General features: G+C 40.6%; 4 protein-coding genes and 1 non-coding gene across 9 annotated transcripts; 2 read left to right on the top strand and 3 right to left on the bottom strand.

Annotated features, from left to right (window-relative positions):
- Nucleotides 1-21,991: 21,991 nt before the first annotated feature.
- LOC114649625 (colipase-like) lies at nt 21,992-34,598 on the bottom strand. The gene is made up of 3 exons (XM_028799091.2): nt 34,408-34,598; nt 30,091-30,213; nt 21,992-22,391 (listed from the first exon to the last, which is right to left on the bottom strand). Exons 1-3 carry the CDS (start codon nt 34,492-34,494, stop codon nt 22,254-22,256), a joined length of 348 nt encoding a protein of 115 aa, XP_028654924.1. The 5' UTR covers nt 34,495-34,598; the 3' UTR covers nt 21,992-22,253.
- A 25,176-nt stretch (nt 34,599-59,774) lies between these two features.
- On the top strand, nt 59,775-107,478 carry lhfpl5a (LHFPL tetraspan subfamily member 5a). The gene is made up of 3 exons (XM_028796545.2): nt 59,775-60,424; nt 99,507-99,743; nt 106,573-107,478. The coding sequence occupies exons 1-3, from the start codon at nt 60,013-60,015 to the stop codon at nt 106,587-106,589; spliced, it is 666 nt and encodes a 221-aa protein (XP_028652378.1). The 5' UTR covers nt 59,775-60,012; the 3' UTR covers nt 106,590-107,478.
- A 9,822-nt stretch (nt 107,479-117,300) lies between these two features.
- On the bottom strand, nt 117,301-204,382 carry LOC114647869 (SRSF protein kinase 1-like). Of its 3 annotated transcripts, XM_051924427.1 has the most exons (16): nt 204,283-204,382; nt 203,974-204,028; nt 145,299-145,432; nt 144,668-144,776; nt 144,464-144,551; nt 144,154-144,241; nt 143,887-143,993; nt 143,573-143,738; nt 143,402-143,427; nt 141,121-141,343; nt 136,402-136,776; nt 136,026-136,126; nt 135,683-135,790; nt 133,564-133,633; nt 128,682-128,774; nt 117,301-118,404 (listed from the first exon to the last, which is right to left on the bottom strand). In XM_051924427.1, the coding sequence occupies exons 1-16, from the start codon at nt 204,293-204,295 to the stop codon at nt 118,220-118,222; spliced, it is 1,941 nt and encodes a 646-aa protein (XP_051780387.1). In that variant the 5' UTR covers nt 204,296-204,382; the 3' UTR covers nt 117,301-118,219. The 3 variants fall into 3 exon arrangements, with proteins under 3 accessions (XP_051780387.1, XP_051780385.1, XP_051780386.1); XM_051924425.1 differs by lacking the exons at nt 203,974-204,028; nt 204,283-204,382 and adding an exon at nt 176,633-176,773; XM_051924426.1 differs by lacking the exons at nt 203,974-204,028; nt 204,283-204,382 and adding an exon at nt 146,486-146,761.
- LOC114649740 (U2 spliceosomal RNA) lies at nt 149,338-149,527 on the bottom strand. The gene has a single exon (XR_003715889.1). It is a non-coding gene; the product is annotated as a U2 spliceosomal RNA (small nuclear RNA).
- A 33,763-nt stretch (nt 204,383-238,145) lies between the features above and the next one.
- LOC114647868 (mitogen-activated protein kinase 14A) lies at nt 238,146-280,469 on the top strand. Of its 3 annotated transcripts, none has more exons than XM_028796543.2 (12): nt 238,146-238,474; nt 262,313-262,442; nt 264,580-264,638; nt 267,162-267,273; nt 267,396-267,425; nt 267,838-267,885; nt 268,162-268,276; nt 272,308-272,379; nt 276,115-276,194; nt 278,106-278,184; nt 278,394-278,567; nt 278,709-280,469. In XM_028796543.2, exons 1-12 carry the CDS (start codon nt 238,356-238,358, stop codon nt 278,774-278,776), a joined length of 1,086 nt encoding a protein of 361 aa, XP_028652376.2. In that variant the 5' UTR covers nt 238,146-238,355; the 3' UTR covers nt 278,777-280,469. The 3 variants fall into 3 exon arrangements, with proteins under 3 accessions (XP_028652376.2, XP_051780419.1, XP_051780420.1); XM_051924459.1 differs by lacking the exon at nt 276,115-276,194 and adding an exon at nt 276,694-276,773 and having other exon boundaries at nt 238,147-238,474; XM_051924460.1 differs by lacking the exons at nt 267,396-267,425; nt 276,115-276,194 and adding an exon at nt 276,694-276,773 and having other exon boundaries at nt 238,147-238,474.
- The last annotated feature ends 7,889 nt before the right edge of the window (nt 280,470-288,358 follow it).

The raw sequence follows: 288,358 nt of genomic DNA, 5'->3' as shown, positions 1-288,358 counted from the left end.
TTGTGTGAGTGTGAGCTGCTGCAGGGATTGGACAATCACTGCTGCCAAGATGGGTCCTGGTCTGTTGCAACCCTATAAATAAATGGTGTGGGTTTGAAAATGATGAATGGATCTTCAGGTTTGTATTTACTGTGTGAAGCTGACTGTGAACGAGTAAAAATAGAGAGAATGAAAAGAAGGAAGAGAGTCAGCAATGATAGCATAAGGAACATTAATAAAAGGGAAGAGAAGTGATGGAACAAAATAATGGATTCACAGGAAAGGAATGGAAGAGGACATAAAGAAACTAACCGCTACCACATATGAAGCAAAGCTGGCCCACACGTGTCATTTTACATCTAGCCACATCAATTCCTTCATTGAAAATGTATGAATTATCACACAGCAGTCATCCCAAAGCACAAGCCACAGACGGGTGCAGTGAACTAGACGTGTGTTATGTTACTTAAATGTATGATTTTTAAAGCCCAGCTTTGTAGGTGCATCAGTCGCACTTCTCATTATCAGTGTCTTAGCATCAAAGCATCAATGTAAGGAAGGCTGTAGGCCTAGAGGGAATACATGATAGAGGGCTCAAGGACTGTGTTCACCAACTGACCGGAGTGTTCACCCATATTTGTAACTTCTCCCTGTTTCAATCCACTACTTCATCAAGATTTAAAGAAGCTACAATTGCCCCTGTTCCAAAAAACAAAAATCTGAGCAAACTCAGTGGCCACAGACTAATAGAACTCACAGTCTTTGTGATGAAGGGCTTTGAAAAGCTTATCTTAAAGCATATGATGTGTTGCCTCTCACCTTTGATTGACCAACATCAATCGGCATATACCTCAAATCGATCTGCAGAGGATGCCATTACCCCATTACTCCACACAATTTTGACTCATCTAGATAAGTCAAGCACTTACGCCAGGGTTCTCTTCATAGATTATAGTTTCACTTTTAACACCATTGTCCCACAGAAAATGATTTCCAGGTTACTGGATGTTGGTTTACAGCACTCCACCTGTGTGTGTCTAACCAACTCTAATCAATGAGACTCAGTGCCTTTTCATCTTCTACTTTCTCGATCAGTACTGGGGCTCCACAGTGCTGTGTTCTTAGTCCTCTTCTCATTATACTGTAGATGCATGACAGCCTGCCTTCCCACAACACCACTACCATAATAAAATTTGCAGATGATACAGCTGTGATTGGTCTCATCAAAAAAAAAAAAGGATAAGACAATCTACAGAGACGAGGTCAAGAATGTTGTTCAGTGGTCTTCCTCAAGCAAACTGGAACAGAGAAAATAGAAGAGTTTGTTGTGGACTACAGGAGACACAGATAACAGCCTACTGAGCCTCTTTCAGGTAATGGAAAACCTGTGGAGAGAGTGTCCGCTTTTAAGTATCTTGGAATCCACATCTCTGACGATGACTCCTGGATGACATACACAGCAGCAGTAATTAAAATGACACAGAAACGATTGTAACTCTTAAGGATATTGACCAAGATACATATATCATGGAAGTTGTTAGAGTCGTTCTACCGCTGTGCAATGGAGAGTGTGCTCACTTTTGCCACCACTGTCTGGTATGGCAGTAGTACAGCTGAAGACACAAAGTCACTTCAGAGAATTATTAAAACAGTCCAGAAAATACTATTTCTGGAAAATACAGACATCATCTGTGGTTTGAACAGAACACCAAATATTTAAACAGGGGTAGGCAATGTCGGTCCTGGAGGACCACAGTGGCTACAGGTTTTCATTCCAACCCAACTGGTTAATTAGAAGCCAATCCTTGCCAATCTCAGACCTTATTTAATTTTGTGTCTCATTAGTCTGCAATATTAGGTTCTTATATCACAGATTTTTTCTTTCCAAGGATATCATCTAAATGATTTGAAGCTTAAAATTGATCATTTTCAGTCTGTCACATTTTTCTGTTTTATTAAATCAAATAGTGCATGATGACTCCACACAGGTCTAAGTGGAATCAAGTGAGACAGAGAGCTAAAAACAGTGAATGCAGCTGTTTAAGACTGAAATAAGCAATTAAGGGTGGAAACCTTAACAAGTTTGACCACTAAAATGAAGTGTCAAAATGTCACTTGATTAATAAGTGCTTCATTACCAATAATTGAACTCTCATTAAGAAACAGAGTTAGAACAAAAACCTTTACCCACTGTGGCCCTCCAGGATCAACTTTACCTACCCCAATTTAAACAAATCCTTCTCATCCTGGTTACCATTTGTTTACCCTCTTACCCTCTGGGAGGCACTATGGAACAATGGAAGCCCCTGACAGTGTGGTCCAAGAGCAGATTTTATCCCCGTGCAGCAGTGTGGCTGATTCATTCACTACACAACCATTTGTGACTATAAGTCTTGTTGGTAATCACAATGCACAATACATGTTTTATGTGCAATATTGATTTCCATTAAGCTGTAATATAATTTATAATTCATTTTGCTATTGTTATGCTGAGGAAAGTGTAAGGGCTCCAACACTTGTAATTCCCCACCACTCCAGAGGTTGGCGCTGTGCCCTAATGCCTTTTCTGTTCTTCCATTTGCAGACCAGAAGATTGACTATTACACTCCTGATGTCACTTCTGGTGCCCATCCACCTGGACCTGCCTCTTCTTGCCAGAAAGATTTAAGACCGGAAGACCTGCCATCTTGAGACAGTTTAATTGAGACCTTGCATCTGGAAAGACATCTCTGCAATCATTGTATGTTTTCTTTGTTTTTTCAAATTCCAGTCATACAGGGGGGTCACCAGGGCAATGCCCCAAATCTTTACTGTAGTCTGTCTATTCTCTTACACTATAATTTTATCTCTTTATTAGGGGGTTCACTCCCCGCTCGCTTCACTCGCCAACCCCCCCGGCCTGCGCTATGCGCCAGCCACTTCACGTCTCTACCACTCGTGTTGTGAAGACGCGGTCGCTCCTCCGAAACCCCCTCTTAAACAATAATACAATGGGAAACAAATACAGTTTTTTTTTTACCTCCTCTTTGCTCGATCAGCTGCTGGCTTGCTCCTGCTGCTGCCGTGCCGTGTGATCTGCACCTCGTGCGGCGCTTCGAACATTTAAAAGCCTTTACAGCAGCTGTCTTACTCTTTATCTTTTATTTCCGGCCCCGGGCGTGGTTAAATCTCTTGGCACAAAGTCTCATCTTGCAGGAAGTGAGTTCTTGATATCTTTTAGTTTATAATTTAAAAACGTAATAAGAATCTGAAAATCTAACAACATCACATTAAAGTTCAATAAATTCTGAAAACAATGATTCCAAACATATACAGTATATGTAGGTTTTAAAATAAGCCCAATTTAAAGCATGACAAAAAACGTGACAAAAACGTCACATACAATTGTTGCACTTTTAGGCTTAGGATTTTATATATAGAGAGTAGATATCTTTTTACTGTTTTAACATATTTCTGGTTGTCTATTTTATTATTTATATAGGTGCACTTTAAAACGAGATGCATACTGAAATTTAGTTGCTTGTTCTTCTTTTTCTTAATGCTGAAGTCCAGCATTCTACAAACAACCTCTGTTCTATATAGCACCTTCATGTAGTGAATTCCATCAAATAAAAAGCTATGCTCTAAGTACAGCTGGCATCCCCTCACAACATATATATTTGACAACTATAAGAGTGGCGAGTTGAGGGACCCGATTAAGGCCTCAGTAAATTAGAGTCAGGGATCAAACATTGTTTTTTAAAGGTTTAGCTATTACAGCCCACTACGTCACTCAGTTGTGTTTATGGCCGGCAGCTGAGTCCGTTTTATTCCTTTCTCACCAGTAATATTGATGACAAGTAACAGGAAACGCTAACAAATTATGTAACAGCACCCCAGATGAATGATTCTAATGGCCCCTGATAGTAAATTTTGTGTATGCCGGTAGTCACTTGTGTTTGCCAACTCCACCATTGATCTCTTTTCTACTGGGACATTACACGTTAACTCAACAGCTCTGAACTCTGATCTGAAGCTCCAAGTAGTGAAACCCAAGCCCCTTGAACATAAGCCCTTGTAAAGTTAGCCTGTTTGCCTCTGTTTGTCCCAAGAGACCGCTCATAGATTGGAGCAGATGGTCACGTCATCTGAACCTCGTGAACAATACCCCGTGGAGAGCTGTTAAAAGGACAAATAAACAGAGCTTAATCATTCTCACATGTTACCCTGCCAGTTCTCATTGCAGAGTGATAGGGTCAATCAAGACAGCAACAACTGGCAATGGTGCTGTGTGTGAAGTGGCCATTAACACAGTTAACATGTCACCAAACTGATGGGAGAGCAAAAAACATAGACGGTTGTGAGTTCAGTGTCCACGATTGATGCACTGTGTCCTCCTGCCAGGTCTTACAGTATGCAGACATGGAAACAACGGAACTATGTGCTTTGAATCAGTGGTTCCTAACTCTGCTCCTCGTAGGCATTTGTGACAGTGAGTTGTTGCTCTAATCATTTAATCAGTGGTCAGATCTCACTTCTAAGAGCATTTGTTGTCAATACTGAAATGCCTAACAGTGTAAAATCAATAGGGTGGCAAAACAGCTAGCAAAACATGATCTCTCCATGATCCTGCCTCACAGATCAGCATGTACAGTTCAAATCTCCTACCCACTGGCTGTTCGGGTAGTCTGCTGGTCTCATTCTTACTTGGATGAGCTAATCAACATGCAACACGTCACCACTTGCAGTGAGTAGAGCAACCTTACGCTCAAAAGTTAACTTCTTTACTTCAACACTTTGAAACATCTGTCTTCTTATCTGACATAACTGCCTTACCTTGAAGTCAAATTATAATAGAAGGTAAAAGTGAAAGGGAAAGTGTTCACCCCACTAGATATTTTCATGTTTTTGTGTTTGTACACAGTGCTGCCAGGTCAATAATAATAATAATAATAATAATACTTTATTACATTTAAATGCTGCTTTTCTCGCTACTCAAAGCACTTCAATGAGTGGGCAGCAACCACCAATGTGCAGCATCCATTTTTGCACCAGTACGCTCACCAGGTAGTTTGGGTCACAAAGTAGGAATCGGCCTTGGACAGAGAAGACAAACACAATTTTTTTTGTCTAAATTTAATATCTTCATATTATTATATTATCTTATATCATTTTCTAAATCCACATATTCTAAGTTTACGGTCAAGGGAGTAGAGTCTGTCCACTCAGCATTAGATTCAAGGCAGGAACAACCCAGGCGAAGAACCAGTCCATTACAGGAACCATGTAGCCACACTGGCACATTTCAAGTGCCAGTTACAGCAGCACATAAATCACTGGGATGGAAATCAGAACACCTGGAGATGAAAAACACACAGGGAGAACCTGCAGATTCAGCATAGGCAGTGACAAAGTTTTGAACCATTTTAAACCGGTAAGGTGTCACCAACAACCAGTACACCACTATAGAATGTATGAAGAAAAAGACCAGATAATTAAACAAGAAGCCCCCCATAACTGAATTATGCACAAAGGGTAGTCAGATATGCAGGTAAGCAGGTCACTGTACTTTGTATACACTACAACTACATGCTGTCATCTAAAACCAGTAATAATGATAATAACGTCATGATGTTGGTCACCAGTCCAGCTTCAGTTCTATAAGTAGTATGAAGTCATCTACAATCTTAAGGAGTCGTTCTCAACAGTACATTATAATTTACTATCCATAGGGCCAGTTCCATCTTTTCTAAATCTTCTTATTCCATTGTAGGCTTATTTGGAGTCTGAGGCTGTCCTCAACATCAGGCGCAATGAAGAAACTAACCTTGAATGGGACGCCCATTTGTCACAAGGTGCACTCACACTCTTACCAGGTCAAATTTTAATTGCTGATCAACATGTACATTTTTGAGGTTCAGCTCAATTCAATTCATTTTTGTAGAGTGCCCTTCACTGAGTGACAAGTTCACAAGTAGCTAGTATTCAAATACAGACTTTACTAATTATATGATGAGTACACATAAAGACATGGACTTGTTTAAACAGGCAGGAAACAAAACAGTTTGAAACAGACTTAACATAAATGGAGCCCAGCAATATCTGTTGTCACTGCATGCGCATAGGGGACAGCTGATGGGCTCTAGTGACAGAAATTCTACCACTGCTCCAGGCGTTGGTGCTGTATCCTAATGCCTTTTCTCTTCCTCATTCTGCAGACTAAATGATTATAACATGGTTATAACATATCTGATGTCACTTCTGATGTTCGTCCACCTGAACCCATCTTTTCCTGCAGGAAGGATTGAAAACCGGAAGCTCTGCCATCTTTGTTAGCTCAGTTTGAACTTGCATCTGAAAAGACGTTTTTGCAATTTATTCCATGTTTTGTTTATGGAAAAACCTTCAGTTACGTATGTGGGATCATCTTGCTGCTTCCCCAACTCTTTATCATGGTCTTGTCCCTCTCTTATACTGTCTCTTAATTAATTAGTGAACTATGGCCACTTGACAATGGAGAAAAGGAAAAGAAAAACTCCAGCTAGCAGCATCCCTGGAGCAAATAAACCTCTAGGGGGTCTACGGTCAATAATGACAGAGAAAGTCAAAGCCAGACACAGTCACAGTCCTGGAGACCTCAACCAACTGGCCGCCCACCCCCTTCTGGGAATTGATGGATCCCAAGGCCGAAGCTCAGTGGGGCACCTTACGAAAATCAGACCAGAGTTTTGGAAGCTGGGTCCACAATGGTTCTTTAATTGCACTTTATGGTTCTTTACTGGGTTGTGTGGTTTCTTGCAGAGCCAGCAAATTGCATTCTTTGAATTTGAAGTTGGTTCTTTCTGCTCTGAAAAACTTCCTAATACATAGAAAAAAATGAAATTCTTAATGTTTGGTAGGCTACCTAGCAGAACACTAACAGATTATAAAAACTTGAACTTAGCCCAAGTAATGTATGTATGCACCAAGAATTCTTTAGAACTCAGCAAACCATTGCTTTTTTCACAAATCTGTTACCATCTTTTTATGGTAAGGAGCCTGTTATAGAATTTAAATAAATAAAGGATCTTTCTAGAACCTTCATGTGGATGGGTTTTTAAGAAATCAAAAATGGTTTCCTCTATGGCATCACCCTAAAGAGCCACTCTGGCACCTTTATTTTCAAGAGTGTAAGTACACAAGTATTTCTCATCCATGTATTCTTTTAATTCATCGACAAAACTAATTAAAGACACCATCAATAAAACTTAGTTTGGTCTGAAAGATAGACATAACTGGTTTCATGCTTGCATGTCTGGAGACCACCTTCCTAACTCTGACGAGATAAACAGAATGAGTGAGAGTGCCAACGCTAACATTATCTTCTCCTTCATCCTTCACAACCAAGAAAAAGTGCCCAAGAGTGATGATTGGCCCAACTCACTGCTCAATAAATCCTGCCCCTTCCGGGCCCTAGACTTAAAACCGACTCGTTCTCAGATGCTAAGCTGACTCCCCCACAGGACGGAGCTCCTACTGCTAACCATTACATGCAGTTTTGAGACTTGCTGTTTTTGTTTTTAGTCTGTGATTAAACGGAGTTACCAAGGTGGGCCCTGACCTTTCTTGGCCTTTCCAAAGTGCCTGCCTGCCTGGTCACTTCTTACACTGGGTATCATCTTCTTTAAAATGAATGTTATGTTTTCAAATGAAACATGAAAGCATGTCAAATGAAATATTCAATGGCAAAGTCCTAAATCGTATTGTACACCAGTAATTCACATGGTTCATGATAATGATAGTGACTTTTAAAAAAAACATGGTTTACGTGTTCATGCACCATTTAAATTGTGCCACAAAAAATCGACCAACGAGTCTCTTCAAAGGCCCTGATGTGGGGAACTGAAAAGTCTAAGCCTGCACATGTGTGCGTCTGAATAAAGATATGACGAGAACATTACAAGGGCATGAGCAAACAATCCAAAAAAAAGGTTAGCGGCACCGGGTACAAAGTTAATTTCACATACTCCAGAAAGGAATATTTTTCTACAGAAGAAATTACCTTGAGTATATCATAAAATAGAAAAAAATGTGATTATGATGATAAGTTACATAGAACTTTTTACACATGCACATCAGAGGATTACTTTCTGGGCTCATCTGAGGTAAGCAATACTACCCCAGGGAGAAAGGGGGTGCTGTCGTTAACAGCATTGGCTTTCTTTTACCTGCGGTGACAATAAGATGCTTAGTGAGAGCAACTGGCTCTGCCCCTTCTGGTCAGATCCCTATTAAAGCCCCAGAGAGAATCATCTAACCCAGCCACAAGGGATGCATATACCAGTGTGTTTCTTCGTGATGGTCCCAAGCCTGGATAAATGGGGAGGGTTACGTCAGGAAGGGCATCAGGTGTAAAAATTTGCTAAAACAATATACAGACAACAATACAAATTTCCATATTGGATCAGTCGAGCCCCGGGTTAACAACGACCGCCACCAGTACTGTTAGCCAACAGGGTGCTGGTAGAAATTGAGCTACTGTTGGCCAAAGAAAAAGAAGGAGAAGAAGAGGGGGGGACGTGTTCGGAGGCAGGAGGAGAGGAGGAAGGTAGAGATAGTGGAACTGAGGGTAGGAACTTTGAATGTTGGCAGTATGACTGGTAAGGGGAGAGAGTTAGCAGATATGATGGAGAGAAGGAAGGTTGATATATTGTGTATGCAAGAGACTAAATGGAAGGGGAGCAAGGCCAGGTGGATTGGAGGTGGATTCAAATTGTTCTATCATGGTGCAAATGGGAGGAGAAATCGGGTAGGAGTTATTCTGAAGGAACAGTGTGTCAAGAGTGTTTTGGAGGTGAAAATAGTGTCAGGCAGAGTAATGATTATGAAGCTGGAAATTGGAGGTGTGATGATGAATGTTGTTAGTGCATATGCCCCACAAGTTTGGTGTGTGATGGAAGAGAACGAAGATTTTTGGAGTGAGTTGGATGAAGTGATGAACAATGTACCCAAGGGACAAACAGTGGTGATTGGAGAGGATTTCAATGGACATGTTAGTGATGGAAACTGTGGAGACGAGGAGGTGATGGGTAGGTACGGTGTCAAGGAGAGGAATGAAGAAGGTCAGAGGATAGTAGATTTTGCCAAAAGGATGGACATGGCTGTGGTTATACGTATTTTAAGAAGAGGGAAGAACATAGGGTGATGTACAAGAGTGGAGGAAGATGCACACAGGTAGATTATATCCTATGCAGAAGAGTTGATCTGAAGGAGATTGAAGACTGCAAAGTGGTGGCAGGGGAAAGTGTCGTTAAGCAGCATATGATGGTGGTCTGTAGAATGACGTTGGAGATCAAGAGTGTGAGGGCAGAGCCAAGGATCAAATGGTGGAAGTTAAAAAAGGAAGACTGCAAGGTTGACTTTAAAGAGAAGGTGATACAGGCACTGGGTGGCAGTGAAGAGTTACCAGACAGCTGGGAATCTACAGCAGATGTAGTAAGGGTGACAGCAAGAAGGGTGCTTGGAGTGACATCTGGAAAGAGGAAGGAGGAAAAGGAAACCTTGTGGTTGAATGAGGAAATACAGGAGAGTATACAGAGGAAGAGGATGGCAAAGAAGAAGTGGGATAGTCAGAGAGATGCAGAAAGTAGACAAGAGTACAAGGAGATAAGGCACAAGGTGAAGAGAGAGGTGGCAAAGGCGATGTTTGCTCTGAGGATGTTGATGGAGAAGTATAAAGAAGGCCAGAAGGAGTTGCATTGCATCTTTGTGGACCTGGAAAAAGCATATGACAGGGGGCCTCGAGAGGAGCTGTGGTATTGTATGAGGAAGTCGGGAGTGGCAGAGAAGTACATAGGAGTTGTACAGGATATGTACGAGGGAAGTGTGATCGTGGTGAGGTCTGTGGTAGGAGTGACGGATGCATTCAAGCTGGAGGTGGAATTACATCAGGGATCAGCTCTGAGCCCTTTCTTATTTGCAATGGTGATGGACAGGTTGACAGACGAGATTAGATAGGAGTCCCCGTGGACTATGATATTTGCTGATGACATTGTGATCTGTAGCGATAGTAGGGAGCAGGTTGAGGAGACCCTGGAGAGGTGGAGATATGCTCTAGAGAGGAGAAGAATGAAGGTCAGTAGGAACAAGACAGAATACATGTGTGTGAATGAGAGGGAGGTCAGTGGAATGGTGAAGATGCAGGGAGTAGAGTTGGTGAAGGTGGATGAGTTTAAATACTTGGGATCAACAGTACAGAGTAATGGGGATTGTGGAAGAGAAGTGAAAAAGAGAGTGCAGGCAGGGTGGAATGGGTGGAGAAGAGTGTCAGGAGTAATTTGTGACAGACAGGTATCAGCAAGAGTGAAAGGGAAGGTCTACAGGACAGTAGTGAGACCAGCTATGTTATATGGGCTGGAGACGGTGGCACTGACCAAAAAGCAGGAGACAGAGCTGGAAGTGGCAGAGTTAAAGATGCTAAGATTTGCACTGGGTGTGATGAGGATGGATAGGATTAGAAATGAGGACATTAGAGGGTCAGCTCAAGTTGGACGGTTGGGTGACAAAGTCAGAGAGGCGAGATTGCATTGGTTTGGACATGTGCAGAGGAGAGATGCTGAGTATATTGGGAGAAGGATGCTAAGGATGGAGCTGCCAGGGAAGAGGAAAAGAGGAAGGCCTAAGAGAAGGTTTATGGATGTGGTGAGAGAGGACATGCAGGCGATGGGTGTAACAGAGCAAGATGGAGAGGACAGAAAGATATGGAAGAAGATGATCCGCTGTGGCAACCCCTAACGGCAGCAGCCGAAAGAATAAGATGAAGCCCCAGAAAGAATCTTCTCAATCTGGACCAGAACTGCAACCAAGAGCTGTTAGATCATGAGAGTTGTGAAGAATGTATTTTATTTCAGTTGCCTTTGTTGGTTTGGACCACCTTTTTTGTTTAGTAAAATTTAAGTTAGGATTACATGGGGTGACCTAAATGGCACCCCAACACTTTCTTGAAGTCCCTAAGTGTCCCTCCAAATTGACACATACTTTATTTATTTATTTATTAGTACCCAAGGGTGAAATTTGACTTTTTACAGAAGCTTTTTAGATAGATAGATAGATAGATAGATAGATAGATAGATAGATAGATAGATAGATAGATAGATAGATAGATAGATAGATGCACAAATGCATCTGACGGTCTGATAATACAATTGAATGACTAAAAAGGAAGAAAACTTCTGACTTGGTAGTCCCAGTCCCACTAAGACATTATGTGGGTGTATTGCTGTAGATATAAAGAAGCCCCCACAGCCTTTCTTGACACACTTCTGTTGAATGATTCATTGGTTGAAAGTCCTCAGTGCTGATTTGTCAGAAAGAGGATGTGCAGCATTGTTTATAATGGTACTCAGTACTGTTTTAATCCTCTCCTCCTCTACTATCTCCAGGGTGTCCAGAGTGTGATTTTATCAGCCCAACACACCACAGCATAGAAAACTGTACTGGCTATCTCAGAATTGTAGAAGATGTGAAGGATGTCACTTCCCACATTGAAAGAAACATAGTCTCCTAAGGAAGAAGAGTCTGTTTGGCGCTTTCTTCATTTTGCTATGAAAATTTTAACAATACTTAACATTATAAAAAGTTATTGTCTGTTTTTACCTGCATTATTATCAATCTTTAATTTAATATTGTTTTTTGTATCAGTATGCTGCTGCTGGAGAATGTGAATTTCCCCTTGGGATTAATAAAGTATCTATCTATCTATCTATCTATCTATCTATCTATCTATCTAATATGTTAAATTACTGAGGTGACTTTACTACCGTACTTATTTATTTGCTGCAGAACAGTGCCCTCTGCTGGGAGATAGGAGGGCAGTGGCCCACTTGCTCTGAATGCAGAGACACCACTGGTCTACTGGCCAGTTAATGGAGCATTAGTTTCCCATTTATGATATTGTTCCATCTATTCACATCTACAGCTTTTACTTCTGTCCCTTCCATTCATCATCTGAACAATCTTCTTCTTCCTTCTTATCTTTTCCCATTTCTATGTGAGGTTGATGTGCTTGATCAACCTTCTCCAAACAACTCAGTCCAGCACCTCCTGCCAGTCAGACCCCTTCTTTTATTTTATCCATCCACTTCTGCTTTGGCCTCCTTCACTTTCTCTTCCATTCCCATTCCCCTTTTGCCCAAATATTAATTGTTTCTCCTTATCACACATCCATTCCACTTCAGTCTACTTTCTTCAATATCACTCCCACTTCTGATTGTCTCATTTCTTATTCTGTCCTTTTTTGTATCTCCAAACATCTGTCTCAATATTCTCATGTCTGCCACATCTAATTTCATCTCCTGCACTCCCTTTACTGCCCATGTCTGAGCTCACTGCTGCTCTCACCTCTGTCTTATAAACCCGATCTTTAACCTTCACCTTAACTGTTCAATCACACAGTACTCCTGATACTTTCTTCCAATTGTTCCATCCACACTGCATTCTGTGAGTTATCTCTTCATTTAGTTTTCCATCTTGAGCAACCACTGATCCTAAATATTTATCCACTTTTTTCAACAGCTCACCCTGCAGGCTAACATCTGAATCCTGATCATTATTAAACCTCACATATTCTATCTTAGCGCTGCTGCCTCGCAGTTAGGAGACCAGGGTTCGCTTCCCAAACTTCCTGCGTGGAGTTTGCATGTTCTCCCTGTGTCTGCGTGGGTTTCCTACAGGTGCTCCGGTTTCCTCCCACAGTCCAAAGACATGCAGGTGGATTGGCGATTCTAAATTGTCCCTAGTGTGTGGTTGTTGTGTGTGTGTGTGTGTGTGTGTGTGTGTGTGTGTGTGTGTGTGTGTGCCCTGCGGTGGGCTGGTGCCCTGCCCGGAATTTGTTTCCTGCCTTGCGCCCTGTGTTGGCTGGGATTGGCTCCAGCAGACCCTGTAGTTAGGATATAGTGGGTTGGATAATGGATGGATATTCTATAGGAATGCAAGATGGCGCCGACTGTTGAGGCACGCCGTCAGCCGCTCTGGCTTTTGTGTTTCTCGTTACTCCTGCTTTTTTCTCGGCTTACTTGCTCCTGTGATGCTCTTCCTGACTCGATCATTCGTTATGATCGCTTCACCCTTCTGGCTCTTCGAACGAGTGCGGGGGTTTCTCGACATTTGACTCCGGAGTTCAGTCAAACCTTTGGCCGACTGTTTGAGGAAGTCCCGGCCTTCCTCATCACTGTCCACGGCTTGGCCGGTCGCCGATGGAAACGCCGCCGCCGTGGGAAGCGTGGAGGCACCAGGGCTCGGCTCCGAGCCTCCCGGATCCTCTCTAGGAACAACTCTCCTGGCTCCCAACATGAGTCAATGCTCCCGGAATGCCTCTTGCCCTCGGATGCTCTGGTACACTTCCCTGCCTCGCTCCGTCACCGCCGCCGGGGAGTGAACTTTAACAACCTACGCCGCATCACGACAATGTCAGCCGCCACGGCTGGTGCGTCTTTGTTAACGTCGTCCCAGCCGGTTCGTTTTGCGCTGATAAATGCCAGATCGGTCGTGAACAAAACTTTCATCCTGAAAGACTTTTTTCTTTCCAATGGCCTGGATTTTTTATGTACTGCTGAAACCTGGATTTTACCAGGCGAGACGCTCTCACTCACTGAAGTTTTGCCCCCGGGATGTTCCTTTATCAACACGCCGAGAGCGCTGCGCCGCGGCGGGGGCTTATTGACCTTATTTAAATCTGATTTTATCTGCAAACGCCCTTCCCTTCCGCTTTCATTTTCCCCTTTAACTTTTGAGCTCAGTATGTTTGAACTTGTCTTTTCTCCACCGCTGCTGTGCACACTCATCTATCGCCCCCCAAAATATAATAAGGACTTTTTAGACGAATTTGCAGCTTTTTTGGCTGATATTACCTGCAGATATGATCGCTTCCTTTGTTTGGGTGATTTTAATATCCATGTTTGCTGTCCCATTAAACCTCTAGCAAAAGACTTTCTGGACATTATTGACTCCTTTGGTCTTTCTCAACTAGTCAATGGACCAACACATGGACAGGCTCACACACTGGACCTGGTTCGTTCTCGTGGTCTCAGAATCAGTGACTTGGACATTCTGCCTCCCAGTTTTTCTGATCACTCGCCTGTTCTGTTTAATTTGGATTTGGTCTCTGCTGAGCATGGTAAATCCACCGCTACCCGTCCCTTCCGTGTCATTTCCCCTTCTGCTGCTGAAGATTTTGCAGCTGCTTTTTCATCAATCTGCACATCATGTGAATCCACGGATGCTGATGTTTTATTGCAAAGCTTCTATACTTCCTGCTGTTCTGTGATGGATGTTGTAGCCCCACTCAAACAGAGACAATCCAAAGTCAAGCATGACCCATGGCTAAATGAACAAACTCGCTCCATCAGGCAAAATTGTAGGCGGCTAGAACGTAAATGGAGGAAAGATGGTCTCACTGTTACCTTTGACTGCATGAGAGACATGTGGTCTCAATACCAGAGAGCAGTCAGAGGTGCATGGAACCGTTTTTTTACTGACATCATCTCAAAAAATTCTGGCAATCAACGTGTCTTATACAAAACACTGAATGCTGTCCTCTCTCCAGCTGCAACTGTTTTCTCTTCTCCCTCCAATGCTCTTTGTAATCAGATCCTTACGTTTTTTCTGGATAAGGTTACGAACATTAGATCCCAGATCTCCATTTCTTCTTCTGGCTCTGTTGATTTAGCCGTTCCTGTACACGGCTCCCTCACTAGCTTTGAACCCATTTCGCTCCCCCATCTGGAAAAAATCGTCGCCTCAATGAAGCCTTCAGGCTCTCCGGACGATGTGGTGCCGTCCAGACTGCTGAAAGATGTCTTTCCTGTGATTCGATATGATGTCTTAAAGATCATAACTAGTAGTCTATCTTCGGCTACAGTTCCTTGTGCTTTCAAACACGCAGTTGTACATCCAATCGTGAAAAAACCTGATCTTGACCCTGCCATCTTCTCCAATCTACGTCCAATTTCCAAACTACCTTTCCTGTCAAAATTACTCGAAAAAGTAGTTTATGAGCAATTAATTCACCACCTACAGGACCATCAGGTAATGGACCTTTTTCAGTCAGGCTTTAGGCCCCAACACAGCACAGAAACCGCGCATTTACGTGTCCTAAATGATGTCCTTTTGGCATTGGACTCAGGACTCTACGTGATTATGGTTCTTCTCGATTTATCTGCTGCCTTCGACACGATCGACCACGACATCATGATCTCCCGACTCGAATCCTGGGTTGGTGTATCTGGCTTAGCCCTCGACTGGTTCAGGTCATATTTCTGCAACAGGACTCTTAGAGTCATGCTAGATGATTTTTCATCTGAATCAGTCCCACTCCCATGTGGTGTCCCCCAGGGTTCCATTTTGGGGCCACTACTTTTTTTCAATTTACATCCTGCCTTTAGGTGCAATTTTTAGAAAACATGCAATCTCGTATCACCTATATGCTGATGACTGCCAAATTTATTTCTCCCTCAAGTCAACTGACTCCACTAAACCTCTTCTCAACTGCTTATCTGACATTAAGGACTGGCTGGCTGTAAACTTCCTTCACCTGAACGATTCAAAAACCGAGGTCATTGTTTTTAGTCCCGACCGCAAACAGACCCTACCCCTTGGCCTCGACTTTCTTCCCATTCCAGTAACTTCGTCTGTTTCCAATCTTGGAATCAAAATGGACATGGTCCTGAAAATGGATGCTCAAGTCAACAGCACAGTAAAATCCTGCTTTTTCCATCTCAGGCGAATTGCCAAACTCAAACCAATTCTGCCTTACCACCTCCTGGAATCAGTAATCCATGCATTCATTACGTCCCGGCTCGACTATTCTAATTCCTGCCTATATGGTATTAGTAAAGCCACTCTTTCGAGACTCCAATTGGTTCAAAATGCGGCTGCAAGACTTTTAACTGGAAGCAGCAGAAGCCAACACATTACACCGATTTTAAAAACCCTACACTGGCTGCCGGTTAGTTTCAGAATTGATTTTAAGATACTCCTCTTAACCTATAAGGCACTAAATGGTCTAGCCCCTGCCTACTTGAGTGTCTTGCTCCATCGTCACAATCCCCCTCGTGTTCTTAGATCCGCAGATCAGCTGCTCCTAACCGTTCCCAAGGCACGTTTTAAAGCTCGTGGTGAAAGGGCTTTTTCTGTCTGTGCACCCAAGCTCTGGAACTCCTTACCTTTAGTGGTTAGGCAAGCCACTTCAGTCACCACATTCAAATCACACCTAAAAACGCACTTCTTCACATTGGCTTTTAATTCTTAACCTGTCTTATTCCCACTTGCTTTTTGCTATTTCTCTGTTTTATTGGGTCCCCTGACCTGTTTTTTAATGTCTCTGTTTTAATTCTCTCTTAATGTTTGTTTTTAATATTTTGCTTTTAGTCTTGCTTGTTTTAACTGTACAGCGCTTCGGTCAGTTGTAATGCTGTGTTTTTAAGCGCTTAACAAATAAAAATGGTATGGTATGGTATGGTATCTTCTTCTGTCTTCTTCATTCTTTCAACTTCCTCTACATTTCCTCTTTTCTGGTAATACACAACACAATTCCATCAATAAAACGCCACGACTCAGCACATCCACAACCAGATCAAAAAGGTAAGGACTTCAAGAAGACCATAGTGCAGACCTCCTCTAACTGGGATGTTGTCTCGCTCCCCAACATTGCCTATGACCCGAGTCCTCGCTCCCTCATACATATCCTGGACATCCTTACATAATTCGCTGGTCCTCCTTTTTCTCTCATGCACCTCCGGACGCGGCACTCCATCATAAGCCTTCTCCAAATCAACAAACAAATAGGAAAGAAGAATAAATAAAGAGCAACCCAATGTAACTACAGAAAACTCACGTGAACACGGGGAGAACATGCAATGCCCAAAGACAATGCCCTTACAGCTGTGAGGCATCTCAGCAAAGCACTGCATCCCTGTGCCAGACTGGAATTGTTCCGATCTGCTGTTCTTTTCTTAAAAGATAATGTTAAGTCACTTAACACTTTACGAAGTATATTTTTGAAAACGCCCATCAATCAAATCAGGGATGACTTGTCAGTGAGTGTTGGTGAAATGAGTGGTGTCCTGAGTAGCCGTATATTCTCCCGAGTAATTCAAAGCAGCAAGCAAACGAAACACGTCATTTTTCTAGTGAGGATTCGCGGACGTGTATTGCTTTCATAATACTCCCAGAAATATGTTGGGGCGCAATCAACGGATTTGTCCACTAGATGGCAACAAAAACTTCTTAATCTCTTCCCGATTTCCAATGGAGTTTCCTGACCTAAAATTAACAGGCGTATTCTCAAACGAGCTGAGTGCAGTTCGGGCAATCAGTGGAATCGGACCCACACTCACGCACACTTTCACACTGAACCAGTTTAACCAGTCAACAATTCACGTGCAAAACTTTGGAATGTGGGAGGAGAAGCAGAGATCAGGCGACAAATCCAAACGTAAAAAGAGAAGGTGCAAATAACGCACGAACTGCGACCGGGGAACCGGCCATGGAGCTCAGGTGACAGTTTTATGCATTTTGTGTCGAGTACGCTGAGCAGTCAGAAACCCGACTAGTCACTCGTGTCTTGTGGAGCTCTTCTTGACCTCGATTAACACGTGTGGGCAACGTGCAGCTCACTTTGGGTTTCGAGGAGGACCCGACCGATGGCGAAGGAACAGCCGTGTGAAGAGAACCCATCCATCCATCCATTCATGTTCCAATCCGCTGAATCCGAACACAGGGTCACGGGGGTCTGCTGGAGACAATCCCAGCCAACACAGGGTACAAGGCAGGAACCAATCCCGGACAGGGTGCCAACCCACCGCAGGACACACACAAACACACCCACACACCAAGCACACACTAGGGCCAAGTTAGAATCGCCAATCCACCTAACCTGCATGTCTTTGGACTGTGGGAGGAAACCAGAGCACCCGGGGGAAACCCACGCAGACACGGGGAGAACATGCAAACTCCACGCAGGGAGGACCAGGTCTCCTAACTGCGAGGCAGCAGCACTACCACTGCTCCACCGTGCCGCCCTGAGGAGAACCCGAGAACCCTAAATTAGATTAAATAATCCTTATTAATCCCAAGAGGAAATTCAAATGCATACAGTAGCAGAAACATTAAAATGAAAATATAAATAGACAGTTATGAAGGGTACTATATAATAGATGGTTGTTAAAGGCACTATATAATAGACATAGATGTGAAATACACTATATAATAGACAGACAGATAGATAGATGTGAAAGGTACTATATAATAGATAGATAGATAGATAGATAGATAGATAGATAGATAGATAGATAGATAGATGTGAAAGGAACTACATAATAGATGTGAAAGGCACTATATAATACATACTGTAGATAGATGTGAAAGACACTGTATAATAGAAAGGCAGATGTGAAATACACTATATAATAGATAGATAGACAGATATCTGCTGTTCTTTTCTTAAAAGTTAATGTTAAGTCACTTAACACTCTATGAAGTGTATTTTTTAAAACGGCCATCAATCAAATCAGGGATGACTTGTCAGTGAGTGTTGGTGGAATAAGTGGTGTCCTGAGTACCCGTATATTCCGCCGAGTAATTCAAAGCAGCATGAAAACGAAACACGTCATTTCTGTTATGAGAATTCCCAGGCGTGTATTGCTTTCAGAATACAGTACGGTACTGTACTCCCAAAAATATGTTGGCCACAATAAATAAATTTGTCCACTAGATGGCAACAAAAACTTCTTAATGTCTTCCTGACTTCCAATGGAGTTTCCTGGCCTAAGATTAACAGGCGCATTCGCAAACGAGCCGAGTGCAGTTCAGGCAATCAGTGGAATCGGACCCACACTCACGCACACTTTCACACTGAACCAGTTTAACCAGTCAACAACTCACGTGCAGAGCGTTGGAATGTGGGAGGAAAAACGAGAGCAGGCGACAAGTCCAATCGTACAGAGAGAAGGTGTAAACAGCTCACGGACTGCGACCGGGGAGCCGGCCATGGAGCTCAGGTGACAGTTTTGTCCATTTTGTGTCTTATACGCTGAGCAGTCAGAAACTCGACTAGTCACTCGTGTCTTGTGGAGTTCTTCTTGACTTCGACTAACAAGTGTGGGCAACGTGCAGCTCATTTTGGATTTCAAGGAGGACCCGACCGCTGGCGAAAGAACCGCCGTGTGAAGAGAACCCTAAATTAGGTTAAATAAACCTTATTAATCCCAAGAGGAAATTCAAATGCATACAGTAGCAGAAACATAAAAAAGATAGATAGATTGATGGGAAAGGCACTATATAATAGATAGACAGATATGAAAGGCACTATATGATAGATAGATAGATAGACAGATAGATAGATAGAGAAAAGCACCACTGCAGTGGGTGATAATCAAGATGCAGAGCAATGTCTTATGAATCTCACACTCTGGTTATTGATTTCCTTTCCTTATTTTTTAAATGACTATACTTTTAAGGGGATACTGGTCTGGGACTTTTTATAGCTTTTCGCTGGTATGTGCTGTATGGGCTTGACTTAAAAAAGCTTGAATGGGAAACGTAAACGTGTGATAGATAAAAACAGGAGGGTAGTCCTCATTTTGATGTGATTAAAGACCTTCAAGCCCTACTCTAAACTGGAAACACAGCCAAGAGAATGGAGGACACTGCAGGGCCACTTTGCCCTTCCCCTCAGCTTGAAAGAGGCTTGCAGCACCCAGCACAAAGTCAGCTTCACATGCGTGGCACAAAGACATATTTTTCCTTGATTTACCCCTCTGCTCTGCAGATTAAAGTTACAAGTTAGACAATTCAGACATAATTAGAGTGCACATTGCAAACTTTCAGATAAGAGGATTTGTATTCATTTCGGTCATACCAACCATAAACGACAGTTTTTCCACATGATCGCCCCATTTCAGGGCACCATAATATTTGGGACACAGCAATGGCAGGTCTAAATGTAGGACTTGTCACATATCCCCTGCATGCAATGACAGCTTGAAGTCTGAGATTCATAGACATCACCAGGTGCTGAGGGTCTTCTCTGGTGATGCTCTGCCAAGCCTCTAATGCTGCCATCTTCAGTTCCTGCTTGTTTCGGGGATTTGTTCCCTTAGGTTTTCCCTTCAGCATATGGACAGCCTGATCAATTGGATTTAAATCGGGTGACTGGTTTGACCATTCAAAAATTTTAAGTTTTTTTACTTTGGCAAATTCCTGTGTTGCCTCACCAGTATGTTTGGGGTCATTATCTTGTAGGATGAAGCAACGTCCACGGTGTTTGGAGGCATTTACTAGAACTCGAGCAGATCAGATGTTTCTGTTCACCTCAGAATTCATTGTGCCACTGCCATCAGCAGATCCATCATCAATGAAGAGAAGTGTGCCATGGCAGCCATACATGCCCAAGCCATAACCCCCTCAGCACTATGTTTAGCAGAGGGCACCATGGTGGTCTGCTTTGGATCATGGACCTTATCGTCTCCACACGTTCCTCTTGCCATCACTCTAAGGTTCTTCTTTGTCTCGTTTGTCCACAAGACCTTTTCCAGATTTCTGCAGGCTCTTTCAAGTCCTCTTTCCCAAACTGTAATCTGGCCGTCCTGTTTTTGTGGCTAACTAGTGGTTTGCCTCTTGCAGTGTGGCCTCTGTGTTTCTCCTCATTAAGTCTTCTGCTGGTAGTCGTCTCTGATACACACACATCGGCCTCTTGAAGTTGGTCTCTGATCTGTCAGACAGGCCTTTGGGGCTTTTTCTTTATCATAGTGAGGATTCTTCTGTCATCTGTAGTGGAGGTCTTTCTTGGCCTACCATCCCCTTTGTGGTTACTGAGCTCACCGGTGTGTTCTTTCTTCTTCATGATATTCCAGACAGTTGATTTCGGTCATCCTAAGGTTTTAATGATTTCTCTAATGGTTTTGTTCTTGTTTTTCAGTCTCATTATGGCCTCTTTGACTTTCGTTGGCACAACTCCTGTCCTCGTGTTGAACAATGGCAACTACAGCACTCCAAAGGGTAGAAGCAGGCCGAGATATCTTATGAAGCAATGAAACCCACCTGAGGAATCACAAACACCTCAGATGCCTGTTTGTGCCAAACATTATGGTGTCCTGAAATGGGGGGGACAGTGTAGAAACAGTGTTGTCATTTTTACATGCTGTGACCGAATTGTTTGCAAATCTCCTGAAATGAAAGTCTGCCATGTGCGCTTTAGTCACAATGTCTGAATTGTTTGATTTGTAATTTTAAACTGTAGAGCAGTGGAGTAAATCAAGAGAACATGTGTCTTTGTCCCAGACATTCTGGAGGGTGTTGTAGTTAACACATTTAATTGCATTTAATTTTGTTGTGGATAGTCTTCCATACTTCTTAGCTTCTCCTGTTCTTGTTTCCCCTGCAATCTGGAAATTGCAGTAAGGATATTGTGGGTTCGCTTCCCGGGTCCTCCCTGCGTGGAGAACACTTTGAGTAGTGAGACAAGCGCTATATAAATATAAAGAATGTATTTTACAGTTTCATCCTTCTTGATCTTTTCACGTCTTGGGTCATCACCTCTTCCAGCTCTGCTATCCACAACCGGCTTTGTGCTCTTCAGATGATGAAGGGCTGGTTGGTGGTTGCTCCATGATGCAGTTTCTCCCGTCCACTTTTTCTCTCCTTACTGTGTGTGTGTGCGTTTGGCTGTGAGTGAAGTTGGCTGTTTGGCTGAGTTCTTTTGTTTCACGTTTACTTATTTGGCTGACGCCTTTATCTGAGGTGACTTAAAACATCTGTTTGGCTTTTTTTTTTTTGCTTTTCCAATTGGAGGACAGGCAGATCAGGTGACCCGCTCGTGGTCTCACAGTGTCAGTAGCTGGATTTGAACCCATAACCTCAGGGTCTGAAGTCCAAAGCCTTAACCACTGCACGTTCTTACGTAGCCCAAAATCACATATTGTCAATTTCTTTTCCTTGCATTCCTTTTCCATTCTCTCAAATCTAAATTTGATCACCTCAAAAAAAAAATAAAAAGAACTGCAGGGTACATCACTTGACTTTATTAGACAATTGGAGAGACACACAACCAGAGGCTAACCACATGCTGATTTTTATTTTTAGTATTAGTTGATTTACAGATAAGAAAGAGATTGTCTCGGGCAGTTTTCATTTTAATTGTTTTTTTCCTGTTCAGTACAGTTTGCCATTTGAAGGTGAGTATAAGGGTGAGGTCTGTTAAGATATATTTGGAGTCGTTCTGATTACATTTCTGAAGATTGGCACCAGTGTCAGGATCTCGGTCAATCACTGATGGATTTCTCGTTACGGTCAATGCAGATCCCAAAGTTGGTATTGGTGATGGAGCCTCCAATTGTGATGTCTGTGTCACAGTGCAGGCCACTCTCACAGGGGCATCGGTAGTACGTGCCATAAAGAGTCTGCAACACAAGAGCAAGAGCAGTGAACAAGAGCAGAGTAGCTGGCCACATGCCCATGTGAGCGCACAAACACACACGCCATTTTGAAACCCACCAGCTCAGCCTCCTTTCTACACAAACACATGGCACTCACGACTAGATAGATAGATAGATAGATAGATAGATAGATAGATAGATAGATAGATAGATAGATAGATAGATAGATAGATACTTTATTAATAGACGCCTTATCATCTGTCAGCTTTTCACACTGAGCTGCATGTTATCTTATCCCTTCCATCACACTGCTTTATACACAAACTGTACAAAGTCTACTGTTCGTAACTGGAGTGGGCTTCTTGGTACTTCTGACCCGTCCTTATCCAGCAACTGTTTGGTCTGAGAGACACAACAGAGATGATCACTGAATAACAGCAAATGAAGCAAACAACAGGGGGAGCCTCAGCCTCTGCCAGCATTCTACCAGTTTGTCATTACAATGTGACTGTCACATGGGAATCTGACATCAGGGAATGTCATTGGACAGGACATCTGTCTACTGCAGAATATATTAACACATGTTTCTGAACTGGAATACTAAATAAAGAAAAGGAAAAATAAGTGAGTTATGGGCAACATGGTGGTACTATGATAGATAGATAGATAGATAGATAGATAGATAGATAGATAGATAGATAGATAGATAGATAGATAGATAGATAGATAGATATGTGAAAGGCACTATATAATAAATAGATAGATAGATATAACTATACAGATATAACTGCCATCTGTGGCAGAGCAACGGGCGCTGAGCAGGCTCCTGTTAATCATGGAGAATCCACTGCATCCACTGAAAAGGATCATCTCCAGACAGAGGAGCAGCTTCAGCAACAGACTGCTGTCACTGTCCTGCACTCCAGACATCTCTGGAAGGTCCTTCCTCCACCTTCCCAGGTGTGGTGGAAGTGTCGATCTCCTGGGCTCCATGATGCTCGGGGCGCCCCCTAGCAGTGGCCACGGGCCCCAGTGGGTTTGAGCCTCCTTGCTCCGTCCCCATCCTTGCGGTTGCCCCCTCGTGGCCCGGGGGACGTATAGACCACCTCCCGGTACTTCCAGGCGTCCCGGCTGGGTCTGACCCCCAACCTCCTGTGACACTATACATAGATATAATGCCTTTCATTATCTGTCTATCTATTATATAGTGCCTTTCACCTATCTATCTATCTATCTATCTATCTATCTATCTATCTATCTATCTATCTATCTATCTATCTATCTATCTATCTATCTAGAGGGATATTTGGCTTTTTACTGAAACTCTTTAATAAATAAAAACATAAATTGGTAGATACATAAATAGATAAGTACATAAATAAATGTACACATACACTTTGGTCTGAACAAAGAGGAAAATTAAAATGAAAGAAAACTTCTGACTTGGCAGTCAGTTAGTGCTGCTGCCTCACAGCACAGAGACCAGGGTTCACGTTCCAGGATCACTTTTCGTGGCATGGACCTCACAAGAGCTCTGAAGGTTTCCTGTGGTATCTGCCACCAAGACGTTAGCAGCTGATTCTTTAAATCACATTCCACAAATGCTCGATAAGGAATTTGGAGGCTAAGTTAACATCTTGAAATCCTTGTCATGTTCCTCAAACCATTCCTGAACAATGTTTGCAGTGTGGCAGGATGCATTATCCTGCTGAAAGAGGTCACTGCCATCAGAGAATACCATTACCATAAAGGGGCGTACATGGTCTGCAACAGTCTTTAAGTAGGTGGTACATGTCAAAGTAACATCCACATGAATGACAGAACCCAAGGTTTCCCAGCAGAAATTTGCCCAGAGCATCACACTGCCTCCACCATATTGTATTCATATTGCATCCTGCTGCCATCTCTTGCCCAGGTTACTGACACACATGCATCCAGCCATCCACTGGATATAAAAGAAAATGTGATGCCACCCTCTTCCATTGCTCCATGGCCCAGTTCTGACACACACATGCATATTGTTGGCACTTCAGTGGGGTACAGGGGTCATTTTGGGCATTCTGACCAGTGTGCGGTCACGCAGCCACATACACAGCAAGATGTGATACACTTTCTATTCTGACACCTTTATGTCATGGCCAGCAATACATTTTTCACCAATTTGTGCTTCAGATAGGGAAACCTTAGCTCCCCAACAGACATCAATGAACCTTGGATGCCCATAACCCTGTTCCTGGTCCTTCTTTGGACCGCTTTTGTTAGGTACTAACAATTGCATAGTGGGAACACCCCAGACGACCTGCCATTTTGGAGATGCTAAGACTTAGTCTAGCCATCATAATTTGACCCTTCAAACAGCTGATGCAAACAATTCCTTCAAGTGTCCCAACTTTTGCTGATTTACTTACAAGCCCTCTAAACTTTACCGATACTTCTCTGTCAGCTATTTCGATGCAAAGACTGCATGAATTGTTCTTCTCCCTGGTATAAATCCAAACTGCTCCTCTGCTATGGTGGTCTCTTCCCTAAGCCTTCTCTCTATAACCCTTTCCCAAATTTTCATTGTGTGTGTTGACATCAGCTTTATTCTTCTCTAGTTTCCACAACCCTGAATATCACCCTTCCTCTTATAAATGGGTACAATCACACCTGTCATTATGAAAGTAAAAACACTAATAATGATAACATAAAATAAATTTGCCCACTGGCCTGCGCTATAAATTTGTTTTCTGTATGATTCCAATAATTTTGATCATTTTTATAGTCAAATCGCTGAATTTGCACATTTCCTGACCAAATACAGGGGACAAACGTGAGGTGCAGTAGCGACGAGCCTCACCTCCCTTCCGACTGCGCTCTCCCTCACTCATGGGTTGATGCATGCAATTGCCGCGTGCCTGTTGCTGTATTTCTGTATGTCGCCAATATAATGTTTAACGTTTATTATACACCCTGACTTTCCACAGTCTGGCTAATATCTTTAATGAATGTGTGTGACATATCTAGTCTTGCTGATCGGAAATAAAACCGCAATGAAAAGGCACAAGGTGAGGCAGACAGTACCATGACGCACTGAAGGGAACGCATGTGAGCCCAACAGGTGCTTGTCGCTGCTGTTCTTCTGCGCAGAGGTGCCAATAAGTTAGCAATATCAGAAAGTCACGTGCACTGCAGCAGTCCATTTATTTTGTATTTTTGTTCCTACTGACTTCCAAAATGGAAGATTAAGATTTTTAAAACTAAAGGAAAATAAGGAGGACTTTTACAAGAAAGTAACAGAGATTTTCATTTACAAATAAAGGTAAGACCATAAACGGTTTTCAGTTTTATAAAAAATGGGATCAGACTAAGAAAAAAAACAACCCAATATTTAAAAACTAAATTTTGACCTTAAATAAAATATTATTTCTTGTGATTCTTTTGTTGAACAGTCTGTACTAAAATTGATTAAAGCATCAGAATTAAAAGCTTTTAAAAACAGCCAGCCACAGGGGATGAACTCAGCCACAGGGGATACAAAAACCAGTGTGTTTCTTTGTGCCGGTCCCAAGCCCAGATAAATGGGGAGGGTTACGTCAGGAAGGACATCAGGTGTAAAAGTTTGCCAAATCAATATGCGGACAACAATACAAATTTCCATACTGGATCGGTCGAGCCCCGGGTTAACAACAACTGCCACCAGTACTGTTAACGAACAGGGTGCTGGCGGAAATTGGGCTACTGTTGGCCAAAGAAGAAGAAGGAGAAGAAGAGGGGGGAGACATGTCCAGAGGCAGGAGGAGAGGAGGAAGGTAAAGAGAGTAGAACAGAGGGTAGGAACTTTGAATGTCGGCAGTATGACTGGTAAGGGGAGAGAGTTAGCAGATATGATGGAGAGAAGGAAGGTTGATTTATTGTGCGTGCAAGAGACTAAAAGGAAGGGGAGTAAGGCCAGGTGGATTGGAGGTGGATTCAAATTGTTCTATCATGGTGTGGATGGGAGGAGAAATGGGGTAGGAGTTATTCTGAAGGAACAGTATGTCAAGAGTGTTGTGGAGGTGAAAAGAGTGTCAGACAGAGTAATGATTATGAAGCTGGAAATTGGAGGTGTGATGATGAATGTTGTTAGTGCATATGCCCCGCAAGTTTGGTGTGTGATGGAAGAGAACGAAGATTTTTGAAGTGAGTTGGATGAAGTGATGAACAGTGTACCCAAGAAAGTGGCGATTGCAGCGGATTTCAATGAACATGTTGGTGAAGGGAACAGTGGAGACGAGGAGGTGATGGGTAGGTATGTTGTCAAGGAGAGGAATGAAGAAGGTCAGAGGATCGTGGATTTTTCCAAAAGGATGGACATGGCTTTGGTTAATACGTATTTTAAGAAGAGGGAGGAACATAGGGTTACGTACAAGAGTGGAGGAAGATGCACACAGGTAGATTACATCCTATGCAGAAGAGTTGATCTGAAGGAGATTGAAGACTGCAAAGTGGTGGCAGAGGAAAGTGTAATTAAGCAGCATAGGATGGTGGTCTGTAGGATGACATTGGAGATCAAGAAGAGGAAGAGAGTGAGGGCAGAGCCAAGGATCAAATGGTGGAAGTTGAAAAAGGAAGACTGCAAGGTTAAGTTTAGAGAGAAGGTCAGACAGACACTGGGTGGCAGTGAAGATTTACCAGACAGCTGGGAAACTACAGCAGATATAGTAAGGGTGACAGCAAGAAGGGTGCAAGAGGAAGGAGGAAAAGGAAACCTGGTGGTGGAATGAGGAAATACAGGAGAGTATAGAAGTGGGATAGTCAGAGAGATGCAGAAAGTAGACAAGAGTACAAGGAGATAAGGTGCAAAGTGAAGAAAGAGGTGGCGAAGGCTAAAGAAAAGGCATATAATGAGTTGTATCAGAGGTTGGACACTAAGGATGGAGAAAAGGACCTGTACCAATTGGTTAGACAGAGGGACCGAGCTGGGAAAGATGTGCAACAGGTTAGGGTGATAAAGGATAAAGATGGAAACGTACTCACAAGCGAGGAGAGTGTGTTGAACAGATGGAAAGAGTACTTTGAGAGGCTGATGAATGAAGAGAACGAGAGAGAGAAGAGGTTGGATGTTGTGGAGATAGTGAATCAGGAAGTGCAACGGTTTAGCAAGGAGGAAGTAAGGACAGCTATGAAGAAGATGAAAAATGGAAAGGCCATTGGTCCAGATGACATACCTGTGGAAGCATGGAGGTGTTTAGGAGAGATGGCAGTGGAGTTTTTAACCAGATTGTTTAATGGAATCTTGGAAAGTGAGAGGATGCCTAAGGAATGGAGAAGAAGTATACTAGTGCCGATATTTAAAAATAAGGGGGATGTGCAGGACTGAAGTAACTACAGGGAGATAAAATTGATGAGTCACAGCATGAAGTTATGGGAAAGAGTAGTGAAAGCTAGGTTAAGAACTGATGTGATGATTAGTGAGCAGCAGTATGGTTTCATGTCAAGAAAGAGCACCATGGATGCAATTTTGATCTGAGGATGTTGATGGAGAAGTTTAGTTTAGTTGCATTGCGTCTTTGTGGACCTGGAGAAAGCATATGACAGGGTGCCTCGAGAGGAGCTGTGGTATTGTATCAGGAAGTCGGGAGTGGCAGAGAAGTACATAAGAGTTGTACAGGATATGTACGAGGGAAGTGTGACAGTGGTGAGGTCTGCGGTAGGAGTGATGGATACATTCAAGGTGGAGGTGGGATTATATCAGGGATCGGCTCTGAGCCCTTTCTTATTTGCAATGGTGATAGACAGGTTGACAGACGAGATTAGACAGGAGTCCCCATGGACTATGATGTTTGCTGATGATATTGTGATCTTTAGCGAGAGTAGGGAGCAGATCGAGGAGACCCTGGAGAGGTGGAAATATGCTCTAGAGAGGAGAGGAATGAAGGCCAGTAGGAACAAGACAGAATACATGTGTGTGAATGAGATGGAGGTCAGTGGAATGGTGAGGATGCAGTGAGTAGAGCTGGCAAAGGTGGATGAGTTTAAATACTTGAGATCAACAGTACAGAGTAATGGGGAGTGTGGAAGAGAGGTGGAAAAGAGAGTGCAGGCAGGGTGGAATGGGTGGAGAAGAGTGTCAGGAGTGATTTGTGACTGACGAGTATCAGCAAGAGTGAAAGGGAAGGTCTACAGGACGGTAGTGAGACCAGCTATGTTACAGTATATGGGTTGGAGACGGTGGCACTGACCAGAAAGCAGGAGACAGAGCTGGAGATGGCAGAGTTAAAGATGCTAAGATTTGCACTGGGTGTGACGAGGATGGATAGGATTAGAAATGAGGACATTAGAGGGTCAGCTCAAGTTGGATGGTTAGGAGACGCGACAAGCGAGATTGCGTTGGTTTGGACATGTGCAAAGGAGAGAGATGCTGGGTATATTGGGAGAATGGTGCTAAGGATAGATCTGTCAGGGAAGAGGAAAAGAGGAAGGCCTAAGAGAAGGTTTATGGATGTGGTGAGAGAGGACATGCAGGTGATGGGTGTGAATGAACAAGATGGAGAGGACAAAAAGATACGGAAGAAGATGATCCACTGTGGCAACCCCTAACGGGAGGAGCCGAAAAAAGAAGAAGAAGAAGAAGAAGAAGAAAAACAACTATGTATTTCAATTAAGGTCAAAACTGTAATCCATTTTTTTATACACCACTCTATAATTTCATTTGTTTTAAATGAGTATGAACTATGGAATTGCAACAGCAAATTTAGAACACGTGGAGGGTGCCGAGCAAATGCGCTCTCTCCGCTCTCTCTCTCTCACCGCTTTAAATGTAAACTTCTTTCTTAGCCAAATACGTACCTTACCTATGTGTGTGTAAGGAATGCTGATGAGATATGAAACCAGTAGTCAATGTGTAAGCTGCCATTTGAATAGTGAACAAGCTACTCTTTTGGGCTTATATATTTGTAAATCTGACTCTGAAGGAGTCAGTGCCTCACCAGCTGTGAACCCCACCATACGTCTCTGCTCCACCCATGTGTCTGACTTCTGCCCCAAGTCCCAGACCTGACTTGGTCTTCTTCCACACAAGTATTTTTAAAGATTTCTCTGATTGTTGAGCTTGTTGCTTCTCCTGGCATCTCCTTCAGTTAGAGTCAGGCCAGGCCTCTCTAAAATGTTCCTATATAAACCAACCACATACTAATCACACAAAATAATGACATGTTCATCGGTACTAGCCATTCTCATACAGTTGTACTCGTCACAAATGATCAGCCATCCTTTTTCAGAACTGATTTATCCAAGATGAGGTCTTGGAATTGTACAAAGTGTCAAACAATTCACTTAGGCAAGGCTCTAAGTGGTTGTTGATAGTCAGATTTGCGTCTCTGTAACCCTCCATGACCAAGATATACCCACCTCTACTGTATATTATGCAGTGTCCCCTGTCTCTCCTGAAGCTGCCCAAGGCCCTCATTCTAAAGACCTCTTTGCTGAACCTTCTAATTGGGCTTTGACATTTAAATCATTTAAGCCATTTTAATCTGTTGGCCTCCACCTTTGCTGCCCTCCACACTTGTCCCAAATGTCTGTGTACTTTCCCATAGCTTTCTTTCAATGCCACTCCGAGCTGTTAGCAGATACCCTCTCTTATCAGAGTGTAACCCCACTGTAAAGCTATCAGCTGCTTCATTCGCACGCTCTGCTTTTTATGTGCAGCCATACTGCTGAATCACAAAAAATACAACAAATAAAAAATCAGTCTTCTTACCAAAGGAGAGCATTCTTGGTTCTCAGCCGCTCGGGAGGTACAGCGTGCCAGGCTCAATCCATCATGTCGGTGGCAACATTTGCTCTTGCACTGAGCACTTTGAAAGCACAGCTCACCATTATCCTGCAAAGACAGAAAAGAAGACTTGCTAATTGTTATGTCAATGCATGTTACAATCGCCATGGCTTGAATATGGGAGTCTGAAGGCTCACAAAGTCTTCTTTAATGTCCCACAGAAAGCTTTTAAAATTTTATGAGAGAGTAAATGATAGGAAAGTTTAAACATTTGGTCTTTAAAAGTTACACCTGTACAAGGACGAGGATAAAACCAGGGTGAACCAATGCCCACCAACATGCTTTATAGTGTCACTCCTGTCATCAGTACAGTGAAAACAGAAATAAAAATGAACATTTTTTTTTTCTTTCAATAAAGCATTAGTGTAACACAGAGAGTTATTAGCCAAGCAGGTATGTGAACATCTTAATGTCACATCTCATGGATTGATTAGCTCCATAAATGGTCCAGGTTTCCTATTTAAAAAGGTCATTCTACTGCCAGTACCACCCCAAAGCCACAATTGTGACAAAATGACAACAACAACTAGTGATAAGTGACACAGTCGAGTTTTGTTATGCATTCAGTGTAGTAATATTTCCACTAAAATTAATATTGCATGCAATTTCACAATTGCTAAACACAAAACTCACTAAAAAATGAGGTTTTGGGGGATTTAAAAGTCTTTTGGTTAGAAGCAAAGGTGTATTCTGCACCTGAAACTGCTGTCTCCTTCCATAGCAGCCTTCCAACACCATCTGATCTCCGTGGGCCCTTCCACATGGCTCCATGCACTCTCATCTGACACTGCCTGCTAGTTTGTTCTCCCTGCTTACTCGGGGTCAGAGGAAACACCGTCTGTGCTCACCTTCCCCATCTTCATTAGCCAGCTTAAACCAGGGGTTCTTCATGCGATGGCCAATGTGTTTTATCAGTGGAGAAGTGCTTGCAGGTAAAGACTGTCTAGTCTCACCCTCTACTTTCAATGTTGTGCACCAGAAAAAAATAACAAAGCTGTGCCATGCTTTAGCACACTGCTCTGGGAAAAGTGTAAGCAAGACAATCAAAAATGTCATCCCAACTACATCAACACTGTGGCAGAATACATCTTTTAAGGATCTCTGCCTTGACCAAAGGTAAAAATAAATTTGTGAGGTTTTTGACTCCCTATAAACCTTTGAACCATTCAGTCCCTAAAGTATAAAAACATAAGCAGTGTTTTCAAATGTATGGCAAAAAGATAAACTGAAAATGAAGACACTGAATTGTTTAATTTACATGCTTTATATATTCTAACTCGGTATGGTTTCATGCTGGGAAAGAGCACCACAGATGCGATGTTTGCTCTGAGGGTGTTGATGGAGAAGTATAGAGAAGGCCAGAAGGAGTTGAATTGCGTCTTTGTAGACCTGCAGAAAGCATATGACAGGGTGACTGAGAGGAGCTGTGGTATTGTATGAGGAAGTCGGGAGTGGCAGAGAAGTACGTAAGAGTTGTACAGGATATGTACGAGGGAAGTGCGACTGTGGTGAGGTCTGCAGTAGGAATGGGAGATGGGATTACATCAGAGATCAGCTCTTAGCCCTTTCTTTTTTGCAATGGTGATGGACAGGTTGATAGACTTGATTAGAAAGGAGTCCCCGTGGACTATGATGTTTGCTGATGACATTGTGATCTGTAGCGAGAGTAGGGAGCAGGTTGAGGAGACCCTGGAGAGGTGGAGATATCCTCTAGAGAGGACAGGAATGCAGGCCAGTAGGAACAAGACAGAATACATGTGTGTAAATGAGAGGGAGGACAGTGGAATGGTGAGGATGGAGGGAGTAGAGTTGGCAAAGGTGGATGAGTTTAAATACTTGGGATCAACAGTACAGAGTAATGGGGAGTGTGGAAGAGAAGTGAAAAAGAGAGTGCAGGCAGGGTGGAATGGGAGGAGAAGAGTGTCAGGAGTGATTAGTGACAGACGGATATCAGCAAGAGTGAAAGGGAAGGTCTAAAGGACGGTAGTGAGACCAGCTATGTTATATGGGTTGGAGACGGTGGCACTGACCAGAAAGCAGGAGACAGAGCTGGAGGTGGCAGAGTTAAAGATGCTAAGATTTGCATTGGGTGTGACAAGGATAGACAGGATTAGAAATGAGGACATTAGAGGGTCAGCCCAAGTTGGACGGTTGGGAGACAAAGTCAGAGAGGCGAGATTGCATTGATTTGGACATGTGCAGAGGAGAGATGCTGAGTATATTGGGAGAAGGATGCTAAGGGTAGAGCTGCCAGGGAAGATAAGAAAAGAGGAAGGCCTAAGAGAAGATTTATGGATGTGGTGAGAGAGGACATGCAGGTGATGGGTGTGAATGAACAAGATGCACAGGACAGAAAGATACGGAGGAAGATGATCCGCTGTGGCAACCCTTCATGGGACCAGCCAAAAGAAGAACAAAATATATTCTAACTCAGAGGAAGATTAAACCGTGCCTGGAATTTATGCAGCAAGAGAAAAGTCAGGGCTCCCTCACAAACAGATAGATAGATAGATAGATAGATAGATAGATAGATAGATAGATAGATAGATAGATAGATAGATAGATAGATAGATAGATAGATAGATAGATAGATAGATAGATAGATAGATAGATAGATAGATAGATAGATAGATGTGCTTATAGTAAAGCATAATTTGTTTTGTGAATTCTGTTGCAAAGCAAAATTCTAAGCTTTGGTGCAATTTCACACAAACAGTTTTGCTCACCACTAACAAAAAAAAACCAATCCCAACACATAATTTAATACTTGGCTTGAATTACGATATCATTTGATGTGCAATGCATGTCAGGCTCTGCCAGAAAAAAACCCTTGGAATTCAGCAGAATGAATGGCCTTACACTCTTTAGGACATTTGCTCTTTCCTTGTTCCATTAGCTCTCTGTGTTCCATCCACTAACTTGTCCAGGTGGCATTAAAGTATGAAGAAGTTTGGAAGATGGAAGGTTACGGAGAGTCATAACTCCAAACTCCCAGGGTCAGTGGCTATGGTGCTCCAATGTGTCCATTGTTCAGCAGTTGGACTCTCAGGTCAGGGTTGCCAGATGTGTGGTTTTAATAACAATTTGGGCTACTTTTGAAAATGTTGTGTGGATAAAAATTTAGATTTTACGATATGCAGGTTTTTGTGCTGTTTTTAAAGGTTACGTGCGACTGCCCAAACAGCAAAACTCTAAGGGGAAAGAAGTTAACAGCCCCGAAACTCCCCCAGTTGTCAGTAGTGTCATTCATTGGGATGGTCCACAGTGCCATTAAAAGGATTGTCACCTGTCGTCTAGCTAGAAATTTTTCCAGGACCTGGCAATCCTGTCTCAGGTGTCTCAGGTGCCAGGGTATGGTAATGCTTTTTATCATTTTAATATAATATCATTTTCTTAGAGGGAATCAATCAGTGTTTAATTAGGGGCTTTGTCTCATTTTGCTAGAAATTTCTAGAACCAAAGATACTTCTTAGCATTTCTCCTGGCCCAACCTGAGAAATACTTTTCTCAATAACACGGACAGCATAACAGCAAAGTAGAATGCAGCACAATTTAACTTATAATAAAAGAAAAATCAAGCAATAAAACTTAATAAAATTAATAATAACCATATATATATATGTAAATATATATCGTATATATCATAGTAATATTTCATAAGCAGGTTATGTATATGGGTGCAGCACTTATTGATTCTCAAACCCTGGAGATGTAAGGTGTATTTGATAGATTCTTCAATGCTGCTTACAGTCACCCATTCCCTTCAGTGTATAATGTAATTTAAGTTGGGATCTCAGATACAGTCTGAGGATTAAGAAAGACTTGAACCTTCTGGTTTCTCACACTCTTTATTGAAGCATAAGATGAAGGTTGTCCTGAGAGTCAGTAACTTAACCTGCAAAGCTCAAGAACATGAAGTAAATTAGGGTGGCACTGGTAAGCAGCAAGTTTACTAAAAGTCGAGCCTCCTGGCATCCCACAATCTACAGTGAAACACAAGGAGATGAGGTGACTTATGACAGCTGGTGTCTAAGATGGGATCTGAACATCTCAGTGTCCTACAGTTTCCAGTGAATAACAGCCAGATGAAGTGACTTAAGGTGTAGGTGGTCAGGGACTAAGCCAGATCAAGTCATAACTTTCAGGCTTTACTTGAAACACACGATTTCATCACAAAACAGACACATAGAAATGACCCCTATCATTACATATCTCTGCAAAACATCAGACTGCATATCTTACCAGGTTAATAAAGATGCCTTTCTCCTGAGGAGGTGCAGCCATTGCCAATAGAGCGACACAGGCAAGAAAAACCAAAACTCTCATCATGTTGACTCGTTGCAGGTACCTTCTGGGCCAAAATGTGTGCCAAGCCCTGAGCCACAGCCTTATATGCAGTGGCACTCCAAGTATTTGTGCCAGCCCTTTTTATCAGCTGCCACTCTCCACTGGAGCAACAAGAAGGCGCTGATATGGACTTCTGTCAGCAAGAGCAGTACAGGTGACCTTCGTGACAGAGATGTAAATCTCACAAGGGGCGTTGCTTGCTGGTGCTGCCTTTTAAACAAATTAGAGCCCGAGTGAAGAATTAACTGACAGAGTCTTCGGTGCCTCTGATAGTTATAACATAATGTCTACATGTGATTGCTGCTATCGCAGTATGGCATCAGTAAGTAGGTCGAAAATCATTCAAGTAAAAACACAGAGTTAAATTCAGACTTGTTCAATTGGCGAGATGTACAATGGATTCAGAAAGCATTGAGATGTCTTCACTTTCTGCACACTTTGCTGTGTTGTAATTTGAATTTGAAATGGATACATTTGTCATTTTTGTTTTCCACCTTCTCCACACTCAATAATGACTAAGGCTATGTCCACACTATCATGTAAAAATGAAAACGATCTCTGTCCAAACTGGAGTTTTCGTATGGTTTACCAAAGGATCCCGGTCCATATTAAAACACAGGAAAATGAATATGACGAAGACATTTTGCCTACACTGGGCATGTGGGCATCAGCAGCAAACTCTATGAAGGAACTGTGTAGTGAAAATCTCAGAGTCCTGTGAAAATCAGATTCCCGTGTCCTTAATGCACTTTCAAAACTATCAGTGCGTACAGGACTCTGACAGCAACATCACAGCACAGAAAAAGAAAGAAATTCTTTAAGGAGTCCCAGCGAATTTCCCCCCATGTCACGTTAAAGTGCTGATTACAGCTGAAAGTAACAGTCCTCAGAACTGCGTTTGGTCATCTTGCCATTAAATAAAGATACCGCAAATGTTAAAGCAACACTTAAAAAAAGTTGTTTAGCTCTGTGTTCATTGGCCAGAGGACTGGTTATAAGCAGTGCACAGCAATTGGAGTGTATCTTGCATACCAAACAACATTTGTAAAACTAACTTTACAGAGTAAATGAACAAATGAATAAATGCATGCATGTGTGTGTGTGTGTCTGAATCTTCGTTTTACTGCATTGTGCTTTTTTGTTTCTTTCTCTGTCCTGTGTCACGTGCACATGGGAGACGGCTTAAAGCATTGGTCTCAAACTCTGGTCCTGGAGGGCTGCAATGGCGGCAGGTTTTCATTCTAACCTTTTTCTTAATTGGTGACCAGTTTTTACTGCTAATTAACTCCTTTTCCTTTCATTTTAATCGACTTGTTTTTTAAGATTTGTTCCTCTGAATCGCTTCATTGCTTTCCTTAAATGGCACCAAAAGAGAAATGAAAAGTGAAGTGAGTGAGCCAAGAGAAGACCAACTAAATCAGGGCCTCAAACTCCAACCAGTTGCTTCATTAGGCTCTAAGTCTTGTCGTTCATTAAAGCCGTTCTTTAATTCCATGACTTGTTGCTGCTCCCTTTGTGCAATGGCATACATTTTTGAAATTGTTGATTTTCTCTTTTCTGTTAAAATGTTGTGTGGACCTGAGCAGATCAGCATTCCTGAGACCTTCATCTTTCTTTATTTTCAGATATTGTATGATGGACACAGTTTGCTGGACCTCTTTTGGCTTCTTTTTGTATCTCATTATTGTTTGGCAGATAAGGAATGGACCGGAGTTTGAGACCCCTGGCTTAAGGGCTTTGGTGATGGTAATCAACCGCTGGACCAGTAGTTGGCGCTGTAAACTAAAGCCTCCTCTTCTCCTCCCTCTGCAGAATGGAAGACTGATAGTCACTCCATCTCTGATGTCACTTCTGTGTCCGTCCTCCTGGACCTTCCCCTTCCTGCCACTTGAACTCATAACCCGGAAATCTGCCATCTTGCTATGAACTCATGTCTATGGAGGTGTTTCTGCAATTCCTGCGTGTTTTTCTTTTGCTTTAAGCCTTTCAATTATATGGGTCCTGTTTTACACCTGTTATATTGTGAACTCTGCTGCATTCCACACCAATCCACTGAATTAGGCACCTTGTTATTAATTTAGCTGTGGAATACGCTCTTCCTTACTAAACAGAGTAAGTAATAAACGTTAATGAGACGTCCTTGACTGAGTTATTTCATGGGGCTCTGAGTCTTTCACTACAACAGTAAAGCCGCCAGTCCCTGCATTTATCACAAAACGGTGACAATCAGTAAATATTTTTATTCATGTGTACAGATTCCAAACTTTATAAAATGCAATTTAGATATATACATGTAAGCAGCACAATAAGTGCCATGGAAAGGAACTCTTTTATACCAACTATGTTAAAATAAACGTTTATCTTCTGTGCAGGGCCGTCTTAATGCATGGGCACACTGGGCAGTTGCCCGGGAGCCACACGAGCATAGGGGCCCCATGCTAATCTACTGTATGTATGTTGTGACTTGCTGTCCTTAAATAAATACTTTACTATACTACACTATAAATATTTGTTATTGTGTTACAAGTGGCATTCGCCTCTGATTTAGTATCACGGTCACCTCTGCACCCTCACGTGCCTGTATGTGTACGGATCTCACGCACGTCATCATGTAAAAGTGTATCTGTTAACGTCACTTTAATCAATTCTCTGCAAAGGAATTTTGCAAATGTTTGTGTTGAACACTTGATTTATAATAAATTATTCATAGTAATTTCATACTGTGCCATCTCAGTCTGTGCGGATTACCAATTGTGTATCATTTCTATGTTGAAATTTTTGTGTTTTTCAAGGCTCATGTTATATTGTTCAAACATTGGTGTGGATTAATCTTTGCTGTACAGCATGTTTTTTAATGTTTAAACACTGATTTTGTTTTAAGTACCAATACAATAAATATATGTTTAATTTTATCAACCATTGACTTTTTTATTCCTGTGAGTGGTTGTGTAGTTAGGGGCCACAGTGCACTGCTTTGCCCGGGGGGCCTATAATGCTGTTAAGACGGCCCTGTTTCTGTGAAGGATGACCAATCAGTGAATGAGACAGTGTAATGAGCAAAAGCCAATCAGGGAAGGGCCACGAAATAAGCAGGAACCAATCAGTGCAATTAGATAGATAGATAGATAGATAGATAGATAGATAGATAGATAGATATGAAAGGCACGATATGATAGATAGATAGATAGATAGATAGATAGATAGATAGATAGATAGATAGATAGATAGATAGATAGATAGATAGATAGATAGATAGATAGATAGATAGATAGATAGATAGATAGATAGATATTTTATTAATCCCAAGGGGAAATTCACATTATTGTCTTCAGAAAAGTACTTAATCACTCATCCACACCATAATGCTGATTCTGCATTTACAAATATATGCGTCTTTTATAAAAATCTTCATATCCAGGGATCAAAAATGACAGGGTAATGTGGATGAAAGGTGAAAGTATAGAATCACATCCACTCTCTCCTCTATTTTTGTTTTTTTCCCTTGTTATTTGTATCTGTCAGGATGATCTCCCCCTGAAATGTAGTTTATCATTGACAGAAAGGCCACATGGTGATTTCAGTTATTCCCTATTGGCAGCCTTTCATTTAAGAGTAATCCAGATCAGGCAGGAGCAAAGGATGGACGACCCTCTTTTTGTGGACAAAACTGGAGCCGCGTCGTTTCTTGTGCATGCTGATCAGAGATCAGGGATAGAGAATAATCAGAATATTGCTGCTTCACAAATGACTGATGTTTTGTGCTGGGGTTGAGCATTTTAACTGTAAACTGAAGTTAATAAAAATCGGCCCACATATCCATTATATGCTATGTTCAAAAAGTATTCTGACAAATAATACAGGGAGATCCACTCGAAAGAGGCCCCGAATATTTTGTTGTAACTCCTGTTAGGATGAAGCAATCTGAACAAAAAACTATGCTCTATATCTTGATGTGTGTGTAATCGATTACATTACATGCAATGCTGGAAATGGTTTCTGTTTTCTGCCAGACACATTTCAATGCAGCGCTCCATTCTCCTGAACGTATCAGCAAGCGTCTCGGGGGGAATAGCAGCAATTTCACAGTGTGAGGCTTGTTCCGATAGACTTTTTCTTTGAGCATACCCCAAAGGAAGAAGTCCGGTGGTGTCAGATCCGGCGACCATGGTGGCCAAAGTCCCTTTGAAATGACCCTGTTGCTAAAATAGGACTCAATTTCTGCCGTGCTCCTTGTCAATGTGTGACAAGTTGCTCCATCTTTGCTGGAAGTGGCCTTCCATTAACCCACGATCATGCAGTTGATTCTGACATCGCTTAAACAAACTGGTAACCCAATAGGTTTGCACCATGAAAACGCGCTGCTCAATACAGTACACCACCATCCTGATGAGAAGTCGAGTGACTGAGTGAAGGGGTACGGGTGGTATGCACCCAGCAGTTGCAAATGGAGGTTAAACATTGCGACGGCTGTTCAGCGCCTACCTCATCGCTCTGACGCAGGGGCATCCCGGCTTATTCGAAGCTCTATATACTGAGGAGCACATTGCACGTTGTTTCATTCAGATTGCTTTGTCCTAGCGAGAGTTATTACAGAATATTCAAGTGAATCTCCCTGTACCTTTTATATTTTTTTATTCTAATCAAGTTTACACTTAAGGTAAGATATTTTTGTGTATAGAAATCCACAGACTAAGGCTGACTTTCTCCAGTGACTGAATTCTCTTGTAATCTCATGCCTTACGACAGTAAGTATGCATTTCTGGAGAGTGTTTTTAAAAGTCTTCATTTTCAGGGGTCAAAAATGACAGAGTAGTGTGGATGAAATGGTAAAAGCGTAGATATATTTTGAGTTTTTAAAGGAAAATGCAGTACTGTGGACAGGGCATAAATGAAAATGTATTTTTTGAAAGGTTTCAGGTTCTGTAGATAAGTAAATCTGTGTGTCATCTGCATAAATGTGCTCACTCATCTTGTGTTTTAATATAACGTGGTGTAATGGGAGCATGTAGATTGAAAATCACAGCGGGTCCAGAATAGATCGTTGCAGTACACCATAAACAATACCATGGGCCTCTGAACTACAATCGCCACAACTAACCTGTTAAGTAAGACTGAAGCCAGTTTCAGAGGCTACCAGAGAGACCCACCCATTGTCTAAAGCAGGGGTTCTTAACCAGGGGTAGGGGTATGGGAACCAAATGCTGGGGGTATGGGACTCGATCTCTGGGTACTGGTATTTATTTTATTTAATGTATTAATTTTTACTTGGGTAGTACAAGAATGGAACAAAATAGAATCTTCGAGAACATTCGACATTTCCTGCAAATGCTTGTATTTAATTTTACACGTGTGTATTTAGTATAACTTTAATTTTAAATTTAATACATTTTAATTTTAATATTTAAATTTAATAAATCCATCCATCCATTGTCTCCCGCTTATCCGAGGTCGGGTCGTGGGGGCAGCAGCTTGAGCAGAGATGCCCAGACTTCCCTCTCCCCGGCCACTTCTTCTAGCTCTTCCGGGAGAATCCCAAGGTGTTCCCAGGCCAGTCGAGAGACATAGTCCCTCCAGCGTGTCCTGGGTCTTCCCCGGGGCCTCCTCCCGGTTGGACGTGCCCGGAACACCTCACCAGGAAGGCGTCCAGGAGGCATCCTGATCAGATGCCCGAGCCACCTCATCTGACTCCTCTCGATGCGGAGGAGCAGCGGCTCTACTCTGAGCCCCTCCCGGATGACTGAGCTTCTCACCCTATCTTTAAGGAAAAGCCCAGACACCCTGCGGAGGAAACTCATTTCAGCCGCTTGTATTCGCGATCTCGTTCTTTCGGTCACTACCCATAGCTCATGACCATAGGTGAGGGTAGGAACATAGATCGACTGGTAAATTGAGAGCTTTGCCTTGCGGCTCAGCTCCTTTTTTACCACGACAGACCGATGCAACGCCCGCATTACTGCGGATGCCGCACCGATCCGCCTGTCGATCTCACGCTCCATTCTTCCCTCACTCGTGAACAAGACCCCGAGATACTTGAACTCCTCCACTTGGGGCAGGATCTCGCTACCAGCCCTAAGAGGGCACTCCACCCTTTTCCGGCTGAGGACCATGGTCTCGGATTTGGAGGTGCTGATTCTCATCCCAGCCGCTTCACACTCAGCTGCGAACCGATCCAGAGAGAGCTGAAGATCACGGCCTGATGAAGCAAACAGGACAACATCATCAGCAAAAAGCAGTGACCCAATCCTGAGCCCACCAAACCGGACCCCCTCAACACCCTGGCTGCGCCTAGAAATTCTGTCCATAAAAGTTATGAACAGAATCGGTGACAAAGGGCAGCCCTGGCGGAGTCCAACTCTCACTGGAAACGGGTTCGACTTACTGCCGGCAATGCGGACCAAGCTCTGGCACCTCGGTGACCTCCGAGGTGGTCAAAAAACTCCTTGGTGGCAGGGCCCCGGGGGTGGATGAGATACGCCCGGAGTTCCTCAAGGCTCTGGATGTTGTAGGACTGTCTTGGCTGACACGCCTCTGCAACATCGCATGGACATCAGGGACAGTGCCTCTGGATTGGCAGACCGGGGTGGTGGTCCCCCTCTTTAAGAAGGGGGATCGGAGGGTGTGTTCCAACTACAGAGGGATCACACTCCTCAGCCTCCCTGGAAAAGTCTATTCAGGGGTCCTTGAGAGGAGGGTCCGTCGGATAGTCGAGCCTCGGATTCAGGAGGAACAGTGTGGTTTTCGTCCTGGTCGCGGAACAGTGGACCAGCTCTATACCCTTAGCAGGGTCCTGGAGGGTGCATGGGAGTTTGCCCAACCAGTCTACATGTGTTTTGTGGACTTAGAAAAGGCATTCGACCGTGTCCCTCGGGGAATCCTGTGGGGGGTACTCCGAGAGTATGGGGTACCGGCCCCCCTGATAAGGGCTGTTCAGTCCCTGTACGATCGGTGCCAGAGCTTGGTCCGCATTGCCGGCAGTAAGTCGAACCCGTTTCCAGTGAGAGTTGGACTCCGCCAGGGCTGCCCTTTGTCACCGATTCTGTTCATAACTGGAAATTTAATAAATGTATATTTACTGAACAAGCGCGTATTGGTTTATAATCTGAAACAGGTGAATCAAAGTTATATTGTAAAATAGTTGTAGCTGTTTGTATATTTGTCATTTTTTAATTTTGCTTTTTGTAAATAAATATGATAAAGTTATCAATGCTTATGATTTTATTTCGTGTTCTCTTCCTAGCTATCCATATCTAAAGTACAGTAAATTCAAGCTGTTGACATATTTGGAAAGCATACTGGCAACTAATATAAGGAATGGTGATGATTATTTCGACAGTCAAGTAAAGGGGGTATGGGACCATATTGGACAATCCACTGGTGGTCTGGAGTCATCAAAAGGTTAAGAACCTCTGGTCTAAAGTGATTTATATGAATACGGTGGTCTATTGTGTCAGATGCTGCACTCGGATCTAAGAGAAGAAGAACAAATGAGTGGCCTGTGCCCCGCAAGTCATTCACTACTTTAACAAGTGCAGTTTCTGTACGTACTGTGACTTGTTCTAAAACCCAATCAAATCTTATCAAGAATAGATAACAAAAAACAAGTTAACCACTACATCACAGATAACACCTTGTCCAATGAGATTCAGGCCAATGAAACGCAACTATCCTCAAAGCACAATACTGTGCACCTGTCACTTTTAAAGACTAAACTGAAATGATGTTCCTGAGGAGGACACAGCCCCTCAACTTCCCTCACAGGTGCAGCCTCTCGTTGTAATGGACCACAGCGCAGTCATTGGCCTTTTTATGTTTGCAGTTACAAGTTTGGATTTCTCTTTTATTTTGTTGCACCCTAGTACACCGGCACTCCAAACGTGCTCTCATTGATCCTCATTATGTAAAATGTGGCCTCTGTGTGTTCATTTAAAAGACAAAATGAATCGATATGTCCAGTATACAATACAATTATTGCCTTTTCCACACATGAGATCAACCTGAGGGGGCTGAAGAACAAACATTTAAATGCTGAAACACAGTACATGTCAAGGAAAGATATGGGAAAATGTACAGAAATGACTGAAGGTCCCATCGCACTACATGGTTTTACAGCTGCAGACTTCACTTCTTAGCGAGTCGCGGGCTGTCCTGGTGCACTCCTGTGTCTGTCTGTCGTGTAGTTTGACATATTCAGTGAATCAGATGGACCTTCCTGTTATTCGCTGTCATAGTGGTGGGTTTTGTGTGTATGAGAGAGCTGACAGTCAATGAGCATTCAGCAGGAAGTGCAATGATTACAAAGTGGTCCCAAGGAAAGGAGGAACATGGGTGTCTTGAATCACACAAATGGATGAGAGGCTCGTCTGTCTGATGTCTTTTGTTTTAGGCACCATGGAAAAAGAAAAAAAAAACATAAAGGGCACAACTCACCATACCTATAAAGCATTAATACAGCTGTGACACAATCAGGCAACACATTATTGGATGTCAGGAAAAGGGTTGAGCTGTGCTGGAAAGTCATCATGGACTCATGTGGTTTGTTACCCCCCTGCAGTACTCAGTTGTGTAATTTGACATCATCGGGCAACAAGGTCAGCAATTGCAGTCACAAAGTCTGACATCTCCTCCAACTGGAAGTCCTTTAATTGATACCAGTGTATCAGATGCAGTTACACAAAAAAGGAACAAGATGTCTACCGGACACCTCCTGTGTCAACTTTACAATAAACAGCAAGGCTGAAGGACTCATATTCATCACAAGCTCATCATTTATGTCACAAAGTGGTTAAGGCTATGGATTTCAAGCCCTGAGGTCTGTGGGTTCAAGTGTTGCTACTGAAACTGCATGACCGTGAGCAAGTCATTACTGTCACAAGCCGTCTATAAAAGCAGAGGACCTGCTAGTAGCTTGGGACCAACCATGACTGATGGGGTAATAAGAGAGGCAGATGTACTAAAAAAAGGAGTTTTTTATTCCACAATAGCAAAAAAAAAAAAAAAACAATTGTTCATGTAAATGTTTGCACTAAAAAAATATAGTCCAGAGTCAAAACAAGAAAAATATAAATAAAACAGAATGTGTAACACATCACAGAGGCTTTTACCCTGATGTTTACTCAGTCACTTTCAGTTCAGGTAATGATATCAGCAGCCTGGTTCTCAGGAGCCTCAAACCGCTCCTTATCAGTAACCAATTGCTTAACCACCTCGCACACCCTCTTTCTCTCAAATCTCTCCGATCGATTGTCAAAACATCCCCCTCTTGTGGCCACAACCGTACTTATAAAGGCGGTGTCTCAATTCCCCTGGTCAGCTTGCCTATACACTGGAAGACACCTTTATTGTCCTGCAGGGGGAATTTTACATCTCGAACACAAATCAAAATATCTCACAACAAAATAAATATATTTAAACACTAAGTAACATAAAATAGAAAATCAAATTAGTCTAACGGATACTACGATGAAAAAAGAAAACGCTACGGTTCACATTCAGTGCTAAACTAAAATGGACTCCCCTGTTGCTGTCTTTCTGCTTTCCCAGACATCCGCGACTGCGCATAGCTTCGGCGCCACCTTTAAAACATCTGCCGGTTAACATGGAATAATACACGCGAGGCTCGTAGCTGAAATGAATGCTGGAGCATCTGAAAAAAAAAATCAACCTGCCGTGGTGTCCGACTCTGCTAAATATTTTTTCGCGCTGTAAACCCGCTGACATACTACTTATTGCGGCTCGCGTATAATGCTTACCGTGTATCTTGGCTGTTCAATGTCCGTCTGCACTGTACTGCGTTAGCGTCCCGGTGAGGCTATAGCGTCACAATTACACCTGTAAGTGGAACCAATTGTATCTCACATGTTTTAAGTCACATTGGATATAAGTGTAAGTCAAGTAACACTAGCAGAATCATTTTATCAACCAAACAAAAACATGGAAATATTTGTAATGGAACTGTAGTGAAAAGTCAAGCAAAATGACTCCTTTTATTGGCTAACTAAAAAGATTACAATATGCAAGCTTTCGAGGCAACTCAGGCCCCTTCTTCAGGCAAGATGTAATACAGAGACTGAAGTTCCCTGTGTTTATATACACACTAGGACAAGAAACAACATCGGTAAATCTTTAAGTGAGAAATCTTAAATGTAAAAAATTAAGAAACTCCTTCAGGCTAGGGTTCATTTAACAAGAGAGAAGAACAATGTATGGTCAAGATCTTTGGATAAGATAACTGTCCAACAAAGTCTTTTGAAGTTTCTGATGAGTTTTTCAATACAATGTGGGCCTGTAGTCAGGTTGTCTGTCAGTCCTAGAGATGCAAACAATCCTCATACCTGGCCGTAAAACTCTTGTCTCTGTTCAAACCATGTTGCAATGTGTTACATTTTAGCATGAGTTTAACTTCCCATTCTTTTCTCTCTTGCTGTGTTTTGAAGTTGCCCATAAGCCCTGTGACTTTAAAGTCCCTCTCACAGTGTCCATGACTGTTGAAGTGGGCCACTACAGGAACATCTGTGTTGCCACATTTAATGTGGAACCTGTGTGAAATCATTCTCTCGTGGAGTGTTTGTCCAGTTTCTCCCACATACAGTGCAATGTCAGGACATTTCATGCAGAGAATTAGGCAGACCACATTAGATGATCTGCAGGAAAATTATATGTATTATAAATGTGGGCACACGTTTTACATCTTTATCTCCCTGCCTACAGAAAAGATGTAAAACGTGTGCCCACATTTATAATACAAACCGTGTAGTTATATCACACTGCTGACTAGAACATCACATAAAGGGATCATTTTCCTGCAGATCATCTAATGTGGTCTACCTAATTCTCTGCATGAAATGTGTTGACACTGCACTCTATGTGGGAGAAACTGGACAAACACTCCGCCAGAGAATGAATTTACAGTTTAAATACCTAGGGGTAAATATCACAAGTAAATATAAAGTCCTTTATCAACAAAATTTCGCCATCTGTATGGAAAAAATTAAGCAAGACTTGCATAGAGGGCGGCACGGTGGCGCAGTGGGTAGCACTGCTGCCTTGCAGTTGGGTGATCTGGGGACCTGGGTTTGATTCCCGGGTCCTCCCTGCGTGGAGTTTGCATGTTCTTCCCGTGTCTGCGTGGGTTTCCTCTGGGCGCTCTGGTTTCCTCCCACAGTCCAAAGACATGCTGGTTAGGTGGATTGGCGATTCTAAATTGGCCCTAGTGTGTGCTTGGTGTGTGGGTGTGTTTGTGTGTGTCCTGCGGTGGGTTGGCACCCTGTCCAGGATTGGTTCCTGCCTTGTGCCCTGTGTTGGCTGGGATTAGCTCCAGCAGACCCCCGTGACCCTGTGTTCGGATTCAGCGGGTTGGAAAATGGATGGATGGATGGACTTGCATAGATGGTCAACCCTTCATCTCACTCTAGCTGGAAAAATTAACATTGTTAAGATGAATATCCTCCCTAAGCTTCTCTTTTTATTTCAAAACATTCCAATATACATCAATAAATAATTTTATAAGCAATTCGATACAACCATAACCTCATTTATTTGGAACTCGAAACATCCACATATCCAAAGAGCAACCCTACAAAGATCTAAGCCAGAAGGTGGCATGGCTCTACCTAACTTTCAGTTTTATTACTGGGCAGCAAACATACAAACTATAAAAACCTGGACACAAATAGATGAACATACACAGGCTTGGTCAGCAATAGAAATAAGATCTTGCAGTCCTTCTTTATATTCCCTGCTTTGTGCCCCAATACATCCGAGTTATCGGCAATATACTAGCAACCCAATTGTGCTTCACTCACTCAAAATATGGAACCAATGTAGAAAGAATTTTTAAGATGGATGGATTTTGTGTCCTTCCAGATGGGCTTAAAGTGGAGAACGACAAACAAACTGTGATCTCCTTTACTACACTTTTGGCACGCAGACCTATTTTGCTAAACTGGAAGAATCCTAACTCTCCTCTTTTAAGTCAGTGGGTAACCGATGTTTTATACCAGGGGTAGGCAACGTCGGTCCTGGAGTGCCACAGTATGTGCAGGTTTTTGTTCCAACCCAGTTCCTTAACGAGAACTCAATTATTGCTGATGAAGCACATATTGCTTAAGTGACATTTTAATGCTTCATTTTAGTGGTCTCACTTGTTAAGGTTCTTCAACCTTAATTGCTTATTTCAATCTTAAACTGCTGCATTCAGTGTTTTAATTGCTCCTTATTAGCAATAAGATGTAAAAGACAAAGCAGCCAGCAGTTCTCCAGCTAGCTTTTTTCCAATTACATCTGTGTGTGTTCATCATGCACGGTTTGATTTAATAAAACACTTAATAGAAAAATGTGACAGACTGAAAATGATCTGTTTTAGGCTTCAAATCATTTGGATGATATCCTTGGAAAGGAAAAAAATCTACGATATAAAAGCCTTACATTGCACAGACTAACAAGCCATAAAATTAAATAAGGTCTGAGATTGGCAATGATTGGTTTCTAATTAAGCAATTGGGTTGGAATGAAAACCTGTAGCCACTGCGGCTCACCAGGACCGACATTGCCTACCCCTGTTTTACATCTTATTGCTAATAAGGAGCAATTAAAACACTGAATGCAGCAGTTTAAGATTGAAATAAGCAATTAAGGTTGGAGAACCTTACCAAGCGAGACCACTAAAATGAAGCATTAAAATGTCACTTAAGCAATATGTGCTTCATCAGCAATAATTGAGTTCTCATTAAGGAACTGGGTTGGAACAAAAACCTGCACATACTGTGGCACTCCAGGACCGACGTTGCCTACCCCTGTTTTATACTATCTGAAATTGGAAAAAATTAAATTCTCAGTTAGAGGATCTGTGCAGAACCTTTTCAAAACCTGGCAGGATCTAATAAATAATATTTTAAAATAAGCTCTTAAAACACTGAGGAAATAGATTCTCTTCCCATTTTTTTTTTTTATCCGCCTATTAAACTTATCAGTCTGTGTATTTTGACCAGCTTTAAGATTTACTCCGCTGGCCATGCTCTCTTTCTCAGGGGTGGAGGTTGGGTTGATTTGTTTTCAATCCTATTTTTTTTGTTAAAATTTGATCTATCTGTATGAAATGATTACAATAAAATCAATAAAGTTGGGAAAAAAAAGAAAAACTCATTAGAAACTGCAAAAGACTTTGTTGGACAGTTATCCAAAGATCTTGACCATACATTGTTCTTCTCTCTTGTTAAATGAACCCTAGCCTGAAGGAGTCTATTAGTTTTTTACATTTAAGATTTCTCACTTAAAGATTTACCGATGTTGTTTCTTGTCTTACATCTTGCCTGAAGAAGGGGCCTGAGTTGCCTCGAAAGCTTGCATATTGTAATCTTTCTAGTTAGCCAATAAAAGGTGTCATTTCGCTTGACTTTTCACTACATTCATAATGGCTAACATGGTACAACACTTTAGTAATGGAACTGTGAAACACATACAGTGGTGTGAAAGTGTATTTTCTCCTTTCTGATTTCCTCTGTCATGGTACATTTCTGACACTGAGTGTTTTCCAGTATTCAACCAAAATAGAATTATTTTATTTATTTAATGGTATCCAACACAAGCTGTGCACAGTGGCACAGTGGTAGCACTGCTGCCCAGCAGTTAATGAGACTATGGTTTGTTTCCCAGGTCTTCCCTGTGTGGAGTTTGTATGTTCTCCCTGTGTCTGCTTGGGGTTCCTCTGGGTGTTCTGGTTTCCTCCCACAGTCTAAAGACATGCAGGTTACTTAAATTGGTGATGCTAAATTGGCCCTAGTGTGTATTTGGTGTGTGTGTTCTCTTTGCGATGGACTAGCACGCTGTGACCCTGGTCTGGATCAACTAGGTTAAAAAATGACATGACATGGCAATACCAGCTGGAACTGTATAAAAAAGGCAATGGACCCCCAGCTATATCAGCCCAATCAGGCGATTGAATGCAAGCTGGCTTGACTAAAGTAAGCACTCTTTGATTTAGACCTCACCTCACTTATTTACCACCACAGTTAAGTTACCAGATCAAATATTCAACAAGCGCATAAAGCCACAATCAAAGGAAATTACTGAACAGATCAGAAAATGTTTGTTGGTAGAAGCTGCAGAGTCATTTGTAATGATCTGGGACTCCACTGAACCACAGAAAATGCCAGTATCTGCAAATTGAAAACACGTGGAACAGTAGGAAATCTTCCCAGGGGGTGGCTGGCCAAGGGCACAGCATAAAACTACCCAGGAAATCACAAAGGAGTTTATAAAAACCAAACACCGGCAGGCTACTCCTGCCAACTAAAGGCCACTGTTCATGACTCAATAATCAGAAAGACGCAGGGCAAGAAGGACTTCATTTGAGAGTAGCAAGGCAGAAGCCACTGCCAATGAAGAAGAACACAAATATGTATTTGCCATTTGACAGGGATGATACAAAGACTTTTAGGGGAATATTCTACTCTACAGTTTGTGTTTTAACTCCCTCCCTTATAATCACCTGCCAACCGACGCTGAAGCAACTAGTAGATAATGGCAACTGTACATACCAAAGACATGACAGGCAGGGCAGACTGAAACGGTGAACACCCTTTATTATGCATTTTAAATGTTCAGAAGAGTAACCCTAAAAGCAGCAATGAATAAACTAAAATGGCTTCCTTGTAACATATTGTCCATTTTCTTTTTCTCTCTTAGTGTAAGCATATCCCGATAGAGATAACTGCAAGATGGGAATCATCCTTGGGTGGGATGCCAGTCCATCACAGGGGACATTCATCATCCTCCCACCGTCACACCACCCAGTTTAGAGACCCCTTGTCTTCAGGTGAAAATCCACACAGGCACACTACATAGGCAGTGACTGGATTTGAAGATGACGCTGTGTGGAGATGCTCCATTGTCAATTGATCTTATATTTATTTTGATGATTGTTCTGAGTGGGTGACACACACATAGCAAAATGTCACGATACTTGGAGTTTCAAAGCATGTAAGTCCAAAAAGCACTTCCAATAATGCCCAGTCGGATGCGGACACCAGAAAAAATTCCCTGGCTAGATACAAAAACAGCCTTGCAAATAAAAAGTTTATTTTAACAAAATTCTCTCCAATACACTGAATCTTACTGGAGCACATGAAGCAAAGGAATTGTTCTAAAACACACAGGCAATCCAATGCAAACAAAGTCCCAAAACACAATCCAAGGTCAAAAACAGCAAAAACAGAGCAAAGGTTAGACGCTATAAAGTCACTACAAAGCGAGAAATCAGCAGGCCCTGATGGTTACCCCATAGAATTTTATAAGAAATTCTCCACTCAGCTAGCTCCCCTCTTATTGGCAACATTTACAGAAGCTACAGACAACCAAATACTACCTCAAACATTTCGACAAGCATTAATCACCGTCTTTCCTAAACAAAATAAGGACTTGTTACAATGTGCATCATACAGACCAATTTCACTCCTGAATAATGATGTTAAGATACTCTCAAAAATCCTAGCTAGAAGGATGGAGAAAGTGCTGCCCTCGGTAATATCACAGGATCAAACTGGATTTATTAAAGGCCGACACCTATCTTCCAATCTCCGACGCTTGTTTGATGTTATATATTCACCAGCAAAATCAAACACCCCAGAGATATTACTATCATTAGACGCAGAAAAAGCATTTGATATGATTGAATGAAATTACCTTTTCACTGCATTGGAGAAATTTGGGTTTGGCCCGAATATTTGTGCATGGATCAAACTACTGTATACCAATCCAGAAGCTTCAGTTTGTATTAATAACATTTGCTCAGACTACTTTAAACTAGAACGTGGTAGCAGACAAGGATGTCCCTTGTCGCCACTGTTGTTTGCAATCGCTAGTGAACCACTGGCGGTTCACTGCCGAAATTCTTATCAGATAAAGGGGATTGTCAGAGAAGGACTGGAACAGAAAATTTCTCTATATGCAGATGATATGGTCTTATATATATCAGACCCAGAAAACACTGTCCCTGCTGTTTTAACAGCACTAACAGAATTTCAAAAGATATCTGGTCTTAGAATTAATCTGAATAAAAGTATACTCTTCCAGTGAATTCACAAGCATATAATATTGGATTAGACACCCTACCTTTTAGCATAGCAGATCAGTTTAAATATCTAGGGGTAAATATCACAAGTAAACATAAAGCTCTTTATCAACAAAATTTTGCCGTCTGTATGGAAAAAATTAAGCAAGACTTGCATAGATGGTCAACCCTTCATCTCACTCTAGTCGGAAGAATTAACATTGTTAAGATGAATATCCTTCCTAAACTTCTCTTTTTATTTTAAAACATTCCAATATATATCAATAAATCGTTTTTTAAACAGTTAGATTCAACAATAACCTCATTCATTTGGAACTCAAAACACCCACATATCCGAAGAGCGACCCTACAAAGACCTCAGGCAGAAGGTGGCATGGCTTTACCTAATTTTCAGTTTTATTACTGGGCAGCAAACATACAAGCCATAAAAACCTGGACACAAATAAATGAACATACACAGGCTTGGTCCGCAATAGAAGTAAAATCCTGTAGTACTTCTTTATATTCCCTGCTCTGCTCTCCAATAAATGAAAGTTATCGCAAATATACTAAAAACCCAATTGTGCTTTACTCACTCAGAATATGGAACCAAATTTGAAAGCATTTTAAGATGGAAAATCTTTTATCAGTGGCACCTCTGCAAGAGAACCACCTCTTTCAACCTTCGCAAGTATATCCAGTTTTTAATACCTGGAAAAGTTTGGGGATTAAAATGCTCAGAGATCTTTATATAGACAACATATTTACATCTTTTGAACAATTACGTTCAAAATTCAACCTCCCAGCTGCACATTTCTTTCACTATCTTCAAATTAGAAATTTTGTTAAACAGAAATTGCCCAATTTCCCCCACCTTGCACCCTCCACAATGCTGGAAAAAATACTGCTCAATTTCGAGGAATTAAACACTATTTCCGCATTATATAAAATCTTATTAGAGTCCCTACCTTTCAAAGATCCAAGAGGACATTGGGAAAAAGATCTCTTAATCAATATATCAGAAAAGGAGTGGAAGGTAGCAAAGCAGAGAATTCACTCGAGTTCTATATGCGCAAAGCATAGAATTATTCAACTAAAAATTATATATCGAGCCCATCTGTCTCGCTTAAAACTGTCCAAAATGTTTCCAGGGCAGGATCCAACCTGCGAACGCTGCAACCAAGCTCCTGCCTCACTGGGTCACATGTTCTGGGCCTGCACCAAACTAACATCATTTTGGACAAAAATTTTTAAGTGCCTCTCAGACAGCCTTAGTATCGCAATCCCTCCTAACCCATTAACAGCTGTGTTTGGTGTTCTTCCAGATGGACTTCAATTGGAGAAGGACAAGCAAACGGTGATTGCATTCACTACACTTTTGGCACGCAGACTCATTTTGTTAAATTGGAAGAATCATAATTCTCCTCTTATATGTCAGTGGGAAACCGATGTTTTATATTATTTGAAATTGGAAAAAATCAAATTCTCAGTTAGAGGATCTGTACAAAATTTTTTCAAAACCTGGCAGGATTTAATCAATATTATTTTAGAATAAGAGAAATAACTATTATTGCATTTAACTCCCTTCTCCATCTCTTATTTACATAGATATTTACTTCTCCCTTTCTTTTGTTTAATGTTGCCTTATTAAAAAGCCTAAAGCAATTTTCCTTTAGCTAAGCTCTCCTTCTCAGGGGTGAGGTTTGATTTGTCTTCAATTTTGTTGGGTTATAAATTGATCTGTTTGTATGGAATGATTACAATGAAAATTAATAAAATAAAAATATAAAAAAAACAGAGCAAAGGTTCAAAAATTTGAGAATTCTCAAGAAAAGCCCAAGGCACAGCAGAACACAATAACTCACCCACACTCCAGAGCGCATTCACAAAATGCAACGCAAGGAACTATGGGAGAGCCTCCAATGTACAGGGCTGAGGGCAGTGATTGGCAGGTGGCCCCCTCCCTGGGGGACCACCCACAAAACACATGGCATATAGTCGAGGCATTGAAAGTTAAACACAAGCAATGGCAAAAAAAAAACACAAACTTAATACATACTGCAGAACCAAAAATGAACAAAGGTGACATAAAACATACATTTGAACCCATGGCAGCAAAAAAGGGTGAAGGACCCTAAAAAGACCCCCAAATCAGGCACTAAACCACAATCAATGAACCACTAGAGGACCTACCTCAAATATATAGGTCCAGGGGGGTCCTTCAGTTGTGATTTCAGGGTGGTCCCACCTCTTGGGATTCCACCCACAGATGGGAAGCAACATAGGAGAACAAAATATATGTAAATCTAATCATGAAAAAACAGAGCAGCGTTAACAAAATTTACATATTTAATAAAATAATAATTTATTTAAATTAATACATTTCAGATAAAAAAATGACAAAAGAAATAAAAATAAAAATAAGCCAGGGAGAAAACCCTTGCTGAAACATACGAAAACAATGGCATGAAATATAACGACAGGTTCAGGAAAGCAGGCAAAGTCAGGTGTTAGGACTGGACTGGAACTCCGCCCCCAGCCCCGCCCCTAGCCCCGCCCTTTGCCTGCAGGTGGCCCGTAGCACCTCCTCCACTTGCCTGTAGCTGTGCAGCACTAATGACATGAAGTCTTTCTTGCATGTTTGGTTGTGACTAACTTTGGATTGCAGACTTCTCTACCTTAACTCCTTCACTGTCTTACATTTTTCTTTCATTAAGGATTAAGTGACAACACATTGAAAACACATCCACTAAAGTGCTGGCATGTACAATGTGTAGTAATGACATTACACTTTAGGCGGTGTCACTTCATGAGCAGATGAGTGTGCCATTAACTTACAAAGCTGTCAACACCAACAACCACATACCTTCACCTCATATTCTTCAGAAACACTCAAAACAGCTTAGGTTTTGCAACATCTGTCTTCTCTTTGTCTCAAAGCTAAGCAACAGTAATTACACATTGATTTAGCTTTATTGCTTCTCATCTCTGAAACTGAGGCAACGTTGAACCTCTACCTGGTCCAGTGGATATGAAGATGGTGCACTTCTGCAAGTACTGGAGGTCCACATCACTGTCAGGGTGGACTGCTCTTGTAACATTATAAAGACTTCTCAATAGGAACCTAGAGACAAATGAAGATTTACCCCCCTATATATTATATAGTACCATTCATATCTATCTCTTTATCTCTCTATTGTGGAAGACACCCGGAACACAGACAGAGGTAGACTCAGAATGTCCCAAACACACGTTTATTTTGCTTTCTAGTCCTCAGCACAACACAATGCAATGCACAAACCCCACAGTGCTCACAGTCTTTTACTATTACTGTTTCTCCTGCCGCCTGCACTCCTCCTTCACAAGCTCCTTCCTCCACCTCCCAACTCTGGCTCCCTGAATGGGGTGAGGCAGCCCCTTTTATAATCCACCCGGATGTGCTCCAGGTACTCCCTGACGATCTTCATGCAGCACTTCCTGGTGTGGCGGAAGTGCTGCAGTCCATGTATCCCGAACTATCCAGGCACCCCTTCTCAGTGCTCACGGACCACCATAGGTTTGAGCTTCCGAGCTCCATGGCCCCTATGCAATCCAGGGCGGCTGCCCTCCTGCATCCCAGGTAAGCTACCGCCCCTCTCCTGGGGCCTCATGTATAAATGGTGCGTACGCACAAAAATGTTACGTGCGAACGTTTCCACGCTCAAATCGCGATGTGTAAAACCTTAACTTGGCGTAAAGCCATGCACCTTTCCATGGTACCTCATACCCTGTCGTACGCAAGTTCTCTGCTCGGTTTTGCAGACTGGCGGCACCCAGCATCAAAGCAGTGCTACTGTTCCTGTGTGGTCACCCTTTCTTTCTTAGATCCACATCCCTGACACAGCTTTATAAATACACTGAAATTAACTGCATATTGCTTATTAGTGTAATGCATCTGATTATAATTAACCTGTAGCAATACAATGGTCCACAGAATGGTCAAACTATTCCAAATACCATAACTGCTTTAGCGTTGTTACTCTCACTGCACCTTCTTTTTTTTCTTTCAGCTGCTTCCATTAGGTGTTGCCACAGTGGATCATCTTTTTCCATATTACTCTCACTGCTCCACTCGGTGTATTTATATCACTGTATCTGAGTTTGGAATCACAGCAGCAGCCAATCGGAAAGAGAATTATCGGGATACAGCATGAAGCACACACTACCTCGGCGGAGTGGTAGCTCTGAGGCTAGGGATATGCACTGGCAATTGGAAGATTGCCGGTTCGAATCCTGTAAATGCCAAAAGAGACTCTGCTCTGTTGGGCCCTTCAGCAAGGCCCTTAACCTGCAATTGCTGAGCGCTTTGAGTAGTGAGAAAAGCGCTATATAAATGCAAAGAATTATTATTATTATTATTTACCTCAGCCAAGGCAAAACGCTTCAGAACCTTTCCTGTACCGATTTCGAGATTCAGAAACAGTTTCATCCCAAGAACTTTAAACGCACTCAGTCAGTCCATCAAGTGCTCCTTGTTAGAACTGTTTGTACTTATAAGTACAATTACCTCACTGTAAACTTGCACAACAGTTATAATATTGCACAACCTGCGCCACTTTATAAAGCGCGTATTTACATATGATGACAATATCATTTTTAAGATGAAATGCAGCAAAATATGTTGATTATATTATACAGATAAAACTTTAACTTCATTTAAATAATCTATATTGTTAATAATCAAACATTTAATGTGCTACTTTAGTTACAATGGGATTTGAGAAACTAGTAAATTAAAAGATTTTAAGATGAAGTTTATGATGTTCTACTTTAATGTCAAAATAAACTACGTGATTAAAGTGGAAATTTCGAGATTAAAGTTGACATTTTGTGCTTTTTTCCCCACTGTGTGCCTATTTTTTTGTTTCTCTGTACCCTAATAAGCTTTCATATGACACTCAGACGGTGGGCTATGACTCACCTTTTCACGGCGACTTTGATATGTGATAACTTCTTTTTCATTTCGGGCACTGTGCGACTTTGTGAACTTGAGCTTTCGAGTTTTTCCGACATGCTATGTCACTCGATCAACTTCCTTTTGTTGTTTATACCACTGTTTAAACCAACATATAGTACGTTTTTCTTTGCCTCCACTTGGTATTTGCTGAAATCCTTATGTTTTCCCCATGCTTTTCCCATTGTCTTTTCACAGAATGCTGAGTTTAAGGGATATTTATATTGATTTGCATATTCAAAGAGGCGTAATTCTGGGAGAAGTTGGGGCGGGACAGCAGGCACGTACGTTACTTTTCACGCTGATCGGGATTTAAGTAGCGGAAGAACGTGGAAGCTGGCGAACGCACAGATTCCTGCGTCTGGATTTTTTTGTGCGTAAGTACATTTCCGCTTTTGTGCGTACGTCATGTTATAGTGCAAATTCTACGCACGGCGTTATACATGAGGCCCCTGGTCCTTCCCTTCTCCAGGCATCCTGGTGTGGTAAGGTCCCCGGTCATCCATCTATCTATCTATCTATCTATCTATCTATCTATCTATCTATCTATCTATCTATCTATCTATCTATCTATCTATCTATCTATCTATCTATCTATCTATCTATCTATCTATCTATCTATCTATCTATAAGCAAGCAATAATCTGCTTTTTATGGGCTGAAGCTGTACCAGGGGTCCAAATCCCTGTCAGTTCATCAGAGTCATGGTATGTTCTTGCTTGATGTTGTCATCAGTAGTGGACATGGACAGGCTTCCTGCACCTTGTTTGCACTTAACACTTGTCTGGCCATTATTGAGCTTCTCAATCCATTCATAAACACTCTGTTATGGTAAAACACTGTCTCTATATTGTGCACAAAGCCTTCCATGGATTTTGGCCCCTGATACCCCTTCAGCTCATAAAAAGTGGATCACTGCTCACTGCTCTTTGTTGGTGCGAATGGAGAACAGGACAGCTTCTTTGGTACAAATGTGTGAAGGGAGAGCTGTACTTATTAACCTTACTTATTACTTATCTATCTATCTATCTATCTATCTATCTATCTATCTATCTATCTATCTATCTATCTATCTATCTATCTATCTATCTATCTATCTATCTATCTATCTATCTATCTATCTATCTATCTATCTATCTATCTATCTATCTATCTATCTATCTATCTATCTATCTATCTATCTATCTATCTATCTATCTATCTATCTATCAGTATATATCAATGATTAAGTTCACTTTTGTTTGGGTTGGCTGCACAGCATGCAATGGTTGCCTTTTAATGAGTTGAGAATCCTTAGTCAATGATATCCGTTGAATGTGTAAAATCTGAGTATAAAATCTTCAATTTTTGAAACTGCAGACTGCTTATATTAAGTTTTAAGTTTTGTTCAAACAAACCGGAAACTACAAGGCAATTGCAGTTCACATTAAAAGTGTTAATAACTCAGTTTAACTACAGGGGCACTTCACGCATCCTGTGTTGCACCAGTAATGTATCACCTTAATGCATTTGTTTACGTCAGTTTACAACTTAATGATAGATGGAACAGAAAACAGAATGAATCCCACACAACCAGGAAGGTGTAAAACTGGAGAATGGAAAATAAGTATGGATGCCACAGGAGCTGTTTTGCTTATTTTATAGCCTGGGAGAGGAAAGCAGTGTGCAGTTCGGTTAAAAAAATAATCAAATACTTTAAGCAAAGTCATTCATTATAAGGACAGCTAGCCAATCAAATGTTTGCAATTTCACTTATCCTGAAGCCCCACATGACTTTTTAACAGAAATATGGCTCATCTGAGGGGGCAGAGGAGAAAATAAAAGCAACGACATAGGAAGCAACATTAGAGATTGAAACACGAGTGATCATTTCATCTGGACCGATGAATAACGGCAATTGCTAAATGAAAAAGCCGCCCAGGACAACATCCACTCCAAACATTGATCATTTTACAGTAAGCTTTTCTAAAGCTATATAAATACAGACTTTGCCATTTTTATTCTTTCTATTATACCTTATTCTTCTATTTGGTATTTCTTATACTTTAATAAATTCCATGTTGCTTTTACATTTCTTCACTTTGTCTTTTTATTTAGTGTCATTGAACTAATAAGATGAGTACCTTTATTATGGCCCTGGGTGCGAGGGGAGTTGCCATTTGCTCATCAAGGCTGAGAGGCTGCACCTCAATAGGAACAACAATGGCGGTAGAAGTGAGAGACCGTTGGGTTGGTAAGCGGCATACAACCAAAAAGGTGTTGAGCCTTTGTGTGTCGTGAGGATATCTGTATGTTTGTTAGTGCTGCTGGTAGGAAGTCCCTATTTAGAGTATTACTAAGAGTGACAGGCAATTGGGCATCACTTGAGTCATTGTCTAGCTAGGACCTCAGTGTGTATGTGTGTGTGTGTGTGTTGAACTGAAGGTGTGAGTAGACCAGCCTAGTAAACAGACTGTAGTAAGTCTCCCAAACCCCATGATAACACAGCCTGTAAGTCTACATCACATGTATGTTTATCCTGTGTAGGGTGTCTGATTTAGGTATACATGACTCACAATCACAAAGAATTGATGACCAAATATAATGTTTTAGAATCTGAAGCTTCCATTTTAGATTGAACTGTCTATGACAAAAAGGATATTTTTAACTTTTATAAAAGCAAAACATGCCTGTTCAGTTGTAGTTCTTATGTTCATCTTAGTGTCAAAGTAGTCGTCTACCATTGCAGATATTTGTATTTCTGGAGGCCAGGATTCATGTCCTGAGTGCTCCCTGCATGAAGTTTACATGTTCTCTCTTTGTCCATGTTGGTTTCCTCCCAAAGTCCAAACACATAAAGGTTAATGTGAACTGGCAATGGTAAATTGGCCCTAGTGTGTGTGTGTGTGTGTGTGTGTGTGTGTGTGTGTGTGTGTTCACCCGGAAACAGACTGGCACACTGTCCAGGGTTTGTTCCTACCTTGCACCCGATTCTGCTTGGGATGCAGAGCTGGCTCTACCATTTAGATGAACTAGGTGGTCATCTACAGCAGCAAAACACTAAGTGACTTACAAACACATGGACTCGATACAACTGTCTGATTTGTATTAACCCTCCTATATTGTTTTATATTATTTTCACATACTCTTGGGGAACCCAAAAAAATCCACATAAAAGGTCCCATAAAGAACCTTTATTTATTGATAATGGGCTCCATAAATAACCATGAACACATTATAAAAGGTATGTGAAATATCAATAGGTTCCTGATTTTAAAAGGGCTCTCACTGCATACAATAACACAGCCTATGTTCAGGCTTCCATAATCTGCTGTATCCTGCTAGGTAGCCTACTAAACATTAACAATGTCTGCTTTGGCCACACTTTACATAGATGAACCTAACAGTAGATAGATTAACCTAACACTCACATCTCAAAGCCCAAAGAACCAATTTCATGTGCAAAGAACCCTTTCCAGAATGAACTGGTTCATTGTCAAGCAATGGAACAACACAACCCATGGTCAATATTTCTGATTCCCATTGTCACAATATCTGACACGTTACGTTGCACCTGAATGTTCGCCTTTAAATAACAGCTCGGCTAACTGCCTGGACTACAGGAGGTTTTCTTTAACTCAGCTGCTTAGGTCATTTGAGCATCGGGTCGCAGCTGGAGACCGGATCTACAGCGTTGCTTCGGATTAACCCGATCTCCGCTACAATGGAGTGTGACAGCGGCAATAAAAGATTAACAGGGGGTGTGTGAGCTCGTTGAACGTGCGAGCCTAGAAACTGACGCGATCGCATCGTCCCGGCAGACAGCAGTGACGCTGGCTGACAATTACGTCGCTCGTCCGCGGGACAGCGGTGACGCTCAGAGCGTTGAGTTTCAGCGCTCGTTTACAAGCGAAAGACGAGCTGCCTGCCGGCGCCAAGGACAAACTCGATCTCTACTGCAATATCAATGAGTTGATGTGTCCTAAATAATTGATACATTGTGGAACGGGTGTACAGTGTTAATTAATGCATATAACTTGCGATGGTTCTAAAAGGTTGTTTTATTGTAATGTATACACTATTAGTAATTATAAATTGTATTTTGCACAAAAGTCTCCTTCACCGTATTGAGAACGCGCGTCTCTTCTTCTGCTTCTCCTTCACTGTGCTTCCCACGAAACGCCATGCTATGCTCGTGCATGCCGCCTAAAGTGCGTGCTCGCGCTCGCCGCGCCTGGCAGGTGGCAGCTGTCCTCGGTGCTGAATCGAAGCCCCGCGTTGTAAGTGTCGGCAGCAGGTGGCGCTTGACCTGCTCGGGTTAAATGAACGTAAGCGGCTCTGACCCCCAAAAGTCCCGCTCGCTTTATGCCAGCCGAGCGCTCGGTGTCCCGGAATGTCTTGCTGCCTTATTAACTGGACCCTGGTCGTAGCCTTTCCTCTCCTAGCTGAACTCAGCTAAGCTTCTCGATCGTTTGCCGCCACCATGGAGAAAATGCTGCCCGCCCGAGAGGCGGCAAAAATCTACCACACGAACTACGTGAGGAATTCCCGTGCCATCGGAGTGCTCTGGGCCATCTTCACTATTTGTTTCGCTATCATTACAGTGGTGTGCTTCATCCAGCCCTTTTGGATCGGGGACAGCATCAACACCCCGCAGGCGGGCTACTTTGGACTCTTTCACTATTGCATCGGGAACGCGCTCACCTCCGAACTGACCTGCAAGGGCAGCGCCTTGGACTTTGGCTCAATCCCGTCCGGAGCTTTCAAGACGGCCATGTTCTTTGTGGGCACAGCCATGCTGCTTGTAGTGGGTTGTATTGTCTGCTTTGTTCTGTTTTTCTTTTGCAACGCAGCCACTGTCTATAAGATCTGCGCCTGGATGCAGCTGGCGTCGGGTGAGTGTTTACGCTTGTATAGCGCCTCGCACGAGCGGGCTGATTACAATCAGTAATATCTTAACTCCCGAAGTTCCATTTAAGAAAACAACTTTATACAGCTAGGCAGACACATAGGGAAATGTCTGAGCGGTACGGTGGCGCAGTGGTAGCGCTGCTGCCTCACAGTAAGGAGACCTGGGTTCGCTTCCTGGGTACTCCCTGTGTGGAGTTTGTTCTCCCCGTGTCTACGTGGGTTTCCTCCCACATGCCGGTTAGGTGCATTGGCGATCATAAATTGTGCTTGGTGTGTGCCCTTTGGTGGCTTTGCGCCCCGCCCAGGGTTTGATTTCTGCCTTGCACCCTGTGTCGGCTGGGATTGGTTCCAGCAGACCCCCGTGACCCAGTAATTAGGATATAGCGGGTTGGATAATGGATGAATGGATGTGTATGTCTCGCAGTGTGGGGTAGTGCCTAAGGCTCTGGTCTCCAAACCCCTCTACTGACGCTGTGACCATGAGAAAGTCACTTCACTTGACTGTACTTTAGTTGAAAAAAAAAGACAAGAAATGTTGCCAAGTGTAACCCTCAAATATTGTAAATCGCAGTAGATTAAGGTGTCAGCCCAATAAGAGAATAAAATGAACAACCACTGAGGAGAGTGTATAGAGCACCTGCCAGGGTGTGTTGAAAAGACATGCAGTTAGGTGAACTGGCGATCCTAAATTGGCCCTAGTGTGTGCTTGGTGCATGGGTGGGGGTGTGAGCCCTGCGATGGACTGGCGCCCTGTACAGGGTTTGTTCCCTGCCTTTCACCCTGCGCTAGTTGGGGTAGGCTCCTGCAGATTCCTGTTCAGGACAAAGCAGATTACAAAATGACCGACTGACATTAGCAATACCATAAAAAAATTGCAGTCTATCCAAAGTTGGCTCCTGCCATGCAGTCAGTACTGCCAGGGTAGGCTCCAGCACCCCACAACCAAGCAACTTTGAGAATGACTGACTGATCGATGAGACCATCCATCCATCCATTGTCCAACCCGCTGAATCCGAACACAGGGTCACGGGGGTCTGCTGGAGCCAATCCCAGCCAACACAGGGCACAAGGCAAGAACCAATCCCGGGCAGGGTGCCAACCCACCGCAGGACACACACAAACACACCCACACACCAAGCACACACTAGGGCCAATTTAGAATCGCCAATCCACCTAACCTGCATGTCTTTGGACTGTGGGAGGAAACTGGAGCGCCCGGAGGAAACCCACGCAGACACGGGGAGAACATGCAAACTCCACGCAGGGAGGATCCGGGAAGCGAACCCGGGTCTCCTAACTGCGAGGCAGCAGCGCTACCACTGTGTCGATGAGACCTTCCAGAACAAAAAATAATGATTAATGTAAATGTATATATAGGTCTTTTTCCATGGAGAAGAAACCAAAGAGATCATTAGTCGCAAATCAAATATAATTTTGAGGTAATAATATGTGAATTACCAAGTAGTGGAAGCTGCAGCCATCAGAGAAGTGTCCCACTTAACAATACCCTGAGCTGTGTATGCACTGGTAGTGCTGCTACCTCACAACATGGACGTTGGGGTTCACATCCCAGGTACGTCCCTACTTGGAGTTTGCATGTTCTCCCCGTGTCCGTTTGGGTTTTCTGTGGGTGCCCCTGTGTCCTCCAATAGTCCAAAGTTGTGCAGGTTAGCTGAGCTGGCCTTGTTAAATTACCTCTAGTGTGTGTGTGTTCACCTGGCACCCTGTCCAGAGGTTGTTCCTGTCTTGTGTCCAGTACTTGCTGAGATGGGCTCCAGCTTCCCTGCAGCCCTGTTCTGAATAAAGGGGGTCTGAAAATGCTTGGATGGATGGATGAACAGTGTACAACAAGAGGGTGAATCTGGGAGGCAGAGCCACCTTGAGACATATTTAATAATTAAGTTAAGTAATAAAACACAAATTAACTTTATGGATGCTCTGAGGTTGGGGATCTGTGCTGGCAATCAGAAGGTTCTCCGGTTCGAATCCCGTAAATGCCAAAAGTGACTGTACTTCGTTGGGCCCTTGAGCGAGGCCCTTAACCTGCAATAGCTTCGTCCTGGGTATGACATTAATCTGCGTCCAGTCCTGCAAGCAGGTCCTCCGACTTGGAGGGAGTAATTAGGAGTAGTCGGTGACAGGATTGGCACTCCAGCCACAGTAAAACACCTCACACTGAGCCATTCCATTCGAAGTAGTGGGGTGCTGAGGTGCTGCACGGCTGCGCTCAGGTCCTAATTTGGGATCCTCAGGTGGTTTCTCGTGTTGTGGGTGCAGTGCATGCTCCTAACCCCTCTCTCTCCCTCCTAACTTTATGTGGAAAAGAGTGGTATTCGGGGAAAAATTAGAACCGATTCTTTTCACAGTAAATATAAATGTGTGTTTTTACATTTATTATCAAAATAAAAAATTAACTAAAGATTTACAACTTGTGCAAATCCTAGACTTTGTGTATTCTAGATAGATAAATAGATAGATAGATACTTTATTAATCCCAAGGTGAAATTCTCACACCAGTGATATTTTCATTTCTTTACCTATAATCAGCTGTCCATCTCTTTACTAAGCCCATGGCGCATATTGAGTTCAGATCCCTGATACTTGCCTACGGAGTAGTCAGTGGGTCACCCCACCTGAGAATATGGAGACACTGGTGGGGTCCGGTGCTCCTTCTCAACCACTCAGGTCTGTTTATGGATGGTATGTGGTGGCACCACCTCTGCATGGCATCAAGTCTCAGTCCAGACTCTATTCATGTGTAGCTCCTAGCTGATGGAACGAGCTGCCCACCTCCATTTGAACTTCTGAGTTCCTCAATGTGTTTAAGAAGCATTTGAAGATTTTCTTGATTGGTGAATTTCTGTCTAACTGATATTAGCTGTTAGGTTTTGTAACCAGGGAATTGTAACTTGTTTGTGTCTTGTCCTGAGCTCCTCACTTGTGACGATCAATTGTGTAACTTAGTCCTCTTTCCCAAACAGTCCCAGACTGATGATTACTTGATTATGTTGAAATCTTTTGTAGAAAAGCATCTGTTAAGCAAATAAATGTAAATGTGAATCTAAGCCACTTGTCCAGTTTCAGACTCATGAGTGTCTGTGGTTACCAAGCCTGGACAGGGTGCCAGTGAGCCACAGAGCTTCATGTTATAGTCATCCGCAATGCCTGTTAAAAATTTTCGCTCCCTTGGATGTTGTTACATTTTATTATTATACAATATTCAATCCCAGTGGATATAATTTGTCTTTTTGACACTGATCAACAGAAGAAGTCTCTTTAATGTCAAAGTGTAAACAGACTGAGATCTGGACTCTGACTCACCCAATTCAGGACGTTAACTTTGCTCTTTTGAAGCCACTCCTATGTGGCTTTCACTTTATATTTGAGGTCGTTGTCTTGCTGGAAAATAAGTCTTCTCCCAAGATGCAAGTATCTTGCAAACCGCATCAGGTTTTCCTCCATGATATCTCCATATTTTGTTGCATCCACTTTCCCCTCACATGCCTTCCAGGTCCTGCTGCAGAAAAGCATCCCCAGAGCCTGATGCTACCACCACCATGCTTCATGATAGGAATGGTGTGTTTTTGATAATGCACAGTGGTCAAACATGACATTTAGTCTGATGGCCAAAAACCTCAATTTTGTTCTCATCAGACTATAAGAACCTTCTTCAAGATGACTCCCATGTACCTTCTGGCAGACTCTAGCCAAGATGTCTTATGTATTTTTTACTTTGCTACTCTCCCATAAAAGTTTGATTGGTGAATCACCTGGGCAACAGTTGCCTGCACAGACTCTCCATTGTGAGCTACTGTAGCTTGTAACTCCTGAGTCATCAAAAGTCTCTTGGTGGTCTCCCTCAGTAGCCTTTGTCTTCCTCCATCACCGAGTTTTTGTGGATAGCCTGCTCTGGGCAGATTTACAGCTCTGCCATACTTTTACCATTTTCATGTCACCATTCCATTCCATGGAGTTGTTTGGAGTGTTGTTTTGTCATCATTGCATAGGTTAGGCCACCATACTGACCCACAACAAGTTGGTCTTTCCACATTTGGGTTCATTTATACTAAAATCCATTGAAACCGCAGACAGATGATCTCCATTCAACTAATTTTGTGACTTCTAACACCAGTTAGCTGCACCAGAGGTATCATATTAAAGGGATGAGTACTTATGTGATCAGTAATTTTTGTGTTTTATGCTTAAATTAGGCCACTTTGCAGAGATCCATTTTCACATTCACCTTAAAGAATCTTTTTTCTGTTGATCAGTGTCAAAAAAGCCAAATTAATCCACTGGGATTTGGTGTTTTGTGACAAGGAAATGTGAAGGCTTCCAAGGTGACAAATACTTTTATAGGCACTGTATGAACCTAACACACACATCTTTGGGATGTGGGATTAAAATGGAAGCACCTGGAACCAAACCTGTGGAGGTCGGCACCAGGATTCAAGCCCAGGACTCCGGTTTTGTGTAGCAGAGGCCTTAATCATGATGCCACCAGATACACTCATCCTTTGACATCACGCATGAGACGATGCTGTAAGAGGAACTGTCAGCCCAAAGTCTCACTTAATAATTAAAAATGTGTTTTACGTGAATGGGCATTTGGGTAGAAAAGTAAGAACCGTCTTATTAATTGCACTGCACATATCTTGATGGGATGGCGGCCAAGACACATTTACTACTAACTGATCTTTATTTGACAAATCTGCCTTTGAGGAATGCATGTGTTATGATCTCCAGTGCACTTAATCATACGAGCAGAATGGAGCACCTTTTATATGAGAGCTGCCACGAGAAAGAATAGGCGTCAGTACACAAGAGGATCTTTCAGCAATGCTATCAAATTTATTGTCTCCATTGCATGAGAAACAGCCTCTGTGGAAAATGAGTGTTATCTTAGCAGCCTCATAAATAATGTAAGGTGAAGTGCCGTGTGTATGCAATGTTTGCCTGGAATATCAGGTATCACACAGGCACATTCTCAAGTTTACAAATGGCTTTCTAACCTCACTTCTTCAAGTCCGTGGTGCAAATCCCAGCCAAGTCCCTGTGAAGCCTATGAGTTCTCCCTGTGCCTGTGTGAGTTCTACACTTTGAACTCCAGTCATCCAGACATCCTAGAGACTCGTATGACAGGTGATCCTTGATGAAAGCTGGAGCCCATCCTGGCAACACCAGCCCTGAATGTGGTGTTAGTCCATCACAGAGCACAGCAGAACCATACACTCACATCAGCTCATCAGAGTCGCTTCTTAGCTTTACCTTATTTTCTTTTTGTAATTCTTGTGTGTGTTTGTAGGGGGTTGTTGTTGTTTGTTATATTTCTTGAGCTTCTCTTAGGCTAAATTTCCCCCTTGGGAGAAATGAAGATCTATCCCCCATCCATTATATAGTGCCTTTCCTATCTATCTATCTATCTATCTATCTATCTATCTATCTATCTATCTATCTATCTATCTATCTATCTATCTATCTATCTATCTATCTATCTATCTATCTATCTACAAGCAAGCAATAATCTGCTTTTTATGGGCTGAAGCTGTACCAGGGGTCCAAATCCCTGTCAGTTCATCAGAGTCATGGTATGTTCTTGCTTAATGTTGTCATCAGTAGTGGACATGGACAGGCTTCCTGCTCCTTGTTTGCATTTAACACTTGTCTGGCCATTTTTTAGCTTCTCAATCCATTCATAAACACTCTGCTATGGTAAAACACTGTCTCTATATTGTGCACAAAGCCTTCCATGGATTTTGGCCCCTGATACCCCTTCAGCTCATAAAAAGTGGATCACTGCTCACTGCTCTTTGTTGGTGCAAATGGAGAACAGGACAGCTTCTTTGGTACAAATGTGTGTAGGGAGAGCTGTACTTATTAACCTTACTTATTACTTATCTATCTGTCTATTATGTAGTACCTTTTCTATCTGTCCACATACTGTATCTATCATATAGTGCCTTTTATACGCATCTATCGAATGATCAATCTATTTATTATATATTACCTTTCATTATCTATCTATCTATCTATCTATCTATCTATCTATCTATCTATCTATCTATCTATCTATCTATCTATCTATCTATCTATCTATCTATTATATAGTGCCTTTCATATCTATCTATCTATCTATCTATCTATCTATCTATCTATCTATCTATCTATCTATCTATCTATCTATCTATTATATAGTGCCTTTCATATCTATCTATCTATCTATCTATCTATCTATCTATCTATCTATCTATCTATCTATCTATCTATCTATCTATCTGTCTGTCTGTCTGTCTGTCTGTCTGTCTGTCTGTCTGTAAGCAAGCAATAATCTGCTTTTTATGGGCTGAAGCTGTACCAGGGGTCATCAGAATTCATCAGTTCATCAGAGTCATGGTATGTTCTTGCTTGGTGTTGTCATCAGTAGTGGACATGGACAGGCTTCCTGCTCCTTCTTTGCAGTTGACACTTGTCTGACCAGTTTTGAGCTTCTCAATCCATTCATAAACACTCTGCTATGGTAAAACACTGTCTCTATATTGTGCACAAAGCCTTCCATGGATTTTGGCCCCTGATACCCCTTCAGCTCATAAAAAGTGGATCACTGCTCACTGCTCTTTGTTGGTGCAAATGGAGAACAGGACAGCTTCTTTGGTACAAATGTGTGTAGGGAGAGCTGTACTTATTAACCTTACTTATTACTTATCTATCTGTCTATTATGTAGTACCTTTTCTATCTGTCCACATACTGTATCTATCATATAGTGCCTTTTATACGCATCTATCGAATGATCAATCTATTTATTATATATTACCTTTCATTATCTATCTATCTATCTATCTATCTATCTATCTATCTATCTATCTATCTATCTATCTATCTATTATATAGTGCCTTTCATATCTATCTATCTATCTATCTATCTATCTATCTATCTATCTATCTATCTATCTATCTATCTATCTATCTATTATATAGTGCCTTTCATATCTATCTATCTATCTATCTATCTATCTATCTATCTATCTATCTATCTATCTATCTATCTATCTATCTATCTGTCTGTCTGTCTGTCTGTCTGTCTGTCTGTCTGTAAGCAAGCAATAATCTGCTTTTTATGGGCTGAAGCTGTACCAGGGGTCATCAGAATTCATCAGTTCATCAGAGTCATGGTATGTTCTTGCTTGGTGTTGTCATCAGTAGTGGACATGGACAGGCTTCCTGCTCCTTCTTTGCAGTTGACACTTGTCTGACCAGTTTTGAGCTTCTCAATCCATTCATAAACACTCTGCTATGGTAAAACACTGTCTCTATATTGTGCACAAAGCCTTCCATGGATTTTGGCCTGTGATACCCCTTCAGCTCATAAAAAGTGGATCACTGCTCACTGCTCTTTGTTGGTGCAAATGGAGAACAAGACAGCATCATTGGTACAAATGTGTGTAGGGAGAGCTGTACTTATTAACCTTACTTATTACTTATCTATTTGTCTGTTATACCTTAGTACATTTCCTATCTGTCTACATATCTATCATATAGTACCTTTCATATCAAATTATCCATCCATCCATCCATTTTCCAACCCGCTGAATCCGAACACAGGGTCACGGGGGTCTGCTGGAGCCAATCCCAGCTAACACAGGGCACAAGGCAGGAACCAATCCCAGGCAGGGTGCCAACCCACCGCAGGACACACACAAACACACCCACACACACTAGGGCCAATTTAGAATCGCCAATCCACCTAACCAGCATGTCTTTGGACTGTGGGAGGAAACCGGCGCGCCCGGAGGAAACCCACGCAGACACGGGGAGAACATGCAAACTCCACGCAGGGAGGACCCGGGAAGCGAACCCGGGTCCCCAGGTCTCCCAACTGCGAGGCAGCAGCACTACCCACTGCGCCACCGTGCCGCCCTATCAAATTATCAATCTATTTATTATATATTACCTTTCATTATCTGTTTGTCTGTTGTAGAGTACCTTTTCTATCTATTTCATTTGTGAAGTGAAGATATAAGCAGACATATTTTATAACATCTTATCAAACCTACTTAATCCAAATCAGGGTGGCTGGGTGTGGGTGGCACTCCACTGCACCCTCACTCACATACATATATACGCTCAGACTGCCAATTAATCTAATATACACATGTTTTGGGGTTGTGGTTGGAAAAGTGGAATACCCTGAAAAAAGTGCTTGCAGACACAGGGAGAACATCTGAACACCACGCAGATTTGAATCCAGAACATTGTGTCTATGAAGTAGCAGCTCAATTCTGTTTGTTGACTGGATAGCAGGATGCAATGCAGACAAATAACAGTGAAAGAAAAACAAACCCATTCAGAGCCGCCTTGTACATAAAGCTGATTTTAGGACCAAAGTCCGAGATGAGTCATCCTTTCCTGCTGAAAAGCCGCTTGATCACCACATAGCAGACAGACAGTAAGTGCATTACTTACAAAGCCCTGAAGCTGTGCCAAGGATCTTCAGCATGTCAGAATGTCGCCTTCACAGTTATGATCTTGACCACAAGCTCATAGGCCCCAGTAATCTTTCATATTGTTAATGGGTATGAATTTGTTTATAAACTTTTAAATCCACAGAAAATAGCCAGACTCAGACCCTGTGTTGTTTTTATAATCTTGTTTTTCATTTTTGCATGGTTACACATTGTTTAGCACTGGTGTGTCATTGCTCCGGGATGTGAGGTTCAAATCCTGGCTCTGTCACTGACACACTTGTATGTTCTCCTTGTGGATGTGGGAGTTTTCTTCTCACATCTCAAAGACATGTCTGATACAGTGGATTCAGAGAGTATGATGGGGTCTCAATCAGTCTGTCAGTTAGTCAACTTTGCATTTTATATATATATACTGTATATTACATTCCTAGTTCCGATTTGCAATCTGATTATTTAGATGGTTACCTACCAGGTAACGCTTGTGGTTGGTTGGCAAACATCCACCACATATTCTCAGTTGCGAGAAGCAGATCATAGATATGTCATATAGTATTATCTATATCTACAGTTCGATTCTTGTAAGGGGATGCAAAAGTGTGTACACCTGACGAACCCCAATAAGGGTGAAACACGTGTCATGTACTCTTTGTATTAAATATACTGATACTCTATCACATATTTATTTATTTATAGACTAGCAGTGATGCCTGTCTAAGATGGGTTGAAATCTAAGTAATGAATGTAGACCTCTGTTATGTGCCATTTGGTATGGGATTCATAAAAGCAGTGTTAATGTTTGTGATGCACCATCTGTTGGAACGATAGAGACATAGCAATCAGACGGATACACAGACAGATGCAAAGACACTCATCCTTTTATTAAGGTGGATGTAGTACTAGGGTGCTGTACCGTGTTAGCCATTATGAATGTAGAGAAAAGCCAAGCAAAATGACACCTTTTATTGGCTAACTAGAAAGATTACAATATGCAAGCTTTCGAGGCAACTCAAGCCCCTTCTTCAGGCAAAGATGTAATCATGTAATTACATCTTGCCTGAAGAAGGGGCTTGAGTTGCCTCGAAAGCTTGCATATTGTAATCTTTCTAGTTAGCCAATAAAAGGTCTCTTAAGGTGGATGGAAAGTTCACTCACTCAGTTATCAACAAAAACACTATATCCCATTTAGATAAAAAGACAAAATTTGGCAGGATGGTACAACAAAGTCAGTAAGTAGCTGCTAAGAAAGTACAACTCGAAATATCAGTATTTAGGGGTTACACTCCCCCATATAATAGAAAAATGAAAAACTTCCAAATCTCAAAAATGCACTGACTGATTTGAATGAATTGCCGTGATGTTGTAGAAAAAACGAAACTAGCCGCCCCTATTTTTTTTTGTTGATAAGTGTTTCATTTGCTGACATTTATTAATATTATGTTAACGTTCATGCTGTGAACTGCGCTGAGAGGGGACTTTATGCAAATGAAGGACACAGCAAAAGTGTCTGACCGGCCACGTGAACAACAGCACAAACTAATAAGGTGGACAGGCGACTGAAGGTGGGACAGTGTCCCAGACACAAGACAAAGAGATGCGATCACGTTTGCCATATCCAGTCAGGCATGACATGGAAAGAGAAAACTCTGCGAAGGCTCCCCCACATGTACTCTATTGTAACATACATTTGCATCTTTGGACTCAGAAATCACTTACATTTACACACGTGTCTGTTTACTCTGAATGGGATGTCCCACCATCCTGCTCTCCACAATTCATGGCAAACAACTTCACATCTGGACCACATACAACTGATGAAAAACATAGAAAGAAACACGTGAGTGAACAATGCAAACAAATGATGCCTGTAAACATCTAGTATATGCAGTGTACTCAAATATGGTGGCACGGTGGCACAGGGGTAGCACGGGTGCCTCGCAGGGTTTGTGCCCTGAGTCCTCCCGGCGTGGAGTCTGCATGTTCTCCCCGTGTCTGTGTGGGTTTCCTCCGAGTGCTCCTGCTTCAAACACATGCAGGTGAGGTGACTTGTGCGTGTCTGTGTGTTCACCCAGCGATGGACTGGTGTCCTGTCCAGGGTTTGTTCCTGACTTGCTCCCTATGCTACTGGGGATAGGCTCCAGCATCCCCCCAAAAATCCTGGTGTGGATTAAGCAGGTTAGAAAGTGACATGACCCGTACTCAAATTTCACATTGTTTCTACTGATTATTCATCTCAGTTTACACTTTCTTGTAAAGCTGTTTTTTGTAGTGACCGTCAAAAAACGGCAAGTCACTAGGAAAGGCAAGAGTCGAATTAGCGCAGAAATGTTTCACTCGGGGGCAACTGCGGGTATCCGTCAATAAGGGCGCGCACATAAAGGCGACCTTCAAAAGGGCGACCTCAGTTGGGCGCGGCGAATAAAAGCGATCTTCAAAAGGGTGACGTCAATTGAGCGCCGAATAAATGCGCGCGCAAATAAAGGAGTGCTTCAAAAGGGTGACGTCAATTAGGCGCAGCGAATAAAGGCAAACACAACAAAATTACAGAAAATGTATTAGATAAAGGCAATGATTGAACGTATAAAACGGTGAAAGCAAGAATATTAAAACATCCAATTAATTAATGCATGAACTTCTAACGAACTATTTCTAAAGCTCTCTATATTTCGTTGTTTTCAGAATTACAGAAAATTCGATTAAGGCAATGACTGAACATATTTCGTTGTTTTCAAAATTACAGAAAATTAGATTAAGGCAATGAGTGAATGTATAAAAAGGTGAAAGCAAGTTACACTTGAAACTGTAGATTATGTGCAATGCCACGTAGATATTCGAGATGCGGTCTATTAGTATAATCAAGGACAATTAATTTAATTCGCTCCGAAGGTCATCCTTTTGAAGCGCGCGCCTTTATTTGCGCGCGCATTTATTCGGTGCTCAATTGAGGTCGTCCTTTTTGTGCGCGCCCTTATTGAATAGAACCGCAACTGCGTATAGCATGTTCAAGAGTAAGGTCACCTAAGACGAGGGTGAGTCAAAAATGATCCGCACTCCGGTTATATGAAAGCGTCTGGTGGCAGCACTGTCTTATCAGCGCTTTCCGTACGGGGTCCCTGTCTCCCCAGTCACGGCTGTGCGGGTGTGAATGTGTTACGTCAGCTCATTTGTAACTGCGGTGCGAGTAACAATGGCTGCCCCACTTGTGATTTGCACAAAAGAAGAGCAACGTGCAGTGATTTCTTTTTTGTGGTGTGAGGGTTTGCCTGGTGCCGCTATTTATCGAAGACTTTGTGCACAGTGTGGAGAAAGTGTTTTGTCGCGTAGAAGTGTATATGAACGGACAGAGAAGTTCAAGGAAGGTCGCGTGAGTGTCAGCCATGACAAAGGAGCCAGACGCCCGTCCACGACAGAAGACCACATTGAGTTTGTGCGTGAAATGATTGTATTGAATAGACGAGTGACAGAAGGTGATGTGGCAAATCAGCCATGGCTCTGCATGTACCATAACCCACGACAGACTTGGGTTTCAAAAGAAGCCCTATGAGGATGAAGAATCACATCTGATGAAGAGGTGATGCCAGCAGAGCATTCGTGGCCCGCAGCTCTGCCTAAAACATTGTGGTGGGCCCCTTCCCTCCCATAGGCTCCACCACACACGTGTCTTTTATTCACTTCGTTCCAATTTAGAGTCGGCAATCTTTCTAACCTGCATGTGGACATGAGGATAGCATACAACCTCTACACAGATATTGACTGAGCCAGGACTTGAATGCAAGCCACCATACCACCATCAAACAAACATACGTAAAAGAAAATAATAAAAGACGCAGAAATTCATAACTCAACACCAAAAAAAAATTAATCTGGCATGGAAGATGTTTTACAGAAGTGGAACTCTTTAGTGTAGCCCCTTGATGGCATCTTTCCAAACAGACATAAATCACCCAAAATGATACATTTATGAAGGTTCTGTACAGCTGCAAGTGACCCATGAATTTATTCAATAACATTCTTAGACCTCTCATTAAAGGACTGAATGTCTGCTGCATTGCTATTTACTGTATAAGTTAAAGCTGGCAGAAGGAGAAATTTAGAAGTAATTGAGCATCAAGATGACCAGAGATTACAGAAATGAGAGAGCTAATGGCCTAATTAGTGAAAAACCGTCAAGCAAAGTGGGACTGCAAAAGGCAAGGGTGTTTAAAGTGTGACGGACGGCCGGGACGCCACTTTGACACTGGGTCTGGGGGAGCAGCCATGGGATGCACACTATGTCCCCCTGGAATGCGTGGTGGCAGCCCTCCTGGGTTACATCGGGGCCACAGGCGTGGGACTTCAGGGCTCAGACCTGTTGGGCTCCGTGGCCACCACCCGGAGGAGCTGCACGGCTTAGTGAGCCTCTGTGGGCTGGAATGCAGCCGCACCCGGAAGTGCAGCCTGAATTAGGCCCATTACCACCTGGAGCACTTCTGGGTGAGCTATAAGAAGAGCCTGTAGCCACTACTCAAGACGCCAGAGTCGGGACACCGCCACCTGGGAGGAGTGGAGGAAGAGGAGGAGGAAGAAGAAGAAGAAGAAAGTGAATCTTGGGTGTTTTTCTTTTGGTGAGTTTTGGGGACTATGTTGTGTCTTTAGGTACAGGGAAGGCGTAACCCACATACGAGAAAAAATGAAATGTTTTTGTTCATTTTTTTATATGTGCCTCTGCTGTCAGTTAGTGTTGGGTTGACACCTATATAGCGCCTTTGCCACACCAGTTTTTAGAAATGGGTGATTTCGAGTGAAAAGAGCGTCCCAAAACAGCAATGTCATATAGGCCTGTGCTCTACAACCAGCATTGGAGAAACTTACCTTGAACCAGGCATCTCATAATGAGCTTTTGCAGAGTCCGTGTCTGCTGGGTTTCGTTGCGGCTTGTGCTAAACTCAGAAGTTGTGTCTTTCTAGTTGAAATCATTTGTTAAATTGCCTCTTTGTTTCTGAAGTACAGGTTTTGTCAAGTTGACAGACATTTTTAGACTTTTTTTAGGTAGCTTGTAGTACCGCATTCTGTTACTTGTGCCCCTTCACTAAGGCGCTGGCTGCTGTGAATTCCACCTTCATCTGTTACCGATTCTATGTCCGCCTGCAGACTGCGCTCATAGTCGCACGCCCGGTTCCAATGGCTGCAAACATGCCTGTCCTTTACAAAAATGGCTGCATATTTATGTACTAGTAATAGGATGTCAGAGCCGAAAGGTTTTAATAAAGTGATATCTCGTTCTCATGAATACTCCTCCCTTGGACATTACCTTGCATGTTATGTGACTCCTTGGTTTGAGGTGTTACATACAGTAAGTTGTTCCGTCATATTGTTTATTTCTTTTGTCTGTTTTTTGTTTCCTGCAGTAAAATCTTGGCGACTAAGCAGCTTATTTTTTATATACGATGGATTCAGAAAGTAACCAGAGCCATCACTTTTTAGACATCTTGTTATGTTGCAGCCTTGTGCTAAAATCATTTAAATTTATTTTTTCTCTTATCAAACAGCACTCGGCACCCCAGAACAACAAAGTGAAAACACAATTTTAGTTTTTTGCAAATTGGTTAAAAATAAAAGACAGAAATATCACACTCACATATTCAGACCCTTTAGTTTGAAGACCCTTTGGCAGCAGTTATGGCCTGGAGACTTCTTGGGTGTGACATGAAAAGCTTCAACACCTGGATTTGAGGATTTCATGCCATTCTTCTCTGCAGATGCTCTGTCAGGTTGGATGGAGACCATCAGTGGACAGCTATTCTCAGGTCTCTACTGAGGGTTCAAGTCCAAGGTCTGGCTAAGCAATATGAGGACATTCACAGAGTGGTCCCTTAGCCCCACCTGCGTGGTCTTTGCTTTGTGCTAAGAGTCTGAGGTCCGGGACACTCTGGAGAAGGTTTTCTTCTAGGTTATCTCTGTAATTTTCACCATTCAGCCTTCCCTCAACCCTGACTAGTCTCCCAGTCCCTGCTCCTGAAAAAAAAAACAACCCCATGGCATGATGCTGAACCCACCATGCCTCACTTGGTATTGCACAGGTGATGAGCAGTGCCTTGTCTAGACTTGACTTTTAAAACTGAGGTTAATCAGTTCAATCACAGCTTCAGCAGTTCAGATAATCTTGTTTCTCACATTCCGAAAGTCCTTTAGGTGCGTTTTTGCAAACTCCAAGCAGACCTTCATATGTCATCTGGCCACTCTGCCCAGATTAGTGGAATGTTGCAGAGGTGTTTGACCTTGTAGAAGTTTCTCCCACCTCCACACTTCACTATTACCAAGGCCCTTCTTCCACATTTGCTCAGTTTGGCCGGGCAACCAACTTCATGGAGAGCCCTAGTTATCTCAAATGTCTTTCATTTAAGAATTATGAAGTCATTTGTGCTCTCGGGAATACTTCAGCTCTTGCAGGAATTTACTTGTAGCCTTCTCCCGAGGTTTGCCTCAACACAATTCTGTCTCTAATTTCTGCAGGCATCTTCTTGGCTTTTGGTGACCTTCTATAGAGCGGTATGTGTGCCTTTGCTAATCGTGTTCAATCAAATGAACTGACCACAGGTGGACTCCAAACCAGGTGTAGAAACATCTCTATGATGACCAGTAGAATGGGATGCACCTGCACCAAGGGTCATACCAAAGGGTCTGAATACTTGTGTCAATGGGATATTTCAGATTTCAATTTTAATAAATTTGCAAATACTTTTAAAATTCTGTTTTTGCTTTATTATGTTACGCCCGGGGCGGCACGGTGGCACAGTGGTAGCGCTGCTGCCTTGCAGTTAGGAGACCTGGGTTCGCTTCCCGGGTCCTCCCTGCATGGAGTTTGCATGTTCTCCCCATGTCTGCGTGGGTTTCCTCCGGGCGCTCTGATTTCCTCTCACCGTCCAAAGACATGCAGGTTAGGTGGATTGGCGATTCTAAATTGGCCCTAATGTGTGCTTTGTGTGTGTCCTGTGGTGGGTTGGCACCCTGCCCGGGATTGGTTCCTGCCTTGTGCCTTGTGTTGGCTGGGATTGGTTCCAGTAGACCCCTGTGTTCGGATTCTGCCCTGACCACCAACTTTTTAGTTGTTTATCTTCATATATTTTTGATGTGCCTGGGTCAGATGTGACCAAATGTAAAAGGGAAACAACAAATAAACATTACTTGTTTTTAAATCTATTCATTTGTGTTGATTTAAAATTTGTCATTACCTGCTGCTTACCGGCTGCCCGAAAATGTCTGGCCCAGGTTAATTTTTTGGTTTGAAAGTCAAGCCCAACTGGAAATTGTAATTGAACAACTCTGTCTTAGGCATCTGCGGTGGGTTGGCACCCTGCCCAGGATTGTTTCACGCCTTGTGCCCTGTGTTGGCTGGGATTGGCTCCAGCAGACCCCCGTGACCCTGTGTTTGGATTCAGCGGGTTGGAAAATGGATGGATGGATGTCTTAGGCATAAAATGCAAATTTAAGCAATTTTAAGGCTGCAACATTGTAAAATACGCAAAACGTGAAGAGTCCAAATACTTTGTGAAAGCACTGCAGCTATAGGTATCTTTTTACTTTTATTTTTTATACTGTATGCCAGCTTGTTAAGCACTATGGGTGTCAAAGGGCTGCAGGGTCTGGTGGATTGCAGGCAGGCGCTCACTTCTGTCCACATGCATTTCTTTTCATTATCAGCTCATAATCAGCATGCCATAACAGTACACCAGCGTCCACTTTTGGGAATTGCTTCAGACTGTAAGAAACAACGACATTTAAACTGAAGTAAAGGAACGGCCAATCATAGCAAAAGCACCGAACAGAAGGCAACAAATCCGTGCTGTAAGATCAAACTTTTGCATTTGGTTAAGCAGGCCAGTGCAAGCTATTTGTGTAGCCCTCACCGAGTGTAGAAAGTCCTACTTCATGGAATGGTTTTAATGAGATGGCATAATTAGCCTCTAATTAAAATTAATTGGGGAAAAACTGGCAGTCACTGTGACCCTCCAGGAATGGCACTTGAGGCCCCCGACTTGAAGCTTTCCTGACTTCTTATTAAGGTACATCGGCAGTCCCTTGCAGGTCCTTAGCGAGATGGCAGATTTTGTTTCACTTCACTGCCATACATGAGCAGCTCTCTGCAGACGACACACACAGAACTAAGCTGCCACTATAAATAAAAAATAGTTGGAGGGAATCAAATTTTCTGTTACCCTGACCACCAGCGTTTTCAGATCACGGGAGTCTCCGCGGCCGTGATTCTGATTGATAAATTATTTACATCCTTGAGCTCTGTATCTCTTGAACTGTCTTTCCATCAAGTCAACTTAGAGCTCCTGTCACACAGCAGGACAGCTCAGCCATATTCCTGCAAAACAAAAAGAGAAAATGGGATCTGTCTAGAAGATTTTGGGTGCCAGTAATTGAAAACATGTTTTCTTAATTGGGATCACTGTCTTTGATGAAGCAGTGAGTTTAAAACTCGGGGGGACCTTAGAATATATCCAGAAGGGTGCCATCACCCATCAAATACCATTGGGGATTTTGAGGTCACTCCGTCCTGCAATGAGACGTTAGAAGTCTCAGTTGGCCTTGCGATGGCCACCAGAAGGAGGTGGAAACTGTTGCTGTTATTAAGAACGTCTGATGTGACCGGCTTACAGCTCGTTTATACTTCACGCTCAGAATGAGTACGCGCACGCATCATGGCTGCCACGCGTTCCCAGCATTCATTTGACGCGTCCTCAGAAATTAACGCGATGCCTGCACGAGTTGCAGTACCAGCAAAAAGTCGGGGTGCACAGTGTGATAAAAGTCAGAATGTGACGTCAGAGTCTCTGTTTACTGTATACATGTGACAGAAAGCCGCTTTGCAGATCCAACAGGATCGATGTGCGTACTTTGATATTTGATGAACGGTTCGATGTGGTGAAGCAAAATGCAGACATACAAATGCATTCGTGATGCTTTTATATTCAAGCGTCGCATATTCCCGATCGTAATGACACGACACATTTTAAAGGTCTCAGATACCATCTTCTGTGCTGTCTTTTTAGCACCTTCACAACTGCATCAGAATGTATGACGGTGTATTTAAGGCACAGAGAAAAAAATTAAGGACATGGTGAAAAGGTCTATTTTGTGATTAAAGTGGAAATTTGGGCTTTAATCTCGAAATGTCCACTTTAGCCTCGTAGTTTACTTTATCATTAAAGTAGACCGTCATAAACGTCATCTCAAAACCGACCCAGTTGTTAATCACTACGTGCTTCTGGGATTTCCTCCTGACCTGACAGCAGCGGCAAGCAGCAATAGATCGCCACACAGAACACATTAAATGTATGATATTCCAACTCTCTGCACATTTAGAATCCTTAGATTTATACTTGATATCACTTTCATGATGAAATGCATTAAAGTATGTATGTTCCATTTTACAGATAAATCATTAATTTCGTTTAAATAATGAATTCTGTTAATAACTACACACATGGGGGTGACACGGTGACAGAGCGGTAGCGCTGCTGTCTCGCAGGGAGTCACGTACCTGGTGTTCCCTGCCTGGAGTTTGCATGTTTTCCTGGTAGGTTTCCACAGTGAGCTCCGGTTTCCTTCCAAAGATATGCAGATCTGGGGATTTGGTGACGATAAAATGACGCTAGTGTATGTGTTGTGGGATACAGCCGGGACACAGACAGGCAGACCCCAATGGTTCCACAACCAACACACGTTTATTCATATTTACAACAAATAAACAGCATACAACCCAGTGCCCCAGCACCAATCACCTACAAATCCAGGCCTTTCCATTGCCTCTCTTTTTTGGTCTGCCTCCACTCCTCTCCTCTGAGCTTCATCCTCTTCCACCCGACTCCAGCTGCCGAATGGAGGGAGGCGGCCCCTTTTATGTTCACCTGGACGTGCTCCAGGTGCATCCCGATGAACTTCCGCCGGCACTTCCTGGTGTGGTGGAAGTACCAGCTGCGCACCCAGAAGCACTCTGGGTGTCCCTGGTCTTCATCCCCCCCAGCACTTCCAGGTGTAGTGGAAGTGCTAAGGGCCAGGGCTCTTCAGGCATTTGGGCGCCCCTTGGCAGTGACCATGGGCCTCTATAGGGTTGAGCTTCTAAGCTCTGTTCCCGTGGTCCCCATACCATCCAGGGCGGTTGCCCTTTTGTGGTCCAGAGGAGGCATAGCCCCTCTTCCGGTCCTTCTGTGTGTCCCGGCTGGGTACCGCCCCCAGCCGCTTGCCACAGTGTATTCACCTTGTGATGAGCTGATGCCCCGTCTAGGGATTGTTTCTGCCTCATGCCCAATGCTAGCTGGAATGGGCGCATCCCTGGATTGAGGGATTTAATCAATAAACATCCATCCTTTTCAGAGATATTTCGGCAGGGTGTCCTCGGAATTTAAGGGGTGTTTCAGGTAATTCACAACACAATGAAGCCAAACTTGTTGTCACCGTCATGATATCTCACACTGCCACCTGGTGGTATCTTCCAGATTTGCATAAAGTACTCGCACAAGTATAAACAGTACTATGCTTGCGTAGCAGTAGCGTCTGTTGGAGCATGCGTCGCATCACGTGAAGTATAAACCAGGCTTTAGTTAGTCACCACTATAACCCTCAGCAGGACATGCAGGAGTTGAAAGATATTATATCGAGCCTCAGGTTTATTAGATACACCTCCATCTTCACCACAAATCCTGCAGAAAAAAACACTTTCAGAAGAGTGAAAGGAAAACGGTTAGAATCAAATTGTAACAACCACACCAAAGAAGGCAAGAAGGCTTTTTGATCCCTCTGTGGGTCCTCTCCACTCATCACCTTCCACCAAAAGACTGCAAGCTTGTCGCTTATGATTCCACTAACCTAGCCAGATCCCCGCCCATTCTCCGCCCACAGGGCTTCAGTGAGTTGCCTCATTTGCATACTGAAACATCTCCAGAGGAAGTGTTGCTGCTTGGTGGCCCCCTGTAGCCCCTTGCCTGGTCATTACAACTTAACTCTTTCAGGGTGGGTGTCGACTTATGTCGGCACATAGGGTTGAGGTGGATGTCGATATTAGTCGACATTCAGGGGTAGAGGGCGGTAATCAGTAACCCCCTGTTAATGTTATTGTTCGGCTGTATTTGATAGCAGCATGCGTTACACTTGTCCCGCTGTTTCAGACGTCTGTTGCTGCACACTGTGTCCGTTGTCACCTCTGGCTGCTTGACCGCTGCTGGCTGTGTGAAGACTGGCGCCGCCAGCTGCCACAGCAACAGATGTCTGTAACAGCGGCACATGCTGCAAGCAGTGTAATGTGGCAATGCACGCCACTGGCTGCTTCTAACTTTATCATACCTTGCAGGACAATACTGTGTAAAAAAATAAGTGAATTCACGTAGTGTAGAGGCTCATGGAACATAAAACACAGTGGCATTTGTCAAAAATATGTATATTATGTTGATTTATGTGTGAACCATTGCTTTGCATGCTATTCAGAAAACTGAGTTTTTTGGACAAATATTCAGCTTTGGGCCTAAATAGGAAAAAAAAAATAATTAGCTCTGAAAGAGTTAAAGAAACAGAGGATGAGAACAACAAGGCAAATCACTTCCAGACTTAACGCTGGTGTGCAGAATGTCACCTTAGAACACAACACTTGTCAGGCTTTGTCTAGAATGGGCTACAAGAGCTGAATAATAAGCTGTGCACCAATGTTATCAGTGAAAAACAATAAAGTGCATCTCCAGCGGGCACAGAAACATCCAAACTGGACTGATGAGGAACGGAAAAACATTGTGTGTTTGGACAAATCCAGGTTTCTCGCTGAAAGAACGATCAGAATTTTGAGTAAAGAGTCCATGGAGCCATTTTGTTTGGTGTTAAGAGCACATGCAGGAGGTGGAAGTGTGATGGTCTGGGGAAGATTATCCTGGCACACAACAGTTGGACCAGATTCCCAATGAAAAACTTCTTAATGGCAAGACGTATCTGAACGTCACTGCTGGCCACGTTCATGCCTTCATGGTGTGAACCTCCGGGGGCGCTTACAGCCGCCCTAACCCCGACACGGACTGATAGAACACACATTGCCATACAGCCCATACTTTTATTCTTCTGTGGGGAAGCGCTTTTTAATTTTGCTCCCCACTTCTCAGCACAATACAAATAATGCAAAGCTATAGCACAGTCCTTCCACCTCCAGTCTTCTACACAGGCTTTGCCCTTCTTCTTCCAGCGACGACCTTCCGGCAACACTTCCTGTTGTGGCGCCAAAGTGCTGCCAAACAGGGCCCAGCAATCGCCCAGGTGCCCCCTGGTGGTGTCCACGGGCCCCAACCGGGCTGAACTTCCATGCTCCAAATCCGTGGGTCCGCTGCAAGCCAAGGGGGCTGCCCTTAATCGATCTGGGAGAACATGTCCTGAAAAAGCTCTCTCCCAGTCCTTCCATTGTCGAGTCATCCCAGCTGTCCACCACAATAGTTACACTTGAACAGATACTTCCAGTATGACAATGTACCAAGTCACGATGCCCACATCAGCACCAAATGGTTTCCAGGAACACAACAGCAAGTCGTCATTGTCTCAGTGGCCTGCACTACACAGACCCCAGTGTCATATTGGTCTTTCATATTTAATTCATTTCAGATTTTCTATGCAGTTTTCCCCCCGAGTTTTTCTCTCCCTATTAGATTTTTAAATGTAATAATTCAATTTATTACACTGTGGCATAGTGGGTCTGCGGCTTCAAAAAAAATAAGGGCCAGGTTTTAAATCTGTATAGCCGTGTCGTTCTCCGTGGATGCGATTGCATGACCGCAGGGAGTTAATGAGGTAGTTGGAGCGAGTCGCACCTGCACATGTGGGTGCGATCGTTCTCAATTGCTTCATTGGCTTCCTGCGGTGTGTGATTAAGGCGATGCGCTCATGGAGACGGGGCTATATATACGGGTCGGCAGCAGGAAGGGGGATAGATGAATAAATGGAGAGATATATAAATGGATAGATGAAGAAAATGAAAGAGTTTAGAAGACGTAAAGAGCCATCTTAGCAGCTACTATCTGACCGCCTATAAGGAGGAGACAGCACGAGGTGGGGCCCCGTGAAGGAGCTTTTAGTTGTTAGCACTCTAGGGGCAAGTTCGCCCCACTGAACGTTCTATTGGAGTGGGGTGATCAAGGCAGGTGTCCTCCCGAGGCATCTGAGAAGCAACTGCGTGAGTGCAAAGGATGAAGGGAGGAGAGCCGACCTCAGACGGTCTGGCAGTGATGTCCTTATGGAAGCCAAGACGGAGGTCAGCCGAAAGGAGCTCGTGTCTGTTGGGTCTCCGCCAGCTGCGGGACTTATGGGTGAGCCGGGGAGAAAGAGAGAAGGAGGCGTTGTTTTTATGGATTATTTATTGGAACTGTGGAGCGCTGCACTAACTGTTTTTCATTTGCTGATTTTTAATAAAAGCTCCTTTGCACTGACTGTACTATCCCCTCCTCATTTGTGTTGGGTTCAACAGGGCTCCCAGAAGCAAGATGGGAGCGTGGAGCGGACCCGCATCATCACATACACTCTTTTTAATTTTGACTCTTCTTTTAAGATTTTGTTTTTTTTACTATTTTATGAAATTTATTAAAAGCAAGTAACATTCCATACAAGCCAGTCAAACTTGACAAAACTAAATTCAAATCATCACCCATCCATGAGAAAGAGAGCAAGGCCAACAGCCAGAGCAAAACTTTAAGAGTAGAGAAAAAAAGCGGGAGTGAATCCTTTTCCCCATTTTAAGTACTTATTCTAAAATGGACGGTTGGGAGACAAAGTCAGAGAGGCGAGATTGTGTTGGTTTGGACATGTGCAGAGGAGAGATGCTGGGTATATTGGGAGAAGGGTGCTAAGGATAGAGCTGTCAGGGAAGAGGAGAAGAGGAAGGCCTAAGAGAAGGTTTATGGATGTGGTGAGAGAGGACATGCAGGTGATGGGGGTAACAGAGCAAGATGGAGAGGACAGAAAGATTTGGAAGAAGATGAACTGCTGTGGTGACCCCTAACGGGAGTAGCTGAAAGAAGAAGAAGAAGAAGTGCTTATTCTAAAAATTTTATTGATTAGATCCTGCCTGGTTTTAAAGACTTTTTGAATGGATCCTCTAAGTGAGAATTAGATTTTTTCCAATTTCAAATAATATATAACATCAGTTACCCACGGGGCGGCACGGTGGCGCAGTGGGTAGCGCTGCTGCCTCGCAGTTGGGACACCTGGGGACCTGGGTTCGATTCCCGGGTCCTCCCTGCGTGGAGTTTGCATGTTCTCCCCGTGTCTGCGTGGGTTTCCTCCGGGCGCTCCGGTTTCCTCCCACAGTCCAAAGACATGCAGGTTAGGTGGATTGGCGATTCTAAATTGGCCCTAGGGTGTGCTTGGTGTGTGGGTGTGTTTGTGTGTGTCCTGTGGTGGGTTGGCACCCTGCCCAGGATTGGTTCCCTGCCTTGTGCCCTGTGTTGGCTGGGATTGGCTCTAGCAGACCCCCGTGACCCTGTGTTCGGATTCAGCGGGTTGGAAAATGGATGGATGGATCAGTTACCCACAAGATTTTTGTATTTTTATTTTATCATTTCATCTACATTTTATTTACTTACGTTTGCCACCCTCATTGAGCCAACATTATAAAAAGTCATCGTCAAGGTTATGTCTTTATCAGAGATTCCCGGATAACACTATTAACGCTTGTGCTTTATTTTGATAAGTTTTCTTTCGTTCTGAACTTTGGTAATGAATTACTTTGGCTGTCCTTTTGACTTTGATTTTTTTGTACTCTTCTAAGGGTTTGGTGCTCTTATTTTGAACTCCTGGTTAAGAGCTTTGACTACGTCTCTTCTCTTGTTCTTTTTACTTATCTCGTTCTGTTTTAATGCTACTCTCAGATTTCAGCCTTCTCAAGAACGTTTAGGGTGAGGAAGAACGCAGTCATTCCAGCAATTTGTAGAATCGATTCCCAGATGAATTCATGCTGTTCTGTAGGCCAAAGTCAGTGCAACAGGCTACTTGACAGATGTACCTAATAAACTGACAACTCAGTGTACAGTAGTGTCCAAAAGTTTTGGCAGTGACTCAAATGTTGTGTTTTGCAATCTTCGCTGCTTCAGCATTTTCAAATTATTTTTTTTTTACATGTTTCTATGGTATACTGAAGAACAATTATAAACATTTCATAAGTTTCAAAGGCTTTTATTTACAAATACATCAAATTTATGTAAAGAGTCAATATTTACAGTGTAGCCCCTTCTTCTTCATTAATTTTGCAATTTGTTCTGGCATGCTGGATATCAGTTTCTGGGCCAGATCCTGACTATTGGTGATCCATTCTTGCCTTTCTAATGCTTGGAGTTGATCACAATTTGTGGGCTTCTGCTTGTCCACCCGCTTTTTGAGAATTGACCACAGGTTCTCAATGAGATTAAGATCTGAGGAGTTTCCTGGCCACAAGTTCAAACTTTCAATGTTATGATCTCTAAGCCATCTCATTATCACTTTTGCCTTGTGATATGGTGCTCCATCATGCTGGAAAATACACAGATCATCACCAAATTGTGCCTGGATTGTTGGCAGAAGTTTCTCTTGGAGGATGTTTTGATAACGTTCTTTATTTATGGCTGTGTTCTTGGGCAGAACTGTGAGTCAGCCCATTCCCTTGGATTAGAAGCAACCCCACCCATGTATTGTCTCAGGATGCTTCACTGTTGGCACAGTGACACAGGACTCGTGGTAGCGTTCACCTTTTCTTCTCCAGACAATCGATTTTCTAGATGTTCCAAAAAGTGGAAGGAGGATTTGTCCAAAAAATTAACTTTGCACCAGTTTTCTGCTGTCCAATCCTTGTATCTCTGGCAGAATGTCAGTCTGTCCCTGATGTTTTTCTTGAAAAGAAGTGGCTTCTTTGCTTCTCTTCTTGACACAAGGCCATGGTCCAAAGGTCTTCACCTCACAGTGCGGGCAGATGCACTCACACCCACCTGCTGCCAACACTAAGCAAGCCATGCCCCGGTGTTAACACGATTCTGTAGTAGACTCCTCAGGAGGAGATGGGCCTGGCGCTCGCTGGACACTTTTAACTGATCATTTTGTGCCAGGGCCAAAATAAGTGAAAATGGGTTTTTGTGATACTAAAGTTAACTTTTCATGCTAATAAAGCTCTTTGCAATTAATTAATTTGCATCTGATCACTCTGCACAATAATATAAAAAATACCTTCAGAGGTCTTGCAGCGTCCATGCCTCGGGCAGGTCGGAGCTGTTTATGGAGGAGCAACAGCATATTAGGCAGGTGGCCATTCTCCTGGCTAATGAGACTGTGATGGACTGGTGCTGCTGGGATAGGCTATGGCTCTGAATGGATTGATGTATTATATTATACCAGTAGCGGCGCACTGCCCGATAACGTGCAGTGAATACACTTGACTTACAGTTTTCATCTTCTTTCTCTGTACGTTTAGCATTCATTTGCTCAGACGTTGATGCGCTTGCTGCTTCCTGAGCAGCTCTTCTTTAGTCCACCCTAGCGGCCCGCTGCTTCTCTTCTTTTCGTGTTAAAACTGATGAAGTCAGTGTTTGCGTTGCAATTACTTAGTATGTTTTCCTTAATTTTTCACTTAAGCTGGCACCTAAGTTTTCAATGTGCTTCAAGAATGATTTAGGATATGAAGATGTAGAGGAAGTGATGCCGAAGGTGGTAGGCATGAGAACGGTGCCTGTACGCATGTGCCGCACGGCCACCCTGCTGATCGCTGCTGAGAGTTGATTCTACAATAAAATAAAAATAAAAGAGTAAAAATTATCACCCCGTAAGCAGACAGTAGAGGTCACGTAGTATATGTGCACCAAATTTCAGGTCAATAGTTCAAACGGTTTGCGAGCTACAGGTGAATTACAATCCTGGACAGAAAAACAAACAGCCACGGTAGCGTATTATATAAGAAGATCTTATATACAGTATGAGGTGAGACACAAAAATAATTGGACTGGTAAAAAAAAATATTTATTGATGAATTACAGAATTCTAAACATTGTCACCTTCTATATACTCCCCTTCCCGATCTCTACACTGCTCCATACGTATCTTCCATTGATTGAAACAGTGCTGGAAGTCTTCTTGCTTGAGGCTCTTCAACAGGATTGCCATTTCTGTCTTCACTTCATCCATTGAAGAAAAATGTGTTCCCTTCAGGTCACTTTTGATTTTCGGGAACAAGTAAAGATCACAGGGAGCTAAATCGGGCGCATGGGGAGGATGATCGAGGACAGCAATGTTTTTGTGAGTCAAAACTGTTTATGGAAAAAGAGAAATTTGATGTTGATTTGCTGTTTGATTTTTGTCACCCGACATTATCGTGGCAACTTGTGTAGTGATTGTTGTGCAGATACTGACTGGGCTATTCACAGGATATACCCAGCCGGTTGGCGGTTTGAGAGGGCGTGTAGGACGGGATATAGTTCTATGAGCCACATCTGGCCGACATCCAGACGGTTTTCCAGAAAAGCCCCAAGCCCAGTCTAGTTAATTTTGTGTCTCACCTTGTAAATGTCTACGCATGGAAGTGTGTGTGTCTGTTTGTCCGGCCCGGAAGTGTGAGGCTACAGGATCTAGCTCAAAGTAATCGACTTTGTCACCAAATAGAAACCGCTGAGAAATGAGAAACTCGCTTAGCCGTTGATACACAAGCGAGGCGAGCACATCGGCAAAACAAAACCTCTGAGGAGAAAAAAACTCGCTTAGCCACTAATACACAACCGATTAATTGAGGTGCCAGAATCCATGGTTTCTAGGAGCTCTGGGTTTTTACAGCTCGGGCTTACACAGCTAGTTATATTATATTATATTATATTATATTATATTATATTATATTATATTATATTATATTATATTATATTATACAAGGCCTATCCATATTACTAACCGAGAATAAACCGCATATGGATGCAGGGACACGGCGATGGGACCATGAGACGTACTGCGCAGGCGCGCGTCTCATAAACCCGCAAGCGGAGTCGTATCCACTGCGAACAAAGGAGTCATGGACCAACAATGAAAGAGCTCAACTAACGTGAATGAGAAATGAAGCAACAACACACCCATAGCTAACGACTAACGACACAGCCACACAAAAGAGGATTCTGTGCTGCACTCCAGAGTCAACCGTGAGAGGCTACGGAGGCCCCACAGGTCCACAAAGATAGAACAGAAGTCACAGGCATCACTGCCATATTGTGAGTGGCACTACTGCGGAGTGAAGTTAGGAATAATGTGCTGCTTGGGATTGTACAAACCGCTGAACGCTTTACACCGTATTCAAACACAATACAGCTCAATGATACAAGCACGAGCCCACCTGGATAAGATCAATGAACGCAGGCGCCTACAACGCGCGTCTGACACTGCGGAATCAAAGCAGGCACGGGTTCAAAACGAACGAGCTCGACTGACGGATATACAAACACGAGCCCGGCTGGATAAAATCAATGAACGCAGGCGCCTACAACGCGCGTCTAAAATGCCACAAGCAAAGCTGGCACGGCTCCAAGACGAACGAGCTCGACTAACGTATTTCAGGATACCCAACGCCGGGGGTAGGCGAGCGAAGCGAGCAGGGGGTGGAGCCCCCTTGTAATACACTGACTTGAAGTGGACGAATACGTCTACAACTAGATATTTTCTGTTTTATATTTGTAATTAGCTTAAACCACTGTGCAGAGACCTGTTTTCACTTTGACATCAAAGAGTCCTTTTCTGTTGATAAATGTCAAAAAAGCCAAATGAAATCCATTGTGATTCAATTTTTTACAATAATAAAATGTGAAACCTGCTGAGGGGTGAATGCTTTTTTATAGGCACTGTATGTTACATAAAGATTTAGTGGCAATTTCTATCCCTACCTTTAATCTTCTGCAGCTCGCATGCCAACCAAGCCAAGAATCTCCTTGTCCCCTGTCAGGATGGGTGTAAGGTGTGCTGGACGATGCGGGATCTGGCAATCTTAAGAAAGGATCAACGTTAACACCTCAGGCCCCTGCTGGCTGTGAAAGAGCGACAGATGGAGATGTAATAGGATTACGTTTGTCTGTTGACGGGTGTAGTGCAAGGACCAGAAGACTAGGAGGACGCTCTTCATTCTGTGGCTTTAAAGCCCAGTTATTTAGACACATACAGAGGACACACCGAGGATAACCCATCTGTGTCTTCTTTTGTGTATTATTCCTTGTATGATTGTACTAGCATTTGTCTTCCTATCCTTTGATAAGCGTATTTAATGCACAAATTGGCACTATGCATGTTCACCTTGTTCCTTGGGGACTGATCAGTGGGCATAGTAAATTCTTGCCCTGGCACATGGAGGGCAGTACCTAACAACCCAAAAAGAGCGTGAAGAGGTCAACCATCCATCCATCCATCCATTGTCCAACCCGCTGAATCCGAACACAGGGGTCTGCTGGAGCCAATCCCAGCCAACACAGGGCACAAGGCAGGGAACCAATCCTGGGCAGGGTGCCAACCCGCCGCAGGACACACACACACACCAAACACACACTAGGGCCAATTTAGAAACGGCAATCGACCTAACCTGCATGTCTTTGGACTGTGGGAGGGTACCGGAGCGCCCGGAGGAAACCCACGCAGACACGGGGAGAACATGCAAACTCTACGCAGGGAGGACCCGGGAGACGAACCCGGGTCTCCTTACTGTGAGGCAGCAGCGCTACCACTGCGCCACCGTGCCACCGAGAGGTCAACCAGAAGTACATAAAGACCTCATAAATGCAGAAAGAGACAAAGAGGGCGCAAAGAAATAGATGACAGATAACATTAAAGTCAGATACTCTGCCAGGATGACAAACGACTGAGACTGTAATTGTAAATTGGCCTGATGGGAGACACAGTACTAAATAAGATGTTGGACTATGTCCATACAACTACATCCATCCATCCCTTTTCCAACCCGCTATATCCTAACTACAGGGTCTCGGGGGGTCTGCTGGAGCCAATCCCAGCCAACAGAGGGCACAAGGCAGGAACCAATCCCGGGCAGGGCACACACACCCCCACACCAAGCACACACTAGGGACAATTGAGGATCGCCAGTCCACCTAACCTGCATGTTTTTGGACTGTGGGAGGAAACCGAAGCACCCGGAGGACACGAGGAGAACATGCAAACTCCACGCAGGGAGGATCTGGGAAGCAAACCCAGGTCTCCTTGCTGTGAGGCAGCATCACTACCACTGTGCCACCGTGCTGCCCTTACAACTACATTTTCATTTAAAATCGTGTTTTTATTTGAAAATGATCTTCAAACACAGTGTTTTCACGTCATTCACAAAAGTATCTCCATCCTCACTTAAATCGTCAAAAACGTGTATGATGCTATTGACTAACTACTCTGGGCATGAGTGCAGTTTTTGCAGAAAGTGAGCAAAGATGTGTTACACAAAACTGGCAATCCATGAAAGGGACAGAACAGAACCAGCTGCGGGATTCATTGCATAACTGTAGCAAGTAGTAAATTTGCATTTCATACACATACGTATGTAGCAAGCTGTACAAAACGCAATTTAAATGCATACAGTTGAGCGGCTCTTCTATGGTTTTCTTCCGTGGAAGGTAACCAGTCAGGAAATGAGATGTTGTAATGAGCAGGAGCCAATCACGGGAGGGCCACAATATGCACGGACAAATCAGGCAGCGTTTAGAGTCTGTGTTTGCACCGTCCACACCATAACACTGAGGCTGCGTTTTCAGAAGCCTCCACTTTTGGGGGTTGAAAACACAGGGGTAGTGTGGGCAGAAGACACAAACAGAGACTGATGTGTGGGTTTTTAATCAAAGCTGTAGCAGTGTGGACGGCACCTTATTGTGAAAGTGTGCAGGATCTCCAGGCCGTTTTCTCAACGCATCCTGCCTGTGTGTGGCCTTTTCTAGGTACTGTCAAGAGCACTGAGAACGACTCGGGGGTTAACAAGAAGCAGGGCCCTGTCATGCTGGTAGTACTTTGTCACAAGTCTCCTTATTTCTATCCATCTCACTAAACCCGTTTTATCCAGGACAGGGTTCAGGGTGGCCACAGTTTATCCCAGTAGAAATGGAAACAGGAAAGGAGCCAAGCCTGGGGGAGACACAGGAGCCAGTTAACGGACCCCTAAAGTCATGGAACTTGATGGGTTGAGTGATCTCCTCTCATTTGTGAAGTTTATGCTCCTATGAGACAGTCCAGTGTGTGACTGTTGTCACCTACCAATCACTGTTGGGGTGAAATCCATGTGGACAAGAGGGCGACACACACATTCACCCTGGAAAACACACTTTTCTGGAAGTGGGCTACAATTTATGTAAAATGCCAACGTTACCCAAGAAAGTAACAAACTGGACTCACAACAGGACACCATTCAGTCCATCGGGTTCATTTGTTTAGCTAATAGCTAAGCTGTCCCAACATCTCATCCAGATACTTTGTAAAGGCTGGCAAGGTTTTGGCTTCAACTGCATATCTCGGGAGTTGGTGTTGCAGATTCCCTCAACTCTTTGCATAAAGAAGTTCTTCCTGACTTCAGTCCTCAATGCCACTTCCCCTTAATCTCCACTGGTGTCCTCAAGTATGCGATTCACCGTTAAGATGAAAGAATACTGCTGGATCTGCAATGCATTTGAGAATTTTGAAGATCTGGATTAGGTTCCCATGCAGTCTCCTCTTCTTGACACTAAACAGGTTTAATCCTCTGAGCCCGTCACAGCAGGACGTGTCCTCAAGTCCTGGGATGCACATGGTTGCTCTCCTATCTGCACAGCTTCAAGTGCTGCTCTGTCTTTCTTGTAGTGTGGTGACCAGAACTGCACACAACACTCCAGATGTGGTCCAGCCAGCTACGCCACTGAGACCCTTGTGAGTTTTTGTTTTTTACCTGAATTTAAACGGTCTGCCTTTAACATCCAGATAGCTGTGAGCAAATCAGTCAGGAAAGCCGATTCTGAGGGAGCAGCTAATGAAGCTGGTCTTAGCCATGGCTATGTGGCCCAATGGCTACTTGTCACCCCACGGACTGAGCTCTATGGATGTCTGTTTTGTGTGTGACCTTCGAATGTGAACAAATAATTAGATAAACATTCACGTAACATGAATCTAACGTGACTTAGAAACCACAAGTGCATAGTAAGATTGTTTGCTTATTTCTCCTGTGGTTGAACAGAAAGTTTCAGGGTGCTGCTGAAACCCTACGGTGTCCAAAGGCCTGCTGGAAACCGGCACAAAGGATATCTTTTAAAAACTCCAAACGGAAATCTTTTTCTAGATAAAAAATTGCATTGTGCAAATCATGGAAACTGGAAAAACTGTTATGATGACTAAGGTGGGTTTGCTTATAAACATTTTAACAATATATTAAAGGAATATTCCACCCCAAAATTACATATATTGTGGACCACCGGGACGCGTACAGATGCCCTAACCCCGTGTTTCTCAAACTTTTAAGTATTTGTGACCCGAGTTTTCATAACAGTTTTAATCGTGCCCCCCCAATGTTTTTTTGAAACCCTAATATAATTTACTAGTCATTTATCCCGTTACAATAACGGGCGCTAGAACAGTAGTGCATAACATTAGTAGGAACAGTCTATATTAAATGGCAAGGGACTTTGACCTCATACTTTTTGTTGGTTGTATTTTTCTTTCTTTCAGCCTTTCTTTTGTTGATGTTTACTTGCTGAGCTGACCGTTCTTTGTGGGCTGCCGCCGTGTATTGTGTGTCTTTAATTTTCTGTGACAGTAATACTGTCTTGTACGTCCGCTGGCTTGTACGTCCGTAATATACCTTTAATTTTCTCTGGCGGTAATACAGGCGTGCACGTCGGTAATATGCCTTTAATCTCCTCTGACAGTAATACTGGCTTGTATGTGGCTGTAATATGCGTCACTGTATTGTGTACCTTTAATTTCCTCTCGCAGTAATACTGGTTTGTATTTCTGTAAAACTCACCGTGCCCCGCGCGTGCGCACTTCACCAGAAGACACCCACACACGGACACCTGGACGCACACAGGGATTTTATTAAACAGGATTCCTATATTTTTTGCTGCAGATACACCGCTACAAGTTTAAAATTTCCCTACGAATAGCGAAATTATGCTACATATGGAAACATTCGCGCCCTCTTTTTTGTTATGTTTTGAGTACTAGTTTGAGAACCGCTGCCCAAACCAGACACGGACTGGCAGGACACAGGTTCACCACACAACACACACAGTTTATTTACAGTAGGGGAGTGTTTTCTCTCTTCCCCACAGCACAGTACATAAAGCACAATTCACAATCTTTTATTCTTCCCTTGTTTCGTCCTTCCACTCCCTCTCAGGCAAGTGTCGTCCACCTCCTCCTGACGCTGGCTCTCTGAATGGACCGAGGCGGCTCCTTTTATGCAGGTCCTGGGAGTACTCCAGGTGTTTCATCAAGATTACCTGGAATCACTCCCAGGTGTGGTAGACGTCCACTATAGGGCTCTGCAGCTCCCCCTGGTGGTCCCCACGGGACCCAACAGGGCTGTGCCAAACTGCAGCTTCCAGTGTGCCCTGAGGGAATCTGTGGTGCCACAGCCGCCCAGCAGGGCAGCCCTCTAGTGTCCCAGGTGGGGTATTGCCTCACCAATGCTCTAACTCTAACCCCCTGGTCCTTCCATTCCATTGGTGTCTCATCACAGTAAATATATATATATATATACTGTATATTAGCCGTCCCCCTCGGCTCTGCCCACGTAGTAGTAAAACAGGACAGCGAGGAGGGCCTCACCCGACTACCCACTCCTGACATCACACATCCCCTTCTCCTTGGCCCACATCCTTTGTCTTGGATTACCATCAATATATCGCTCCTACAAGCAAACTAGGATTCTTAGCGCGAAGAGAGAAGTCACAAAATCAACCGGAATATTCACACAAATTAAAGAAAAAAACCCAATCTAAATTCATTCAGTAGTCCTCTCGTGAAAAGCAGACAGACATACAAACGTTGGATCTTATATATTTATATATATATATATATATTCATGGCATTCGTAGTCTGTGTCACAATCTGATTGTATGGGTGGTTGCCTACCAGGTAACGCTTGTGGCTGGCCAGCGAGTCTGCTAACATCCGCCACGGTGCCCTCAGTTTGTGAGGAGCAGATCATAGAATGGCTGAAATAGTTTACTGTCAAATAATGCAAAGAGTACGCGACACGTGTTTCGCCCTAATTCTGGGCTCATCAGGTGTACACACTCACTGCACTCACTTACGGTAATCGAACCTCGGACGTCAGCGCCAGAGGCGAAGCCCCTAATGTTGCGCCACGGCGTGTAGTTCATTTATTTGACAGCATGTAGATCGGGGTAATTACATTCATGGCATTCGTAGTCTGTGTCACAATCTGATTGCATTATTTGACAGTAAACTATTTCAACCATTCTATGATCTGCTTCTCACAACTGAGGGCACCGTGGCGGATGTTAGCAGATTGCTGGCCAACCACAAGCGTTACCTGGTAGGTAACCACCCATACAATCAGATTGTGACACAGACTATGAATGCCATGAATGTAATTACAGTACCCCGATCTACATGCTGTCAAATAAACGAACCACACACCGTAGCGCAGTGTTAGGGGCTTCGCCTCTAGCGCTGACGTCCGAGGTTCGATTCCCGAGAGGGAGTGCAGTAGAGTGTGTACGCCTGATGAGCCCAGAATTAGGGCAAAACACGTGTCGCGTACTCTTTGCATTATTTGACAGTAAACTATTTCAACCATTATATATACTGTATATATATATATATATATATATATATATATATATATATATATATATATATATATACTGTATATACTGTATATATACTATATTATAAATGTTACCCCATGTAGTTTGTAGTGGTGGCCGAAAAAAAATGTAATCTCATGTTTTCAGGGAGAAATTAAATATTGAATATTCGATACTCTCCAGTGTTGATCCCCTAACAAAGTGAAAACATTCATGGAAAAAAAATAAACAAATTTTCACATAACTCATGTCGCTTAATCCGCATTTCCGATATCCATTTTTATGGTGAAAACATGCAAAAAGCACGTGTTTCCTGTTAAAATATTATTAACGGTTGCTTCCTGAAAACTTCTTATTAATGGTCAATAAGGAAGATATCATTCCCATAATGCTGTGCATTTGACTTGAAGCTCTGCCTCCCCCCTTCATTCACTGGTGAAAAAACCTGTCTTTCATTCTAACGCATAGCATTATGGGAATGACTTGTTCCTTATTGACAGTTAATGAGGAGTTTTCAGGACGTAACCGTTAATAATATTTTAGCAAAACATGTACTCTTTGACAATACAAATGGATATTGGGCATGCAGATTATGTGACACAAGTTACGTGACAATTTGTTTTCTTTTTTTCCTTGGATGTTTTTCATATCATTTGGCACAGTCCAGTGTTGATCTTCAGTCAACGCCTCTAAATTTGAAAAATCAATATTGAATTTCTTAATGAAAATATAACATTAATTTTCTTTCTCAGTCACCAACACAAACTACATAAGGTAAGTAACATTTAGAGAAAATCTCATTTTGGGGTGTGATATTCCTTTAAATTATTGAAAGCAGTTTGACACTTACTTAATTCTTGCAAAACAGCACCTTCTTCAGGAAAAGTACGGTAGTGCATTAGATGTCCCCAATGTACTGGCAATGAGGCAATAAATCAGAACTCAGGACCCCTGTATTGGAGGTATTTTCTGCAAAAAAAGAAATTAAAATGAAAAATATAAAATGGAAATGCAATCTCTCTTTTGCAATTTCATTTTCAAAGTCTGCATGCAAGAATGCTGCAAAAATTAAAATTAAAATGAAAATGAAATAGCCCCATTTGCAGTTTCCTTTTCAGCCTGAACCACACTGAAGCTGCTGAAATGAAAAGTAAAACACAAATAAGCTTTGGCGCCACCTGCTGCTCATTGCACTTTCATTTTCAAGTCCTCAACATACAAATAGTGCGGGTCAGTGTGCGGGATTACGACTTCAACTTGTGACAAACTCTCATTCTTGTGTGCAGACATTGAAAATGAAATTGCAAAAGAGAGGTTGCATTTTTATTTTATAATTTTCATTTTCATTTTCTTGTTTGCAGAAAATCCCTCCCATGCCACCGGACTGTAAGGTTGCAGCACTAAGCACTTTGCCACTGTGCCAGGAACTATAACTCTTATCATACGTGTGGTGTTTCCTGCAAATCATTTTAAATCACATGTATTATGTGTGCTCTTTTTAATTTGACTGAGAACCACTGAGAGCTCTTAGATTATATCAAAGGGCACTATATCAGAATAACTGGAGTTTGAAAATTGAACGATGAATATTAAAGACTCACTGCCCTGGCAAAGTAGCCAGGTTTCCAGCATCGGACTTGGCATCCCTCAAGCAAGTAAAGTAATTGGATGACAACGTGTTTCCCACGGCCCATTGGCAGCTTGTTAATGGAGGGGATAACAGAACATAAGGGGCAGGTACCCTCCTCTAGTCTGCCCAGCCTTGAGCGCCACTTGTCAGTGAGATTTAAGAAGCAGGTCTCGACAGCCGGTGCGCTCCGGGGACAGCTTAGCCGCCTGTCAGCTTTACAGAATTGAGCTGAGGTGAGGTGTTCAGTCAGTCCATCTACTGCACATTATGACACAAAGCTGCAGGCAGCCAGGAGAGGAGTCCAAAGGAGTGTCCCTCGCCGCTTTGCTTGGGGTAAAGGGACAGATGCCATTCAGGAGCTGTGACAGAACCCTGGGCTACCAGAATCTTATTAAATGGGCCCATTAAACCTTGGGGTTTGCCTAAATTTGCTTTTAATAAGAGTGTGGTCATCTACGGGCAGGGAGAGGAAATCAAAGGTGGACGGATTCAGGGTCAGCTGGTGTGAATGTGTTTAGGGAAGCACCAGGGTGGAAATCTGAAGTCACGATTGGCACTTTTCCCACTGAAGGAACTTTTTTTGGGAACCAAACATTTGTAGTAATCCTACCACTGAAAATCGGGTAGTTCTTGATATTTTTTTTTTAGCTCTTAATCCAGAATGTGTACTTTACTGTGTACTGTCATAGGTGAGGCTCAGGAGATGAATTGTTCTAATTGACCGACCACAAGCACCGGTGCCAGCAGCCATACCACATGCTGTTCAGAGCAGGTCATCCACCTGAAGCTAAGTGTCTTTGGGCCCGACCAGTACTTGGATGGGAGACCAACCAGAAAAAGCTTGAGTTGCTGCTGGAAAAGGTGTTGGTGCAGGGGCTGCTGGTCTCTCCCAGTGCCCCAGGGCACTGATGGGGACACTGTGCTGTAAAAATGGTGTCACCCTGACTGTCTGTGGTCATAAAAGATCCCTGGGCATCCTTTGTAAAGAGCAGGCTGTATCCCGATGTCCTGGCTAAATTGCCATCCATGTCCTGGTCATTCTGGCCCCCTCATCATTCCCTGTCTCTTTAACTGGCTACCTAACAGCTTATGTGTGGTGAGTATACTGGTGCAAAAATGGCTGCCATCACGTCATCCAGGTGGAAGCTGCACAATAGAGGTGGTTGTTGTGGCTCTGCACTCACTGAAGTGCTTTGAGTAGCGAGAAAAGTGGTATTTAAATGTAAATAATAATAATAATTATCATTATTTTTATTACGGTGGGTTGGCACCCTGCCCGGGATTGGTTCCTGCCTTGTGCCCTGTGTTGTCTGGGATTGGCTTCAGCAGACCCCCATGACCCTGTGTTTGGATTCAGCGGGTTGGAAAATGGATGGATGGATGGATTATTATTATTATTATTATTATTATTATTATTATTATTATCCTGGCATCACTGTGTACAAACACAAAAACACACAAAATCTAGCAAGGTGAACAGTTTCCCTTTCACTTCACCTTCTAATATAATTTGATTTCAAGGTAAGGTAGTTATTTCAGATGAAGAAGTTTCAAAGTAAAGTACTTTGCTGGGAGACCATCAAGAAAAAGCTTGGGTTGCTGTTGGAAGAGGAGTTGCTGCTTACCCTGTGGTCTGAATGTCTGCTCCCAGTGCCCCTGGGCAGCGATGGGGACACTGTGCTGTTACAATGGCGTCATCCTTCAGATGAGATGTAATACTGATTCTCTGTGGTCATAAAAGCTTCATAAATAGCAGGCTGTATCCCGATGTCCTGGCTAAATTGCCATCCATGGCCTGGTCACTCTGCCCCCCTAATCACCCCGTCTCTAACTGGCTGTCTCTCTCTCTCAGCTAACAGCACATGTATGGTGCAAAAATGGCTGCCGTCGCGTCATTAGTGGAGGTTCATGTGGCTCCCCACTCACTGAAGTGCTTTGACTAGTTAGAAAAACAGTATTTAAATGTAAAGAATTATTATTATTATTATTATTATCCCAGCAACACTGTGTATAATGGTGCGACTTAAACCACCTACAACTGAACACCAGCAAAACCAAGGAACTGGTGGTGGATTTTAGGAGGCCCAGACCCCTCATGGACCCCGTGATCATCAGAGGTGACTGTGTGCAGAGGGTGCAGACCTATAAATACCTGGGAGTGCAGCTGGACGATAAATTAGACTGGACTGCCAATACTGATTCTCTGTGCAAGAAAGGACAGAGCCGGTTATACTTCCTTAGAAGACTATCATCCTTCAACATCTGCAGTAAGATGCTGCAGATGTTCTATCAGATGGTTGTGGCGAGCGCCCTCTTCTACGCAGTGGTGTGCTGTGGAGGCAGCATTAAGAAGAAGGACGCCTCACGCCTGGACAAACTGGTGAGGAAGGCAGGCTCTATTGTTGGCATGGAGCTGGACAGTTTAACATCTGTGGCAGAGCGAAGGGCGCTGAGCAGGCTCCTGTCAATCATGGAGAATCCACTGCATCCATTAAACAGTGTCATCTCCAGACAGAGGAGCAGTTTCAGCGACAGACTGCTGTCACTGTCCTGCTCCACTGACAGACTGAGAAGATCATTCCTCCCCCAAACTATGCGACTCTTCAATTTCACCAGAGGGGGTAAACGTTAACATTATTCAAGTTATTGTCTGTTTTTTACCTGCATTTTTTATTACTCTATAATTTAATATTTTTTTTGCTGCTGGAGTATGTGAATTTTCCCCTGGGATTAATAAAGTATCTATCTATCTATCTATCTATCTATCTATCTATCTATCTATCTATCTATCTATCTATCTATCTATCTATCTGTCTATCTATCTATCTATCTATCTATCTATAAACACAACAACATACAAGAATCTAGAGAGGTGAACACTTTCCCTTTCACTTCACCTTAATAATAAAATAAATAATAATTCATTACATTTATATAGCACTTTCTCAGTACTCAAAGCGCTATCCACACAGGGAGGAACCGGGAAGCGAACCCACGATCTTCCACAGTCTCCTTACTGCAAAGCAGCAGCACCACCACTGTGCCACCTTCTGCACCACATTCTATTAGAATTTGATTTCAAGGTAAGGTAGTTATTTCAGATGAATAAGACAGACGTTTCAAAGTAAAGTACTTAGCTGGAAGACCGTCAAGAAAAAGCTCGGGCTGCTGCTGGAAGAGGAGTTGGAGAGGTCAGCAGGGGGCGCCCACCCTGTGATGTGTATGTGGTGCGGTGACGGGGACACTGTGCTGTAAACTTCAGGTTGAGACGTGAGCCCGAGGTCCTGACTCTCTGTGGTTATTCCTTCATCAAGACAAGGGTGTATCCCGATTTCCGATCTAAATTGCCCACCACAGCCTGGTCATTGTGGCCCCCCTAATCATCTAATTGGCTAACTGTCTCTCACTCCTTCACCTCCTAACAGCTAATGCGTGATTGAGATAGAGAGCAGAAAGAGACACAGCTCGCTTTGCCATCTACTGTCCCCACACTGAGAAACATCACACGTGGCTCAAGACGTCAAAGACCGCATCAGCTAAAGGCGTAGCCACCTGATGGAAGCTTGCCCGATGACTCCCATTTGAAACGTTCTGGTTGAATGTCTTTCATATCTAACGTTTATGCCGGGTTTATCTACAAATAAACATACGTAATAATTAAAATAATGTTTGTGCCTTCTCTTACTAAAGTTGTTGTTGTTTGCTGACATTTAGTAATGGCTGATGAGTGTTAAGATAACAAACTGCGTTCATTTTGATTACGTTCTTTCAGGGTTAGCCATTTGAGTGCAGTTAGCCATACTGTAACTAAGCAAGCCCTCGGCTTCTGTTTGAGTACCTGTGTAGCCCTTTTCATAGCCTGAACTGGAATATTTATAAATCCTGACAGACGTGCGGCTCGTGAGTGGAGGGGCTTGTAGCCCACGTTAAGGTATTTAAGTTGAGGTAGCCAGCCTCGGTCATTGTTAATGTGTCGCAGACACCCCTCTGTGAGAATGAAGCGCTACTGAGCATGAAGGGCAGAGTGTGGGGTTGACGATAACTGAATGTCAAATAGTTAAGTACATGTGAATCAAGGTTAATCATTTTGGGCATTTTCAGTATTAACTTGCCCAGTAATATAAAAAGAATCTTAAAAGATTAAGGTGCCTTTCATAAACAATTTGTCACGATAAAACATTCCTGTCTTCCCAGCTGCAGGACTGGTGATGGGGTGCATGATATACCCGGACGGCTGGGACTCTGATGAAGTCAGGAGGATGTGCGGAGACAAGACTGACAAGTACACCCTGGGGGCCTGCACAGTGCGCTGGGCTTACATCCTGGCCATCATTGGCATCCTGGACGCCTTGATCCTCTCGTTCCTGGCCTTCGTCCTGGGGAATCGTCAAGACAGCCTGCTGCCCGAAGACTTTAAAGTGGAGAGCAAAGGTGGGCGATTACTGAGCAGATTTATTTGTGGCACATTAGCCTGTCATAAAGTAGTGACACACACCTTCAGGACTCATTTTTGCCTCATCTCTTATTCCTGGCTGTACATAAAAAAGTGATTTGTTGCCTCATTGGATCGACAGATTCCTCCCATCTTGGCAAACTTGTGCACAATGTGCTTCCTCAAAGTGCCAGTCCAGCACAGGTCACACTCAAGCACTGATCAGCCCTCCTTCATTCTGGGATAAATAATCCAAATGTATGTTTGTTTAGGTTGTGGGAGGAAAATGGGGGGATTGCAGGGGTGCATACAAGGTCAACATGCAGACTCGTGTCTGACTTAGCTAGGAATTAAACCCAGAAAGAATGGGCTGGGAGGCAGCAGTGATAACCACTTTGCCACCATGCCACTCTTCTCCAATATGGACCTAATATGGACAAAATGCCGAGATAGTCAGACCTATTAATGGCCATACTGTCACTAAGTAAGGGAAAGCTTTCATCTGTTCGAGTATTTGTGCAGCCATTTTCTTGGCTAAAAACTAAGATCCAGGCCTTTAATGACCTCTTGGGCACAGCCATGAGCAGTGTGTCTGTCTGCAGGGAGAGAGTCGACCTCGGTGAGGAGTTTACTTACCTCGGCAGTGACATTCATGTCTCTGGTGACTCTTCCTATGAATTGGATTGGGAGAGCATGAGGGGTTCATGAGGTTGCTGGAAAGGGGTGTGTGGCGCTTCCGATATCTATGCAAAAGGACGAAGGTCCAAGTCTTTAGAGTCCTGGTGCTTCCTGTCTTGCTATATGGTTGTGAGACATGGACGCTATCCAGTGACCCGAGATGAAGACTGGACTCCTTCGGTGCTGTGTCTCTTTGGAGATTCCTTGGGTACCGCTGGTTTGACTTTGTGTCGAATGAGCGGTTGCTCATGGATTCCCGAATGAGGCACATCACCTGCATTGTGAGGGAGCATCAGTTGCGACACTACGGCCATGTGGTGTGATTCCCCGAGGGTGATCAGCTCACAGGATCCTTACCCAAGTGGCTGGGCCAGGCCACGTAACACTTTGCTGTAGCTGATAGAAGGTCATTTCTGGAAGGTGGGACTGGACGGTGCTGTACCAGTGCATGCTCCCCAACCTGACCTAACCTGACCTTTTCAAACACTGGACTGGAACGTCTATGAATCCCGAATGTAATGATAAGTGCAACATTAAATATTCAAGAAGAAAAAGTTCTTTTTTGTTATTGCTTTCAAGTATGAGATTATATGACTATCAGCAGATGTAATGAACTAAATTAGGAAATGAACCATTAGATAATGAATGGACGGATGGATGGATGGATTGTATTGTCGCATTATTTGCACTTTTTCTGAATAATTGTTGTTATCTGGGTGGCACCTTCACCTAAGGCGACTTACAACATTTGAGAGATACAATTGGTTCAATTTCTTTTGTTTTTGTATTTGGAGCACAGGCAGGTGAGGTGACATACAGTGGCATTAGCCTACCGTAGTGCCCCCATTTACAGAATAATATGAAACCAGTGAGAACCACTGCACTGGACTACAGAGTGTCACACGCTATCTCTAGGCCAGGGGTTCTCAACCTTTTGACCACTTTGCAGAGATCTTTTTTCATTTTGACTTTCTGCTGATCAGTGTCAAGAAATCCCAATTAAATCCAATGATTCAATTGCGTATAATAATAAAATGTGACAACTGCCAAGGGGTGAATGCTTTTTTATAGGCAATGTATGTTACATAAAAATTTAGTGACAATTTCTATCCTTACCTTTAATCATCTGCAGCTCACATGCCAACCAAGCCAAGAATCTCCTTGTCCCCTATCAGGACGGGTGTAATGTGTGCTGGACGGTGCAGGATATGGCAGTCTTAATAAATATATAAATGTCTATGTGTGTGTGTGTGTGTGTGTGTGTGTGTGTCTGTCTATCTGTCTGGTCCAGAAGTGAGAAGTGGAGTTGGGGTAAAGGCTCTGCCTCCGAGGAAACAGAAAACTTGCTTAGCCACTAATAACACAAGCGGGTTGAGCACATTGGCAAAACGAAATCTCAGAAGAAAGACAAAGTCGCTGAGCTGCTAACATCGGCAAAACGGTATCCCTTTTACGTTTCCTCCCTCCTTTAATACACAAGCGAGGTGAGCACGTCGGCACAACGACTCCTCCTAGGAGAGAGATGCCCAGAGTTCCATCCATCCATCCATTTTCCAACCCGCTGAATCCGAACACAGGGTCACGGGGGTCTGCTGGAGCCAATCCCAGCCAACACAGGGCGCAAGGCAGGGTGCCAACCCACCGCAGATGCCCAGAATTGTTCCTTTCAATTACCTGACAGCTCTAAATTTCAGTTTTAATTCTGACAATTTCAGTAGTTTTTAGGACCCTGGGCTTTTTACAGCATGGGCTTACACAGCTAGTGTTATATAATTACAAAATGTGAACACTTTTTATAGGCACTGTTACTTACCTTATGAAACAAGAATTGTAGTCTAGTTTGTGGAAAGTCTCGAGTTAAGCCGATGTCACATTACAGGACTTTCTGTCATTGGGGGTATGTCGTCACTTTTGACGATTGTGTCTCTGCTCCGTGTTAAATTACATGACTGAAGTCCACAGCCCATGTCACATTTACAGATTGTGGGGTGATGTTCCAGCCCAGTCGTGCTCGCCCCCTTTTCCTGACGGAGCCAGTGATGTACGAAGGGTTAACAGCTGCAGCACCATCAGCCCTTTATTTCTCTTTTTCTATTCTGTTACGGTATGTAACATACGTGGCATCGGGTAGAAAAGCTTCTGTTCTGTTTGTGAGGTCCACAGCTCCCATTCTGCGTGACAGACCAGCGCTGTATGAAGGGGCCTCTGCCTTTTTCTTTTTTTTCCATTTTGTTTTAGTACGTAAAACACAACACATAAGGCAGCTGAGCTTCTCTTCTTTTTGTGAGGTTCAAAACTCGCGTGTTCCTTATTCCTCATCGCTACATGCTGTGCATTATACTTTCAGACTGAATGCTCAATGGTGCTCAGCTCTCACACGTAAAGAACCCAACCCTATGACCAAACCTGATTGGTTTTATCCCAGCCAGTCACAGACTAGCTGGTCTCAGTCGTTGGGTACGTCACACTAGACGACTGATCTGGATAATGTAAAGGAAGAATACGACTTTAAAATCGCTTGAAAAGTCATCTAATGTGACGTAGCTTTTAAGCCCCCATCACATTACACAACATTTCCATTCATTTTCATGTACAGCTTTCATTTACTTACTCTTAGCCAGTCGCATTGTGTGACAGCCCAGTGACTTCGGCAATTTCCAGTCTCACTGTTACCTTCACCTGGCTAAGCAGCTTCAGGAGATGAGATGAGGCAATAAAGAGTTCAAGGTGGTGTTGTTTCATCTTGGGTGAGTTCTGTATTACTCTGCTTTCCCCTTTTGTTTTCTTAATTGTGTAGAGCAGGGGTCCCCAACTCCAGTCCCGGTGGGCTGCAGTGGCTGCAGGTTTTCATTCTAACTGTTTTCTTAATGAGTGCCCTGTTTTTGCTGCTAATTAACTTCTTTTGAATTCATTTTAATGGGCTTTCTTTTTTTAAGATTTGTTCCCCTGAATTGCTTCATTTATTTCCTGAAATGGCACCCAAAGAGAAATGAAATGTGAAGTGAGTGAGCCAACAGAAGACCAACTAAGTCAGGACCTCAAACTCCAACCAGTTGCTTCATTAGGCGCCAATTCTTGCTGCTAATTAAACTCGTTCTTTAATTCCACGGCTTGTTGCTGCTCTCATTGTGCAATAGCAGACATTTCATTAATTGTTGATTTTCTCTTTTCTAAGAGCTCTGTTAAAATGTTTAGGGGACCTGAGCAGATCAACATTCCTAAGACCTTCATAATAATAACAATAAGTTACATTTATAGAGCGCCTTTCACAAACCCAAGGTCGCTTTACATACAGAGTTAAAAAGCAAATTACACAGAAGACAAAAGTTCATTGAAGAGGAAAGTTTTGAGTTGAGATTTAAAGGTGGAGAAAGAGGAGCAATCTCGGAGAGACTGAGGAAGAGCGCTCGAGTGTTAAGGGGCCATAACACTGAAGGAGCTGCCCTCCCAGGGTGGAGAGTCTGATGCGGGGGACAGTGAGAGGATTACTGCTCGAGGACCTGAGAGGGCGACGAGGAGTGTAAGGAGCTGAGTGAGGTAGAGTGGGGGGCAAAGGGTTATGAGAAAGAGAATCTTGAATTTAATCCTTGATGGGACTGGTAACCAGTGAAGGTGGGAGAGAACAAGAACGCTTTGTGAGGGTGAGGACTCTGGCTGCGGAGTTCTGAATGTACTGTAGCTCCTGTATAGATTTTGCTGAGGGAATTACAGCAATCGATACGAGACATTATGAAACAATGAACCAGACTTTGAGCCTCAGGACAGAAATGGACAGAGTCGAGCAATGTGACGGAGATGATAGAATGACATTTTAGAAAGAGACCTAATGTGTCGCTCAAAGTTAAGTGATGAATCAAACAAAACACCAAGATTTCTGACAACAGGAGCAGGCTTGACAAGTGTACCATCCACAGAAACAGAGAAGGTGGGAGTTTGGGCCTACCTGTAACACTTCAGTTTTCTTGGCATTAAGTTTAAGAAAGTTGTTTTCCATCCATAGCTTAAGATCAGTGAGTGTGCTGGGAGGCGAGTCTGTACTAAGATAGACCTGTCTATGGTCTGCACAGCTGTGGAAGTTAAGGATATGTGTGTGAATAATCTGACCCAAAGGAAGGATAAAAAGTAGAAAGAGTGACAGCCCAAGGACTGAACCCTGAGGAAAGCTAAGCCAGAGATGCCTACAGCAGAGAGACGTGACAGGAGGATTCAGATATTGCATAACGGGCGCAGTTTGCTGGTCCTGTTTTGGCTCATTTTGTATCTCATTATTGTTTGGCAGCTAATTAAGGAAAAAAGAAACGAGTCTTCAGGAGCAAGTCAATTAAAATGAATTCAAAAGAAGTTAATTAGCAGCAAAAACAGGTCACCAATTAACAAAAGGGTTACAATGAAAACCTGCAGCCACTGCGGCCCTCCAGGACTGGACTTGGGGACCCCTGCTGTAGAGTAGACTTTACCAGAGTGCCTCAAATTCCATAGACCTCCCATTGTTTAGTTATTGTACTTTATAACATCTCCCCACCTTCCCTTCTACATCTGTAACCTCAGGTAATTAAATAGAGTAAAAGGACAAAAAGGAGTTAAGTTACAACTTTAAATAATGTATTATTGGTAATATTCATAAATTCCGTACATACTCGTGTATAAATTGGGTCTTGAAACCCGAAAAAATCGATCATTAAATCAGACCCCGACTTATACGCCTGTTCAAAAATGCGACACTTCTTTTTTTTTACATCTCCTTGCCTCCTCCGATCTCACATCAGTTTCTCAGACACGTCAAATTTTGTTGCAGCAGCTCAGTTACCAATTACTTTCACCACTTCGACTTTTAATTTAAAACCAGCTTCATATTTTCTTCTGATCAAAGCTCCATCATAGATTAGGGATGCTCTTGGTGTATGTGGGTGTGAGATACAAAAAACACAAAATAGTGCAAACATCGCTGCGGAATAGTTCAGGTATCACTGTGTGGTCACGTAGGCACAATAGATAGAAAAGAAAGGCCGTGTGCTCCGTTGGTTACTCTCTCAGGTGGACGTTAGCATATCATAATCTCTTGGACCAATAGTGTGAGTTTACCACATTCTACTTATACGACCGACATTATAAAATAACAAAAATTATACAGTAAAATCAAGCCCGACTTATCCACGGGAGAAATTATTACCGTATATATTCGTGCTTAACAGTAAGCAAAGTATACGTGAACATCAGAAACCATACAACCTGATGAATGCTGATGTGTAGTTTCAGGTGACACACAGACTTGTAGTTACTTAAATGTCTCTGGTCAAGTCAATCACTTCTAGTCCATTTTCTTCAGGACATGCCTGTCTCAATATGGCTACTGAGTTGTGCTTTCTGCTCGTGTTCTTCTCTTCATGGCCACGGTGTGTGTGTGTGTGTGAGAGAGACAGAGAGAGGGGTAAAGCGACCAAATGTATAGATTCTCTGTCCAGATCTTACACCAGTAGGATATAGTGGTACAGAATGGCCTCCAATTCCAAACCAATCCCAAACAGCCAACTTTAGAGTATAGCTTGTTTATGGCTTTTAGTCCCTCACTGCCTATCCACACACCCTAACCCCCAAGACCATGTTTTAAGCTGGAGTTTGCCAGCTACTGTAGGTTTATGGCTTTCCTGTATGGGTTGCCAAACCAGTCTGAGCCCCCAAACCAAACCCTGCAATAAAATTCACATCCCGAGTCCATGCTAAAGACTCCAGGGGTCTGTTTAGTTAGACATGAAGGTACTGCTGTTGTCATCAATGAAATCCTGAAACACTAATATCACATTGGCTTTGTCTGACTTACACGATATTTATCAACTTATACACCATAACAGGTGTCGAACATTTTTTAATAAGCACCTAAATTGCTAAAAAGACAAAAATGTGTAAATGTAAATTGAAAATGACAGTGCTAGTTATTCTCGTACACATCGACTACGCTAAGGCCGAGGATGTGACGTGACGTGACATGTCAGGAGCCCCTTGAGTGGTCACATTTATGTTTTGCAGTTGTGTTTTATTTTTTTTCTTTTCCCCACAAGGCCATGCTAACCGCGTCCTTTTCCTAACAGTGAAGCCATAAAGCAGCAGGTCCGCTCAACTGTCCATTTTCCTTCCTGTGTTTATCTTCCGCAGAGGGGGGTCACGCCTAAATGGCCGTTGCCATGGCGAGTGACACAGGGTGACTGAAGACGCCAGACTGATGGCGGGAGAGCCCTGAAGTGAAGACCTGCTGCTGCTGCTGCGTTGGCCGCGTTGTCGTCGTCATCCACCTGAAGCTGATGACATCTCACACAGGATTTTGATAATTTTAGCCTGCAATATGGTGCCTGCAAATAAAGGAGCTTGGGAGAAGGTATGGTGGGGGGGGTAGGGGGGCATTCATCACAGCCACAACCTTTCTTTACCGTTACAATTCCTTAGACTCACCCGAAGATGTCACCGTAGCCAGCATTGTTCTGTCGATTAGTCCAAAAAGGGGACGAGAGAAACTGGGTGTCACCCTCCCACCTAGCAGTTGAGCTCTTCTAGTGTTGCACAATTAGAGCACACTCTTTTTATTTTCTATAAATATATTTACTGCAGTACCCCATTTATTGCGACATATTCCCGATCAGCAAGAGCTCAAGCTTCTAGGCAGATGGGCTCTACAGGCAGAAGGATACAGCATGGCACTTGGGGACAGATGGACTAACATCACCCACCTTATCTTTAACTTCTCTTAAGGGCTGAAAAGCAAAACAGGACCACCTTTCACTCAGTGAAAGCATCATCAGCGGTCCGCACCAGCAGACTTGTAAGCGAAGCAAATGCTGCAGGCGTAAAGATCCGAGATGACGATGATGCCAGGATGTGTGCCAGGACTGTGTGCCCTGCCAGCCAAGTGGGCACTGACTTTACAAAACGAGTGTTTGCCCCGTCCGCTTGTACAGCAGTCACTGTGTTTCAATGTTGTGTGTGAAAGTCGCACTTGGGCGCCAACGTGACCTTGGCAGTAGTCGACGCGTCTCTGTGTGCCTCCAACTTGTGATTCTCGATTTTTTTTTTTTACAATTCTGTATACCTTTGAAATGGTGAGGAATGTAAAAATAATGTTATTTCTATCATTTGGAATAAATGTGGTTGAACTAAATCCGTTGCCAGGTTGTCTAAATTTCAATGTGATTCCTGACAGTAGTGGGACAGCACCGCTCAGGTTCTCAGTATTTGCAAAAAAAAAGTTTAGATAACTTTATTACTGGATGTGCCTCGGCCCTCAATGAGCGAATTCTTAGGACCACTAGACTAATGCTGGGAGGGGACGCCTTCTGTTCTCAAACAGCGTGGACTCAACAAGATGCTGGAAAACATTCCTCTGAGATTCTGCGAGTGCATCAGAGAATTTCTGAAGATTTGCCATCTGCACGTCCATGATGCCAATCTCCTGGTCGACTGGGCAGGCCACTGAACTCTCTGTCAGTTTGACGATTGACTTTGTGACCCGGTGCATGATCGTGCTGGATGACGCCATTAGATGATGTTGTGAGCATAAAGGGATGCACAAGGTCAGCAGCAATACTCAGATAGGCCGTGGCATACAAGCAATGATTGATTGGTATCAACGGGCCCAAAGTGTGCCAAGACAACCTTACACCACCACCACCACCAGCCTGGACTGTAGACACAATGCAAGGATTGACGCTGCTGGTGCCTAATTCTGACCCTACCACCTGTGTGCCTCATCAGACCAGGCTTCGTTTCTCCGGTCTTCCACTGTCCAGTTTTGGTGAGTCTGTGCCCGCCGTAGCCTCAGCTTTCCGTGATGTGGTGTGCCATCTGCCTCAAGGTTGAACGTGTTGTGCGTTCTTTTCTGTTCACCACAGTTTGATTAATAAAGTATCTATCTATCCATCTATCTATCTATCTATCAATCAGTTTGTACAGGGTGGTCATCGGAGTTTCTGTTGCCTTTCTGTTAGCCTGAACCATTCTGGCCCTTCTCCTCTGACCTCTCTCATCAACAACAGATTTCTGTCCACAAAACCCGCCGATCACTGCTTGTTTTATGTTTTTCAACACAATTCTGAGTAATCCTGCGAATGGTGTGTGTGCGTGTGTGTGTGAAAAGTCCAGGAGATCGACAGTTTACGGAAATACTCAAAGCAGCAACAGTCACATCACAGTCCAAACCACTCAGATCACATGTTTGATGTGAACAGTAACTGAAGCTCCTGACCTGACTCTGCATGATTGTATGTGTTGTGCTGCTGCTGCCACATGATTGGCTAGTTAAATACTTGCATGGATGAGTAGATGGTCAGGTGTCCCTAATAATAAGGCCAGTGAGTGTATATACAGAAAGGCAAATGAAAAGAAACTTTTAAAAGCTCTCTCAGCACATCCCACCACATTTGCTTAATTTCCACTGGCAGAGCTGTAGTTGTTCCTATTCGCAAAAAAACTGTGTTAATGAGCAATATGGTTAATAAAGCGTGCTAAATAGAAGAAACTCCTGTCTTTAAGCAGCTCACTTAGTTATTCTCAGGTTTTCTCCACGAGGTTTCAGAAAGTGGGCGCAGGACTGTGGTATGAAATGTGCTAAGAAACAGGAGAGGGTCTTACGTCATGTAAGAGGGTTTGATTTGCTTTCCATTGAATAAAATTAGGCATTTTAATGAAGGCTGCTGTTTGAATAAAAAAAAAATAATCACAAGCACATGATTAAAGTTCTTAATCAAAATTAAATACATATTATTTAAAATTAGGGCCTCGCAGTTAAGAGACCCGGGTTCGCTTCCCAGGTCCTCGCTGCATGGAGTTTGCATGCAGTCCCCCGTGTCTGTGTGGGTTTCCTCCCACAGTCCAAAGACATGCAGGTTAGGTGTATTGACAATCCTAAATTGTCCCTAGTGGGCGCCCTGCCTGGGGTTTGTTTCCTGCCTTGTGTCCTGTGTTGGCTGGGATTGGCTCCAGTAGACCCCCGTGACCCTGTAGTTAGGATATAGCGGGTTGGATAATGGATGGATATTATTTGAAATTTTTACATTTTCCTTCAAGCATATTAATATGCACTTTAATAAAAGGACAAGTGTCTGTCACTCCAACAGATGGTTCATCACAAACATTCTCTTTAATAAAAGGATAAATGTCTATGTCTTCGTCTCTCCAACACATGGCACATCACAAACCTCCACCTTAATAAAAGGATAAGTGTCCATGTCTCTACCAGGTTACCCTGTCTCTGTCACTCCAACAAGCTGCAACAGATGGCGCATTACCGACATCCACCATAAAAACAGGATAAACGTCTGTGTGTCTACCGAGTTACCCCGTCTCTGTCACTCCAACAGATGGTGCATCACAAACACCCACCTTAATAAAAGGATAAGTGACTATATGTCTGTGTCTCACCAACAGATGGCACATCACAAACCTCCAGTTTCACCCATTTATGCCTCGTGTTCCATTATTGGAACGACAGTCACGTTGGCGTAACACGTTATGTATAATGTAAGAAGTGGATTTGCCTAGTGTTCCAATTTTGGAACGCCACATAACTCAACAATGGAATGTAATAAAATTTTCTCTTCAAATTCTTGTTCCTTAAATTTTTCGACGCAGCATACAGTATGTGAATTTCATGATCAAACTCAAAAATTTCAACCTTCGGCATAAATGGGTTAATAAAAGGATAAGTGTCCGTGTGTCTACCGGGTTACCCTGTCTCTGTCACTCCAACAGATGGTGCATTACAAACACCCACCTTAATAAAAGGATAAGTGTCTGTGTGTCTACCGAGCTGCCTTGTTTCTGTAGCTCCAACAGATGGTGCATCACGAACATCCATCTTATTAAAAAGATACAGTAAGTGTCTGTTCCAGTTGCTATGTCTCGGTCATTCCAACAAATGGTGCATCACAAGTATTAACACTGCTTTTACAAATTCCATACAAAATGGCATACGACACTGCAAACGTTAGCGCTGAAGTCTACAACATGTCTTAGACAGGTAGCACAGCTAGTTGTGGACAGCAACACCAATCCACCTAACATGAATGGCTAAGGACTGCAAGAGAAAACCCAGATGAACATGGGGAGAACATGCAGATGCCACACAGCGAGGTTAACTGGAGAACCCTGCTCTCCTAATTGTGAGGCAGAAGCGTTACCCATTGCACCATCATGTCCACCCGGTTTGGTAATCCAGCAATGGATAAACTGCTTCATTCTACTACTGTATAAATGTGAACATGGAAGTGGAAAACAAGCAAAGCTGACAAAAGAATTTTTCAGGATTAAGGATTTACTACAAGACCCCTAAAGTGGCCGAGTGACAATCAGACAATTCCAGTACCAGTCAAACATTTGGACAAGCCGCTTGTATAAACAGTGGAGGTAATCAGATCTCCTCGCTTTCTGCACACTTTGTGTTGTTAATTTCATCTTAAATTATAAATTTGCTATTTTTGCCCATCAATCTGCACAAAAAATGTATGACAAAATAAAAATATGTTCAGAATGGTTTCCAAATTTATAAATAATAATAAAAAAAAAAACCACACTGAAATCTTCCACTCATGCAAGTATTCAGATCATTAACTCAGTACTTTGCAGAAGCCCCTTTTGGCAGCAATGTGAGCTTTAAGTCTTCTTGAGGTGAACCTCTACAAGCTTTGCACACCTGGATTTGAGAAGCTCTCTGTTTGATTGGATGAGAAGAGTCCGGAAGCGGCCATCTTCAGGTATCTCCACATTTGTGCCTGGCATGTTGCTCTAGAGGGACTCCTCTGGCTTTGTGCTGCTTGTCATGGTGAAGGTGGGCCAAGGTTTTACACACACACACACCAAAGCAGTCTTCTTCTTCTTCTTCTCTCTGTTTGGCTGCATTGATCCTTCCCTCAGTTCTGACCACATCTCTCCCGGTCCCTGCACCGCTGTGCCCTTTACATCACGATGTCTGAATTGCTGGATTTGTAATTTTGGGGGAAATCAAACAAAAACGTGTCTTCATCCCAAACATTATGGAGGGCACTTACAAAGCCTTCGAGGGGGCTCGATCATGAAGCAGGTTAAGAGAATGCGCAGCCATCAGGACAACGGGGGTCTACTTAAATAATCGTAAATACGGGTTTGGGGTTTTTCGGACACTGCATAATTCTAATTGTACATGATACTTTTTAGTTTTGTGTTCGATATCGTCCCAAACAATTATAAAAAAAATCAGTGGCACTGCTCTAGTTCAGACATGTCATGTATGATGTCACCCGCAGTAAAGATGTCCATTTGATAAAGAGCAGCACTGGACAATGAAAGAAAATCTGAGGAAATGACGTAAAGATAGAAACACAGCAATTACTGTTTTAGTAGAAGAACAAGACCCCTCACCACAGTGAAATGGAGACACCCCTGCGCTCAACTGTCAGTCCTTAAAGGACACAAACTGCAGAAGGTCATCGCCAGAGTTCGTCACACGCCTGTCTTTACAGTTTAATAATTCTTTTAATTCTTTGCACTTACTGTATATAGCGCTTTTCTCACTACTCACTAGTTTGCAAAATTAAAGGAATTCTCCACCAAAAAATACTTATGCTACTTACCCCCATGAAGTTTGTACTGATGGCTGAGAAATGTTTTTAATGTCATGTTTTCATTTGTGATGATTCATGACAACAGAAAAAACAAAATAAAATTACAAAAAGTCCATGAAGAAAGCAAAAAGCCCCACATTGCTGCATTAAGTCATGGAGTTGCATACTCACAACACATACAAGTAACTTTAACTTTACTGAAATATATTAAAATTAATACATCTGGAAAATGAAAGAAGTCCACTCACAGGAAGCCCCCTTCAAACGGCATTGTGCTTTTGAATTGAAGACAGGACTTGTGACCAATCAGTGAGAGGAGAGTAGAGGTGAGACTCAGGTTATGAAGTCATTTGAACTTTTCAAGATGTCTTTGGAGAGGCTGTTTGAAGGTTTGTGTTAAACAAAGACCACCACATAAAGCATTCAGACATGTGAAGTCTGACCCAGAGGGTTTAAAATCCAAACACCACACACTAAACTGAGGAGGGCTGAACACCATGGAGGACCCCAATGGCTGAAAGACAAACAGAAAAAAAAGAAACAACTGATCTTCACTCAGACAAACCAAAACCCTTCTTGGAAAATGTCACGTAGAATAACAAAACTAAAACTGAGCTCTATAAGGAAAGTCGGACACAATGGAAACCGCTGAGAGACGGGGAAAAAGAAAAGTCAGCAAGCTGTCAGCACTGCTAGGGGATGTGCAGCCAGGAGTTAGGAAAACGTGTCTGGAACAAAAACAGCGACTTACAAAAGCATTCAACATCTGCAGAGTTCAGTCGTATTACAGTCTGGAATTAAAATGGATTTGATGTAATGGACTTAACAATAATTCAATGAAAATGAAGTGCAATGAAAATTAAATGCATCTCTCACTCATATCTATACATATACACACACACATATATACATGTATACGAGGGGGGACCCAAAAATAACCAGCCTCGTATATACACACATACATATATACACTTACTGTATACAGTTAGGTCCATAAATATTTGGACAGATACAACTTTTTTCTAATTTTGGTTCTGTACATTACCACAATGAATTTTAAATGAAACAACTCAGATGCAGTTGAAGCGCAGACTTTCAGCTTTAATTCAGTGGGGTGAACAAAACGATTGCATAAAAATGTGAGGCAAATAAAGCATTTTTTTAACACAATCCCTTCATTTCAGGGGCTCAAAAGTAATTGGACAATTGACTCGAAGGCTATTTCATGAGCAGGTGTGGGCAAGTCCGTCGTGATGTCATTATCAATTAAGCAGATAAAAGGCCAGGAGTTGATATGAGGTGTGGTGCTTGCATGTGGAAGATTTTGCTGTGAACAGACAACATGCGGTCAAAGGAGCTCTCCATGCAGGTGAAAGACGCCATCCTTAAGCTGCGAAAACAGAAAAAACCCATCTGAGAAATTGCTACAATATTACGAGTGGCAAAATCTACAGTTTGGTACATCCTGAGAAAGAAAGCAAGCACTGGTGAACTCAGCAACGCAAAAAGACCTGGACGTCCATGGAAGACAACAGTGGTGGATGGCAGAATCATTTCCATGGTGAAGAGAAACCCCTTCACAACAGCCAACCAAGTGAACAACACTCTCCAGGGGGTAGGCATATCGATATCCAAGTCTACCATAAAGAGAAGACTGCATGAAAATAAATACAGAGGGTGCACTGCAAGGTGCAAGCCACTCATAAGCCTCAAGAATAGAAAGGCTAGATTGGACTTTGCTAAAGAACATCTAAAAAAGCCAGCACAGTTCTGGAAAAATATTCTTTGGACAGATGAAACCAAGATCAACCTCTACCAGAATGAGGGCAAGAAAAAAGTATGGAGAAGGCGTGGAACAGCTCATTATCAAAAGCACACCACATCATCTGTAAAACACGGTGGAGGCAGTGTGATGGCTTGGGCGTGCATGGCTGCCAGTGGCACTGGGACACTAGTGTTTATTGATGATGTGACACAGGACAGAAGCAGCCGAATGAATTCTGAGGTGTTCAGAGACATCCTGTCTGCTCAAATCCAGCTAAATGCAGTCAAATTGATTGGGTGGCGTTTCATGATACAGATGGACAATGACCCAAAACATACAGCCAAAGCAACCCAGGAGTTTATTAAAGCAAAGAAGTGGAAAATTCTTGAATGGCCAAGTCAGTCACCTGATCTTAACCCAATTGAGCATGCATTTCACTTGTTGAAGACTAAACCTCAGACAGAAAGGCCCACAAACAAACAGCAACTGAAAGCCGCTGCAGTAAAGGCCTGGCAGAGCATTAAAAAGGAGGAAACCCAGCATCTGGTGATGTCCATGAGTTCAAGACTTCAGGCTGTCATTGCCAGCAAAGGGTTCTCAACCAAGTATTAGAAATGAACATTTTATTTCCAGTTATTTCATTTGTCCAATTACTTTTGAGCCCCTGAAATGAAGGGGAATGTGTTATAAAAATGCTTTAGTTGCCTCACATTTTTATGCAATTGTTTTGTTCACCCCACTGAATTAACGCTGAAAGTCTGCACTTCAACTGCATCTGAGTTGTTTCATTTAAAATTCATTGTGGTAATGTACAGAACCAAAATTAGAAAAAAGTTGTCGCTGTCCAAATATTTATGGACCTAACTATATGTGTATATATATACACACACACACACACACATATATATATGAAAAAGTTTGGGAACCCCTCTCAGCCTGCATAATAATTGATTCTCCTTTCAACAAAAAAAGATAACAGTGGTATGTCTTTCATTTCCTAGGAACATCTGAGTACTGCGGTGTTTCCTGAACAAAGATTTTTAGTGAAGCAGTATTTAGTTGTATGAAATTCAATCAAATGTGAAAAACTGGCTGTGCAAAAATGTGGGTCTCCCTTGTCATTTTGCTGATTTGAATGCCTGTCACTGCTCAATGCTGATTACTTGTAACACCAAATTGGTTGGATTAGCTCGTCAAGCCTTGAACTTCATAGACAGGTGTGTCCAATCATGAGATATAAAGGTATTTAATGTGGTCAATTGCAAGTTGTGCTTCCTTCCCTTTGACTCTCCACTAAAGAGTGACAGCATGGGATCCTCAAAGCAACTCTCAAAAGATCTGAAAGCAAAGATTGTTGAGTTTCATGGTTTAGGGGAAGGTTACAAAAAGCGATCTCAGAGGTTTAACTTGTCAGTTTCAACTGTAAGGAATGGAATCAGGAAATGGAAGGCCACAGGCACAGTTGCTGTTAAAACCAGCAGGTCTGGCAGGCCAAGAAAAATACGGGAGCGGCATATGGGCAGGATTGTGAGAATGGTTATAGACAACCCACAGATCACCTCCAAAGACCTGCAAGAACATCTTGCTGCAGATGGTGTATCTGTACATCGTTCTACAATTCAGCGCAATTTGCACAAAGAACATCTGTATGGCAGGGTGATGAGAAAGAAGCCCTTTCTGCACTCACGCAACAAACAGAGTCGCTTGATGTATGCAAATGTTCATTTAGACAAACCAGATTCAAGTGCTTTGGACTGATGAGACAAAAATTGAGTTATTTGGTCAAAACAAAAAGCGCTTTGCATGGCGGAAAAAGAACACCGCATTTCAAGAAAAACACCTGCTACCTACAGTCAAATTTGGTGGAGGTTTCAACATGCTGTGGGGCTGTGTGGCTAGTTCAGGGACTGGGGCCCTTGTTAAAGTCGAGGGCTGGATGAATTCAACCCAATTATCAACAAATTCTTCAGGATAATGTTCAAGCATCAGTCACAAAGTTGAAGTTACACAGGGGTTGGATATTCCAACAAGACAATGACCCAAAACACAGTTTGAAATCTACAAAGGCATTCATGCAGAGGGAGAAGTACAATGTTCTGGAATGGCTGCCACAGTCCCCTGACTTGAATTTCATCGAAAATCTATGGGATGATTTGAAGCAGGCTGTCCATGCTCAGCAGCTATCAAATTTAACTGAACTGGAGAGATTTTGTATGGAAAAATGGTCAACGATACCTCCATCCAGAATCCAGACACTAATCTATGGCTATAGGAGGCGTCTAGAGGCTGTTAGATTTGCAAAAGGAGGCTGAACTAAGTATTGATGTCATATCTCTGTTGGGGTGCCCAAATGTATACACCTGTCTAATTTTGTTATGATGCATATTGCATATTTTCTGTTAATCCAATAAACTTAATGTCACTGCTGAAATACTACTGTTTCCATAAGGCATGTCATATATTAAAAGGAAGTTGCTACTTTGAAAGCTCAGCCAATGATAAACAAAAATCTAAAGAATTAAGAGGGGTTCCTAAACATTTTCATGACTGTATACACAGGGTGGGACATAAGTTTCCATACATAGGAAAAATAAACATTTTTTTTTATGAAAAACTTATTTATATAATATGCTCTACATGACTGCCATTGTTTTGAAAACACATTTCAATGCATGCCTGCCACTGCTGATGAACACGTGTTAACACAGCTGGAGTTATGTTTGTAATGGCGCTGGTGATACGTTCCCTAAGATGATTTATGTTTTGTATCTTTTCCTGATACACCATGGCCTTCAAATGCCCACAAAGATAAAAAATCTGGCCTGACCTGGCCATCAGTATGATTTCAATTCATTGCTCTTTATTCAAATGCATTTTTTAGGGTATCTGGAATATAAAAAATAAAATATTTAAAACCATATGTATGGAAACTTATGACCAAACCCCCTCCACCCCCACCCCACCCATCCTTAGAAAGAGGAAGACAATCTAAGACATGAGAATGACCTGTCAGAGTTAAAGCACTAACAAGCCACGAAATTAAATTATTGGCAAGAATTGCTTTCTAATTAAGCAACCGGGTTAGAACAAAAACCTGCAGCCACTTCGGCCCTCCAGGACTGTGATTGAGGACCCCTGGTCTAATAGAACAACAATAACTTTGCCAGTGCCCTTCACATTCACCTGGGTCTGGGCCCAGACAAAGTTTTTACAAGATGCAGAAACCACAGTGTTTTCAAACTACAATAGATCAGAGTTTTTCAATAATAAACAGTGCAACATCCCAATCATATTATGACCACTTCGGGCTGCTCTGGGGGACACTGAAATGGTGACTCAGTGCTCTGTTAGATATCAATTTATTGGCCTGTCCACCTTTTTGGCAACAACTCTTCACCCGTAATAATAAAGTATGTCATGCCAAACACCAAATCACTCTTACAACCTGCAGAGATGAAACAAAATCTTTCAACGTCATGGATCTTTGCGAATATCCTAAGCCGGCAGCCACAGACTTTATGGAAAATAAAATACGGCATTGTCAAAATTCTTTTATTAGGAGCCAAGGAAAATGTTATTGTACTCAAAGCTTCTTTCTCCAGAACGTTACAGAGCAGCAGCAGTGATGGCAGTGGTGGTAGTGGAGGGGGAATGTCAAGTCACTTATCAGACATCCAGATAAAAGTGCTCCCCTATCACTGAGCTCAGAGAATTTAAGAAAACAGAATTTCACATCCAGGATCAGAAGACAAAAAAAAAAAACAAAAAACAAAAACAAAACAAACATTTAAAAGAAAGCTAGCTATCCAACAGTGTCATGTCAAGACATGGCACAAAGGACCCTGTCACTCCAGCCAGCACACACTCGCCCAGCAAAGCCTGGCTTGGCCTCTTGATTGGATATTTCGTCAACTATCAGTCACACGGAACTCAAGCCTGTGGTTGGGAAAAAATACAAACAAAACAAACAACAGACAAAAAGACAAACAGACCCAGAACTGAAAGTTCGACTCACTAAAATGCAAGGAACTTCATATACAAATATGGTTGATGGAACCTCTGCTCAGAGCACAGGAGCCATACGACACATTTAAATTATTGGCCACTCTTACCAAGAGACAGGCCACAAGCTTTGAGGCTCTTCTGGATTGCCAACCAGGCCAGAAGAAGCATACTGGGCAGCATTCAATAGGCTAGAAGGTCCCGGCCAGTACACCTCCCAGGTCAGTTTGGTGCATACAGTCTTCCAAACCACCATGACAAGCACCTTCACAGTCAATTTTAAAAACCCTAATTCTCAAAAATTATAGGAACATCGCAGTAAGAAACCAATTCTGCTTCACTGGAGTTGCCATGTTAGATCAGCTCTAGTTCCCTAAAATGGAGCAGCACAGATTCTAGAGGTCCTCAAGAGCACATCTCAGCCATTAGTTTGAAGAGAATGAATCCTTTATGAGTTGAGCCAGGGATGTGTCAGGCTCTCAGAAGCTGAAGCCCTCTTCTCCGGCATGAGCTCCAGCATGGGCAACAGAAAGTCAGCAAAACCCTTAGCTTCATCTTGGGGCCACTCATACTTCTCCACTAGCACTTCAAAAAGACCCCATGGCTTCAGTTTGGTAATATGTCGTAAATCACCTGAAAAATAAGCACAAAGAATATAAACAGAGATCAAAGTCAACACTTAATGGAAACACAAGGTAAAGAAAGCCTGAGACAGAGACTTCACCAATTTGAGATTTACCACCTTCAAAAGTACAAATTGAGTGAAACAGAGTGGAAATCCTCTCCATGTCAACACCAACCACAAGTCATTGAGTCACCATACAATGACATCAAAAAATCTATAAAATAACATATTTTTGAAAATAAATTGATTTGACATGATACTCAGGCTATATAACACGCTAGTAAGACCAAATCTGGAGTGTTGTGTTCTGGTCACCACACTTCAAGAAAGATAAAGCTGCACTTGAAGCTGTGCAAAGGAGAACTTGAGAACATGACCTACTCTGACGGAGTCAGAAAATAATACCCGTTAGATTGACAAGAAGAGCCTGCTTGGGGACATAATTTAGGTCTTCAAAATTGTCAAATGTATCGATAAAGTAGATCTAGCTAACTATTTTTTTTAACTAAATGGCAAATCATGTACTCAAGGACACCAGTGAGTAATTTAGGACCGAAGCCAGGAGGCAAGTGTTTTGGGAATGTGGACCAAACTACCAAAACATGAAGCAAAAGCAGAAACCTTGACAACTTTTAAGAAGGATCTGGATGAGATATCAGGACATCTTAGCAATTAGTTTAAAAAGAGCTAGATGGCCTGAACAGTTTTTTCTTGTTTCTCAAATTTCTTATGTTCTTATGCACAAAATCTGCCCAATATAATTCAAAGTAGAATTCTGAGAAAAACAATAAACTAGGACGAAAGTAGTAAAGAACACTTTGAGGGTACAATGGAACCTAGGGTCACGAACATCTCGGAACATGTACAAATCGGGTTACGACCAAAAAGATTGCAAAACTTTTGCATCTGTTCACGACCACACACTCGGGTGACGAACAAGCCAGTTTCCCTTCCGGTTCGTATGTGCCGATGATGGTGGTTTATGGTTAGTTTTTGTATAAATTAAGGATTTTTCAAATGTAAATTTTTTTCCCTGTGCTTAAAACTCATTAAAAAAAAAAAAAAAAAGTGTTTACAGTGAGAGGTTCGTAAGGCTGTAGCGTAAACTTTTGCAATGTTAGTTTTCTTTGTTCAAGGTTTTCTCAGTGTTATTCAATGTTTTTACATTTAGTTTACTATTACACTGTGCATTCTATGGTATAATTAACTTTTTGTGCTTAAAAATCTTAAAAAAATAATATATATTTACATACAGTTCGTATGGTCTGCAACAGATTAATTGTATTTATATACAATCCTATGGGGGAAATTACTTCGGGTCACCACCAAATCGGGTTGTGACCAGAGTTTTGGAACGAATTATGGTCATGATCCGTGGTTCCACTGTATTTGGGAGAGGGGTTACAAAGTAAACATACAATGTGCCTTAGATGAAATCTCATGATATCCAGGTTCATTTTTAGGATTGGGTCACTGCTTTTTGCAGATGATGTTGTCCTGTTTGCTTCATCAGGCCGTGATCTTCAGCTCTCTCTGGATCGGTTCGCAGCCGAGTGTGAAGTGGCTGGGATGAGAATCAGCACCTCCAAATCCAAGACCATGGTCCTCAGCCGGAAAAGGGTGGAGTGCCCTCTCAGGGTTGGTAGCGAGATCCTGCCCCAAGTGGAGGAGTTCAAGTAACTTGGGGTCTCGTTCCGAAGTGAGGGAAGAATGGAGCGTGAGATCGACAGGCGGATCGGTGAGGCATCCGCAGTAATGCGGGCTCTGCATCGGTCTGTCGTGGTGAAAAAGGAGCTGAGCCGCAAGGCGAAGCTCTCAATTTACCAGTCGATCTATGTTCCTACCCTCACCTATGGTCATGAACTATGGGTAGTGACCGAAAGAACGAGATCGCGAATATAAGTGGCTGAAATGAGTTTCCTCCGCAGGGTGTCTGGACTTTCCCTTAAAGATAGGGTGTGAAGCTCAGTCATCCGGGAGGGGCTCAGAGTAGAGCCGCTGCTCCTCTGCATCGAGAGGAGTCAGATGAGGTGGCTCGGGCATCTGATCAGGATGCCTCCTGGACGCCTCCCTGGTGAGGTGTTCCGGGCACGTCTAACCGGGAGGAGGCCCCGGGGAAGACCCAGGACACGTTGGAGGGACTATGTCTCTCGACTGGCCTGGGAACGCCTTGGGATTCTCCCGGAAGAGCTAGAAGTGGCGGCCAGGGAGAGGGAAGTCTGGGCATCTCTGCTCAAGCTGCTGCCCCCGCGACCCAACCTCGGATAAGCGGGAGACAATGGATGGATGGATGGATTTTTAGAACTCAAAATAATACACACTCATAGAACAAAATCTTGAGGTGGCTGCAGTGCAATACATAAAATCTTATTGATACAGAGCATCAGTTAATTTTCACAACAAACACCAGAATGGGGTAAAAAAATGTGGTCCGTGTGATTTGGACCATGGCATGATTGTTGGACTGGTTTGAGTGTCTTTGTAACTGCTGATCTCCTGGGAATATTCATGCATAACAGTCTATAGAGAGTTTACTCAAAATGGTGTGAAAAACAAGAACACACAGTGGGTGGCAGTTCTGTGGAAGTGCCTTATTGATGAGAGCAGTCAGAGGAGAATGGTCAGACTGGCTCAAGCTAACAGAAAGGCTACGCTAACTCAGATCACCACTCTGTTCAATTGTGGTGAGCAGAAAAGCATCTCACAATACACAACTCATTGAACCTTGAGGCGGGTGGCCTGCAACAGCAGACAACCACATCGGGCTTCACTCCTGTCAGCCAAGAAAAGAAAGCTATGGCTGTAGAGGGCAACAGCTCATTAACACTGGAAAGATGAAGACTGGAAAAATAAGGCCTGGTCTAATGGTAGGATCAGAATCTGGCGTCAACAGAATGAATCCATGCACCCAATCTGGCTTGTGTCAACAGTCCAGGCTGGTGGTGGTGATGTAATAATGTTGGGAATGATTTCTTACTACACTCTGCACCCATTAATACTTATCAATCATCATTTGAATACCATGGCCTTGTTGCTGCACATGTGCATCCCTTCATTGCCACAGTTTACTCTTCTTCTAATAGCTACTCCCAGTATGATAATGCACAGACATCAGATCCAAATCCAACAGAACATCTTTGGGATGTGGGAGAAAAGGAGATTTACAGCATGAACATGCAGCTATCAAATCTGCATAAACTGCATGATGCAGTCATGTCAATACGAAGCGTTTCTTGTGGAATTCATGCCACAAACAATTGAGGCTGTTTTTGAGAGGAAAAGGAGTATCTGCCTACTATTAGTGTAGTGTTTTGGAGAATTTGCTCAATGAATGTAATGTGAAACCATCAATACCAGTCAACAAAAAAGTGAGATATTAGCCAAGGCAAGAAAAACTAGCAAAAAAACTATTTGCTTAGAATAATCACATTGTCTGATTTTTGAAGAATTTATTTGCAAATTATGGTGGGGAAAAAAAGTATTTGGTCAATAACAAAAGTTCATCTCAATACTTTGTTATATACCCTTTGTTGGCAATGACAGAGGTCAAACGTTTTCTGCAAGTCTTCACAAGGTTTTCACACACTGTTGCTGGTATTTTGGCCCATTCCTCCATGCAGATCTCCTCTAGAGCAGTGATGTTTTGGGGCTGTCGCTGGGCAACATGGACTTTCAACTCCTTCCAAAGATTTTCTATGGGGTTGAGATCTGGAGACTGGCTAGGCCACTCCAGGACCTTGAAATGCTTCTTATGAAGCCACTCCTTCGTTACCCGGGCGGTGTGTTTGGGATCATTGTCATGCTGAAAGACCCAGCCACGTTTCATCTTCAATGCCCTTGCATGACGATACATGGCTCTATTCATTTTTCCTTTACACGGTTCAGTCGTTCTGGTCCCTTTGCAGAAAAACAGCCCCAAAGCATGATGTTTCCACCCCCATGCTTTACAGTAGGTATGGTGTTCTTTGGATGCAACTCAGCATTCTTTCTCCTCCAAGCACGACGAGTAGAGTTTTTACCAAAAAGTTCTATTTTGGTTTCATCTGACCATATGACATTCTCCCAATCCTCTTCTGGATCACCCAAATACTCTCTAGCAAACTTCAGACGGGCCTGCACATGTACTGTCTTAAGCAGGGGGACACGTCTGGCACTGCAGGATTTGAGTCCCTGGCGGCGTAGTGTGTTACTGATGGTAGCCTTTGTTACTTTGGTCCCAGCTCTCTGCAGGTCATTCACTAGGTCTCCCCGTGTGGTTCTGTGATTTTTGCTCACCGTTCTTGTGATCATTTTGACCCCACGGGGTGAGATCTTGTGTGGAGCCCCAGATCGAGGGAGATTATCAGTGGTGTTGTATGTCTTCCATTTTCTAATATTTGCTCCCACAGTTGATTTCTTTACACCAAGCTGCTTACCTAATGCAGATTCAGTCTTCCCAGCCTGGTGCAGGTCTACAATTTTGTTTCTGGTGTCCTTTGACAGCTCTTTGGTCTTGGCCATAGTGGAGTTTGGAGTGTGACTGTTTGAGGTTGTGGACAGTTGTCTTTTATATTGATAATAAGTTCAAACAGGTGCCATTAATACAGGTAACGAGTGGAGGACAGAGGAGCCTCTTACAGAAGAAGTTACAGGTCTGTGAGAGCCAGAAATCTTGCTTGTTTGTAGGTGACCAAATACTTATTTTCCACCATAATTTGCAAATAAATTCTTTAAAAATCAGACAATGTGATTTTCTGGATTTTTTTTTCTCATTTTGTCTCTCATAGTTGAGGTATACCTATGATGAAAATTACAGGCCTCTCTCATCTTTTTAAGTGGGAGAACTTGCACAATTGGTGGCTGACTAAATACTTTTTTGCCCCACTGTATATAAAGTGACTCACTAACCCCTCAAACACATGATTTCCCATGTATGTCTAGGGCATTAGGCATCCAATGAAAAAGAAAATTTTGATTCATCAGAATGTAGGGGTTAAAACAAATGTAATCATCTCAGTCATTTGTGCATTGTATAACCACAGCTGCAGGAGGTCACCATGATAAAAAAGGATGTTCTAAAGTCATATCCATTACTTCATATAAAGAACTGTCTCCAACTGCAGAGCGCAAATTGAGGTTACAGGGCAGTGATTGTGCATACCAAGGTCTTTCCCAAGGCTTACCTGATGTATCTTCAATTTATCTGCATGCTACTATAAGAGATGCCCCTTCAGTCTCAGCTTTCAAATTCCGGCATAAGACTCGCTACTTCAGTTTAGTATACCCTGACTAGAGCTGCTGATTATCTGTACATACTGGGTCTCTGTTGTTGGTCATTAGCACTAAAACATAAGTAATATGATAATTATAATTTGTTACTAACCCTCACCTATTCCGTATTTTCTCTTGGTACTCAAATGTGGCACTTGGTGCTTCTGCCCTCCTGCCAAGTTGTTCTGCCTGTCTAAGGTAAACGTCATCTCCGATGGAGGATCGCAGGAATCATCAGGTAGAGGGGCCTTTTCATCGGACTGGCTGGCCAGGCACTGACTCAGCTGTGGAATAGCCAGGCAGCTTGATGGTTGAGGTCTCCAGGACTCTAAACTAATCCAAATCATATTGTGTGATATCATCTACTGTTGAATTCCGCACTGTACTTGTAATATTTTTATTACACTAGTATATTGCATTGAGGATTACTTGTGTTCTCTTCTGTGTGTTGTATTCACCCCCTTCTTTTTGACACACGCTGTACGCCCAACCTACTTGGAAAGGGATCTCTTTTTGAACTGCCTTTCCCAAGGTTTCTTCCTTTTTTTCCCCTACAAGCGTTTTTTGGGAGTTTTTACTTGTCTTCGTAGAGTGTCAAGGCTGGGGGGGTGTCAAAAGGCAGAGCCTGTTAAAGCCCATTGCGGCACTTCTTGTGTGATTTTGAGCTATACAAAAATAAATTGTATCGTATCAGCAAATTACACATTGGGGTTATGGATACAGTGTATATAAACATGTGATGCAGGCATTGTTCTTATTTGTTTAACTACATGATAAACATTGGTTGGATGTTTCCCAAAGTGAACCTTTTACACCCATTGTAAAATTAATTCAGGTGAGATAATATGAATCAAGTTAATAATTAAATCAGGTCATCTGCCAAAGGCACGGGAAAAAGGCTACTATTAAAATGCACAATAAAATTGCACACCAATGCATGAATCGCATTTTACTTGGCACAAACTCAGCTTGTGTTTTGCCAAGTAAAGACAATGTTAACTTTCTCTGGTTTCAAGTCAAACCATGAAGGCATACTGAAACGCATAATGCCTGATATCAAGAGAGCTTACAAAAGCCCCGAGGAGAGTGACTGTTGATGCACATGGGTCAACGTGGATTTACAAACCAATCTGAGCTCAATAATGCAATAGATTAACTAAATCAATAAAAAAAAAAAAAAAAAAATCAAGATCACTGATTTAGAGCAAACCATTTCACCAAATTTGGCCAATATGATAATAGAAGGATGCTTAAAGTAGTTGCCAGTTACCCAAGATAACATCAATTTATTCAAGGTATATGAGCCAAGTTTGAAAAAAATAAAAACACTGAAAAAATACATAGGTAAACCATGTCTGTAAAGTAAGATACATTATGGAATACTAAGCACTGGAACAAAAAAAGTCAAAATTGTTATTATTTTACCACAATGCAGGGCATCATATTTGGTGCAAACTAAAAATCCACTTATCATCAGTAATGCACGTTTTTCAGAGTATTATCATTTAGTGTTATTTGGCTGCTTCATTGTACTAGGCAGCTTGCCCTTCCGTTATTGATACAACCATGAAATCCGAGCAGACTTACTGATATTTGAACAGAATGAGAAGCCATCTGTCAAAAGCCAAAGACGGGGCCAGTCTAATTTGCATACAGCGGAAGCTGCTCTGGGGGGTGTATGGGTGTTGAGGAAGGGTGCTAGGCTTGGCGGGTGGCAGTACATTAAGGCCGAGTTAAGTTATATTTGTTATATCGGAATACAAAAAAAAAGTCTTCATCAAAGGATACTGAAAATTAAGCAGCTGGTCTTCACTCCATTTGTGACTGTTCAAAACAGGCCTTTCCTGAAACATCTGTTTTACCAACACCCTGTTACGAACGGAGCAGCCTGAGCTGGCGTCCTAAGTGCCAAATCCTAAGTAATGCGAGTTTTCTTCCCAAACAATATATGAAGCTCAGCTGAAAAATTACTTAACACGACAGTGACCCAAAACCATGAGCATATACACACCAGAAAGTCTCAAACGGAAGACAAGGAGAGTATTGGATTGGTTGGGAGATTTAAATCTATGGCGTGGAGAGGGGGAGAAGACAAGAAGAAAGATATACATGCAAGAATGTGCTTAAATGGAGTAAAACTGGAAGAGTTGGCAAATACTCCTCACATTTAATGAATGTAAATGATGGTTATATTAAACATAAACGAGTTACCAAAGTGAGCAATTACAACTATTAAAGGCAAGGGTTGCACTTATGGTTTCTTACACAGAAATTTTTTTTCTAACTGCAAGGGACAGTCTTCAGTATAACGTCTTAGCTTAACTCACTCAAATCTACTGATGGCATTGACAAGGAGTTGAGATAGATAGATAGATACTTTATTAATCCCAAGGGGAAATTCACATACTTTATGTTTAGATTTCATCTGTTCCAGTATGTTAAGACACGCAACACCTTGGGGTGGTTTGTTATCTCACTGCAGTTTATGCCCAGTAAGGACAGACAAATGCATCACAGGATTGATACTAAAATGTCAAAAAAGTACAGGCTCAGAAACTACCAAGGAGTTGAATCAGCTTCACTGCGACCCAGTCCTAACAAACCCTCTATAGGGTGGTCCAGATCTAACTATGCAACTTTTAATGCAATGTAATAATTGCATAATTAGATCTGGACCACCCTGTATAGAATATGAAGCTTCATAAAGTTGGAATTTACAGTAAGCCTGCCATTCAGAAACACACTGTACACAAGTCTAACGCATAAAGACAAATAACCCGGACCTCTGAATCATCCTATCTCCTACATTCTAAGAAAGCCAAAGGACGCCTCTGAATTAAAAAACATCTGTTTCCAAGTGTGAAATGTGAAGGGCGATCAATAATGTTGTGAATGGTCATCTACTGAAAGTAATTAGGTCCAATAGCTTCTAAATCGTTGAATAATGGCAAGGGAATTGGAGGCTGTATTTCAGGACAAGATGCATCCTATGCTTCAATCACTGTTGTTTCATGACAGTTCTAGAGTACAAAGATCTGGAGGCTTTTCTTCTTAGTGCACTGTCCCACTAAACACAGTCCAGGACTAGTATGACAGCATTCCAAGAAAGACTAAAGATGGCCTGTACTTAAAGGGTCACCCTATTCCTTGTTAGGTTCTTGATATCAATATACTGGTAGGTGTTTCCATGATTTTGTCCACCCTGTACAAACTAGGTATTACAATTTTACAAAAGGAATATTTAAAATTGTGGCCCATTATTTGGTACCAGAAATTTTACTGGATTAAGCATACTAATTAATTTATGAACTTGCAGTAATAAGGCCATTCATAAAATAGCTCATCAACAAGTATTCACTTAATGTGTCCAATCTTCAAGAAGTTTCTTTAAAATTACACCGATATATTTTATTTGCTTCAAGTATCTATAGAGTTGCATCATAAACATATTTGCTTGAAATTATGGCTGGGAATAGATTAAAAAAAAAAATTAACTAATCGCATAATTGTATGGAATTAATTGTGATTAATCACATTGAATTACAAAATTAATGTAGAATTAACACAAAGGAATTATTAAAAATGTAATGGCATAGTTTAAACTTAAACAATTACGTGAAACCTGACGTTTTAACAAAAATACTACTGGAGCAAGTACAACCTGAATTTGAATGCCTTCCTAGAGGACAATAAGAAAACAAGGCCAATGTTTTAATTCTCCATTTGGTATAACATATGAGACACAGACATGTCAAAGTAAAATTAGACTTTGAATGAACTGCTAAAGACTGACTTAACTGAAATAAGCATTTCTTAAATGGGCACTCATTATAACTTGCATTAAAGCTCCACAAATGTCATCCTCAATTGTTCATCACCACAATCGACTTTCTAATTATACTCTAAAGAAGTGTTTTTCAACTGGTGTGCAATGACAGCTACCCAGGTGTGCTGTATAGGACCACCTGTATGAGTAGGCAAAGGGACAAAGAAGCTGGGAAAATGCGTCCAAAGTGTTGACTGAGTGCTGTGTCTGTGAACACCAAACCCCCAAGTTACTTTTTTTTTTGTCAGTGTCTCCTAAAGTTACGCCCCTTTGGACAGTTTAGCAGGTGTACAGATTTAATGCTTTTGTAGTTGGTAGAACCACGGTGTGCCTTGGTATTTTTGAGCTACAAAAAGTGCGGCACCACAGAAATATGGTTTGAAAACATTCCTTTAACTATATCTTTGCTCCTGGCACGGTAAAACTGTTCTCTGTAGCAGCCATCTCGCTTAAAAAAAATGACATTGTGCATTACTTGCGTGGTTATGCTGCACTCTTTGCAAAAATTAGTGAAGATAGTGCAAACTGGAATAATTGATAGCGATAATAATAACACTTTTGTTTTGAATTTTGTCATTATATTAGAGCAATAAGCAAAGTAAGTGACCTGGCAGATTGGCAAGTTAAATACAGAGGTACTACAGAGTTGTTTTGGCTTTAATGCAACTCAAAGAAAATGTACTTCGCACATATGTAATATGACATTGACTCAATCTTTAAACAGAAAGATGACATTGGAGGAAAAAAAACACACATATATACACACATGAAAATGTTGCCCTGACTAAAGCACTACCTGATGTGATCTCCTCATTGCCAGCTCTGGATGAGACAATATTTTTTTTAATGCTTTAAACAGGTCACATTAATTACAAAAATTAACACATTAACTTTCCCAGGCCTACTTGAAATTGACTGTGGCTCTGCTTGAGGCAATTGACTTACTTTAAGTTAAGATTACATTTTAAACCACAAGTGAACTTCTTTGCAGACTTTGTGTTGCCATTTTCTCACTCCAGGCAAACAAGATAAGGTTAACAGTCCTACATGCAACAAAGTACCCTTTTCAATCTAAAGCCCTGAGATCATTATCCACTGATCATCACAGCCCCCCACATTTTTTTTTTAGTTTATCTCACTGGATAGGGTAAGGAACCCAAATACAGTATATACTGAATATAATATATATGATCTGATCCTTAGACATACCTTTTTTGGTAAAAAACTCTTTTGAGTACTTCCCAGTTGCAATCAGCTTTCGTGGTATTTTTCCCAGCAGCTCTATGATCAAGGCAATGTGATCTGCAAGATAACAAGATGAAGTTTCACACATTTTAATCACTGTACTTATACAATTTCCGTTCCAAAGCATCTCACAAATTATAGCACAATTGATCAAGATAAAGTTGAATACAAAATATGACCAAGTTGAAAAAAGTTGTGCAAGGAGGAGTAGGCAAATTTGTTATAGAAAATCATGAATCATCAAATTAAGAGCAAGAGTTATTAAATGTGACTATCACATCTGTAAATACGGCATAGACCATTATTGTGTCCTATAGAGCAACAGTGGAGCATCTGCATACCAACAAGAAAAAAAAAAATTATATGGTGTTTGTATGTCTTTATTCTTATTTGCTAATCACACAAAAACACAGAATTCGTTTTCATTAAATATGCATTGTCATTGGTCATCTGTAAAATATATATGGTGTTTCAGGGAGAGGGGCACCCTTAACTTGTGCTGATGCAGGTACGTCCTTAGCATGAATATGCTGGGGCTGATGGGAGAACAGAGTCTTTAACACATACAAGCTTTTTTTAACCAGCCAAAGGCGGATCTCCATTGAGGCCACAAGCACAAAGTATTCTTCTCAACTATTCCCAATAACAATTTCTTTGGCGTGCTGGATTACAGTTTTGGCTTAAGAGTATGCCTTTTTGTCTCATTGTGGTTGGTCTTTATGTAATATCATACAAGTTACAATATGTTAAACTATAAATGTTGTCTGCAAATCTATTGTAATTCTTGCTGCTTCAATGTCTTGCTAGTGTGAATGTGAGAAAAGTACAAGTAGCGCTAAAAGATCTTTGATCGCCTACCACCTACACCAGGCAAGCAATCGTCGGCAGAGGACTGACCAATAGAAAAGGTTCAGGCCGTTGGTCTTGATTGACAAGTTACAAAACCATTAAGAAAAGGGCCATTCAGAAAAGTTGCATTGTGGAGGGGAAAAAAAAAAAAAAAACTGCCTTTAAAAATAAGGCCATTTTGAAAGAAAACCTACAATAATAATGATTCTATGTTTCATAATAGATAATGTCCTAATAATTAGAGGACTTATTTATTTAAGCTTTTTACACAATTATACACACACACAAACTGTACTTTTGCATGCATTTATTTATTTCATTTTGGTACAAATGGTATTTCCACAGTTAACTTCCAAAAGACACATTTTTCTGTTTATTTAACCCTGTGCAATGCCAGGTATTTAGGTTAATCCTTAAACATTTTCAATAATTCCCCAATACATTCTCAAACATAATCCAATTCAAGGTTGCTGTGTATCAGAACTTTTGAATACGATGCCAGACCACTGCAGGGCAGACTCTCTCACACGCTCACATTGAGGCTCAGCTAACCCTACCTGCTCATCTTTGGAGAATATGGGAGGAAAAGCTGTGCACATATGAGGAAAACATGCAGATTCCACACATACAACCGTATGGACATGGAATTTGAAACCAATTTGTAAGGCAGCAACATTAACCACTGCACCACCATGCCAGCATGAAAGAAGCATGAAATATTTGTCTTTTTTTTGAGAATACATGCTATTTAGGCAAACAACTGATAATATTCACTGTAAATAGTTTTTTTTTTAAATGTATAAAAACAAAACAGGGCAAAGTACTGTATATTTTCATGATAATGTATATTGTTCCATGAAGAAAATCATCATCACAAGTTTAGCAGCCATTCTCCACATTTACACAGGTTAGTTTATTGCCCACACATCTTTTTCCTCCAGCCTCCTGGGCATCCTTTAGGGGGAGGCCAATTCATTTTAATGTCATTGGACACAATTTCATAAAGTCGTACTCACTATGTGCAGATAACCCTTTGCAATGCTACATCATTAATGCTTTCACTTCTGACACTGAACTGCGTTTCTCCTAACATCGCACTTCTACTGCACATGCCACTCGGGCCTGGATCAATCTTTTCTGTGCTTCCTGCCCCATCACCTTTATTTCTGCTTTTACTTTGAAGCCTTTTGCTTTCTAACTGCCCATTTTAGTATTTTCTCCCTCAGTTTTGCTTTACTTTATGCCATTAATACGAAATTATCAGTATACAAGTGTTCCCATGGCAACCTCTCACGCACGGTTAAGAAAAGCAACAGACGCAAAACGGATCTCTGCTGCAGACACGACGTCACCTGCAAAACCTTTGCTATCCCCATCTGCTGTAATGACCATCGCTCACGATTCCACATACTTTAACATCACCACAGATATTAATCATACGTCCACACCTAACTTTCATAACGCAGCTTCTTGCCTTTCCTGCATCTGCCTAGCAACAAAGATGACATCCATGGTTCCCTTATCAGGCAGGAAAACAAACTGCAATTGCAATATCATCTCTTATTCTTTCCTTTAGCAATCTCTCAAAAACCTTCAGTCTTTTCCAACTTCAGCAATGCCCCTTCACACACAGTAATGTTGCACAGGTCTGTCAACTCATTGCCCCAGGACCTTTTGGTACTTTCAATATTGTTCAAATTTCATTTGTTTCAGCGCTGTTGCAACCTTCTGCTTCAAAAAACATCAGTTCTCAGTTCTTCTATTTCAAATACAATGTACACATGGAAGACAAACGGCACAGTGGTTAGTGTTGCTGCCTTATACCTCCAGGGACATGAACAGAGCTTGCGTGTTTCTCCTGGTAAGCTGAATGATTTCATTAAGGTCTGCTTGATCCCACATTTCAAATGATAGGAAAACTGGCAACATTCAAATGAACCATCATGTTTAGAAGCCCTGTGATGGTGCTCACCATCTAAGAATAATTTCTGTTTTGCCTCTAATGCTGCTAGAATATTTATAAGGTCCCAGTGGCTTTAGAAAAAATAAATGAGTGCATTGCTCTTATATTATTTGATTAACTCCATTAAACTAACGCATATTCCATTAAAGTTACACAAATTATTTCAAATATACTGAATTAAACTGTACATTTTAATTAAACAGCACAGTGATGTAAATAATACAGATTACTTTCAGAACAAATGAAATCTATGCTTATAAAAAGTTATAGTTTCAAATTATACAACGACAGGTAACCGAGAAATGGATCACAACTAGACAAAAAACAAGCACAACTGCAAAAACCGATCCAAAGTTTAAACTCTTTTAGGCTAAAATTTAGGAAGAAAGAAGGAGAGAGCAAAGGCCATTACAGGCTCTACAGCCCTGATGTGTCAGAGAATGTCATTCTGTAACACATGAACCAGAGGACCAAGTGATCACCACTACATCAGTATCAGTATCAGCAATACTGGCCTCAGTATCACCCGGTGTCGGACTGAAAAGAAAATCAACAGTAATGCCCATCACTACCAGGATCCCAACATCTCTCAACATCAGTAAAAGCAGAGATTGTGGATTACAGGAAGCAGAGGAGGAGTGCCTGCGCTCCCCTGTGCATAAAAGCAAGCCTGTAAAATGAGGCCTGTCAAGATGTAAAGGAGAGTAAGACCCCAGATTTCCAGTAAAAGAAAAATTTGGAGCAAGAAGGGATACTAGAAAGTCAAACCTGGCACGCCTTCCTAAAACATATGCAAAATAAAAGTACCTCAGGTGGTCACCTGTCAACAGGGATCAATAGCTGTCAATATAAAAAAGCAGCACCTGGTTTTCACCATTTGAGACACGCACCAGGCAGTGAGTCATGCATACCCTCAAGTGGAATAAAATGAATAAACACTGATCTCAGAGAAAATTATAAAAAAAAGAAAAAAAAAAGAAAAAGAAAAGAAAAGCAGCAGAGGAGAAGCTACAGTATCCACAAAAATAGTTGATTACATGAAAGAAGAAAGTACCAAATGACACAGAATAGTATTATGCAACAGCCCTATCACTTCAAAAAAAATGTGCAGGCCCATTCCCCTAGAGGTCCTCACTGCCTTTTGAAACATTAAAAAATATAGGACAGGCCAGGGTGTCACAGGGTGTTACTGCCGTCTAGATGAAGAAAAAGGAGACAGTCGTTACTGAATAAAAGTTACATTGGCTTCCAAGATGTCAACAAGTTTAGCTCCGGATTGAAGAATGTCAAAGGTCACAAGCCCTAATCTGTGGGACAATGAAACAGGCAGGATACAAAAGATATTGGCATCAGAAAAACTTCACAAGTTCATATAATGTTTAAATCTAGAAGAAAAATTTGAGTAAAATAGCAGGGGTCTTTAGGAGAGCTGATCGAGCTAGCATCCATCCAGCACACAGGGCCACATGACACCTACAAGTACATCGAAGTTTAAATTTGGCTACAGTGGATCAGTGTCCTCAAATCCTATTTTTTCCTCTCCGGTTTCTTTAAAAAAATACATATGGGTACACATAACAGCACAGTATACCCTATTATCTGTGCCTCACAGCTAACTAGTGACAGATTAAGAAAGGCAGGAGGAAAAAAAACCCTCAAAATCTTGATAAGCAAACAGTGTACCAATACCAAATACAGTGTACCAAAAAAGTCAAAATACAAAAATTAAGATTCCAAATACATTTCTGTACATTAAAAGCAAAGCTGCAGTAAAAATAACCACTATTGCACATTTCTGCTATTAACTGAACTCAAATTTAGAAAACAGACTGAAATAAAAAAGCAATGTCCACTATGATCATCTAATATCTGGGTTACCTTTTCACTCTTCCAACAAAAAAAGACATCAAATGTCTACTGTGAAAAAAATGTACAAGATCCAGTACTGTATACTGTAATTCCAGTGTTCATTGCCATGAGTAAAATACACACTTTACTAGAAGCTAGAAATAAAATAAACAGATGAAACCATACCTTCATCTCTCGAGTAGTCTTCACCAGAGTGGGGCTCAAATAAGTAGTCTCCAGTTGCAAGCTCAAAAGCCTGTTCAGAACAGAATAAGAAGGGTAAATTATTAAAGTTTTCATATATAAGAAATTTGTATTGCTTAAAGTGCCATTGCAGTTTAAAAAAATGGCTGTTCAGTCTGTCCGAAGTATTTGATAACTTCATATTCATACTACCATAACGTAAGAACATAATGTGAGACTTCCAATTCAGAAGCATTGTCGTATTAAAAACTTAAGCCCTCCAGAACATTACAAACTAGGACTCCCTCCACCTCCAGCGGAAAGGAGCACGTCAAGGCCTGTATATGGAATTTACAATACACAACATCATGCTATATTAGATAAAGTGGGGAAGTAACAAACTATAGCTGAAATCACTCACCCTGTCTTGCTATAATGTTTGCAAGCATTGTAAAAATGTTATTCCCGTCCGTAAAATAAGCATCACAAGAAAACACATTGCTAGCATAGGAAAGTTTTATAACTGCTCTTGAAAACAGCATGGACTTCATGGAAATATGCATTAAAAAAAGCCTCAAGAATTATCTGTCTTATACACACATACACAAACTGAGCAAATTATTACAAACATTAATGTAAAACTCTATAGGACCTCTTGTTACTCTTAGAATAGCCTTAGTTGCTCATGACACGGATTTCATAAGATGTTGGAAACATTCCTTTGAGATTTATGTGATTACATCATGCAATTTCTGCAGATATATCAGCTGCACATTCATGCTGCGAATCTCCCATTCTACCACTTCTCAAAGGTGGTCAACTGGATTCAAATCTGGTGACTGAGAAGGCCACAGAAGAACACTGAACTCATGGTCATGTTCATGACACAAGTCTAAGAAGACGTTTGTTTTGCGACATGGTGCATTATCAAGTTGGTAGATGGGTAAATTGTGGCCATTAACGGATGCACATGGTCAGCAACAATACTCAAACACGTCATGGAATATAAGTATGACTGACTGATATTACTAGGCCCAAAGTCAGCTAAGAAAACATTCCCCAAAACCTTACACCACCACCACCAGCCTGGACAGTTGACAAGTCAAGATGGGTGCATTTTGCATCAGTCTTAGAATTTGAGATTCATGAGACCAGGCTATGTTTTTCCAGTCTTCGTGAGCTATACCCACTGCAGCCGTAACTTTCTGCTCTTGGCTGACAGGAAGAGGAACCTACCGTTCTGAGTAAACTCTAGAAACTGCTATGTGTGGAAATCCCAGGATATCAGCAGTTACAGAAACATTCAAACCAGCTGGTCTGGCACCAGCATTCTGATACAGTATTTGATGTGAGCATTAACTAAAGCTCCTGTCCTGTATCTACATTATTTTATGCATTACACTGCTACCACATGATTAGCAGATTAGGTAAAACTGGATGGATTAGCAGGTGCACAGGTGTTCCAAATAATTTTCTCAGTGAGAGTATATAAACAATATCTTAAATATCCATCTTCCAAACCAGCTTATCCAGGGCAGCATCACAGGAAAGCTGAAGCCTATCCAGCACGCAACAAGTGCAACACAGGAACATTGTTCAGGTAGGGCACCAGTCCACTACAGGTTGAATAAACACACACACACACACACACACACCCACCCACAGACAGGGTCGATTTAGCACTGCCAATCCACCTACTGTAATATTCATGTCTGTTGAAACATTAAAACTTCACTTATTGGTTATGAGCTCTCCTAAAAGTATAACAGTTATCTCAAAATGAGTGACCCACAGTTAAATTTAAATAAATGTGTCAAAGCATTTATGGTGGATAATATTTGATTTTTCATCATGCTTAATGTAGAACCTACTAGATATTTGAAATCCACTGGAAAAAAAAAGATTTAGTATAGATGAAATGAGTCAAGAAGTTTCTTACTTTTGCCTATTGGGATTAGACTTTAAACTTATTTTTACACAAATAAAATAGGACCAATGTAATACAATTCATTACAGATTTATGATTATAATATGTTAAAATTTTAAAGCCAAAACATAATTCCAATGGCCTTCCCACCACCCCCAATTAACCAGTTTAATCCAGAAGCTGCCCAACTCATACCATGCAGGCTGTGCTCCAAATATCAGCAGGTGTACTGTAGCCATTACCAATCAACACCTCAAGAGAGCGATACTGTCTTGTCTGGATATCTTCAGTGAAGTGTTTGTGCTGTTCAGAATCAAGAAGACACAGAGAAAGCTCATCAGCATGTACAAAAACCGCAATGAAATATCAATAGCACTTGCAGTTTTGGAAACAAATTAGTCAATGGCTTCATAATGCAGCAGAATGAATCACAGTCAGAATTGAAGTATCCTGTGCATTTAATTTTGGAACATTACCAAAGCTATCAATGCTGCATGGACTCGCATTTAACAAGAAGTCAGCTTATAGTTCTACTCACAACCCAGCAGGCATTTCCCAAGTCAGCAATCTTCACTTGAATCTTGTCTGCATTCAAAGACTCCAGCGGGTTCACCAGCAGGTCCCCGGCTGCCAGCTTGGCTGTTAGAGCAAAAGAAATAAGGTGGCCACATGCCCAGCCATACAGGAGAGCTTACAAGAGCTTACCAAGCACCATCTCATAATTACAAGGGTCCATCAGAATCCAGCAGAATGCCAACGTCATTACATTTCACAACTGATCGTTAAGTTCATTAAAGGGGGATAGGAGGGTGCCATAGCTATATCAAAGAATGCACCCACAGTTAATGTTAAGCCATCTGTGCCAGTTTCGTGTTAAAATGTGCAAACTAGCCTACATTACCCTAAAGACTTACCACTTTTTAAGTTGTCGCCACTAGCCGATTTGTTTTCCATAGTGCTGGGCTGAATATCAATCTCTTCATTTCCATTGACAGGCTGTACACTGGTAGAGAGGGGGAGAAACACACCGAATGGTCCTGCCTGATGACCCTCTCCTCCAGGTTGGTACACATTGTGGGCAATATCACTGCAATCCTCATTAAATTGGAGCCGCTGATCATTGTCGAAAAAGTCATTAGCATTGCGCTGATCTTCCAGCTCCTTCATCTTGTCCTCATTGCTGAGCTCAGATAGACTATCAGAACCAATGAAGCCATTGCAGTTTAGCTCAACAGCCACAACTTCTTCCTTGTCTACAAGTATCTTCTCCCGGATCTCTGTGTCTTCATCTAAACAACAAACAATAACTGGTTTAATGGTGATCGTTTGGGATTATCCAGGCTACTTGCAATATATTTTCATTACACTAATTTACTGTATTGAGCATTAATATGGGGAGATACAGTACATTTTTCTTGAGTCATGCACCCCATCTTCAACCTTTGAGCCATTCCCTGCCATTCCTTTCCATGATGCTGTATCCATGAGGCACATTTGCTAACTACAGTGCCACTGTACTACCCCAAGGTCAACAATAAACACACTTTCTTCAAAACATAATTTCTGCTGGTTGAAAGACAGGAGACATGTTTAAAGTAGCAAGGAGACTATCCTAAAAAATAAAATCCAATTGTTCGCATATTAAATACAATTAAGAAGTTGTAATCCCCTAAATTTTCCAATGGTATATAATAATAGATATAAGCTCCACGTAGTGACTGAAAGAATGGGTGGGGGGCTGTGGACAAAAAGAGCATCTGTGGCCACAATAAAGTTCCTGTGAAGGATTGCAAAGGTTATACTACTTAACATGTTGTAGAACTAAGCAATATGGAAAGACCTCAGCGTATAACTCCATGTTTTCTAAATCAAGAAGTGCAAATTGAAGAAGTCTGGGCAAGTAGTTAGGATTCCACTTTTGGTATACAAGGCATGACCCATAGGATATCTGGTTAGCCCAGCTTAACACTTTGCTATTGATGTGTAAAGAACTCACACCATGATCCAACCCAGTTCAAACATATGCGCTGTACAAACTGCTAGTTGTGCGCTACAAACCCACAACATCTAGAGTGCAAACATCATGAGAAGCAGCTTTTTTTTTTTTTTTTTTTAATTATTAAAAGATAACAGATTATTGCTCAGTGTAAAAGGGATCTGCTTCTCAGGACCTCTGTATAATCCTAACATTGCAGGTTGCGGTGGGCCAATGGTGAGAACCACAGCACCTATTACTCAGCATACAACAGTTACTTCTCAGGGCCTTTATATTCCAAAAGACAGAGGTTTGAGGTTGTCCACTAATAGTTGCCGCAGTGCAAATGTCCAAACTGGTATAGACCGTGGTGTGAATATCTGTTGTCTGCACAACAAAAACACTAGGAGCAGTTGGCAACATTTACACTGTAGACAGGTAGAGTGTAGTTGGCACTGCTGTGCAGATGGCGGAGGCTGAGTAAAAGTGAGAGTTCAGCTGTCATCAGCAGGAAGTGTTCTGCTTGCATTGCTTACAGGCAATCCCCTTCTCTCATGAACACAGGAGCTTTACTGGTGCTCAGCGTAAAAAGGAGCTGTTTCACCTGATCTTTGAAATGCAGACATCATGTGTTCGCGGCTAGCAGTTACCCCAGTGCAAATGTACATACTGGGATGGATTGTGGTGCAATTTAACAACAAAACAGCTACCATTACCGTCACCAAGAAAAGCAGAGGGAAGAGGATGATGGCAACGAGGACAATATTTAAAAAAGAAAAAAAAAAAAAAAAAAAAAAAAAGACATTTGTGCTTCCCTGACAATTCATTAGACAAGGTGTTTAGTATTGTTTTTGCAACTCGGAGAAAAAGTGTTAAAAAATGACCAGCATTTAAACTTTCTCTAAGTTGTTGTGTTTTACATCCTTTGTTTCACTGGTTACTTTCTGGCACAATGATTCTCAGCCAGACAGCCGCAACCCACTAGGGGGCTCCAGAAAACTTCTAGGGCAGCCAGAAGATGACTGAAAATAATTATAAAATAGCAGCAAAAATTTCATTGCCAAAAAAAAAAAAAAAAAAAAAAAAAAAATCAAGCTACAGCAGGAGTGTCAAATTAGTCCACTTCATCAGTATTGAAAACATGTTACATACAACCCACAGAAACTACTACTTTTCTTAGAGACACTTTCCATTTCATGTGTATATCACTTCCATATATTATGTAGCTTTATTCACATCTGTCAATAAAATGAGTCTCCAGTATACCCTTCAGTCCAGACAAGGGACACACCATATGCGCACAGTAACTCAGGGCACACTGGCTGTTTATGTTTATTAGGGATGCACCGATACTGATACCAGTATCTGGTATTGGCCTCGATACCATATTTTCTAAAGTACTCGTACTCGTTAAAAGTCCCCCGATACCGGGGACCGATACCACGGTCTGAGAAATGTCTATGTTTGAGCGGCGTGTAAGGGGTTAATCACGGGCACCAAGTGCCCGCCCCCAGGCCTCGGCTGCAGCTCAGAGCGGGGAGAAGGCGAGGCGAGACATGTCAGCCGTGTGGAACTATTTCAAAGTGAATGAAGACGACAAAACAAAGGCGGACTGCAAATTGTGCTCAGCGAAATTGTCCAGAGGAGGCTCAAAAGGTAGCGCATTTAACACAAGTAATTTAACCAAGCACCTAAAATCCCAACACGACAACGAGTACAAAGAGTTTACCCACGCTTCTAAACCAACACAACCCACGCTGCAGCAAACTCTTGCAAGACGAGAGAAAATGTCCAGAGACAATCCACGTGCTGTGAAAATAACACAGGCAATTATCGAGTACATTGCATTGAGTGACCAGCCACTCTCGGAGGTAGAAAATGTGGGATTCCTGCGTCTCCTCCATGTTCTGGAGCCCAGATATGATGTCCCAAGCCGCCGCTACATGACTGACACGGAGCTGCCTAAACTACACGACTCCGTGAAAAAACATATCCACAGCCTACTGCAAGCCTCCTCTGCGTTTAGTTTCACCACGGATATTTGGACAAGCAGTGTTAGCCCCATGTCGCTAATTAGCCTAACCTCCCAGTGGATAGACGAGAGTTTCACGCCTCAACGAGCCATATTACATGCGAAACAATTCCGCGGCTCGCACACCAGCCAGGCTATAGCGCATGTGTTTGAGGAAATGCTCCAGACAGGTTGCCACTCGTCCTTTAAAATACAGAATCGTCCCGTATTTGAGAATGAAATTGCGCGTCCCGTTTTGAATCAATACGGGACGGGTTTTGTCCCGTATTTTTTTTTATCATTTTTTTTTAAAGCAGCGTCTCATGCAAATCATCCCACACGCATTTTATGAAGAGGCCTACTTTCCTACTTTTGATTGGGTAATACGGGATGTGGCCCCCGCTGCAGTATGCGTCCCTTATTTTTTTGTATTAAAAGTGGTAACCCCAATAATCATGTTTTTATTAAGTACTCGGTATCGGCGAGTACTGAAATGCAAGTACTCGTACTCGTTTTCCAAAAAAGTGGTATCGGTGCATCCCTAATGTTTATTAACCTGTAGTTAGTGTCAGCTACACTTAATAAACCAACAAAGAAGCATGAAAAGAAAGGGACACGTCTTATTGCCATAAAGAACTTTAGTGTTTTAGTATGATGGCAAAGACGTAACAGCCTTGTGAAGAAAATGGTAGGTCGACTTCACACATGCTGCCAACTGCCACTCCGCTCATTTTTTTTTTAAAGCTGCACAGGTGTCAGGGCTGCCTACCCTTACATGGCCTACCTGACTGCCAAGACCACCCTACACAATTGTTTTGTCTTCTCTGCTTATGCTTGATGTATGAATAGAAAAAAATGCATTTGCATTTCCACTCATGATAAATGTGGGGTGAAGTGGTGAATCCAGGATAACAAAGTAGCTTCTGTAACTTAGTTATAAAAAAATATCTGCATCGCCAAATTCTGCATTACAAAAATTATTTAATATTCAGAAACTCTTAATTGTTTAATGGCTATTTTAAAAAGCAATACTTAAACTCAGTGAGTAGTGAGCAGTTTTTCTTAAAATGTGGCACTGTGACATGTGTCATGTACAAAGAGGAGAAATGCACAACATGCTGAACTGCAATTCCTGAACATAAAACACGTACATTCTAAATGTTTTACATTATAAAACCTTACCTTACTAGAAAGGCCATTCTCCAAATGTTTTTACTTAATTTTTCTATGAATATACAAATGACTTAACAGGTTAATAAATGCATTAAAAATAGGAAGGGTTTTAAATCTGGAATACGACAACAGCTATGCAGACTACAGATCAGAAAAGTCTATGAAAATCACTGAAGCTGGGGTAACCTAGAAATGCTTAGAGGTTAAGTGCACACATCAAAGGAATTTTGGGGAACTAAAAGAAAATGCAGTCTTTAATTTTCTTAAAGGAGAGTTAAGTAAAATATTAAGTGGGATAGATGAATCAGGAAACTGGAACATGCTGATACTGAATTGATCCACATCTTAGCCAGCACATCAGACAAACAAGTCCCCTATGCAAACTTACTGTAGGTGTGGAAAGTGAGAAAGATGTTATGATGAGTAATTTGCAAGACATAAAAAGTATATGAAAACCAGTCTGGTTTCACTCACCAAGGAGTTCTTTAGTCACATTCTCAATGTCATCTTCCTTGAGAGACAGACACGTCTGGCTCTCTCCCTCATTGCTCTGGGTAGTCTCGTCCTCCTCTTCTTCAGCTCCCTCTGGCCTTTTCTCCAACTCTTCCATTTCCAATATCCTCTTTTCCAAAAGCTCAGCCTGTCGCTTTTGCTTCTTCTTTAATTTTTTCTTTTTATTCTTGGACATTTTTGCAGCCTGTGGAAAAAAAACAACATTTTTGTTAAGTCAAAAAAACTAGAACAGAAAATATGTTATGCATATTGCTTAAACTCTTGGAAAGAGAATGCAGATATGATGCATTAATGCAGCACTAATAAAGTGCTTTTGAGGCAGCCACAGTGTCAGCAGGATTGCCATCTACCATTTTCTTGGTTGAAGACAAGTTCTAAGATTAACAGGTTAATGAATACAGTGTATTTCAGAATTGTTTTTTTTAATAATTTGCTCTACGTTTAATAAAGTTATGTTGTAATAAGGGTACAGCAATCAGGTTTCCTGCTTCAAGGAGCCAGGATGCTTATTTGATACCCATCTGTGATAAAGTCTTTGTTCCTCTCATTACTTTGTGTAGTACAGAATTAGTTTTCCCTTACTAAACTGTCCTAATGTGGAGGTACATCCTAGAAGAACCAGCTATTCAGATTTGTATCTGTCTTTTAACAAGGTAGGCTCTATCAATTTACAAACCTTAACATCGCAAAAGCAGGTTCACAAAATGAACAGGTGGTTTTAAAGACAATAGTATAATGGTTTTCACCATATCTATTGTTAGTACCCACAAATGGACAATGCTTTGTGTTTTCCTACTGTAGGGTCCTAAAAGGAGTTAACACATTTTTTTAAGCCTGCAACTTTGTTTTCTAGTTCATACATCTTGGTCATATTTAATCATCTGTTCATTGAATGGTTTGTTTGACACACATAAGCTTCAACCTGTGGACTTGTTGCATTACGGATGTGTGCTGTCTCCTCAGTGAACTTGAATAATACATGTTTAGAAAATGAAATGATGCAATTGAAAAACATTGTACATTTTTTGTGGATGTTTACACAGACCTTAAATGAGAACTACATCTGACGAGCCGATGCAAGCAGAAATGTAACAACAGAAATTCAACTCTTTCACTATCCCGTTTCTTGCTAACTATCTCCTTACTCTCATTTAAAAATATGTATAGAAAAGAAATACTAAGAACGCTTAAATGTCTTAGACATCTGCACGTGCACTCCCTGAAATTTACAATAGTGATAATCATTATTACTAAATATCAAATAGCTAGCAAACTAGAATTCTACAAATCAAGCATATTAGAAACAGAATTAAAAGCTAAATTAAAGCAAGACTTTAACTAAAGGGAGCACTGCCAGTCTTTTTACTCGCGACCACTTTAGCTTTCCAGAACAACGTTCGACTGCCACTTCACTAGGGGAGCCTTCTTGGATTCTGACAGGATAGAGAGTTCAAACTGCTATTTTGAACACAATCTGAACACAGTGTTAGGTGTAATTAAATAACAATAATAATAGGAAATAGATTATATACTGTATATATGGAATACTTCATCATATCAGAACTCAGTGACAGATTAAGTCACATCACACACAGTGACAATAATTCCAGATAGTGGTGGAAATAGCAACACTTGAGTTCTGACTGAAACTAGGCATTAGGCCGATTGTGTCTAATAGGACAAACAGCCTGGAAATGATCTGGCTAACATCTGATGCCTTAGAGCAATATGGAGACTAAATTTTCACGTGGCTCTTAGTTTCACTTGCATGGACACAAATGCGTCCAAAAAACATTCCTATTGGAAGATTCCATCCAGTTTATCAAGACAGATGTTTCAGTGACAAGTCATACACACTACTTTGAACTTCTCAAAAGAAGCACCATTACTAAAAAAGCTTGTAATGTCTGAGAATTTAGTGGCTTACCATGCAGACAAAGTAAGCAAAACAATGGCTGCCTAAAGTAAGCAAAAGGGGAACAAAATCCAGACCTCTTTCCTTGACCTGCTGAAAATCAGGGGAAACTGTAGAACTTGTTTAAAATAAAACACCCACAAGTACACCATATGCAACCTCACGGCAGGAGTCAAGGCAGCCATAAGAAATGTTCTATTCCCTCCCACTAAATAAAACAATTATTAACATATTGAAAACCCTTCTGAACCTTCAACACGGCCTTTCATGCAATAAGCATGTAAACGCTAAGCAGGATAGCATGCAGAGAAGTGGTGTGGTACTTACAGGCTTAGGCTGCGGAGCAGTGCTCACTGAAAAAGAAACAAAACAGTTGAAAACTCATTTATAAAGTTTATCACAATGGGAAATGATGTAACTTCACATCACCTCACCTTTATGTGCTATAGCACATAAATTAACATAAACTGTTAAAACTGACTATCACCAAAGCAGTACCTGCAGATCCTGAGGGAGGTGGGGCTCCAGCCTTCTGCCATTCAGTTGCCTCAGCTGCCAGGCGTCGTACGTAAGGCTCATTGACACACAGAAGAATATTCTCTGGCTTGATATCTGTGTGAATTATCTTGCACTTGGAATGTAAGTAGTCCAGGCCCTGAAGTACCTGAAGGGAAGGGAAGCAACAAAGTCAACAAACCCCAGAAACTAAAAACCATCAAATGATATTACCACGGCCAAGTGTTTTGTATCTGAAAAAGCAGAACAGTACAACACAACCAACTTAACAGACAATATCAAAAGTGTTTGAATACCTGTTTGATAATGCTGCGAACACAAGCAATAGGGAGGCCCTGATAATTGGATTTAATGATCCATTTGAGCAGGTGGTGGCCTAGGACTTCAAACACCATGCAAACATCTAGATATATATGTTAAGGGCCATCCAAGAAAAAGACAGCTGCTATCTTACACATGTATCTGCCACCAGCAAAAACAAAACAAAAAAAAAAAATTAAAAAATTAAAAAAAAAAGGACATTTAACCCCACTTATTCCTACTTTAACTCTTGTAAAGGATACGTGTTCCATTTATTCCAGAAATTTTAAAATCATCCAGCAACTGGACTACCATCTCTCTGTTAGGGTCACAGGGATCTGTGTTTCTGACCTGCAGAGAGGTAAAATTGCATCACTGTCAAAACAAATCACAATTATAAATCAGTAAACTACTGTCTTCATCTATAATGCTTATATTTATTTGTTATCCCTAACATAAAGCAGTATTTGTCTATCCACGCATCTATGGAATTTAATGATGTCTTTTTTTACATGAAGCTGGTACACTTTTTTAACCCCTTTAATTGATCTTGCCACATCTGCAACTACTCACACATCTCAGCAGCTTAATTTCATCCAAGGCAGTCTCTGTGTAGTGTTCTGCACTCTTCACCACCTTCATAGCCACAAAGCGTTTCCCCCTGTGATAACACACACACAAAAAAAAAAGGCTATAATCCATGCTCACACCCAACAAACCTTTTCATCTATGTAATGCAGTCAATGCTTAGCACTGAACAAATCTTCAGATACTTACTGAATGTCCCACGCTAGCCATACTGTCGAGAAATGACCCCAGCCTAACTTGCGTATAACATGATAGCGGCCATTAAAGAGGTCTCCAATTTTAACATGATGATAACCTCCTGAAAGAGACAAGAAAATCTGGATTGCAGATAAACTCAGAGAGAACTGTGAAATACTGAAAAACACCTCTTCAAGTTCAAGGTTTTCAATGCTTAGCTACAGGCAGATGCGACGATGTTACAGAACACATCATCTTCTATTGAGCTCTTGCTCGTTCTGAAATAAAATGATAGGCATGCTTTGCTTTCCACTTCATCCAATAACAAAGGGACTCAAGCCTTAGTCAAATTATTTTTTGTTATTCTCCTTGTTAATCTTTACTGAAGGTACAACCATCACAGATTGCACAGGGGTATGGGGGGTGTGAGTCACATGCTAACAAGGATATGAGGTCTGATGGAGCTATATCATATGCACATCAGTAAACAAAGATACACATATTGTATGCGCGCACACATACAAACACGCGCACACACACACACACACACACACACACACAGACAGAAGAATCCACATCTTCAAAAGCCAGCCTTCCTCTTAACCGAGAAATATTATGGTTTGCAAAGAAAAACAGGAATCACCTTTGCAGTAGTCATTGGGGTCCTCCTGTTCTTCATCATCGGATCCAAGGATCTCTTCCTCATCCTGTTCCTGCTCCTGCTCTGGGACATCAGACTTGGACACATGTGCATTGCCCCTGTGATGAGGATCAGGTCTAGGGAAAAGAAAACGAAAGCAGGCCATCAGCACACTCCTGAGCCCCTAGCTGGACTGATCTCCAAGTGCCTGACAGAAGGCGTGATGAATCATCTTTCGTACCCACCTTCCTGCTGCGTCACCGCTACATCCGTACAGAACTCCCAAATATGTCAGTACCAGCACTCAATCGCACAGTGCTGATGACTTGTTACCATAGCGCCCATGGCAACGCCAGATATGCAAAGAATATATGCTGTGGGGGGGGCTTTTGTTTCTTTCGGAGCACTGCCTTTGAGAACAGAAACTTCTGCCTGTTATCAGAGCCTTGCTCAACAAGACATGGGAGCAGGCTACTTCGGGTTATTCCTCTAGTTTGCTCAATCTTAGAACTGTATAGGTCTAACTCCAGATTGATTTCAGGTGGCACTCAGGATCCAATAATCAGGAGGCACCAATATATTCTAACTCTGGTGTGAACTTCACCCATCGCTTAAAATGCCGCCCCTTTTGCCATGGCTTGTTACCTGCAAACTCCTAGGAGTAGTCGGCTTGGGTGGTCACAATCAGGTGTGATGTTTACAGAGCCTGCAACATGAAATATGGCAGAGTGATGTTTTTTTAAACCCTGGCACAGTTGCTTCTAAAAAGAGTGGTGGATAGGGATGGATGAGCTTATGAGGCTTTATTCAGATGTTACATTATTCCCAGAAGCTGCTGACAGTGACATTTTTTGCAGATGTTTGAAAAGTCTTAACAGTAAGCCAATTACAACATATGAATATCCTAAAAACCACCACCACCACCACCACCACTAAATACATGACCCTAGCAAAAGCCCACTTTAGAAAATAATCCTTTTCATGAATGGCTGGAGCTGTCTGTCTGAGGCCAAGCTGCCAGCAGATCCATCACAGGCTGTGTTCACTACTGAGGGGAGAATGGCCCCCCAGTGAGCGGCAACACCATTCGTCTGGTATGCACACTCCGTCTTAAAACGAGACATTAGACTCCCCCAGGATTCTAAACAAATTAAAATAGAGAGTGGATGCAGGAAGCAGACAACACTTACCTGCAAGATGCCTGGATTCCCATTTGACAAAATAGCCCAGGAGAGAGCCCCCAGGATGTGGATAAAGCCATCTAAGTGTGATGCCGAAAGCTAAGGATAAGGTCTGCCAACAGCAGAGGCAAGGCAAGAAAGAGCAGCTCCCCACCTGCTGGCTCCAAAGAGGCAGCACTGCAATGCAGGTGCTGCCTTGCTGCAAATCCAGACCACAACTGCCTTCTAATCTCTCTTACTAGCAGTACATCACACAGCAGCCGAGCCCTCTGGTCTGGCTTAAAGCCGAAACGCACTCGTGTGAAGCTCTGGCGGAGTCTAGTGCTGTACAGTGCCTGAATACAAACACCAAGAGCTCCACCCACCTTTTTTAAAATATGTTCTACTCAGGCAAACCAGATAAAGGACAGCTTTAGAGGCAGCAGCCTGAAAACACCTCTTTTCAACCCCTGCTCCAATGTATGTTGTCTAAATATTCAAACTGGCCCACTCTGGAGGAATATTTAGCAGCCTATAAAGGGGTGATACCAACCTATCCAAGGCTCATCTCATATTCTAGAGCACAAAAATTATATTCTGCTTTTCTTGTTTATTACCATTTTTCAAAAACTAGAGCCAAAAGGCAATGCAAAAAGCTACAAAAATACACAACAAAACAAAGCACACTGGAGGTAAATAACTCCAGGCTCCACATTAAAGGAGCACTGAGGGCAAGTGATTGCGTGATTCACTGCTGGCCAGCGTTATGAAAGTCGGTACTCAAAACCTTCAACTCCCAACTCTTCAATTTATGGTACCACTGACTCAGACTCCTCAATTTCTGGTAATAGTACCAACTAAAATTCATCACCCCGGTGGAGGGATTGGTTGGGGTGGAGTTGTTGACGTGCTTGAGATGGGTGCAACTCTAAAGGTATGTTTAGGAGCCTAGAAAATCTAGACACTCTTAATTTTTGTCTATAATTTTTTGCATTATTGTTCAACTTAGTTTACGTTAGAGAGCTGTAGATGAACAGCTATTTTCAACTACTTCTGCCACATAATTGCCTCAACTTCCACCATATAATTTCCATTAGACTGAGGTTCTAAACCATAACAGGGCCACCATACACAATTTTCATTTTTGCTTATTAAAACTGCTGTATCATAAATCTCTTTAGAAAATTACAAAAAGTGTTGCAAGAACCAGGGTCGTAGAGTCAGTACACAAAACCTTTCCAATTCCAAATTCTCAATTTAAGGTACCACCGATTCAGACACCTCTATTTGTAATTAGACTAAATGTACTGTATTTACTATGTTGATTGAAAGCACACAGCATACAAGATACAAGAAACTTCATTACTGCCAACAAAAATCAGGATACTTTTTAGCACCCTAACCTGTTAACGTTTGGGTTTAAAGGCTGCAACCTGAAAACAAACAATGGCATGTGTCAGTGCCTGCTAGAAGTTGATAGCCGGACGGTGCTCAAGATGCCCCATCAGTGCTGAAGCACACCCAAAAACCTAGGAGGTGCCCTGGCTTAAAAAGTTGAAACATACCTTTTAAAACAGCCAACAGGACATTTGAGGGGAAAAAAAAAAATTGCAATCTGCACAAGAGCAACAGTTATCCTCATCACTGACTGCCAAACTAATGGCACGTGGGCTTTTTAATTTATCTACAAGCAATGAACAATGATATCGCTCAAAAAAATAAACAATATATTCATTCATATACATTTTATTTATTTATTTTTTATTCATAAAGACCCATCCTCAGATTATCACTTTACGCCTACACAAACTAAATTTACATACATTTCACACATCCCTAAGGATTACATCTACACCCTCAAATTTCAAAAAAGCACAAAATCCTTAAATGACAAAATTAAAACTTCTACCAACAGTGCACTGCAAATGCTACCCACACCTTCCCAGTTTTGCCACTCTTGCCTTTGTGTAATCAGCTGCTTGCCAGCTTTTTGCACCATAAAGGGAGTAAGTAGACACTTATGTGAAGTATGAAAAACAGCCATTTCCACTGATCACAACAGCAAGGTCACTAATGGGGAAGACTACTACCGTCACACAGCCATGTTCTTGAGGCTTACCAGCATGGAGTAACAAATATAAGACTAAACTTACTAAATTTAAAAAAAGCTGTATTTTATCAAAAGTCTTGTTAAAATTGTAATTTTAACGTATTCTGTTACAAGTTATATTTTAGTCAGAGTCCAGTAACCCAATAACTGCTTCTAACTCAGACTCCACAGCCCTGCCACTGTAGTTTTGTCATTTTTATTTTATAAACACCCAAACTCCCACCCTTTAGATCAATCTTTTTCTTTGGGGTACGATCTCAGCACTCAAAAAATTAACTTTTACCAAATGTGTTCTATTAATATTATGAAAAGAACGCTGGTCAGTGAAACACAGTACCTGTAAGAATTGCTTGTTGAGGGCTGTCAAACTAATCTATATAATTTCAACTCTGACGAGTTGTGCAATAGATAAGATTTTGATTCCTGGCAGGCCATCAAAAATTAGACAGATAGCAGATCATTTCAAAATGGTCAATTGTAACCTTTCTAATGGTGATATGTAATGTAGCCATCCTACTACCCACAAACAAGAAAATGACCATTGGCCAACATTAGAAAATGGAACATTGAAAAAACAGTTCAAAATGGCACAAGGGAGGAAGAGATTATGGGTAGTAATAATAATAATAATAATTCTTTACATTTATATAGCGCTTTTCTTATTACTCAAAGCGCTCTCCACGCAGGGAGGACCCGGGAAGCGAACCCGGGTTTCCTAACTGCGAGGCAGCAGCACTACCACTGCACCACCATGCAGCTATACAAAAAAAGGAGAAAGTGCACCGCTCCTGAAAGTACTGCAATACCAGGTCGATGCGTGGAGTGGACTGAGCAAGCCCCTATTCCATCTCCCTGTTCCAAAAATCAATTTAATATATGGTCTCCAGATAGGGGACATATCAGATATTAAACTGTTAAGAACAGATACTACACTTGATCTTAGCCAAAAGGCCGAGTGAAAAACACTTCTAGTGTTGGCCTCAATGGTCTTCAAAACTATGGGGTGCAATGATAATTAGTCACAGGTTTTTATTGTACTTGTACTGTATAATAGCATAAGAAATCATGTTCAGAAATTTGTACAGATCTAGTTTCGACTGCACCGTGTATACTTTGCTCTGTGCTCCTGTCACTACCAACTTCAGGCAATTAACTAGCAAATCTCTGGTACAATATATTATTTCAGAATACAGTAATAATGCAGGATACGCTATGCTCATTTAATCCTGTGCATGATCATCATATATTCCCATCCTCCCTTAACATGCACAGTACTGAATGTATTGCAAGTACCTTTAAATAGCACTATACAAATATTACATATGCATTCTTGAAGCAAGTATGTTAATGTTTAATCGTCCAGTTACACATTACGTTTTCTATGTACAGAGACAAAAACATGGGCACCCTTGAATTTTATTTACATGATGCACCCCTTTTTCTGAAAAGTATTGAAATGAAAAGATCTTATCTCATCCATATGTGCATTCTTCTTTGCAATGGAACAAAACAAAAAAATAAACATGAAAAGAAGTCAGTTCTTGTGTATTCTACAAAGAAATTCCAAAATGGCTGGGAGAAAACTATTTGAACCCTTTAGAAGTTATACGAAAAAAACGGTCTTGTAGTGATCCTTCAAGCAGAATAGTTTCTTTCAACGATTATTGCAGGTGTCTTCAAATTTGCAATCATGCAGACAGTTTCAGAAAAAAAGACCTCACTCAAACGTCAGACAGTAAACAGCCCAGCATAGTCAACCTAAAGGCAATAAGACCATCTCGAATGAGTTTGATGGTCCTGTGACCACTGTTATTATCAAGGTTAAGGCCAACGCTAATGTAACAGATATCACTAGGCGTTGCTGGACAAGTAAAATTCAAAGACTAAACAGGATGTTCAAATGGCAAAGAAAGAACCAAAAAGACTTCAAAACTGGTCCAAGTTGCCTTCCTGCAACATTTCCAAGGTGCACCATCTGCCTCTGTCTGGAGGAAAACAGGCTTCATGGTAGAAGACCTAGAATGACCTCACTTCCAAGACTGAAACACATGTAAGCTCTCAAGTTTGCCACAATGCATGTTGACAAGCCACAGTCCAACATAAAGAATGTCTTTTGGAGAGAGTAAATAAAATGTGAGCTTTTTGGTAATCACAACAGCTTGTGTTCACAGTGAAGGGAAGGAAAAAAAAATCTTTGAAAGACTCAATGTTTGAGGTTGCTGTGCTGCCTTTTTGAAGCTGTGCAGGACACACAAAAAATCAGAAGTCTACCAGGGCATTTTGTGGAGAAATATACAGTCTTATGTCAGTAAGTTGGCTTTCAGTCATAGATCATGGATGTTCTAGCTGGATAATGACCCAAAGCAAACCTCAAAAGCCCCTAAAATGCAGGACAAAAAAAAAACACTGGGCCATTCTGAAATGCTCTGCTATGAGTCTTGTTTGAATCCCACTGAACAACTCCAGAATTAATCATTTTTAATAATTAATTACATTTATATATAGCTTTTCTTGCTACTCAAAGCACTTTACATAAACAGAGGGGAACCACTTCAACCATCATCAATGTGTAACACCCAACAGGATGATGTGATGATCAGGGGTGAGAAAGATGGGGGATGATTGGGAGCCAGAATGGACAAGGCCCATGGTAGGCAGTTTCGCCAGGGCATTAGGATAAGCCCTACTCTTTTCAAAAGATGCCCAGGGATCTTTAATGACCATAGAGAGTCAGGACCTTTGGTTTTAGGTCTCATCCAAAGGACAGTATCATTGTCACTGCACTGGGGTATTGGGATCCACACACGGACCACAGGATAAGCACACCATGCTGGCCTCACCAACACCTCTACCAGCAGCAATCAAAGCTTTTCCACTGCTTTGTTTCCAGTGGGTAGCCTGTTCTGAAGTCTAGTAGTACTAACACAGACTTTCAGAAAGAGCTGAAGGTCACAGTTGGGTTTGATGGGCACCTTCTTCCAAGAGAGATAAAGAAGAGATGATGAAATGACTAGCTGAGAAGTGTAAAAATCTCACTCAAAGCTACACAAAGTGCTTGATGGTAGTTATCTCCAAATATTAGTTTAAGGGTATTGCTATTTTTGTTTATTTATAAATTTAAAAAAAAATTCAAAAGCAAAATTTCTGTTCTATATATGAATGAGATATGAAGAATTACGGACAATTTCTGACAAGTACCATCAATAAAAGCAAAAAAAACACCCATCTTTCCTAAAATTACAATAATGCCCATGGCTTGAAGAAATATTTAATAGTAGTGAAGATACAGACAGTATTTCCACTCCTTATTTCATGGAATGCATGGTAGATGATCTTAGGCAACAATGACAAATGGACAATTACAATATTACATAACAAATGTAATTCAGCAAATAAGAAGATACATCTTTCAATCTGTAAGCATGGCAAAATTTATCCTAAAATTGTTAATTACAAACATCTCTTTTTGATTTAAACAGACAATCAATTCAGTGCATGACACAAACTGAATGTTGTCTTCAAAATATATGCCTCACTAGGTTATAAGTTTTGAAAATGCCTGCACTAACAAATTTTTCCCCAAAATAGTGTAATCTGTCAGATAGTGTCAGATTTACAATTACTCCCAATTTGATAATAGCAGCTTTTGGAGTAACACCAGATACAAAAGGAATATGCATTGAAAAATCTATTGTGACATTGTACTCTATACTGCTTGTGTGTCAAATTACCTTACTCAACCAGAAGAAGCCCAACTCATCTCATATTCAAAGGGAGAGCGATGTTCAGGATAATCAGGATTTGGCAACATTTCATTAAAGTTGTTCTAAAATAAAAATGCTGGACCTCTGCTTAACCTTGTTGATGTCTCAATATATACAAGAAAAAAATCATATTGAGTTTGTACTGCTCTGAATTGGGTAGAGAAAGTGTTTGACTTAATTTAATTTTAAAAACATCTGGAGTTTAGAGTCAATAGCATTTTTAACTGGTATGTTTTATGTATTGTAACATGATTTACAAGCTCAATGTTAGAAGACCAATCAGTCCATCAAGCTTGTTTATTAGGTAAACTAGGGGGCTCCGCCCCCTGCTCGCTTCGCTCGCCAACCCCTGGTGTTGGGAATCACAAAGAGCGTGATGTATGAATGAGATATAGAATAGTGTGACGGTGTAGATGATGCAAATAGAAAGCAAACAATAAAGTGTGTGGCACAGTGTAAAGGTTTATTTGAAAATTTCTTTGTACACGCCGTTTAAGTGTAAAAGGTAATTCCAGCTCAGAACTTGTAAGGTCATTTAAGATGGTTATTGTTGTGATCAGAGTCAAGTTTGTCAGAGCTTAGAAAGAGTTGTGTCTCTCCAGGAAGTAATGGAATGACTTGGGTATTAATGTTTTCCATATTAATATTTTTTGGACATAATATAGTGCGTTGTGTTAAAAGGGGCATTTGGTCTAATGAGATTGCTGTTCCAAATGTCTCTGTAACTAAGTCGTCGCAGATAAAGGCTTGAGGAATTGTAATAATATGTGGCTGAAGTCCAGCTGTATTGGTGAGTGTACCATCTCTCAGTTGTAATAAGCAATTGTTATGATCTGGTTCTGGACATCGTATCTTTTTTACTAACTGTATCTTTTGAAAGCAATGCCAATTGTCTGCATATTTTAAGGTGCACTGAACAATAGCTGAGTGCATGGCATCTGGAAGAATAGCTAATCACTGTCTAAAATCTCCTCCTCATAAAAGTACCTTTCCTTCAAATCGAATATTATTATTCATAAACGTTTGTAGAAGTTTATGAATGGTCTTGAGTAAGTGACTTCATGCCATTGAACATTCATCAATAAACAACATTTTTTCAAGACGGATGTCACGTGCAGTGCCACCGTTAATGTTCATAGTGGATACCGATTTGTAGAATCTAATGTAGTTGATAAAGATTTCACTTTCAGGTACATCGTCAGTTATAAGCCTCTGTAGATATTCAGTATATGAATGTAAAGAAGGCAGTCTAATTTGACCCTTTTGACAACAACGTGTAAATGTATAACTTGTATTGCCAGTTGTTTCTTCAGGGAAGTGAACTGAATGACAATGATTGCAAATGACATTCATTAATCCGAATGAATTTTCCTGGTGTATGTTTTGCTTGTGCTGTTTGAGATGCGCGTTGTTGCATGTGTAGTATTTGGGACGTGTTGTTTTGTAGCTGTATTCGATTTGCTTGTGCTGTGTGAGAAGCCCGTTGTAGCCTTCCTTGCCGTTAACGTATGTCTGAGACGGGAGGTGTTTCGTTTTGAATCCGTGCCTGTTGCGATGCAGCACTTTGATTGATAGTTTGCGTAATGTGGATCTAGGATGTAGATTTGTGCATATTTGCGTTGTTGATTTGTTTCAGGGTGCACTGTTCCAATGCGATGCAGTATTTGTGCACATATGTGAAAGTAGTATGGGCCATTGCCTTTTGGTGGCCTGATATTTACTCCGGTATATGCAAAAGCAAATGAACCATTGTAGGATCTAATGCAGTTCATAAAGTTTTTACTTTTAGGTACATCGTTAGTTAGAAGCTTTAGTTGAGCTTTGCGTTTTTGGAGTCGAGACATTTTTTCTTTTAGAAATATGGATAAGTAATAAGGAGTATTGCACTCACTGTTAATATGGAGCCTTTTCTGCGGTTGAACGGTTAATAGTGCCTTATTGTAATGAGATCCACCTATGCTGCATAGCCGTCTATTTTGTTGTTTCTTTCGTGTTCGTGTGTTTGTTCCTGTTATCATTTCCTTTTCGTTTTGTACCCGTGACGTGTATTCATGACTTGTTTCTTTCTCAGCATGCGAAATATGGATAACTAATAAGGAGGATCGCAGTCACTGTTAATATGTTTCTTTTTCTGCAGTTGAACGGTTAATAGTGCTTTATTGTAAGGAGATCCACCAATGCTGACACCTATGCTGTCTAGTGTGAAGGTGTTGATGTTCACTTTAGAATATGTGGCTTTGGGTGTCACTTCTTATGGATGTGTGTGTGTGTGTGTGTGTGTGTGTGTGTGTGTGTGTGTGTGTGTGTGTGGGGGGGGGGTTGAGGATTGTTGTCGCGCGAGCGTCTTCTTTCTTTTTGTGTTCCTGTGTCTTGTTGAATCCCCCTCTTTGTGTGTGTCCCGTCCCTTGCTTGTAGGGTCTGTGGGGTGGTTTTGTGTTCTTTTTTTTGTGTTCCATGGGCTTGTTGAATCCCCCTCTTGGTGTGTGTCCCGTCCGGTGCCTGTAGGGGGGGGGGGGGGGGGGGGGGGGGTGCATTGCTGTTGTGCGCGAGCCTCTTTTTTTTATTTTTTATTTTTTGGGTCTAGTTTCGTGTGCAATGTGTTTCGTGCTTTGCTTGCGTTTGAATACTTTTTTATGTGCCGTTTCCTTTTTTCGGTGCTCCTTGCGCCTCATTTCTCAATTTTTCCTGTGCTCACTCCTTTTTTCTGTGGTCTTGTCTGCCTCTCGCGGCCCCTCATCCGCCTCTCTCGCCCTCTTTTATCCGCCTTTCTCGGCTCCTCAGCCGACCCTCGCGGACTCTTTTTGCGCCTGCGCAGTACGTCTTTTTGCAGCTACGGCCCATTGCCGGATGTGCCTGCGTCCATCATCCGGTTTAGCATTCTCGGTTAGTAATATGGATAGCAACTTTGTCATCTATGTACGGTAACCCTAAAAAAATCTGTCAAACTTTCCACTTCAACAACATGAGTCAATAGCTTGTTCCAGACCCCCACAACTACTTGTATGAAGCATAAACGTCCCATTTATTTCCCCCTGGTGTCCTTCAGTATGATTCACTATTTAACTAAGAGAAATGTGCAGGTTCATATTTACAGAATACATATATTCTATGTCATTATACTGCACCTCTGGGGATTCTCCACACAGCAATTTATAGTGCTTAGCTGCAATATCCACATATTCTATTCTACTTTCCTCTGGAATAAATAATGTACCAGATGTGTTACAGTATTAAAGATATTTTAATTAGTTGAAGTATATATTTTCAACTGCAAATTTTCAAACAAATCTCAATTTTTTTATAGGAGCCTTTGGAGAAGGCTTAAAGGGAATTCACAACTTTACAAATACAAAAGAATGACAAAAAAGATCATAATAAGGAAATGAACAATGTCAGCATGGTGTTAGAATTCTTTGGTTGGTTGTCAAAATTTATTACATCCCACTTTGTTGCATATTTGGCAGAATCTGTAATATAAAAATGGAGGTTTTAGCTACACACAGGTTTTGTGCTGATTGTTAAGATCAAAAGGTGCCTGCTTATTCCAATAAGTCATTGAATAGATTGATTGTGGTGTATAAAAATGAAAGACATAACCTTCAAACCCTAACAAAAAAAAAAATTTAATTCGGGGGTGGGGATACTCTGTCAATAGCTATCTTCATGCATTAAACAGAAAAACCTATGGGTCAAATATCCCAGAAATCTGGATAAGCATACCCATACTTCATAGGACAGCAGAAGGCTAGAACATAGCCACAAAAAAAAAAAAGAGGATCCTACAATCTAAAGAATTTTCAAGAACAATAAACTAAAACAAAATACAGGCTATTTTACCAATATATGCTGATGGAAAACAACAAGCCATTTTGTAATATAATGAGAAAACATTAGATGTAGTTTGTACACTTTTGCAAAAAGTTGTCAATTTGTTTACCACCTGGCCAGTAATCCAATTGCCAAACACCAAAAAGCCCATCTGATGAGGTCAATAAGGTCCAGGCGTAATAATGCCTGACCAGATCACCTTTAAAATACCCAATTTAAATCTTAGGCCACAGCAAGGAAAATGCCATAAAGTCAGTTTCCTGTACATTCCATAATGCCTCAACTTTCACCTGCGTGTTAGAGGTAGGCAGGTCATACACCAGTGAACACCAGACACAATTACTCCATAGTACACAATAGGTTTCAGCAGAACATTAGATTAGATGCCCATCTAAGATCTGGCGGTCCTCAAAACAGTCTATAGCACACATCAGGACTGACAGAGACTAGATCACCTGAAAGATCACTTTGGATCTGCCACCCTTACTGCTGCTGAAACTGCTGGCAGATACAATGCTTTAATCAGTGACAAGACAGTAAGGGGGCAGATGACATACTGTTGACCTTCGGAGGATGCAACCTGTCAGAGGCTCCACTGCCTACACCTCCAATACAACATGATCCAAACAAGTAGGACAATGAAAGGCCACACACATCCGCCGTGGTCACAACCATCCTGAGAAATGAATGCTAGTCGCAGATGCTGCTTTGCCATGCTTTAGTTACCTTGGCAGCAACATTCATGGACCTGGCGACTCTATGAAGTCAGTAGACTGATTGGGAGAGCATAGGGGGGTCATAAGGTTGCTGGAAAGAGGTGTGCGATGCGCCAGATATCACTGCAAAAAGCATCAAGGTCCAAGTCTACAGAGTCCTGGTGCTCCCTGTATTGCTATATGGTTGCTAGACATGGACACTACCCAGTTACCCGAGACCCGACTCCTATGGTACTGTGTCTCTTCAGAGAATCCCTGGGTACCTCTGTTGAACAAGTGTTGCTCAGAGTCTTGAATGAGGCACATTTCCTGCACTGAGAGGGTGTGTCACTTATGGCACTACAGCCATGTGGTGCAATTCCCTGATGGTGAACCAGCTTGCAGAATCCTCACTGTTGAGGACCTAAATGGCTGGACCAGACCAGGCGGACACCCACGTAACAACTGGCTGCAACAGACAGATGGTCGTTTTTAGAGGGTGGGACTGGACCACAGGTCTGCCTGGGGGGTTTCTAGCCGAGATTCTGAGATATTTCATAGTGTGGTGGATGCGATGGCCACACTCTACCAGTGCATGCTCCCCAACAGGACTTGACCTGAAGAATTTGATAATGTTTCAGTTTTTGTGATATACTAATGCCATTTCACTTAAGAGAGATTTAAAAAAATGAGAGAAAGTTGTATGAAAGTAAAATGAACTGGTATTTTCATTGTACAGCCCTTAAATGAACTTATAACTTGGAATTCTGCCAAGCAATCAACAGTGTGGCTGACTTGTATTTGAGCTAGTGTAGGTCTTTTTTTGGCAGACACAGAATCCCTGAGAAAGCAGAGGAGATAGAAGCAGGCTTTAAAGTCAACAATTACAGATTGGATCATGCACTTTCTGCTTTTATTGTTGAGCCATAAGCAATTATTTCATGCATTTTTAACACACTCTGCAACACATTACAAGAGCACCACTGTTGTAGCATACTGCATTTGCTCAAACCTGCTGCTTCCTAAGACAAATGAAAGAGTTAGAAGGAAAGTCAGTACAGAATCATCCATCTATTCATCCACACATCATTCAACCTGCTTAGACAGTTCAGGATCACAGACAGCCACATCCTATCCTGGAAGCCTTGGTTTCGAGCTCAAACACACAAATGGCCACACTCACTCATACAAGTCCAGATAAGATTTGCCAATGAACCTAACATTTTCCAATGAACCTACATTTAAAGAAAAAAAAAAATCCAGTCAGTCATTATTTTACAATGCAGAATCAAAGGCACACACTACATTAAGATGAATTATAAGACTACAATACAGAATTAGATTTAAAAACTAATTATATATATATATATATATATATATATAATTTATTTTGAAAGTATTTGGCCACAAGGGTTACACAATATTATTGATTCCAACTTTCAAAACACACTCCATAGGACAGAAAGAACTGGCTGAAGTACAGAAAATGTGTTACAGCACATGGAGCTGTTATATAACAAGTTGGGCCTAAAAGTGGTGTACTATACTGCAATGACTTATTAAATCTTCTACAATTTTTCATTTATATAAATGACTGACTTTATACAATGGTTCTAATAAATTATTATCCATTAAATATCATACCCATTAAAGAGATGCAATTGTTATTAACTTCTTCTACACCATTTACTTTTCTGGTTTTCTGCAGTAGCATCTTATATGGTTGCCATCTGATCAAAACACTTTGCAAAGGCCTGTTACTTTGGAAAGATTGAATCACATCCAACCTTTGAGGGCATCAAAATAGTAAAAATTTGCTTTACCACATTTATTTTAGATAGAATGCAGAATCAAGGCTGGGTGGTTGCTTGGCCTTGGAACTCCTGAAAGTTTATTTTCTACAGCATCTCAACAGCAGGTGGTTTTATTTTTTCCTATTCATTAGTCATATGACTATAGATTCAGACTTACTGTTACAACAATTTAAAAATGAGGTTAGTTTATAGGAATTTAACATATGCTTAAGGACTCTTCCATTTTTATAATTGCTTATAATTTGTAAATTTGCATTTGTTTATTATTTTTTTATTTCCTTATAAAAACAATAAGCTACATGGTTTTGCACAAAAATGAGACTAATAAATGTTTTTGGTAAAGTTTTTACAATCTAGACATCTTAGTCAAGACCACTACAGATGGACCTGTCAGATTTGGCAAATACAAGTGCAGCGCTACCAACAAAAGGCAAAATTATAATACAATGGAAAGCTTGTAGGCAGAAACTGATTTACGAAAAAGCTGAAGAATTCTAGTGGACTGTCCATAACCGGACAGCTTCTGTAACCAATTAAAAAGGTTAACAGGATATTCGGTTATATAGCTCCCACGCCGTAAGTAGTATAGCTCAAGGGAAGGAATACCAAGATGCATTGTGTGATTGAAAAGACATCCATCCATTTTCCAACCCGCTGAATCCAAACACAGGGTCACGGGGGTCTGCTGGAGCCAATCCCAGCCAACACAGGGCACAAGGCAGGAACCAATCCTGGGCAGGGTGCCAACCCACCGCAGGACACACACACACACACACACACACTAGGGCCAATTTAGAATCGCCAGTCCACCTGACCTGCATGTCTTTGGACTGTGGGAGGAAACCGGAACTCTTGTTGCAGTTTTGAATGTCAAATTACAAGAAAGACAACAGTGTAAGACAAAGTTAAAGACAAAAACAAGGTCTTGAGTTGTAAGAAGAGCTTAAAAGAAATGTGTGAAGTTATGAAAGGTGGAAGAATTTTAAAGGATAGCTGTTAATTTAACCATCTTCAGCAATAGGATAGGCGAATGTCAGATTATGGTTAAATTTTGGACTACAGTTTTATTAAAAAATACAAAACAAAAAAATGTGGGTGTGTAGAATAATTTACAAAAATGCATATATCTGAGACTATACATATGATTTTGATCCTGTGTGGATTTTAGAAAATCCAAAATAAATTCAAACGTGTTTACAGTCATTAAAAATGTATGTTGTACAATCATTCCAACCCAGAAAAGGAACAGTTTAAAGAAATAATTAAAAAGCCCACAATTACCATGACATTGGCTCGTGGCAGGTTTTAAGATGTTCTATTCCCCCATTGGTCTGAAGTATGGACGTTTGGAATTGGCTTGGTTTGGTTCATAAGCTTTTAAGTACCATGATATCCTATTGGCTCTAGGGGATGGACGGAGAATCTATAAATCTGCTTGCTCAACCACACTCTCTCTTACTAACCTCTGATCATGAAGAAGCATCTCTCTCTTACTAATATCTGATGAAGACCAAACTGATGAACTAAAAGGACAACATAATGGAGACCACAGCTCGGCAGCCATACTGAGACAGGCATGAGGCCTGTTCTGAAGAAAGCTGAGCAGCAATGATGCCTTAACTAGAGGCATTTAAAGTAACTAACAAGTCTGTGTGCCGCCTGAAACTACACATCACCATTTAATCAGGTTGTATGGTTGCCAATATTCAAATGTACTTTGCATATTGTTATTATTTATGAATATTATCGATAATACATTGTTTAAGTTGTAACTTAACTCCTGTTGGTCCTTAACTACACCTAATTGCCTATAGATATAGAATGGAAGGTGGGGATAAGTTGTATACTATAATACCTTATAAACAGTGGTAAATCAGGGAGATAAGGCATTCTGACAAAGGCTACTTAATAATACAAGGGGGCTTCGCCCCCTGCTCGCTTCGCTCGCCTACCCCCCGGCGTTTTGAACCCGTGCCCGCTGGGCAGCCGTAGTTTCAGACACGCGTTGTAAGAGCTTGCGTTGTTTTGAATCCGTGCTTGCCCTGCTTCTGTGGTTTGAGACGCACGTTGTAGGCATATATCCGTCAGTCGAGCTCGTTCGGTTTGAACCCGTGCCTGCTTTGCCTCCACAGTTTCAGACGATGGGTCGCGTGCGACGTTTTGTACGATCCCAAACAGCACATTATTCCTAACTTCACTCCGCTGTAGTGCCACGCACAATATGGCAGTGACGCCTGTGCCTTCACTACACAGTAGTGCCACTCACAATATGGCGGCAACGCCTGCGCCTTCCGTATTATGTCGGGTTTCACCATGCCGTGTAGGCGCCTTTGCCTTTCGTATTTTCCCGCGCCTTCCGACGCGCGATGTAGGCGCCTGCACCTTCCGAGTCTGCCTCCGCTGTGTGGTGTGGACGTTTAACTGTCGTTTTTTTTCTGCTTTTATATTCTGTATCTCGCTGTGCATGTGTTTCGTGCCTAGGTTTTTTTGAAGCTGTTGCATTCCAGTTTTCATCATCTGTAACCTGCTCTCCATGTGTTTGGCCCCGTTCTTTAACCTCTTTATGACGTTTTACTTTGTTTCCTACTCTGTCTTTTATTTCTGACTTCGCTTTATCCTGCTTGCGGCATGTCAGACGGTTCGTAGTCTCTCCCATTTCGCTCTGGGGCGGGGGGCTTTGTGTGGTGCCTGCGCACTATGTCTCCTGCGTCCACGGGCAGGTCCCTGCGTCCATATCCGGTTTACCATTCTCGGTTAGTAATATGGATAATAGGGGAAAGTAGAGCAATATATTACTCTAAGAAGACAAAACAATATTATTCTAGAGAATTGGGTATAACAACCAGGCTGTTACGTTTATAGCTGCTTGCTCTTTTCGGATTAGGAAAACCTCTGAAGAACGTTAACTATGCAGCAACAATTTAGAGGTGTATTAAGCATAACCACAGATTAACACTGACTTCCCAAGTACTATATAAAGTTTATAAGAGTAAGCATGAGCTAAAAAGAAAGTTTAGGTGTAGACCTTATCTCTTCTCTCTATACAGAAAGTGTTAAAAGTTAATAAAATGTTAACTATATGAAATGCTAAAGTCTTTCCATCTGCTACACGATTACTCGGGTTAGAACCTTGATCCTCATCTTAATCCAAAGCTTATATCCTGATATGTTCTGAAAATTCAAAAAAATGTAGGTAGTGGCACCTTAGTGGCATTGACCTATGGTTGTATGTTTATGGCAAAAGTGATTGAAAGCCAAGCGATGACAATCATAATGGCAAAAAGAAAACAAACAGCAGCAACATCAGCTGAGCATCAAGCACATGGCAGAGAGCGATTAAGTGACAACAAAAAGTACATATCTATCTCACTCTAGATTATATTATTTTATATTTATATATATTTATATATAAATGGTTTTTCACTCACCAACAAAACCCCATTTTCCATTTACTGAAAAATCTGAAATTTAGCAGGATAGTACATAAAGGTCAGAAAGTATACATTACACACTAAAAAAAGAACATTTCAACATATCAAAAACAAAACCTAAATACCCCAAAGTCTCAACAAAGTCTTGATGGATTTGATTGAAATTTAAATATGTTAAAGAAAAAATAAAATTACGACGTGTTTTATTTTTCGATACATTTTTAATTTGTCAATGTTTACTAAAACTATGCTAATTTACATGCTCTTTCCTGAACTAACAGCATGCTTTATGAAAATTAAGTACAAAACAGAAGTGATTGTTGGGCCATGCAAATTGCACCAGTAACCAATAGGATGGTCAAATGACTGGAGATGGGGAGGTGTCCTGGATAGGAAAAAGACTTGACCAAGATGTAAAATGAAAAAAATAGTTCGGCAAAGCTCAAAGAAAGAAATGGTGTACTTTAGTGAACAGCATAAACAAATGAAAATCAACAACATTTTATAATATGATGCCCTGAAATGAGGGACCATTTAAAAAAAAAGTGTAATTTCTAAATGTCTGCAAATCCCCTTAAATGTAAGTCTGCAATGTGCACTTTAATCGCATGTGAATTGTCCGATTTTTAATTTTAGACTTTGGAGCAGAAGATTAAAGCTATTATAAAGAAAAAATCCTGCAGAGAAACAGTAGGGCGTCTTAACGTGAAGATCGTGGAAGACACTTAAAAGACCCGCGAGACTAAAGAGATTAAGGTCCCTGCGAGACGCTCCGCGGCCAAACATGAGACTTTGTGCCAAGAGATTGACCCAGGACCGTCTCGCGATGACGCAGAACATGAGATGCTTGCAAGGCACGCCCTACTTACAACCAAATAAGAGCACGGGCAGCAACACACTCAGTCGTGTTTTGGCTTTGAGCACACACAGATCCAGGGCTCTCAGCGCATATAAAGCGTATAAGGACAATACGTCATAGATGAAATGTAGACGACTAAGCGAAGAAGAAAGCAGCGCGGAGAAAGACAAAAGCATTGGAGAGACAAAAAAGAAAAAGAATAATCTAGGTACAAATTCAGAAAATTAGGAAAGTAATTATCAGCACGGAACAAGTGGAATTGAAAAAAAAGCACGTCCAATCTGGATGTTGGCGCTATACACATGCAGAGCAGGTTAGAGATTATGAAAGCAATGGAATTCGAAAGGCTCAAAAAAACAACCTTGGCGCAATACACATGTGGAGAAAGTTAAAGAATATGAAAATAGGAAAATTAGAAAGTATAAAAAAAAAAAAAGAACGTAAAGATCGCAGTAGCACAAACAAATGAAAATTACTCGAAAAAGGGAAAATAATCTGCACGGATCAGGCGTCATTGAAACAAAAGCAGGATAAAGCAAGGTCAGAAATAAAAGAGTAGAAAACAAAGTAAAACGTCATAAAGAGGTTAAAAAACAAGGGCGCCAAACACATGCAGAGCAGGTTAGATAATGAAAATTGGAATTCAAAAGCCTCAAAAAAAAAAAAAAAAAAGTAGGCGAAAAACACATGCAGAGCAAGATACAGAATATGAAAGCAGAAAAAAACGACAGTGTCAAAACAAAGAAAGTAAACCGCATTAGCGCAAAGAAAGAGAAATTACTTGGAGAAAAGGCGAATAGAGATCGAATATGTGGACACAGGTTATATGTCAGAAGTATGTAAGGCTTTGAAGTTTAAGTCAAAAGAATTTCAAAAATGGAATTTACCTCACATGCATTTTTTGGTTACTTTGCAAAAAAAATTATTAACTGCTGATGTAGATCGTTTTGTCTGTGCTGAAATTCCAAACAGAGAAACCTATCCTGAATTATGGTACAAAGTCATTAAACACATGTCTCACTGACCTCATTAAAAAGATTCAACACATTGGGACTCGAAAGATTCCAAATATTGTTTTTACAGAAGTTCAGAAATAAAAGTGAAACTAATGAAATAGCAACAATTCAAAGAAAAAAAAAATCTTAAAAAAGTGTGTATCTAGTTAAACAAAAACGGAGGTTGGCGAGTGAAGCGAGCAGGGGCGCCCTAGTATAAAAAAGTGCCTTTGTCCCAAACATGGACACTGCTACATGGAATGCATTATTCAATACTTGATGATTATAGGTGCCGCGATATATTAAACACGGATTAATGTGACTAACTGTGCATCAATCTGCATGGCTTCCATCCCACAATGCAAAGATTAGGTTAAGAGGCAGTTCTAAACTGGCACAATGTGACTGACTGTGGGGTTATATGCTTGAAAGTATACAGTGACGAATGGCACCCTTGTCTAGGGTTGGTGCCAGCTTTTTGTTGGGTACTACAAAGTACAAGAATCTCCCTCACACCTCTGAACTAGATAAGCAGGTTTATTATCGATGGTTGGACCTAAACCTAGTGTACAGTAATCCCTCCTCCATCGCGGGGGTTGCGTTCCAGAGCCACCCGCGAAATAAGAAAATCCGCGAAGTAGAAACCATATGTTTATATGGTTATTTTTATATTGTCATGCTTGGGTCACAGATTTGCGCAGAAACACAGGAGGTTGTAGAGAGACAGGAACGTTATTCAAACACTGCAAACAAACATTTGTCTCTTTTTCAAAAGTTTAAACTGTGCTCCATGACAAGACAGAGATGACAGTTCTGTCTCACAATTAAAAAAATGCAAACATATCTTCCTCTTCAAAGGAAACAGAGAGGAAAGCAAACAAATCAACAGGGCTGTTGAGAGAGAGAGAGAGAGAGAGAGAGAGTAGAGAGAGGAGAGAGAGAGAGAGAGAGAGAGAGAGAGAGTCAAAATCAATACGTGCCCTTTGAGCTTTTAAGTATGCGAAGCACCGAGCAGCATGTCGCTTCACGAAGCAGCTGCACACAGAAGGTAGCAACGTGAGATAATCTTTCAGCATTTTTAGACGAGCGTCCGTATAGTCTAGGTGTGCGAACAGCCCCCCCTGCTCACACCCCCTACGTCAGGATCAGAGAAAGTCAGCGCAAGAGAGAGAGAAAGTAAGTGGGTAGCTTCTCAGCCATCTGCCAATAGCGTCCCCTTGTATGAAATCAACTGGGCAAAACCAACTGAGGAAGCATGTATCAGAAATTAAAAGACCCCATTGTCCTCAGAAATCCGCGAACCAGCAAAAAATCCACGATATATATTTAAATATGCTTACATATAAAATCCGCGATAGAGTGAAGCCGCGAAAGGCGAAGCACGATATAGCGAGGGATCACTGTAATAAGTTGCACTAAATTTGGAACTGGACAAAAACTAACAAGGTTTCTCTTACTTTTTATTCTAGAAATCTTCATCTAGAATGTCTACAAGTCTGAAAGTTAAGACCAAAATCCCCCCCCTCCACCCATGTGTGTACAAACAAAAAACGGATACTCATTTTCCCCAAAACTGGAACTGGCTACATTCACATCCTGTCAGAATATTAAAACAATTGTGACGAGAACAGACCTGATTCCAATATAGCAATAGTGGTCACCTTAATGAAAAACTACAGGTATAAGACACAGAATGGATCCTGTATGTCATGTACGTAAGACTTTCACATTTGAGTGCAATATCCTATACAACACTCTGTCAGTTTAAAGGAACAAAACAAAAGTAAAACTAAATTTGCATCTTTTTAACTCAATCTACCTTGTAGCAGGCTGAAATCCAGTTGAGGTAAATAATAAGTTTAGTAAAAGGTACAAGGCAGGAAAGGGTCCTAGGATGAATGCCACTTCCCCTACACACACTCATTTTTATAACATTTACTGTAATGGAAACAGCAGGAAATTGTTCATTTTGATTCTGAATGTAAGAGATGTACAGCAGCTTTCATATCACTCCTCTTGTACTAAGCAGTTTTTTTTAGCACTTTTTGGTTTTACTGCAGCATGAGCTTTTCAAAAGCAAATTTGCTGCGCAGGAAATTTTCTGTTGGTGTTTCACAGATCTCTGCCTTTGTAACTTAACCTACAAGTGTTTATTCTTTCATACTAAATATTCAGCCCTACCCCCCACCCCAGTTTGCCTTGGCTTTGACAGAATATGAAAAGAGCATTCACTTATTCATTTGGAGTAGTTTAGCTGCTTTATGCCCCTAGGGTATTATCAACGATGCAATAACTCAGTACAATGAGAAACTGGTAGAAGAAATTATGGGAGGTTTTTTTAATTTGTCACTTGGGAATCTTTCTGCCCTGACCACATGTTTGCTGAAATTGCACATTCCCTCCCAGTACAAAAAGTAAAGAATGCCAATAAACACACTGATTTCCAATCAAAACTTTAAAGAAAACCCTCCCTTTAAAGAATATGAAAGGAAGACGGCTCAACAGATGTTGAAAGATGAGCAAATTCACTCACAGAGGGCCACAGGGGCTGCAGATTTTCAGTATGACCAATGAACAATCTTCCCGTCTTATCATAAGTGTGGTTTGTGGATTTGTTATAGATATGAAGGCTGGTATTACTGGGGACATGCTGTATGAGTATAGGCTGTTTCTAGACACACTGTACTCAGTACAATGTGAGAATTTCCAGTTTCCTTCAAGAGAATACCAAGGTATAGCTGTGGATTCAACAGCAACCAGTAGTCTGAAACCTCAGTCTGCATCTCTTTTATTTGCAGATATATGATGCTCCCTGTGCCTCAGACATCTCTCACACACCATGAAACATTTTTTTTTTTAATTTTAAAATTTAAAAAAGTTTCTAAGTATCTAGGATACTGAGAAATGAAGTTATAAGTTTATTTCTAGTAGAACTGGCTACTGCAGTGCCTTATTCACTGGCTGTTCAAATCTTTCTATATACAGCTCTTAAAATCCCTCTTTTATCATACAAAGCCATAAACAGCCAAGGCTCTGCTAACCTATCTGAAGTTTTCATTACTTACAAACCAGAACGCAAATTAAGATCATACAATGACAGTTTACTAAATATTCCAAGCATTAATAAACTAACAACGAGAGGTTGAGCTTTCTGTTGCAGGGCCCCAAAGCTTTGGAATGACCTGCCTGCTTATATAAGAGGTGACCCTTTAGTCTCAGCTTTAAAATCCAGGCAGATAATTCACTACATTAGTCTATCATACCCTAAACCCTGACTAGAGCTGCAGATTAGCTGTACATACCGCTTTTCAATTTGTTAGTCATTTGTATAAAAATAAGTAATACAATAATTGTGAACCACAACTAACCTTCTATTCAGTTTCTCTTCTCAATATCCTGTGGTGGCACTCTGTGCCACTGCAGGATAGAAATATTCCCTAATCAGATGAGATATCCCAGCACAGACTCTACTGCAGAATGGCCAGCTGGCTGGGGTCTCCAGGATTAGGACTTTGTCTGGCTTTGTCCATTATAGTAACTTTGGACCAGCCACAGGTTTGCTTTCTCCAGAGATACTACTGACTGGAGTTTTTATTATCCTTTACTCCTTTGTCAACTGGCCATAGTTCAAGTAATTCATGGGCTGATATTATTGAGTTCCATTTCTTATTTTCCTATCTAATTAAAAACAGAGTACTCAGTTTTTAATTAGCCAAGTTTGTATTTGCATGTTACCTGTGAATTTGCCACAACACACTGTGTCCTGCATTCAGCAAGATAGAAAAAAACTACACTTACTAGAAAGAGGTGTAGATATATTTAGAAATATTTAAAATATTAACTCCATATCTTGAACACTGGTGTAAATATTGCTTTGGCCAGTCAACTGTTCCTCATCCAACCACATGTTTCAGAGATGTGGAATGAGCTCTCCTGAATATCTGTATCTACAGCTGTACTAATGCTATCAGTCAGTCAATTGCAATTTTATTAGAACTGTTAGTTTCACTGAGCCTTTAGATTTACTGTAAACCTAAGCTCTTATGCTTATGTGTTGTTATTTTGCTAGTTAAACTTTGTAACCACTCAAATGTGTTATGTGTATTGATTTTGAACAGAAGTGTCTGCCAAATAAAGAATAACCGCTCTTCTCATTGGTGGAACAGTCGTCAGTGCTGCTACCGCCTCACAGCTTTACAATCCTGTATTTGAATTCCACCCCATTAAGTGCCTGTGAAGAATCTGCACATTCTCCACATGGGCTTTCTCAAGCTACTTCAGTTGTCCTCCATTATCCCAAAGATGTACTTGTTAGGTTCAATAGTGTCTCTTTCTTGACGCTATAGGAGCAAGCATGGGTGCAGCATGAATGCATCTTGTTATGGATCAGTGGCTTGTCCCAAGTGGTTTCCTTTGTTGCACCTAATGATGCTGGAATAGAAACCAATGTATTGTGAACAGAAAAAGCAGTTTTACAGTGCAGAAATGGGTGTATATTCTTTGCTCTTTCAGTCAGTTTACTTCCAATGACCATCACTCAGTCCCATCAGTGTCTGCTCATCACTTTCTATGACATAAACACTTTCCAAAAGGGAAATACAGTAGTCTGACTCCAAGAACACAGACTAACAATGGAACAGAAACCAAATGAAAAGAGAATTTTAAAAAGAGGGGTTTCAGGGACCTCTAGAAAAGTGCCAATTCACAGGGATTGGCTAACAGACAGCCAAGTGCAGCAGTCATGGTCAGATGACTGGAGATAAGAGACTGGTGAATTCCAGTATTTTATATTTTATTTTTAATAGGTAAACCAATATGACAGAAAGAAAGTCTCTTGGGAACAGACAACCACTTCTGGTTGAGGGCGTGACCTTATTAAACTTTCTTACAAGAATGTTTCTGGCATCTGACTAGACCAATGCAGCTTATGAAAATGGAATTCATTTAAAAATTGCTACATTTCAGTTTAATATCACAAGCATTTGAAAATAAACTCTAATTAAACTTTAATGCATAGCAACAAAAATTTAATTTCAGTAAAAAAAAGCACAAAGTAAATTAGATGCTTTTCAGTTCTATTTTATACTTTCGTACCTTAAACATGTGCTCTTGGTGAAAATCTTTGAAATCCAAGCAAACTGGGGGCAACAAAGAACAGTTTTCAATCCACAATCTAAGCACCCTTCAGACATTTTAATTTTTGCAGCAAACTATAATGTCTTTAGTTAACAAATGCTTAATAATGGTCTATAGATTGAATATCTCTAAGTTTCGTTTACATATTTCATATTAGGATTTTTTTTTTCTTCCAGAGTCAATTCACAGTTTTCTTCCTGAATGCAGGCCATTTTTAATTATTAAACATTCACTTGTGCTATTTCACTGTCTGAACAGTCTGAGTAGCTCTTGCATTATAGACTCCCTCAAAGAGTCAACTGCTGCTCAATGACCTCACAGTCTGGTTTAGTCTATAGATGGCAGTGGATGGGGTAATCTATACAGCATTAGCCCTCATATATAAATTGTGCTAAAATAGAATACGCAAAGAACAGACATACATGAAACTTTCCTTTAATTATAAACAGGAAGATATGTTGCCCTGTACTCATATATTGGTGCTATTTTAAATTAAACATATCCTTGCCAATCCCCAGAATTTCTGCTTCATCTCACATAAACCAGCACAATAGTAACACAAACAGCAAAACTAATTAAATATGTATTAATCCATAACAAGAGACACACAATGGCCAACAGAAACACACCAAAATTTAGGAAGAAAACAGGCAAGCCTTCTGAATATAGAAGTCTACAAATAAAACTATAAAAATGCAGCCATAGCTGTAAGCTAAAATGACAAATTGTTACTCTAACTGCAACCAAGACATTGCGGCTGTCAGAGTACAAAAGTTTCAAACTTTGATTCAATGCTAAGTATTGAAGTTCAAGACTGCTTTCTTTACCAAGTACAATATACATGTATATGTATAATCAGAGTAAAAAAATAAAAATTAAAAAGCAATTCTGCAGGTATTAAAATCTTTGCATTGATGAAAATAGAAATTTTAATCATTAAATACCAACACATCAAGTGGTTTAATCTTTTGTGAAAGGTTAAGAGTAAAGCTCTGTAGACAACAAAAAATAAACAAGTTTAAGTCTGGTCAACAGCTGCTTCCTCCAATAGTATGAAGAAACCACAACAAAACAGGATAGTCAAAATAAAATAAAAATAAAAAAAAATAAATAAAAGAAAATAATCAAATTACAATCTTTGCTGTGCTGAGTGGTGTTTTTCATGATTTGCATTTACTTTTGTTTGCTTAGCAGACATGTATTTTTTTTTTTTTTTGTTTGAAAACGTGTTACAGGACAAGGGTACTAAATTGATTTCCACAAGTGAAAACCTCAAAACAAAATACAAGTGAGTTACAAAACCTATCACGTAGACAGAAACTGACCAGACCACACAGTCTTCAAAGACTTCTTACACACACTGAGGAAGTCAGAACATCGAATGGAGGTGGGCAGCTCATTCCACCAGCCTGGAGATACACATGAAGAGCCTAGACAGAGATTTGATACCACTTAGTGTTAACATCATCAGATGCTCTAAGAGGATATGAGTGGTTGGGAAAGCGACTAGGACCTCACAAGTGTCTCCATATTAAGATACTGACCTACGGACTACTCTGTAGGCAAGCATCAAGAATATGAACTTAATACATGCCACTACAGGAAGCCAGTGTAGTGATCTGAAGAGTGGAGTGACATGTGTCCCCTTGGCTGGTTGAATGCCAGACATGCTGCTGTATTTTGAATTTTCTGCAGTGGCTTGGTAACACGTGCTGGTGCTCCTGACAGCACAGAGTTGCAGTACTCCAAACATGACAAGACTGGGCCAGGAGTTAGGCTGCATACTCTGCCAGATATAGTCTGATCTTGCAGATGTTGTATATAGAGTGAATCTGCAAGACTGAGATATAGTAGCAACATGGTCCTTGAAGGATAGATTTTTATCAATCACCACCTCAAGGTAGCGTACCAACTTAGCAGGTGTTAGCAATAATGAACCAAACTGAACAGAGATGGGGTGCTGAACAGACGGACAAGCTGGGGTAATAAGATGGTAATTCTTTGCCAGGTTGAGCTGGAGATGGTGTTCCTTCACCCAGGTTGCAATATCAGTGAGATATGCCAAGATATTAGCTGATACCACATGGACCTCTGGAGGTAATGACTGGTATAGCTGTGTATCAACAGCATAGCACTGATAAGAGAAACAATGGGACAGGATGAGAGAGCCTAGTGAAGAGGTGTATAGTGAGAAAAAAGGAAACAGCTGAAAGGAATATGCACAACGCAGACCCCATCCACAAAACAGCCCTAACAGCCAGCCAAATCCAACAAACTTTCACTTTGGTCACCATCTCACAATTCAATTTCTACTGTAATATAGCGAGTGGATGACTATAAGGAGTATTGACACTGTTTATGCACTGAAGCTCTGAAAGGTATAGCTCCTTACATTAAATAGTAAATGTGACGAAATATAATTTAAAAAAAAAAAAAGCACAAAATAACACTTTGTGGCAAGCATTTAAAAATAGAAAGGAGTGAGAAAGTTCAAGTGCTAAAGAGTGTTGCCTGTAAATGAATAGCCCAGAATAAAACAGATCTGCAGGTAAAAATAAATGTAAACCCCAGTCTTAATGCATTAAATGTTTGACTACAAAAAAGTTTTAACCTGTAAAAAAATAATCCTTATGTTAAACTCAACAGTACACAGGCTAAATTGGTTGTGTTAGTCCCTTTAGCTGGTACTATGTGGTAGCCAATATTGCATACAGGCTTGCGTGTATCTTGTAGTTTTCCGTACTCATTTGGCACAAAGGCCAAGTATTTCCAGACAACACTCCGGCTTTGTCAATGAAACATGCCAATGAAGGTTCAGACACTGTTGAAGCTGCCATCTTATCACCTGTGAGTGGGTTGAAAAAGGGCTGCAACTCTGGCTTTCGACAGTTGAGTTTTCTGGACGTTCGGTAGTCCTGGCTAGAGTGAACTGAAGTGCAATTGTAATGCAGGGTGTACAATCAAAACCATGAAACATGAGCGTTAAATCAGTATTAAAAATGTTGCAATTGATATTTATCGATATTTCAACACTTTTGACAACCCTAGCAGTAAGCAAACTGAATTTAAGAGGGAATTTAAAGGACTCTCATAAGATGTTATTCATTTAATAAAAAAGGGGCTGAAAAATCTGTAGCAAAAATAGAGTGCATGTACAAATCCTGAAATCTTAAGTTTGTCTGGTTTTCGAGGACACAACAACAACTGATTCACTGGCAAGTATTGAGCAGCCCTACAAACCAGAAGGTGCACATTTCTGACAAAACCAGCCATTGGAACAAAATATCCTATCAGAAATTTTATCAGATTTCACCATCACAAAAAAAATACAGTAAGGGAACAAGAAATCATGTGGCTTAAAAGCCAAAAAGCCTAGTGGTACAACCCCCTGTGGTTAATTGTGGACCGGAAAAAAAATGATCAGGTCCCACCGGAACTTGTAACATTTCTTTTTCGAATAGACAATCCCTCTGGTCTTCATCTTATATTAAAAACACTGGGCTTAATATTCAAGAGTTATTCTTTAAAATTGGCAGAAATAATTTAGGGTAAAGAGATTATATAACTGTTATGGTGTATAAAATCTGTATATTTTGGTTTAATTTTCCATTATATTTTGGTCAAGATAAAACAACAGACGAACTACATTTAAGACAAATCAAAACAGGTTTTCTCACACCTCACTTTTAAAACAGTTGTTTCCAACATTGAAAGGAAGACATTTCTGGTGGTTCAATAACTTTATAACCTGGGAAAGGATGCTGTGCTGACACCCCAGGCTATTGATTACTTTATGGATGGACATTTGGGATAAGAATGTGGTCTACAGCCTGGGAAAAGGGAAACTGAGGCAATATCAAAGAACTTTATTATCTGGGAAAGAGTTTGAGCAAAATTCATCAATCACATTGACAGCCAGCCAATCAGGTGCATGTGTTGTGAACCCAAGGAATGACATTTCATAATAAATATGCCTTGGTTTGAAAGAGGAAGGAGAAGAAGCAAAGAGAAGGAGGAAAAGAAGAGGAACAGACGAAGACAGCATTGGTCGTCAGAAAAGCATCATGAACATTGATTGCTAAATCAAACGCCTCCCTGGGACATTCATCCTGGTCATCTGTAACTTTTTCGTAAGCTTTTCCTAAAGACTAATATATATATATATATATATTTATATTCAGACTTTCCTATCAGAACCTATTTTCTATTATTCTTTGTTCCAGTGGTATTATTCTTGTAATAAATACCATGCTGCTTTTAACTTTCTATGCTTTGTCTTAATGTCTAGAGTGATTGAATTAATAAGTTAGATTTCTTTGAGCACCTGGTGACAGCCAGATTTTATTGCCATTATTTCTGTGCTGCGAGGTTTATAAGGCTGAGAGTGAGGGCGCCACTCAAAAGAAGGGACAGTACGATAAGAAGAAGGTATTCTTGGCTGATAAATGGCCTAGAGTCAAGAGTGCCGAGTCTTTGTATGTTTAAATGTATTCTTGTAGACCAAAAGTAATATTTAGGTCTGAGATATCACTAAAACATCGTATGTTGTTCGTGCCAATAATAAGGAAGTCTCTTGAAGTGCTGAGTGACAGGCTGATGTGTGGTTTAAAGTGCTAAGGGTTAATCAGTGTGTGTCATTGGGGCACTGTTGTGGTTAGGGTCAGTGTGTGTGTGTGTTATTCTGTGTGTGTGTGTTTATCTATGTGTGTGTGTTCATTTTAAAGTTCAACAGTAGACCAACCAGATGATAAACCTGACGAGAACTTTTACCCTTGAGAAAACAGGTAAAGGGTAGGAGGGAAATACTACGATAATACAATACCCATTAGGTTTAACACTACTTCTATAGCCAAGAAGATGCGGCCACTTTCTTTGGCGACTGAGGAAGGCAAGCCCTCCCCCCATTCTCACCACATTCTACAGAGGCACCACTGAGAAAATTTTGACCACATGCATCACTGTTTGGTTTGAGAACTGCAGTATCTGTGACCACAAGTTCCTACAATGGATACTGCACACAGAAGTTAAGATCATTGGGACCATTCTACCCTTCATTAAAGACCTCTTTAGCAAGTATTGCATTTACAAAGCCTACAGCATTGTGGATGACTGCTCCCATCCTTCCTGCAGTCTCTTTGTTCCACTTTCATCTGCCAGAAGATACCATGGCATCCAAACTAGTTCTGCCCAGTCCTATAACAGCATCTACCCACTGTGTAACCCCTGCCCTCAGATCTGTTCCCAGAAGTTTATTTATATGGAATACATTTTTTACCACCATTTTAATTAGCAGTCATTTTTATTATGCTCTACTTTAATTTGTTATTATTATTTATCTATTATAGTAAAGTATAGTATTACTTTGCTTGTCTTGCACTTATCTGGTTTTATGTATGTTGTACTGTGATCCTGGGGAATGTTATTTTGTACCTCTGTGTGCTGCAATATGGTGTATGAATGGTATGATAATAAAGCCATTTGATTTGATTTATGCTCTACTATAGCACATAATGAGTATTTCAACTTTTTATACAACAAGCTCTCTCCATGTACAGGATGTTTTGACAAATATTTATGCAAAGAGATATGCTTTCACTAAAAATCAAGCTTGCCCTGTTAATTTTGTAAATAATCAACTCTTTATTAATCATGTACAACCTAATCATATATATTTTAATATGAATTTAACTAAAGCAACCAAAAATAAAACATTATTATTATTACTCATCATCATCACCTTCAAATGCTTTCTTTTTGGGTTAATTTTTCAAAATATGTTTATGGACTCAAAATATGACAAAGCAGTGTACCAGAGAGCATAAATAGTAAACAGGAAGAGGCTGTACAAAGGGGAGTTTAGGTAAAACTCTAGGGACTCAATCTGGTAATCATGTAGCAAAGTGCAGTTCATACTTCCATTAACAGTACCATTTGGTTATGATTTTTACTGTTTAACTTGTTATTTTACCACTGCAGTCAACACCTAATCATTATCAATGTAGCCATGTGCATGTGTGTAAGTGGCTTGCTAGATTGCTGCTCCCAGAGGGAGCATCAAAATTTGTTACATTATAAATGACATGAAAATGATAAAATATTCACGACGACAATGCAACTGTAAAAAGCTAGCTGTACAGCATGTCTCTATTCGGATTTAGTAAAAGTGAGCCACTAATTTAATAATGAACATTTTTCCTACAGACATAAAGCTTCAAAAGTGAGCTATTTGTACAAGTTAATTGCATGATTAAGCAAACATGTCAGGGAATGTAACTGTCTACAGCTCAACAGCATCTATCCAGTTTATATACATTTCTCAGACACTTCGCAGAAGGAATCTACAGCAATAATTTATTAAATATCTTTTAGATCTGGAAGAAAGCCTTAACATCTAGAAAGAAAAAAACACACACACACACAATCACAGATCATGGCACTGCAGCCGTTTAAGCTTCCTCAGAGCTTTACATATGTGGGTCCAAATCTTAGCAGAGATTTGTGTGGATATTTTTGTGGATGGTCAATTTTCCTCCCACATCTTCATACTTGTAAGTTTAACTAGTAAATTTAAACTTATGACGTCTGAGTGTGTCCTGCCACAAACTGGCACTTGTTCCACAACTGATTCCTGCTTTGCGACCAGTGTTGATTGCACAAGCTCTGAAGAGGACTGTGAACTTAATTATATATACACATTTGAGAAATACAATTGGTTACATTTCTTTTGTATTTTCAGCTGGAGCACGGGCAGGTGAAGCGACTAGCTCATGGTCACACAGAGACAGTAGCAAAATATGAACCCACAGTAGCGAAATATGAACCCACATCCTCAGAGTGTGAAGTCCATGACCTTCACCACTTGGCTACACTGCCTGCCTAGTGGAGTAGGAGAACCCACAAGTGAAAATGTTACATGAACACAAGGTGGAATATTAAAAACATTTACAACATTAATCAAGCCACACGGAGTTGTGGTTTTAAATTCACAAAGAAAATAAACAAACAATTGGGCCCTTGAGCAACGCCCTTAACCTGAAAATTGCTCCAGAGGCATTGTACAGTGGCTGACCCTGTGCTCTGACCTCCAAACGTCATGCAAAAAGACAATTTATCCTCAGGGATTAACAGAGTGTATTAAAAAGTAGTGCAATTAATTTAAAGTAGTCTTAATAAAAAAAATGCAGCAGCTAGGGTGCATCTGCAAGAAGTCTCTCAGGACTTCTTTATCATGCAAACTGTGTGATTCAGAGCAAGTGTGAGCATGACCTATTGGGTTATCTAGCAAAATTCAAAATATTCAGACTTTCAATTATGTAGTCCCCTTAACCAATTTAATTCAATTTAAGGTTTTCATGGCAGACAATATTTCAGTTTACGTAGGCTAACATTAAAATTTCCATATTTAGAAAATAAGTACATGTCAAAAGGCATATTCCAAAATTTGCAAAACCTTCCTTTTAAGTTCCCAGAAACTGAATTCTAATCTACTATCATGGCCAATTAAGCCAAGTCCCAGTCGAAGAGCCAAACTTGGCAGATACTCACTTGCATTTGAGGCCACTGGCAAGCTTCACCACTGCAGAGTTTAAAGATTTAATCCAATCCAGTAACCACATTTTCATCGGCAGGCAATAAATGTAAGAGATCTACAAAAGAACTGCCATAGAAACACGTGGCAAGTTCTGGCCAAGGTTCATTCAGTTCTCTGCAGGTCCTAAATGTAAGCTGAAACACAACAAGCGTTGTCTTTAGGCTTCTGGCAAGCTCCAAAAGCCCTTTAACCGAGTATAAAATGAAGAATAGATATGCTGGCAGCATCCACAGGGTCCTTTTGCACCTGACAACACTCAATGCTCTCAATCAGATGCTGTCAAGTCTGTCTTCTGGGACTCAGCGCAACACACCTCCCTCCCCTCCATCAGAGTACTACTGCAATAGCAGCATTATATAACAGCCCTTCTCCACCCAACCAGAGTGATGTGATTCAGCCAAGCAGAGACAAAAGGGAAAGGAAATTAATTAAATATATATATATATATATATAATTTCACTTGTGAGAGGAAAATAACTTGGGTATAAACAAAGAAAGAAAGATCAACAAAAAACATTTGAAGGCAAAAAAAAAAAAAAAAAAAAGAACTGATACACAATTGAGCACTTGCCATTAATCACAGTAAGCTTAGTTATAGCCTTTGTCCACTGTGTAGCTATACTGACGACATAGTGCCTTACTCACACAAAAAACATTTTTTTTATTGTAACACTGAGGCATAAAATAAAAAAACAAAACAAAAAACAAAATGTCACCTCAGTGTTGCATCACATCTAATACCGGTCTTATTAAAGCAATCGGAGAAAAGACACTTAATATTAAGTCATGCGAACACAGCTTCAGAGCAATTTCAGTCAGTGACACATAAGGAATCCCAGAGCTAGTCATTTAGCAGCCATGTGGAATGTACAGTATTTTTTTTTTTTAATTTGTGTTGTCTGTATTTGTCTTATTTATAGGTGGTACAGTAGATAGTACAACTGCTGTACAGAATTCATTCCCTGTCAGTGGGATGTCTGCATGCTTTTCCCATGTCTGTGTGAATATACCTTCCTATCCTAAACAAATGTAATGCTAGACTCTTTTTCTTCTTCCTCCTCCACTTCCTATTTTCCCCACTTCTACTGTATGTGGGGTCGAGGTTTAATAAGGATTTGCCTTTACTGACACAGCCCAATGTATACAAGAGTGTACCCTCCCCTCAAACTAGAACCCCATTCATAATTGCAGTCTGCCTTGCACCCAGTCCTGCTAAGACAGACTACTGCACCCACTGCTGAAAAGTACAAAACGCTTAAATGGTATTTCGTTAAATAAATCAGCAAGTTACCCCTTCAATACTTTGCTGCAAAAATGGAGGAATGATATGACATTGCCAGAGTTTTGAGAATATGACAAATACTGTACCTATCAGAAAGTATAAGGGCAGCGAGTTTCAAAAGACACAACATGCCACCAATTCATCAATAGTACTTAGAAATCAAGAAGACAATACTAATTAAATTATTGCCAATTGAAAGTGAACAGTAATTATGCCCAATGTCTTTGAAAGACAATACAACATGTGATCCGTCGTCCGTTTCACTTTGTAAACCTAGATATGAATAGAGACCAGCCACCCACTAATGAATCCATCATCCGTTCACATATCTATTTTATTAACCTGCTTATCCAGGTCAGGGTCACAGGGAACCTGGAGTCTCTCCAACCAATCAAACTAATGCCAGTTAATCTAATTTAGGGTTGAAGGGACATGGAGTCTACCCTAGCAGCACTTTGAGAGATAAGCAGCTATATGCCTGCGACAAGGCATGTGACACATACTTACACCATATCTCTCTATTATAAAAAAAAAATCTTTGGGAGGAAGACAAGGGAGACGAGACGTGATCTCCTCAGAAGACAATTTGAAGTCCCGCGAGAGACACTTTAACTTGCTCCCAGCTCTTAAAACAACGAGAAGCGACAGGCAAAACACACAGCTTACCAGCAACAGAAACCCAGCAGATGGTCCGACCACTTCTCCTTGCGTGCGTTCAGCCACCCTAACTCCCCCCTCCCCCCACCACCTTCATAACGCGAGCGGTAGAGATGCAAAGTGACAAATGGACAGCTGCTGTACAGGCTTTAAAATGATCAATGGGCAACACAACAGCAGCAGAAAGACAGCAGATGATCAGACGGCATCTCCTTAGTGGAGCCCCCTAGTATAAAAAAATAAATAACCATCAAAAAGGCTTGCTCTTAACACATGGTCAAACTTGATGTCTGTAATGTTCAATTGGTAATTCACCTTCTCAAAGTCCTTCTAACCTGATTTGCTGCATCATCCTGTCCACCTTCTTTGCATTTATTTTTATTTGTACATGAAATGTATCATATGCTGTAGAAGTTTAAGAATTTATTTGTTGAGAAAGGTGGTATAATTATGAAACTGAAAATGCGCAAAGTGCTACTTTTATCCATCTTTACTTTAGATACCTTGTTCCATGCATCCTCAACTCTGTAAAGAAAAGTTGCCCATTTGTGCAAAATTTACCCTTGAACATATTCCATCAATGATCTGCATGTTTTTTCTGTATTACTGCTACCACTTTCATTAAGACTATGTTTTTAAATCTTCATTTCTAAGCCTACCAAGATTAAAATTATTCACTCTTTTCACAAAACGTACACCATAATAAGTCCAAAAATAAATCTGCCATGATTCCTTGGGACTTTTTTCTACCACTATAATAGCTTTTTTCAAAAATGAAGGTCAAAAATTAACACAGGGGATCCCAAACTTTTTCACCCTGTTTACTCTTTGGCAATTTTGCAAAAGTATATTTACTCCCACCCTGTTTTGCTTAGTAATTTGAGTTTATATATTTGTCAGCAGCCCCACCACATGAAGATACGGCAAGGCAATTACTTGGATTGGAAACCAACCAAGCAAAAACTTAAGCTGCTGCTGGAAAAGGCGTTTGAGGAGGCCAGCAGGGGGCGCTTACCCTGTGGTCGGAACGTGGACGCCAATACCTCAGTGCAGCAACAAGAACACTGTGCTGTAAAAATGGTGCCGTATTTCAGGTGAGACATAAGACTGAGGTCATGACTCTCTGTGGTCATAAACGATCCTGGGCACCCTTCATAAAGAGTGTTCTGGCTAAATTGCCCACCTCAGCCTAATTATTCTGGCCCCCTCTCGCCTCTTTTGACAGTACCAGTGCCAAATGGCAGCTGCTGCTGCATCATCCAGATGGATACTGCACATTAGTGGTGGTTGAAGTGACTCTTCTCTCACTATGTAAAAGTGCTTTGAGTAGTGAGAAAAGCAATATACAAAAGTAAAGAATTATCATACTTCTACCATAATAAAGCGATCAACAAATGGGAAATTTTAAGATGTTTTAAACATTTTTATTTTACATTCAGTTAGCAATAACACATAACAATGTTATTTCTCTTATTTAAAAAAACACTAATGATAAGCACACACCAGTATGCCTGAATGAAACACACTGTTGATAAGAACATATCAATCAGTGAGACTCTTGTTTTTGCTTTTCACCTACGATTTTGGATAATCTTGTTGCCGCTGTTGATACAGCAAGTCTCACGTTTTCTTTGGGAACTCAAAGATCTTTGCGACTTCAGTTTTTTTAAGCAAATTTACCACTGAGTAGGCAAAACATACTCCCAGTTTTGAAACCCTGAATTAAAACTAAAAATGTAACGTCATAAGAACATTATATAGTGTAACCTTTTTCTAGGATGTATAAAAAGAGAGCATCCAATACTCATTTCAACTACTACTCTGCACACTTTCCTAAGGGCAGCACTGTAGGCAAATAAGTCCGAAAAACTGGTTACAACACTGCCCAAGTGTGTCTTTGAGTGTCTGACCAATGTCTCAATGGGTTTTTCCAAGTACTACTAGTTTCCTCCCATAAGACAATATTAAGGTATCTGACCACTCTAAGCAGGGCCATTATGAGCGTGTGTGTGTGTGTGTGTGTTTGTATAAGGGTGCCATTCCAAGGAATAGCAACAGGAACAGGCACCAGGTTCCTGTGACCCGGAAACTGGATAAGCAGTTCACAGTTCCAAGCATGCAATGACCAACTAAATGCATTACATTCAAATAAATTATTGCACAAGAGTCCAAATCTGAATTAAATTCAGGTTCAGGGATTAAGCCTACTTCAGGTTCAAGGATATTCCATCAAATTTAATGCCATCAAAATATTAACCAACTTTGCTGTATTTTTACTCAAAATGTTCATATAAAAATTGCCATTGTGGCCAAAAAAACAGTTTTCTGTGTCATTGGATTCATGTATTCTGGCATTCCTTAAATTCAGAAAACAGACCCCCACACAACACAACCCATAAAGCTTAGGACTTCAAGCCTTGAGGCTACTGTTTCAAATCCCACTACTGGCACCATGCTGTAGCAGGGCTACATAATAAGTATTTGTTTTATGTCTGTGCCGAGTTGCGTTTCATTTTATCGTCCCGTTTACTGTCCGTTATATGTGCATCAGTAAAAGTTTTTCCCCCGTAAGTGAAAAGGGGAAGGACGATGGAGAGTGAGACCGCAGCCCCGTACATTCCGTATTTAAAAAAGAGTAACGAAAGGCAAAAGAGAGAAGAGAGGAAAAGTAGAGGAGAGAAATCGAGAGGAGAAAGGAGACAATTTACCCATTCAATTACCAACTTATCACTGCCGTTCATTGCATCATTCCACTGTCTGCTTTTTCAACATCCGATTCATCATCACGACAGCCAGTGCCTAGAAACCCCAGGGTTCGGATTCATACCAGCCATTGCCAGGACTTTCACGGTGAGGCTGTTTTGTTTTCAGAAAGGAGCACAATAACACTACAGCCAGTATCAATACCGCCAGACTTATTAACTTTGGACTCATTTATCACCACATTTCAACTGCCATGTATAACTAATCTGTGTTTGTGTTCCGTGTTTCTATTTAGTGTTTAGGGGCAAGGGAGGATTCTTTGTAAATATTTGTATATTCGTGTTTTATATAATAACTAGTCATTTAGCCCGTTACAATAACGGGCGCTAGAACAGTAGTGCATAAACATTAGTAGGAACAGTCTATATTAAATGGTAAGGGACTTTGACCTCATTCTTTTTGTTGGTCGTATTTTTCTTTCAGCCTTTCTTTTGTTGATGTTTACTTGCTGAGCTAACCGTTCTTCGTGGGCTGCCACCGTGTATTGTGTGTCTTTAATTTTCTGTGACGGTAATACTGTCTTGTACGGCTCTATTCAATAAGGGCGCGCACAAAAAGGCAAGCTTCAAAAGGGCGACCTCAATTGAGCGCGGCAAATAAAGGCGTTAGTAGATAATTTAGTTCAAATGGCTCTGGAATATGTGAAGAGCAACAAAGATGCAGATCTTTATTTACTGCGGCCAATTGATGTCGCCCTTTTGAGGCTCACCTTTTTGTGTGCGCCCTTATTGAAGGATACCGTCTTGTACGTCCGCTGGCTTGTACGTCCGTAATATACCTTTAATTTTCTCTGGCGGTAATACAGGCGTGCGCGTCGGTAATATACCTTTAATCTCCTCTGACAATAATACTGGCTTGTATGTGGCTGTAATATGCGTCACTGTATTGTGTACCTTTAATTTCCTCTCACAGTAATACTGGTTTGTACTTCCGTAAAACGCCTCTAACTTTCTCTGACAGTAATATCGCGCATCGCACCGTGCCCCGCGCATGCGCACTTCATCAGAAGACACCCACACACGGACACCTGGACGCACATAGGGATTTTATATATATATATATATATATATAGATTAGTCACTGGTGTCATTGGGATAGTGGGGGTTTTTTTTGCACACATTTACATTATTGAATATTTGTTGTTTTTTATTTATATTTTTAATTTACAATATATCTGTGTTTGATTTTACATTTCTGTCTGCTGTTTGCTGGTTATTTCGTCGTATGGGAAAAAACTACAACTTGTAAGCAGTACGGCTTGTTACTAGATCAAGAAGCCTCAGGTTATCCAAGGAATAGTCTTGGTAGTGTAGTGTCCGGTCTGGGTAAGGGGTCGGCCATTACAACGCGACTGTGAGCAAGTTGCTTCACCTGCATATACACCATTTGAAATAACAAATGAAATTAAACCATTTTCATCGCAAATGTTGTAAGTCACCTTGCATAAAGGCATCAGTCAAATAAGTAACACGTTAACTTCACTAAATCAGTGCCTGGGCCCATATCTGAAACCTTCTGTTTTCTCTAGTCAAGTGAAAATTCCCTTGTATAGTGCTTTGCCACAATGCTGATCATATTTTTGTATTTGTTTAGCTTCTTTAGAAAATGTGCAAATTGAACTCTCCTAATCACTTGTTTTAACAAAGATGCTTAGTTCATTTTTGGGTCCCAAACTATGCAAGCTTATATTTCTATAGGATGATGCCCAAAGGTTCAAAAAAATTGTCAACATGATCACCAGTTTCTTGTACTTGAGAGACTAACAGTAAGTAGAAAGTGACAAAAAGACTTAAACTTGGATTCAGAACCATAAGGAACATAATGCTGCCTTTACAAAACAATAAGGACAACAAACTTAAGTCCTTTATTTGGGCAAAAGTGACACATTTGTCTTCACAAGAACATCCCAACAACAGATCACCTGTTCATAACCTGCTCAATGCTTCCTCAGAGTAGTTGGGTCCGAAAATACAATCTTGTAAAATTTAAACAGTGTCAAAATTAGAACAGATTAGCCTTATAAAATTAATTCTGGGAATTTATCACCCAGGAGATAACAGACTCATTGTCCTAAAAAACATTAATCTGGGTCTCCCCAAATTGACAAATCTCAATTTAGAGCAGCAAGAGCATAATGGAGAAAGAGAAGGTCAGAAAGGAAGCATACAGCAATAGCAGTTATACACACCAATAGGTGCATTTGTACTTTACCACTGATAGCATTTGATTCATTTGTAAGGGTAATTAGGACATTAAAAAATGATGAAATCTTACTCATACAAACTTTACGAATGCTCACTAAGGTGGTTAATCCGTGACCGGTCACCAATAAGCAGTTTACCGAACTTCTATTGTGCTCTATCAGCAACTACCTCTTTTTGAACAGTGTGGCAGCACTGTTAGGATTATGTATTTTGATTTCCCTAGTGCCTTTAATACCATCCAGCCAACTCTGTTAAAGGGTTAGCTCAGAGATATGATGGTGGATGAGCCTAACGTGTCCTGGAAAATTGACCACCTGTCAAACACAGACTCAATGACCGTGCTTCGGATATGGATGTGAGCAACACTGGTGGACCACAATGAACAGTCCTGTCTCCTTTTCTATTTACACTTGAGACTACAAACATGAAATCAGGTCATGTAATTTGTAGAAATTCCTAGATGATTGTGCACCTTGGGGTTTATTGATAAGGACAATGAGACAGAATAGAGGGGTCAAGTGGAACACTTTATTTTGTGGTGTAGAAAGAATTGTCTGCAATTTGGCATCAGCAAAACCAAGAAACTGCTCATTGACTTTCACCACACCAATGAGGCTCTATGTCCAGTCGGTATTCTGGCAGTGGGTACAGAGGTGGTGCACTGCTACAAGTACTTAGGAGCTCACATTAGTGACAGGTAATTCAAAAGTTCTACATTTTTTATTTATTTTTTTAGTTATTCTGGTTTGTGATTGAGAGGAGGTTTGTTGTTTGTCATAATAATATTTACTTAATGGTTTATTGAGCTTCTATAAAAAGTCTAACTTCTTCCTGGGCACACAACACATGAAGTGCTATCAATATATGCATTAATCAGCTATTGTAAATTGTTTTAGTAGTAGACAAATCATTTGTTAAATCACTAATTCCTACCTGGATTGATTATATTTGTCATATCTACTTTTCGGAGGAAAAAAAAAAAAAAGAAAAACAAAACCCAGTAGGCAGTAATTCTGCAAATAAAAACACTATGGCCTTGTGACATGTTATACAGATTTGGAGGACTAACACTAGTTTGGCAGAATCCACACATTATTTTCATTTAAAAAGTTACCTTTTATCAGTTAACTGGATTAAGTGGGTTTGAGAATATTACGTTACAGTGTGTAGTGCTGCTGCCTCACCATTACAGAGTACTTTATTCAAATCCTGCTCCAGTCATTACAGTGTCTGTATGGCCTTACACATTTTCTTCGACTTCTCACATACATGCAAGTTAGGTTAATTGCAAACTCTCCACTGGTAAGAATATGTGAGTGTGTGCATTAGTGCTCCCTGCCATATACTACAACGCCAAAATGAGAATAATAAATGGATGAATGGGCAAACACCACTAAAAAAGACATTGGTCACTTTTTGTACAAATGACAATAAACTTGACTTACAGATGTGTGGCATTTCTACAACAGATTCTAACTTTCCTACAACCACAGCATTTAAGACTGAAGTCAGGAAGCACTTCATTACACTAAGAGTTGTGGAACTCTGGAACAAATAACAGACATGGAGATGAAGCAGAAACCTTGACAGCCTTTAAGAAGAATCTGAATTAAATGTTGGGACAGCTTAGCAATTAGCTAAATAAAACTCTCGTTTGAAAAATTTCATATTGTCTTGTGTAACACCAGTTTACTTTGCACAAAACCCTATAATAAAAAAAAAAAAAAAAATCATAAACACTAAAGAAAGTCAATCAAGGGAGATGAATGAGGTAACCAAAAACTCCAGCAGGATTAAAATCTTCGTACAGAAGTAATACCTAGGAACCCAGGAACAATCCAGCAGACTCGCCCGAGATTTTCAATGATGTCACATACCTGAGCAGCATTATCAGCACAGACCAGAGAATTTAAAGATAACATACACCCCCAGGAAAGAAAGAAAAAAAAATTTAAATCCATATTTTTGCAGTTTTACCAACACTATCATTTAAAAACTTAACTGATTTCACAATGATACTTCGGAGAAATGTCAATTTGCTGGAAGCCTGGACATTAAAATATCTTTAGTTTACTGACTTGGACATATGCCAAGAACTAGAGCAATCAGAATAAATACCCAAAAAAACAAAAGATGATAAAAATGGATGACTATCAGTATATGATTTACCTTCAGCAAGCTGAAGGGTCAACATGTATGTATATTTTAGGCTTAAAATGTTACTGCATACTTTCATTTTCTACAAAAACCTACATCATTAAATATCCTCATGCAACTGTTTGCACTTCCTGGAGCAGTAATAACTTTCACTAAATATTTCCTGAAATTGTTTTTCACTCTCCGTCATTTACCTTGATGAAATCTCTGCCATTCTCCTTTACAAATCTGCCTTAGATGTCATTTCAATGGTATTTTTGAATAAGTCAGTTTTTGTGACACCCATGTTTAGATGCCCTGAAGCCTGACTAACATTGAGGCTTAAAACTGAAGCGGCAGCAATGGTGAAAAAAATCATTTTGTTTTCCTTCAGCATGTCCATGAATAATAAACAAAAAATTAAAAATAGCTCGCTGAAGTCATATAATCAACTGCATATCATTTGGCAGAGAGATAAACTTATTGTTGCTTTTCCAAGGAGAAATGAATGTGATCAGTCTATTTGATGTTATACAGGCTATGAATGCTAAATGAACAACATTAACACACAATACAAAATTACAAGCAATGCTAGACAGGACCATTCCCACTTGAGAAAACAAAATACACTATAGCTCAAGAGGATACGATTTATTTATTAAAAATGTATAATTAACTAACATTTTGAAACACTACTATATTAAAAAGTGGAAATGTCTAAACACATTCTCAAATCAGCTAAGCAAAGATGGTGCATTTGTTAGCACAACTGCTTTATAGTATCAGGTGTCTGAATTTGAGAGTCCAATACAATGTTCCCTCTAAGGAGTAGCATATAGTGAGCAAAAAACATTGTTTATGAGCGACATTTTGTTTACGCCAAAAAATTTATGAGCACCAACTCCGATGGTCGGAGTGAGCGATCATGCAATAAGTACGAGCGACGCCGTCGGAATGAGCGATCGTGCGGGAAGTATGAGCGACGCTCTGAATTCTTGTGAGCGATCGCTCACGCGCTCAGCTTAGAGGGAACATTGGTCCAATACCATTCACTGCCTGTAAAGAGTGCATGTTCTCTCCACGTCTGCCAGCACTGCTCAAACTGTAACTAATAATCTGGTTTTCCTTCCCTATCCAAAAGAAGTGCATTATATTATACAGGGGTGAGCAAAATTAGTTTTATAGTTGTTCAAAAGGAAAAAAAACACACAGGTTATGATTATTACTTATTGCTTTAACAACTCCACAGCTTTATTAATTTCATTAACTCAAAAGAATGACACAATGGCACAACACACTTAGGTACAATCTCCAAAGTAATCAAATTTGCCAGCCTTCATTATTGATGCATTCTTGTAATCCACTTGCAACTGTAAAAACTTACTATTGCCTACCCCTGTATTAATTGGCAACATTAAATTTGACCATTTTGAGTAAGTGTAGTCATGCCTTGTGTGGTCCAAGACTGTTAGCTTCCAAGTGCCCTATACCACAAAGACTCTTGCTCCTTTGACCCCATAATTAAATTAGACAGGTCAGGAACAGTCTTGGTTTTCTATCATGTAACGGCAAAAAGAACTCCTTTGTGTGAAAAGAAATTGTGGCAAGAAATGAACCAGTTCTTTTTTGTAAAAATCACCAGGAAGAGAGTCAGAGATATCACTGGTTCAGCACTAACTCAAAATCCCAAGAATGAACATAGCAGCCAAGGGATGGGTAGCCATGACTACGATAGATTATGCCACCATTTTGATTCTTGAGATTTTGAGTCCAGCCTGTGAAAGGATAGAAAAACACAGCTGTTCCCCTTTAAAATTAAAATGTTTTTAGTAGTATTTTAGTGGTAGTTCTATACACAGGTGTCTTTGCTTCCAGTGAGTTAAAACCTTTTTACCAGTTTGACAGAATAGATCCTCTGGTGTCTTTTCTTTAACATAACAGATATAAAAATCTACTGTGTTTTGACAGCTATAAATGTCAGTACCTAGAAACTTGAAATTACCCAACAACTCTTACAGTCTGTCCACTGTTAAATAAAAGGGACACAAATATAAATCTGTTGAGGTAAATTCTGTCTAAACATTCGAAAGCTCCAACCCCACCCCAGAACTATAGGTTCATGTTGGCATACAGTAACGTAGTGTGACAGACAGTAAAACATACGGTCTTGAAATCACTCTCCAAAGTATGTGAATTTGAAAATGCTGGGTCTCTCCGAGTATGGCTCAGGAAAACAAAGCTTTTCAAAACCACTAGTGTATGACTACCATGTAGTATTGTAACCTCATCTTTACTGTAGGAATAGTTCTTCCCCAACTTTTCTGTATCAGCAGATAGGTACTGTGCCTTGAGACATTGGACTATTCCACTCTTTTTATTTTGGCAGACTGTCCCATTTAAAACCTTTATCATCAGCAGTACTTCATTGTCTGTCCTCAAAAAGAAGTCAAATTTCTATTATTTCCCTGTCCTTTCAGCATTTCAATTTAGTTTGGATTTTCTCCATAACCAAAGAGAACTCTTGGCGGACAAACCTTGCATGCCCAGTAAGAAAGATGTACAGTACATTTTTAGAAAATGACCTCAAAAACTAGTGTGGACTGAATCCCTGCAAAACAAAAATTGTTTTTAAATTTATCCATGTTAGTATGTATGTGGAAAACTGCATCCATCAATACTCATAAAAGGTTACCATCTTGCTCCTTCTTTTTGTCCATGCTAGTACATGGAAGAATTTTCAATAATGGAAATGGTGCATGAATGGTCTCAGACAGAAGAGTGTGGTGTTCAGCTTTGTTTCCAGTTTCCTAGTCTCGCATACTGCAAACAATTTAGAACATCTTGGACACTCTACAGAAAATGCTTAAAAGAAACACTCCAAAAATGAAAGTATAAGGATCTGTTGCTTATCTGGAGTTATTTGTAGCGATGACAAAGAACAACTTTCAGCTTCAAGTTACATTTTGGTTAATAATCCACTTTCAGAAAATTCTTTTGTGCACAACAAGGAAGCATGTACTTTCCACCCAATGTTTTCACATGCTTTTCTTTACCTTTTAATATCTAACTGGACACTTCGTTTAGTCCATATTCTGCAATGCTGTCACCAGCCAGTGAGCTATTCCTGGGCACGACTACTTACCAATGAATGACAGAGAAGGCAGATCTTTCATTCATAAATTCAATCCCATTTGATCATGTTCCTCTGTCATGCATGACAGTGGTTTATTTAACAATGTTTTAGTTAAAATACTTGCATGTGGTATGTTGTGAGCATAAGACCTGACATTTTGATAATACGAGTAAATATTTATATTTTTTTCTATTGAATCCCAATGAATCAAAAACTTTGTGATCTCCTCCACCCAAGAAAACATCAGCTTAAAAGTTACTCATCCATCAGAAAAAAAAAAAAATTAATGAAGCTCTATGTGCATACATCTGGTGAAGCCAGTACATCAAAATGTAGCCTGCCATCAATGGTTGCTTCTGTCAGCTTAGAGAAGCTGTTGCCAGGTTAGCTAGCATTTTAACTTTAAGGTGGAAGTGAAAATGAAGGAAAAAAAAGCAGCAAAAGAAATGCATGGCTGTGAGATTTGCGTGCTGCCACTTACTGTTTATACATTAAAAAAATAAATAAACAAATAAGACGCATTTGCAGATTAACGTCTTTACCTTTGGGATTTCTCTGTCACATATTCCTGAAGGAGAGTTGTTTTGGAAGTAGGAGTATTCATAATCTTTTTTACCTATGCCCATTTGTACTAATAAAGAAAACTGGCACATTTGCACATTTTGTTTATTGAAATAAAAGATTGAAATTTAAACCTTTCACTTCACAAAATGTAATATAGCTCTTATTTACCAGTGAACATTAGTACTAGGGTGTTTTCCGAACAAAGATTTTTAGTGAAGCAGTATTTAGTTGTATGAAATTAAATCAAATGTGAAAAACTGGCTGTGTAAAAACGTGGGTCCCCTTGTAATTTTGCTGATTTGAATGCCTGTCACTGCTCAGTGCTGATTACTTGCAACACCAAATTGGTTGGATTAGCTCGTTAAGCCTTGAACTTCATAGACAGGTGTGTCCAATCATGAGATATAAAGGTATTTAAGGTGGTCAAGTTGTGCTTCCCTTTGACTCTCCTGTGAAGAGTGACAGCATGGGATCCTCAAAGCAACTCTCAAAAGATCTGAAAACAAAGATTGTTCAGTCTCATGGTTTAGGGGAAGGCTAAAAAAAAAAAAAAAAAAAGCTATCGTGGAGGTTTAAACTGTTAATTTCAACTTTAAAGAATGTAATCAGGAAATGCAAGGCCACAGGCACAGCTGCTGTTAAACCCAGCAGGTCTGGCAGGCCAAGAAAAATACAGGAGCAGCATATGCGCAGGATTGTGAGAATGGTTACAGACAACCCACGGATCACCTCCAAAGGCCTGCAAGAACATCTTGCTGCAGATGGTGCTTTCTGTACATCGTTCTACAATTAAGCACAATTTGCACAAAGAACATCTGTATGGCAGGGTGATGAGAAAGAAGCCCTTTCTGCACTCACGCCACAAACAGAGTCGCTTGTTGTATGCAAATGTTCATTTAGACAAGCCAGATTCATTTTGGAACAAAGTGCTTTGGACTGATGAGACAAAAATTGACTTATTTGGTCATAACAAAAAGCGCTTTGCATGGTGGAAAAAGAACACCGCATTCCAAGAAAAACACCTACTACATGCTGTCAAATTTGGTGAAGGTTCCATCATGCTGTGAGGCTGTGTGGCTAGTTCAGGGACTGGGGCCCTTGTTAAAGTCAAAGGTTGGATGAATTCAAGCATCGGTCACAAAGTTAAAGTTACGCAGGGGTTGGATATTCCAACAAGACAATGACCCAAAACACAGTTCAAAATCTACAAAGGCATTCATGCAGAGGGAGAAGTACAATGTTCTGGAATGGCCAACCCTGACTTGAATATCATCGAAAATCTATGGGATGATTTGAAGCAGGCTGTCCATGCTCGGCAGCCATCAAATTGAACTGGAGAGATTTTGTATGGAAGACTTGTCAAAAATACCTCCATCCAGAATCCAGACACTCATCAAAGGCTATAGGAGGCATCTAGAGGCTGTTATATTTGCAAAAGGAGGCTCTACTAAGTATTGATGTCATAACTCTGTTGGGGTGCCCAAATGTATGCACCTGTCTAATTTTGTTATGATGTAGGCCTATATTTTCTGTTAATCCAATAAACTTAATATCACTGCTGAAATACTACTGTTTCCATAAGGCATGTCATATATTAAAAGGAAGTTGCTACTTTGAAAGCTCAGCCAATGATAAACAAAAATCCAAAGAATTAAGAGGGGTTCCCAAACTTTTTCATATGTCTAAAGTATGAGTCAACAACATGCAGCAAGTTTTTTGCAATTAATCCGATTACATTTCCTAGCAAAAAAGTCTTAGAAAACTAGTGTTGATCTGTACCTTTAGCAAAGTATCCTACCCAAAAACGTTACTAAGTTACGGAGAACACAGTACTGGAGGACACCAGATTTAAAAATTGGGGAAAAATGTTTAAACCACAACTGCTTGCATCTTTTTCAGAACATAAGAACCATTAGAAAAGTACTGATGAGAACACTGCATTCAGCCCAACAAGACACTCAATCCTCTTCATCTAGATTTTCCAAAATAACATCAAATTCAGATTTGAAAGTCCATAAAGTTCTATGCTCTACCAAACTATTTGGCAGTTTATTCCATTTGTCTATGATTATCTGTGATAAGGAAACTTTCTAAGATACAGTTAGGTCCATTAATATTTGCACAGAGACAACCTTTTTACTAATTTTGGTTCTGTACATTACCACAATGAATTTTAAATGAAACAACTCAGATGCAGTTGAAGTGCAGACTTTCAGCTTTAATTCAGTGGGGTGAACAAAACGATTGCATAAAAATGTGAGGCAACTAAAGCATTTTTGTAACACAATCCCCTCATTTCAGGGGCTCAAAAGTAATTGGACAATTGACTCAAAGGCTATTTCATGGGCAGGTGTGGGCAAGTCCGTCATTATGTCATTAATTAAGCAGATAAAAGGCCTGGAGTTGATTTGAGGTGTGGTGCTTGCATGTGGAAGATTTTGCTGTGAACAGACAACATGCGGTCAAAGGAGCTCTCCATGCAGGTGAAAGAAGCCATCCTTAAGCTGCAAAAACAGAAACAACCCATCCGAGAAATTGCTCCAATATTACGAGTGGCAAAATCTACAGTTTGGTACATCCTGAGAAAGAAAGCAAGCACTGGTGAACTCAGCAACGCAAAAAGACCTGGACGTCCACGGAAGACAACAGTGGTGGATGGTCGCAGAATCATTTCCATGGTGAAGAAACCCCTTCACAACAGCCAACCAAGTGAACAATACTCTCCAGGGGGTAGGCGTATCGATATCCAAGTCTACCATAAAGAGAAGACTGCATGAAAGTAAATACAGAGGGTGCAATGCAAGGTGCAAGCCACTCATAAGCCTCAAGAATAGAAAGGCTAGATTGGACTTTGCTAAAGAACATCTAAAAAAGGGGCGGCGCAGTGGGTAGCGCTGCTGCCTCGCAGTTGGGAGACCTGGGGACCCGGGTTCGCTTCCCGGGTCCTCCCTGCGTGGAGTTTGTATGTTCTCCCCGTGTCTGCGTGGGTTTCCTCCGGGCGCTCCGGTTTCCTCTCACAGTCCAAAGACATGCAGTTTAGGTGGACTGGCGATTCTAAATTGGCCCTAGTGTGTGCTTGGTGTGTGGGTGTGCTTGTGTGTCCCCTGCGGTGGGTTGGCACCCTGCCCAGGATTGGTTCCTGCCTTGTGCCCTGTGATGGTTGGGATTGGCTCCGGCAGACCCCCGTGACCCTGTGTTCAGATTCAGCGGGTTGGAAAATGGATGGATGGACATCTAAAAAAGCCAGCACAGTTCTGGAAAAACATTCTTTGGACAGATGAAACCAAGATCAACCTCTACCAGAATGATGACAAGAAAAAAGTATGGAGAAGGCATGGAACGGCTCATTATCCAAAGCATACCACATCATTTGTAAAACACGGTGGAGGCAGTGTGATGGCTTGGGCGTGCATGGCTGCCAGTGGCACTGGGACACTAGTGTTACTGATGATGTGACACAAGACAGAAGCAGCCGAATGAATTCTGAGGTGTTCAGAGACATACTGTCTGCTCAAATCCAGCTAAATGCAGTCAAACTGATTGGGCGGCGTTTCATGATACAGATGGAAAATGACCCAAAACATACAGCCAAAGCAACCCAGGAGTTTATTAAAGCAAAGAAGTGGAAAATTCTTGAATGGCCAAGTCAGTCCCCTGATCTTAACCCAATTGAGCATGCATTTCACTTGTTGAAGACTAAACTTCAAACAGAAAGGCCCACAAACAAACAGCAACTGAAAGCCGCTGCAGTAAAGGCCTGATAGAGCATTAAAAAGGAGGAAACCCAGCATCTGGTGATGTCCACGAGTTCAAGACTTCAGGCTGTCATTGCCAGCAAAGGGTTTTCAACCAAATATTAGAAATTAACATTTTATTTCCAGTTATTTAATTTGTCCAATTACTTTTGAGCTCCTGAAATGAAGGGATTGTGTTAAAAAAATATTTTAGTTGCCTCACATTTTTATGCAATCGTTTTGTTCACCCCACTGAATTAAAGCTGAAAGTCTGCACTTCAACTGCATCTGAGTTGTTTCATTTAAAATTCATTGTGGTAATGTACAGAACCAAAATTAGAAAAAAGTTGTCTCTCTCCAAATATTTATGGGCCTAACTGTATGTGTGAAATCTGCCCATAAGTTTCCAACTGTGTCCCCATGTTCCAGAATATATTTTAAAATAACAAATGAGATCTACTGTACCAATTCCTTTAATAATTTTTTAAATACTCCTGTCATGTCCCATGTCTCCTGAAAGGTGCAACTCCTTCAGTCTCACCTCACAGCTCATACCTCTTAGAAGAGTGATTAGGTTGATTCCAAGACTGTGTACTTTCTCTAATGCTGCTATGTCTTTTTTGTAATGAATGCAGTTCTCCAGATGAGGCCTCACTATTGCATTATATAACTTAAGTATAACCTCCCTTGGTTTGTACTCTACATATTGCACTGTATGTCCTGACATTCTAATAGCTTTCTTAATCGCTTCTGTACACTGTCTGGATGTAGATAGTGATCAGTCTGCAGTGACTCCTAGGTAATCTCGTAAGGTGAGCATTCAACCTTCAAAACTCCCCCTGTGCATTCAAATCTGACATTTACATTTCTACATATAAAACTTCACATTTACTTACATGTACATTAAATTTTATTTGCCACAAATTTGCCCAAGCATGTATGCTATACAAGTCCCTCCGTAACAATTAAGCAGATTCTACATTACCTGCCCTTTCACCTAGTTTGGTGTCATCTGCAAACTTGACCAGCTTATTGATTATATTCCTGTCTAGATCATTTTGACCTAGGCATCTTTTAATAATTTTAAAATTTTATTCTTTGTTAATCGCCCTGTTTTATCAGTTTATAAAACCTATAATGCAGTTAACCTACAATATATTTTATCCCATCAAAAGCTTGACATTTTGAAGGAGTCAAAGCCATTGGCCATCTGCATGCGATTACTTTGCAACACAAATCAACATTTCTGATGATGGTGTGTATGCATGAATGCTTGCCAAAAATAAAATACTAAGCAAATGAAAATAATGCAGAGACCTAGTATGCAATTAACCTATGCTGCTACAAAAGAAAGTGAAGCAATACAGACTTAGCTTTTTTTTTTAGATTGTTTTTAAACTAAACAAACCTAAGAATGATGTATTATAGACAACACTGTGGACTTTTATGTTATTGCCACACCTGGAGATACAGCTGGCTTTTCCACTGCTGCCAGTCCATCCCCCTCTTCTGCCTTGGCCCATATATAGTGGGAGGATCTTTCCCAAATAAATAGGACTTCTGTTGCCAATAAGCTTGTTCAGCAAAATGTGAAAGGGAGGAACGTGTACAGAAAATTTGAGGAGCAATGAAGAATGCCAGTACTGCTCCCAAATTATTCATTTTTATTTAACTGGTTTTCTGTCGAGACCCATACACTGTAAAGTATTTGAGTATGTGCAATGTCTGAGAGTGTAGCTATAAGGCTTTAATGTGGTTCCTACCCCATTATGCTATTAAAAAAAAAAAAAAACCTCACACGGTTCAATGTGCTGCTGAGGTGTCACCCGTTGCATGGCTGCACTCAGATCCTAATCCGGGTGCGGCAACATGCTGTAATCAGCGCATGCTCCAAAACTAAGAAGGTATTTTGCACAGTTCAGGGAAAACAGAGTAAATACTAAGAACATGAAGATGTAGGCATACAATCCAAAAACCCTGGCGACATTTTTAATTTCATCTAAAGCTTTAAGACTACACTCGGATTTGTACAGCACAGAAGCAATTAATTTTGAACATTGGATGGATTGACATATGAGAACACAGTGTCTGCCTAAGCGAGATTAGTGTGAAGCCGATGCTTCCTCATTCAGATAGTAAGCAAACAAACATGAAGTCCCACTGTGCTTTTAGAGCCATCACCTTTTGCATTTAAATGTAACCCAAGCATTCAATGACACTTATTAACTACCATAAGCTTATCAGAACTCACCGTGCAACTAATGTTGATTTTGCCACTTTTGCCGATACACAACTGCAGGTTAGTAAAGCTATGTTCTTTCCCCTTTGAACTTCATAGAAGTGGCCAAGTTACATCCAAAGAATTACTCACTAAAGTGATCAGTGCCTATGTTTAACTAACTTACTAGAAGTTTGATAAATACAGTTTTAAAAACTACAGGCTAAAACCTCATTACATTATAACTATAGAGTGCATACACTATACAGATGATTAAGGAAACACATTATAGTCATGCGCTGATGTACGGCCAACTGAATTCAGGCACTTCATATTTAACAGCCAAAGGCATAGAAAAACAGTAGGGTAATGTCCTAGAAAATGCCAAAACCAGCCACAATAACAAAACTTTTATCAATATTATTATTATTATTTCACAGGGTCTCGTATATTTTCTGACTCTTGGAGGGCCCTTTAAGGTTTTGATTGGAGCTGCTCCACATAGCTAATGCTTATGTATTTGGACCACACTGCCATCCTTACAATAGTGATTCTCAACTTCTATGATCATGCACCCAAGTTTTGCATCTTTTTAAATTCAAGGATGATGCATTAGCAGCAACTGCAAACTGCTTCCTTGGTGAAACAAGTGCACTTAAAATGGGAACATGTATTGCACAGCGCTGCTGATCACTTAGGAGAGGTGTAACGACTCAGCAGCAGCAATTTGGGGCGCAAGATAGCATTTGAAAAACAGTGGATTAGGCAATCCACCATGGCCCAACACGAGACAATGATGGTAACCTGCTACCCACCTGTAGCGTGTTCCAGTTATTATGAAATACCATCTTACACAGACCCAGCCCTGAGGCTGTCAACACACACAAACAGTATTGTGTTACTCCATATGGGCAATTAAAGTATGCACACAGGAAACCCACACAAGAACCAGAGAGCCTCAACTGCAATGACCTGTATACTTTGTGACTGACATACAGCTGATCTGATATTCAGCCAAATGGCTAGTCCTAAACGGAGCCGCAAGTAAGCGCACGACTGTACTTTGTTCTTTCCAAAACTTACTGAATGCTAGGTGAAGATAATTTCAGGACAGTGATAGTAAAAGGAAAACATACAAAAATGCAGGATAAGAACTGAGGAAAGCAAAGTTGCTAAACACCAATGTGGGGTGGGGAGAAAATGGATAAGAAGTACAGTGAACCCTCGTTTATCACGGTTAATCCGTTACAGACTCTACCGCGATAAATGAATTTTCGTGAAGTAGGATTCTTTATTTATAAATCAAATATTTTCGCAGTCAGAGTACGACCTTCTAAATACGTTTTTTAACATTATTAGAGCCCTCTAGACATGAAAGAACACCCTTTAGTCACCATTACACTCGTATTACCCAATATAATAGACAAAATAAGACATATTAGACATTACAAATATATTATTATTATTGTACTGTACACTTAATTAACACACACAGTTCTTACACACAACCACTAACCTGTGAAGGCACGAGCTCAGTAGGAGTCTTTAGGTTGTAAGCTGGAGCGCTGATCGCACCCTCAGAGGACACAGACACCCCTGGGAAAACCCCTGAAACAGCTGACAGTCTACCTTCACATTGCCCCTTACCCTTCTTACTTGCGCTATAACGCGCGATAAACCTCTCACGCGGTACTCCACTTACTTAAAAGTATTGCGCAGTGCCTCTCAGTTTTGTTTCTCTCTCTCTCAGACATTCTCTGCTCCTGGCGGAACTGTCATCTCTGACTTGTCATGGAGCACGTTTAAACTTTTGAAAAGAGACAAATGTTTGTTTGCAGTGCTTTGAATAAAATTCTTTTTTTTCTACAACCTCCTGTGTCTCTGTGCAAATCTGTGACCCAAGCGTGACAAGGTGGTGCAGTATCTTCAGCAGGTGCGTCGCTGTCTTCTTCCGCTGAAGGAGTACTAGGAGAAGGCAGTGGGTGTCTGGGTGCGCGGCTGAAGAACATCTTGATAGGCAGTTGCTGGTGCTGTCTTTTCATATGCATGAGGAGGCTTTTGCAGGGTATTGCCATCTTTGATCATATCCAAGAGTTTCACCTTCTCCTGGATAGTAAGCATCTTCCTCCGACGCTTAGTTTTATTGTCAGAAGGCTTAGAGAAAGCAGCACTTTTAGGAGCCATCGTGGGGCTTAGATAAAAGTTCTCAGAAAGCGCATGCGTAGTGACGTAAGTGTGTATGAGGAAAAAAATCGCGATAGAGTGAAGCCGCGAAAGTCGAAGCGTGATATAGCGAGGGATCACTGTATAAGCAGCATAAAATGTCTAAGGATTACAAATCAAAGCCTAATTCAACTGCATCAACATTCTCTCACCAGAATGAATGTAATGCTTCCTACACCCTACCATGGTAAAACTCCCTTCCAAGTTATTGAAGGCTACTCTCTCAAACTGTGATGAAATACTCAGTCAATTGCTGGGACTTGTTAAAAGAACATTCCAGATAACCAGGACCACCTCCAGTTTGAATATCATAACAGCTGTCCTACACTGGATGTCATATCTTGTACATCATACCATCCTACAACTGAATAATAAACACTGCTTTGCCAGAGGACAGAGTATAGACTGCTGCTCAACGTTTAACACAATTGTAACTTCAAACCTGATCAATATGCTCATAGACCTGGAACTCTGTGCCACCTTCTGCCAAGTGATTTTGAACTTACTAACTGGCAGACAGCATTATTATTTATTGTTATTTTTTCACACTGATCCTAAACATGTGTAGCACACAAAATAGTATGCCAAACCTATTGCTATGACCACAGTCCCGTAGTGAACTTGAACTTCACTACTATCATAGGCCATTTCATTGTCATTGTTTGAGGTAAGGTCTATGAAGAGTAATATAGAACAGATGCACATTTTGACAAATGGTGCCAGGACAACTTTCTTTATCTCACTCAATTAAGGCCAGCAACACCAAGAAACTTTGCCTTAGACTTCACAAAGCAGGAGGCAAATAAAATCCCATCTGTATTGATGGGGAAGCTGTGGAAAGGTTCCTTGTCTTTATATTTTTGGAGTAACCATCAATCTAAATGGGAATCAGTCAATCTGTTACAAACAGCATGTTTACTTCCCGAGATGTCTGAGGAAAGTCCTGGTGTCTCCACCTACGATCACCATCTTCTGCAGGAGCACAGATGAGAGCAAGTGTGTAAAAATTAGATTCTTCACACAAGAAAACCCTATAAGTCCCTATAAGACGCAACTTTATACCTCCTTCACAAACATAGCAACATATTCAGGCCCCTGTAAAACAAATAAAAACCTGGTGGATGGGCAACTATGGCTGAAAGTATACAACATGAAGAAACATCCAAAAGATTGTGAGCTTGCTGCAATTTCTCAACCAATTGACAAGCTGCTCCACCAACAGTGCCAGTGGCTGTATAAATGTTCTCCAGATATGGCAAGTTCTGCCTTAACCTCTCTCCTTTTTCAGTTTTGTCATGATATAACACACACTAAGACTCCCTTCTGTTTGCACAGTGCTAAGACACAAGTTATTCTTGTTTGCTTTTCATTTCCAGGGAAGCGCTCATTGGTTGCCAACTCTAAAACCTTAGCACTGCATATAAAAATACACCGCTCACAAACCATTGACATAAATTAGATATAGCATCATCAAGTTTCACCTCTAAAGAAAAAAAGCATTTCACTAAACCAGCAGATTCCTAGTTTAGTCCTCAAGTTTATATTCCAATGGATTGCATGTTTATGTGAGCTGTCCTTTGGTTTCTTATTCTTAGAAATTCTGCAATATTTGTATGTTTTGCCAACATTTGAAATTCTCATTTTCTTTTTTAATTCATGATCTTTCATAACATCAGCTCCCTTGATCAGATGCAAATAATGACAACACTGAACAGTAAAGGGACACTTTACAGCCACATTCGTCTGTCTGCTCAGTTGTCAAAAATGGTCTCTTTATGAGCAAACAAGTGAAAATGGCAATGAAATCACTGTTACTGTTTAGCATTCAATGTTATTTACACCTGTGCCTGCACCTGCTCATTGCTGAATATCAGCACTTGAATACAAATGAGGGTGTACATCCTAATTAACTAAGGGTTAATTAATGGGACAATGGCAAGAAACACAAGCATTTAAAGCTATACAAATATTTATGAATTTCTTGGGTATTTCTATAGGGCAAATAACTTTACAAAAGTTAAATTAAGAAATCAGAATGAGGTGCCAATTATGATATTCATCAGACTAAATAGTTGCACTTATTATAGTCCCCCTAGACCTGAACTTGAAAACCACTGCACCAGACCACAGGCAGGTTGTAGATACCACATGGACTGGACCAACATTACAGCCAGAAGAGGGGATGATTCCTTACCCAGATGGAAGGCTCCTGGAAAGCAGACAGGCATCCTTGCCAGGGGAGAGAAAGTGGCTAGACCCGAAAGAGATGGCTAGACTAGATGGATGGACAGCTCACCATAACAGATCAGTAGGGAACTGTGCTCCATGACATGACAGAGATGACAGTTCTGTCTCACAATTAAAAGAATGCAAACATATCTTCCTCTTCAAAGGAAACAGAGAGGAAAGAAAACAAATCAATAGGGCTGTTTGGCTTTTAAGTATGCAAGGCACCGCCGGTACAAAGCTGTTGAAGGCGGCAGCTCACACCCCCTCCGTCAGGAGCAGGGAGAGAGAGAGAGAGAGAAACAGAGAAAAACAAACAATCAAAAATCAATACGTGCCCTTCGAGCTTTTAAGTATGCGAAGCACCGTGCAGCATGTCGCTTCACGAAGCAGCTGCACACAGAAGGTAGCAACGTGAAGATAATCTTTCAGCATTTTTAGACGAGCGTCCGTATCGTCTAGGTGTGCGAACAGCCCCCCTGCTCACACCCCCTACGTCAGGATCAGAGAAAGTCAGCGCAAGAGAGAGAGAGAGAGAAAGTAAGTTGGGTAGCTTCTCAGCCATCTGCCAATAGCGTCCCTTGTATGAAATCAACTGGGCAAACCAACTGAGGAAGCATGTACCAGAAATTAAAAGACCCATTGTCCTCAGAAATCCGCGAACCAGCAAAAAATCCGCGATATATATTTAAATATGCTTACATATAAAATCCGCGATAAGAGTGAAGCCGCGAAAGGCGAAGCGCGATATAGCGAGGGATCACTGTAGTGGAAAGTAATAAAGCTGAATGCTTAACAGACCTGTGCAACATGATTGAGTGAGGGGAGAATTCCTGAAGACTGTTTATTGGAATAAGCACACTTCTTTTCCAATCAAAAGGTTGATCCACTGGAATTTAGGTCATATTGAACAATCCTCTTAACCTGAACATTGTTCCAGGAATGCCATACAACGTCGGACCCTGAGCTATGTCCACCAAAACATCAAGCGAAAGGATAACTTCCTCTCGGGGATTAACAAAATATATCAAAATCAAAATACCAAACGATCAAGCTTTTGGACTTACAAAGCTAAAACACAAAATAAAATTCCAGTGTAGAAACTGTTCAGGTGTTTAGGATAACCATCTGACTGTATTTTCCAATTTCAACTCCATATTTAAGAGATGGTCAGACAGGAACTGCAGACACAGCTGCCAAGCTACAAAAATCATGTTTTGTCAACAACAAGGAATGAAAATTCTTCATTGAAATGTCAATTAAAAAGAAAACAAATTAAAAATTCAGTAGTACTCCAAACATTTTAGAAATGCATTCCAAAAGCAACTACCCTGGAGAAAAAGTCAACAAAGACCTCCCAGCTTGCATACTGAGATGGGATACATAGTGTATAAAATTATTATAGTGTCACAAATCTGTGCCTTATGGGAGTATGGTAAAAGGAAAACTACTCTTAAAAGTGGCGAACATAAAATCTTAAAAATAATTTTCCAGAATGTAAGGTCACCTTTTGCATCCCCAATGTTTAGCACTGTAATTGGGGCAAATGTGATATGACATAACACCTTCAGTCATATTTTAACTTCAGTACGATTGTAGAAAATAATAAAATTAACAGTGAGGCTCATAAATTAAGGTGTTATGGAAAATCACAAAATTAAAGCTATTTTTGAAATAAAAAAAACATTACTATGAACTATTAACTACACAATTTGTCTGAAAATTTGTGGGAGACACCAAAAACAAGTGGAAGATTATTCTGTGTTCTAGTAAGACCTAACTTGACTGTTATGGTCTATGTTTGACACACCCTGCATAATGCAAACTTTTTGCTGCAGTAAACGATTCCCAGCAATATCACATAATGGCGAGGACAGACTCTCCAAACAAGAGTTCTGGAGAAAAAGTATGGAGGCAGACAGAAAAATATATTTAAAGGAAACAAAACACAACAAGCAAAGTGAAATTTACAAGGTGATACTGCTGCAGCTCACAAAGGATCACTAATAATGGCTGTCGAGTCAGAAGCAACTATTGGGTTATTGGAGTCTGAGTCGGTAAAAATGTACTGACTGACTCCACCTAAATGTAAATTGTAATGTGTGTTAAAATTTCCAAATTCACTTATACCAATTTATTTAAACTAATTTTTCTTCTAGCCTTTTGGCAAAAATATAGTCTTTTTAATTTTTGTAAGTATTACTTAATAAAAACTATACAAAAGCCACAGTGGCACTTTTAACAGGTTAGGGTGGCTAAAAAGTAGCCTGATGATTCATTATGGCAGTGATAAATTGCCTTGTATCATGTATGTTGTGTGCTTTCAATCACCATAGTGCATATATTATTCTAATTACAAAGACAGGAGTTGGAGGTACCACAAATTGAAAAGCCTGAGTCAAAGGTTTTTGTCTACCGATTCCAAAGGCCTGGATCCTGTCACATTTCTTAATGCTCTAAAGAGATTTGTAAAATATTGAAATAAAGCCATACTGGAGGGCCTTAAAACCAAAATTATGTATGGAGGCCCAGTAAAAGTTTAGATCTCAATTTAATGGAAATTGTGTGGCAGCTGTCACTGAACTTAAAACAATAATGCAAAAAAGATCCTGACAAAAAGTGGGTGTCTAGATTTCCTAGGCTCATAAACATACCTTTATAGAGTTGGCACCCATCACAAGCACACCAACTCCGCCCCAGCCACCAACACAACCAGGGTGGCGAACTTTGGTACTATTAGTTGCTGCGCCCTCCGCAAGAAGAGAAAATAAGCAAACAATCTGAGGTAAAACTGAGTTGTCTTGCTGCAACAGACTATAAGGGCTTTTGACTGCTAAAAGACTACTTGTATACTCAAACACAATTTATTAGACTTGGCACACCTTCTCCATCAAACTTCACCCTTTGCAGCAAACGGTTCATTGGTGACAAGCTAAACAGGCTGTAGTATTAGTGTGGCAGGCACTGGTGCTTTATCTGCATGAGCAAGTTTCCTTTCGGAGACACAAAGTTAGGACCTAGCAAAAACTGCATCATTGGCATAAAGCAGCAAATAATAAAAATGTTTACAGTTAAAGGAAACTCTCTTACTTTAAGTAATTATTAAGGCTTTTGACAGTGAAAGGGGTAGTGTCATTTGAACATGTTGCAATAGTTTCACTACCTTGAGTACTCATAATGGCAGCAAATCAGTAAAATATACTTCTATCAAATATTAGGTCACAAAAGAAGTAACTTCTTTATAGTTCAATTTTAAAAATAAAAGTTTAATAACATTTTATTTTTTATTTTTACTATAAATAGTTAAAACTAATTCAGGTAATACCTAAAGATTATATACTGTAGCACAAGAAAAATGTCAAAGTGTGCAAGGAGGAGTGTGATCATTTTTTAAACAAAACACAAAACTGATAACTGTGTTAAAAGTAAACAGCCATAGCAAAAGAAACAAAACTGTTGGCATACAAATCCCTCGTCCCACATCCAGACCGTGACATTTGCTGGTAACATTCTTAGCCCTGCAGATACCCACGCACACGTCATTAAAATACGTAGGACAAAATGATATATATACCCTATAAACGGTCTCCCTGTTCCTCGTAACTTTGCCCGCTCTTAGTTGTAAATCGATCCGGTCGACCTGTGTTTTGGTAAAGCCATGTATTTTTGAACTAGCTTTTACGATTATCATAGTCGCTGGATTTCGGGAACTACGAGTGGAGTTAGCCCTTGGCAGGACACACACTCCGCTGAGCAAATTCTACGATTTCGATCGAATATAATTTATTGATTTCAACAGTGTGAACAAAAAAGTGAACACGGGGGAGATCCTTTCAACTCCACACAGGAGTTATCCCAGCCGTGAATCCAGCCGATGTCCAAGCACCATCCGCTAAGGCACCATTCAGTCACTGTCTAAACAGGCACATCAAAAAGAGAAAGTTTTCCAACAAATGTGATAGCTCATTTCTGTTGCATACATGCTAGAATGCAAACCAGCACTCTGACGAGTGACGTGAACCAAGACATTGTGAGTAGGCGCGCACAGTCCATGTGCGAGAGGCCTACCTCATCCTCGGCCTCGAGTGTACACATCCGCGGATAGTGAGACAAGCATTAGCAGGGGAATGGACAAAAGAAAAGAATGCAGCTTACTTTTTGAAGCACTTTTTTGCTTTGGTCCGCTTCTTTCTGGCTTGCAGAGCGAGCACTTAGGTAAAAGAGAAAAACAACAAACAGAATTAAAATTAATGAAAGAGAATTACTCGTCTCCCGGTAACTTCGCACGAGTTAACCGTTAGACTGCATCAAAGCCTCTCGAAAACGCAAGCCGGCAACTTTGAGAACAGCGCTCAACAGTGCGAGCCTCAGCGTTACCGACGTGCACAGGACCTGTACTAATCAGTGCCACTTTAAAGTGCGCTAGCGCCTATACGCGAAACCAAAATCACTCCTTTCCCTCACCTTTCTTCTCCATGGTCCTCTGGGTCTCTCACTAAGCTACCCGCTGTGCTGGAAAACAGGCGCTTGCGCTTAACTGCCAAAGTAGGCTTGGTAAGCCGGCTTTGACTCCGCCCCAGAGACACGCCCCCTAAAGGGTACCGCCTTTTCTGGTGTCCGCGTGCTCGTGTTTCAGGCCACGCCCATTACTCTGACCCTTCTGTTAGCCCTTGCTAAGCAAGACTTCTGCTCTTGAAGTCGTTGCCAGTTTTGTTCACGCATGGTTCGCAGACTTACTTTGGTGTCTGCTTCTTATTTTCCATGCATTCATCCGTTTATTATATATATATTGTGACGATTAGGGGAGAATTTTTCAAAAAGCAAACGAGTTAGTTAGTTGTTAGTTGTCGATCTTATATAAATGATCTTAGAAGCAGCTTTGTGAAAAATGGTCATATAATAATAATAATAATACATTTTATTTATATAGCGCCTTTCCCATGCTCAAGGTACTTACAGAATATAATAAAGAACGGCAGCGTATACAGTATATAGCATTGTACAAACCAGATAAATAAATAAAGAAGATTAAGACACAATATCAATGGATTGTAACTTGAAAAAATAATTAGTATATCCAGCTTTATTTCTTGACAGTTCTTTAGTGCCCCCCATCCACAATTAATATAATTAATACAATACAATTAAATATCTGAATCCATGCAAATACATATGCCCATTAAGCAAATTATTAAGAACATTTGCTTATCTATGAAATCATCTAAGAAAACAATCATGTGGCATCAGAACAATGAATAAAATCATACAGATACAGGTAAGGTCAGGAGCTTCACATAATGTTCAGATCAAACACCAGCATGGGGAAAAATTTGATCTCAGTGATTTTGCCTGTGACATGATTGTTGATGCCAGACAGGCTGGCTTGAGTATAGTTCTGGAACTGCTTATCTCTGTACAGTTTATTCAGAATGGTACAAAAAAAAACAAGAAGACGTCCAGTGAGCAGCAGTTCTGCAGACAGAAGCACCATGTTGATGAGAGTGGGCAGAGTGAAATGGCCAGATTGGTTCCAACTAACAGAAAGGCCACAGTAATCCAGATAACCATTCTGTATAACTCTGGTGAGCAGAAAATCATCTCAGAATGCATAACATGTTGAACCTTGAGATGAATGGATGGGCTACAACAGCAGAAGTCCACACTGAGTTCCACTTCTGTCAACCAAGAACAGAAAGGTGAGGCTGAAGTGGGCACAGGTTCACCAAAACTGGACAGCTATAGATTGAAAAAGTGTCATCTAGTTGGATAATTCCCCATTTTTGCTGAGGCACATAGATGGTAGGGTCAGATTTTGGCACCAACAGCATGAGTCCATGCACCCAACCTACCTGGAGTCAACAATCCAGGCTGGTGATATTGGTAATGATAATGGTGTGGGGAATGTTTTCTTGGCACACTTTGAGCTTATTAATATCAATCAATCATTGCTTGAATACCATGGCCTATCTGATTATTGTTGCTGACCATGTGCATCTCTTCATGGCCACAATTTACCCAACTTCTAATAGCTACTTCAAGAATCATAACGCACCATGTCACAAAGCAAAAGTCGTCTCAAACTGGTTCATGAACATGACAATGAATTTTGTGTTCTTCAGTGATATGAATTCAATAGAACATCTTTGGGATGTGGTAGAATGGAAGATTTGCAGCAAATTGCATGACACAATCACGTCAACATTGACCAGACTCTCAAAGGAATGCCTCCAACATTTTGTGAAATCCATGCCACAGAGAACTGAGGTTGTTCAATGAGTTAAAAGAGGCCCTACCTAGTATTAGTATAATGTCCATCCATTATCCAACCCACTATATCCTAACTAGAGGGTCACGAGGGTCTGCTGGAGCCAATCCCAGCCAACATAGGGCGCAAGGCAGAAAACAAACCCTGGGTAGGGCGCCAGCCCACTGCAAGTATTACTATAATGTTCTTAAGAATTTGCTCAGTGTATGAAGAGTGTAAGTTGCTGAAGTGTATTTTTGGATTACCACTCTGGGCTACCTTGTTGTATAATGATCTACTAACTCTAGCTTTTCAAAGAGTTCATCATCATCATAAGCACTTTCACCAGTTTAACAACCATTTTCCAGGTTTACTCAGGTTAGCCTGATCCCAAACCAAAAAAAAAATCTGTTTCCTCCACTCTCTGCAGTCCTGGGCATCTTTTGAGGTTCCTATCATCTGACACCATCTCTACTAATATTTTCATCCGCCTTCCCCTGGGCCTAGTTCCTACATTTTTGTCTGCTTCACAAAAAATCTCCACAAGTGTACCTCAGGGATTAGTGTTGGGTTCACTTCTCTTTTCTCACTACATTTGCTCTTTAGGCAATGTTATTTCTTCTCACTGCTGTGCTGATGATGCACAGATCTTCCTCTCATTTCCCTCTTTCAGCCTATAGGTTTCATAATGCTCATCAACTTAAACTTAACCTTTCAAAGTCAAATATCCTGTACTTGCCTTCTGATTCATCTTACTCTGATATATATCTAAGCATTGCTCTTGAAGATGTCACCCATTCACCATCATTTACAGTGGTGTGAAAAACTATTTGCCCCCTTCCTGATTTCTTATTCTTTTGCATGTTTGTCACACAAAATGTTTCTGATCATCAAACACATTTAACCATTAGTCAAATATAACACAAGTAAATACAAAATGCAGTTTTTAAATGATGGTTTTTATTATTTAGGGAGAAAAAAAAATCCAAACCTACATGGCCCTGTGTGAAAAAGTAATTGCCCCCTGAACCTAATAACTGGTTGGGCCACCCTTAGCAGCAATAACTGCAATCAAGCGTTTGTGATAACTTGCAATGAGTCTATTACAGTGCTCTGGAGGAATTTTGGCCCACTCATCTTTGCAAAATTGTTGTAATTCAGCTTTATTTGAGGGTTTTCTAGCATGAACCGCCTTTTTAAGGTCATGCCATAGCATCTCAATTGGATTCAGGTCAGGACTTTGACTAGGCCACTCCAAAGTGTTCATTTTGTTTTTCTTCAGCCATTCAGAGGTGGATTTGCTGGTGTGTTTTGGGTCATTGTCCTGTTGCAGCACCCAAGATCGCTTCAGCTTGAGTTGACGAACAGATGGCCGGACATTCTCCTTCAGGATTTTTTGGTAGACAGTAGAATTCATGGTTCCATCTATCACAGCAAGCCTTCCAGGTCCTGAAGCAGCAAAACAACCCCAGACCATCACACTACCACCACCATATTTTACTGTTGGTATGATGTTCTTTTTCTGAAATGCTGTGTTCCTTTTACGCCAGATGTAACGTGACATTTGCCTTCCATAAAGTTCAACTTTTGACTCATCAGTCCACAAGGTACTTTCCCAAAAGTCTTGGCAATCATTGAGATGTTTCTTAGCAAAATTGAGACGAGCCCTAATGTTCTTTTTGCTTAACAGTGGTTTGTGTCTTGGAAATCTGCCATGCAGGCCGTTTTTGCCCAGTCTCTTTCTTATGGTGGAGTCGTGAACACTGACCTTAATTAAGGCAAGTGAGGCCTGCAGTTCTTTAGACGTTGTCCTGGGGTCTTTTGTGACCTCTCGGATGAGTCGTCTCTGCGCTCTTGGGGTAATTTTGGTCGGCCGGCCACTCCTAGGAAGGTTCACCACTGTTCCATGTTTTTGCCATTTGTGGATAATGGCTCTCACTGTGGTTCGCTTGAGTCCCAAAGCTTTAGAAATGGCTTTATAACCTTTACCAGACTGATAGATCTCAATTACTTCTGTTCTCATTTGTTCCTGAATTCTTTGGATCTTGGCATGATGTCTATCTTTTGAGGTGCTTTTGGTCTACTTCTCTGTGTAAGGCAGCTCCTATTTAAGTGATTTCTTGATTGAAACAGGTGTGGCAGTAATCAGGCCTGGGGGTGGCTACGGAAATTGAACTCAGGTGTGATACACCACAGTTAGGTTATTTTTTAACAAGGGGGCAATTACTTTTTCACACAGGGCCATGTAGGTTTGGATTTTTTTTCTCCCTAAATAATAAACACCATCATTTAAAAACTGCATTTTGTGTTTACTTGTGTTATATTTGACTAATGGTTAAATGTGTTTGATGATCAGAAACATTTTGTGTGACAAACATGCAAAAGAATAACAAATCAGGAAGGGGGCAAATAGTTTTTCACACCACTGTATGGTTAGGAATGTTAGATTGATTCTGAATTCCTCACTTTCATTCATTGAATACATTTCATCAGTGACCCATTCATGTTATTACATTCTTTATAATATTCAGAGGCTCTGACCTTTTCGCAATTATTATGTGACATAACACCTTTTTCAGGCACTGGTCCTCTCTTGGCTGGACTATTGCAACTCTTTTCTAGGGGGGCTTTCTTGAACTTCTTCAACTCCTCCAGCATGCAGTTTTTCAACTGGTGATCTCTGTTCTTTGTTCACTGCTATTACTCCTCTGCTTCAGTCTCTTCACTAGTTTCCTGTTGCTGCAAGGATCCAGGTTTTGAAAATCTTGTCTTGACCTACAGTTCTCTAAATAGTTCAACTCCTTGATATCTCCAGTCTTTAGTTTCTCCATACACTCCTTTAAGAAGTTTCCATTCTGCCTCTCTGCTGACTATCCCTCCTCTTGCCAAATGTGCCAAGACTAGAACATGCTCCTCCATTGTAGTCCCAAGGCATTGAAATGATCTCCCTTTGGCTATTTGAACTGTATACGATTTGCCTCAGTTTATTAATCTTTTGAAAATGCACTTTTTCATTAAATCTTTTGGAACAATTTAGTATCTCTTCTACAGGATAGCTGCTGCTGTACTGACACAGAGTTCAGGATAATAACATTTGAATCTTAGTTTAGTTGCAGCTTTAATTATATAGTAGTAGTAGTAGTACTCCTCCCTCTTGCTTGTTTTTTATCTTTATTGCTTTTAAAGCTTTCACCTTCTAATTATTCTTGGATGTTTTATAACTTGCTTTGTAAGTCACTTTAGATAAAGGCTTCTGCTAAATAAATAATAATAACTCCTGCCACCTCCATCATGATGCACCTCTTAACCCAATCATCCTCTGCCTTTCATTTCATACAACCAAACCACCTTAGTCAGTTTTTCCTCAGCAGTTACAACATCCTCATCAAGTCTTTTTCTAAATTCAGCATTCATCTTCCTCTCACTCAATGACACACATTCACATTCAATTGCCGCATTTTACTCTCATAGCTCATACTACTCCACAGCTTTCATAAATGTTTTCCTTCATTACCAGCTACTCTAGAAATTAGGATGGTGGACAGCTCCCTGAGTTTCTTTCATGCAGTCCTCTCCCTGGATATCATTGCTGTGCCCCCACTAACATCTCCACTCAACATGGCACCTAATTTTGTAGAAAATAGAGAAACAACTCAATTGCTGATATAACACCATTTTTCTTAATCAACTGTGGAAAAAGCTCAAGGCTTTACATCTTCAAGTCCCCATAGTTTCCTGGATCATGGGCTACCTGACCAACAGACTGGTCGTGTCAGAAATGGTGGTGTGTAATACTGGAGCATCTTAGGGAACTGTCCTATCTCCCATCCTGTTTACTCTCTACACAATGGACTTCCAATACAATACCAGTGCTTGCCACTTGCAGAAATTTTCAGATGTCTCTTCCATCACAGGCTATATTAATAACAGAGATGAATCAGAATGCAGGAAGGCTGTGGAGCTGTGGAGGACTTTGTCTTCTGGTGCATGGAGAACCTCCTGCAACTCAGCATCAGCATGAGAAAACAGCTGAAGGTGGACATCCAGTGTGTCAAGGAGCCTCTGAGACCTGTCACCATTTTGGGACATAGAAGTGGTGCGGAGCTACAAGTATCTGGTGGTCCACAGAAACAACAAACTGGACTGGTCTGACAATGCAGTTGTGCTGGACAAGAAGGACCAGAGCAGACTGGACTTCCTAAGGTCCAGGTGTTTTGATGTGTGCAGCAAGCTGCTGGAAATGTTCTATTAGTTCATAGTAGCCAGTGTGGTGTTCTACACTGCAGTCTCCTAGGGAATTTTAATCAAATATTTTTAATCAATACGTGGTAATTTTTAAAATTTAATATAAGTATATACTTAAATGAAGTTGTATCAATGGATTATTGAAAGCATAAGGAAAAGGACTGAAGGCAACTAAAGGGTTTACTAAACATGGTTTAAAGCAGCGTTTCTCAACCTTTAAGTATTTGCAACTAGAGTTTTCATAACAGTTTAAATTGCGCCCCCTAACATTTTTTTGAAAGGAGCCCACTGATACCAATTTGTTCTTTTTTAATTAATGATATATCATAGATGCATATTTTATTATACCTACTTAACTTTTATCGACATTTATCTAACTCTATATTTATTTTTCTAGTATCAGCATGTAGTTTAAGTTAATTTGTTTTGGTTTCAATAGATGTATTTTTCATATTTTTGATTCTTGTTTTTTTTTTTCACATCTTCGTGCCCCCGGCGCACCCCACAGTTTGAGAACCGCTGGTTTAAAGCTTGAGCATGTGAGGTTTGCTTCATCTTAAGAGGAACTACGAAGGTAGTTGTTAAGGTTAAAATGAAGTAGATGCATAATGAACACCCCATTAAAAAGTGAGGACAAAATAGGGAGAAAGCTGAAACACCACTATTATGAAGCAGTGATGAGATCAATGTGAAAAACCATAGGACACCCATATAAACAAAGCAATGTTTAGAATAATGGAAGAAACAACATGTATACGAAGATACTGGTGGCTGTAGTCGACTGGCTAAGACTATAAAATTAGAAGTATTTTAATTCTTCTTCTTCTTGTAAAGAGTGCCCTAAGTACCACAGCCACAATAACACAGGCAAGAAATACATTCAATAAACACAATTCTCTCTTTCTCTATATTCTCCTCCACACCTCCCAGCAAGCTTTGTCCACCTCCACCCGACTCTGGCTCGCTTGCTGGATTTTCAGCAGTCCTTTGTATAGTTCTTGACCCGGAAGTGCTTCTGCTCTTCTGTCCACATGACTGGTCAGTACTTCTGGGTCAGACGGACAATTAAAGTTCTTTAATCAGCCCAGAACTACTTCAGGGTTTCGATCCTTGTGACTTCCGAGTACTTCCAGGCTATAAGGGAATCATGACTCCCCAGGTCCTTTCACAGCACCCTCTGGCAGCACCCATGGCACCCAAGAGGGCTGAGAAACCAAACTCCAAGTCCCAGGATACCCTGTGGGAATCTGGGGCACCACTACACTCCAGGGGAGCTACCATCTAGCGTTTTGGGGGAGGCAGTGTCTACAAGTAGCTGCCTTCCCCTATCTTTCCATGTCAAGGGCGACCCGGCCAAGTTGAGCTGCTGGCCATCTCTTACAAAGAGATTGAATTGTTTTATTCATTGCTCACTCCATGGACTGAGACATTTGTGCATATCTATGTGCAAATGAAATGTTCTGCATTTTCATCTGGTGTCTGAGGATGACTTCTTTTAAAACAGTTTTTTCAAAAGAAGATGGTGGAAAAATTGGGATGTTATCATGACAAATCCCTTCAATCCCCATCAGGAGATGCTCTCTTGGAGCACTTTTAGTCACAGGTGTGACCCCATAGTGTGCGAAGGAGCGCCTCTGGGGGTCTTTTCCACCCACTGCTATCAGGCAATTCATTGCTTTCTCCTGACATACTCTTTAAGTTAATTGTAAAATTTCTGTACAACATATATGTATTTACTCATTTATTTACTTATCAATTGATTGTTTGATTGATTAATTGATTGATTGGCTGTATTATTTGTCCTGTGAGTCTGTGTCTTTGTTTTTTATGTTTCTGCTGCTGTATATACCTGAATTTCCTTGTGGGATTAATACCGTTTATCTAATCTAATCTAATCTAATGTAATATAAACTTCTACTTACATCAGCATCTGCTCCTGCCTTGCACATAAACTAAGGTCGAACTCGCCCCTTCACGTCTCAGCATTTTTTAGGCATCCACAGCCAAAGATCTGTGCATTGGGGCAATGTCAGAAATAATGAAGGTATCAGAAAGTCTTGGAGATGAATGCTTAATAGACATTTGCAACTTGACTGTTTGTGAGGGAGGATTCCTAAAGACTGAAAAAGAAGTGTGCTCATTCCAGTCCTCATTCCAGTAAACATACAAAAGGGTGATCCACCTGAATTTTAATCATATTGAATGATCAAACTTTTTAAGTTGTGACTCTAAAGCACAAAATACAATTTTACTGTACAAAATATTCAGGTGTTTAGGATCACCCTCACTTCATCACGTAATTTCAAAATTACACTGAACAAGATGGTCACACAGGATTCTCTGATGTAGTTTGTGACACAGGGTACAAAATCATGTGTTGTCAATAACAAGAAATGGAAATCCTACATAGTAAAGTCAATTATAAAGAAAATTGATTAAAAATACAGAGTTACTCTGAATATTTTAGAAATGGTATCTATCTAAAATCATGTTCCATTGTGACAAAAGACAACAAGGACCTATTACTTTTCACACATCTCCACATTTTATAGTCTCCCTGTTCCAAAAATCTGTGCATTGAAGTGATGTTAGAAATGACGAAGGGAGCAGAAATCCTGGCAATGAATGCTTTGAGCCTTGATTTCATTCAAAGAGATTTCAGTCCTTTTCATTGAAAGTTATCCCTCATTCTAACAATCCTCATATGGCTTGTAGTAGTAAGCGAGTCTAGATAGATAGATAGATAGATAGATAGATAGATAGATAGATAGATAGATAGATAGATAGATAGATAGATAGATAGATAGATAGATAGATAGATAGATAGATAGATAGATAGATAGATAGATAGATACTTTATTAATCCCAATGGGAAATTCACATTCTCCAGCAGCAGCATACTGATACAATAAATAATATTAAATTAAAGATTGATAATAATGCAGATGAAAAACAGACAATAACTTTGTATAATGTTAAATGTTAACGTTTATCCCCCACCACCCCCCCCCCCCCCAAGGGTGGAATTGAAAAGTCGCATAGTTTAGGGGAGGAAAGATCTCCTCAATCTGTCAGTGGAGCAGGACAGTGACAGCAGTCTGTCGCTGAAGTTGCTCTTCTGTCTAGAGATGATACTATTTAATGGATGCAGTGGATTCTCCATAATTGATAGGAGCCTGCTGAGCGCCCTTCGCTCTGCCACAGATGTTAAACTGTCCAGCTCCATGCCAACAATAGAGCCTGCCTTCCTCACCAGTTTGTCCAGGCGTGAGGCGTCTTTCTTCTTAATGCTGCCTCCCCAGCACACCATCGCGTAGAAGAGGGCACTCAACACAACTGTCTGATAGAACATCTGCAGCATCTTATTGCAGATATTGAAGGACGCCAGCCTTCTAAGGAAGTATAGTCGGCTCTGTCCTTTCTTGCACAGAGCATCAGTATTGGCAGTCCAGTCTAATTTATCATCCATCTGCACTCCCAGATATTTATAGGTCTGCACCATCTGCACACAGTCACCTCTGATGATCACGGGGTCCATGAGGGGTCTGGGCCTCCTAAAATCCACCACCAGCTCCTTGGTTTTGCTGGTGTTCAGTTGTAGGTGGTTTGAGTCGCACCATTTAACAAAGTCATTGATTAGGTCCCTATACTCCTCCTCCTGCCCACTCCTGATGCAGCCCACGATAGCAGTGTCGTCAGCAAACTTTTGCACATGGCAGGACTCCGAGTTGTATTGGAAGTCTGAAGTACTGTATATAGGCTGAACAGTCCCTTGTGGCGCTCCTGTGTTGCTGACCACAATGTCAGACGTGCAGTTCCCAAGACGCACATACTGAGGTCTGTCTTTAAGATAGTCCACGATCCATGCCACTAGGTATGAATCTACTCCCATCTCTGTCAGCTTGTCCCTAAGGAGCAGAGGTTGGATTGTGTTGAAGGCGCTAGAAACAAAATTCATACAAACATCACAAGGCACCTTCAACGTACTGAGGTATAGTGTCAATCTTTTCTGTTATACTTTGGAGTCATAATATGTTGTCCCAGTTGATAATTGTCCACTTAGGGGAGTTAAATTATATTGCTCTTCCACCATTCCATAGCTCTCTAGGCAAAGTTGCTCAATTAATTAACCAATCATTGTTCTAAATAGAAACAATTCTGTGAATGAATTAAAAATAAATTAATGAATCAATGTAAGGTTTACTGCAGGACCTTCATGAGTCTGTTTTTTATTTTAGTCCATAGAAAATGCCTTCAGTAAGTATTCAGACTCCTTCACTTTTGACATATTTTGTTATGTTGCAGCCTTATGCTTAAAGTATTTCAATTCATTCTTTCCCTCATCAAGCAACACTCAATACCCCAGAATGACAAAGCAAAAACAAGATTTTTGGAATTTTAGCAAATTTATCAAGCATAAAAAAATGAAATATCCTGTTGACACATGTAGTCAGACCCTTTACTCAGAACTTCATTGAACCACCTTTGGCAGTGATTACAGACTGCAGCCTTCTGGGGTTTTCACACAACAAGCTTTGCACACCAGAACTGGTGGATTTCCTACCATTCCTCTTTGCTGATATTGTCACACTCTGTTAGGTTGTATGTAAATTGTCAGTGGAAAGCTATTTTCTGATCTCTCTGGTGCTGAGGTGTCATCCATTGCTCAACTGCACCCAGGTCCCAATCTGGGTGGTTTGTTGTGTGTTAGATGTGGCAATCAGTGCATGCTCCCAACCTCTCCTGCTCTCTCCTCTGGAGATGTATAATAGCATTTAATTCTGGGCTCTGGCTGGGTCACTCAAGACCATTAACTGGGATATCCCTAAGCCATTCTTGTGTTGTCTTTTTTTTTGTGCTTAGGGTCACTTTCCTGTTGGAAGGTGAATCTTCAACCCAGTCTGGGGTCAAGAGTTCTTAGGAGCAGGTTTTCATTAAGGATATCTTTGCACTTGCTCCCTTCAGCTTTCTCCTCGACCCTGACTAGTCTCCCTGCCCCTGCCACTGATAAACAACCCCACAGTCACCACCATGCTTTGCCATCGAAATGGTATTGCACAAGAGATGAGTGGTGCCTGGTTTCCTCCAAAAATGATGCTTAGAACTGGTTTCATCAGACCAGAAAATTTCGTTTCACATAGTCTGAGAGTCCATTGCGTGTAATTCCATTGTAAACTCCAAGCGTGCCTTCATGTGTTGTTTGGCCACTATACTATAAAGGCCACATTAGTGGAATGTTGCAGCAATTGCTACCCTTCTGCAAGTTTCCCCCAATTCTACACATTCTTTCTGGAACTCAGCCAGAATGACCATCAGGCATTTGGTCACCACACTTACGAAGGCTTTTCTCCGGACAGCCAAGTCTAGGAAGAGTCATGGTTATTTCACACTTATTTCACTTAAGAATTATGGAGGCCACTGTGCTCTTGGGAACATTTAATCCTGCAGAATTTTTTTATAGCCTTCCCAAGATCCTTGCCTCAACACAATCCTGTCTTTAAGCTCTGTGTGCTATTCCTTTGACCTCATGGTTTGGGTTTTGTCAACTTTGACAACTGTAGGACCTTCTATAGACAGGTGTGTGCCTTTTCTAATCCTGTATAATCAATTGAATTGACCACAGGTGGACTCCAAATAAGGTGTAGAAACATCTCAACGATGATCAATAGAATGGGTTGCACTTGAGCTACATTTTGTATGTCATAATAAAGGGTCTGAATACTTGTGTCAGTTTTTCATATTTAATAAATTACAAAAATTCCCAAAATCCTGTTTTGCTTTTTCATTCTGGGGTATTGTGTAATGCTTGATGAGGGAACAATGAAATGAAATGATTTTATCACAAGACTGCAAAATTACAAAATGTGAGAATAGTAAAGGAGTGTGAATACTTTCTGAAGACACTGTATGAGTGATGTAGGTGCGACACTGGGGGCACAGCAAGTAGCAGATTCCACAAACATGATGACTGAGTCAGGAAATGAACCCTGGTCACTGGAACGTTACTTTTCATATGCTCTTACTGATGTGTATTGGATCTTCATTTAGTTATTTTGTCATTTAATAAATCTTTTAGAAGAATAATAGACAGGGGGTGGTCTCTTTAACATTTAAATTGAAATTTTGAATTTATGTTTATTTTTAAAAAATTTAAATAAAATAAAACTAAATGTATTTTTTGAAGACTGGATTTCTATATAATTCATGGTATGTTTGTATTGGCTATCAGTTTTTTATTCTTTATGTGAAAAGCAGATAAAGTGATAATTAAGTCTTTATCAAGTTTTTTCAGGCCATGGAAAACGGCAAAGTCATACTTACTATTATCTATTTTTTACCTCTTTCTTTCAAGCAAATGAACTATCAAAAAGAAAATAAGGCGCCTTGCTTAACTAATGTGATTTCAATCGTTTCCAAGGTTTTTATCCTCTCATGAAGAATGAGTCCAACAGTCCTCTGCAGCAACTTCATATTGGCCTCTCTTCATTTGCAGATTTCATTATTTGGATTACTACCCAGAGTTCCTAACCATAAGAGAGGATGGGGATGTAGTTTGATTAATAGATAAAAGCAGTGTGTGAAATACACAGTGGGAAACAAGGGGCTCCCATTAATGCTCCAGTGTTGTCGGAACACTGAAATCTTATAACTTTACAATGGAATATATTATTTGCTGTCACTTAGGATGTATAGTACATATATATCTTAAGAGGTCTGTAATCTGCAAACAAAAACCATGCCACCATGCACTTGATACTGTCACCCAAGACCCTGAGATCTGCCACACCATATTGTATAGCCAGGCCCATACCTGCACTCCTGCATGGCTGGGGATTGCTCTTGGGTGGTTAATTTCCATCTATGTCAAAACTCATTCATGTGTCATGGCACAGCAAGTCCACATCGGCTCAACTCTGTGGTCCATCTCAACCTATGATCATGGCCTAAAAAGGGATCGGCATGATCACCACAAAGAGCTTGTGGAGCCATCTGTTTAGTAGGATCCAACAGACTGTGGTAGATACAGGTGAGGTAGGTTTCATTCCCTTCATATTGTTGTGATGGGACATATCAGCGAATTAGGGTGGGAACGTTGCCACTAGAATCAAAGAGTACAGTACTTGGACAGGGTGTCTAATAACATGGGTTGTGCCTGTAAAAGGAAGTGCAAGAGGGTTAGCCATGACTGCACAACACTACCTGTCTCCTTGAGCCCATCTACATTTCATAACCTTGTCATTTTGGGGAAATGTAGGTACAGTGTGTCCCAGTTCCCCACAGCAGTAACACCAAACTGGTGTTGGGGATCTCTCCCTTCACCTTAGTGTTATTTCAAGGTCCCTGATGATGGTCGCAGTGTATTGATCCCTGATAGTTCATGTTCATTGGGCTTCTTTGTCTCGAGTGTGGTGTGGTGTCTTTTCCAGGATCTCTACAAGTCCTTTCATGTAAACCCACAACCTTATTGGCCATACGAGATGCCCTGGGAGGGAGTGCACCAGAATGTCTGGCGCCACCGTCTTGTCCAACCATTCCATGGCACTTTCACCTGGGCAGACCCATCTGGCCAATTTGCCAAAGAAATCAAAAGCTTGAGTCGGTATCAAACCCAGCAGCATTGGGCCTGGCAGGAAGGAGTGAGACTGTAGTGAGCTAGGATCTCACATTTAAGTGAGTCTGCAGTGGCATTTTCTTTCAAATCATAATAAGCGCACTGAGCTGCTCCAGAAATGGGGTGAGGAAGTGTGCCTCAAAAATTAGTAGGTAGGCCTCTATGTCATCCTGTAGCTGCATCGGGGCAAGCAACTATGCCAGCCTTGGACTGCATACATGGGCAGCACTTCAGCCTCTGTAAACTCCCACTGTAGTTGGTTCATCTGGTCAGTGAGTTGTTAGGTTTGCTGGATCACTCATCTCAGGACACATCCTGCCGACAATAGCAAACTGTGGACTGTTGGAAGTAAGATTCTTAGTCCTTGTGAAGTATTGGGGTCAACCCCTTTATTTTGATAGTGTAAAAAGTAAATTGTTGCTCGATGGCACTGAAATAAACAAAAATGATCAAAATGGTTACAATAATCAATGTAGTCAAAAGGTCTGGGGAACTCTAGATAGATAGATAGATAGATAGATAGATAGATAGATAGATAGATAGATAGATAGATAGATAGATAGATAGATAGATAACTACTAGAAGTTATAAGATCTGAATATTTGTGTTACTTATAGTTGAATAATTTGCAAAAATATCTAAAATCCTGTCTTTGTTTTGTCATTAATTGGGGATTATACATTGCAATGGCAATGGAAAAAATGAATTGAAATGATTTTAACACAAGGATGCAACATAGCACAACATGAAGAAAGTGATGAGGTCTCAGTACTTTCATTTTTTTGTGATCAGATATTTATTGAAGCTTAATCAGGTCTGAATTGTTTGATTTGTTATTTTAAACTGTGAAGCAGAGGGGTAAATCAAGGAAAAATGTGCCCTTATACCAAATATTATGGAGGGTACTGTCTGTTAACACCTTTGTTGCTTTCTTTAGTTTTGTTCTTTTTATTTTCCTTTAGCTCTTCTGTGGTGCCCTTTTTTGTTCCATTTAATTAAAAAGAGTGCAGGGTTTCTAGTTAGCCAACGTTCCTCAGGTGTTGTAGCAATTAAAAGAGAAGTCACTTGAGGAAATATAAGGAGTAGCCTTGTCTGCAACTCCTTGCTATGGCACTGTCTCTAGGACAATTCTATAGTTCAGTAGGTTGTTTCACATATTTTAAATATTCATTTGTTGTTGTACCTGTTTTTCTTGAGTTTTGACATTTGTCGGTTTAATGATGTGAAATGCTCTATATTATAGGTAGATAGGAGTGAAAGACACAGATAGATTACAATCAAATCCAAGCATTTATAAATCGCCTGCTGATGCCACAATATCTTTTTAAACTGACTGAGGGAACCAGAATAACAAGAATAAACCACCAGGACACAGGGGGAAGATGGAATCTCTATGTGGGATCTGTGTTTCCTTTCCCCACAAATTGTACAAGCACTTCAGCACTGCAATGTACTAGAACAACAATGAATGTTAGGCAACAACCAACTCTGAAGGGAATGCCAGCCCATTACACTTGGAAACTGATCTATAGTGACTCATGCCAAGCCAATGAAGAGTTACCAGTTAGCCCAACAACATATTTCAGGACTATGGGAAGTTACAATGGCCCTCAGAACACACCACATAATTATATAAAAAGCAACCAGGCTGCACACAAACACATTCAATTAATTTAATTTGGAAATCTGGAGTATAATTTTTGAGTCAGGCACTTGAAAAGGAGATTTTTACAAGCTTTTAGAAGGGTATGAATGTGATATTTGTCTAACCAAATAAATGTGAGTGTCTGAATGCTCATTTGTTGATAGCATGTCTCATGATCATAATGAGCTGGATATGTTAACAGCGTTTGCCGACTTCTCTACTAATCCATTAGTGCAGACTAAGACGTACAGTCCTGAAGCTGTCTTTTTAATTTCAGACATTGGTTACCTAGCAGACTCAGGGTGAGGTGCTAATCCTGCATTTTCTTTTGAGATGTAACACAAATACTGTAAATGTACTATGATTTGCAAGGTGGGTTTGAATAAAGGATCAGTTAAATTAAAATATAAAAATTAAAGATTTGTTGTGGAGGTGATCAGTGACTTCTAACTTGGCTATGTGTACGTGAGTGTGTTTGAGCCTCTGAGTGTGTCCTGTGATGACGTAATGCAGTCTTGCTTGGCATCTGAGCTCCTGCCCTCTGTGAGCCAGTACTGAAGAATGTTTGGATGGACGAGTTAGTGCATTGTTGAGATACTGTTAAAAAGAGCATATATTGTAAGTAAAAGAAAATATCAATGTTAAACAGCCAAAGTTAAAAATGCAAATTAAAAAACAAAGAGGCTTTGGCAAAAATAAGAAATTTCTTAATATAGTCTGCCCCCTTCTGTATATTGCTGGTATAGCAATAGTTCATTCTCGTATGTTCCTAGGCACGCCATGTGCGTCTCTAGTACATGTTGTGCCTCGTCCTCGCATTACTCTTCTCCACCCCACAATAACCACATCTCCCGACAGTCTGTTGTTTCACGCAATTCTAGCTCCAGTCTGCCATCTCTTGTCACTTAAAGTAATACTTTGTGATGAGGAATAGACGATCTCAATGAGTCAACTAAATCTATATTTTTTTAAAACTAGCTGTTCCCTGCAGCTCTGCCCCTGTAGTAGTGAAACTGGACAAACCTTAAAAATCAATAAACAAAAAGGTATCGCTAGCTAAGCGGAGGCAAGTTACGCTCCAAAACGCAGAGGTAGACCGACTCCCAACTCCTGACTGTCACGCTTTCCCATCCCCTCAGCGCAGCCTCTGTCTCGGATTAGCGCAAATATATCACTCCTGCAAGCGCACTATGATACTTAGCGTGATGAGAGAAGTCGCAAAATCAACCGGAATGTTCAAGCAAATTCTAGAAAAAAAACCGTTAAGTAGTTCTCTCGTGAAAAGCGGACAGACAGACGTTGGATTGTATATACAGTGCATCCGGAAAGTATTCACAGCGCATCACTTTTTCCACATTTTGTTATATTACAGCCTTATTCCAAAATGGATTAAATTCATTTTTTTCCTCAGAATTCTACACACAACACCCCATAATGACAACGTGAAAAAGTTTACTTGAGGTTTTTGCAAATTTATTAAAAATAAAAAAATTGAGAAAGCACATGTACATAAGTATTCACAGCCTTTGCCATGAAGCTCAAATTTGAGCTCAGGTGCATCCTGTTTCCCCTGATCATCCTTGAGATGTTTCTGCAGCTTAATTGGAGTCCACCTGTGGTAAATTCAGTTGATTGGACATGATTTGGAAAGGCACACACCTGTCTATATAAGGTCCCACAGTTGACAGTTCATGTCAGAGCACAAACCAAACATGAAGTCAAAGGAATTGTCTGTAGACCTCCGAGACAGGATTGTCTTGAGGCACAAATCTGGGGAAGGTTACAGAAAAATTTCTGCTGCTTTGAAGGTCCCAATGAGTACAGTGGCCTCCATCATCCGTAAGTGGAAGAAGTTTGAAACCACCAGGACTTTTTCTAGAGCTGGCCGGCCATCTAAACTGAGCGATCAGGGGAGAAGGGCCTTAGTCATGGAGGTGACCAAGAACCCGATGGTCACTCTGTCAGAGCTCCAGAGGTCCTCTGTGGATAGAGGAGAACCTTCCAGAAGGACAGCCATCTCTACAGCAATCCACCAATCAGGCCTGTATGGTAGAGTGGCCAGACGGAAGCCACTCCTTAGTAAAAGGCACATGGCAGCCTGCCTGGAGTTTGCCAAAAGGCACCTGAAGGATTCAGACCATAAGAAAGAAAATTTTCTGGTCTGATGAGACAAAGATTGAACTCTTTGTTGTGAATGCCAGGCGTCACGTTTGGAGGAAACCAGGCACCGCTCATCACCAGGCCAATACCATCCCTACAGTGAAGCATGGTGGTGGCAGCATCATTCTGTGGGGATGTTTTTCAGCGGCAGGGACTGGGAGACTAGTCAGGATAAAGGGAAAGATGACTGCAGCAATGTACAGAGACATCCTGGATGAAAACCTGCTCCAGAGTGCTCTTGACCTCAGACTGGGGTGACGGTTCATCTTTCAGCAGGACAACGACCCTAAGCACACAGCCAAGATATCAAAGGAGTGGCTTCAGGACAACTCTGTGAATGTCCTTGAGTGGCCCAGCCAGAGCCCAGACTTGAATCCGATTGAACATCTCTGGAGAGATCTTAAAATGGCTGTGCACTGACGCTTCCCATCCAACCTGATGGAGCTTGAGAGGTGCTACAAAGAGGAATGGGCGAAACTGGCCAAGGATAGGTGTGCCAAGCTTGTGGCATGATATTCAAAAAGACTTGAGGCTGGAATTGCTGCCAAAGGTGCATCGACAAAGTATTGAGCAAAGGCTGTGAATACTTATGTACATGGGATTTCTCAGTTTTTTTAATTTTAATAAATTTGCAAAAACCTCAAGTAAACTTTTTTCACGTTGTCATTATGGGGTGTTGTGTGTAGAAGTCTGAGGAAAAAAATGAATTTAATCCATTTTGGAATAAGGCTGTAACATATCAAAATGTGGAAAAAGTGATGCGCTGTGAATACTTTCCGGATGCACTGTATATAGAGAAGTACCGTTAACTATGGCAGTTATGATAAATTGCAACTTAAATGCATTGGGACTGATCTAGACCATGGGTTTTATTTATAAATGGTGCTTTTATACACACTCACATTAAGATGTATAAAAACTAAACTTGGGGTAAAGCTACACTTATTTTCCCTGCAGCCTCACACCATGTGTGGGCACATTTCTTCTCGGTTTTGTTAATAGGAGGCATCCAGCATCAAAGCAGTGCTACTGTTTCTGTGTCACTTCCCTTTCTTTTTTAGATTCACATCCAGATACACTGAAATGAATTGCATGTCAGAATGGAAGAGGCTATTTATATTGATTTGCATATTCAAATAGGTGAAATTCTGGGAGGAGTCGGGCTGTAGATACGTGCATGTGCGTTACATTTCAAGTTGATTGGGATTTATAAAGGGGAAGTGAGTAGAACTTTGCTTACACACAGTTTTATGCATTTTTATTTTTTTGTGTGTACATACATTTCTGTTTTTGTCCTTATGACATGTTTTAGTGTTATTTTCTACACACGGATTTATACGTGAGGCCCCAGATATGTATTAAATAAATCAAGTAATAGATTAATTTGAAGAAGGTATAAGTAACTGTTTTACACATTGTGAAGTTGCCAGATGCATGTGCTCTCAGGGTGGTAAAGAGAAACAAAAAATCCCACAAGAAGCCTTCATGCAAGAGAGAGCATCATGTTAGCAGCGATGGAGTGCCATTCCCAAGTATTCCCACTGTCTATCACCAAGGGTGTCCAATACTCCAAATAAAGAACTTTCTCTGGCTTGGAGTTTGCAGTAGGATGTGATACTGTCAAATATGCAGAGTACAGTGGAATTTATACTCGCATGTCCAACCAAAGTGCAACACAACTCCAACATCATGATAAACCAGTATTTATTAAAATACTCAACCTCATTTTAATTAATGTAAAATACAAACTGGCTTTCCTGCTGTTCTTCTTACCTCTGTTTCCATACCACCTGTCCACAGCATTACAAGTTGTGACCATAAATTTGCTTGTTTCTTGTTAGGGTTAGGACTGTTCGATAAATCAGTGAGTAAAACCAGTCACTGACTGTGTAAGATGTGCTTAGAACGGAGTCCAAAACGGGACTGAGGAGTTAGGGTAAATATGGCGGCTCTAAAGGCCAGTAAGGGAAGTGAGGTCATCCAGGCCGGAAGTGGAAGGGTCCTCTTCCATAGGCCCAGACCTGGACGTGACGTCATGAAAACCGAGAAGGCTCTTCGTTCATAGGTTCTACACTGGAAGTAACGTCACCAGAAGGGCCGGAATCGGAAGTGATGTCATCAGGGCCAGGCGGAATTTCCCATGAACGGTCTGCAGAAAAGCGAGAAAAAACCTCAGTGCACTCCGCCATCTCCTGGTCTGGTGTGGAATTACTCTCATTTAGACCCTTTTGCTGCCTCCCATGCGTATGTGTGTGATAGATAGATCTTTATTTGTCCAAAGGGGAAAATCTGGCTCTTTAAATACCTAAATAGATAGATAAATAAACACATATGCACACAGTTTGTTCTGAACACACACCAGAATTACTAAAAGGAAAATTTCTGACTTGGCTGTTACTATACTGTTGGTATAAAGGAGCCCCAGTAGCATTTCCTGACACACTTCTGCTGAATAATTCTTTGGCTGAAAGTCAATATATATGTTTCTAAGTCACTGGAGCTGATTATTCTTGAATACTGTCATGTCATTTTCTACCTTGCTTAATCCAGACCAACGTCACATTATGGGGCTGGAGCCTATCCCAGCTAGCATAGGGCACAAGGCAGAAACAAACTCCGGACAGGGCACCAGCCCATCACTAGGGCCAATTTAGTGTTGCCATTTTACTTAACCTGCATGTCTTTAGACAACAGGAACACCAGGAGAATACCCATACCAACACAACCTTTTTTAACAGGTTTGACCACCCTAACCCACTCTCACTCTCACCTCGGAGTACTGCACCCTCCACACATCCTTCTGCTGATACCAGCATAGGAAAAACATCCCCACCCATAATAACATAATAACAACAGCGCAAGTGAGCAGAGAGCTGAGGAGACTTCGTGCCAGCAAAGCAGCGGGTCCAGATGGAGTATCGCCACGACTGCTGAAGGTCTGTGCATCGGAGCTGGGGGGTCCTCTACAGCGCATCTTCAACCTGAGCCTGGAACAGGGGAGAGTCCCGAGGCTTTGGAAAACATCTTGTATCACCCCAGTCCCAAAGGTATCACGTCCTAGTGAGCTGAATGACTTTCGGCCTGTTGCTCTGACATCACATGTGATGAAGACCATGGAGAGGCTGCTGCTTCACCACCTTAGGCCACAGGTTCAACACGCCCTTGACCCTCTGCAGTTTGCATATCAGGAGAAGGTGGGAGCGGAAGATGCCATCATCTATATGCTACACCGATCCCTCTCTCACTTGAACAGAGGCAGTGGTGCTGTAAGAATTATGTTTCTAGACTTCTCTAGCGCCTTCAACACAATCCAACCTCTGCTCCTTAGGGACAAGCTGACAGAGATGGGATTAGATTCATACCTAGTGGCATGGATCGTGGACTATCTTAAAGACAGACCTCAGTATGTGCGTCTTGGGAACTGCACGTCTGACATTGTGGTCAGCAACACAGGAGCGCCGCAGGGGACTGTACTTTCTCCGGTCCTGTTCAGCCTATATACATCGGACTTCCAATACAACTCGGAGTCCTGCCATGTGCAAAAGTTCGCTGATGACACTGCTATCGTGGGCTGTATCAGGAATGGGCTGGAGGAGGAGTATAGGGACCTAATCAATGACTTTGTTAAATGGTCCGACTCAAACCACCTACACCTGAACACCAGCAAAACCAAGGAGCTGGTGGTGGATTTTAGGAGGCCCAGACCCCTCATAGACCCAGTGATCATCAAAGGTGACTGTGTGCAGATGGTGCAGACCTATAAATATCTGGGAGTGCAGCTGGATGATAAATTAGACTGGACTGCCAATACTGATGCGCTGTGCAAGAAAGGACAAAGCCGGTTATACTTCCTTAGAAGGCTGGCTTCCTTCAACATCTGCAATAAGATGCTGCAGATGTTCTATCAAACAGTTGTGGCGAGCGCCCTCTTCTACGCAGTGGTGTGCTGGGGAGGCAGCATTAAGAGGAAAGACGCCTCACGCCTGGACAAACTGGTGAGGAAGGCAGGCTCTATTGTTGGCATGGAGCTGGACAGTTTAACATCTGTGGCAGAGCGAAGGGCGCTCAGCAGGCTCCTATCAATTATGGAGAATCCACTGCATCCACTAAATAATGTCATCTCCAGACAGAAGAGCAGCTTCAGCGACAGACTGCTGTCACTGTCCTGCTCCACAGACAGATTGAGGAGATCGTTCCTCCCCCAAACTATGCGACTCTTTAATTCCACCAGGGGGGGTAAACGTTAATATTTAACATTATACATAGTTATTGTCTGTTTTTTTTTTCACCTGTATTATTATCATTCTTTAATTTAATATTATTTATTGTATCAGTATGCTGCTGCTGAAGAATGTGAATTTCCCATTGGGATTAATAAAGTATCTATCTATCTATCTATCTATCTATCTATCTATCTATCTATCTATCTATCTATCTATCTATCTATCTATCTATCTATCTATCTATCTATCTATCTATCTATCTATCTATCTATCTACCTGCAAACTTCACACAGGGCAGGGTCCGCACAGGGAGAACATGTAAATTGCACACAGGAATGGACCCGAGATGTGAATCCTGGTCTTCTTACTGCAAGGCAGCAGCACCACCATACTGTCCACTCTTGAATATGCTATACACAATTGTCCACGTGTAAAGAATTCCTGTATTAGATCAATTATTGTTTTTTTTTCTAGTTCTAGAGACTTAGTTTTTGCTGGTTCTTAGTGCAGGAAAATGTTTTTTTTTTAAATGAACTAGATAAACAGTAGGAATAATGAGAAATTTGAGTATATTACAGTATATATTAGGATCATTATCAGATGTTTACAATTTTCATTTGTTTACACTGTTCATTCAAGTATAATATTTCTGTTACTGTTTTTGTCAGATATGTGTAGTCCCCCTTTAAAGATATACACTGTATACTGATGTATTAACACAAAAAGTGAGGGGTGTGGATAATTAACGTCAAGCATTGCAATATAATTTCTGCGGCTTCTCCATTAGTAACTGAAGCATGGTTATCTAATGCCAACATTTCCACCTTGGAGTTTGCAGCACCATGATCGAAGAGCAGGGGGCTTCTCCCTTAGTGTTTTAAGCACCATGATTGAAGAACAGAGGTGAGAGAGAAGGTCAGTTTTTAGCACCACAGCTAGAGTGGAACAGAGACGTCAACAGAGAGGAGCAGATAACCAGGGTGAGAGCTGGTATGCATCTAAGATTCCTGGTAAGTCAACAGCAAAAACAATGCTTACTAACCATTAAGCTTTGCTATATATATATATTGTGGTGGACAGCCGGGACGCCCCTTTGATACTAGATCCGGGGGAGCAGCCATGGGATGCACACTACATCTCCCGGAACACATGGTGGCAGCCCCCCTGGATTGCATCACTGCCAATACCTTGGAACATAGGAGCTCATTCCTGTTGGGCTCCTTGGCCACCACCAGGGGGAGCTGCAAAGCTTCCTGAGCCCAAGTGGGTGGCAACGCAGCCACACCAGAAGGTGCAGCCTAATCTAGGTTAATTGCCACCTGGAGCACTTCATATAGTTATGGTGAACTATAAAGAGAGCCTGCGGCCACTACTCAGGGCACCAGAGTTGGGAGGAGGAGGAGGATGAAGCTGCCAGGGAGGAGTAGTGGAGGAAGAAGAGTGTGGTTTGGGGTGATTTACTTTGTGTGTTGTTTTGGGACTGTGTTGGGCATGTAGGACACAGGGAAGAGGTGCACCACGGCTGAAGAAAATTAAAAAACCTTTTTCATTTATTTTACGCGTGCCTCCATTGTCAGTGTGTATTGGGTCGATGCCTATATAACGCCTTTGCCACAATATATACTGTATATATAGTGGCAAGTGGTCAGGGCCCTTACCTGGCTGGGACACCTCAATAGTGGAAGGACAGGGGAAGAAAACACGCACAGAACATTACCTCCTCTGGAGCGCTAATTGGCAGTCCACCCTGGGTCCTGGATTGCTACAGCACTCTGTACTTTGACAGGGTATGCTGGGGGTTGGTGTTTGTGGGCTATTTTATCGGGCTCCGCCACACCTGGGAGTACATCTGGATCACGCTAATGGGCCACCCGGAGTGGTCCGGGTGCAGCATTAAAGGGATCACCTTACTTCATTTAGGGAGCAGGAGTTGGCGAGATGGAGGACGAAGCTTGCTGGAGGAGGAGGAATAGAGGTGGACAAAGCATCTTAAAGAAGAGTGCTTTATTATTGTGGTTTGTGTGGTGCATTGGTAGGAAATGGTGTGTTGTACTGAACTTGTGTCCATGTCTGTCTGTGTTGGTTTTGGGGAGCTGGTGTGCCCCCTGGTGGCCACTATATATCCATCCATCATCCAACTCACTATATCCTAACTACAGGGTCACAGGGTCTGCTGGAGCCAATCCCAGCCAACACAAGGCGCAAGGCAGGAAACAAACCCCACGGCGCGCACACACACACACACACGCACACACACACACACACACCAAGTACACACTAGGGAAAATTTAGAATCGCCAATGCACCTAACCTGCATGTCTTTGGACTGTGGGAGGAAACTGGAGTACCCAGAGGAAACCCACGCAGACACGGGGAGAACATGCAAACTCCACGCCTAAAAGTGCAACGGTGACGTTTTTATGTCATGCTTTTTGTCACGCTTTAAATCTGGCTTATTTTAAAACCTATATATATGTGTTTGGTATCATTCTTTTCAGAGTGTATCAAACTTTAATGTGACATTGTTAGATTTTCAGATTCTTATTCCGTTTTTAAATTATAAACTAAAGAATATCAAGAACTCACGTCTCGCGAGACGGGACTTTGTGCCAAAAGATTTACCCACGCCCAGGGTCGGAAATAAAACACAAAGAGAAGGACAGCTGCTGTACAGGCTTTTAAACGTTCGATGTGCCGTGTGAGATGCAGATCACGCGGCACAGCAGCAGCAGGAGCAAGCCAGCAGCTGATCAAGCAAAGAGGAGGTAAGCAAAAACTATTTGTTTCCCATTGCATCACCGTTTAAGAGGGGGTTTCTGAGGAGCGACCATGTCTCCTTGGGGTGCATTCAGCCCCCTCTTCACAACGCGAGTGGCAGAGATGCAAAGTAGCTGGCAAGCGAAGCGAGCGGGGGGGAACCCCCTAGTTTATATATTTATATACTGTATATACATACACACATGAGTATATATGGCATAGGGTTCTAGAAAGAGAAAATCAATAAGAATAAGATAAAAATCTTGAACCAAAAAAAAACATATTTAGCCCCAAATAAATATATAAAAACAGTTTCAGTGCAGTGGTTAACAAAGCTACCTGATGGTTCCATGCAGCTGAATTCAATTACCAAACTTCTCCTTGATGTTAAAATGATATCAGTGCTGCAATTTTAAATATACATAAACAACCTGGATAAGAATGTAAACAAATAGCTGGTCCAGAGTGCAGACGATACCAAACTAGGTGGAAGGGAAAATAATGCAGACCAACAAAAATTTTGAAGCAGGACTTGAACAACATAAAGTCTTGGCAGGATTTATGACAGATGAAATTTAATGTTTGTAAATGTAAAGCATTACGTGTATGAAGTAGAAGTGTTACATTTGAATACACAAAGGGAGATCTGAAACTTAAAAGTACACCTTATGAGGAAGATCTAGGAATCATAGTGGAGTCATCACCATGTACATCAAGGCAGTATACAAAAACAATCAAACAGGCTAAAGGCTTTCACATCATGAGGTGTGGAGTACAAGTCAGGGGTATTATGGTTAAGCTATATTACGCATAGCTGAGGCCTCAACCTGGTTGATACATTACATGGTTTGGAAAAAGCATTTGTCAATAAATCAATACGAACTGGATCCCCTACAATGACTGAGTTGGCCGTATTTCTAATTAAGTTTAATGGTAGTTTCACAAAAGTGCACAAAGTCAAACTGGTGAAAGGTAAATTGCTGATTTGCTTTTATTTTTATATATTTATTTTCTTAATTTTACCATAACATCTGAAGATATCTGATATTGTGAAAATAACTAGGTGCCACAATTATGGCAAAAAAAGTAGTCTGACAAGAATGGATCCTCTTTACAGTGGTGTGAAAAACTATTTGCCCCCTTCCTGATTTGTTATTCTTTTGCATGTTTGTCACACAAAATGTTTCTGATCATCAAACACATTTAACCATTAGTCAAATATAACACAAGTAAACACAAAATGCAGTTTTTAAATGATGGTGTTTATTATTTAGGGAGAAAAAAAATCCAAACCTACATGGCCCTGTGTGAAAAAGTAATTGCCCCCTTGTTAAAAAATAACCTAACTGTGGTGTATCACACCTGAGTTCAATTTCCGTAGCCACCCCCAGGCCTGATTACTGCCACACCTGTTTCAATCAAGAAATCACTTAAATAGGAGCTGCCTGACACAGAGAAGTAGACCAAAAGCACCTCAAAAGATAGACATCATGCCAAGATCCAAAGAATTCAGGAACAAATGAGAACAGAAGTAATTGAGATCTATCAGTCTGGTAAAGGTTATAAAGCCATTTCTAAAGCTTTGGGACTCAAGCGAACCACAGTGAGAGCCATTATCCACAAATGGCAAAAACATGGAACAGTGGTGAACCTTCCTAGGAGTGGCCGGCCGACCAAAATTACCCCAAGAGCGCAGAGACGACTCATCCGAGAGGTCACAAAAGACCCCAGGACAACGTCTAAAGAACTGCAGGCCTCACTTGCCTTAATTAAGGTCAGTGTTCACGACTCCACCATAAGAAAGAGACTGGGCAAAAACGGCCTGCATGGCAGATTTCCAAGACGCAAACCACTGTTAAGCAAAAAGAACATTAGGGCTCGTCTCAATTTTGCTAAGAAACATCTCAATGATTGCCAAGACTTTTGGGAAAGTACCTTGTGGACTGATGAGTCAAAAGTTGAACTTTATGGAAGGCAAATGTCACGTTACATCTGGCGTAAAAGGAACACAGCATTTCAGAAAAAGAACATCATACCAACAGTAAAATATGGTGGTGGTAGTGTGATGGTCTGGGGTTGTTTTGCTGCTTCAGGACCTGGAAGGCTTGCTGTGATAGATGGAACCATGAATTCTACTGTCTACCAAAAAATCCTGAAGGAGAATGTCCGGCCATCTGTTCGTCAACTCAAGCTGAAGCGATCTTGGGTGCTGCAACAGGACAATGACCCAAAACACACCAGCAAATCCACCTCTGAATGGCTGAAGAAAAACAAAATGAACACTTTGGAGTGGCCTAGTCAAAGTCCTGACCTGAATCCAATTGAGATGCTATGGCATGACCTTAAAAAGGCGGTTCATGCTAGAAAACCCTCAAATAAAGCTGAATTACAACAATTTTGCAAAGATGAGTGGGCCAAAATTCCTCCAGAGCGCTGTAATAGACTCATTGCAAGTTATCACAAACGCTTGATTGCAGTTATTGCTGCTAAGGGTGGCCCAACCAGTTATTAGGTTCAGGGGGCAATTACTTTTTCACACAGGGGCCATGTAGGTTTGGATTTTTTTTTCTCCCTAAATAATAAAAACCATCATTTAAAAACTGCATTTTGTATTTACTTGTGTTATATTTGACTAATGGTTAAATGTGTTTGATGATCAGAAACATTTTGTGTGACAAACATGCAAAAGAATAAGAAATCAGGAAGGGGGCAAATAGTTTTTCACACCACTGTATGTATCTGTTCAAAATCCTAGCAGAACAAATGATGTGGAAAACACTGCATGGAGGACTGGTGGAAAGGCCATCAGCAATGTCAGATATGTTGATGACATTGTTTTTATTGGCCTCATAGCCAGAAGAATTACAGGAGAAACTGTGCCAAGTTGAGAGGGCATCAAAAATCATGTAGTGACTGGTTTGACTTTGTGTTGAATGAACTGTTGCTCGTGGAGTCTTGAGTGAAGCACATTACCTGCATTGTGAGGGAGCATTAGTTACGGCACTACAGCCATATGCTGTGATTCCCAGAGGGTGATCTGCCTCACAAGATCATCATTGTTGAGGATCTGAGTGGTTAGATCAGGCCAAGGGGATGCCCACATAACACCTGGCTGCAGGAGCTAGAGGGTCATTTCTGGAGGGTGGGACTGGACTGTGTGTCTGCCTGGGGGTTGCCAACCAGGATCCTGAGCTGTTTCGTTGTGTGGTGAGTTGGCAATGCGCTGTACCAGTGCATGCTCCCCAACCTGATCTGACCTGTCATGATCAATGCAACAAAAACAAAAGTTATGACGATGAACACTGACATGACATCATGGAGCAGGTCTCCTTCAGGTAATTGAGTAGCATAAGTACCAAATTATGTAAGCTGTATGGGTGAAGTGAAGTCGAGGTTGGCCATGGGTATAGTAGTGATTAGAATAGATATGGAAATCATGTCAGTAATCACCTCCACAAAGTTGCAATTGATGAAAGTCTTAATTTGTATAGTAGCGAGAAATAAGGAAAGAGACGCATCCAGGCTTTCAAGAACAAATGCATCAAATGTTGTGAAGAATCTCATGAATAAGAAAATGACCACAGAGCGACTCTACAAACTGGCTAGAACAGTAAATGAACTGCTGAGTCACATTAAAACCCACAGTCTAAGTGTGATGACAAGTCTTGTGGAAGAGGTCAGTGGGTGTGGAAGACTGAGAATATAATGGTATGACAACATCATGGTCTGGAGTGGCATTTCATGGGGTAGTCTGCCAGGCATTAGTTGAGATAGAAGGTGTTGTACGACACTGACCCTTGTATGGAGCCAATCATCACAAAGCAACAATGGTGTAGCGACATAACATAGCAGAATAACTTAAATTATTTTTCCTTTTTTCTTTTCTCACTATCAAAATGGATAGCTGAAATGGATCACACTCTCCTTGTGTTTAATATTTGAGATGAAATAATGTGCTTTGATTGCTGTCAAGTAAAATTTTATGCTTTGACAATGTTACTCTGTCTCTCTCTGTATTGCTTATAATTTCATATGCTGTTCCTTTAGCCCTCTAGTTTAAAATTACAAATCAAACAATTCAGGTTCAGGTTCAGGTTGGGCATCATGCACTGGTACAGCACGTTGCTGCACCCACCAAATGATAAAACAGCTCAGGATCCCAGTTGGCAACCCCCAAGGCAGATACGCGGTCCAGTCCCACCGTCCGGAAATTACCATCTATCTGCTGCAGCCAGGTGTTACATGGGCATCCCCTTGACCTGGTTCAGACACTTGTGTCTTCAACAATGAGGATCATGTGAACAGGATCACCCTCTGGGAATCATGCCACATGGCCATAGTGCCATAACTGATGATCACTCACAATGCAGGTAATTTGCCTCATTTGAGACTTCGTGAGCAACCGCTGGTTTGACTCAAAGTCAAACCAACGGTACCCAAGGATTTTCTGAAGAGAAACGGTATCAAAGGAATCCTTGCATGCAATGACTGATTAAAGTCTGCGATTCATAGACATCAACAGGTACTGAGGATCTTCTCTAGTGATACTCTGTCAAGCCTCTATCACTGCCATCTTCAGCTCCAGCTTGTTTCGTGGGCTTGCCCCCTTAACTTTTATCTACAGCATATGGAAGGCCTGATCAATTGGATTTAAATCAGGTGACTGGCTTGCCCATTCAAGAATTTTCTGTTATTAACTTTGAAAAACTGCTGTGTTGCCTTAGCAGTATATTTGGATCATTGTCATGTTATTAGATGAAATGCTGTCCAATGTGTTTGGAGTCATTTACTGGAACTTCCATCCATCCATCCATTTTCCAACCCGCTGAATCCGAACACAGGGTCACGGGGGCTGCTGGAGCCAATCCCAGCCAACACAGGGCACAAGGCAGGAAACAATCCTGGGCAGGGTGCCAACCCACCGCAGGACTTTACTGGAACTTGAGCAGATAAAATGTTTCTATACACCTCAGAATTCATTATGCCACTGCCATCAGCAGTTCCATCATCAATGAAGAGAAGTGCGCCAGGACCTGTGGCAGCCATACATGCCCAAGCCATAACACCCCCACCACCATATTTAACAGATAAGGTGGTCTGCTTCGGATTTTAGTCAGTTCCTTTCATCTTCACACTTTGCTCTTGCTATCACTCTGACACAGGTTCATCTTTGTCTTGCCAGTCCATAAGACCTTTGTGCAGGCTCTTTTCTAAGCCCTTTTTCACAAGCTGTAATCTGCCAATCCTGTGTTCGTGGCTAACTAGTGGTTTGCACTTTGCAGCGCGGCCTCATTGTTTCTGTTCATGAAGTCTTCTGCAGATAGTCATCTCTGACACACGCATATCTGCCGCCTGAAGACTGTTTCTGATCTGTCGGACAGGCGTTTGGGGCATTTTCTTTACCATAGTAAGGATTCTTCTGTCATCAGCAGAGGAGGTCTTCCTTGAGCTAACAGTCCTTTTGGGATTACTGAGCTCACCAGTGCATTCTTTCTTCTAAATAATATTGCAGTTGATTTAGGTAATCCTAAAGTTTTACCAATGGCTATAATGGTTTTATTTTCATTTCTCAGCCTCATAATGGCTTCTTTGACTTTCACTGACACAGCTCCTGTCCTCATGTTGAACAATGGCAACTACAAACTCAAAAGAGGGTAAGAAATCCTAGGTATCTTATGGCTGCACACTTGAGTAATCACCTGTGATGTCAAGTGTCTCAAACATTATGATGCCCTAAAATGGGGGGACAATGTAGAAAAAAGGGGCAGCATGGTGGCGCAGTGGTAGCACTGCTGCCTCGCAGTAAGGAGACCTGGGTTCGCTTCCTGGGTCCTCCCTGCGTGGAGTTTGCATGTTCTCCCCGTGTCTGTGTGGGTTTCCTTCAGGTGCTCCGGTTTCCTCCCACAGTCCAAAGACATGCAGGTTAGGTGTATTGGTGAACCTAAATTGTCCCTAGTGTGTGTGCTTGGTGTGTGTGTCCTGCGGTGGGCTGGCACCCTGCCCGGGATTTGTTCCTGCCTTGCGCCCTGTGCTGGCTGGGATTGGCTCCAGCAGACCCCCGTGACCCGTGTTAGGATATAGCAGGTTGGATAATGGATGGATGGATGTAGAAAAAAGTGTATTGAAATCAAAGTCTGCCATGTGCACTTTAATTACATCTGAAATGTTTGATTAATAATTATAAACTGTACAGCAGAGGGGTAAATCAATGAAAAAAGTGTCTTTGTCCCATACAATCTGGAGGGCACTATAGTTAGCTATACAACTATTTCATAATCTTACACCACTTGCTGCTCTTGTATAGTGCCTATTCAATTTTAGGCAATTCAATAGCTTTGCCATAACATGCTAGTAGAGGCATAGTTACATGTAAAATAAAATAGGCAATTGACTGGGATCCCGTACTGGGAGGGGGTACCTGCAGGTGTTTGTTTACTTCAGTACTCAGTGCTAATCTGCGGGAATCTCCTTCTAAACATAGCATTGACACACTTAAATGACATGGGTAGAACCCTCATAAGCTGGCCCCAATCTCCGTGGTGAGAATGACTGAGATGAATGTTACTTTTTTAGTAACATTAAATTTAATCAGCAGCATTTTCATAAATCATGAAAAAGATTTACATCTCTGGAAGCAAAAAGTGGGAAAAAACAAGAACAGGCAGAAAAGAAGAAGCAGGACAGTAGTCTGTAGTACAGAATATGTAATGTTTCTTCAATTAAGCATACCCATGCCTACTAGGAGAAGAAACCAAAAGCCTGTCAATTGTCCAGCCAATGGTGAAAGGTTGTATGCAAATGTCTTGAAGCACATCAGATAAACTTGAAAGGCACTGGAGCAACTGAAAGCATCAATGACGTAGTCATCTGCATCCACAGTAAAGCAGGACACAAACAACAATAAAGAGTTGGAGCCAGCCTGTAGTGAAAGGTTGAATGCGAGTCTCTTGAAGCAAACCAGCTAAACTCCAAAGGCATGGAAGCAACTGAAAGTACCTAGACAATAATGGACTTGGTGATAAACATAGGTCCCATTTTATAGTGGCGTAGTCAGCAGGATCCACTGTAAAACAGGACACATAGAACAATAAAGAAGTGCGGCACCACCTTGGTGACACCGTATAACTGGAAGGCTTAAAGCAAAAAGAAAAATGCAACATTTGTGGGAAAGTCTTTTCAGAGGCGAGTTCATCACAGAACTGACTCAAGATGGACGATTTCCAGGTTATGTAGTTATGAGGCAGGAAGGAGAGGGTCCAGGTGGACAGACACAGAAATGATGTCAGAGATGGAGTGGTTGTCAATCTTCTGTTCTGCAGAGGGAGTAGAAGTGAAGGCATTAGTATAAAGCGCCAAGCCCTGGTCTGGCAGGTAATTACCATCACCAAAACCCTTAAGCTGTCTCCCATGTGCACATGTGTGACAAAAAGTTGAGTGTTCTGCAGCAAATACAGTTTAGGTTTTCCTGGTAGGAGTACAGACAGATTCACCTACAGGAGTATATAGTTAACTTACAGATGGTCAGGAAAATATACACTTTGGAGGACCACGTTAGGAACCTGTTAGCGATTAGTCAGTCCAACAATTGTTCTTATTAAATTTGTTTAGGCGATTCAGCTATATCTCATTCTGCTTCACTGTCTCAAGGCCCCACTGTAGTCACTGCATGGCTAAAAACAGCGGCACTGGAGTCAAAGAAATGAAAATTTAGAGCCTCTCGATAGCCAGGTGACCAATTTGGACCAGGCAGCAAGTCTGTTAAGACTGAAAGTAAAGTTTTCATAATTTGAGACAGCATACTAATTAAGACTTTGCTCTAAAATAATAGTAATAAATTTTACCATGTTGGGATGTGGGGGAGGGGCCCCTCCCTCCTAAGTGTGTTGAGCATAGGAAAGGTGCAGTATAATGAAATATATCTGTATATATAAAGTGCTAAGGGGTGTCTATTTATTGTGTAAAACTCATTCGGTCATGGTCTTTGACACTTCATATTAGTCTCAATCAACAGCTAGTGCCAAGACACACGTGGCATGACCCATGACTTGGATAATCGTTTTTATGGTGGTCTCGAAATGAGACTTTAACAGTATGGCGGAGACATGGCAGAATGTATCAACTGACAGGAAATGCTCACCCTTGGTACTTTACCTTTGACTCAATTGACAGCTTATGCTATGACATGTGTAACCTTACCAATGATTTGGATGACTATGCCATGGCAGACTCCAAATTACGCTACAGCTCTGTATGATGGCAGGTGGAGATGCAGCAGCACACATAGACTGACAAGAAATGTATCGGAGCAATTGGCAGCTATTCTAACACAAAAATAAGCTCAAGGCCAGAATAGTATTACAGTAACCTCAGCAGAGTGACCGGGGTGCTGTGCTTCATGAGAGGTGCCTTAAGAATATGATTTGTGTTTGCCTGACTTACACGACAGAAGACGAAGTAGATCATCTTTATCACAAACGTCTAGTTAAACCCTCCTAAACCCAAAGAAATTCCTGGGTGCTTTGGCCTTACAGAAAAAGTGCAGTGGCACTCCTACCACAGTGATGTGGATTGGACATGATTAAGTTTGAGGTAACCACAGAATCTTTCTATTGGAGAAATTCTTTTTTTTTTATCCTTGTCTGGATCTCTGCACTATGCCTTTTCCAATTCAAAGGCAGACAATTTCCTATTTACCCAGCCTTTGTGATGACCATTAATAAAGCTCCAGGACAGACATTCAATAAAGCTGGCCTTATACCTGGACTTGCCTGTTTTTTTTTTCTTATGGAGAAGTAAGTTTATGTAGCATTTTCAAGAGTCTCTAGATAGGAAGACATTAAAATCATGATACAACACACTTCTCTTCAAGGAAAAGTACATTGTCATTTTTACACTGCTAATAAGGTCAAACCTTGCTGTCTTCTGTGTACTTTGCCTTACATGATTTCTTATCACCTACTATTTGTCTTTTCAGTCTTTTGCTTTAATGTTTCGTTACATTCTGGTATGTGTTCTTGTTTATGTTTTCCACTCTCTGTTCAATTTTTCATTAAAACATTTACTTCGCTTTGGACTTCCACATGGCATTATCTTTGACTGCATTTTCCATGTCTTTTTATTTGGGCACCGGTCCGCGTCTTCCCGCTGGTTATTGTTATTATTATAAATCCGCCTCTGTCTCTGCCTGAAAGGAATCCTGATCAAAATGTGCCCCTGCCAAACGTCTGATACTACTGGAAAAGGTTTCATGTCACTAAGTTATTCACAAAGTAGATTGATGAGGATATTTTTCTTTGTCCGCAAGTGTTAACACTTCCCTGTGCAGGCTGGAACGCGCCTCTTCTTCCATCACAAAAGTATGCGAAGTTTAAAAGTTGATTATCTCCACGCATGCGCGATTCCCTCGTTGCCGTGGTGCTGCGGCTTCTATCGCGAGAACACTTGTGGCTTCGGCACGAGATCGCGCGCGCAGCTGGGCTGCAGACAGTCGGGCAGTGCCAAGCAACCTGAGTGCGCGGAACTGGGGCGAGCGGTGAAATTGCAGGAGCTTGTCGTGTTATTTGTTCACATTTGAGACACAGCGGAACGTGAAGGAGATTGGCAAATAAGTGCACGCGTCCTACCGCTGGGGAGGGGGTGTCTTCTGCAGGAATGTCGCAGAGAGAAAGACCTACTTTTTATCGACAGGAACTCAATAAAACGATCTGGGAGGTTCCGGAACGTTACCAGAACATCACTCCTGTGGGATCAGGGGCCTACGGATCAGTGTGGTAAGAAACGTCCAGTAACTTGCACAGAGTCCTCTGTGAGAGGCGGAGATATGCAGGCCCGAGCGTGCATACCTAACTTCAACCAGCAGGCTCTCGCTCGACCAGAGGCCTCGCTGGAAGGCATAAGGGGGGATGTCCAGAGGCGGCGCACGCAGTATTTTTAGTAACGCACTTCATTTATTGAAGCCAGGTCGCGTTTCTGCATCTCCAGATTATCGGAAAGCGACCGAAGTACAAGACGCAGTTGCGGTGTGCTTCCCTCTGAAAAGGCGATTATTCGTGTGCAATCACAATGTTGCCTTGCGCATACTTCACTTTTAATCATCGCATGGTTGTTATTTCCATGGAGACATGGGGTATAAAAACGGCATCCACTTTTTAATTTTGTTTCGTGTCACGCTGCTTGACAGCACAGGTTGTCGCGCAAAATTTTGATTGCATTTCTTCCATTGTCTCTGTTAGCTCCATCTGCATTTTTCAAATGCTAAAATAGTAATTTTTCTGAGAGTGTTTTACATTTATAACAAACATGTGGCACGCATTCAGGGATTTCAGATGTATTCCGTCTGTTAACTGATAGTTTCGATAGGTGCTGTACCCTTCAACTTGGGCCATTTACTCACTAATGACGGCTGTGCTTAATGCGATAAACACGATGTAAGGTTTTACGAATCAGAACATTCGTTGTAGATGGTGAGGTGCAAGACAGTGTCTCGAGACGTTTGCAAAATCGCCTCCCCCCTTCTTCGTTAAAGATGACATCATACCATGGCCTGGCTTTTGTTAGTTGCTTGCACAGATCATGCCTTGGTGTTCACAGAACTTTCCAGTTTATTCTACATTCTGGTACTGATTACCCGTAGGCACGTTAAGTTGTACTATGTTAATCATACGAAAAGGCGAAAGGTATCCGAGCAACGCAGCTTGGCATTCAGTCAGTGCTCATATTTAAACCTGGTTACCAGTGGTTTGTTATCGCTGCCAGAGTGAGTCTTGTATAACTTGTTTAGACACTCATAAACTAGCAGCGGTTTCAAGATGGCCATTATAAAAAAAAAAAAACTTTGAAAGGATTTCATTAATCATATCTGTGCTGGTGTTGCATAACTAAACGGAGTGGTTGCTGGTTCACTCCCCACCTCCTACTTGAGTGCTCCAACCTTTGAAAATATAAGTCAGTAGTTGTAACATTAATCTAAGTCAAGTCGTAAAAATCTCACCCATTTTATTTATGGAAGTGTGATATTTCTATGTTATTCTGCCTACTGACAGTACGTTTTTCTACCATTTAGTCGTAGCTTGCTGATGAGTCATTCCTGGAGTAATATTAATCTTGATCTTGACGTTTTCATAATTCCTTTTTTCATTGTATTTTGTTAGTTTTTAGTTTGATAAAAGTCTCTGCCAAATTAGATCTGCATGTTATGTGTCTGAAGTTTCATCTTCTCCACTGGGCAAGTTTTGATTGATTATCACAGGTCTGCAAAATTAAACTTATAAAAATGGGTTGAGTTGCAAATATTTTTATTTGCATTTATGACACTATAAAAATATAATTAGAATCTTTAAATCACATCACATTTAAGTACAAAACTGAAAAGAAATGAAAATGTAACAAATTGTGCAATTTCTTCACGTATGCACAATTGTTCTGAATCTGTTTAATGTGAAAACTTTTAGTCAATCTAATACTTTTAAACAAATATGTAAAGAAAACCAAACATATTCATTGATTTGCACAGAACTTATATAGTTTTTGTCACTTTTTAAATTTTCTGTCCCAATGAATCATCCAGCAGTAGTCTGCCATCATTCTGTTATGCCATCGTCCCTGGTACCTGCTTTCCATGTCCTTGATATCTTAATGGAATCTTTCATTCTGCTTTTCACTCGCTACTTCAAGATTTTCAGGGAAAAATTCAAAATGTGAATCCAAAAAGTGAACTTTGAGACACCAGTTGCGACCTAATTCCTTAAACTTAACTAATACATTTTCCACAATTTCTGTGTAATTTGGATTGTGTTTCATTAAGAGTGATGGTAGCAGTACTTTATTGGGATCAGCCAATCTAGGTCTAATGCTGTTTCTGGCACCAAGCTGTAGTTTTATTCTAGCAGGCCATTCTTTTCTTCTGCTCATCACAGTGTTCAGTTCTAACTATATTCTGACCTTATTATCAAATAGGATAAGTGTTTTGCTTTAAACTTTTTAATATGGTAAAATATTAAATTCAAATAAATTAACATTAGATACTTAATTATAGCGCAGAAACAATAAAAAACCTAATTGACAGCTAGGAATAGTGTGTTGTAAATAAATTTTACATAATGAAGCAAAATGGTTTTAATTTTTTAATTAAGTGCTCAAAAATATGTATAAAAATCACATTAAATTATCAAAAGAATATTTTTCAGTGTATACCTGCGGTTATTTCATGTAAAGATATTATTCAATTAATCTATTCAAATGTTATTTTTAAGTTATTGTGCTTAACTGACCAGGGCTGTGGAACTTGAAGTAATTTCTGGAGTTGGTAAAAATGTAAATTGTAATGTACTGTAATGTTACATTTTCCAAGTTCACATATATTGATTCGATTAAGTTTTTTCTTTCAGACTTTTGATAAAAATGAGCTGCTTTTTAATTTTCTAAGTTTAGTCTTATATTTAATGTTACTCAGTGATTATTAGCCACACCAACATTTTCATGGCCTTTAAACCCAAACCTTAATAGGTTTGAGTGCTGAAACATAGCCCGATGATTCCACTGGCAGCAATGAAGTGCCTTGTATATTGCATGCTTTCAGTCTTCCTAGTAAATAAATATATTAGTCTAATTACAAGGAGAGGAATAGGAGTCAGTGGTACCAGAAATTGAGGAGTTGCTGTCAGAGGTTTTGTGCCCCGAAGTTTGTTTCAGTGTAAAAAATATATTAGTAGTTTGCTGAAATGTATTAGTAGTTTGCTGAAGACTTATTACTGGAGTATTTGTAATCATGATCTAAATATTTGCATCATCATATATATGTCTATGTATGTATGTATGCATGTTCCAGCATCACCTCCAAACGGCTGGAGCGATTTTCATGAAAGGAGGCGACTGCCACATTCTTTACAACTGTATTTTGGCTTAGTTTAATTAATGGAGAGTCTCCTCCAAATTGTATTTGCCAGTTATAAAAAATAGGTACATGGAATTATTTGACCATTGTAATGCTTGACTCACATTGAACATGGAGATTATTAATAGAAGAGTGCCATATAAAATAAAAACACTCTTTTGTGTTATGTTGCTTTATCCTCAGAGGATTTGCTTGTCAAAAATCTTACTTTGGATTAACAAGGCTTTGTACAGAACATGTCTTTTAAAGACTGTGTGAAAACACTGGCATTTGAAGAGCATCATTGCTTTTTATTATAGCAGATAGATAGATAGATACTTTATTAATCCCAATGGGAAATTCACAGCATTCATAGCAGCTGGATGCAGTAATCTTTAAGAACATTGCTTGAGCACCAAGAATAGAGCCATTCTAAATGGCTGAAAGTAAGACATTAAAGTTAAAAAAAAAATGCCAGAAGGCTGTAACTGGTGTCTTCAGAGACCTGATTTTGATAGTGATATATTTGTGGCTATTACAAATCAAAGCTCTGAGGCAAAATCAGCTTTGGAGGTTACTAAACCAAATCATGAAGTTGTGGTGCCAAAAGTTTAACACCTTAACTTTGAAACTGATGTCAGTGATAACATAATACTAAATCCACAATGGAGTTGGATAGAGGTGGGTACAAATAATTGGATGTTTAACATGGAAAACAAACTTGAGCAGTCCTTTTACATATAAACAACACAGTCCTTTTACATATAAACAACACTTTTTATATGATAGAACTATAATTGCAGAAATTATTTCACATGTTATTCTGTGCAGGTAGTTAGGATCTTTTAAAAATGCAATGCACAAACTAACTAGAGCTGATATTTTTGTGCCTGAAGACCCCAGGAAGTTTCTTCAGTTCTTTTAGGTAGAGACCGTGATGCAATGATATGACAGAGTATAGTCTGTATGCTTTTTTTTTTTTATAAAGGAGTGAATCATGATATTTGTACTGTATTTGCATATTCAAATGCAGATTTACACAAATTGCACAACTCTGGTTTAAAGACAGCACTTTCTAATAAACATTTTCATTTTTTAGTTGAGATGTTAGTCTTAGGTAGAAAATTTTCAAGCAGGTAGCAGACCTTGTTTGTAGTATTTGAGAGGTAGTTGAAAAAAATACTACAATCAAAAGTAATAGTTATTTATTACTTACCCCATATGGTTTCTATTGATGACGGAGGAAAACGTGTAATATCATATTTTCATGGAGAGTGCAGTTAACAACATTCTAGGTATAACAGACTTCAGTGGTGGCCTACTTTACACCACAGCCAATAAAATCAAAACATCCATGAAGAAAAAATGTAAAATTATTTATGTCACATAATTGACATGTCCAGGAATATGCTCACTGTGTCACGGATTATGTATTTTGAATAAAATATGATTAAATAAGCCACCTCCAGAAAATACTCTCATGGATGACGGGAGCAAGTTCAATTGATCGATTATGAATTAAAGACCTGCCTCTCCTTCATTCATTGATCATGAGACTTGTCCAGTAATTGTTAAATCATTGGTTACAGTGGCTGAGAAGGCACAAAATGTTGCCTTTAGTGCTTTTACTGAGTTCATTTTGTGAACTCCCGCTCCTTGTGATCATAGGTTTAAAATAAAAGAAAGGTGGAAAGCCTAATTACAGTGCTGCAGATTCATTCTCCATCACTGACTCATTGTATATCTCTGTATATTTATATTCTGTACATTTAGCCTGGCAGTGATTGTATTGTATACACAAATATATTGAAAACTAGCTGATCCTGCTCCGCTCGCATAGTAATGAAACAGGACAGTGAGGAGGGCCCTGCCTGGCTACCCCCTCCTGACATCATGCTTCCTCCTTCCCTCAGCCCCAGCCTCTGCCTCGGATTAGCGCGAATATATTGCTCCTGCAAGCGAACTATGATTCTTGGCGTGATGAGAAGTCGCGAAATCAACCGGAATATTCAAGCAAATTATAGAAAAATATTGATCTAAGTCCGTTAAGTAGTTCTCTCATTCGCTTGCTAAGCGGAGGTACGGTATGCCCCGAGTCTGGCGTGAGGTTGAGGAGGGCCCCGCCCCCCTTCCCTTAGCCCGCTGCATGTCTCGGATTCGTAATGTTCAAGAAAATTATAGAAAAAATCCCAATTTAAATCTGTTAAGTAGTTCGTGAAAAACAGACAGATGTTGGATTTTATATATATATTGGGAGAGATATGTTTTTGAACATACAGCAATCATTTTCAGCTTGTATATAACTGAACTATGATTCGCGTTATAAAACGTATTCAGTATTTTAGCACTCTACTAATTGTTTATTGGCATCTCTTACCACTTTGGTTACATTGTCAGAATGATTCTCTCTGCTGGTTTAATAGCCATTTTTTGGGTTCACCCACATTGGCCGGTTGCCCTACCAAACTTTAGAGGTGTATTGGAAGAGAAGCTTTTACAATCGGATGCTTTTCTTGATTCAGACCTTCATTTTGTCTGCCTTTATGTAACTTAACAGGGTTATAAACCTTGTTCTAACCTTGGGTCATAGGAAGTAACCACCAGAAAGACTATGAGATGAAAAGTAGTTTAGAAGAACAAGGCTTTAATGAGTAAACAGGAACATCCTTATAAAGATCGCATTGTATTTTTGTAAATAATATAGTCAGTCCCTTAGGTGTACCTCGGTGTGTTATGTACACAGTCTTCATTGACTAGCGTTTTAAGGAGTAAATTAACATACCGCCGTATTTTAGTACTTGTGTGATTCCATCACATTTATATTCTCAAAATGTTATTTTTTTAGGAGTAAATTTACATACCATCCATATTTTATGGTTTCTTCACAGTTTTCAGATCATCTTGGGCAAAGGTAACAGCTAAGTAGATAGAAGTTAATGTATGTAAATATAATGTCTTCTAGGTGGCAATGTAAAGAAGTACATGGAAATTACAGATTATGTTGAAAACTTTGTTCAATATCTTATATCTAATCCTGATCATTTTTCAATCAGTAAACATTCTTGTACCTTCAACCTTTATGACATAAGTTTGCAAATGTAATTAATTTTACTGTATATTCTTAACATAAAGTAATGAAGACTTTGCAGCAGTCCTCTGATTGTAATATCAACAGTTGTCCATCCAACCATTCATTCATTTTCTAACCAGTTTATCCTGTTCAGACACGCCGGCTGCAGGGCAGGAACCACCCTTGCTTTGAGTGCAACACTTGGATAAATAAACAACTCCATCAGAACAGTGACGAAATGAGCTGCTTCTTCTGTTCATTCTAAAATAAAATGTACTTAGTTGGTGTTTGAAAACCTCCACATTGGCCAGATTTGTGTGGCTCAGCTCGTTAAGCATGAGGCAAATATCTATTAATTGTATGACATACATTGTGTTAACAGAAGTGCATGATCATAGGGACATGTATTTAGAAGGATTGCTAAAATAGCATACTTAACTGGTGAAAATTAACTGCCAAACACAATTTTTTCATTTTGTGGAGTATTTGAAGGCGAAAGTAACATTTATTACTAGAACACCTAAAATTTGATGATCATTTTGAAAACTCATACAAAAATGCCATATAATGGTATGGGTGTGAATGGCATGCAGTATCCAGTAATTACTACTGTTGCAGTACATAGAACATAATGTAGTTTACAAAGTACAATGAAATTCTTATTTACAAGTCTTTTTAGAACAGTAACAATAATACAATAATAACAAGGTAACAAACACAATTTTATATAGAATGAGTTAATATATGTATTTATATTTGTACACATATGCACACACACATACACACTAAGATTTTTATTTTCCAATATTTCTTACTATGATTGGTTTTGCAGAAACCTTATCATCTGTGTATAGAAACTGTTCCTGATTCTAATGGTGCAAGTGAATTGTGTGCAGGATGGTTAAAGTCTTTAATAATACTGCCTGCATCTCATATACAGTATCTCACAAAGTGAGTACACCCCTCACATTTTTCACTTAGGGGTGTACTCACTTTTGTTGCCAGCGGTTTAGACATTAATGGCTATGTGTTAAGTTATTTTGAGGGGACAGCAAATTTACACTGTTATACAAGCTGTACACTGACTACTTTATATTGTATCAAAATGTCATATCTTCAGTGTTGTCCCATGAAAAGATATAATAAAATATTTACAAAAAATGTGAGGGGTGTACTCACTTTTGTGAGATACTGTACATATACTGTAGCAGCATATTCTAGATGACATCTAGGTGTCAGTAATATTCTATGCCCCCTTCACCACCCACTACAGTAGGGATGTCACAATAATTGATGCTTTGGTGCCAATTTGATGCCAAAATTTCTAAGTCTGATCAGTACCAGCTTTTTTTTGGTATCTGTAGTACCAATTGGAGGTTTGTATTGCACTCATGCTTGACTGCAGGTACACAAATTACTTTGTAAGGCAAAATATTATGTGAGAAAATGACGATATAGCACCACTTTAACGCATGTCCTTTGTGGGCAAGGCAGGAGAATTTCAGCCTACAATTGTGGGAATTGTGCTTATTTTTAAAAACAAAACCAAAAAGCATACATGTAGTCTTTTTTTATTGTCACTTTTATCCCATAATAGAGTTAATTCAGAAATAGATTTGTGTGTGCTTTCTTAGTGCAGTGATGTGACCGATCAGATGTGAGTTGTAATTGTTTAACTCGCAGTGTCACAAATTTGTAAGAGGAGATGAAATCATTCCAAGATTAATTGTTTTATTATTTGCTGTCCTACTCCGTCCAGGGAAAGGATCAGAGGTTTTTGCATTCATTCTGTGATTTTTCTGAAAAACACCACAATGGCCGTTTTATGGGAATACTGAGAGATCTGATTAATATTCAGTTGACAGGTTTAATTTTACAAGGGTGGCCATAGAGGTAGGAAAAATCTAAAAAAAAAAAGGAGGAAGAGATTTGTAAAATGATAGCATTAGTAGTTTGTGAAATTCTGATGAATTTAATTTGTTCTTAATATTACTCTTTAGTAAATGTTATTATCCAGGTAACGTGTCCTCCATATGCTTTTGAAAACATAAATTTCACCACAGCAAATGCTGCTAACCTGAGAAACCTTATTTGAAAAGTGTATGGTTATAAAAGTGACAGTGATGAGGTAATGAAAATAAAAATATTTTGAGTTATCTATTCATGTCAATAATATACTAACATTTACATTTTTAGTACTGATTTTATGCAGTATTAATTTATTTCAGTTCCTGAACAGCATAAATCATGTAGTCCATACATTAAAAACCCTATGCCAAAATCGCACCCAAACACATGCCACACATGAAATTCAAACCCGGATAAAGTGTCAAAAAAAATTTTTTTTTGAGACTAATAGTTTTTAATCAGTTCTATCTATAGCAGGCATGTGAATGCATATGTATGTGCATTATTAGTTTTATGATAAGATTTCAACTTTTTCTTAAAACATAGTTGTATTTTCATAAAACTATAAATGGAGTAAGTTACTTGTTTCTGTGTTTATTTGATGCTATCATAGTAGAAGACCACTTACCTCTCCCCATTCTCTTGCAATGTGATAATACCTGAAAAAATGGAAGTGGAGAGAAGCAGATGGTTATTGTGGTTTTTGTTTTGTAGTACGTGGAGTGACATAAAGTAGTGTTTACAGTGGATTATGGCTTGCATTAACATCATGTTCCAGTTTTATTTCCGTTGTCTTATAAATTCTCCCATCTCCAAAATGTTTACAGTGTCAAGAGGCCAGGCTTAGTTTTTATCCAATAGTCTAATGTCTAATTTAGCAGATTAGTTTAATTTCATATAATTAACGTCATGGAATTGGTTATGTAAATATTTAGAAAGAATTGACCTAATATAAGCCCATCAGATCCCTGTCAGACCCCTTCATGTGGCCTGAATAATGCCTTGCTTTTCAAGTGTAATTTGGTGCTCTTACAGCAGCAGACCTGAGTTTTGAGTTTCAACAAATGCTCTTCATGCTGTAAATGGGTCAGGTTGTCAGAGGGGCTCGTAGCATCCTTATAGAATGGTTTCCTTGCTGAATTAAGCTCCTAAGTGTGTGTGTTTCTGTGCCTTGAGATTGAGGCCAGTTGTTTTTTTCCCCTGTCTTGTTCAATCCTTTGAAATTTAAGTCAGACAATTTAACATTCTGTGTTTTGTCAGTACCTTGCCCAACCCCCAAAGTGTCGCATCTTTTTTTTTTTTTTTTTTTTAAAACAATAAAAAAGACACTGTGCTATATATGGTCTAACCATGGCTCTTAGAAACATTCAAGATTTTAATCTTAACTGTGTTGAAAAGTAATTTAAAAACACAACTGCACTTGACTGATGACTTTGGCATTGTGTCCTGATTCATTTTAAGCTGCTGAGGAAATAAAATTTTTTCATTTAAAACTAGTGGGTTTCCATGAGCTAGTTTTGGTTCATGCTGGGATGGGTTTGAGAATTTTCCTTTTTGCACTTGTTTCTTTTTAGGAAACGGTGAACAGTAGGAAAAAGCAGATAGTGGATATAGAGTAGTTTAAAGTTACCAATTTTAATGACATTAGAGGAAATGACAGTACATTTCCAAAATGAAGTGCAGATGATTGATAGTGGTAGACTTAACTAGCAGACACATGAGATCTTCAGAGGAAGCAGAGATGCGTAACCATTTGTGGTCCTTTTGCTTAAGCTTCAGTGAGTAGTTTCAGTGTTTCCTAATATTAAATTGAGGAAGTTAATGCAATTCCTCTGACAACTGGTAGTTCAGATTTCTTTTTGCTAATGATTGCTATAGTTTAACTGTGTTTTTTGTTTGATTGCCGGGAGGAGACCGGTGAGATGTCAATTTAGTTCCTCATTCAAAGTCATGTATTTTCTAAGAGAAGTGATGAGTAACTGTGGCTCTTTTGAGACTGACCTTCCTTCTGTCTCATCTTGGAGATTTGGCTCTCCTTTTTTTAATGTTGCAAAGCAAATTATGAACAGTTGGTTAATTTGAGTAACTTGCTGCTTTCCCTTTCTGTTGATTTTTGTCTTTTCTCTCATTTTCCACTGTTTTTTTTTTTTCTTACCTCTCAGTTTCTACATTTTTGTTTTTATTTTTTATTTTGGGAAGTGGATGTCAAAGCCACAGGACTGTGTTATTGGAAAGCGGAACTTGGACCTACTGAAGATTAGTTCCTGTTAAGCATTACTAATCTTCAGTTTAAAATTCTTTACATATTGATTATCACTGAACTGTGCACCCACATTGTAGCTTTGCTCATTTTTATTACATGTTGTCTTCTAGAAATGTTGTAAATAGTTTTCTTCCATAAATTTTTATTTTAGAAATGAACCTTCAACTTTTATATCTTCATTTTTCGCTATTTATATTAACCTTTATCTAGTTTCTTTTTACATTTTGTAACTAATGTACAACAGGATGATCAAAGTGTTTTGGGCCTGAACCTGGTAAAGAGTTTTTTGTGTTGCAGAGTTTGTAACTGAGCAAAAACTTATTATAATAAGTGAATTATAAGTGTTTGACACATGTAGTTTATAGTAGCGATACAATGATGCAATTTTTTCGTAGCTGATACCCATACCAAGTTCTTAATGAACTCTATAGGCTGATTTGGAGTACTGATTGAGTACTTTCATTAGAAAGAAATGTATAGTGCTACATTTAAAAACAAATATATGTAAACAATACCATTTTAAATTCAGTGCATAAAGCTTGCAGTTTAAAAAAATATATATATTAGTTTACTAAGTTTAATGATAACTCTTGTTTATGTTTTTTAATATTTTGTCAACACTAAAAGGAAGCTCTTCAAAAAAAAAAAAAATTAAATTAAAACAAAACCCCTCCCCAATGATAATTTCTGGCAATTTAAATACACATCTAGCTAAACAAAGCATTCAAATGCTAGAGACAGGGTCTTTAAAAAAAAAAAAAAAAATTCAGCTCTATCATACATCAGTCTGTTTCATGTCTTCTGTATAGCTCTTGAAGCTGCACTTAAAAGCCATTCACCATCCACATTAGTGTACACCAATGCTTTCATGCTGTCAGACAATATTGCTTGCCCAGGAGTGGAGAACATTGTCTGATCTTGGGGTTCAGATTAGAATACTGACCGCAGTACTGTACCAAGCAAAGATCCGCACATGAACTTTGTACTGTTTGTGTTTGATTTTTTTTTTTTTTTTTGTTGGCAGTACATTTGTAAAACAGGACATGTTATGACACCTACACACAAAGGGAAACTGGTTTAATGAAGGTGACACTTGAAAACACAAAAATGGTAATCTGTGTGCACACAAAATGACTTAATCAAAGATACAGTGTTCGTGTATTTTATCCTACATTATGTGTTTGTCCTGTTCTCAAATTGTTAGATGTACCCTAAGACAGGGGTGTCAAACTCAAATACACACTGAGCCAAAATTAAAAACTTGGACAAAGTCGCGGGCCAACCTTGATATTTATTGAAAAAATGAAGTTTTTCCTTCTCATCAGATATAACGATAAACCTTTTCATATGGAAACAAACTTAAGTTTTGCTTAAACATTGAATCTGGAACAAGCAAACCTTAATAATATAAACACATGTGAAATCAAATGTCAAATAAAAGACACATCTGTAGCATTAATTTCTTAAATAAAATTAAAAAAAAAAATCTTATGCCTCTTTGTCGATTTGTAGCCTTCTGAATTAAATTTCAATGGTAACCTTTTTTTTTTTTTTACAGGCTAACAATAATAATTTTTTTTTGTTCTTTATTTCGCCTTATACAATTTGTTGTATTAGGAATTTGTTAGTTTTCGCATACCCCTTGGGGTCAGAGTGCAGGGTCAGCCATTGTACAGCGCCCCTGGAGCAATTACAGGTTAAGGGTCTTGCTCAAGGGCCCAGCAGAGTAGGATCTCTTTTGGCAGTGACGGAGATTCGATCCGGCAACCTTCTGGATACCAGAACAGATCCTTAGCCTCAGAGCCACCACTCCGCCCTTGAATATAATAATAATTTCCTTCAATGAAAATCCAACCATTCAAGTCCATGCCTTGGAGTAGCAAGGAAAAGTGCATAAAGAAAACATTCATTCAAGCTCAGTTTGCTACACTCTGATCTACTCTGATGCACACTGGTCCAAGCCAGATACCTGGCATCTCTTCTTGGATGCTAGTTCATCAATGTTTGGGGTCAGGCTCTGAGCTGAAGAAATCCTCAGAACTGAGTGAAGGTGTTCATCAGTGAGACGACTCCTGTGTGATGATTTATTCATCTTTATCAAGGAGAATAGTTGCTCACACAGATATGTGCTGCTGAACATTGAGAGCATTTGAGCAGCTTGGGTATGGAGCCTGAGGCATTGTGTCAGGGATGTAACATGGCAATTATGCAGCGCCCACAGCGTCATACTTTGACTTCAGTGTGTCACTACCCTGGAGTTCAATCAGTTGGTGTGCTTTCCACATCAACTGCAAATGGATTACTAAGCAGTTCAAACCTGCATTTGTGGGCATCAAAGTCGGCAAATCGCCGGGTAAACTCGGCGCTGAGTACAGAGTTTTTCAGCAAATTGTGCACTTGGGAACACGGCTGTAGAGATTTGCGTTTTTATGGCTTGGCAGCAAGGAAAATGGCCCAGGTTTCCTTGCAGCATCTGAGTCTCCCACAGGCACAAATTCATTTTAAAAGCCCTCACTGCAGCGTACAGGTCTGTGATGACATGGCCCCGCCCCTGAAACTGCAGGTTCAGCACATCGAGATGGCTTGTGATGTCACAGAGAAATGCCAGCTCAGACAGAAACTCTTTATCCCGGAGCACTGCTGTGTCTTTCCCTTTGCTTTCTAGAAACTGACAAATTTCTTCACACAGCTCGAAACATCTGTTCAGTACTTTTCCTATGCTTAACTATCTCACCTCTGTGCGATATGGCACGTCTGCGTATTCTAAACAACACTCCTCCAGAAAAGACTTGAACTGGTGGTGATTCAAACCTTTAGCTCTTATAAAGTTAACTACTTTTGTTATGGTGCTTATAACATGTTTCATCTTCAGGACTTTGCCACACAACAATTCCTGATGTATGATGCAGTGATAAACCGTTAGCTCACCTGCACAGTTCTCATCCCCGCATCTTCTCCTGAATCCTGGCCACCAATCCACTCTTTTGACCGCACATCGCATGCGCACCATCTGTCATTAGTCCCACAAATTTATCCCAAGGTAGCCTCATTTGAGTTACACATTTGGAAACCTCTTCAAAGTTTTCTTTTGCTGTGGTTGTGCCATGCATTGATTTTAATCCCAAAAGTTCCTCCGTATCGCACAGATTTGAGTCCACTCCACGGATGAAGACTGACAGTATCAGATGTGTTGCTATTCTCTTCCGCAGCAAGGGAGAATGCAATGAAATCTTTTCCCTTTTCCATCAGCTGTTAATGTATATTTGTGGCAAGATCACATGCACAATCCGCTACTGTGTTTCTGCTAAGGGTCACATTTAAAAATGCTTGCCTTTTATCTGGGCACACGAAGTCGCAAACTTTGATCATGCACTTTTTGACAAACTCTCCCTAATTAAAGGGCCGGGGTGATTTTGCAGTCTCTGCTGCCACAATAAAACTAGCCTTTACAGCAGCCTCACTTTGTGATAAGGCTTTTGTGAACATAGTCTGTCGTGAAACCAAACTTCTTTTCATCTACTCAACTTTCTGGTGCTTTTACGCTATGTCCAGGTCCTTGTACTTGTCGTGGTGTTTCGTTTCATAGTGTCTTCTTTTGTTATTTTCTTTGGTTATAGCTACGTTGGCTCTGCACACAAGACAAACATGTCTCGCCTTTACATTTGTGAACAGATACTCTGCTTCCCACTTTTCTAGAAAGCTTCTGTTTTCCACCTTTTGTTTGGCCATTTTTGGGAGGGGTGGCCTGATGTGACTGGTAGCATGAGGTCGCTAATGAATGTCAACAGAGGAGGGGGCACTTGTGGGTCCTAATTGACGTGCCAACGCACCAGCAGAGCATTCTAGGATTTGTAGTATTAGCAGTGCATGCGCTGTCTACCGACGGGCCATCTCTAGTAGACATTTGGTATTTTCTCGTGGGCCAAATATAATTACACTGTGGGCCAGATGTTAACATCTATGCCCTAAGAGAACACATTTTTTGTTGTTAAATTGTGCCGGATGCATATGGATCAGAAGTATTGAACGTGTGCAGGTAGTGAGAGTAGGTTGTTTCGTCAAGTAGGCTCCGATAACAAAGACAAAGAATCTTTACATGCTTTACAAATGAAATAATTAAGGTTGAATTGAGACTTTCTATAAGTATTTCTTCATCATATTGTAAATGATGATACAAGTTAACCATTTCAAATACGAATAGGATTAATCTAGAATGGGTGAATATTCTAAGATATATACATACATACATACATACTAAGGGGCTTTGCCCTCCTCCTCGCTTCGCTCGCCCACCCCCCAGTGGAGGGCTCGCTTCATGCTTGCCTCTTCACGTCTCTACCACTTGCGTTGTAAATGGGAGGAGGGGGGTTGGGGCTGAACACACGCTAAGGAGATGCAGACTGATCAGCTGCTGCTACTGAGCTGCGTGTTCTGCATGTCGCGGTGCGCATCGATCATTTAAAAGCCTGTACAAAAGCTGCTGTGCTGCATGATCTGCATGTCGTGCTGAGCAACGATTATTTAAAAACCTGTACAGCAGCTGTCCTTTAAGCCAGCAGCTTCTGCTGCCGTGCTGCATGAGCTGCATGTCACGTTGCACGACGATCATTTAAAAGCATGTACAGAAGTTGATGGTGCCGTGCTTCGTGATCTGCATTTTGCGTTGTGCGAGGATCATTTAAATGCCTGTACAGCAGCTGTCCTTTAAGCCAGCAGCAGTATAGCCAAAAATGCATATCGCAGGGCTCGCAAAATCGCTAGCCCGACGTCCCGGGGCTATTGTGTCTTCCAGTCAGGCTACCAAAATCTATCTCAGCCCTGTCCGCGGGCTATCCTAGGAAGGAATAATATATGTCAATGCTTTTGCATTCTTTTGCAAATGTAGCTGGGTAATTGTGTCATTTTCGGGCATCAATGAACCACTGTCAATATGTGAAATATTGAAATCGCGTTTGAATTTGCGCTTGTTTTTTATGTTCACTTTCAATTTGTGATTACGCGAACTGTGTATAAACATGTGATAGAGGTTGATTGCGCAGAGAATTTAAAAAATCGCTGACCGTTACGTGTGTGCGTGTGTAAAAATAGATGGATTTATGCAGGTATTTTACTTCTGCTGAGCCAAATAAGACAGGTCAGGCTGAAGTAGGGACAGCCAAAGAAAAGCCTACCACAAATCGGAAAAGTTATGACAAATCAGACTATGAGGCAAAAAGAAAGCACAGCTTTTTGGTTTCATGGACAAAAGAATTTCTGTGGCTGGAATATGACAAGCTAAATAACATAATGTTCTGCCGGGTGTGTCGTGAGTTTCCCTCGGTTTCTGACTCGACAAGCGCCTTTGTTACTAGGACCAGTAATTTTAGGAAAGACCCCATCAAAAACTATGAGAAATCTCTGCATCACAAGAAATGCATTGGTGCTCAGTCTGCAGCATATTTCCCAGAACAAACACCAATTGCAAAAAACATACTAAAAATAAACCAAGCACAACAAGAAGTCCTGAAAAGGCTGTTTAGAACAGCGTACTATGTTGCAAAGAGTGAACTACCATTGGCAAAATTTAGCAGTCTTTGCAAACTTCAAAAAGCAAATGGCCTAGATCTTGGTTCCACTTACCTCAATGACCATGCTTGCAGAGAGTTTATTGGAGCAATAGCACAAACTTCAAGAGACCAGATCGAAAAGGAAATTCAAGAAAGCAGGTTCTTATCCATTCTTGCAGATGGCAGTACAGACACTGGTATAATAGAACAGGAGTTGGTTCATGTCAGGTATGTGAGAGATAATGGTGACATATCCACATACATGATCAAATGTCAGCCAGTCAAGAGTGCAAATGCTGCAGGTATTTTAGAGGCTATTGATGAAGCAGTGAACACCATGGGTATCAGAGAAGACACATGGAAAAAGAAAGTGTGTGCAAATTTTGATGGTGCTGCAGTGATGATGGGTGAGAAAACGGGAGTAGCTGGGAGACTGAAACATAGGATACCCCACATCATAACAATCCACTGTGTGGCACACAAATTAGAGCTAGCCATGCTGGATAGCGTGAAAGGCTGTGAGTACCTGGTGAAATTTGAAGATACACTGAAAACCATCTTTAAGATGTACTACTATTCCCCAAAGAAGCGAAGAGAACTGACAGAAATAAGTGAACTGCTAAATGAGAAACTGGCACATTTCAGTGGCCTGAAGAGCACACGGTGGCTTCCAAGCCAGCTGAGATGTCTGAAGGCTGTGGGAAAAAAATTACACTCCCACTGTTGTTCATATGGAGAACATGGCAGGGAGGAAGTGATGTCAAGTCCGAGGATGCAGCCAAGGCTAAGGGGGTGGTGCAGGAGATGAAGACTGATCAATTTGTTCGCTTCCTGCATTTCATGTTGGACTACAGTACCATCTTATCCAAGTGCTGTACTGATTTTCAGCATGATAACCTAAACATCACACAGACAAATCAGTTAGTTGAGAGCACCACATCACGCTTACTCAGCCTAAAAACAAAACCAGGAGAATACCAGAAAACCTTGCACTCAAATTTCACAGCGAACGAGGATGGTAGCATTTGCTACTGTGGAACTCCGCTCACAAAAAGTCAGTGACCTGCTAGAAGAGGTGAGGGCACAGACAAAGACACCTTTGGTGCAGAGATTCAGAAGATTATTGACAACACAGTCAAGTACCGGTACATGGACAACAGATTTAAAAATCTGCGTGAAAAGCCTCTCTTGTTTCAAGGTTTTTGACCCTTCCACTCTTCCCTACCCCAGAGAACAGCTGGCAAATTATGGGGATGAAAAGGTGGATTATCTTGTCACACATTTTGCCAGTTTGCTAGATGAGGAAGAGAAAGAGAAAATTCCACAAGAATGGATGGATCTAAAAATGTGGCTTGCAGAACACTGGGGTAGCAAGGTAGATGATTGCTTGTACAGATATCTCCTCTCTGAGAATCCAGAACACCTCTCTCATATCTTGTTGCTGGTGAAATTAATGCTGACACTTAGTCCATCAACAGCCATCTGTGAGAGAGGATTTTCTTGCATGAACCGAGTGAAGACAACATATCGTACACCCTGAAACACTGAATGACTGCATGCAACTCTCCATTAATGGGGAAACAGTTGAATATTTTTGTCCTGACAAGTCAATTAATTTCTGGATGTTTTCTGGAAAAGAATCAAGACACCTGAATCATAAAACCCCGACAAGAACAAAGAGCAGTGAAATGGAGGCCGATGCACAGGAAGAGAAACCTGATGCAGATGCTATGCCCTCAACGTCGAGTGGCATTTTCTCATCCGTGACTAGAGTGGAAATTTCAGATTCAGAATCTGACACAGACTGATTCATGTTCTACACCAGGGGTGGGCAAAGTCATTCCTGGAGGGCCGCAGTGGCTGCAGGGTTTTGTTCTAACCCAATTGCTTAATAAGAAGCACTTATTGCTCTAGAAACACTTCTGCTTCATTTTAGTTGTCTCCCTCATTAAGATTTTGAACCCTTATTGCTTATTTAAGTCTTAAACAGCTGCATTCTCTGTTTTTAATTGCTCCTTATTAGCAATAAGATGCAAATGACAAAAGAAACCAGCAGTTATCCATTTTGCTTGTTACCCTTTACACCTGTGTGTATTTATCGTGCACTATTTGGTTTAATTAAATACTTGGAAGGAAAGAGAAGAGAAAAAAGTGAAAGATTGAGAATTACCCATCCATTTTATACTTCAAAGTATTTGGATGATATCCTTAGAATGGAAAAAAAATCTAGGATATGAGAATGACTTGACATAGCAGAGTTAAAGCACTAACAAGCCATGAAATGTAATTATTGGCAAGGATTGTTTTCTAATTAAGCAACTGGGTTGGAACAAAAACCCGCAGCCACTGTGGCCCTCCAGGAATGACTTTGCCCACCCCTGTTCTACACAGTTCTTACAAGTTCATAGAAATTTCTGTTCAATTAGAACCAAATATTTGAGTTGATGATTGTAATTTTTATACAGCTGTTGCAATTTGTGTTTTAACAATTTTTTGATTGATGTTTTGTTTCCTTTACAATATTATACATTAAAAATAATCTCTTTTTTATTCGGGCTACTTAAATTTATTTTGGGCTACCAAAAACTGCAGAGTGCCTGAGCGAAGGGCTACCAGGGATTTTGAAATTTTGCGAGCTCTGAATTATCACAGTATAATATAAAAGTCTTGACAGTTTTAGGTAAAATGTATTTGTATATACTTTTCAGACTGAAACATGTTTCAAACAAACAACTAACATTAGTGAAACTCTTGTCTAATGAAATGCTAGTTTCATTCGAAGTAGTTACTCACTTCTTTTCAGTCAATAAAGTACTGTTTTTTTCCTTACTTATTCCCTTGCTCACTCACTCATTCATACTGCTGCTGCGAGTTTAGTTGCAGACCTCCAGTGCTCTGTAATTCAAGAGCTTTACTGCACAACCAATCGAGTTGCATGTTCATGTCACATGATTTACACACTGGAAACTCCTAGAAGTATCTGGCAGAACCCAGCTGCACTACATGAGAATGTCACTAGCGGAGAGAGAGCTCTACTACATAACACACCTAGTCGATAGTTGTCATTACACATGTGTAAGGTTAACTTTCTCTCAACCCTAATATCTTAACCATACTGTAATGATGTGTTATGAGAAATGTTGAAAAAGACACAGTTGACTGGTCATATCATGTAACATCACTGACGTACAATGCAAAGGCCACTAAACATCATCCAATGTGTGTGATTTGATTGGCTCCCTGACAGAGCACAGCTCTTCATTTAGACCTAGTAGGCTGCTGCAACTTCTGCCAAGCAAACACAGCACAAGACATGGTTTCTTTCTGTCCTATCTTACTGTTTGCATCAACTCATCAGTTTGAACTGCATAACACTTTGGGTAATATTTTTTTAAAGAAGACTGTTCAGTTATTACACAGTTCATATAAGTTTGTACACAAAGTCATTGCATTTAAGGTAGCAATAAATGGACAAAGTCATATTTCCCATTTCTTTTTCACACGTGTTTTGTATTTTATGTTCAAATGTGTTTTCAGGTTTTCGAAAAAACTAACTTGCTGACAAAACAATTTTTATGAAATCATACCACAAGAAGTATTTCACCCAGTATACTGGATCCACTGGTTTGTCATCCACCCCTAGTGTTGGTGTATCTGTAGTTTCTAGTGTGTGTATTTCATTTTTCAGAACCTAGTCAACATAGAATCATAGATAGAATCCATATGTTTGGAAAACATCTTGCATCACCCCAGTCCCAAAGGTATCACGTCCTAGTGAGCTGAATGACTTCCGGCCTGTTGCTCTGATATCACATGTGATAAAGACCATGGAGAGGCTGCTGCTTCACCACCTGAGGCCACAGGTTCAACACGCCCTCGACCCTCTGCAGTTTGCATATCAGGAGAAGGTGGGAGCGGAGGATGCCATCATCTATATGCTACACCGATCCCCCTCTCAGTTGGACAGAGGCAGTGGTGCTGTAAGAATTATGTTTCTAGACTTCTCTAGCGCCTTCAACACAATCCAACCTCTGCTCCTCAGGGACAAGCTGACAGAGATGGGAGTAGATTCATACCTGGTGGCATGGATCATGGACTATCCTAAAGACAGACCTCAGTATGTGCGTGATGGGAACTGCACGTCTGACATTGTGGTCAGCAACACAGGAGCGCCACAAGGGACTGTACTTTCTCCGGTCCTATTCAGCCTATATACATCGGACTTCCAACACAACTCTGAGTCCTGCCACATGCAGAAGTTCGCTGATGACACTGCTATCGTGGGTTGCATCAGGAGTGGGCAGGAGGAGGAGTATATGGACCTAATCAAGGACTTTGTTAAATGGTGCGACTCAAACCACCTACACCTGAACACCAGCAAAACCAAGCAGCTGGTGGTGGATTTTAGGAGGCCCAGAACCCTCATGGACCCCGTGATCATCAGAAGTGACTGTGTGCAGATGGTGCAGACCTATAAATACCTGGGAGTGCAGCTGGATGATAAATTAGACTGGACTGCCAATACTGATGCTCTGTGTAAGAAAGGACAGAGCCGGTTATACTTCCTTAGAAGGCTGGCGTCCTTCAACATCTGCAATACGATGCTGCAGATGTTCTATCAGACAGTTGTGGCAAGCGCCCTCTTCTACGCGGTGGTGTGCTGGGGAGGCAGCATTAAGAAGAAAGACACCTCACGCCTGGACAAACTGGTGAGGAAGTCAGGCTCTATTGTTGGCATGGAGCTGGACAGTATGACATCTGTGGCAGAGCGACGGGCGCTCAGCAGGCTCCTATCAATTATGGAAAATCCACTGCATCCACTAAACAGTGTCATCTCTAGACAGAAGAGCAGCTTCAGCGACAGACTGCTGTCACTGTCCTGCTCCACTGACAGACTGAGGAGATCGTTCCTCCCCCAAACTATGCGACTCTTCAATTCCACCCGGGGGGGTAAACGTTAACATATAAAGTTATTGTCTGTTTTTACCTGCATTATTATCAATCTTTAATTCAATATTGTTTTTTCTATCAGTAAGGTGCTGCTGGAGTATGTGAATTTCCCCTTGGGATTAATAAAGTATTTATCCATCTATCCATCCATCCATCCATCCAGCAAAAACATCCATTATACAATCTTTGAAGTTCTAATCTTAGATATCAATACGAATGTGGAGATTCCACCTAGTCAATGTGCATAAGGGCCTGTCCTTTTAAAATACCGCAGGCAAGAGACGGGCTTTAGAATTCCTTTTTGACAGGTTGTGTCTTGTAGATGTTCTAAGGTCTAGCTAGCTTTTGACATTGATGACAGAAAAATATTTGGCACTGTGGAATGAATTGTAATTAATAATTAAGAAGTAATGGTGTATAAAATAGCGAACAATATAGGGATTAGTTATTGGTCAGTTGAATCAGTTGTTTATGAAAAATTAAGCATGAACAAGTTCTGTGCTTGTTGGGTGCCTGAAATGGAGCATCACAGTTACTAGTACTGCAAAAAGAATATTGAACTAATAAATCCAGAGCTGAAGAAATTTAAGAAGCGTTTCATTACTTAGGATGAAGCTTTAATAACATCACTGTGACTCAAGAGTCCAAACATATATTAAAAGAAATTCACAATCAAAGCTAGTGTCAGCAAGGTCATGTGCACAATTTTCTGTAATCCCTGTTGGTCCTTTTAAACTTTCAAGACTACACTGATTTGCTTTGGTGTTTGTAGCCTTTGGTCAGGGAAAAGCAGTGATGAACCTGTCGTGTTGTCTTGTAATACAGGAGATTCTGTGAAAAGTTTAGTGGAGATAAGTTCAACAGTGTGTATTTGAATGCTGGATATACGCAAGCTAGAAGTACCTGGCGCTGTCCAGGGTGGGGCCACCAACTAAATTTTTAATGAAACCTTGCCTGTGGCATTACCCTGTGCAAATGGGCAATATGTGCAAAATTTGGCAGAGATTCAACAGTGTACGTACTGGACAAGCAAACATTCATTTTTATATATTATAAAATTTATATAAAATGTAACAGTCTTCTAAGGCAGATCTCTGAGGAGTGCCATTGGGTGTAGTTGTTGCAATGTAGAGAAAGCATAATAGATTTTTACTTAGGCCCATTAACTAGCTTGAAATGTAGTGTTTTGAGAAAATGTATTTGAAATGACCATTTAGAACCATTTAGAACACCCATAAAAGAAATTAAAATGAAAGCTATTCTTGTACATTTAGAAAGTAGTAAATAATTTATAAAGAACATAAACAGTTAGAAAGTTACAATAATATTACACTTCGATATGAGACGTGACCCCTAAAATTGTGTGTGTTAAGGCATGCATTTTGACTACGTCAGGATATTCTAAACCAAAAGCTGCTCCTGGTAGTATTTTAACAGCCCTAGGAATTCAGAGATATTCATTTCAGTTTCTTTTATTTCTTTATTTATTTGTCACATACATAGTTATACAGGACAACACGCAGTGAAATGCATCTTTTCGCATACCCCTTTGGGTCAGAGCGCAGGGTCAGCCATTGTACAGCGCCCCTGGAGCAATTGAAGGTTAAGGGTCTTGCTCAAGGACCCAGAGTAGCATCTCTTTTGGCAGTGATGGGGATGTGAACCGGCAACCTTTGGGATGCCAGTGCAGATCCTTAGCCTCAGAGCCACCATTCCGCTCTTATGGGCGATTATCCTTTACTGAATTGTGCTTGCCACTTTATTTTGCTAATTTCTGTCATTTATGTAGGTTATGGATGCATAGCCATTTTACAGTTTCATGTTCAGTTTGGTGTATTTGACTCTATTTACTGATGCAAACTGAGGAGATATTGGGGCTTTTTGTTAATTAGATTTTGGAGCATTGCACAAGGCATTGAGAGACTTACGGACTATTCTGCTACCTGCAGTAACATTGCCAAAGCAAATCTGTCCCTGTGAACCAGGAACTTATCTCCTTCTCATTTAGTGTATTTTCCATTCAGTGTTTTTTTGAATGAGTATAACATGATTTGAAAATTTATGAAATGTGTGCTATGGAAATGGTATCTGTACATTTTCAGAAGATGAAAAGTGAATATGTTTAAATGGATTATTTTTTCCCCCTCTATTTAATGAGTTTCTATGGCAAATAATGCTAACTTTTTTGTTGAATTGTATTTTTGCATATTTTTTTGTTTCAGCATCATGTTTGTTTTTACACTGCACTTTTTTCCTTGCTATATTTGTAATTATTGCACAGTATAGAGTGCTTTGCGTGTGTGCTTGATAAGAATAGATTGGATTTATAAGGAAATGGCATATGCCAAGTAAAAATTATTTACTATAGCAGCACCAGATAAGGGTTTCCATTTCCTTATCTGAAACCTTTGTGGAAAGATGTGTTTCAGTATATGGAGATTTTTCAGATTCCAAAACAGTGAAAGTTTTTCTTTATTATTTGGGATACAGTGAAAGAATGTGTAATAATTAACAAAAAAAATTAAAAATATCACTAAAATATATACTCATTTATTTTATCCAGATAAGTAATTTATCATTGTTTTGCAATCGTGAAAAGGTTGAAACACGTATTTCAAATGAGCTTTTTTATTTATTTTTTTAAATGTTCTTATTGAAGAGAAATGTTCTAATTGAGTTCTTCAGTTGACTTTTTATTTGGCAGTCATATTATAACTGCTGTCATCTGCACATTGTAAAAAAACAACAAGCCAAATATTATAATATTAATAAAAGAAAAAGGGCGTTTTTTTGGTCCTTGTAATGTTTTGGATATGGGTTAGGTGGGTTGATTTCTGAGGTGTTCATATATCCTCCCTGTGTGGATAGTGCTTTGAGTACTGAGAAAAGCGCTATATAAATGTAATGAATTATTATTATTATTATTATATAATGAGTGAATATCCAAATACTTACTTTCAGACTTTTCAGTAATTTTTGTTATCTTTTTCTCCATTTCAGTTCAGCCTATGATGTAAAATTGCAAATTAAAGTGGCTGTCAAGAAGCTTTCCAGACCATTTCAGTCCATCATCCATGCCAAGAGAACCTATCGGGAGTTACGGCTGCTAAAGCACATGAAGCATGAGAATGTGAGTGAAAGTAGCTGGAATGTTACAATCAGTCAGTGAGCAAAACAATGTTGAGTTTGTGAAAAGTGCCATGGGAAATGTATGATTTTATGAATTTTGTTGGGCTGCCTCGAGTTGAATGGCATTCATGATGCTATTTAAATATGTTCAGCCCCACTCTGAATTTCTTTGTGCTCCATTACTCGCCAACCAAATAGGGTATGAAATAAGCTTAAGAAAAAGAGGTTTCTGTCAGATGTGTTATTTTTGCAATATTGTATTATATTACAACAATAGCCAGACCTAAAGCAATTGTAACTTTCCATATATACCAGTCTTTCATTTTTAAATTAAATATAACCTTCATGAACATAAAAATTGTAATTTAAGTTACTTACCATAACTACAAATGTAGAACTTGACATAGAAATAGACATGGAGAAATAATAAACTTGGCATAGCTGCCATAAATCTTTAGAAGTATGTGTAAGTCAAAGAAACAATGGACCTTCTCCAGGATAAGCTGTGTCTTTGAAAGAAATTATTTTTGAAAGGAATTATGTGTGCCCCTGAGTTTTGTTTAAACGTTGATACTGATATTAGAATGAAGTGATTATATTTACAAAGCACTGGTACAGTTTTTCAAAGTTTAATTGCAAGAGAGCTGTGTTTTATTAATTACTAACTTAGCAACATGCTTAGAAATAAATGGCAGTGCAGGGCTGTTTTCTTTTGCGTAGTACTAATGCTATACCTGTTCCATTTTCATGGTCAGCTATAATAGTAGCTAGGTAATGGAAAGAATCTTGCAGCAATTCAGGTCATAAGATCTTGTACGCACTTAGTAATTCTGATGTTTCAAAGAACTTTGTTAGTAATGGCAGAAAAATGTGGTTGTTCATTATTTGTTTAGAATGTAGTGTTGATGATGATGTCCATGAAGTGGGTGACAATAGGATTCACTTCCCTTTTGAATAGTCATAATACTATCGAGTGGCATCTGCTGCCATGCTGTAGCACCTCAGACTGTGAAGCCAGATGTTGATGAAATATTCCTTTCTTCGTTTGTTTCTGAAAGACTTTTCATTGAAACTTCTGATTGTAGGTTAATGTCATGCAAACTGTGGCTATAGTGATATTTACTCCAGAGTAAAGTGCAGGGGTTGCCATTAAATTCCCAATGGGGAATATTTTTGGAGTGAAACATTGCATACAGCCTTCTCTGGTTCAAATAGGGAATCTGTGCAAAATTTGCTAGAGAGAGGCTCGGCGCCTTTTATTTTCATACTATACAAACACATTCCCAGGTTTATATACTGGAAATATATATTAGAAGGTGGATTGTGAGGTAGCATGATTTTTCCTCTGTGGCTTATTTTCAAAGCAGTCAGTCCTGTCTATATTCCTTTAGCACGTAGATGTTGGTCTCTTTAGTAACCTACTGATGCCACACTGTATACATTGAAGGCATTCACTGTTAGTGATGGTAGAATATTTTGGATACATATTCCACCCTTATCACTAATGTGCACCCTGAAAGTTTAGCAGTTGTCTAAACAATCCCATTGTCTATCTTATTTATGTGATCTCTTAGGTAAAAAATGTACAATATAAATTAATGAACTGAACTTGAGGATGCTCCATACTGAAAAACAAACCTTTAACTCGGACCCCCTACCAGAATTTACTGACTTGAACATTGTGCTAACCTTTAATTAATTTAAGGTGATACTTTTAGCAGTTATGCATCTGAAATTTGGTGGAAGTCGGACAGTCCTTTTATGATGTTGCAGTAGTCATTTTTTCTTGTGTATGTAATTGTCTACCTAGACTTTTTTTCTAATTGGTTAATTTCCAGTGTACTCTGTACGCATGACAAAACTGACCCTGTAAACCTATACACATGCAATATCTTAATGTTTACCGAGCAGAGTCTTTTAGGAGCAGACTGACATGGTCTATAATTAGGAATTTTAGGACTTCTGTTAAAGAGGCCTGTTAGTCTTTGCAATTTTGGGAATTGTATCAACTCTCTGCTGTCTTTGTTTGAAATTCAAGTGTTGGGAATCTGTTAACTGTTCTGTCTACAGCCTTGCTAAATCAAAATGTATTTGGATTGGTGCCAGTAGTACACTAAAATATGTCTCCTTCTCAACAGGTGATTGGGTTGCTTGATGTGTTCACCCCAGCCAATAACCTTGAAGAGTTCAATGATGTGTAAGTGCTAGATGTAAACTACAATGTTTGTTTTTCAAAATGTTTCATTACCTATTTTTTTTGAGGATGAGTGAGCTAAATGTAATGAGTAGTTAGCATTGTACAGCTTTTAAGGAAGTTTTAAAGAAGACGTATAATTGTTTTAACATTGAGTTTAATGGAGACAATTACCATAAATCTATAATGCTGGGCAGTGACACAGATGCCTAGAACAGTTGCATATCTTCGCCTGCCATCATACTTGAGCTACATGGGTGTGTATCAGAACTTTGCCCTTGAAAATGTGTTTATCAGTAGCAAGAGTTGTATGCAAAGATGTATCACAGCGTCTGACGAAATATGTTTGTTTTTTCAACTTAGGAGCACGTTGTTATTGTTCAGTGGCTACTGAATACCAACTTTTGATTGGGATGTCTGTAATTTATTTTTTATTTCTGACTTGAGTTTATACTCTTCATGTACTGTATGCAGCTTGGTTTGATCTGTCATTCAACTGAGCAGGAAATCCTGTTTGTTAAGCTGTACTATGAGAGAGGATCTGGTCTTCATGGAGTGTTGCACAACTAGAAAAATGAAGCAGAGCCCAAAGTGCATGGAATCAGAAACTGAGCTAAATAAATGGAGACAAGGAATGCTAGAGCAGTGCTTTCAGCTGGATTGTGCTAGTCCATGTACTAAATGACCACCTTGTGTCTGCATGGATTTTCCTCTGTGGTATGATACAATTTTTGTAATATTTTGTAAATCCTTCATGACTTGAATTGGGTAGAAAGTCGTGGAAGCACTTGTCATTTTATTGAATCTTGCTCACATCACAGTTGAGAAAATGTCAGTGGTGTTGCTGAAAGTAAGTTAAAATAAACTGTTCTGTTTTATAATTAAATCTGTTCATTGAGATTGTGTAAGAATTGGCCTTTCCACACTTCTGTTTTTTTCTGATCCAACTGGAAGTAGCTGCCTTTGAGTGAAATGATTTAGCATAAAACGTACTGCTGTAGATTACTCACGGATAAAGGTGTAATCAAGAACAATCACGCATACATTTTCAGAGTTGTCAATGGCAAAGAAAACCACAAGGTTATGCTGTAGAAGGCCAGTGACTGTCCTTTATTAGCACTGTGTAGGCTGTATTTTATGAATTTCCAAATATACTGAATTAAGCAATCACTTTAAAACTGTGATACTTCCACAACAAAGAAGAAAGGTAGACAGACTTAATGCTGACGTGAATAAGCATTCTAATGTAGGTACAGGGATCTCTGATTTAGGTTACACTTTCTTAAAACACATCCTTTGAAATAATAATCTTATTCATTCCAGAATTTTGTACATATGATAAAAACAGTACACACTGTTCTGACCCATTAAATTCCCACATAAAGAGTTTTTGCAAGGGCTTAGTTAAAGTTCTTATTCTGTTTTTGGCTGCAGTTAAACCCCAACCAAGTCACTAAGTGCTCTAGTTATAAACAAACGAAGAGTTCACCAAATGAAATGTTTTTAAATTGTAAAAACCTATTTGATCTTCATTTAAACAGTATCTAGAGAAAGGTAATACAATATAGCAAATTTACCACATTTACATTTTGTCGTCCATTGCATATTTTAAATAAACATAAAAGCAAATTGGGTGAAAACTTTTAGAGTATTATTAGAGAGGATCTTGGAGGAACCTGACTTATTTAAACTTAAGATGTTTAGTTTGGTGTTACCAGTTTTTCTTGATCAAATGTGTGCAATCACTATGTTGAGATTGAAGGAATTAGCTGAGGCCGTCAGAATGAATGTTATAGATGCCTGTAAGACTGGGAAGGGATTTATAAAGGACTGCAAACAATTAAAAATCAACCATTCCACCCTCTGGAAGATCATTTACAAATGGCGAACATTTAAGACAACTGCCAACTTGTCCAGGTCAGGGACAAGAGTAGAATGCAGGATGCTGAAAGAAGTCTCCAAGAACCCAAAAATGTTACCATGAAACCTTCAGGTAACTCTTCCCACTGTTGATGTCAGAGTGCATGAGTCTACCATTATAAAGAGGCTTCATAAATTAGATCAATATGGGAAGTGTGCCAGGAGGAAACCTTTACTGTCCAGAAAAAAACATGAGGACTAGTTTAAAGTTTGCCCTCAAACACCTATGCAAAGACCAAGATTTCTGGAATTATGGGTTTTGGACAGACAAAGCAACAATAGATTTATTTGGCCACCTTGTCAGAAGATATGTTTATCAAAAACGAAAGACTGCATTTAACCAGAAGGATTTACTTCCTCTCTTACTTTATATTTAGAGAACTGTAGGCAGGTTGCTCATCTTAGGCAAAAATGTTAAAAATGTTGGCCAGATTCTCTTCGTGCTCATAATGCAGCTTGTTTGCTTTAATAAAAAACAAAGCTTTACTTTGTTTAATGTTAGTATCTGTCCAGAATTCTTGATTGAGTATTTTCTGGTAAAAATCTTAAAAATCTAAAGTAATGAGACATTAACCTCAATTTCACATTTTTGTTTCCCATATAAAGATATTTAGTTACTCACCTGATGGGTGCAGACCTGAACAACATTGTCAAGTGCCAAAAACTCACAGATGACCATGTACAGTTTTTAATCTATCAGATCCTCCGTGGATTAAAGGTAAACAGCTGTTCTTAGAATATTTTCTCTATTTGTTGTTTCTTTATTCTGTTTATTATGCTTTATTACATTTCATCAATTGTACTTTGTTTTTGTTTTTTTTTTGTTTTTTTTTTTGGTAGTATATTCATTCAGCCGACATTATTCATCGAGTAAGTATGTGATTGAATCATGGTATGTTTATTTTCTCTGTTAAAATTGAATGTTCTGCTCTTCAAATGAAGCAACACAAATCTGGTCACATCAAATGGAATGGGTTATATAGAGTTTCTCTGCCACATTAAAGCTACTTTCCATGCAGCTTTAATTGTGCTCTTAGGGTTATTTGCTAATGTGTTTATACTTGCAGGGCTTTAAGTGATCTTGTTGCTTCTTTATCTGGTTAGAACTGGAAAACCAATGTGCTTCTCTCTTTGTCTTTCTTGTGTAAATAATTAAAATAACATGTTAAACTGATCATTAAACAGTTACCTGCTCTCCAGCCTTCTGTTTTATGCTGTAAACTTTGACCAAAAGAAAAAAATCTGCTTTCCTGGAATATTCAATGCTTTCCCCTTGTTTCAGGACCTCAAACCAAGTAATTTGGCAGTGAATGAAGATTGTGAATTAAAGGTGAGCTGTTTTTGCACTGCATAATAATTATTTCAAAGTTAGATACTGTATATAGAATTTGATGTAAAAGCAGTTTCCACCCTAATAAAGTGACAGATAATAAAACTGTTCAGGTAAGTCCTGTAAAGTCTTGGATTATTGAATTTTTGCCCTTGGTTAAGAATTAGTAGTTTAAAATTAAATGAAGATAATGTCCTCTAAGGTGTATTTCCTGGTAAAGATCTGTCCGTTCGGTATAGTTAAGTTACACACATTCACACAATGTCTTGCTAATAGATCCTTGACTTTGGCCTGGCACGGCTTACTGATGAGGAAATGACAGGTTATGTAGCCACACGATGGTACAGAGCACCTGAAATAATGCTTAACTGGATGCACTACAACATGACAGGTAAGCTTTAATACTAGCCTGATTATGCTTTTGTATCTTTCCCTAAATCAGCTATTTCCCATGTCTGCATCTTTACTGTCCTGTCAACTCTAATCTCCTAGAAAACATTTCTCCGTTTGTGGCATTAACATGAAGACTTCACAGTAGATAGCGGCAGGCAGTAATGTTTTTTGTGAATGGGTGCTGACTTTTGTCATCTTTTTGTTCACCATTATTTTTCCTGTCCATTTTCCTCATGATCCTGTATATTTCATCATATTGCTTGATTTAATGTTCCAGTATCTGAGACCTGCCAAATACTGGAGAAGCTGCATGTTGAAGCTCTCTTCTATGTTTTTATTTTAGGGATAGACGTTTTTGAATTCTTTTACTGTATGTGAAAGTTGTTTATGTATTGCCTTAGAAAAAGCCTTTTGTGGAATGTTGAAAATTTTCTGATGGAGTGCTGGCAGTGGTATTTGTTCTGTTAAGGAACTCCAGTAGATGCAGAAAGTGTTTCTTTCCCTGTTGTGTTCTGTTTTACCAAATTATGAATCCAGTAAAATAGAGGCTGCTGCTAACCCATTTGGAGTGTATTTCTGTTGCTTCTTTTTATTGTCTATTTTTAAAGATTCAAACACTATTTATTTTCTGAACTCGCTTTTGAAAACTGGAAATTCTTCTGAAAGGGACAGCAACAGATGCAAATCAAAATCCAATACTAGATTAAATGTGCCTGTTTATTTCGGGGTATATAACCCACCCATTCTTTCTCCTGCTTGAATACCTCTTTTAGTAACGTGTGTGTTCAGATAATGTATTTCTCAATCATCCTTTAAGTGTAGTTGTGATATATTTTGAAAATAATTAAAAAGGAAACATCATAAAAAAATAATCGTGTTAAATGTTTTTCAGGTAAATAGTACAGCACAATCTGCAGACATCTCTTAGCACTTGTGTAGCGCACACTAATGAAATATCTTCTTAAGTAATGTATTAAAGTAATATCTTTTATTGTTACCCTAAAAGAAATATGTTTCAGGTGAAATGCCTAAGTGTACAAAAATATAACCCGCAAACTATTAAGTATTACATGTTATGACCATGCAGGCAAGAAGAAAAAGCAGTACTTTTCAAAAAATTGGCTAATTTTCATTTATGTATGGAAAGTTATTCCCTGTGATTATGTTCATCCCCTTAATGTGACAACTTTATCTTTTAATCTTTGCTATACTCCTTAGTAATTTATTCCTCTGTTTATGTGATTTAAATATAGTTTTAATAAAATTCTAGGAACAAAAACAATCAACACAGAAAGAAGTCCTATATTCAAGATATTACATTGGCTTTGCTAATTGTGCTTACTCATGACACTTCCCCCTTTTTCCTCTGAATGTTTGTTTGCATGCAAGTGATCTGCTGTTAAATCAGCCATATGGCAGGGAGAAGCAGCTGTAGTGTTATAATAACCACCCACGATGCTTGTTAAGTGACATGAGATATATCAGAGCTGTAAACATTGATCATTTTGCATTATTACATTCAAGAAAGTGCCTTTGTCTGTAACGTAAAGTAAAATTTGAGTCTAATATAATCCATAGAAAAGATGTGGCTTATGTTCAATACTAGCTGCATGTGGTCTTTGGGTTGTTTTTTTTTTTTTTTTGTCCTGAAGACTCCCTAGCAGCTTATTACCCAGGGCAGAGAACATGGACCCACCTGTGCTTGCTGCTGCACTGACCTTTGTTAGAAGACACAGGCAATGCCATATCTTAGCAGTATCACTGGCATATTAGTCCAATTAAATTTTGTCTTGAGAAAATACCTCCAGATCGACAAGGCTTTTTAGTGAAAATTTCAAGCCGTTTCACTTGCATGTTGTGGAGCTGCAGCCTTTGCTTCGTTTTAAAGTTGTGTCTCTTCATTTGCATCATTAGCACAATGTTGTTGCATAGCGGGGTCTGCTGCACACAGGTCTTTCATAGTGAGGTGCATGTAACCGCTGAAAAAATGTAAAACTGCATGCATGTGCCATCTAGTGCCTGTGGTTTGAGCGTGAGCAGAGCGGACTGCTCCACACTCACATGCGCGCACACACACAGGTGTTTTGTTTATACAATAAAAAAGCATATTAGACAGATATATAATTGTGAACAAATGTAATTTTTCAGGACAATACTGAAAATTAGTCATCTGTGCTTAAGACTGGTACACATTTCAGTATACTAACTAAAGCCATTCATTTGTAAAGGCAACAGTAAAGGCTGTCTGTGGTTAACTCGTGAGACATACATGACATTAAACATGCCTATTCATTATCAATTTGGAAGTTGTTTGTGTCCTTTTCACATTATACATGTACAACAGTTAAATTATTATCAGCAATTGTCCACATTTTCCAGCAAAATCCATTAAAACATTAGACTGTTTTCAGTAGTACAGTATTTTTTATTTTCTGTTTTCTAGAGGCCTCTATCTGGTGACTAATGTAAACCCAAGGAAATTCACCCATACTTTTAATGAAGTTGCTCTCTACAAAGGTTCATTTGAATTAGTATTCCTAAAACCATTTTAATAGATAGCACTTGTGATTTTAGTGAAAATAACATTTGACATTACTGTCATGCCTAAATGTAATGGGTATCAGGCGTAGATGACTGAAAAAGGGGAAAGATAGTAGTTTGATGTTTCTCTTGTAGATAGAGCAGTCCTCTTCTGCATGGGATTGGGGAGGAGTTTAATAGAAATGAAAAGTGCTGGAATGCATTTTTTTTAGTTGGAGTGCTTGCCAGAACATACCTCTGTGCCCATTTTAACCCTTGGAAAAAATGCTAAAGACATGATGATTACCTCTGATCAAAATGTGCCATGTGCATATTTAAAAGTTTTTTGTAGAGCTTTTGTAAGCTTTGTATGAAGTTTTGTGGGGGTGAGATGCCATTAAATGATGAAAGCAAACCAAACTAAGGAAAATATTAGTTGACACATGGTTAGGTGATGTTCAGAATTTAAATAAAGAAGTGGAACACTAGGACTAGTGTGGAGTAAGGTTGTGTGATAAACCCAACTTTTAATATTGTATGGTACCGGCATTTCATTAATTTCAATACCAGGAGTAAATAGTAATTTCCAAGCACCTCCCATGCTTAGTCATGTGGTAGCAGGTTCGGAACTTCAAAGGGTGTTCCCCCACCAATAGGTTCTTGCATTTACATCAAGCTCAATTAAACAAAGGGAATAATTTTTCAAATGTTTTTATTTATATAAATGCATTGGAGTCTCCAATGAGTCTCCCACCACATTTTAGTACCAATCCAATGCTAGTATGGAGCCAAAAAATTAAGTGATGAAGATAAATGTTTTACATTGATTAAGCATATAATGAAAGATGGAGAAAGGTTGAATGAAGAGGTTCGCTATGATGGAGATAATGGACGTGAGGTCAGACACTAGACAGGAAAGATGCTAATGGAGGTGTTTGCAGTATAAGACAATACAAACAGTCAGTCATTTCATTAAAGAACCCAAAGACTGCAGAAAGTAGCAACTAGTATGTGGGTTACCTGGCTGTCCTGAGTGATCCACATAATGGCTGGTGAGCATAAATGAAGACAGTCTAGGCTTTTCTTGAACATCTGAAGTAGGAAAAGTATGCTTTCTTAAAAATAAAACTGGTTGATTCTCTCTACTGTGCCTATAAAAATGTTTTCACATTTTACTCGAATACAACATAGAATCACAGTGGGTTTAATTTGACTTTTTTTGGCATTGATCAACAGCAAAGGACTCCTTGATGTCTAAAGTGCAAACAAATAATCTGCAAAGTGGTCTAAATTCATTACAAATATAAAACACAAAATAACTGATTTCATAAATATTGAAATATTGAAACACGTGTCATTAAGCTACCTATACTTGGCGCTTGCTCTGATCACAACCTATCATAGGATCTCTGTCTTCCAGTATAAACGACTGCATCAAATAACAGCCATTTTAGTGTCTTTCCTCACATAACAAAGACTGACCACTTTCTTTTGTGATTTGTTTTATAGTGGACATTTGGTCAGTTGGATGCATCATGGCTGAACTACTCACTGGGAGAACACTGTTTCCTGGAACAGATCGTATCCTTTCCCTGGATATTTGTATTATACATCTTTATGGTTTCTCCATTAAATGAGTGCAGTACATGTCTATTGCAGTCTCCTGCATTGGACACATGTCTAAATTTATGTATGTCCAAGTATTATAAAGAAAAAATCATGTAATGTAAGAGTGTAATGTCTGGAACCTTCAGACAATGCAGAGAGTGAAGTGCAGCCCTCCATATGCGAGGGAGACATTTGGGACTGTGAAGAAACCCTAGAGCTCACCTTGTTGAATATAAGCCTCTGAAAAGCAAGGTACAGAAATCCAGGTGTGTAGAACTTTTGTGATAGGATGCTAGTTAACAATATTAACTAATTCAGAGAAAATTTTCAGTCCAGTTTTTCTTCCGATTTTGTACTTTTATTCTAAGGAAAAAAACATGGGACCGCAATAAGAGAATCAAAAGCTTGGAACATTATTTGGGTACATACAGTGCTGTGAAAAAACCTTTGCACCCTTCCTGATTTCAACATTTTTAAAAAAAAATTTTTGCCAATTCATAACAATTCTTTCAGATCTCCAAACATATTTATTACAATGCTGAAGATTGCCTGAGTAAACACAATGCACAGCTTTTAAATGATCATTTGATTTATTAACGGAAAAAAGTTCCAACACCTGTATCATCCATGTAATAAAGTAACTGTCCCCTAAACCTAATACTTGGCATGTCACCTTTATCAGCAACAACTGCAATGAAACACTCCCAGTATCTGGACACCAGTCTTTGGCATCACTGTGGAGAAATTGTGGCCAACTCCTCTCTGCAAACTTGTTTTAATTCTGCCACATTGGAAGGTATGCACTGTCCATTTAAGGTCCTGCCACAACATCTCAGTTGGGTTCAAGTCAGGACTTTGACTCATCCATTCCAAAGCCTTAATTTTTCTTTTTGCCCTTTCAGAGATGCACTTGATCTTGTGCTTCTGATCGTCTTGCTGCATAATCTAAATGCACTTCAGCTTTACATCATGGACTGAAGATTGGACCTTTTTCTTCAGTACTTTCTGGCATATGGCTGAAGTCATGCTTCCCTCAATTATGGCAAGACACTCAGGCTTTGAAGCAGCAAAGCATCCCCACACCTTTACACTACTACCACGATGTTGTTATTGTGGAAAGCTTTGTTAGCTTTATGCTAGATGTAAAGGTACTTTCAAAAAGTTCAACTCTTGACTCATCAGTGTATAGAACATTTTCCCAAATACAATCAAGATGTTTTTTGACAAATGTTAGACAAGTCTTTGTTTCTTTTGTTTAGCAGTAGTTTTCACCATGCAACTCTCTCATGAATACTATTTAGGCCCAGTGGTGGAACTGGGAATGCTGACATTTAGTTGAGTTGAGAGAGGCCTGTAGTTTCCCTTAAAGATAGAATGAGAAGCTCAGTCATCCGGGAGGGGCTCAGAGTAGAGCCGCTGCTCCTCTGCATCGAGAGGAGTCAGATGAGGTGGCTCGGGCATCTGATCAGGATGCCTCCTGGATGCCTCCCTGGTGAGGTGTTCCGGGCACGTCTAACTGGAAGGAGGCCCCGTGGAAGACCCAGGACACGCTGGAGGGACTATGTCTCTCGGCTGGCCTGGGAATGCCTTGGGATTCTCCCGGAAGAGCTAGAAGAAGTGGCCAGGGAGAGGGAAGTCTGGGCATCTCTGCTCAAGCTGCTGCCTCCGCGACCGACCTCGGATAAACGGAAGAGGATGGATGGATGGAGAGAGGCCTGTAGTTCCTTAAATGTTTGTCTGGGTACTACTTTGACTGCCTGGGTGAATTTTCTATGATTTTCTGGATGGATTTTCTATGATGCGCGCTCTGAATAATTTTCCTGTGCCTGTCACTTCTGGGCAGATTTACCACTGATCCAAATTTTCTCTGTTTTAAGATGATTGCTCTCACGGTTGTTCACTAGAGTCCCATGGTTTTAGAGATTGCTTTGTAACCCTTTCCCGACTGATATATTTCAGAAACTTTCTTAGGTCTTATGGAGTTTTTTGTTTGATGTATGGTGTGCTGGTTATGGAGACCTTTTAGCCAACTTCACTTTGTTGGAAAGGTTCTACTTAAGTGATGTTTAGAGTCAATAGTACTAGCAGCAGTCAAGCCTGGGGTGTCTAGTCTTACTTAAGTCATTATTTAAGTATGGTTTATTGGTTTTTTTGATTTACTAAGGGGGGAATTACTTTTTCACATGGGTGATATAGGTGTTGGTGAACTTTTATCCTTCAATAAATCAAATACTTATATAAAAACTATTGTGTTTACTCAGGTTTTCTTTTGTATTATACTAAATTTATTTGGAGATGAGAAACAAGTATTATGAATAAGCTAAAACAGTGAAAATCAGGAAGGGAGCAAATACGTTTTCACAACACTGTGTAGGGCAAGTGGGAGGAAATTGAAATGAAAACAAACTCTACTCATACATGAGTAAGTGTTTCTAGAGTACTATGGCAAGTAAAACTAGATGAATGACATCTAATGTGTGGTACTGCAGGGTGAATTATCTTGTAGTGGATCAGGACAGGTTTTTCCAACGTGGTGGAACTTGCCTGCAGCTATTAGTTGGTGTGATGCAAACAAAACACTTAATCAACTGATGGTAAATCACAGATCATTTAGTATAAAATGATTGTGCATATATGGATGCCTGTTAAGCTGCCTGGTACCAATCCAACAAATTCTTCAGGTGAGTATTTTCTAAATCAGCCTCTGTCTCAAGTTGATTATGGTACTTGCCTCAAAAGGAAAGCTTTCAGCTTAAAGCACAGATAATTTTCATTTGCAAATTTGGAGATTACAAAGCATCTTTAGTAAATTGCAGATTCACCGCCTACTGCATAACTTTCTAAAAGGAGCAAGCAAAAAGTAAGACATGCACCTTATATGTGGAGCTTGCCTTGCTCTGATTGGGCTGAGCTCGGACTGCTTTGCATGTGCCTTCTCAATAAAGACAAGTAACTTGCATGAGCTCTTGCTTGAAACCTGGCTGTATAGCAAAGCTGATCTCAAATAATCCAAATGTCACATATTTCCTTATCTTGCTGGACTTTTCTTTGTGAGTTATTGCTTATTGTTCTGCTTAGGTTTGTTCGTTTTTCTGGCATCTTACTGTCTCCTCATTATTCCACAATTTGGTCTTTTTGTAACCATAATTGTTTGTGCTCTGTGTATATGTTTGCATGCTTGCTGCTTTCTGTAATGAATTGTCACTGCCCTCAATTGTGTGAATTTAGCAGAGCTGTTGCTAAAAGCTCAGCACAGCCATTGATAATCCAGTCATATATGCATTAGAAAGCTATTGCTACTGTTAATTTTTCTTAGTATAAACTAGATGGTTTACGCATCGTTTATTTGTGACTATTGTTACCCTACAAATGGGAGTGTACTTTTTGTTTCATTTGTTACACAAAACACACTTTACCAGTACTCTGTGGTGGCCCATGGTTCCCTGCTGTGGATTATCACTCGGGAACACAAGTCAACTGCCAGACCTTTGTTGTAATTAATTATTTTTTGTTTATTATAGAAAAACATCTTCCAGCTTGTGGAGGCTGAAAGTGTGAGCCTGCTCAGGAGCAGATTGACATTCCATTTATGGGCAGAAATGATAGTAGTCTGTTTCCTTATTGCAGTTCAGAGTGCTGCAAGCAGCGTGTTTATTTATTAATTTTTTTGAGGGCTCCACAACGTTTTCCTTTATGTTGTTCAATTAGATATTGATCAGTTGAAGTTAATATTGATGCTCGTCGGAAATCCAGATGCTGAGTTGTTGCTGAAAATATCTTCAGATTCTGTGAGTTCCCTGTTCTGCCTGTCTTTCTGGTGGCATTTGAAATTGCCCGCCTGGTGGTGCTTTCCTATACTTGTGTTTGTTTGCTTGTGCAGCATGAAACCTACTTGTCACTATGCTTCTGTGCATCTGTGTTGATGCTGCTGCACTTTGAACTAGTTTGGTATTTTAAAAGGTGCCTGCTATTTTATTGCTGCATTGCTATGGCAGACCTGGGTCTATGAATGTAGGCCTCCCTCATCTGTCTAAAAATTCTTTTGAAGGTATTGTGCCTATAAATGGTGGGACTAATATTAATCACTCAATATATCTGTTCACTAACGGAAATTCACTCCTTGCATGCTTCCTACATTTTTCTCTTTGAAAGCTACAGAGTGTTTGGGTGTTGTGTTTTCTTCCAAAAAAATATAAAATGCAAAGAGAATATTACTAAAAGCAATGTGTTATGGTTTTAGCTGCTTTTTGTGTGTAATTACAATCCCCTTGACCGGGTGTGAATAAGATATTAACCAACTTCAGCAGATTATGCGGCTGACAGGAACACCCCCTGCCTCTCTAATTAGCAGGATGCCCAGTCATGAGGTGAGCCAGATTATGTAAACTTTGTTTAAAAGGAACAGTGCCCAATAATTTGTTAGGGTTATTTCAGTGTTTCCCCTTTGTTTACAGGAATTATTTGATCCTTGGGGACAAGTGTTGTATGCGCAAAAAGAGCCCAAAATTTGTATATCTGAGTCAGTCCAAGAGCATTTTGGATTTGTCTCCAGCAAAACAATAAGGTTGGGTTATGGGTTTCTAAAGAGTTCAGAACACTTCAGTTTTGAATGATAGCGTGTTGAACAATCAGTGATATGAACTGACAGCTAACAGCATGCGTGAGGAGTGCTTTTGAGTATGCCCCATTCCCTTAATTATTGTGTGTCATTATGATCACTATTTGTTGAGCACACTTAGCCGTACATTTGAGTTGTCTGAAAACTACTGCATTTCTTAGTAAGTTTTTAGAACAGACTGCCTAATTATATTGCCTGAAAAGCTATTGTACAATGTAGACTTTTATAGTGATGAGCTTCAAAAGTTCGGATTGATTGGCAATGCAAGGTTAAAAGTCTTATTGGATTGCAGTTATTTAGGTGAAGCTTTTACCCAGAGTACCTTATAAATGTCATAGGTATTATAGTTGCGTTTGTCTTTACATAGATGATTAAAGTACTTGCTCAGTAGTAAACAGTCATGGTAGGGACTGAACTGGCAACATTCTTGTTCCTAGAAACAATTCCACAGCCACTAGGCTCTCCTGTGTCTGGCTGGCATATAGACATGTTAACAGTCATATTTTAGAAATGTTTAGGATTCTCAGGTTTGTATGCTGCAATCTTTTAGCACACAGGCATTATTAGGAACTATGCTTCATCTGTATTCCTGGAAATGCTGATGAGTGAATTAATTATTATTAAAGAGGGCTGATTGATGTGTTTAGAAGTGCAATAGTGAACCTGGCTTTCTTTTTTTCCCCTCTGTGGTGTGGTCAGCTCCTAAATTTAAAGTGCCCAGGCTTTTTGCTACCTATTGTGGCTTTAACAGATGCTGTTTCTGCCCCTATTTGTGCCTTTCTCTTGCTTTTTATCGCTACTTCTAAAACTGCTTATCAGATATGTAGTCACTTACACAACTTGAATTTGAGAGTGGAAGGCTGCATTGCCATTGAGGAACATTTAAAAAAAATTGTCATTACTTTTTATCCTAGTATCAAATAAAACTAGGAGAGGTTCTTTGTATGTCTTGTCAAGATAACAGAATATTAGACCCTATACCAATACGAATGTAGGACAAAGAACAATGTTTGGAAAAGACTGAGCTGGCATAATTCTCTAAATGTTTTTCATTTTTAACTTTAATTTTCCCTGTTTTTAGGCTAGAAATTACATTAATTCTCTTCCCACTATGAAAAAGAGGAACTTTGCAGATGTGTTTATTGGGGCTAATCCATTAGGTAAGCAGAGGTAGAGCTGTCTTAAGCTTCATTTTTGGTTTGTCTGGCAGTTCTATGAAAGAGCTTTTGCATTTGCAAGCATTCATACTTTACCCAGACTGTAAGCTTTCCATTGAATATAGTTTTTTTTTTTTTTTTTTACCATATAAAAGTATTAATAGGAATTTAAAAAAATTAAGCATTGTAATTCTGTGGGTTATATTACACAGCTGTTGACCTTTTGGAAAAGATGTTGGTCCTGGACACGGATAAAAGGATTACCGCAGCTGAAGCTCTTGCACATTCATACTTTGCGCAGTACCATGATCCAGAAGATGAGCCAGAGGCAGAACCCTATGACCAGTCGTTTGAAAGCAGGGAATTGGATATTGATGAATGGAAGAGTGAGTGTTTTTATACAGAGTTCTGGGCCGTCATATGCTTGTAGCAACATGTTGTACTGTAAATGTGATTGTTCTAATACTTTTCAGACAAATTCTGATAGTGTTGCTTATGCTTATCACCTTTTTTTTTAATTCTCTCAGGGTTAACTTATGAAGAAGTGCTTAGTTTTGTGCCACCACATTCTGATCCAGATGAAATGGAATCTTGAGGACCATACTTCTTGCTGTGATTTCTTTCAAAATTGTTAGGAATTGCATCATCAGTGGCCCTCTTTTTTTCGATGTTATTCAAGTGCCTGTTATGTCTCAAAGAAGGAGGTTATCTGGAAGATGAATACAGATGGACTCTCAGACCTTTTGTACAACATTGCGTGATATGGTGGGGTTAAATTTGGATAAAACTTGGGACAGGGACCGATTCAGCCATAGTAATAAATCTGCCAGTGTTGCATGTGGCTAAGTCGGCAGTAATCTTTCCTATCAGCATTTACTTCAGCTTTTGCAGCCTGTTCTATCTCCTGGATATTGACACTGGAATGCCAAGGTGCACCTTAACTAAGGATTGATGTGTCAGTCATATTTATATATTTCACTTAGTTTTTCCAAGAAAAAGTTCAATAAACCTTGTCCTCTGTGGACTGATCAGATCTACTGTTTCATGAATGGATGTCGTAATGAACAGAGGTGTGAGATTTTGAAAAATGGTCAGTGTAGACATAGCCCTCCATCTAATGAGAATTTAACTGCTGAGGTCTGGAGTACAGTGTTTGAAATGTGTCTGCTTCTTCTACCACCAGATTTGCCTTGCACTAAAAAGCTGCAAATTAATCAAGATTGTCCTATTTTCCTTTTTACAGTATTCAGGCTTTAAGCTGATGGGCATTCCTGTGGCTTGCCTGCCAGTGTTTCAAGTTTGTTTTTTATTAATTCCTCTTCACTGTGATTTCCAGTATTTTCTTTCTCAAAGTTGTGTAAGCACTTGTCAGTTAATGTTTTACCATTATGCCTTATCATTATGTATTGCATGCTGAACATCAAACACACAGTTTGAGGACCATCCTTTGGAGATTAATGGCCAGGTAATGTGTGCAGCACATAAGATTCACTCACTTCGGGGACTAAAGAGCCAAGCTGCAAATAGTTGTACAGGATCCTGTATGTTAGGTAGAATGTCACCTCAGCATGGAGCATAGTGATAGTAATGTTATGTTTGACACAATTAATTCCTGAAACTCAAAAATATCTGTTTAATTTTTAAAACTGTGTGAGTTTAAACTAACTTAAGGGTGTGTCTTAGTGTTTTAGTGATTTAATACCAGTTTGTGTGTCTCCTGTGAATGCATTGTTTCAGAATCTGTAACACTGTCATTGCCATTTGTTTTTGATTTTAAAATCTCTAAGCTTTCTTCCTCATTGTGGCCCTACCCAGGGAATGTTGGGCAATGTGTCTGGCTAATTTTATGTGATACACTGCAGCCAAATTGTGCAAAATCCTTTAAGAATCATTTTGCTTTATATATTTCCAAGATGTACATAAATATATACACTGTTAGGGTGATATCTTTTATTATTTTCTTTAGAATAAGTTTAATACTTGATTCCATAAAGCAATATCTCTAACAAGCTTGAATGTCTGCAGATAAGGGGATTGGAACAGGAATGTTGCTATAGCACAAATGGAAGATATAAAGAAAAGCTTTCTTTAACAAAATCTATTTATAGACGGGTGCATCAACACTGTAGAGTTAAATGTAGATTTTTAAATACATTTCTATATACCCAGAAATGTCATTATTTTCTGTACTCATTGAATTTTGCCCCTTGCACTCTGTTAATGCAATGTATAGTGGCACCATTGTCCAACTGCTTACAAGAAAAAAAAATAAAGCCAATTATTTTTCATTTTGTTTGTCCATTGTTCTATTAGACATGCTGAGAATTTAATACAGCAGAGAGATAAAGGAGAACACTATGCCATCAATTTGTGTATATGGACTGCTGTCAAGACTTAGCATTACGTTTGTTGGAAACTGCTAACTCAAACTACCAGCTATGGAAAATATTTATTTCCTCAGATTGTGCTCTGACTGATCATGCCCACTGCGTGGAGCTCTTAGGTGTCTGGTGCTTCTACTTTTCAGTTATATCTTTTCCTAACCCTGAAGCCAGTGGTGGTATCTGAATCTGGTTTTTGCTCCATGTTAATTGTGTTACTACCTTCAAACCATCCATTAACGTGTTCTGGTTCGCAATAAAAAAATATGCCAACTTTGGGCTTCATTAAGCGGGCTCCTGTCAAGAGCTCCGCCACTGTCTTCAAACAGAGGTTAATGCTGCCATTGCTATGTGGAACTTGATGCTGTTAGTGTGCTGTAAAGTTGTTTTGGCCTTTAACTGTAATGGAAATCATCACATGTTCATTACTTTTTAAAGCTGCTGTGTGTCACAATTAAGCCTCCGATGTGCCTATGCATTAATTATAAACATATTGTGTATAAGCAGATTTATGATGCATGTAAAGTCTGTTTAGATAGTGTTCATCGTGAGCGTTTAAACCAACTTGTGTCAGTAATCACTTTGAAAGGTGACTTATAAAATACCTTTTATACGTTGTATCATTTTTGTATTTGTGCTACCTGTGGTCCTACAGTTTTTAATCTTTGTTTTGATAAATTTTTGTCACTGCTCCCGATACTGGTTGATTTCAGAAGCCTGTTTTGTCTTCTGTATTTGGGCTCGATGTAGCCATAGAGGATTGAGGACAATTGGGTCTGACACCTTAGTGCTTGATACTGCCAAATTTTAAAACCCTGTTTTGCCTCTGATCCAGTGTTCACATCTTTTCAAGGTACTTTGTCTCTTTTGCATTACAAGTTTGAAGTTGTCACATAGCAAAAGCCTGTTGTACATTACCTTCCATAATGTGTGGGACAAATATATTTTTCTTTGATTTACCCCTCTGCTCCAGAATTTTAAATTACTAATCAAACCATTCAGATGTCGGGAAAGTACACATTGCAGATTTTCATTTTAAGCATATTTGCATATATTCAAATCACATGTAGAAATGACTACACTTTTTCTACATGGTCCCCCCATTTCAGGGTACTATAATATATGGGACATGGCAATGGCAGGTCTGTTAAAGCCATCATATTTAGTTCTTTGTCGCATATCCCTTGCATGCAATGCCTACTTGAAGTCTGTGATTCATCAGCATCACCAGGTGCCGAGAGTCTTCCCTGGTGATGCTCCACCAAGCCTCTGATGCAGCCATCTTCAGCTTGTGCTTGTTTCAGAGGATTGTCCCCTTAAGTTTTCTCTTCAGCATATGGAAGGCGTGTTCAATTGGGTTTAAGTTGGGCAACTGGCATGGACATTGAAGAATTTTCCATTTTTTAGCTTTGAAAAAATTTCCATTTTTTAGCTTTGAAAAACTCCTGTGTTGCCTCACCAGTATATTTATATAATTGCCTTGTTTTAGAATAAAAGCTGTCCACTGTGTTTGGAGGCATTTACTGAACTTGAGCAGATCAGATGTTTCTGTTTACCTCTGTCAGTCAGCAGTTACATCATCAATGAAGAGAAGTGTGCCAGGACCTGTGGCAGCCGTACATACCCAAGCATTAACACCCCCAGCACCATGTTTAACAGATGAGGTGGTCTGCTTTGGATCTTGGGCAGTTCCTTTTTGTCTCCACACTTTGCTCTTGCAATTAATCTGATACAAGTTCATCTTTGTCTCGTCTGTCCACAAGACCTTTTTCTAGAATACTGCAGGCTCTTTTATGTCTTTTTCACAAACTGTAATCTGGCCATCCTGTTTTTGTGGCTAAGTAGTGGTCTGCATCTTGCAGTATGGCCTCTTTCTGTTCATAAAGTCTTCTGCAGATAGTCGTCTCTGACACGTCCATCTGCCTCCTGAAGTCTGTCTCTGATCTCCCAGACAGGCCTTTGAGGCTTTTTATTTTACCATAAATGAGGATTCTTCTCTCATCAGCAGTGGAGGTCTTTCTTGGCCTACCTGTCACCTTGTGATTGCTGAGCTCACCAGTGTGTTCTTTCTTCTTAATGATATTCCAGTTGATATACAGGTAAGTTATGATGTCTTGAATGGTTTAATTCTTTTTTTTTTCAGCCACCTAATGGCTTCTTTGACTTGTCATTGGCACCGCTCTTGATGTTGGACAATGGCAACCACAGACTCCAACGGGTAGAAGCAGGCCGAGGTATCTTATGAAACAATGAACACATCTGAGGAATCACAAACACCTGTAGTGCCCTGAAATGGGGGGGACAAGTAGAAATTGTTTTGCAATTTCTACATGCTGTGACCAAAGTGTATTCAAAGTATGCAATTTGCTCTTTAATCAAGTTTGAATTGTTTGATTTGTAATTATAAACTCTGGAGCTGAGAAGTAAATAAAGGAAAATGTGTCTTTGTCCCAAATATTATGGAGGGCACTATATTTATTGTGACTAAGTATTACTAAAAAAGAAGACCAAGGCTGATTTTCATATAGCTCCAAGGCACATTGTTTTTGTAGTGCTCTGTTTTTATTTTAAGATCAGGTTTTTTTAAAAAAAAAAATTTTATATATAATTTTAGTAAAACTTTTATTTTCTTTATTTATAAATGCACTAGAAAGGAAAAAATACATTTTTCTTTAATCACAATTCTCATGGTTATATGTGACTAAATAAAATCGTGGGCCGCACATAAATTAATTCATTCAATCAATTAATAGAATAGCTACTTTCATCATAAAATATATATATAAAAAAAAACAACATTGTAATTCCCCACCATGCTAAACAAGGTTCAAAAATTGTTTGAATCAATTAATTTATGTGCAGCCCACTATTTTATTTAGTCACATATAACCAGAAAAATTATGCTTAAAGAAAAATGTATTTTTTCCTTTCTAGTGCATTTATAAATAAAGTAAATAAAATCTTTTTACTTTAAAAATTTATTATATATATATAAATTTTTTTTTTTGGTCTTTTTTTCTGTTTAGGCTCTTGCAGGATTTGCGGTCAGTTGCTGTGGGGTGTGAAGGATTGCCGGCATTTTACTCCGGTCCTCACCCCCAGGCCGACCAGGAGAAGCTCTCCCAGCAGCGTGGACGTGCCCCGAGTTCCAGCAGGGCCGCATGGACTATGTAGTTTTTATACACAGCCCTGCTGGATACCTTGGGGGCCACCAGGAGTCGCTGTAGGGGGGCTCGTGGACTCTTATGCGCCCTATAACCCGGGAATACGTCACGGTCACGTGACAGGAAGAAACGATGTGCTCCCGGGTTGAAGAAAAGGACTGTTTACCCTGACCCGGAAGGGATAAGGAACTGTGGACGGATTGGACAGGAACACCTCCGGGTCAGGGTGTATTAAAGGACGATGGGAAATCCCAGACGTTGAGCTGAGCTGGGTGGAAGGGTGGCAACGCGTCTGGGAGTGGAGGATTGATTATTGATTATTGTGGTTTGTTATATTGAGTATTGTGGAGTGGAGGGTGCTTGGTGCACATTATTATTATAAAATAAATAATATTTGGAATTTTACCTGGTGTCTGATGTCTAGTCTGAGGGTTCAAGGGGTCACGGAGCCCATAATCTTTCACAGGGGAAAAAAAAAATTGACTACAGAATGGCAAGTTTACGGCAATACTTCCTCACCGTGATCATCAAGGCTACTTCTTCGCAAGAGTAAACAAGTAAAGTCGGGACACACATTTACTGACTCCACTCACTGGAAGAGGCAAGTGAAGGCAATCCGATGCGTCTCTCACTTGTATGCTCCTGTATTGCACTAGATTTTTTCTCCGTCATTGTTGTTTGTGTGTTAATTGGAATCGCATAACCATTAATTACGGCAAAATTTGTTACATAATTGTATTGGTTTTGTCAAATTATTGTATTGTCATCCATACTGAATACGTATGCAAAATTTGAAGAAATTCCCTTTGGCAAAAGTTGGTTTAAAATCAGTTGCAACATTTGACCCAGACAAACAAACAAACAGAGGAGTCAAGTTAAATAAAATCGTTAATGGAGTTTTTTTTTTTTTTATATATATAAACATGTAAATGTTTCTTATGGGGCATGCACATCTCAGCAGAGCAAACCCAAACTAAATTGAAATGCTCAACAAAGAAGAGAAAATATTGGCTTCTCTGTGTGAACAGAGGGTGAAGTACAACTGCTTTAAAGATTACAAAAGAGTATAAGGTTGTCATAGTCTTGGGAAATATACACTTAGGAGTCTTGCCAAAGTAAATACAGTGAGATATCCAAGTGTTCCACAGCAAAAGACTATCCCCACCAAAAATCCAAATCACAGGACAAGGCTGAAAGTCAGTGCCTGAATCACATGAAACTCTTTTGAACTTTTTACACTTTGGAGAGGGTTTTCAAATCTCTCAATTATGGAAAATGCAGTTTTTGTTTGGATGGAAGGCCAAAACAAACAAAAGAAATGTATGGGTGTTAGTGTTTACCAGGCCTTAGTCTGATAATAGATTTTAGTGGAGTGCCACATCTGCTATCTTCAGTCCTGATGCTGACAGATTTCAGAAGCCTGTTGTATTTGTTACTTTAATGTGTGCTACCAATAGAACTGGGAGAAATGTTGCATTTGCTGTGTTTAGTCGTGATCCTGATAGATAGATAGATAGATAGATAGATATGTCAGAGGCTTCTTGTACTTAAGTTTCTTTATGTCTGAGGCTGACCGAATACATAGGGCTGTTCCATCTGTTGCATTTAGTCCTGATGCTGACAGAGTCTGAGGGCTGCTTGTGAATGTTACCTTTTGAGCCTGATACTGTCAGATTCCATAAGCATGTTACCTTTACGCAGAGTATTAACACAAACACCAGTTGTGAATGCCACATGTGAGCCTTAGCCTCATGTACATGACTGTTATGTATGCTGTCTTAGAGCCTGATATAGACAGAGTTCAGTGAGCTCTGTCCTGGAGGATAAAATCGCCTTTTTCTGAAACAGCAGACTGACTCTATTATAAGTATTTACTAGGGGGCTTTGCCCCCGTCTTGCTTCGCTCGCCGAACCCCCCCTCCCCGGCCTGCGGTATGCATCAGCCACTTCACGTCTCTGCTGCTCGCGTGTGTGGATTTCACTTTCACCACAACAACAACATTTATTTATATAGCACATTTTCATACAAAAAATGTAGCTCAAAGTGCTTTACATAATGAAGAAAAGAAAAATAAAAGACAAAGTAAGAAATTAAAATAAGACAACATTAATTAACATAGAATAAGAGTAAGGTCCGATGGCCAGGGAGGACAGAAAAAACAAAAAAAAACTCCAGATGGCTGGAGAAAAAAATGAAATCTGCAGGGGTTCTGAGGCCACGAGACCACCCAGTCCCCTCTGGGCATTCTACCTAACATAAATGAAATAGTCCTCTTTGTATTTAGGGTTCTCACGGAAGGACTTGATGATGATGGTCATGCAGACTTCTGGCTTTTAATCCATTAATGTTGAAACATCACGGTGCTTTGAGTAGATGGTGGTGGCGCAGGCCGCCACCACAAAGAAACCGGAAAAAGAAACAGAAGAGAGAGTAGGGGTTAGTACAGATTTTAGAGCCACCATGAATAGTTATTATAATGAATTGAATGTACAGAGTATCAGGATTAAATTAAAGTGAAGTTATGAGAAAGCCATGTTAAAGTAATGTGTTTTCAGCAGTTTTTTAAAGTGCTCCACAGTATTAGCCTGGCAAATTCCTACTGGCAGGCTATTCCAGATTTTAGGTGCATAACAGCAGAAGGCCGACTCACCACTTCTTTTAAGTTTTGTTCTTGGAATTCTAAGGAGACACTCAGTTGAGGATCTGAGGTTACGATTTGGAATATAAGACGTCAGACATTCCGATATATAAAATGGGGCGAGATTATTTAAGGCTTTATAAACCATAAGCAGAATTTTAAAGTCAATTCTGAATGACACAGGTAACCAGTGTAGTAACATCAAAACTGGAGAGATGTGCTCGGATTTTCTTTTCCTAGTTAGGATTCTAGCAGCTGCATTCTGCACAAGTTGCAAACGATTGATGTCTTTTTTGGGTATTCCTGAGAGGAGTGCGTTTCAGTAATCTAGTCGACTGAAAACAAATGCGTGAACTAATTTCTCAGCATTTTTCAATGATATAAGAGGTCTAACTTTTGTTGTGTTTCTTAAGTGAAAGTATGCTGTTTTAGTGATCTGATTAATATGCGATTTAAAATTCAGATTACAGTCAACAGTTACCCCTGAGCTTTTTACCTCCGTCTTGACTTTTAATCCTAATGCATCCAGTTTTTTTCTGACTAGACATTAAGCCTGTTACAATAATGGGCGCTAGAACAGTAGTGCATAAACATTAGTAGGAACAGTCTATATTAAATGGCAAGGGACCGTCTATTTTCTGTTACAGCAATCCTGGCTTGTACAGTATGTGGCTGTAATATGTGTCACTGTATTGTGTGTCTTTAATTTTCACTTGCAGTAATACGTCTCTCCAGCAAGTACAGTGGAACCTCGGTTCACAAACGTCTCGGTACATGTACAAATCGGTTTATGACCAAACAGTTCGCCAAACTTTTGCCTCGGTTCACGACCACACACTCGGAATATGAACAAGCCAGTTTCCCTTTCAGTTTGTACATGTTCAGTCTCTCCCTGTGCATTTCCTGTGCAGAGAGAGAGAGAGAGAGAGCGAGCGCGCGACACACACACACACAGGCAGCACGAAAGAGAGACAGACGCACATGGACGCATAAGGTAGGAAGGCAGTTAAAGAATGCACTGGGCTTGATTTTGTTTTCACTTCTGTTTACAGCGATCGGTTCATAGCGTGCTTTGTTGCAATGTTACTTTTCTTGGTGGTTTATTAAATTACGGATTTTTTCAAATGTTCATTTTTTTCCCTGTGCTTAAAACTCATTAAAAAAAAGTGTTTTTAGCCAGCGATTGGTAGCGCTATAGCGTGAACTATTGCAGTGTTAGTTTTCTCTGTTGTTCAAGGTTTTCTCAGTGTTATTCAATGTTTTTACATTTAGTTTACTATTACGCTGTGCATTCTATGGTTTAATTAACTATATTTGTGCTTAAAAACTTAAAAAAATATATATATTTACATACAGTTCGTATGGTCTGGAACGGATTAATTGTATTTACATACAATCCTATGGGGGAAATTGCTTCGGTTCACAACCAAATCGGCTTACGACCAGAGTTTTGGAACGAATTATGGTCGTGAACCAAGGTTCCACTGTACTGTGCAGTTCCCTAGCAAGTATTTTAATCTGTGCTGGCGTGCAGCTGATTATTGTATGTGTGGCGTCTCCCCAGCAACGGATTTTATGTGCGTGAAAATAAATCTACTTTTAAAAGTCATCCTATTGTATTATCATCAAAATTCATATATTTAGGAAAACCCCTTCAACGACTGACACTTTACACTTTACCCGGCCAAGTTTGTTAATCGCAAATCTGACATCCTCAGAGTGAACACTTGTACAACAACAAACACTAATCCCATCTCTTTGGGGAAGCTGGTCTCCACGTCTCAGTACCTGATTGGATTTTTTGTGCCTTATGTTTTAGGTCTTACCTCATTTACCGAAATCCTAGTGGATCGGCCGCACGATATTTTATAGGTCCCACCCTCTCTATCTTGTGCGACGCATCAGGCGGCCTTTGAAGCATCTGCTTTAAAGCATCGCACCGTGCCCCGCGCATGCGCACTTCACCAGAAGACACACACACACACACGGACAC

Source organism: Erpetoichthys calabaricus, chromosome 3 (assembly GCF_900747795.2).
Source record: "Erpetoichthys calabaricus chromosome 3, fErpCal1.3, whole genome shotgun sequence".
Taxonomy (NCBI): Eukaryota; Metazoa; Chordata; class Cladistia; order Polypteriformes; family Polypteridae; genus Erpetoichthys; species Erpetoichthys calabaricus.
This window is presented reverse-complemented; position numbering and strand designations above follow the sequence as displayed.

Bases quoted from the DNA above. Each gene is read 5' to 3' on its own strand.
- LOC114649625 (XM_028799091.2), bottom strand. From the start codon at position 34,494: ATGATGAGAGTTTTGGTTTTTCTTGCCTGTGTCGCTCTATTGGCAATG. The intron at 30,214-34,407 runs GTAAGATATGCA...CTGTCTTTGCAG, and splicing joins AAGGCATCTTTATTAACCTG to GATAATGGTGAGCTGTGCTT. The intron at 22,392-30,090 runs GTAAGAAGACTG...CTTGTGTTGCAG, and splicing joins ACCAAGAATGCTCTCCTTTG to ACTCTTTATGGCACGTACTA.
- lhfpl5a (XM_028796545.2), top strand. From the start codon at position 60,013: ATGGAGAAAATGCTGCCCGCCCGAGAGGCGGCAAAAATCTACCACACG. The intron at 60,425-99,506 runs GTGAGTGTTTAC...CTGTCTTCCCAG, and splicing joins CTGGATGCAGCTGGCGTCGG to CTGCAGGACTGGTGATGGGG.
- LOC114647869 (XM_051924425.1), bottom strand. From the start codon at position 176,709: ATGAAAATGTGGTTACTGGATTGGATTAAATCTTTAAACTCTGCAGTG. The intron at 141,344-143,401 runs GTAAGTACCACA...TTTTTTCCACAG, and splicing joins CTGCTCCGCAGCCTAAGCCT to GCTGCAAAAATGTCCAAGAA. The intron at 133,634-135,682 runs GTATGAGTTGGG...TGTTCTGAACAG, and splicing joins TTTGGAGCACAGCCTGCATG to GCTTTTGAGCTTGCAACTGG.
- LOC114647868 (XM_028796543.2), top strand. From the start codon at position 238,356: ATGTCGCAGAGAGAAAGACCTACTTTTTATCGACAGGAACTCAATAAA. The intron at 262,443-264,579 runs GTGAGTGAAAGT...CCTTCTCAACAG, and splicing joins AGCACATGAAGCATGAGAAT to GTGATTGGGTTGCTTGATGT. The intron at 264,639-267,161 runs GTAAGTGCTAGA...TCCCATATAAAG, and splicing joins CTTGAAGAGTTCAATGATGT to ATATTTAGTTACTCACCTGA.